At 39.9% G+C, this 288358-nt stretch overlaps 4 protein-coding genes and 1 non-coding gene across 9 annotated transcripts in view; 3 read left to right on the top strand and 2 right to left on the bottom strand.

The window, feature by feature from the left end:
- Positions 1-46157, top strand: part of LOC120242797 (agouti signaling protein) — a 148344-nt gene extending 102187 nt beyond the window's left edge. Inside the window, exons 4-7 of one of the 3 annotated variants that reach the window (XM_039248737.1) lie at positions 41404-41573; positions 43039-43100; positions 45747-45925; positions 46067-46157. In XM_039248737.1, the coding sequence (XP_039104668.1) occupies positions 41404-41573; positions 43039-43100; positions 45747-45925; positions 46067-46091 (436 nt within the window). In that variant the 3' untranslated portion in view covers positions 46092-46157. Of the gene's footprint in view, positions 1-41403; positions 41574-43038; positions 43101-45746; positions 45966-46052 lie in introns of those variants that run through there. The other 2 variants (XM_039248736.1, XM_039248738.1) reach the window with 2 other exon arrangements.
- A 12124-nt stretch (positions 46158-58281) lies between these two features.
- Positions 58282-71531, bottom strand: AHCY (adenosylhomocysteinase). The gene is made up of 10 exons (XM_039248749.1): positions 71406-71531; positions 65812-66002; positions 64582-64657; positions 63004-63153; positions 62006-62118; positions 61352-61559; positions 61173-61260; positions 60955-61072; positions 59719-59913; positions 58282-58689 (listed from the first exon to the last, which is right to left on the bottom strand). Exons 1-10 carry the CDS (start codon positions 71431-71433, stop codon positions 58558-58560), a joined length of 1299 nt encoding a protein of 432 aa, XP_039104680.1. The 5' UTR covers positions 71434-71531; the 3' UTR covers positions 58282-58557.
- Positions 71532-89258: 17727 nt separating this feature from the next.
- Positions 89259-89361, bottom strand: LOC120242812. The gene has a single exon (XR_005531168.1). It is a non-coding gene; the product is annotated as a U6 spliceosomal RNA (small nuclear RNA).
- A 31351-nt stretch (positions 89362-120712) lies between these two features.
- On the top strand, positions 120713-260548 carry ITCH (itchy E3 ubiquitin protein ligase). Of its 3 annotated transcripts, none has more exons than XM_039248704.1 (25): positions 120713-120797; positions 124733-124809; positions 165108-165198; positions 182412-182553; positions 184899-185023; positions 186083-186220; positions 195655-195700; positions 208229-208386; positions 209791-209980; positions 211400-211495; positions 212707-212881; positions 217293-217362; positions 223183-223267; positions 227292-227420; positions 233718-233790; positions 234573-234644; positions 238086-238174; positions 239884-240043; positions 240277-240410; positions 240730-240870; positions 246610-246730; positions 247165-247269; positions 249782-249878; positions 253282-253354; positions 257081-260548. In XM_039248704.1, the coding sequence occupies exons 3-25, from the start codon at positions 165129-165131 to the stop codon at positions 257178-257180; spliced, it is 2589 nt and encodes an 862-aa protein (XP_039104635.1). In that variant the 5' UTR covers positions 120713-120797; positions 124733-124809; positions 165108-165128; the 3' UTR covers positions 257181-260548. The 3 variants fall into 3 exon arrangements, with proteins under 3 accessions (XP_039104635.1, XP_039104637.1, XP_039104636.1); XM_039248706.1 differs by having other exon boundaries at positions 257061-257147; XM_039248705.1 differs by having other exon boundaries at positions 120786-120852.
- A 2574-nt stretch (positions 260549-263122) lies between these two features.
- On the top strand, positions 263123-283175 carry DYNLRB1 (dynein light chain roadblock-type 1). Its single transcript, XM_039248740.1, has 4 exons — positions 263123-263223; positions 271275-271350; positions 277704-277871; positions 282819-283175. The coding sequence occupies exons 1-4, from the start codon at positions 263221-263223 to the stop codon at positions 282860-282862; spliced, it is 291 nt and encodes a 96-aa protein (XP_039104671.1). The 5' UTR covers positions 263123-263220; the 3' UTR covers positions 282863-283175.
- The last annotated feature ends 5183 nt before the right edge of the window (positions 283176-288358 follow it).

Here is a 288358-nt window from a genome sequence, read left to right as displayed (position 1 = left end):
AAATGGCCAAAACAATCTTGAAAAAGAAGTACAAAGTTGAAGGAGTCACGCCTTACTAAAAAAGATTCAAATCTTACTACAAAGCTATAGTAATCAAAACAGCATGGTACTTGTGTTAGTCATGGTTTTCCAGAGAAACAAAACCATTAGGAGATACACGAGCACGTGCACACACACAATTCTCCCTTTGGTAGTCAGGATCAATCACCCCAGCCAGTATAGTAACTCCCTTCTTTGCTTGAAGAGCATGAAGAGCACAAAGTGTGGAGATGGCAGTGTTAACTTCCAGATCAACAGAATCATTGTTGTATCTCCTAGTGAAAGCATTGCTCCCTCAGGAACTCTCCTCTAGGCCAACAGAGCATACAGTCATGGGAACAGGAAGCAAAAATTTTGCTAGTGGACAATAGTAAGTAGTGCCACTTCTATTTCTACCCCTTGATTCCTGATCTGTGAATCCTGGCTATCAGAGAAACATATAGTCAGAACATATACAGCTGTCTGCAGAACCTTGCCCCAGCCCTGAAAGATATTGTTACTTAGCTGGCATTGTCACTGAATCTTCAAAAGGCCATTCCACCATTCTATCAATCCTGCTACTTCTGGATGGTAGAGAACGTGATACATAAGACCAATGAATTCCATGGGCATAGGCCCACTGCTACACTTCTTTTGCTGTGAAATGAGTTCCTTGGTCAAAAATAGTGGAATACTATGACAATGGATAAGGCATTCTATAAGTCTATGGATGGTAGTTTTGGCAGAAACACTGTGTGCAGGGAAGATAAATCCATATTAAAAGTGTCTATTCCAGTGAGAATAAAAGGCTATTTAATGTAATCAACCTGCCACCAACTAGCTGGTTGATCATCTCAGGGAATGGTGCCATATTTGAGATTCACTGTTAGCCTCTGCACCTGGCATATTAGAGGCTCAATGGTGACCATAGCCAGGTTGGTCTTGGTGAATGGAAGTTCATATTGCTAAGCCCATGCATAACCTGAAAAGCTCTCATGGTCATATATCCAGAAATAATTGTTAGCCAAATATCTGGGCACTGTGGTCTAGTCAAATTGACACATAAATTAACAATTATAGTATTGGCCTAAGGATAGATATATAGATTAGTGGGATAGAATTAAGTGATTAGAAATAAATCAATTCATCTATGGTCAATTGATTTTTCACAAGCATGTCAACACCATTCAGTGGGGTAAAGGACATTCTTCATCAAATGGTGCTGGGACAACTGGATAGCCACAGGCAAAATATTGAAATCAGACCCCTACCTCACAACACATTGAAAAGTTAACTCACAATAAACCTAATGTAGCAGCTAAAATTATTTTTTTAACTAAGTTAGTCTTTATTTTATTTACTTATTTTAATGTTTATTTATTTTTGAGAAAGCACGAGCAGGGGAGGGGCAGAGAGAGAAGGAGACAGGGGATCTGAAACAGGCTCCACACTGATAGCAGAGAGCCCAATGCAGAGCTTGATTTCACAAACCATGAGATTATGACCTTAGCTGAAGTTGGATGCTTAACTGACTGAGCCACCCAGGTGGCCAGACCTAAAATTATTAAACTCTTAAAAGAAAACATATAAATAATAAGAAGACATAGGAATTTTCATGTAGGCAATGGTTTCTTAGATATAACACCAAAAGTGCATATGAAAAGAAAACAAATAAATTGGGCTTCACCAAAATTTAAAAATCTTGTGCTTCAAAAAGACACCATCAAGGGGTGCCTGGATGGTTCAGTCGGTTGAGTGTCCGGCTCCGGCTCAGGAGATGATCTCATGGTTTGTGGGTTCAAGCCCCGTGTCAGGCTCTGTGCTGACAGCTCAGAGCCTGGAGCCTGTCTTCAGATTCTGTGTCTCCCTCTCTCTGCCCCTCCCCTGCTCTCTCTCTCTCTCTCTCTCTCTCTCTCAAAAATAAATAAAAACATTAAAAAACAAAAGACACCATCAAGAAGGTGAAAAGATAACCCACAGAATGGGAGAAAATATTTGCAAATCATTTATCTGATAAGGATTTTTAATCCAAAATATATAGTGAACTCTTAAAACTCAACCAAAATACAAATAACCCTATTTTAAAATGAACAAAGAGGGGCACCTGGGTGGCTCAGTCAGTTAAGCATCCAACTCTTGATTTCAGCTCAGGTCATGACCTTGCAATTCATGGGATCAAGCCCCACATCAGGCTCCACGTTAACAGCATGGAGCTTGCTTGGGTTCCTCTGTCTCCCTCTCTCTCTTCCCCTCCCTTGCCCGTGCTCGCTCTCTCTCTCTCTCTCATTCTCTCAAAATAAATAAATAAACTTAAAAAATAAAATATGGCACCTGAGTGGTTCAGTTGGTTAAGCATCTGACTTTGGCTCAGATCATGATCTCATGAATCTTGGGTTTAAGCCCACATTAGGCTCTGTGCTGACGGCTCAGAGCCTGAAGCCTACCTCAGATTCTGTGTCACCCACTCTCTCTTCCCCTCCCCTCCTCATGCTCTGTCTTTCTCTCTCTGTTAAAAATAAATAAACGTTTAAAAATGTTTAATAAAAAATAAAATAAGGAAAGGATTTGAATAGACATTTCTCCCAAATAGATATACTAACGGACAAGAAGCACATGAAAAGATGCTCAACATCATTTGTCATGAGAGAATTGCAAATGCAAAACCACATGAGGTAGAATTTCACACACATTAGGATGGCTAAAATAAAGAAGATAGTAACAAGTATTGGCAAGATTGGGGAAATTAGAATCCTTATGTAAGCTGATGCTATTATAAAATGGTGCATCCACTTTGGGAAAGTTAAACAGTTCCTCAAAATGTTAAACCCAACAATTCCACCCCTAGATATATGCTAAAAAAGAAATGAATATACATCCACACAAAATCATGTACTCAAATGTTCATAGCAACATTATTCACACCAGCCAAAAAGTGAAAACAACCCAGATGCCTGTCAACAGGTGAATGCATAAATTAAATGTAATATCTCCATAAAATAGAATGTTATTTAGTCATGAAAATAATGAAGCACTGATACATGCTACAACATGGTTGGAGTTTGGAAGCATTATGCTAAGTGAGTGAAAGAAGTCAGTCACAAAAGACTACATATTGCATGACAGCTGCACAACTCTGAATATGCTAAAAACACTGTATTGTACATTTCAAAAGAGTGAATTTTATGCTATTTGAATTATATCTCAATAAAGTTATTTTATTTTTTTAAGATTAAAAAATTTTTTTCTTAATGTTTACTTATTTTTGAGAGAGAGACAGAGCACAAGCAGGCAAGGGGCAAAAAGTAGGGGAGAATCTGAAGTAGGCTCCAGGCTCTGAGCTATCAGCACAGAGCCCAGTGTGGGACTCAAACCTACAAACTGCCAAGATCATGATCTGAGGCAAAGTCAGATGTTCAACCCACTGAGCCACCGAGGCACCCCAAGATTTTTTTATTTTTAAGTAATCTCTATACCCATCACGGGGCTCAAACCTACAACCCTGAGATCAAGAGTTGCATGCTCCACCAGCTGAGCCACCCAGATGCTCCTCAAGTTGTTATTTTTCCTTTTAAAATTTTATTATTTATTTTGAGAGATAAACAGCACAAGTGAGGGAGAGGCAGAGAGAGAGGGAGACAGAGAATCCCAAGCAGGCTCTGTACTGTCAACATGGAGTCCAATGTGGGGCTCAAATTCACAAAACTGCAAGATCATGACCTGTGGTGAAACCAACAGTTGAACGCTTAATGGACTGAGGCACCCAGGTGCCCATGAAGTTGTTATTTTTAAAAATACCTATTCCATCCCTCAATGATGCCAGCAGTCTGAAAATGATAAGGGGAATGAAAGAAATGTCTATCAAATACTGTGACTATCAGCCCTTTGTTGCATGAGCTTTTGCAATAAAAACTGCAGTTATGGTTCAGATATCTAAAATCATGATACACATTAGTTTCAAGGGTCACAATGTTACAGGCAGAGTTGACTGATCAGACTAAAACAGCAAAGCTATAACTTGAGAAAGAGTCAACAGCAATGATATACCAATGGAAACCCTCAGAAAGGGTCAAAAGTCTTGATGACATCAATTTGCCAGGAGCCAGTACTGTCAATACTCAGTACAATATGGCCTCATCAGCCAGTTTTTGGCAGAAGTCAAAGTCTGGCATGCAGGAGTAGCTTCTACATCAGAAACATTGAGTACTTTGTGATCAGTTTATGATATGCTGCCATGTCCAATGTGATGATGGATTCAGGTAGCCATTGCCGCAGTCTGGGTGGTACAAGCTTGATCAGCAGCTTGATTCCAAATGATCTTATTAGAAAATGAGCCATTATCATGAGTCATCCAGATGGTTCAACTGGCATCTGCAATTTGTTTCCACAGCTCATGACCCACAGAGGAGTGCCTTTAATCTATCAGTCTGTAGTCTTCCAAGCAGTAGACTGGACAGTGAAGCCTTTGGCAACAGCCCAAGAGTCAGTAAAAATATGGCATGACTAGTCCTAAGGTAAAGGTGATGGCTTTCATTTCAACCCATTGTGCTAATTGGCCCTTACTATAGTTGGTCTTCTGGAATTGCTATTGGGGCCAGCCATCCAGTGGACATCATCAGTTTTCATTTTATCAAAGCCATCAGTGAACTAGGTTGAACCATTTAGGAGAAATTCTGCTGAATCAAGGGCTCAATTGAGCCAGTGAGGGGAGAATTTTCACATAAAGCTGACATGTTCCCTGGGCCATCCAGCTGTGCTATCAAATATACCATTTCCATTTGACTAGTGAAGCCCGTTGGACCTTTCCCTAGTTAGTTGTAGAGTTCTTGTTGATCCACCCAAAATGAAACTAACAGGCAACCTCCATGGTTCAGGCATTCAATTTTAACAAGGGTTGAAAAGATTAAACAGTTGCCTTTTTGGGGGTAAGGGAGGATTGTACTTAATGACTGCATCAAGCAGGTGGTGCTACTATATTATGAAATGACCTGTAGCCTTCAACTCATGCTCTCATTTCCCTTTTTCTTAAGAATCTATATTGTTTCTGCTGTTATTCCCTATTCAACCAACCAAGCTTCTGAGGTTTTTATTCCGACCAAAACTCAAGGTCCTCTTTGTTGACATTATTTATTTCAGCTTTGGGGACTCTGTACTCATTAGCCATAGATAGCCACATTGCCTTTTTACTGGGGCCCTGGGGCTTGCTGTCCATTGTCATCTCTTCCTCTTCCTGCTCTGACGGGAATGAGTAACAACCATTCAAGCACCATTGGATGGCTTGTTTCCATCCTCACTCTCAAACTGCTCTGTCTCATTAATATATAGAGCACTGGGAGACCTTTACTCCCCACCTACCACCCACAACTTAGGCAAAATCATTCACTACCAAAGTCCAAAGAATCTCCTCATAACTACAAATCTTGCCCATGGGATCTAAGTCTTATCTTCCAAAGAACATCCCATCCTCAGAATTCTCGAGTCAGGGATTTGACTTTATCCTACTTACAAGCTGTGTGGAAAAAACCTACTAGTCTTCCTGAGTAGAGAAAAGCTGAGTACTTCCCTCCTGCCTTTTACTCCTGTATGTCTCCTTTACTCTCACACTACAACATTCACACTTCAGAAACCAGAAATGTGGGGGTATTTCCCCACACCAAGCAATTCTCTGTAACACCAGCTGAGTGTCCTACAATTCAACTCAGTTCTAACACTGAGATACACAGAAATAGTATTAGATTCCACAGGTTAAGAGCCCAGTCCCACAGGACTGCTCCCCATCACAGAGAATGCTACTCACAAGCCCACTCTATCACCTGTGCTTCTAACTAACTGGCTAGAGATTGGAGGTTCCAGCAACTCCCTCCTTGGGTTTGATTAATTTACTAGGGCAGCTAATAGAACTCAGGGGAACATTTATATTTACCTATTTATTAAAGGATATGATAGGGGCACCTGGGTGGCTCAGTCGGTTAAGCGTTTGACTTTGGCTCAGGTCATGATCTCGCAGTTCGTGAGTTTGAGCCCCGCTTCGGGCTCTGTGCTGACTGCTCAAAGCCTGGAGACTACTTTGGATTCTGTGTCTCCCTCTCTATCTGCCCATCCCTGACACACACTCTGTCTCTCTGTCTCCTTCAAAAATAAACATTAAAAAATTTTTTTAAGGAAAAAAAATAAATGATATGATAAGGGATACAGATGAACAGCCAGATGAAGAGATACATAGGGTGAGGTCTGGAAGCATAAGAGCATCTGTCCCCATGGAGTTGGGGTATGTCACTCTCCTAGTATATGGTGTGTTCCACCCACCTGAAAGCTCCTGCAAACTAGTACTATTTTGTACTTGTTTCCTAGAATCTAGTACTAGATTCCTGTGGAGGCTTCCTCACATAAGCATGATTAATTATTAACTCCACTTCCAGACAATCTCTCCTCTCTGAAGAAGCGAAGCTTGGAGCACCTGGGGGCTCAGTCAGTTAAGCATCTGATTTGGGCTCAGGTCATAATCTCTCAGTTCATAAGTTCGAGCCCTGCATCTGGCTCTCTGCTGTCTGCCCATAGCCTGCTTTGGATCCTGTCTCTCTCTGCCACTTCTCTGCTCATGTTCTCAAAGCACAAATAAAATAAATAAATAAAAACTTAAACACTGGGTATTATATGGAAACCAACTTGACAATAAGCTATTAAAAATAATAAAAATAAAAATAGCCTATTATGCTTTGAAAAAAAAATAAAACCCTTTTTATTTAAAAAACTAAATAAACATTAAAATAAATAATAAATTTATTATTAAATTTAATAATACATAAAATAAAATAAACATTAAAATATTCAAATAAATAATAAATATAAATAAATAAATTATAAACATTATAATAAACATTATACATATATTTAAATAATAAAATAAGTAAATAAAAAATAAATAAACATTTAATAAAAAGCAAATGTTGGGAAGGCGCAGCTGAGAATTCCCAACTTCTAATCGTGGCTTGGTCTTTCTGGTGACAAGCTCCCATCCAGGAGCCCACCCAGAGTCACCTCATTAGAAGAAAAGATGGTATTAGTGCTGTTATCACTTGGGAATTTATCATTGTTTTAGGAGCCCTGAATCAGGGATGGAGGTCAGAGACCAAATATTAGGATAAGAGATGCTCCTAGTGTTCTTATCACTTAGGAAATTACAAGGGTTTTTAGGAACTCTGTGCTGGGGGAGGAGTGGGAGGGCAGAGACCAATATATTTTCTATTATCTCCTACAAGCTAATAAGCTGGCATGTTACTGTTGTATGGATGCTGGCAGAAGACACAGACTCCTAAATGTCCATACTAGCCAAAGCAATCTATAGCAATCCCTATCAAAATACCAATAACACTTTTTACAGATCTAAAACAAACAATCCTAAAATTGTATGGAACCAGAAAAGACCCCAAATAGCCAAAGCAATCTTAAAAAAACAAAAAACAAAACAAACAAAAAACAACTGGAGATATCACAATCCCAGATTTCAAGACACAGTACAAAGCTACAGTAATCACACTACAAAGGCACAAAAATAGACACATAAATAAATGAAACAGAATAAAGAGCCCAGAAATAAATCCACAATTGTATGGTCAATTAACCTTTAACAAAGGAGACAAGAAAATGCAATGGAAAAAAAATAGTCTCTTAAAGGTGTTTGGGAAAACTGGACAGCTACTTGTAAAAGAAACTAGACCACTTTCTTGTACCACACACAAAAAAACTCAAAATGGATTAAGGACTTAATTTTTTTTATTTGAGAGAGAGAGAGAACATGTATACAAGTGAAATAGAGGGGCAGAGGGAGAAAGAAACAGAGAGAGAGAGAGAGAGAGAGGAAGGGAGAGAGAGAGAATCTTAAACAGAATCCACATTCAGCACAGAGCCTGACTTGGGGCCTGGGATCATGACCTGAGCTGAAATCAAGAGTTGAATGCTTAATTGACTGAGCCACCCAAGTGCACCTTGATTAAAGACTTAACCGTGAGACCTGAAATCATAAAAATCCTAGCAGAGAGCATAGGCAGTAATTTCTCTGGCATCAGCCATAGCAATGTTTTTCTAGATCTATCTGCTGAGGCAAGGGAAATAAAAGCAAAAATAAACTATCGGGCCTACATCAAAAACAAACAAACAAACAAAGAAAATCTTCTGCAGACCCTATCAAAATAACACCAACATTCTTCACAGAGCTAGAATGTGTATGGAACCAGAAAACACCCTGAATAACCAAAGCAATCTTGAAAAAGCAAACGGAAGCTGGAGGCACCACACTCCCGGACTTCAAGACATATTACAAAGCTATAATCATCAAGACAGTATGGTACTGGCACAAAAAACAGACACTCAGATCAGTGGAACAGAATAGAGAACCCAGAAGTGGACCCACAAATGTATGGCCAACTAATCTTTGATAAAGCAGGAAAGGATATCTAATGAAATAAAGACAGTCTTTTCAGCAAATGGCTGGGAAGACTGGACATGCAGAAAAATGAACCTGGACAGCTTTCTCACACCACACACAAAAATAAAATGGATGAAAGAACTAAGCATAAGACAGGAAGCCATCAAAATCCTCAAGGAGAAAGCAGGCAAAAACCTCTTTGACCTTGGCCACAGTAACTTCTTACTCAATATGTCTCCAGAGGCAAGGCGAACTCCAAAAGCAAAAGTGAACTACTCAGACCTCATCAAAATAAAAAGCTTCTCCACAGCAAAGGAAACAATCAGTAAAACTAAAAAGCAACCGATGGAATAAGAGAAGATACTTGCAAATGACATATCAGATAAAGAGTTAGTATCCAAAATCTAGAAAGAACTTATCAAACTCAATACCCAAAAAAGCAAATAATCCAGTGAAGAAATGGGCAAAAGACATTAATAGACACTTCTCCAAAGAAGACATCCAGATGGCCAACTGACATATGAAAACATGCTCGACATCACTCATCATCAGGGAAATACAAATCAAAACCACAGTAAGATACCACCTCACACCTTGTCAGAATGGCCAACATTAACAACTCAGGTAACAATAGATGTTGGCGAATAGGCAGAGAAAGAGGATCTCTTTTGCACCACACTGGTGGGAATGCAAACTGGTGCAGCCACTCTGGAAAACAGTGGTGGTTCCTCAAAAAATTAAAAATAGAACTACCCTCTTTCTCTGCCCTTCCTCTGAAACAGTACAACTGTTTGTCTCTCAAAAATAAATTTTAAAAAATTTTTAAAAAGCCTTTGCAAAAACACAAGAAACAGCAATGGTTGCCAAGGATATTGAGAAAGAGGAAAACTTGTGCACTCTTGGTGGGAATGTAAACTGGTGCAGACACTGTGGAAAGCAGTATGGAGGTTCCTCAAAAAATTCAAAATAGAATTATCATATGATCCATTAATTCCCCTACTGAGATTTGCCCAAACAATATGAAAGAACTAATTTGAAATGATATTGTACCCCTGTGTTATTGCAGCATTATTTACAATAGCCAAATTATGGAAGCAGTCCAAGTGTCCACTGATAGATGAATGGATAAAGACGGGGCAGGGGGGTGTGCCTGGGTGGCTCAGTTGGTTAAGTATCTGACTTTGACTCAGGTCATAATCTCGCATTTCATGAGTCTGACCCCCACATTGGACTCTCTGCTGTCAGAACAGAGCCTGCTTCAGATCCTCTGTCTCCCTTTACCCCTCTTCCACTCATTATATATATAATATAATATAATATAATATAATATAATATAATATAATATAATATATATAACAGAATACTACTCAGCCATAAAAAAAGAATGAAATCTTGCCATTTACAACAACATGGATGGATATAAAGAGATCTAGAGAGCATAATGCTAAGTGAAATAAGTCAGTCAGAGAAAGAAAAATACCATATGATTTCACTTATATGTGGAATTTAAGAAACAAAACAAACAATAAAAAAGGAGACAAGCCAAAAAACAGCCTCTAACTCTGGAGAACAAACTGATCATTATCAGAGAGGTGGGTGGGGTGACGGCTGAAATAGATTTGGGAAATTAAATACACTTATTTTGATGGGCACTGAGGAATATATAGAATTGTTGAATCACTATGTCATACACTTGTAACTAATATAACATTGTATATTATGGGGTTAAGAAAATAAAGAAATACAAAGAAAAAAAGAAGAAGACACAGACTCCTAGGTCAAAAACAAAGGTCACTGCACAGCAAGCAACATGAAGTATGTTTACATTGGTTGCCCTTGCCCCACATGTACCAAGGGGGTCACTTGGAAGGCCCAGATGGTTCCTTATGCAAGTGATGGGTTGCATTACAGCAGAGGAATCCTGAGCTTGAGGGACCTGTCATTTTACAGCAAGGAGTAAGCAAGTCTGTGCTTTGTCCCAGAGGATGACTTTAAGTCATCCCTCAAGATTGCTCACTGCAGGGACACCTGGGTGGCTCAGTCGGTTAAGTGTCAGACTCTTGATCTTGGCCCAGGTCATGATCTCATGACTGTGGGTTTGAGCCCTGCATCAGGCTCTGTGCTGATAGCATGGAGCCTGCTTGGGATTCTCTCTCCCTTTATCTCTGACCCTCACCCACTCGTTCTCTCTCTCAAAATAAATAAATAAGCTTAAAAATTTTTTTAATTAAAAAAAAAAAGATTTCTCACTGCAAATACAATCCTGAGAAATGGCCTAGATAAAGAACAGTCAGAGCCTTGCACTCTTTTTTTTAATTTTTTAATGTTTTATTTATTTCTGAGAGAGAGAGAGCGACAGCGTGAGCAAGGGAGGGTCAGAGAGAGAGGGAGACACAGAATCGGAAGCAGGCTCCAAGCTCTGAGCTAGCTGTTAGCACAGAGCCCGATGCAGGGCTTGAACCCACAAGCTGCGAGATCATGACCTGAGCCAAAGTCAGAGGCTTAACCGACTGAGCCACCCAGGCACCCCTTGCACTCTTTTTTAATTAATTAATTATTTTTTAAGTTTATTTATTTATTTTGAGAGAGAGAGAGAGAGAAAGCTCAACCAGGAGGAGGGGCAGAGAAGAGAGAGAGTATCCCAAGCAGGCTCTGCACTGCCAGTGCTCACTGTTTTAGGGTTCAGACTCTGAGGTCATGATCTGAGCCCAAAACAGGAGTTGGCTGCCTCACTAACTGAACCACCCAGGCACCCTTGGGCCTTTCACTCTAGGCATAGCCAGCAAGATATACCGGAATGTCAGAGACTTGTGGAGGAGTGTTTCTTAACTAATGTACTGCTAGAAGGAATGTAAAATGGTGCAACCACTTGGAAAAACAGTTTGGCAGTTCTCAAAAAAGATAAACATATACATAGCATAAACATTCTACTTCTATGTATTTACCCATGTACAAAGACTTGTACATGAGTGCTCACAGTAGCTGAGTTTGTAGTAGTCAAAAACTGAAAATACCCCAATGTCCATCAATAAGTGAATGAACAACTTTGGTATTTTCATACAAGAGATTACTACTCAGCAATAGAAAAGGAATTAACTTTTAATATATGCAACAGCATGGATGTATCTCAAAAAATTTTTGCTTTGTGAAAAGGACAGAAAACAAGAGTACACTGTATGATTCCATTTATATAAAATTATAAAAAGTAAAAACTAATAGTGACAGAAATCTGATCTGTAGTTACCTGAAAGGCTCAGTAGGAGAGGGGCAAAGAGAAGAATTAAAAGAAGCAGAAAACTTTTCATAGTGGTGGATATGTTCGTTATCTTGATTGTAGTTATAGTTCTACCAGTATTTACAGATATCAAAACGTACTTCTAAATGTATATTAAATTATAAACTTTAAATATGTGCAGCTTATTGGACACCATTTATACTTTAATAAGGCTGTTAGAATAAGCAATGATGTTCATCACAGTATTTCTGTAATATAAAAAACTAGAAACATAATTTTTATTAATAGGGAATACTACATAGTGATTTTGACAATTTTGGTTGTATGTCTGCATTTCCTGATGTGAAAAGATGTCCACAACATGTTAAGTGAAAAGTCAGACTACACAATTTGCATATTGTCATTATAACTACCATCTGCTGAGCATTAACTCTGCTCCAGGCAGAGGACTAAACACTTAACATGAATTTTTTCATTTATGCCCGTAACTACCCTGTGAAATATGTGCTACTATTTGCTGCATTTGACAGATAAGGAATCTGAGGTACAGAAACCCGGTTTAAGATCAAGCTAATAAACTTAGATTGTAACTGAATATTATTCATTCCAGAGCCGAATTTCTGAACCTCTCACTATATTACACTATTTCCTCTACGTGTACTATGATCCCCACCCCACCCCCCACTTATTTTAAGGTTGTGTGCAATATATATGCAGGTAAAAGAGTTGGAGAGAAATACATTCAAATAATTATAAAGCTAATTATGAGTACTGGATTTATATTCTAGATTCTTAATGCATTATGTGATTTTTTAAAATTAGCATGTATAAGCATATCAATTTTCCTAAGCAGAAAAAAATAATAAAGTAAATTTCATTGGAATAATAGAAATGATAGCATAGAGCTTCTGTTCTTATGGTATACAGTTTAAGAGGAAAGTCTCTGGAATAAGACTCCTTGAGTTTAATCCCAGCTCCATCGATTTTATAGTCATATAACTCTGGATGAGAGTTTCTTAATCTCTCTAAACTCCACTTTTCCTCCTCTAGAAAATAGTGACACCTAGAGTTACTACAAATGAGATAAAGCACACAAAGTGTGTAGCACAAAGCCTGGCGCAGCATACATTGTCAATCAAATGTTATTACATTGTTATTATCTTGTATTCAGCAAACAAGTTGTCTGACATCCAACTTCTTAGTAAGTCCCAAAGCATCATCTTAAAAACAGGATCTGCTTACCTCTTAGAGAAAAAATACATTTACAAGAAAAGCTCTGTTGGTGAATCAGAAGGGGGAAAAGAGTTTTTCAGGAAATAGTTAAAAATAAGTTCACATTCTAAGGATCAGAGGGACATGAATTTCAAGAAGGATGCTAATCAAGTCACTGTGAACACTACGCAAGGACACCTTTTCAAGGAAAAGGCTTACAGCGAGATTCTTAGCCCCAACTCTGGCTAGACTTGCAGTCAGACCCCAGAGTCATGCTGAACCCATCTTTTCCTATTTCTTCTTTGAAATGTTTCCTTGACTCATCTTAGGAAAATGGGAGATGAGCTCCTTGAAATCAAACAATATCTTCTAAAATATGTAGATCTTATATATTCTTATATTATCTTCTATAATTTGTTTTCCCTATGAGATTAGCCCATAGCTGCACATCTAGAGCTTTCTAGATGTAGAGCTTTCTAAATGTAGCATTCAACAGCTACATTTTCCTGTAAGTGGTGTTAGGGTATTTGAGAGGCAGTATAGTGAAATAGTTCCAAACAAGTTATTTAACTGCCTGTGTCTTCTCAGCTGTTTAAAGAGGATAATTCTGAGTTTATGAAGTCATTGTGAGAATTAAGTGAGGTAAGATATATAAAGTGCTAAGAAAAAGAAGATATATAAAGTGTTTAGCACAGTGGCTAGCACATGGTAATAAATCACTATTTGGTAGCTGTTAGTATTATTATTATTATTGCTGGCCTAGGCCATATCCAGATCTTCCAAGAGGGTAAAAAAACTAGAAATTAAAGATTATGAGATGGTAACCTGAGTCTTGGACTGTTATTTATATACTTATTCTGTCATTAATTCATTTCTTCTTGACTTTGACCAGTGTAAGAATGGAGGATTTTGCAGAGGAGTAAAAGGTTGTTGGAAAGGGAAAATTTACCCCTACCCCTCTTGGTTCTTTTGGTTAGTCTAATAATTAAATTGACACAAGGTAAAGAGGAGAAAGGCAAATTTAATTCATACATATGGGAGTTCATAGAAATATAAGATTCAAAGAAGCGACCAAAGCAGGCAGTTTTTATACATTTTAAAACTTTTTTTTAATGTTTATTTATTTTTGAGGCAGAGAGTGAGCAGTGGAGAGGCAGAGAAACAAGGAGACATAGAGTCTGAAGCAGGCTCCAGGCTCTGAGCTGTCAGCACAGAGCCCATCATGGGGCTTGAACCCACAAACCGCGAGATCATAACCTGAGCTGAAGTCAGATGTCTAACTGACTGAGCCACCCAGTTGCCCCATCTTTACACCTTTTAGAGAAAGAAACAATAAATTTTGAGAACTGACAAGGCAAAGAAGTTTGAGCTTGAAGTAGTAAATTAGTAAAAAAAGTAACAAGAACAAGAATTAGTAAAGAAGTAACAGCCTTTTTGGCCTTTAATTCCCTTTTTCTGGTAATAAAGATGTTACCTTTTCTTCTGGTACAGAGGCAGTATCTTTCACATGGGAGACTTATTTCCTGCTTTCAGGGGAACAAAAGAGGGCCAGAGTGCCCTTGTTGGATCAGCTGTTTCTTAAATAATTGAAAATAATCAATATGTCAGAGTGGCATATTATAGGGTGGCCTGCCCTAAACCCCATCAGGTTTAAGAAGAAATTGACAGGAGTATTGAATGCCTACCTCAGAGCACAGGAGACATATGTTCAAAATCTTACAGTATAGAGGGAAAAGTTTTCCCAGAGAGAGAATCCAGAAGCTTATAAGAAAAGCTTCTAAATAAGTCAATACTTGAATGTAGACTCCTCCCTCTACAAACTCTAGTAGGACAGAGTTCTTCTCTGAATTTTTTACTATTGTATCTTCAGTCTCCAAGATGGCTGGCACAAAATAGATGTTCAGTAAATATATGAATTTGTTGAAATTGAATAGATTAATATACTAGAACTCTTGAGAACCCAGATGTTTGCCTTTGTGATTTTAGAACTTTGGGAAAGTCATCCTAGTCCACAAATTGCTTCAGGTTATTGCCCTGACCTAGTGTAGAATTGTTCTCACTCAAGGTCTATCCTTTTGGGTTAATATTTTGTATCATCAAGAGGCTGTTAAACTGAAGATGTCTCTTTACAGAGAAACTACAACTCGTTCATATGCAAAGCAAAAAGGAAGATGGGAGAGAGGAAGGAGCCTAAATAGTGCTGGAGATTTCTCCATTGTTCCATTCAATAATCTTATTACTAGTGTGAAATGGGAGGTATAAATCTGCTATTTCCTCAGGCTGTCTCAATTCTTGTATGATTAGCTTCTTACCTACCTGTGAGTTTAGTGATTAAAGAACAGTCTTTACTGCATGGTCCCCACCTGCAAAACTGCTCTTTAATCTGGTGCTTAACTGAAGTAACAGCAATCTGTTCTGGCACTGGAAGGAAAAAGGGTTGTGTGAAATACATTAAGACACTATAACATTGATTAAAATAAATAAATAAAGTACCCCTGGAACATTTCTGAAAATTGAACAAAAAATAGTCTATAAATTTTTAATTGGTATCACACTAACCATATCCTGGGGCCACAATGCAATTAAGTTAGAAACCAATAATTCATGGAAAAACTGGAAAACCTCACATAATGGGAAATTTAAAAACATACTTCTTAACTGTTTATAGGGTAAAAATGAAATTATAGGGGGCCTGCGTGGCTCAGTCGGTTAAGTGTCCAACTTCGGCTCAGGTCATGATCTCACAGTTCATGGGTTCGAGCCCGCAGTCGGGCTCTGTGCTGACAGCTAGCTCGGAGCCTGGAGCCTGTTTCAGATTCTGTGTCTCCGTCTCTCTCTGACCCTCACCTGTTCATACTGCCTCTCTCTCTCTCAAAAATAAATTAAAAAACATTTTTTAAAAATTAAAAAAATAAATTATAATAGAAATTAGAAAATACTTATAACTAAATAGTAGAAAACCTGCTCCATATCCAAGCTTGTATACAACCAAGCATTGTTTAGAAGGAAATTCATAGCCTTAAATGAAAAAAGGAAGAAAATCTTAAAATTAAAGAATGAAAGCATTCAATGTATGAAATTAAGGAAAAAATAGCAGAATTAAATACAAATCAAAAAAATGAGTAATAATAAAAATGAAGCAGAAATTAATGACTAAGAAAGCAAACATACAATAGAGAAGATCAACAAAGCCAAAATTTGGTATTTTGAAAATATCTCTAGTAAAATTAATTAAGTAAACAAGAGAAAATGTGAAAATCAACAACATTATAAATGATATAAAGTGATATAGCAGGTGGTAAAGAGATTAAATAGGTGCAAAAAATAGTATAAACAATTTCAGACCCAACAAATTTCAAAGCATGAAATACGTAATTTCCAACTGATTGATGTAGAAACAGAAAACCTGAATTGTCCTCTGACCATTAAAGAAATTGGATCATAGTTTGAAAATCTTACCACACCCTGTATGATGTACTTTCACAGGCCTAGATGGTAAGTTCTATCAAATTTTTAAAGAATAGACAATCTTATATAAAGTTACCAAGGAATTTTTTTAAACACTTTTTTTTTAAGGAGGGACACTTTCTTCTTGTGAGCCTATGAGGGTAGAATAACTGATACCAAAGCCAAGCAAAGTTAGTGGTGGAAAACAGGACAGGAAAGAAACCCTGTACTATGTTACCAAATTGGGTTTATACTAGGAATGCAAAGTTGGTTTAACAGTGGAAAGTAAATTAATCTAATTCACCACATTAACAGATTAAAGGAGAAAAACCATTTGATTGTACCAATTGATGAAGAAAAATTTAAGATCTGTTTATGGTTTAAAAAGAAAAAAAAGGCAGGGAGCCTGGGTGGCTTAGTTGGTTAAGCGTTTGACTCCTGATTTCTGCTCAGATCATGATCTCATGGTTTGTGAGTTCAAGCCCACATCAGGCTCTACACAGTGCAGAGCCTGCTTGGGATTCTCTCTCTCTCTCTCTCTCTCTCTCTCTCATAACTAACTAACTAAATAAAACTTTAAAAATAAAAATAAATTTAAAAAAGAGAAGAAAAACAACAGAAAGGAACCTTCTTAATCTAAGAAAAAGCATCTATAAAATACCACACGTAATTGTGAAATGTTGAAAGTATATCCTTTGTTGAAAGATGAGCAAAAATTTTTCATCTTATTCAACATTATCCTGAAGACAATTGCCAATACGATAAGATAAGAATAAAAAGTAGGGTTGGTTAGGCATCTGACCCTTAATTTTGGCTCAGGTCATGATCTCATGGTTTGTGAGATCTAGCCCCACATTGGGCTCCCCTCTGGCAGCACACAGACTGCTTGGGATTCTCTCTCTCTCTATTTCTCTCTCTCTCCCTCTGCCCCTCCCCTGCTCACATTATCTCTCTCTCAAAATAAAATAAAATTAAGTTTTAAAAAACGGTTGTCTTTTAAAAAAATCTTTTTAAATGTTTATTTTTGAGAGAGAGAGAGACAGAGTGTGAGCAGGGGAGAGGCAGAAAAAGAGGGAGATACAGAATCTGACGCAGGTTCCAGGCTCTGAGCTGTCACCACAAATTCCGATATGGGGCTCAAACTCAAAAGCCAAGAGATCATGACCTGCATTGAAGTTGTATGCTTAACTGACTAAGCCACCCCGGTGCCCCCCCAAAAAAAGATTGTTTTAATTTTTTTTTAAGGTTTTTTTAATTTATTTCTAGAGAGAGAGAGTGAGCAGGGGAGGGTCAGAGAGAGAGGGAGTCACAGACTGAAACAGGCTCCAGGCTCTGAGCTGGCAGTCAGCACAGAGCCCGACGCGGGGCTCGAACCCAGGAACCGTGAGATCATGACCTAAGCGAAAGTCGGACGCTTAACCGACTAATCCACCCAGGCGCCCCGATTGTTTTAAAAAAAGAATAAAAAATAAAAGATATAAGGATTGGAGAGGGAGAGAAAGAATGGTGATTTTGTTGGATGTATGTCCATCTATGCAGAAAATTCAAGAGAATCTATAGATGAATTATTAGAATTAAGAGAATATAGCAAGGTTGATGGGTATAAAAAAGTGTATAAAATTTATAGCTTTTCCATATACAACAATAATTAGTAAGTACAGTTTAATAAGATAACATTTACAATAGCAACAACGAAAAATATTTAGGAATAAATCTAGTGAAAGTTGTGCAAGTTCTATTAGAAAATTTTAAACTATATTAAAAGACATTGAGGAGGGGCGCCTGGGTGGCTTAGTCGGTTAAGCGTCCAACTTTCGCTTAGGTCACGATCTCACGGTTCGTGGGTTCGAGCCCCGCGTTGGGCTCTGTGCTGACTGCCAGCTCAGAGACTGGAGTCTATTTCGGAGTCTGTGTCTCCCTCTCTCTCTGACCCTCCCCTGCTCACGCTGTCTCTCTCTCTCTCCTAGAAATAAATAAAAATATATATAAAAAAAAGACATTGAGGAATATCTAAGTAAATCAAAAGATATGTTCACATTAAAAGATATTGTAAAGATGATATTTCTCCTCAGATTGATTTATAGATTTAATGTAATTTTGATAAAAATCATAAAGTCTTTTCTGTGGAATTTGAAAAGCTGTTTTTATAATTTTTATATGGAAGAGCAAAGGACCAGGAATAGCCAAGATATTCCTGAAGATCAAAGTCAAAGGAGTAGTCCTACCAGAGATCAAGTTTTATCAAGTTTTAAAACTATAGTAATTATGATAGTATTTTTTTTTAAGTTTAATTATTTATTTTGATTTGGGGGGGGAGGGCAGAGAGAGGAGAGAGAGAATCCCAAGCAGGCTCCATACTGTCAGCACTGAGTCCAATTCAGGACTTGAACCCATGACCTGTGAGATCATGACCCAAGCTGAAATCAAGTTGGACACTTGACTAAGCCACCCAGCACTCCAATTATGATAGTATCTTTAAAAAAAATTTTTTTTGATGTTTATTTAATTTTGAGAGAGAGTTACAGAGCAGGAGTGGGGGAAGAGCAGAGAGAGAGGGAGACACAGAATCTGAAGCAGGCTCCAGGCTCTGAACTGTCAGCACAGAGCCCGATGTAGGGCTCAAAGCCACAAAGCACGAGATCATGACCTGAGCCGAAGTCAGCCCCTTAACCAACTGAGCCACTCAGGCGCCCCCAATTATGATAGTCTATTAGGACAAATAGCCCAATGAAACAGAATAGAATTCACAGAAACAAACCCCTGAATATGTAAAAATTTGATTTATGACAGAGGTAGCATTGTAGAAAGGAAGGAAAAAGATGGATTGTTCAACAAATTGTGCTGGGAGATTATCCTTGGAAAGAGAGTTTAATTATCTATACTTGAAAAAAGAACAATTTTTTAAAAACCCAGGGTGTCTGGATGGCTCAGTTGGTTGAGTATCTGACTCTTGATTTCAGCTCAGGTCATAATCCCAGTGTCTTGGGATCTAGCCCTGCATTGGACTCTGTACCCAGGGTGGAGCCTGCTTAAGATTTGCTCTCTCTCTTCATCTCTCTCTCTCTCAAATTAAAAAAAATTGCTTCTTGGCCTTTTGGCTAAGATCAAGTGTGAAATAAAAAAAAAACTTAAGTTAAAAAAAATGCTCATAGTAGAATGCATCAGAAGATATCTGTAAGACCTCAACCAACTTTAAGAAAGAGAAGGAAATGAATACTTATTAAGCAACTATAATGTGCCAGGCACTGTACATGGAACTGCTTATGGGTGCTTAATAAGTATTTGTTAAATGAATGAATTTCTCACAATAATGCCATTTTCAGATGAGAGAGTCAGAGTTTATTAATTTGTCCAAAATTATACAACTAGCAGAGCTGAAGTTCAAGCTCAACGTTTTCTGACACTTGTTTGTTCAACATGCCCTCCTGCCTTTGAAGTGTTGGAATAGTAGAAAAGGCAAATGGAATGTTTCCTCTTTTTTATTTTAAAGATTTTATTTTTATTTTTAAGTAATCTCTACCCAACATGGGGCTTGAACTCACAACCCTGAAATCAAGATTACATGCTCTACTGACTGAACCAGCTAGGCATCCCTAGAAAGCTTCCTCTTGAAAAGAATGTTTATAGCCTGAAGTCAGAATCAGTAGTTGTAAATATACTATTTTCAAAATATCTTAAATATTTATTCATTTGATGGTGAAAAGCTTCTTAATATGCTGATGATAATATATAACATAAGTATTAGTATTCTTTGAATGAATGAATGAATGACTTAAAAATGTAAAATTATATTTATTGTATTCTCCTCATAGTTTACTGTGAGGAGTAATCATTATGTTTTGATTACAAGTATTGATTTTATTGATAAATATTGATTAATTCTAAATTTCTGATAAGCAAATCAAAAGCACTGTGGAAATATAAACAGACTTGTACATATCTTTGAGCATTCATGAATTTAATGAAGACAGAATATCATAAAACAATTAACCTTGGCAACTGAATATAAACAGAACAATAATAAATGAATATGCTGTTTATTCTTCCCTTGGTTTTCAGCTAAAATAAATAGATGATAGACATTTAGTTGTTAAATCACCATATCTAAGAGGTCTGTAAATGTGGGAATAAGTCTGAGTCCATTAGATCATAACAGACTCTCATTTGTTCATAACATTTTAGAGCTGGATCAGACCTAAAGTAGATCAGCTAAATTCCCTAGAGAAATTCTCACACCTACGCACCGAGAAATTATATTCAAGGATGGCCACTGACCTAACTGCCCCTCTATAGGAACTATAATACTAAAGTTAAAATGAATGAACTAAAGTTTTAAGTATCCACATAGGTAAATCTCAAAAAATAGTAGCAAACACATAGTGCTTACTATATGCAGGCATTATTTTACATTTTAACTTACTTAATTCTTACAGAAACCTTATGATGTTTTTATATTACTATCCCTATTCTACATAGGGGAAAACTGAGCCTCAAAGAGGTTAAGCAACTTAACCAAGATCATTCAAATAGGATATAAGCCCAGGCTGTCTGCCCTGGAATCTTGGTGTTTGATTACCAGGGTATACTGCTTCTCAATAGTATGATATTACTGAAAAATCAAGATGCAGAAGGTCCATACAGTATGAAACCATTTATGTAAATGTTTTGAATCCTCAAAGTATCCCTGTGTTTTTATAAAATCATATATGTAGAAGTATAAAAATATTAATAGGAGTGGTACTCACCAACTCAGGATAGTGGTTACCTATGAGGAAAGGAGGAGAAATTAATGGGAGAGGGGGCTATATTTATAAGATTCTATTGTTTTATTTAAAAACTGAAGCAGGGCACCTGGCTGGTTCAGTCAGTAGAGCATGCTACTCTTGAGCTCAGGGTTGTGTTGAGTGTGGAGCCTACTTAAAAAAAAAACAAATTAACAAACAAAAACCTGAAGCAAATATGGAGAAAATACTAACATCTGTGGTGAGCACATAAGTGAATATAATACAGTTTATGTGACTTTTCCAAGGTCACATATGGTAAGTCAAAAAGATTATTTTTTTTAATGTTTATTTTTGAGAGAGAAAGAAAGAGACAGAGCGTGAGGAGGACAGAAAGAGAGGGAGACAGAATCTGAAGCAAGCTCTAGGCTCTGAGCTGTCAGCACAGAGCCCAAAGTGGGGCTTGAACCCACAAACTGTGAGATCATGACCTGAGCTGGTCGGATGCTTAACCAACTGAGCCACCCAGGCACCTCATGTTGTTGTTGTTGTTGTTGTTGTTGTTTAATGTTTTTTTATTTTTGAGAGAGAGACAGAAAGAGACAAAGCATGATCAGGGGAGGGGCAGAGAAACAGGGAGACCAGAATCCAAAGCAGGCTCCAGGCTCTGATCTATTAGCACAGAGCCCAACTCACAAACTCAGGAACTGCAAGATCATGACCTGAGCCAAAGTTGGACATTTAACTGACTGAGCCACCCAGGTGTCTCAAGATGATTTCTTTTTAAAGATCATCTAGTCTAATTCTCTCATTTAGGATTTGGAGTCAATCTGTTTTTCTCTCTCTCTGCTCCTCCCTTGCTCACACTCTGTCTCTGTCTCTCTCTCAAAAATGAATAAACTTAAAAAATTAAAAGAAAAAAGAATTCAACCACAAGAAAAAATACAGAAGGAGCACAAATACATGGAGGTTAAATACTATTCTACTAAGCAATGAATGGATGAATCAAAAAACCAAAGAGGAAATAAAAAATATATGGAGATAAATAAAAATGAAAACACAATGGTCCAAAATCAGTGGGATTTAGCAAAAGCTGTTCTAAGAGGGAAGGTTATAGAAATACACGTTTATCTCAAGAAGCAAGAAAATATTCAAATAAAGAACCTAACTTTATATCTAAAGGAGCTAGAAAAAGAACAAACAAAACCCCAAACCAGTAGAAACTAATAAATATTAGAAGCATAAATAAACAAAATAAAAACAAAAACAAAAACAAAAAACAGAATAGAACAGATCAATGAAACCAGGAGCTGGTTCTTTAAAAAGATCAAGAAACTTGATAAACCATTAGCCAAAAAAAAAAAAAAAAAGAGAGAGAGAGAGAGAGGACTCAAATAAACAAAATCAGAAATGAAAGAGGAGAGGGATGCCTAGGAGGCTTAGTCAGTTAAGCATTCAACTCTTGATTTTGGCTTAGATTATGATGTCACAGTCATGGGATCAAGCCCCGCATCAGGCTCTGCACTGAGAGTGGAGCCTGCTTGGGATTCTCTCCCACCCCCTCTTCTTTGTTCTTCTCCCACTTCTGCTTTCTCTCTCTCTCAAAAGAAATCAACATTAGAAATAAAAGAGGAAAAATAACAACTGACACCACAGAAATACAAAGGATTATAAGAATATTATGAAAAGCCATATCCCAACAAATTGGACAACCTAGAAGAAATAGATAAATTCCTACAAACACATAACCTCCCAAAACTGAATCAGGAAGAATAGAAAATTTGAACAGACTGATTACCAGCTATGAAATTGAATCAGTAATCAAAAAACTCCCAACAAACAAAAGTCCAAGGCTTCACAAGTGAATTCTACCAAATATTCAAATAGAGGTTAATACCTATTTTTCTCAAACTATTCCAAAAATAGAAGAGGAAAGAAATCTTCCAAATTTATTCTATGAGGCTAGCATTACCCTCACCCCAAAACCAGATAAAGACACTACAGAAAAAGTGAACTACAGGCCAATATCTCTGATGAAAACAGATAAATATTAGCAAACCAAATCCAACAATACATTTTAAAAAATCATTCACCATGATCAAGTGGGATTTATTCCTGGGATGCAAGCATGATTTGATATTTGCAAATCAATCAATGTAATACATCATATACAGCAAAAAAACCATATGATCATTTCAATAGATGCAGGAAAAGCATCTGATGAAGCACAACATCCATTCACGGTAAAACCCTCAACAAAGTAGGTTTAGAGGGAACATACCTCAACATAATAAAGGCCATATATGAAAAACTCCACAGCTAATATCATTCTCAATGGTGAAAAACTGAGACCTTTCCCCCTAGGATCAGGAACAAGACAAGGATGTCCACTCTCACCACTTCTATTCAATATAGTATTTGAAGTCCTAGCCACAACAATCACATAAGAAAAATAAAAGACATCCAAATTGGTAAGGAAGAAGTAAAATTTTCACTATTTTCAGATAACATGATACTAAAATGGAAAACCCTAAAGACTACACCAAAAAGCTATTAGAACTGATCAATGAATTCAATAAAGTTGTAAGCTACAAAGTCAATGTATAGAAATCTGTTGCTTTTCTATACACTAATAATGAAGTAGCTGAAAAAGAAATTAAAATTCCCATTTACAGCTGCATCCAAAAAACAAAATATCTAGGAATAAACTTAACCAAGGAAGTGAAAGACCTATCCTCTGAAAACTATAAAACATTGATGAAAGAAATTGAAGGTGACATAAACAAATAGAAAGTATTCCATGCTCATGGATAGGAAAAAATATATTGTTAAAACATCTAGTTTGCACGTATAGGAGGATTAGGAGGAACTTAACGGAGGACCATGGGGGAGAAGAAGGGGGGAAATGGGGGGGGAGAATGAGGGAGGCAAACCATGAGAGACTCTTGGATGTTGAGAACAAACCAAGGACTGATGGGTATGGGGGGGAGGGGACGGGGTGATGGGCATGGAGGAGGGCACTTGTGGGGATGAGCACTGGGTGTTATATGGAAACCAACTTGACAATAAACTATTTAAAAAGAAAAAAAACCTATACTTCTCAAAACAATTTACAGATTTAATGCAATCCTTGTCAAAATACCAACAGAATTATTCACAGAACTATAATAAACAATCCTTAAATGTGTATAGAAGCACAAGTGTCCTTGATTAGCCAAAGCAATCTTGAAAAAGAAAAACAAAACTGGAAGTATCACAATTCTAGGTTTCAAGTTATACTGGCACAAAAATAGATACATAAATCAATGAAACAGAATAAAAAGCCCAGAAATAAATTCATGATTATATGGTCAATTAACCTTTAACAAAGGATGCAAGAATATGCAACAGGAAAAAGATAGTCTCTTCAACAAATGGTGGTGGGAAAACTGGACAGCTACATGCAAAAGAATGAAACTGGACCACTTTCTTACAGCATACACAAAAATAAATTCAAAGCAGATTAAAGACCTAAATGTGAGACAGAAATCAATCAAAATCCTAGAGAAGAACATAGGCAGTAACCTTTTTGACATGGGCAGTAGAACTTCTTACTAGATGTCTCCTGAGGTGAGGAAAACAAAAACAAAAATAATCTATTGGGACTTCATCGAAATAAAAAGCTTCTGGGGTGCCTGTGTGGCTCAGTTGGCTGGGTGGCCGACTTTGGCTCAAGGTCATGATCTCGTGGTGCATGGGTTGAAGCCCCGCATCAAGCTCTGTGCTGTCGGCTCGGAGTCTAGAGCCTGCTTCAGATTCTGTGATTTCCTCTCTCTCACTCTCTGCCCCTTCCCCGCTCAAGCTCTGTCTCTCTCTGTCTCAAAAATGAAATAAACATTAATTTTTAAAATAAATAAATAAAAAATAAAAAGCTTCTGCACAGTGAAAGAGACAAGCAACAAAACTAAAAGGCAACCTACAGAATGGGAGAATATATTTGCAAATGACATATCTGATAAAGGGTTAGTATCTAAAATATATAAAGAACTTATAAAACTCAACATCCAAAAAACAAATAATTCAGTTAAAAATGGTTAGAAGACATGGATAGACATTTTTCCAAAGAAGACATACAGATGCCTAACAAACACATGAAAAGATCGTCAACATCACTGATCATCTGGAAAATACAAATCAAAACTACAATGAGTTATCTCATACCATTCAGAATGGCTAAAATCAACAACACAGGAAACAATAGGCTTTGGAGAGAATGAGAAGAAAAGGGAATCCTCTTACATTGTTGTTGGGAATGCAAACAGGTGCAACCACTCTGGAAAACAGTATGAAGTTTCCTCAAAAAGTTAAAAATAGTGGGGTGCTTGAGTGGCTCAATTAAGCATCCGACTACAGCTCAGGTCATGATCTTGCAGTCTGTGAGTTCAAGCCCTGTGTCGAGCTCTGTGCTGTTGGCTCAGAGCCTGGAGGCTGCTTTGGATTCTGTGTCTCCTTCTCTCTCTGCCCCTCCCCGACTCATGCTCTGTCTCAAAAATGAATAAATACTAAAAAAAAAAAAAAAAAAAAAAAAGCTAAAAAAAGTTAAAAATAGAAATACCCTACAATCCAGCAATTGCAGTACTCAGTATTTATCCAAAGGATACAAAAATACTGATTTGAAGGGGGACATGCACCACAATGTTTATAGCAGCATTATTTGCAAAAGCCAAATTATGGAAAGAGCCCAAATGTCTATTGACTGATGAATAGATAAAGAAGATGTGGTGTAGGCGTGCACACACACACACACACACACGAATATTATTCAGCCATAAACAAGAGTAAAATCTTGCCATTTGTAATGACATGGATGGAGCTAGAGAGTATTAAGTGAAGTAGCTGGAAAGTACATTGCTAAGTGAAAGAAGTCAGAGAAAGACAAATACCATATGATTTCACTCATGTGTGGAAATTAAGAAACAAAATAAATGAACATAGTGGGGAAAAAAGAGAGGCAATCCAAGAAACAGAGTCTTAATTATAGAGAACAAATTGATGGTTATTGGAGGGGAGGTGGGCGGGATGATGGGTTAAATAGGTGATGACTATTAAGGAGAGCCCTTGTGATGAGTACCGCGTGTTGTATGTAAGTGATGAATCATTAAATTCTACACCTGAAACTAATATTGCACTGTATGTTAACTGGCTGGAATTGAAATAAAATCTTGAGGGGAAAAAAAGAATGAAACTGGGCCACTTTTCTTACACCACACACAAAACTAAACTCAGACTCGATTAAGAACCCAAATGTGAGACCTGAAACTAAAAATCCAGGAAGAGAGCACAGGCAGTAATTTCTCTGGCATTGGCCATTGCAACACTTTTCTAGATATGTCTTCTGAGGCAAGGGAAACAAAAACAAAATTAAACTATTGAGACTACATCAAAATAAAAAGCTTCTGTACAGCAAAGGAAATAAGCAGCAAAACTAAAAGGGAATGGGAAAAGATATTTGCAAATGACATATCTGATAAAGGTTTAGTATCCAAAATATATAAAGAATTTATACAATTCAACACCAGAAAGAAAAAAAATCAAATTAAAAAATAGGCAGAAGACATGAACAGACATTTCTCCAAAGAAGACATATAGATGGCCAACAGACACATGAAAAGATACTCATCATCAGAGAAGTGCAAATCAAAACCACAATGAGATATCACTTTGTTCCTATCAGAATACCTAAAATCGAAAACATAAGAAACAGCAGATGTTGAAGAGGATGTAGAGAAAAAGGGAACCCTTGTTGTACTTACTGTTGGTGGGAATGCAAACTGGTACAGCCACTGTAGAAAACAGTATGGAGGTTCCTCAAAAAATTAAAATGGAATCACCATATAATCCAATAATTTCACTGCTGTTTACCCAAAGAATACAAAACACTAATTTGAAAGGATATTGTACCCCTATGTTTATTGCAGCATCATTTATAATAGCCAAATTATGGAAGCAACCGAAGTATGCATTGATACATGAATGGATAAAGAAGATGTGAGATATATATATGACAGAATCTTACTCAGCCAAAAAAAAAAAAGAATGAAATCCTGCCATTTGCAACAACATGGATGTAGCTGGAAAGTACATTGCTAAGTGAAAGAAGTCAGTCAGAGAAAGATAAATGCCATATGATTTCACTCATATGTGGAATTCAAGAAACAAAACAAACAAAGGAAAAAAAAAAAAGAGACAAACCAAAAAACAGCCTTTTAACTACGGAGAACAAATTGGTGGTTACCAGAGGGAAGGTAGGCAGAGGGATGGGTAAAACAGGGGAAGGGGATTGAGTACACTTATTTTGCTGAGCAATGAGGAATGTTTCGAATTCTACACCTGAAACTAATATAACTATATGTTAACTATACTGGAATTTTAAAAATATGTAGAGAGAAACAAGAAGTAAGGATAAATCAATGTAGAGCTATGCCCCTTCCTATCACACTTCCACTGCCATCCTGACAAAAACACATAATGCTTGCTGCAGGACTGTATGTTAAGGTGCTCCCGAGTCTCTAAGCTTCACATGACCCAGGAGGGCCATAAATTGTGGCCTGGTAATTCTAGTTTGTTTAAGTGAAACCCAAGTCAATAAGGAGAAGAAGAGAACCTCAGCCTAATAACCCACAAAGCCAGCAGAGGGGCAGAACCGTCAACTAATGAAAATTTACTTAGAAATTTGAAAATTATGAGACCAATATTGAAAGTCTCTAAAGAGATTTTACTAACAAGACAAGCTAAGCCTCAACAATCTGCCCATCTAGGATTTGACCTCTCCACCAAGTGCCCCTTAGCCACCCAGAATTTCTGAAAGAAGCTGAATTAAATCCTTAGACAGGATTTGTTTTTCCAGGTTAACCTCTTAGGCCAAAGTTTCATTCTATCTCCTGGGATCCATTGTGAAGTAAATTCTCATTAAATCTTGACCATGAGTATTCTCAGTGCAACCACTTCCTTTTCAACTTCTCCTAACTTCAGTGTCAACACCAATTACAATTCCAAGACTAAAGAAAAATATATGGAAATCAGACAACAAATATAGGGACATTAGACATCCTTGTGGCCACTAAGATGAATATGAAGGCAACGGTCTTTGCTTGGCTGAGAGCAAAAGGATGAGATGGGAAGCCAGCTGCTGGGAGCTCCCCAGGTCTTTTAAAAATCTCACTGCAACACATCTCGCCTGTGCTGCCTAAGGACATGGAAGACGCTCAGCTTCAGCTTCCCTTACATTACAGAGGCTGATTAAAGGGCACTGTAAGTAGGAGGAAAACACTCTTCTGCTGCCTGTAGCGATTCCATCTTCTCTGAGTCTAAGTTTCAAATGACCTGAGTTGCTAGAGATCCTCTCTATACTTTTGCTTCTCTTGTAAAACCTAGCCTGCTCTCCTGGTCTGCTTACTGCTGCTTTTCACCTGATGAAACATTACTTCTTCTCATTGTGCATCAATGGGAATCTTCCTGCCCATGAGATGGAGTGAAGTTTGGAATAATTTTTGTGATATGATTGGTTGTTCTCTTATTCTTGTCTTTGAAATTAGAGACAAGCAAGCAATAAGCGTCTTCTGCAGCAAGATCAGAAACAAAGTTCCTTTGGCTTCTGTTCCTTGAGGGAAAGCATATGGAGTTTAGTCGATAACTTAACTATGCTTTCAGAATGAGTGAAGCTGCTGTTACTTTGGAAAGTTTAAAGAACTTCTTAGATGAGGCATCTGGGTGGCTCAGTTAGGGTTGGGTGCCCGACTTCAGCTCAGGTCATGATCTTGCAGTTTGTGGGTTTGAGCCCTGCATTGGGCTCTGTGCTGTCAGCACATCTGGAATTCCATCTGCTTGGAATTCTCTCTCTCCCTCTCTCTCTGCTCCTCCCCTGCTCACCCTCTCTCTCTCTCTCTCTCTTTCTCAAAAATAAATAAATAAACATTTAAAAAATTAAAAAACTTCTTAGTCATCCTTTACTTCCCAGTTTTCAGGAAAGCTAAACAAATTTGTTTCACTTTATGCATCAGAATAGTTAGGAGTTTAGCATAAAGAAAGAAATTTACCTTCTGCTAACTAGTAACTTCTTTTCTTTACTCTGCTTTTTCTATTTTCTAGCAGTAAAAAATTAATTAATTAAAATTCCTTAGAAAGAAGTACTCTAAAATCTCAACTCTAACTCTAGAGTAAAATTTTAGTACTTCTGTAAATGTCTTCAAAAAGTCACTTATAGTGACAGATTTCTAATGCTTCTCACAGAGCAGAATTTAGGATTTGTGATCAATCTGCCTGTGTAGAACTGGTTCATTTCATATTTAGTAGAGCCAAAACAGACAACCAAAATTCTGTTTATGACAAAGCCTCCTTTTCCTTTTCTAAATATTTGAGATTTCAAAGTGGATGCTTGGGCACATTTTATTGCCCACAAGAAAAGCTCAGGTTAGGATTTTCAATTGCAAATGTATTTTCTCTACTTCAGCAACATTGGACACTTGTTCTGTCATTTTCATTGGAGAGATGCTAAGAGAAGGAATGACACACTGGAGGCACTTTGGGTTTAATTTTATTATTTTGGAGGACTTTGTCACATTAGGAGATCTTGACCCTCTCCAGAAACACTGGCCCAGGCATCTGTTTCAAAACTTTTTCTACCTTCTCTCAGAACAAATTCATATATACTCTTAAGATTTGCTCAGCTGTGTTTCCTTGGTTCTGCCTTGATCCTTTCCTGCAGAAAATTTCATTTGACATCAAAGCCTCTTCCCTTCCATTTGCTGTAAAGTTGTTGAGAGCTGTAGCAAAACCATCAGCCTAGCTTCGGGCCATGTTTAGTGAGTGCAGAATGTGCTCCAAGTCAAAGGAATTTAGAAGATCAGAAGACAGCATAGTCTTTTCTGGGAAAGAAGTGGTTTCTGGAGGACAAAAACAAAATCAGGGTATCCCCTGAGGTCTTGTTGAGTGATGAGCACTAAATCAGCCTGTAGGGAATGATGTCAGGAGATCAAAGTAATCATTTTAGCAGCTCCTATAATCATTGTATTCCTTGTATACTGTGGAAACAAATATCTGAGAAGCCTGGACTCTGACCCCTATTTCATTAGAACATGAAGACATTTCATGCTGAAAAGAAGCTGCCTGGATGATTTATGTCCTTTGCTTCTTGAGGAGGAACATAGCCTTAAGCCTTCTCTCAAATTCTAACTCAGGGCCCCTTAGGGAGATGCTAGGCCTCCTACATGGTTCTTGATCTCAGAAGAAGAATCCTGAAGCCGATTTTCCACCTAAGGCCAAAACCACCCATTAGAATATTATTCAGCTTGGGGGAGCCTGGATGGCTCAGTTGATTGAGCTTCTGACTCTTGATTTTGGTTCAGGTCACAATCCCATGGTCACGGGGTCAAGCCCCACAGCAGGCTGTGTGCTGAGCATAGAACCTGCTTGGGATTCTCTCTATCTCTCCCTCTGCCCCTCCCCTGCTTGTGGACTCTCTCTCTCTCAAAATAAATAAATAAAAACATTTAAAAAAGAATACTATTCAATATGGTATCTGTTAGACATAAACATTAGTCAGTTCAATCACAATAGCCAAATTTGTCTGTGTATGTAGAAAGAGCTCAAGAAATCAAATTGTTTTGGTATTGTTAAATAAAAAATTCTTATATGTAAGGAGGACTTTATTCAGGACTCTTTCAAGAGGGATAGTGCAATAAGGGATGGAGGTCAGGGTCAACTCTGAATACAGCAAAGATAGTTGGGGATTCATAGCCAACGAGCAGAGTGACATGTCAGTAGACGGAGGACTGAGCCACACCTTGGGCTCTGCGCTGAGGAGCCTGCTTGGGATTCTCTCTCTCCCTCTCCCTCTGGCCCTCCTCTACTAGGGATTCTCTCTTTCTATGCCTTCCCCACATGTGCTCTCTCTCTCTCTCAAAATAAATAAATAAACATTTTTTTAAAAGGGGAGGAACTCAATCAGATATTCTCAAGGGTGAGGATAGTATCACTAAATTGACAGCTTTCTTTTTTGTTTTTTTAACATGTATTTATTTTGAGAGTGAGAGAGAGAGCACACATGGTGGGGAAGGGGCAGAGAGAGAAGACAGAGAGGATCCCAAGCAGGCTCTGCACTGTCAGTGAAAAGCCCGATGCAAGGCTTTATCCCACCAACTGTGAGATCATGACCTGAGCTGAAATCAAGAGTTGGACCCTCAACGGACTGAGCTACCCAGGCATCCCTAAATTGACAGAATTCTTGCTAAAAACTGTGCTAGGCAGGCCAAAGACAGAATGAGGGCCAAGACTGAGGCCTAGGTGAGAAGTCTCAGAAGAGTCTCTAGTTTGGTCAGAGAGAGAGTCTTTGTCAATCACCACAAGCTTTATTCTCTCCTTCCCCATTTTTTCCCATCCTGCTCCCTCAGTCCTACCAGTTACATAAGAGAAGTCTCTATTTCCCTCAGCTGGCCCCTCTCTTAAACTTCCCAGACTCCCTCATTATTGAAAAACAAAGCTTTCCAGGGGCGCCTGGGTGGCTTAGTCGGTTGAGTGTCCGACTTTCGCTCAGGTCATGATCTCGCGGTTCGTGGGTTTGAGCCCCGCGTCGGGCTCTGTGCTGACTGCCAGCTCAGAGCCTGGAGCCTGTTTCAGAGTCTGTGACTCCCTCTCTCTCTGACCCTTCCCTGCTCACTCTGTCTCTCTCTCTCTCTCCTAGAAATAAAACATTAAAAAGAAGATATTTTTATTAAAATGATGTGAAATTATATCCAGCTGAATTTGAGCACAATATACCTAAGAATATATATTTATGATTTACTTATATGTACATATTTACTTCTATACATTTACATATATATTCCCCTGGACTTTGATTTCTATATATACATACAAATNCGTGGGTTTGAGCCCCGCGTCGGGCTCTGTGCTGACTGCCAGCTCAGAGCCTGGAGCCTGTTTCGGAGTCTGTATCTCCCTCTCTCTGACCCTCCCCTGCTCACGCTGTCTGTCTCTCTCTCTCCTAGAAATAAAATAAAACATTTAAAAAAAAAAAAAAAAAGAAAGAAAAACAAAGCTTTCCAGACTCCCAGGACTCCAGGTTCAACATCTCAACTAGCAGATATGTCTCTGACTCATTCCAGTTCCTGACAGCTCGGGTCAGTTTACTCCTCCCTTGATAAGTCAAGGCCCTCCCCACTTTGGGAAACTTGCTTCCCAAATGTGTGGGAGCCATCCCTGACAGACTCACTGGCAGCATTTGTAGTCCCCACCCCTGTGCAGAGATTTGTCAGTAGAGAAGAAAGAGCTAGTGATTAAGCAAACACACCACCCTCCCCTTAGCTGGAACATTTTTAATCAAACTGACAGTCAACTTCCACTAATGGAGTACTAACTATATAGAACTGAAGGAGTTCTAAAACCAGGGTGTGAAAAGCAGGGTAAATACTGTTTTGCTTTGCTTTGTTTTGTTTTTTATTTCTACCTTAGTGAGCTGGACTAAGCCTGAATGGCAGGCCACCAAATCAAGGAGTTTGTAGTTTTCCTCCTTTCCACTTCAGGAAAAGGTACCAACCTTCTTGTGTGACTCGAGTCAGGGAGACTGAGGATTGACTCCTCTCTCTTCACTCACTACTTCTGTCCTTTGGGCCACTCTGGATTTCAGTTTCCTCAGCTACGAAATGTAGTTTGTTAAGACGAGTAAATGTACATAACAGGCCTAGAGTAGAGTCTGGGATAGAGCAGGTACTCAATAAATGGAAGCTATTATGATTTATGTCCCTGCCTCTGTCACTAATTAGCAGTTTGAGTTGTCTTACAGGGCAAAGAGCAGACCGGTGGAAGAAGTTCTATCCTTGCCTCTTACTGATTCAAGTGTCTGCTTAGGAAGCTTTCCTACTCTGAGCCTCAGTTTTCTTATCTACAGAACCAGGGTGGATGGACAAAATTAATGTTTCTCATACATGGCTGTGTATCACAGTTGCCTGGAAGCTTATTAAAAATATGTCTCCCAAGGGGTCACCTGGGTGGCTCAGTCAGTTAAGCGTCTGACTCTTGGTTTTGGCTCAGGTCATGGTCTCATGTTTCATGAGTTTGAGCCCTGCATAGGGTTCTGTGCTGACAGTGCAGAGCCTGTTTGGGATTCTCTCTCTCCTCCTCTCTGCCCCTCCCCCGCTTGTTCTCTTTGTCTCTCTTGAAATGAATAACTACACTGTTAAAAAAAATTTTTTTTAAATATGTCTCCCAGGCTTCATTCCTAGAGATTCAGATTCAGTGTGCCTAGGACAAGGTTTGGGTTTACTTATTGCAAAAGCACCTAAAAGAATGGATAAACAAATGTGGTATATTTAAAACCATATACTAATTGGCAATAATAATAATAATAATAATAATAAAACAAACCACTTATGTATGCAACAAAGTGGATAAAACCTCAAAAATGTTCAGTAAAAGAAATGTCAGACACAAAAGATTTCATTCAGTATGATTCAATTTTTATTAGTACAAAAAACAGAAAAAAATGATCGATGATGGTTGGAGTCAGAATAGAGGTTACTTCTGAGGAGTAAAAATGGGTATTGACCAGAAAGAGGCACAAGGGAACTTTCAGCGGTGAAAGGAGGGTTTTATACTTTGAACTGAGTGGTGGTTACATAAGTGTATATAAAAGTTAAAATTCACCAAGCTGGATATTTAAACTTTGTGGGTTTTACTGTATGTAAATTGTATCTTAACACAGTACTGTGAGCAGGGTGGCAAAAAGCTCCCCTGATAATTCTAATGCATAGCCAGCCTTAAGTTTCTTGAACAAGATCCTTTAAGTTTCTTCCAGTTCTAAAGCCCTATGATTCTTTTTTTTTAATTTTTTTTCTTAAATAGTTTATTGTCAAGTTGGTTTCCATATAACACCCAGTGCTCCTCCCAACAAGTGCCCTCCTCTGTGCCCATCACCCCCCCTCCCCCACACCCATCAACCCTCAGTTTGTTCTCAGCATTCAAGAGTCTCTCATGGTTTGCCTCCTTCCCTCTCTCCAACTGTTTTTCCCCTTCTTCTCCCCCATGGTCCTCTGTTAAGTTCCTCCTAATCCTCCTATACATGCAAACATATGGTATCTGTGCTTCTCTGCCTGACTTATTTCACTCAGCATAACACCCTCANCTTCTCTGCCTGACTTATTTCACTCAGCATAACACCCTCAAGTTCCATCCATGTTGCTACAAATGGCCAGATTTCATTCTTTCTCATTGCTATGTAGTATTCCATTGTATAGATAAACCACATCTTCTTGACCCATTCATCAGTTGATGGACACTTAGGCTCTTTCCATGTTTCCTAAAGCCCGATGATTCTTATATCCTCATCATGGCCTCCTTGCCAGGCACTTTTATCTACAAAGCAAATTATCTCTTTTACCTTTTTTTGTCAAGCACAAAATCAAAGATATTAAGAAAAGCCAGGGTCCCATCCTAGCACTCAGATAAGGGCTGCAGATGAAACTCAAGATTTGTCCAAGCCCTAGTATGACAGAACACAGGCCAAGGAAAAGACATTGAATCACAATCAAATCTGACTTATTTTTAATGTTTTTTATTTATTTCTGAGATAGAGGCAGCCTGAGCAGGGGAGTGTCAGAGAGAGGGAGACACAGAATCCGAAGCAGCCTCCAGGCTCTGAGCTAGCTGTCAGCACAGAGCCTGACATGGGGTTCGAATCCACCAACCATGAGATCATGACCTGAGCTGAAGCCAGATGCTTGCCCGAGTGAGCCACCCAGGCACCCCTCAAATCTGACTTTTAACCGGTTGTGTAGGCCTGAAGGGACCAGGGAATCTGAAAATTTTCTGTTGTTGGATTTTTTTTTTCACCCATTCATTCATTCATTCATTCAGTTATTCACCAAATATTTATTGATGTGTGTGCCAGGCATTGCTTAGCAGTGAGGGTAGCAAAATGAATGTGACAACAAAGTCCCTGCCCTGTGGGAGTTTAAATTATACAAGAGAAAGAAGGCCAATATGAAGATAAACATCGATAATTGCTCATTTGTAAGAGCTATGAAAGAAATGGATGATGGGATAGACAGAAACTGGAGAAAGGACACTTTCAGATAAAGTAGTCAAAGAAAGAGGTGATATTTGTACAAAGATCCAAAGGTTGCTAGTGATCTAGTTATGTGAAAGGCTGAGGGAATCAAGTTCAAGACCAAGGAAGGAACATTTAGAGTTAAGGAAATGACAGTAAAGGCACTGAGATAGTACATAGTTTAGCATATGCTAGGAACAGAAAGGGGTACATTATGTCTGGAATATAGTGATTGAACAGGAGACTCTATTAGATGAGTCCAGAGAGAGTAACAGAGCTTTGCAGGAAATTTTTATTTTATTTCAAAAATGATGCCCCCCATCCCCAATTACTCTGGCTACTATTGAGGGAACGGATGGAACAGGACAAGAAAGGAGATAGGATGTCAGTTAAGAGACATTCACAGTTGTCCAAGCAACAGTGTTTGTCGCTTGGCTTAGCATAATTTTGGTTAGCAGTTCAGCAGGGATGCTGAACCTCTGGGACTAGGTTAACCAAAGACAGAGCAAGAACTAAGAAGTTGGTAAATTCCTCATGCTCAGTTGTCTTTGTCATTCTAATGTTTTCCTCATATGTCATGGATGATGTTGACTAAAGGATCCCTTGGCATGTTGGGTTCAGTCACTCAAGTGCCTTTCATTCAGGCCCATTCATAAGGAGGCAGTCTTAAGAAGTGAGCCAAATTTACAACCAAGCCTTCACCAGGCCCTTCCCATCAGTCCCTTCTTCCCTTTTGGTGTCCCATTCATACCCTCAGCAAAATTTGCTCTTCTGAAACCATGTCCCAAAGTTCTCTGGACCCTTCTTTCTTTGCTTCTCCTTCTCTTCCCCTTCTCAGAGATCTGTCTAATCTAGTAACATTAACTTCCCATGGCATTCAAAAAATATTTGTTGCTTGATTGGCTGGCTATTCTAGGACAAAACTGGGTAGACAAAACATATTGACACCCTCATTCTACCCCAGAAATTATCATCACTGATAAGACCTAGTGAACATTAAGGAATTAGCCAATAGCCCTAATGGAGCCTCCTAAGCCTCTACAGCCAGGGTACCTGTCATGGACGTATGTCACCTGCTGCTCAGATGGGCCAAAAATGTGTGGGGTGATAGGATCCCTATACACCCGCTGAATATCTGGGGTAGGGAATTTAGGTAACTATGAATGAGTGACATTTCTTCTCTGGCCCTGACCTTCAGCGTTTGGTATAGCTAATTTGGCTGAGAAACAAAACCACCACAAAAATTGTGTGGTCCTCTCCCAGGTTTTGTTATATCAGAAACAGTGGCTGGTGAATCAGAAGGGTAAAAGGCTTTGAAAGTGTTATAGGGCAGTGAAGAGAGTAAAAGAATAATATATTATGAGAAAGCTCTATATTATGGTGACAGAGCAGTAGGTGCTGAAAGAAAACTGTACCTTGAATTTGAGGTACAAAGAAGGAGGGTCATGCAAATTCCACAGTCTCATTGTCACAAATCAAATATAACTCTTCATCCATCTTCTTTAAATCCTTTGATGCTATGTCAAGTAGCATTCAGTATATTATTTCTATCATCCCTTATTTTTTGTTGCAAAGTAATAAAGCTCTTGAAAAAAAAATTCAAATACAGGAGTACATGAAGAAGTGTATTTCTCTACCTCACTCCCCATCCTTAATTCCACTCCTAAGAAGTAATCATTATTAACATTTTAATGTGTCTCCTTCCATGCTTTTTTTTTCTTTGCATATGTAAGCATATTTAGGTGTTTTGTTTTGTTTTGTTTTGTTTTGAGAGAGAGAGGGAGGTAGAGACAGCATGAGCAGGGGAGGGTCAGAGAGAGAGAGACACAGAATCTAAAGACAGGCTCCAGACTCTGAACTAGCTGTCAGCACAGAGCCCGACGCGGGGCTCGAACCCACAAACCGTGAGATCATGACCTGAGCTGAAGTCAGACGCTTAACCAACTGAGCCACCCAGGCACCCAAAGCACATTTACTTTTGAGGGAGTTTTGATATTTGTTCACAAATGGGACCATAGTGTTTATATTCTTTGGTTTGCTTCATTATTATATTTCTTTATTTTATATCAGCACTAGTCTGGAATGATATGCTCCTTCCCATAAGCACATTTTTCCAATTATAGAACTCAATAATTCAGAACTCAATAGAACAGAAAAAAAATGACAGTGTCCTCTGATTTCATGTGCCTGTGATTCTGGATAAGCCCCACTCAGGTTGCAAAGAAAGGGTTCTGAGCTTTTTAAAGGCCTAAGACCCCATTATGGATCCAGAGAAAGCTATAGACCTTCGCCCCCATGCACATATGGGCAAAGTTTTGCAGACAATTTCAAAGTTAAGATTCCCTCCTACTTTGTGCAGCCGCTCTGGAAAAACAGTGTGGAGATTCCTCAAAAACTTAACAATAAAACTCCCCTCTGACCCAGCAATAGCACTGCTAGGAATTTACCCAAGGGATACAGGAGTGCTGATGCATAGGGGCACATGTACCTCAATGTTCATAGCAGCACTTTCAACAATAGCCAAATCATGAAAAGAGCCTAAACTGACAAGTGGATCAAAAAGATGTGGTTTATATAGACAATGGAATACTACATGGCAATGAGAAAATGAAATCTGGCCATTTGTAGCAACGTGGATGGAACTCGAGGGTATTATGCTAAGTAAAATAAGTCAGGCAGAGAAAGACAGATACCATATGTTGGAACAGGAGAAACTTAACAGAGGACCATGGGGGAGGGGGAGGGGAAAAATAGTTAAGGAGAGCAAGGGGGGCAAACCATAAGAGATTCTTAAATACTGAGAACAAACTGAGGGTTGATGGGGGTGGGGGAGAGGGGAAAATGAATTATGGGCATGGAGGAGGGCACTTGTTGGGATGAGCACTGGGTGTTATATGGAAACCAACTTGACAATAAACTAAAAACAGAAAAAAAAAAAAAAAAAGATTCCCTCCTGCTTTAATTTCCCTTTCTTCCCAAGTATATGTTTTGTTCCAAAAGACTGATGAGGGGAGCGTCTCCCTCCAACACCACTGGCCTAAATGAGATATTCCTCCATGTTGGGCCCTACCAAACACTACTTTGCCTCTGGCCACTTTTTTCCTTCACAGGGATGACTTAACCCAGACGCCTGTACCCTTTGGCATTGGTGCTTGGCAGGACTGGTAGAAGCCACTATTACAACAAACAGAGCCCACCTTCCCTGCAATGGCAAATTGCTGGTTTCCTAGATACCCTGGCTCCCCTCACTGATGCCACAAGCAAAACCCAGGGCAGGCTGTCAGGGCTGCATCTCATTAACATCTAGTATGGTCAGCAACTAATATTGTTCACTCTGATCAAGAAGACTCTGCTGCCTTTACCTCTTCCTCAGTTATTATCTTTCACTATACCTCTGTCCCAATAGGTCGTTAGCCCCTCCTCATTATTGGGAAATTATAATCCTTTCCTTTGCTTGGGGACTAAGGCATTGACCCTAGAGGATTAAGATATCAGACTATACCCAGTGCCATAGCTAAGGGGATGTCTGCAGTGCATGCTGAGTGTGCACTCTATACTGATATACTGTCTACTCATTTTACCATACTCAGAGATGATCTGGATACTATTACCTCCCATATTCCCTCAATCAGAGCCCTTATAGTGTGCACACTCCACACACATACAGACACACATGTGCGCACACACACATCAACAAGAATCCTGAGGTACACAGACAATTGCATTTAGCCATGACTTCCCATGCCCTCTTTTTCAGAGTTTAATCAGATTCAGTCACATTGATGCATTTGCGAATCCCCTGACTCTTAAGGATACGCAAGGGGCCTTTACAAAATCTTTATACAACTGTTTAACCTGCCCTAAAGCCCAGGAAGCAAGAATCAGAAATCATCGATTTGTAGGATTTTAGAATAGAAAGGTCTAAGATTCTTTCATTCATTAAACAAACCTTTATTAAGTTCCACTCTGTGCCTCATAAGGTGTATTAGATCACGTAGTCCTATCCTCTCTTTTAAAAAATTTTTTTAAAGTTTATTTATTTATTTTGAGAGAGACAGAGACAGCACAAGTGGGGAAGGGGCAGAGAGATAGGGGGAGAGAGAACCCCAAGCAGGCTCTGCACCAGCAGCGCAGATCCTGACAAAGGGGCTCAAGCCTACAAAACCACAACATCTTGACCCGAGCCAAAAACAAGAGTCGGCAGCCGACCAACTGAGCCACCCAGGTGCCCCCTATCCTCTCTCTCTCTCTCTCTTTTTTTAATGTTTTATTTATTTCTGAGACAGAGAGGGAAGCAGTGTGAGCAGAGGAGGGTCAGAGAGAAAGGGAGACAAAGTATCCAAAGCAGGCTCCAGGCCCTGAGCTGGCTGTCAGCACAGAGCCTGACGTGGGGCTAGAACCCACAAACCATAAGATCATGACCTGAGCTGAAGTCGGACGCTTAGCCGACTGAGCCACCCAGGTGCCCCCTCCATCCTCTCTTTTTACAGATGAGAAAGCAGAGGCCCAGATGGGCCCAGGGTCACACAGCCACTTAAATAGCAGGTACATCCAGGTGACCTGACTCCCCTTTCTGGATTCTTTATATCCGCCATGCTGAACAGAAATTCATGTTAAGTCATAAGCAGTAACTTAAAGCAGATGACGAGTTTAAGAGAAGGTATTGTCATCAATGATACCACAGATCAAAGAATAACGTCCACCACTACAGAGGGGAAGAACAAATTACTCTTGAGAAACACAATTGAATAGGTGGTCATTGCTGTCAGCATTATTATACTGTATTAATAGCAGGGAGTGGGTGTCCCATGTTGAGTAGTAACAGCAATGAGGGTTTGTAAGGTCTATAGTCCTTTACCTGAAATTGCAAAATCCCCAAACTCTGAAAACTATCAGTTTTCTTTTTCTTTGGCAGCAAAATCTGACCTTACCTAAAGTATCTTGGCAACAAAACCTATCCTCAAGTGGTGTAAATAAATTCATAGTCTTTGTTTATCCTGTTTATTATGAATATCCCCACCTTTTTGCTGCAGAAGTACCAATATTCTATTATGGGTGTTCCCAGACCCATTGTATGTGGTTTAATATAGTATATAGGTAATATTTGTTTCCTAAAATCCACAAAATTCTAAAAAAAAAATCTGACCCTGCGGATCATAATACAACTAGGCATTATGAACCTATTTTACATTTAGAATATACATATTGCTCTCCAGGATTCATGCAAGGAACACTCATTTTTAGCTCTCTCCCAACACAAAAATAAGATAAATTTCACTGAGATTTCACCCTTTCCAGACTCCATACTTTTAGTTTTAATTTAGTTCCACTAAGTTACTTAGGTTCTAAGAAATTGTATTTCATTCATTGCAGTTTATTAAGCTGAGAGGTGGGAGGAGTAGGCTAGAAATTGCCAGGCTGCCGTAAGGGAGCCCAGGATTGGGCAGAACCAGCATGAACATATTGTTTTATTCTCTTCCCACCATGTCTTATGGCAGGGCAGAGAGAACCTTGGGATAGCAGTCTCAGTTTTTTTCCCAGAACAGAGGGAACAATTCACAGAGCAGGTAAGGCATGGAGATCCCACACACAGTGAAGATGAAGATGCTACTGAAGCTCTCAGCCCTGATTAAACCAAAGGAAGGTATTCGTGGGACGAAATCCACTCTGGTCTGCTTCATCAAAATCCAGCTAGCAATAAGTCAGTAAATCCAGTTAGCCTATGTCAACAGGTTCATCCTTCTCACACAAACCATACCTTCACTCATTCCCTCTGGGCACGGGAATACGGCATATGTGCCAACATACGCACTTGTCTGAAGATGCCATCTATCCCTGCATCTTTCTCAGAGTCTTATAAGCCTCATTCTGTGCACCATAGTAAAATCTCTGCCATTGTGAGGCACTATTGAGACCTTTCAACAACTCTGCCCAGGCCTAGGGTCTCTGGGGCCATCAACTTAAAAAAAAAAACCATCACCCCACCCTCGGGATGGCAGAGACCAACAGCAATGCATTCCTTTTCCCTTTGCTTCTGTCTCCCTCCTTTCCTTGTTTCTCTTCCCCTCCCCATCTCTCCTTTCCTCTCTTCTTCCTTCATCAGCTCTGCTTTCCTGTCCTCAGCCTTGGTGGTCCTCTGACTCCACTGCGACACTTAGAAAATGGGGTCAGAGCACCAGCCCAGAGAAACACAAGGAAAGCAAGAGGGCACATCCTCTTGCCAGGACCCCTGACCCACCAGCCTGACTGCCTTCTCTGTCCCACTCAGTCCTTCAGAGATGAATATCCTCCGCCTACTCCTGGCCACCTTGCTGGTCTCCCTGTGCCTCCTCACCACCTACAGTCACCTGGCACCTGAGGAAAAACCCGGAGATGACAGGAGCCTGAGGACCAACTCCTCCATGAACCTGTTGGATCTCCCTTCTGTCTCTATTGTAGGTAAGTAGGCTAGCTTGACACCTGGTCTCTGGACTCCAGTCCATGAGAAGGGGCTGCAAGATGTCAAACATACTCCCCAGGCTGATACCAGGATTCACTGACATAGGTCAGAGCTCCTTCGTGTTCATTCTTCAAAGTAATCCTAGAAGCATAAAATATTCCTTGACTCATAAGCTCTGCATACCACCAAGCTAATATGTAGCTTTGCATGTTAGATGCTCTGAGAAACCCTGAAGTCAAGACACTTCATGAATTTGGTTTAACTTGGCATTTCTGAAACTTACTGAATCAAAGAACTATCAACAGTAAAAAATTTAGAAAATGCTGCAGAATATAAGTGTAGGATGAACTAGTCCTTTCAGTGTTGAGAATGGAGAATGACTGCTCAGGGGAAAATGTCAGGGCTGTTAGGGCCTGGCATTGAACATGTTCTAGTTCAATTTCATCTGATAAAAATAATAGTAACAGATATATGCCTTGTGTTTTAGGCACTGTGAAGAGAGTACTATTTTTATTCCTGTTTTACAGTTGAGGAAATTGAGGCTTAGCAAAGTTAAGTGACTAGCACACAGTTCTCAACTAGCAGAGCCAGAATTCAAACCCAGGTTTTGATTCCAGAACTCAAGTTCAAAACTAATATCCTTCACTGCCTTGCCTCTCACTAGGAAAAGAGAATATTTTAGTCATATCAGGGAAGGAGCAGGGAAGGGGTTGGGTTACATCACTGATCAATCACCTTTGATGTGCCAGACTTCTAACTTTATAAAGGTACCTTGTTGATCTTCAAGACAACCCTGCAAGGTAGATACTAGAGTACCTGTTTGCAGGTGAGAAAACTAGGTCTTAAGGAGGTTAAGTAGTTTGCCTAAGGAAACAGCTATTTTTTTTTTAAGTTTATTTTGAGAGAGAGAGAGAGAGAGAACATGAGCTGCAGAGGGACAGAGAGAAAGGGAGAGAGATAATCCCAAGCAGGCTCAGCACTGTCAGCACAGAGCCTGACATGAGTATGGAACCCAGGAACTGTGAGATCATGACCTCAGCCAAAATCAAGTCAGACGCTTAATCAGCTGAACAACTCAGGCGCCCTAGGAAACACAGCTGTTATGTGGCAGAGTCAGGATTCAAATCAGATGTGCCTGGCTCCATAGCTCTGAGAAATGTAAAACAAAAATACAGGAAATACAGGTCCATCCATGTACATGACACTGAGAGTCCATTTTTCAGGGCCTTCTTGGATTTCCTCTTTGCTTTCCCTCAGAAGATATTTTTCTTTCAGTCCCTGGCTCCAAGTCAGCAGCCAGGCTAACAAGAACCTGCTGCCTAAGTCCCAAGTTGTAATTCATGCAGCCAACTCCTCTTCTCCCACATCCTGAGATTTCCTGGAGCCCCCTCCACATCTCCCACTTTACTGTAGCTCATGGCCTCCAGAAACATCTGGCTTTGCTCCTTCTGTCTCTCTTTGAAGCGCTGAACAAGAAATCTGAAAAGATCAGCAGAAAAGAGGCGGAAAAGAAGAGATCTTCCAAGGTAGGACTGAGAGTTCTCATTGTGGGGGCGGGACCAGACTTAAAAGGGAGTTCTAGCTAGGAACTAAATGAAAGACTTTCCTGGCTTTCATGAACAAAAGAAGCTGAAAGCTATCTAAAGCCTTCCTGCCCTATAGCCCTGAACCAGACCCCCCACAGAAGCCCAGAGAGCTAAGGTTCACTGAGCAAAATAGCTTACCTGCTAAAAAGCATCTTCCTATACTAGCTAGCCCCCTGACTGAAATGTCACCATCATTCATTCTTTTGACTGAATGCAAAAAGGTTTAGGTTTCCTAAACCTCAATTATTTCAGAACCATTTCCCACAATTTTATTTTAAATATTTATTTTTAAATAATCTCTACATCCAACATGGGGCTTGAACTTACAACCCTGAGATCAAGAGTTGCATGATCTACCAACTAAGCCAGCCAGGGACACACCCCGCCCACACACACACAGAATTTTTGCCATAACTGAGTTTCACCTATTTATTTGTTTAAAATTAAAACTTAAAAAATATATAACTATGAGCAAAAATCAATTATCACTTGCCATAAAAATAAGTATCATGAAAACAAAACATTTTTAGTGGAATTTAGCTGGATGGGGTCACTTGCCAAATGCTCTAAATCTGAGGCTTATTGTTAAAAGTCAGATTAGAAAGTGTTGGGAAAGCATTAATAATATATTGGCACCAAACTAAGCCTTTAAAATTGAAAGAGATTGAAAAAAGAATCTTTTCTCATTATGTGATTTAACGTCATTTAATACTTATGTAGCACCTAAAATCATACTACCATGGTGCGGTTCCCACACTTTGGGAAATATTAGATTCAGGCATTGTTGAAATGTACACATTATTCTTGTCTTAGACCTGGCACTGTGTGATCTTGAGAAAGTCCCTGCTCCTCTCTAGACTTTTTCTAGAGTGAACAAGCAGATCAGATGATTGACATATAAGAATACATAGTTGACAGATATTTTTGCATGCTAGCTACAGGGAAGGTGGAAATGAACAAGAGACATATATCCCTGCTATCATGTAATTTACATTCTTGTGGGGAAAAGAGAAAAACAAACAATGAGTAAACCATTAAATAGGTAAAATAAATTCAGATAATGATAAACACTGTAAAGGAATTAAAGCATGGTAATGAGAGTGAAGAGTGGTCTCAGAAGCCCTCCCTAAGGAAGTAACACTTAAATACTGAAAAACTCAGTAAGCTCAAGCAGCAATGCCCATTAGAAATAAGCCGTAGGCCAAGTATATTAAATTTTCTAGTAGCTACATTAAAAAAAAAAGTAAAAAGAAGCACATGTCATTAAGTTTAATGTTTTACTTAACCCAGTATATACAAAATATTATCATTTTAATATGTAACCAATATAAAAAGTTAGTGAGATATTTTACATTTTTTGCGTATGTGCTAAGTCTGAAACCTGGTGATGTATCTTGACACTTACAGTACATCTCAATTCCGATGCTAATTTTTAATAAAGTCAGCTGTGGTCCTAACAACAATTTTTTAAAGAAAAAATTTTAGCTGCTTCTATTTCTAAATGTAAATTAAAATTAAATAAAATTTGAAAACTCAGTTCTGCAGTTGCACTAGACACATTTCAAGTACCTGTACTCAACAGCACAACAAAGAATGGTTTCAGGGAAGTGGGTAGCCAGTTCAAAAGCCCTGCAGCAGGAACTCTCTGCTTTTTAAAAAAAAAAATTTTTTTTTCTGAGAGAGAGAAAGAGAGACAGCGTGAGCAGGGGAGGGTCAGAGAGAGGGAGATACAGAATCTGAAGCAGGCTCCAGGCTCTGAGCTAGCTGTCAGCACAGAGCCTGACACGGGGCTTGAACCCACGAACCGTGAGATCATGACCTGAGCCGAAGTCGGACGCTTAACCGACTGAGCCACCGAGGCGCCCCCCTCTTTTTCTTTTTCTTTTTTTTTTTATGTTTTGTTTTGTTTTTTTAAATTTATTTCTGAGAGAGAGACACACAGCGTAAGCAGGGGAGTGTTAAGGGTCAGCAACTCTGTGCTTAAGTTCAAGGAAGAAAGGCCAATGGAACAGTGTGGTAAAATCAGCTCAGAGAAGCGGGCGCAGCCAAACCAGAGGTCCTCGAAGGCCTAGGTGACGTTTATGGTTTATTCTAAATTCAAAGTAAACCTACTTAGGGCTTTAAGCCAGAGTGAATGCCATCACAGGTCTTCGGAGAGGTCCGTTTGGTGCAACTGAGGATGGACTGTAAGTGGACCAGAGCAACAAACTAAAGATAGTGGCCTGGCCCAGGGTAGCGAGGTGGTGAAGAAGTGAGTGGATCCGGATTAATGGGAAGGCAGAACTGCCAGAGACTGGGGATATACTGGAAGGAGGAACACCCAGAACTGAGTGGGATCCACCAGTGAGGAAAGTGGGACAGGCGCAGCCAGGTTAGTAAGTGTTACTGGGTTTGGAAGCAAGGGATAGATGATTGGGGGAGTCAGGGATCCGCTGGGGTTCCCTGTGGGCATGGTGTCGAATGGACGGTGGGTTGCGGGTAAGGATGTCTGGTCTGGGGCCTCCATAGCCCAAAGAGTTCCCTGGCAGAGGCGAGCGGGGCGGGGCGGGCCTGGCCGCATTGAGCAGCCCCAGCTTTTCCCCACAGACAAAGGCTTCGATGAAGAACGTTGCTCAGCCTCGGCGGCCCCGGCCTCCGCCGCCTGCCCCCTGCGTGGCCACTCGCGACAGCTGCAAGCCGCCAGCGCCCGCCTGCTGTGACCCGTGCGCCTCCTGCCAGTGCCGCTTCTTCCGCAGCTCTTGCTCTTGCCGAGTGCTCAACCCCAGGTGCTGAGCGCGCCCGCCTCCAGGCCAGCGGAGAGGGGCAGGGCGCCAGCAGGGAGGGGTAGAGCGGGGCTCTCGGTGGGGAAGTGGGGGGGGGGGCGCTCTTCCTGGGGTGGGTGATTTCTAACAGGTGTGGCTTCCTAGGACGAGGCGCGGCGTAGCTACTTAGTTCGGGAAGGAGCTTTCAGGAGGCGGGGCTTCAAGGAGACTTGGCTCCAAAGACGCTTGGCTTGGCTTGGAGATTAAAATCCAAATATATGTAAGTTGCTCCAAGCTGTGTGGCTGTTTCTTTAAAGGACTCCAGAGATCCTTTTCCGTTCCTCGAGTCCCCTTCGCTGAGGAAGACCTGAACCGCGCATGCTCTAACTCCTGGGGTCTGTGAAACCCGATTACTCTGGTCCTAGGGCTGCACGCCGCTTAAGCGCTTGTTCGTTGGAGAAAAGTGCTGCCCCCTACTTGGGAGCAAACGAAGCTGCCCGTCCGGAGCTGGCTGTGAAGGCGCACACACCAGTTGTGTCTTTCCACAATGTCAGCTTTATTCAGTCATTAAGCAAGGTTAACATAAAGCAGACTCAGGTTTCAAAATTCAATGACATTTCACAACATGTTTAACTGGGCTTTTTATATGTCAGGCAAAGCAAAAGACAAGTCACACAATAAACAATGTAGAGCGGAATGGGGAGGAAGCTACGGAACCAATCTGTGAGCACGCAGCTGGGATAAGGCCTCAGTCTTGTCTGGGTCAGCTCTTGGCACTTATTGCTTATCATGTTCAAGCTGTGAAGGATCTGTGTTCTTTCCACAGATCAATCAAGCAGAGCCTTCGGCTGCCGTTTTGAAGTGTTCAGACAGAGAGAGGTCAGTGTCTGAGGAGTCTGACAGCTTACTGCAAAATATTCTCTTTTTAAAAGGGATTTAATTAGTCTTAGGCCTTTGCTGACCTCCTCTGTTTCTGTTGGTTACAACTCCTGAATGTGTCAAAAGCTGGTGCTGATCTCCGAGATATCTGGTCTTAGCTGAAAGGCCCTTAGCTGCTTGCATCATTGCTTGACAGTTGCGTGTTTGACACAGGCTCCTGCTTAACATAAACAACTCTATCTTTCTCTTTACATTCCACCCCGTGATTGCTCATGACAAATCTCTGAGGGTCATGCAGGAATCAAGTAAATCTTAAACCAAGTCAGCAGTACGAGTTTTCAAATGTGAAAGAAGGTAAATCCAAATCATTCAATCATGTTTTCAATCAGAATAAAAAATAAATCTCAAATCATATGAAATGTCAATTGACATCATAAAACAAAGATCATGTCAAATGTAAACAAGTTAGATACATTAAACAGAATCAAATAAAGCAAAATTAAGTAAGGATTACATTTTAAAACTCCAACCTAAAGTCACATCTAATAAGAATTAAGTCAAAAAGAGAGGAGAAAGACTAAATGGAATTAAGGTAAGTTAACAAATCAACAATGCAGTCAAATAAAAGAAATAAGAATCATACTGTTGGGGTGCCTGGATGGCTCAGTCGGTTAAGCATCCAACTTTGGCTCAGGTCATGATCTCACGTTCATGGGTTCGAGCCCGCCGTCAGGCTCTGTGCTGACAGCCAGCTCAGAGCCTGGAGCCTGCTTCGGATTTTGTGTCTCCCTCTCTCTGCCTCTCCCCCTCTCATGCTCTGTCTCTCTGTCTCAAAAATAGGTTTAAAAAAAACACATTAAATAAAGGAATCATATTGCCAACTAAAGGCAGATAGAAGTTGAAAATACACATGGAATCTTGAACAAAGGCTCTTGGCACATCTAGAAAAGAATGGTGAAGGTATGGTTAATCATAGTCTTTTTGTGATTTTTCCTTCTTAAGCCTGAGGGTACATAACATTTTAATAGCATGTTTAATAAGGTATATAACAAAAATAATAGCTAAAAGCAAGAGAAGATTTCCTTAATGAATTCCCAAACATGTATAGAGAAATAATCCCTTTAAGTATTTTAAAGGGGTACAGTCAGGCCATGAGCCAGAACAAATCACATGTTTGAAGAGTTTTGTTAATAACTCTAGAAAGGAACATTTATTGTATATGTTTTGTATTTTTTTGTTCAGTGCAGCCAAGTTGGTGTTAATGACTCCTGAGGCCACATGAGTGACCTGTGAAGCGTGTTTAAAGTGGGTTAGCTTGTTAGTCGAGGTTTTATGGGCTGCTTTGAGCCTTTCTAAATTTTCATTTAGAAATGTATCGATTTTGTTAATTTTTATCCAAGGTATTTCTGTTACTTTAGTCTGATAAGATGTTGAAAAAAAATTTTATATGAATATTATGAGACAAAGGTACCCATTTTGGTAATGTTGCTAAATGTTACATTAATAGCATACAATATATATTTTTAAATGTTTATTTATTTTTGAGAGAGAGAGAGAGAGAGACAGTGTGAGCAGAGGAGGGGCAGAGAGCGAGGGAGACACAGAATCAGAAGCAGGCTCCAGGTTCTGAGCTGTCAGTCAGCACAGAGCCTGATGCAGGGCTTGAACTCACAAAGTGCAAGATCATGACCTGAGTCAAAGTCGGACACTTTAACCAACTGAGCCACCCAGGCACCCCAGCATACAATATTTTAACACAGTCATTGTCTATGGTGATGATAGATGGTATCATTCATTCTATATGATTAAGGAATGTGGCCTCTGAGAAGTTATTGGCACAAATTATGGGACAGTGAAAGTGTCCCATGTCCAAAAGTAAGTTTCTGATGGATGCTCTTGTTAAAGGGAAAAGATTAGCATTGATTTCCAGTTCATGCCGTGTATAATACATGTTATTAGACCACTGAAATATTATCTCTTTGGGTAGTAAATATCCATGAATCCATAAGGATGTATGCGGTGCCAGAAGTGCTGTGTTATAATGTATTTTTGGTGGTACAGAATATGTGTCATATGCTAATAAGCTTTAACCCCCTAAGTCTTAATAATGAAAGTTTGCATTGTCCTATATTGTCACAACCTGGTGGTCTGGAGATGTCTAATTGTGAAAGAGACTCCATCAACTCAGAAGAATACTTTACAATAATGTTTCTAATATCACTCCATGCTCTGTCCAGTAGGTTATCGATTCTACAACAATTATTTTTTAATTGTTCTCTTATGCAGAAATTTCTAAGATTAAGTTAACTTCTATTGGGGGGCCTGAACTTTATGGTCAATGTGAATAGTTAAATTCCAGTTGGTAGTCATGATAATCATGCATAGTTGAGACAATGGAATATAATTCTCTGAATGCCGAGGAGATGTTGGAACCTAAATTTCCTACTAAATTAAATATTTGTTTATTTTGAGAGAGAAAGAGAGTGCACGTCAGTGGGGGAAAGTGCAGAAAGAGAGGAGAGAGAGAATCCCAAGCAGGCTCTGTGCTGTCAGCTCAGAGCCCAATGCAGGGCTTGATTTCATGAACCATGAAATCATAACCACAGCTGATATTGGCCCCATGGGCCAATCCCTGAAGCCTCACTTTGGTGGTTGTGAGGAGAAAAATGGCGACCCCCTAGTCCCTTCTCCACGGACCAGGTGTCCCAAATCACTCCTTTGGATCAGTCCTCACTGTGCAGGAAGCATAGACAAGGTGGGCCATCTTGTATGCCCCACACCCAGCCGTGTTCCAAGCTCCCACTCCCTGCATGTTAATGCTGCCACCTGAAATGTAATCCCGCGAACCATAGCACTTCAGAGCAGGAGACCGGTTCCTCCTGATGCCGACTGCACCCCTGAGGTACCATCAAACCCAGAGGGGACTCCTGTTGTCCCCAGGTGCGGGAACAGGGGAACAGGGCAACAGCCCCAGTGCAAAGAAAGCCTTGCAATTAGAGATGGGATGATAGACTCCCTCTCCGACCCAGTCTGAGGTTTTTCTCTTGTCCGGATACAGTCCTATGTTTCCCCAGCCGCTCTTTCTCTTCCCTTTGTCTCTCTGCAGAAGGGGACCCCTCCCCTCAGCACCTCTGTGTCCCAGCTGTTTTTACCTCCCCCAGTTGGCAATCACACACCTATGAGGCTGTCTTCCTAGTAGACTCCATCTCCTTTCTTCCCAGACTCTTGGGGTTCAGAGTCCTTTGGCTTCAGCCCTTCTTTGTTTGAGATGCAGGTGGGAAGTACAGAGCCCCCCTTCTCCACCATATTGAACCCCACTCCTTTGTTCATTATTGATGAACACTTGGGCTGATTCCATAATTTGGCTATTGTGAATAATGCTGCATTAAATATAGGGGTGCAATGTCCTTTTGAATTAGTGTTTTTGTAGTTTTTGGCTACTCAGCAATGGGATTTTTTTAAATGTTTATTTATTTTTTGAGAGAGCGTGAGCGGGGTCAGGGTAGAGAGAGGGAGACAGAGGACCCAAAGTAGGCTCTGACCTGTCAGCACAGAGCCGGATGCAGGGCTTGAACCCATGAACTATGAGATCATGACCTGAACCAAAGTTGGCTGCTTAACCGACTGAGCCACCCAGGCACCCCTTCTATGTTGAATCTTTTAAAATTTATATTTTTGAGACAGAGAGCTAGAGCGAGACGCAAGTGGGGGAGGGGCAAAGAGAGAGGGAGACACAGAATCCCAAGCAGGCTCCAGACTCTGAGCAGTCAGCACAGATCCCAAGGCAGGGCTCAAACCCAGAAACCGTGAGATTGTGATCTAATCCAAAGCCAGACACTTAACCGACTGAGCCACCCAGGCACCCCTATGTTGAATTTTTTGAGGAACCTCTATACTGTTTTCCACAGTGGCTGCACACTTTGCAGTCTTACTGAAAGTGCACGTGTTCCTTTTTTTCTACATCCTTGCCAACACTTGTTTCTTGTGTTTTTGATTTGAACCATTCTGACAGGTGTGAGGTGATAATCTCCTTGTGGTTTTGATTTGCATTTTCCTGATGAGTGGTATTGAGCATCTGTTCATGTGTCTGTTCATGTCTTCTGCCCATTTTTTAAATTGGATTGGGTTTATTTTGGTGTTGAGTTGTAGTTCTTTATATATTTGGTGGGTTTTTAAATGTTTATTTGAAAACTTTTTTTTCTTAGTGTTTATTTATCCTTGAGAGAGAGAGACAGAGCATGAGAGGGAGAGAGGCAGAGAGCGAGAGAGGGAGACACAGAATCTGAAGCAGGCTCCAGACTCTGAGCTGTCAGCATAGAGCCTCATGTAGGACTCAAACCCACAAACCAGGAGATCATGACCTGAGCTGAAGTCAGATGCTTAACCCACTAAGCCACCCAGGTGCCCCAAGTTTTTGTTTTTAATGACTGAATTGCTTTGTGAATTATATTATATATACATATATATATATAATATTTTCTTTAAAAAAATTTTTTTAATGTTTATTTCTGAGAGAGAGAGACTGCGTGAGCAGGGGAGGGTCAGAGAGAGAGGGAGATACAGAATCTGAAGGAGGCTCTAGGCTGTGAGCTAGCTGTCAGCACAGAGCCCGATGCAGGGCTCGAACCCACGAACCGTGAGATCATGACCTGAGCCGAAGTCGGACGCTTAACCGACTGAGCCACCCAGGCGCCCCTTTAATATTTATTTTTGAAAGAAATAGAGCATACATGTGTGGGAGCTGGGGAGGAACAGAGAGAGAGGGAGACAGAAATCCAAGCAGGTTCCACACTGTCAGCACATAGCCTGATGTGGGGCTTGAACCCATGAGCCATGAGATCATCACCTGAACCGAAATCAAGTCAGACATTGAACTGACTGAGCTACCCAGACACCCCAGTTCTTTTTATATTTTATATTAACCTTTTACTGGATATGTCATTTGCAAATATCTTCTCCCATTCAATAGATTGTCTCTTAGTTTTTGTGGTTTGCTATGCAGCTTTTTTATTTTGATGTCCCAATTGTTTATTTCTGCTTTTGTTTCTCTGCCTCAGGAGACATACCTAAAAAATGTTGGTATGGCTAATGCCAGAGCAATTACTGCCTGTGTTCTCTTCTAGATTTTTTATGGTTTTAGGTTTCACATTGAGGTCCTTAATCCATTTATAGTTTATTTGTGTGTATGGTGTTAGAAAGTGGTCCAGCTTCATTCTTTTGCACATAGCTCTCCAGTTTTTCCAACACCTTTGTTGGAGACTGTTTTTCATTGCATTTTCTTGCTTGCTTTGTTGAAAATTGACCATATAATAATGGGTTTATTCCTGGGCTCTTTATTCTGTTCCATTGATTTTTTTTTTTTGGGGGGGGGTCTATTTTTTGTGCCAGTACCAGTAGTATATATCTTGAAATCAGGGATTGTGATACCTCCAGTTTTGTTTGTTTGTGTTTGTTTGTTTTCAAAATTGCTTTGGCTATTTGGGGTCTTTTGTGGTTCCATACTAATTTTAAGATTGCTTGTTCTAGTGCTGTGCTATTGGTGTTTTGATAGGGATTGCATTAAATCTGTAGATTCCTTTGGGTAGTATGGGCATTTTGACAATATTTGTTCTTCCAGTCCATGAGCGTGGAATACTTCCCATTTATTTGTGTCATCTTCACTTTCTTTCATTAATGTTTTATAGTTTTCAGAGTACAGTCCTTTCATCTCCTTGGTTAAGTTTATCCCTAGAAATTTTATTCTTTTTGATGCAATTGCCAATGGGGATTGCTTTCTTAATTCCTTCCTGCCTACTTTATTATTCTTTCTTTTGTTTTCTCTGTTTATCTCAGTATCTATCAACACCCGGAAATCTGCAAATGTATGCATGTCAGAGGTTGCAAAGGAAAAATAGAGATGGGACCTGGGGGGAGGAGACAGAGTGCTGTACCTGGGGAACTGGGAAATAAAGGGGGAGGGGATTTGATGAGGGGAAAGGGTCAATTCACTGATGAGCCAAGAGCTGCCCCTTGGGAATCCCAAAGCAGCCCATTTACCAGTCTTAAATGATTTGGTAATTAGTTGATCTCCATCTGACAGAGCACCACTCCACCTGCCCCTGCCTCTGAAGGCCCAATACCCCAAGTAATTTTCAGTAGTTGCACCCAAGCCAGAATCACGGAACACCTGCACTTGCCAACGCGTCTGGAGAGTCTGAGACATGCCCCCTTTCCCCAGGATGCCTCTTAGCTTGTTTCCTGACTTTTGCCACAGACTGAGGCCCTGTGATCTGCAATTATCATAGTATCACACCAACAGTGACTATTGATTGAGCAGCTACTTCATGCCTGGTTGATACCAAGGTTCCCAAATTCACTTCTTGAGGTAGGTATTGTTGCAAATAAGCGTACTGGGGCTCGGAAAGGCTAAGTATTGTGCCTAGACTTCACACCTCTCTGCTGATTCACCTCCAGCCCACCTTAATCACTAGGCCACTGAAAGCCAGGCATAGGAGATTCTATCTGCCTAGAGCCAACACTTTACAGCTGACTCAGCCCCAAGGCCTTTTCCCATTTTTTAAATTTTCCTACAACCTGGTGCCATATCTGTCTTCTCCACCTCAGGAGGACTCTTGAAATTGGCAGGGACAGCAACCTAGTTCCAACAGGCCAAAAGAAAAAGGGAACTTTGCTATTGTTCACATCACTAAAAAAGTCCAGAAGGTATTTCTAGTTAGTATAAAGCCTAGATGCAGGTCCTCTGGAATGTGTCACTGTCTCCCACTTCTGTGTGGTGTCACCCTCAGGTAGGCTTCCCCTCGTGGGGGCAAAGTAGCAGGTCTGGGTTCACATTCCTGCCAATCCTGGTAGCCCCATTGAAGAGCACTCCTCTTCTCCATCCAGCTGCCATCTGCTGTGCAACAGGCACAGAGGCAAATTGTACAATGACTACTATATAGCGTACAGTGTAGGCATCACCTGGAGACTTGATAGAAATGCAGATTATAGGGCCCAATCCCAGACCTACTGAATCAGAAGTTCTGGGGGTGGACCCAGCAACCTGTGTTTTAACAAGCCCTCTAGGTGGTTCTGATGCACACTAAACTTGCTGACCACTGGGTTAAGGAACAGGCATTAGTGGGGTTACACATAAGTCAGCAATTAGTAGAAGAGCAGGCAGAGGTCCCCGTGGACAGACATGCTGAGGCAGGGCATTCTGCTGGATACACTGTAGGCCTATGCTCCCACCTACTTATTTCTCTTCCTGGAAATAGGGCAAGTATGAGAACAAGTGTGAGTGCAGGCAGACCATTAGGGTGATGTGCAGGGTAGCTTTGGGTACCAACTATATTTATGGGAGTTGTCAGAAAAAGCCCACTGCCTAGCACTTGGAGACCTTTGGGCCTCTTGTGAGATTGTAACTCCCCCGGCCTAGGAGAGGAAGCCAGCTGTCCTGGGGGAATATGGGTCTAAGCAGCCCATGATAAGCTCCTGTGGTCACTGTTCGGCAATTTTCTACATTGCACCACACCAGATTTCTAGTAAAAGTCCTAAAGAGCCCTGCAGTTGAGTTTGGATCTACTTGAGCCATGAACCTATCCTTGAGCCAGTCTGGAGAGTTGACAGATGAGGAACTGGTTGAAGCTGACTGACAAGGCCTGGATCACATCAGCTTCCCTGGCTCCCTCCATCACTTCAAATAGGTTTCCTAGTCTTGTCCCTTGGAGTAGTCCTGAGCAGGCCTCTGGAAAAAGAATCTGGATACCTGAGGTTTCCTGAAAATCCAGGCCTCCCCAAAGAAGTGACCCCTGCCTGCTGCCTCCTATACTTCTCACTGGTATCAACAGGCCCCCATGACCCTTCCAAGCTCATTACTTGTCCCCACCAGGACTTGATAAGTATGCCAGCAACTCTAGCCTAGCAGGCTCTCCCACCACATGGATGGGGGCAGAGGGGCCTGGTATCCTAGAGGCAAGCTGGACAACACCTGGATCTACAGGATGACATTGTGTGTCACTTACTCTCCCTGGGCCTCCATATGTCCATATACAAATGGTGGGTTTGACTCTATAGTTGCTCTAAGATCCTTCCTAGTTCTAAGATCCTATTACTTTTCTAAAGCATTGTCTCATTTCCCAAGTATTCTAAATTCTCTGCCCTCAAAAACAGCTCCCTCACACCCACTTTGCTTGACACAGCACTTAAAACTTGACATGAAACTCTTCATACATGTTACATCATTTGATCCTCAAAACAGCCACATGAAGCAGATACTTCTGTCACTGCCCCAACTAACATGGGGGTTAACAGCAGACCCATGTCTCCTTTCAAAGCCCAGCTCACTGCTTCACAACCCCCACCCCCTCTGAAGGGCCTTAACCTCCTTTCTTCCTTTCCTGGGGGGAAAAATTACAGCGATAGCCAGGCTAGAGATACTACAGAACCCTTAGCCAATTCCTTCTTTTCCCCATGAAGCTTTGATGGTGGAGCCCAGACATCAGGAGTGTGGCATGGAAACACATCATTTTTCATTTTGGGTACCCGGTCAGTGTCACACATGTGATAGATTAGCAGATCTGAGATCAGAGGTAAAGCTGAGACCAGATGTGAAAGGAGAGGGTTGTTTTTTGGTTTTGGGTTTTTTTTTTTTTTAATACACAGTGTAGTTTTATGGAGTTTACCTGAGGCCATTCCCACATGCTTCTATGTATAAGTATACAAACATTTGTATCTTAATGAATGAAAATGTTGAAAGACACATTATACCACAGTGTTGTCTTTTTTGTTTTTTGTTTTTTTTTAAGAGGAACGGACAGGACATCTCCAAAGAGGAAAGGGGAAGGAAAAAGGGCCTGAATAACAGAAACCAGAACTCACAGAGGACAGGAGGTAGGGGACTGCATGGGGTCTCCCAGGAGGGAACATCTGGAAAGGTATTTCCTATGTCTGGAAGGAGACAGATTTGAGGGTTGGAAGTGCGCTTACTACACGGGCAGTAGCATCTTAGAGGGAGCAGAGTGAATGGCATATGACCTTAAGTGTTTAACCTTTCTGGCTCAGATGAACAGTGGCCTGCCCCTTTTTTCCACTGAGAAGTTATCGTCCCAAAGACTACCATGGCAAGTTGCTGAGGTGGGGGATACAGGAAGCACTTTCCGGTGGAAGTCTTGCCTTTTAGTGACCCTCGTAAACCTGGGCCTGTGGGTAGGGATTGGGCTTGGATGGAGAACTCAGAATCCTATCTACTACAAAAGCCAGCTCACTTTCACGGCCCTTCTCAGAGCCTGTTTCCTGATCTATAAAACAGAAATTCAAGCTCCGACCAGGTTATCATGAGGAATAAATAAGCACTTACAAAGCACAATGCCTGACACACACTTAGGTATGCAAGAGACAGTAGTGGGCATGGTAATGGGATTGTTTTGACCACTGGTATCATGATCAGTTGAGAAGTGGGTTCTATGTCACTTGTTACTGGTAATCGTTGAAGTACCAAAATTCATTAAATTATTTACGGTGGAGTCGTTTCATATATGCATGTAATATATTGTTAGGTGATCTTGGGTCAGGCCACTTGGCCTCTCTGAACCTGTCCTCATTAGTAACATGGGGAATAATACCACCTCATAGCCAGAGGCCAAAAATACAAAAATGAACAAGCCACATTTGTGGAATGTTCAAATAGAGACACTTTGGGAGTCTGTGCAGCTTTAGGATTAAAACCAGAGGTCTCATTTTAGTGTTTAAGGCCTATTCTTCTTGTCCCCTAGGCCACCTTTCTAGTCCTTTACCTCACATCTCCCACTATACTATAGGCAAACAACTCTTCCCTACCCCCTCCCTGCAACTCACTCTTGCTTAAGCTGTTCTTCTGCCTAGAATACCTTTGCCTTCAATTCCTCCTATTAAAAATTATCACCTCTTTCAAAATCCATTTCAAGCATCACCTCTTCCCTGCTGCTTTTCTCCTACTGCTGCCAGGGACTGAACTCTAAAGCTGGGTAGAAAAAGAGAAGTGTCAGGAGATGGCAGAGCTGTCTTCTGTGTGGATCTCCCTCTAGCTCAAGATCCCAAAAGGCCAAGGTCAGGTCTCAAACATCCTGATATCCACAACAGGCCCTCCATCCAGTGGATGACCCTTAGAATACTCTCCGGTTACCCATTCCAGGTGGGTTCTTGTTTTGGTTTGATTTCCAAGACCAGCACAAAGTTCAATATATGACCATTTAGGCAAATAGGAAGGAACTCAATTTCCTATATGTGGCCTCTTATAAACTTAGGAGTGGAAACTCATAGAGGTGTCTTTCTTATCTCTAAGATTAGGGTAACATTATTATTATGCTTGTTGTGAGAATAAAGAAAACCAACTACAAAACACCCAGCATCCAGTAGGTGCTCAAAAATAATAGTCCCTCCTCACCTCTCACATACACCAAGGAGCACTGGATCAACCCAAAGTGTAAATGGGAAGAAAAGGAAATATGAATTGGAACAGAAAAATATAAGGTAGAGGAAAAAATATGAATAGAGGTTACAATAAACATAAGTGGGCTAAATTCACCTATGAAATTAAATGATAGTCTTTAGATTAAAAAACATGCTTTTTATAAGAGACACACTTGAAGAAACAGAGTTCTCTCTTCACTTTACCCATTCTTCCAAGCCCAAGAGTTTGCCTGTAGCCTTTATCATCCCACACTGCAGATGACCCCTCACCGTCATCAGCACAGAACTATTATAACTCCTTACTCATGCCATATGTTGTTGGCTGTGGATTACCTATATAATAAAGACTCAAAATTCTTTTAGGCACCAAATTTTTTATTTACCCACCTTCTTGTTCTAACATTATAAACCAAATTAATTTTTTTGATCCAAGGTCGTGATAGGAACCATCATGTTACAAAGAGGTGGCAGATCTCTGCCTACATTTATGATTCTCTGGCCCCTCTCAACTTCTGGCTGTCACTTTTCTTGTCCTTTTTTGGTCGTCCTGTAACACTGTATTCTAACCTCTGTAAAATAGGAACTGAAAGTACTGACCTCGTTGTTCTGAGAAACCTCTTGAACAACAGAATGCCCAGCACTAAGCCAGGCTCTCAGGGACAAACTGCCAATAGTTCCTCCCTGCCCTTTGATATAGTTCATTCTCATTGGTCATGGGCTGAGGAACCAGTAAACGAGAACATGGGTATAAAGGCCATAGGCCAGGGGAGGGTCTAGATGGAAAAGTGCTTGGGCTTTGTGACCACCGCTGCCAACTTCCAACCTAAGTAAGGACTGACTGAGAGAGCAGTTCCAAAACCCCTGAGCTCATGGCTCCCTGTGTACCTCTATCATGACCAGGGCTTCAGAAGGGGCTTCTTAAATTTTTTAAAAAATGTTTTTATTTATTTCTGAGAGAGAGACAGGGATAGAGAGAGATAGCATGAGCAGTGGAGAGTCAGAGAGAGATAGAGATACAAAATCTGAAGCAGGCTCCAGGCTCTGAGCTGTCAGCACAGAGCCCAACTCAGGGCTCGAACCCACGAACAGTTGAGATCATAACCTGAGCCGAAGTCACACGCTTAACCGACTGAACCACCCAGGTGCCTCCAGAAGGGGCTTCTTAATTCACCATGCCACACTTGGAGCAGTATGAGGGATGCAGTAGAGGTTAAAGACTGAGTGACCAGCCCCAGGGAGTCAATGGGGGACATTAACAAACCTATTCCAAAGTTGGTGCCATTTGCTCTTGAGAAAGAGAAGTGTGACCCCAGCAAAGCCAGCAGTTATAAGGTAAACAACAGGACTACTTCTCAGTAGCGGTAATGATCAGGCTTGAAAGGGCCTTCACGGGACAAGCCTAGGTACTTGGCCTGCTTCTCAGTCAGCTTGGTCAGCTTCACATTCAGCTTACCCAGGTGGGCTTCAGCCACTGCTTCATCCAGCTGGAGAAAAACACAGGAAGACCTAAAATCAGTGCCATGCTGCGGGACCCCTTACCTGCATCCAGCTACCAACAGAGATAAGAAGTATTCTGTGGGAGCATCTGTCATATGTGTTACAAATATTTCCTTATTCCATCCTCACAGCCAGCCTCAGTGAATGTATTGTTTTTGGCTGCCCAGATCCCCTTCCTCAAGAGAGAACTATGCTACATACTCCCCTCAAACTAGCCCTGATAGGACCATCAACTACATCTCTTTCCTCACCCTCCACCAACCCAAGCAACTAACCAAATGCTCCTCTGGAATATATCTATGGACAAAACATATTTTCTATGACAGGTAGAAACAGGGACTCTTCAATTCCTAAAGAGGAAAGGAATCTTAAACAGTGAGAATATCAGTCTCAGCTCATCAGTGGTAAGTCTATTTGACAGATGAAGCAAACGTAAAGAAGAAAACAGCCAAGGCAAAGAGAAAGATAAATCCCTAGATCCAGTGTCTGAATCTTAGACTCCTCCATTATATAGCCAAGACTTCCTTTTTAGATTAAAATGGTTGTGATTGTTTTAAAATATATCCTTAAGTTCTTTGTCCGTAAACTCATAATACCCTTTCTATCATGAGGTAGAAGACCAATTCCTCACCCTTTGAGTGGCTTACTTCCTAATGAACAAAAGAAAGCAGAAAAGATGTCGTGGGAATTGGAGACAAGGTCCTAAAAGGCACTTGCAGCTTCCTCCTTTGCTTTCCTGTGGATCATTCACTCTAGGGGAAGGCCAGTTGCCATCTCATCAGGACACTTAAGCAACCCTATGCAGATAGACCCATGTGGTGAGGAATTGAGACCCGCCAACATGGACGTGAAGTGATCTTCCAACCCTCGTCAAGTCTTCAGATGACAACAGCCACTCTCTGGGAGTCATACCCTGCTTTGGGCCTCAGTTTCCTCCTCTGTTAAATGAAGAGAATGATTTCTGCCCTGTGGAGGACCCTGTGAGAACCTCTAAGAGGACAGAGATGCAAACCCACCTTCTTGGGCAGGAAGTGGACCCCAACAGGGTATTTGTCAGGGTGAGTCCACAACTCTATCTGTGCCAGCACCTGGTTGGTGAATGAGTTGCTCATCACAAAGCTGGGGTGGCCCATGGCACAGCCCAGGTTGACCAGCCGGCCCTCAGCCAACAGGATGATACGGCGCCCATTTTTCAGCCTGTAGCGATCCACCTGCAAGTAAGCAGAGCAGCAGTGAGGGTTGGTAGGGCACTGTTGCCAAAGTCCACTGCTGCCTCATCCTGCCCTATTGTCCAGCAGGCCTTCCTGCCTCCAATAGTGTCTGTGAAGGACCTGGACTGTCTTAAAGCAACCTTCAGCAAGAACTTGGAGCTTACAATTAGTAAGAGCTAATATTTATTAAGCAACTCTGAGCTATAGACCTCACCAGTCTGCTGTGAGAATTTAATGAACTGAACAAATACCTGACACATGGCTTGGCAGATACTAAGTACTCGGTAAATATTGGTTAATAATTATTATTAATTCCACGGGCTAAAAACACACACAAACTATGTGTGTGTGTGTATAATTATCATTTTTGATTCTAATAACAACCCTATGATAGAAGTACTATTATTATCCCCATTTCACAGATAGAGAAACTGAAGTTAAACTAAAGTTAAGAGAAACTAAAGGGTTAAGTTGTAGGGCACCTTGGTGGCTCAGATGGTTAGCATCTATCCGATTCTTGATTTCAGGTCAGACCATGATCTCATAGGTCATGAGATCAAGCCCCGGCATTGGGCTCTGCGCTGATGGTGTGGGGCCTGCTTGGGATTCTCTCTCTCCCTCTCTCTCTGCCCCTCCCCCACTCATGTGAGCACATGGGGGGGGGAGGTGCACATGCATGTGGCTCTCTCAAAATAAACTTTATCTAAATAGATAGATAGATAAATAAATGGTTAAGTTGATGCAGTTTGAGCCTGGACATTTTAAGGACAGATCCCATGTTCTCAACCACCGTGCTAAGTAAAAGTTGGAATGGTGCTCAACCATGGCTGCCCAGCAGAATCATCTTGGGTGCTTTAAAAAATGGGGATGTCTTGGTATCATTCTAAGATTTTCATTTAAGTGGCCCTGAAAATGGGCCCTCTTCTTCCCCCATCCCACTGCCCAGGTTGCCAGAGCCTCCTCATCTACCCTTCTTGGTGACTAGCCCATAGTCATGTCCCCCGCAGTCTCCCATCTGTCCACCCTGCTGAGACTTCTCACCTGGGGCTTGATGTTCACTTTCTCCACAGCATTTTCGTTCAGCCACTTGACATCAATCTCTACATCAAAGTGTCCAATGTTGCACACAATGGCATCATCTTTCATTTGCTCAAAGTGCCTGTCAGGGAGCACCAACCCATGGAAGACACTCAGGGACAAAGAGCAGCCCCAAGCCTGCCCCTTCCCTCGCTTCCAGAGACCCCCAACCTAGCACCTACCGGCCAAGGATGATGTCAGTACAGCCCGTGGTGGTGACAAATATGTTGCCCTCCTGACATGCCTCTTCCATAGTGGTCACTTCATAGCCTGTGCAGAGACAGTATCCACGGGTCATCCAGGGTGCCCCTGTCCCTTCTCTGGCCCCAGTGGCTGACAGCCAACCCTCGCCCTATCATACCCTCCATGGCAGCCTGCAGTGCATTGATGGGGTCGATCTCCGTGATGATGACACGGGCCCCGAAACTCCTCAGGGCCTGGGCACAACCTTTGCCCACATCGCCATAGCCTGCTACCACAGCCACCTTGCCTGCAATCATCACATCTGTGGCCCGCTTGATGCCATCTAGAAGAGACTCCCGGCAGCCATACAGGTTGTCAAACTTGCTCTGAAAAAAGAGGGGCAAAGAGGTGATGGGGGCAGACAAGGCCCCTGGGCCTCAGACCTACTCAGCATTTTGGCCTAGTGGGTCTTGGGCTGATTGCTTCTCTCTACCAGCTAATGCACTCATATCCCCCTTGCCCTGATCAGCCCAAGATGTTCTCCCTGGCCTTTCTATGCCAGTCTAGAAGGCCCTAAGGATCAACTGCTAGGAGAGACTTGCTTAGAACCTGCTTCACTTTAAAGCTCTTGGTGCCCAGCCCTAAAACTCACTATATAGTTATTTTCCTCTTTAATGGACTTATTACCCTCAGTTAGTTACCATCCCCTTACCCCCCTCAAATAAAGGCTTCAAGTCCCTAGCCTAGAGCCTTCCCATGCACCTTTCTTCAGAGGACTACTAAGCTGCACTAGGAACCAACAGCTGAACATGACACTGATTCACAGACTCACCTTAGTGACTGAGTCATTGACATTGATGGCAGGCACCTTCAACTTCCCATTAGCCATCATCTTGTACAGGTTGTGGACCCCTGTTGTGGTCTCTTCAGAAATGCCTCGGATGCCTGAAAAAGAGAGGAGGGAATGAGCCCAAAGCCAGGAAGGGGCTGCCCAAGGGATAAAGGGGGTGCATCTGGAATGAGACCACAAGAGCCTCAGAAAGCCCACACCTCAATTCACCCAAATTCCTCATCTTTACTCCCCAAAGCTGCTCCTCTTTCTGAGTTCCCATCTCTGTGACTGATACCATAGTCACCCGATCCTCCAGGCTGGCATGCAAGAGGAGTCATTACCACCACCAGGCTGAAGGATTCCGTCTCCCAGCAATCCCAAGCTCTCCATTCCTCTGCCACTGCACTAGTCCTCACCACCATCATCTCTTGAATGGTTTCCCAGCCACGACCCATTTTCTACACAGGGGCCAGCAACCATTTTTAACGTATGTATTTTCAAAGAAATCTTTAATACCATCCAATCACTTCTCTCTGCTCTCAGGATCAAGCCAAACTCTTCTCTCTTGGCCTGTTAAGTCTCATTAAAGTTCCAGCCACATCCTGCAATTCTACCCAGTGAAGGAACTTGGCCATGCTGACTTCCTTTCTGTTTCCTGTGCCTCAAGGCCTTTGCACTCATTACTGCCTCTACATTCCTCCCCACCACGTTTTAACAAAGCTGACTCCTTTCTGGTTGTTCCCAGCCCTGACCTATGCTTGCCCTTGAACCAGACCTTAGCCAAGCCTCTTCCGCCCCACTCCCACGACCTCAGCCCCACACCATCAGAAATCAGGAAACCAGGCCCCAGCATGTCTGCAGGAGCCTGCCATCCTCCTATCTTCCACAGAATCTGCTGCTCGAGGCAGTGGGAGTCCTGCCAGGCCTGCTGCTTTCACATGGGCAAGCACGCCCCAGATACACCACGAACACCCTGCCCACCCACCTGCCCTACCTACCTGACAGGAGCTGTGGGTATTTGGTGTGAATGAGGTTCGTGAGGTCACCTCCATCATCCAGAATCATGTTGAGGGGCCCGTCCTTGAAGTACAGCGTCTGCTCAATGCACCACAGGTACTCCTCATCCGTTTCACCCTTCCAGGCATACACTAGAGTTTGAATGGTACCGCACATCAGGGCGTGGCCCTCCCCACTGATGCCTGCTCCGGGGAACCACCTGAGCAGAGCCGATAGAACCTACCTAATTCCCACCTCCGGCACCTCCGAGGACTCAGGCAATGAAAAGAACACAACTTGGAATCGGATAGACCTAAATGCAAATCCCGGTTCTACACTCAACAGCTATGTGACTGAGCAAATCACTTCACCTCTGTGAGCCTATTTCCTCACCTCCAATAGTACTGATTAAGTGAGATGGAAGCCAAGATAGAGGTATCTGGAAATAATCTTTCCCTCCCTACCCCTTTCTGCCTGGGCCTCAACAACTGGGACATCAACCTAGTGACGAGGGCTCCCACCCACAATGCCTACTGCTGGGATAAAGGTCCTACAGGGTCACTAAACTACACTCAAGTGAATCCATGATTCAAGATCCAAGATTCATTCTACACTGCTCAGCAGTCTCTGTGGTAGGTTGTCCCAGGCTAAGTCTGGCCATAAAATGACTAACAGCAGCTACTATGCAAGGAGTACCTTCTCTGTGCCACACATTATTCTAACTGCCTTATACTCCATCTAATTTTTCCTCACTGAAACGCTTTGAGGTAGGCATTACAATCATCATCTTTTACAGCTCGGAGAGGAGCTAAGATGTACCTAGGTTACTAGCATGGGCATTCCAGAACAGGCATCAGAATCCAGGACTCCTGACTGCCAGCCCAGACTGGGACACTCGTATGGGGCTCTCAAGAATCTCCTGTGAACAAATGACCCTGACCAAGGAGGCCCAGGTGCCCCTCCCCGAGACTAAAGCAGACAATGGTCTTGAAAACAAGGCCTTTCCCAGAAAAGGTCATGGAGACCAAATAAGGCTGAGGAACAGGGGAGGACATGCCAGTCCAGGGTCTGGAAGGATCCTCCTCCACCCATTCCCTTCCACCTACGGCTGGTTAGAAGAAATTGTGAATGTCCTATTTAATCACCATCAGGGTTAACTACTCCCCTCCCCAAGCCCTGGCAGATGTGTGCCTGTTTCTCCAGCAGCTTGACAGTCTTTCCTCAGGTTGCTAGACCGTCAGGCCCGAGACAATGGACCTCTAAGGCTCTTTTCCTGCCCAGCATTTCTCCCTGATTCTTTTGGAAATAAATCTACGTCCTTTAAGGAACTTCCTCTCCTCAATATCATGTGGTTTCCAACCATAAGATCCCACCCTTCCTGTTTACATGATTTGAGATGGGCCAGTAAGTACATTCCATAGGATTTCAGATGATAGTGGAACAAAACAACTCTTTCCTGAAATCATTAGGCTAGAATTCTCCCCGGCCAAACCGGTCACAGAGGGGTCAGTGAAGCAAACAGGGAGAAGCAGAGCCCCTTCACGCATTCCCACATCCCCCCAGCAGCAAAGAGGACTCACCAGGAATGCCAGCCTTGGCAATGGCAGCCGCTGCATGGTCCTGAGTAGAGAAGATGTTGCAGCTGGACCACTGCACCTACAACAGCCAACAAGACAGAGCTGCTGGTCACAGACAGCTCAGAAGCACTGAAGTCACTGGACAGGGATAAAGCAAAGTCCTGCATTGAGGGGGAAGAGGCTCAGGATCTAGGCCCAGCTGGCTCTTCAACCGCAGGCTGGGGACAACTGGATGGGAGCCAGAGCATTGCCAAGACCTGATTTAGGCTTTAAAACATCACCCGGTAGTATGTGGAGGGTGAAGGGCTCCACCTGGGAACAAGGAGACACGTGAAAAAGCTGCAATAAGAGTTCAGACAAGAAATGCAATGGTAGCAGTGGAGGGGATGATGGGTACATTCTGAAGGTTGGGAGGGCAGATTTTGCTGCAGGATTAGTTGTTGGGGTGAGAGCAAATGAGGAGTCAGGGATGACCCCAGGTTCTTGAACTGAGAGAACCTGGAAGGCTGGTGTTTCCATTTACTTACATGAGGAAGACTGCAGGAAGAGAAGGGGAACAGAAAATCATGAGTGTGGCCATGTTGAGGTTGCGATGTCAACTAGATCTCTAAGTGGAGAGCACTGACACATCAGCTGCTGGATATGTAAGCCTGAGTTTCAGAGAGACGTCCAGGCTAATACATATATTTGGGAGTCAGCACCATACAGACAGGATTTAAGGCCACAAAATCAGATCACTGGGTGTGAAAGTTGAAATAAGAGGCCCAAGGGATGAGCCTTGGTGTACTCAGTTGGTTTTGGCTGCTCTTCTCTGCCCCATCTTGGGAAACCATCTTACTGCAAAACTCCCAGACAGGTTAAAAGAGCTGCCAGCCATTGGGTACATATAACCCAGGCTGAAACAATCAGAGCACACCATCCTTTCAGCACCGTGTTTGGTCCATGGCAGGCACTTGACCCTGGGAGGGCCAATGAGAGCCAGTCAGTCCTCAGAAGACTCAGTGGGCCCTCAGATTTTGCTACCAGAGCTCCTCAGTCAGGAGGACGTGAACTGAGGGAACTCAGTAACTAGCTTCCCAGTCAGGGAGAAAATATGCCTACCAATAGTCACCACAAAGGGTGGTGGCACTGTGACAAGCTTGGAGCCTCTGCTCTGCCCCAGAAGGACACCACATTAGACTTCCCAGCTCCCTCCCCTACCTCCCGCCCCCGCCCCAAAGCTGAGGGCCTCACCTCAGCACCCAGGGCTACGAGGGTCTCAATGAGGACGGCTGTCTCCACGGTCATGTGTAGGCAGCCAGCGATGCGGGCGCCCTTCAGCGGCTTGGAGGCCGAGTACATCTCCCTCATGCGCATCAGACCCGGCATTTCATTCTCCGCGATGTCCAGGGCCTTGCGTCCCCAGGCGGCCAGGCTGATGTCAGCTGCAGGACCAAGATGGAAGGGAGTCCCATGAGCCGCCTCATCCCACCAACCACAAAGCACTACCACTCTCACTCATCCACTTGTGGACACAAAACACTAAATTGAGAGGCTCACAGCCTTGGGGGAGAATACATTTAATCAAAGAACCACACAGGTATGTGAAAATTACAACGCAGGTAAGTGCCCCTTAAAAAATAGCTATCGGGACGCCTGGGTGGCTTAGTCGGTTAAGCGTCCGACTTTCGCTTAGGTCATGATCTCGCGGTTTGTGGGTTCGAGCCCCGCGTCGGGCTCTGTGCTGACTGCCAGCTCAGAGCCTGGAGCCTGTTTCAGTCTGTGACTCCCTCTCTCTCTCTGGCCCTCCCCTGCTCACGCTGTCTCTCTCTCTCCTAGAAATAAATAAAACATTAAAAAAAAAAATTAAAAAAAAAAAAAGCTATCAACCTGTACATATATTCATTCCACTACCCATTCTGCTGCCACCTACCAACCTCCTCATTCCCTAAAGACTGTAGCTCCTGGTGTTCTATCTTCCAAGTCATCATTCTCAGTGACTTCATCTAACACCTTGGGCTCAACAGTTGCTTCATCTCCTTGACCATATGAAAATGCTGCTTCCCCACTACTGATGTTTCTTCCCTCTTGGAGGACACTCACCTGTGTAACTAACACTCTTGGCCTCTCTCTGCAGGATCATAGGACTTCAATACTAATCTACACCCTCTGGCTTTGATGCTATTGGTAATGAGGGTTTAATTTTGGCTTCTATCTGCCACCCCAAATGTTTCAAATTTGTCCAAATTCTCAGACAGAAAAGGAGGATACTTCTCTCACCATCTCAATACTCTTCTAATAATCTCACCCTCTCTCTCTCCCAGGCCACACAAACCCATTCTGTAGGTCAATGGTTGCAAACTTCCCTGATAAAGAGTCATTGGGCATACTTGTAAATCTCGCCGAGGAAAAAAGATTCAATAGGTCTAGGAGGAGGGTAGCGACTCCTGGTAATTTTTATCATTAGGGAAATTTGGATCCTGCCAATCACCCAAAGAGGTGGTGGGTGGGAGGGAAAGGACTGTCGAGAATTTAATAACAAAAAATAAAACTAAATCGGGCTGCCTCCTACTGTACAACTACTGTACATTCAGAGATGATATATTCCTCCCCCATGGGAGGGACTTACTCCCAGAGTGCCTCAACACACAACCCCCTTCCCCTATCACCTCTGGCCCCACCCCCACCCATCCACCACCAACGCCACTCTCTTTTGAAAGTCTTGAATTCAAGCAACCACCTCTGGCCACGTCCAACCTTTCCAATCCTCTCCCCCTCTGGAGCCCTAAAAGGGTAAGGCCAGTCAGGTCAGAACCTCTAACGTATTAATCCTACTGGTTTCCACAGTCCCTCACCATACCACCTTCCTATTCTCAACTTCTTCCACCGTTTAAGACTCCACTGTCTCCTCTGAGAACTCCTCAACAAAACTCCCACCCTGGTTAAACCCAACCTTCCACTGCACCCAAGCCAAAGAGCCCAGCAGGAGGAAAATCACAACCATTCCAAGACCAAGAATCTCAAGGGACACTCTACAATCCTAGTACATTTTCATAGTAAAGTCATTCTTCTTTCCTACTCTATCTAAACCTCTAATGCCTCTCCTCATCAACTAATGACCTTACTTCACAATTCATTAAGAAGAATTCAGAAGAATTCATGTTTCCACCATGGAATCCACTCTTCATCTGTAACTACACACCAAGCATTCTTTTGGTACAAGAGAGGGGTCTCTTGAGGGTGGGGCATGATCCCATGTACTCATACCTCCTTGCAGACCTCACTACTCCAGTGTAACTATTCTTCCCCAGGTCTTCCAAGACTGGCCTAATTCTATATCTAATGGTCAACTATCTATGTTCACGGTCTCCCTGAAGCACTGTTCCCCACTAATTTCACCTTCCTTCTGAAATCCTGTCTTTTCTTGACTTCCATGCCTGTCCTTCTGTGATTTTCTTCCTGTCTTCTAAGCACCTCTTCCTATAACTCACTCTAATGTTTGGAAGCCCTCAAGGCTCCATCATCTCCCTCTTTCCAGATGAGCTCATCACATTACAAGTTTTAAATACCTTCCCTACAGCCATGACTCCTACCCAAATTCCTTCCAGCCCAAACTTTTCCCCTGAATTTAGGGGAGAACTTATCTACTCAGCATCTCTACTTGGATGCCCAGCTAGATCTATTAGGTCATGTTTGAGCCCCTGGGACTCCCTGTCCTCCCTCTCAAACTTTTACTTCCCCAATCTTCCCATTTTAGGAAATGAAACCATCATTCAACCAGCCACTCCAGCGCAAACCTTAAGATTTCTTGATTCTTCTTTCCCCCTTTAGCTCCCTTCCAATCCATCTGCAACGTTCCAACACATTTCATCGCCTTGAATCACTGAAGCAGCCTCCGCACTGGTCTCCCTGCTCCCACATGCTATTCCTCCCACAGAAGCCCGAGGAAGAAGCATTTTAAAATTTAAGTTATATCACCTCCACTTTTCCAGGAAAGTAAAAAACAAACAAATCTCCACTGGTTTCCCCTTACCTCTGAATAAAATCCTAACTACTGACTGCCAGCCCTTTTCCCCCCACCTCTCCACCCTTTTCCCCCCTCACCAGCTGTTCAATCACACCACCTTCCTTTCAGAGGAGCTAAATTCATTCCCACCTAAAGGCTTTAATTCAAGCAGTTCTCTTAGCCTGGAAGGCTCCTCCTCAAGCACCTGATATAGTATCTGGCACAGAGTAGACACTCAACAAACACCTAGAAACAGCAAAGAACCTGGTGTATGTATTCTTGCTGGAGTAACAGAGTGCACCAGGGTGACTCTATTGGTAGGGAGTAAGAGGAAGAGTCAGGATTTTAGTCCCAGTGAGGTGGGAAGCTCCAAAGTTTTAAGGGGAGTATCATGACCAGATCTGTCTTTTGAAAAGATGCCCTTGGTTGCTGCATGTGTCCGTGGAGCAAGAGACCAGGGAGGAAGGAGGGAGACCAGAACTGGGGAGGTGGCCAGGCAGATGGAGAAGTGCGCAGATCTCACAAAATGGAGAGAATCCCACGACATTATCCAGATGCAGGTCTGTCCTCCACTTCTCCTCCAGTCACCTTTGTATCTCCAGTGCCCTGCAGGGCCTGGCGCAGAAACTGAAAACGTCTACTGACCATTTCTGTTGTTGGAAACGATTGAGAGAGGGTCCAGGAAAGTGGCTGGCACAAGACAGGTGTGGCAAAAAAGAGACAAATGGGAACCTAGCCCAACTCCCAGCATTTGCATTTACCTATGAAGAAAGAGCCCAGAGAGGAGTTTGCCCCAAGTTCCACAGCCAGTCAACGGGGGTGGTGGGGGTGGCCCGGGAGAGGGGCAGGGCTACAGCCAGAGGCCCTTCTCAAGGATCAAGGATCGTGGGAGGGGCCCCCCAAGTAGCACACAATAGGCTCTGTCCTATCCGGCTAAGCTCCATCCCCTCTGCCACCAGAGGTCCCTCTAGCTAAAAATAACTTCCTCACTGGCCTCAGGACAGCCATGCCAGCCCCAGAGTTTTCCATAGGTCCTGCAACTCCAAGAGCACAAGAGGGTCTAGTGCTCTAAGTTTTGGGTTATTTGGTCCCTGGGTTGCAAAGGAATTACAGAAGTTTCAGGAACATGTACCTAAGGCAAACCAAGAGGAAGACCCAATGCCTATTTTGAGCTTCAGTTCCTTCATCTGTAAAGTAGAAATAATGATCTCCAACCTTGCTATGAGCCCTGAGGATTAAAGATGTGATGTGGGGGGCACCTGGGTGGCTCAGTCGGTTAAGCATCTGACTCCTGATTTCAGCTTGGGTCATGATTTCACGGTTCATGAGTTCAAGCCCTGCATGGGGCTCTGTGCTAGCAGTGTGGAGCCTGCTTAGGATTCTTTCTCTCTCTGCACCTTCCCTGCTCATGTTCTCTCCCTCTCTCTCTCTCAAAATAAATAAATAAACTTAAAGAAAATAAAAAGATGTGATATGGGCAGGTTCTGGTATAAAATGCCCTTTCTGATGGGCGCTTCCTCCTCCAATCCTATCCACCCAAGCTCCCCAACTTCCAAATGCAGCCTTTTCTCCTTCCACACAACCCAATGCTCTCAATCCTGACTGGCTGATCTCTCCACAGTATGAGCTCAGGCACTGAAGTGACCTTGACTTAACCTTTCTGGCTTTCGGTTGTATGGGACCAACGGTCTATTATGTCCACTTGATAAGCTACTATTTCCACAGAATCTTTGCAACTACATCCTACTAGTGCCTCAGTTTCTTCCTATCATGGGATAAAGTCCACCTTCAAAGATTATCTTGTAAACACACACAAATCAGTGGATACACTCCAAGTGCTCCATAAATACTGATGCCTTCCTCCAGGTTTAATGGTGTCTTGAATTTACTTTAAAAACTGCCAGCAGCCTGAACAGATTCGTGCTGAGAGTTCATTAGGTTTGTTCCAAGTGTGTTCACTTATACACAGCAGTGAAAAGGTGTGCAAACAAGGCCTACGGTTCAAATCCTGCTAGACCACCTCGCAGCTGTTAAGATCCTGAGCAAGGTTATCTTTATTCCTGTGTCTCAGTATACTCATCATAAAATGAGAAACAGTCCCTTCCCTAAAAAGTCGTGAGAACAAAATGAATTAATCTACAATAAAGGTAGAAGGTGGTGCCCATTCCCGGTAAACATTAACTATCAGTTTATCAACTTGATAAACTGCAAGGATTTTTCTAAGCATTCCAAGTTGCCTTCGAGATTCTCTGCACGACTGTCCCTGTTGCAGGAGAGTAACCCCAGAGGCTGAGTAACGAACTCAAAGTACCCTGTGAGTGGACTAGTGTCGACCTCAGGCTCGCTCTCCAGGCCTCTTCTCCCACGCCTGAGGGACTCCACTGCCCTCGCCTTCCCTACAGGAGGCCCAGAGAGGAATGGGCACTTGTCCAGATCCACCCAGCTGGCCAAGGGGCCGATCCACACCAGCTGGCAGGATCGTGGCCTTCTGAAGTAGGTCCCAGCAGGTGCCAAACGTCCCAGGCCACTGCCAGGTGCGCGCGCCCCGGCAATTCCAGCCTCTTCCGAGCGCTACACGCCGCCAGTTGGCGGTTCCGCAGCCCGCGCCGCTGCACCGGGCCTCGCGCGGCACTCCGGGACTTGTAGTCCCTGGCCGCCTCTAACGACCCGCTCACTGCGACGTGAGAACTCCAGCCCCCAGGTGGCATCGCGCGGCCACGATCGCGCCGAGCCAGCGATTCAAGGGGTCCTGAGAACCCCGCGTGGGCCCCGGGGCCGCCTCCCCAACGAGCCCCCCAGCGAGCGCGGAGTCGACCCGGCCGGCTGCATTCCTGGAACTCACCGACTTTGTAGGGCAGTTTGTCCGACATGCTGGCAGTGCTTCCGCACAGTGATGCACACGGGCGAAGGGGTTTGCCTTGGGGTTACAGACTCGCACAGGAAGGGCGGTGCTGAGCAGGAATCTGTGCGTGGCGCCGGCGCCTTTAAATAAGTCCCTCTAGTTTGCATATTCATGATCCCGCTAGAGCTGAGCGGTTCGGGGCGGGACCTAACGTGCGGGGGCGGGGCCGGAACAGACTTCGATTCCTGCCGCGGAGAAAAACCGATTTTGTCCGCGCTGGGTTTGGAAGGGAGCTCAGGGAGAGGCCGGAGAGCAAACCTGAGGCTGTTCTTTCTTTCATTCGTTCAGCCAGGAAATCCGAAGTCAAAATTGAGTGGAACTGCCGTTCTAACCAATTCACTTTCCTGAGCTGCAGTTTCCTCTTTAGTAAAATAGACCAAATGATACCTACCGCACAGATTATACGTAAAGTTGCGATATGTCAAGTACCTAGCACATCCCAGATCTTCCACCTTGCTCCCCTCCAGGTAATCACTATCCTGCTTTAGTATCAGGTAAATTTGTATGCATTTTAGTACTTTTACTACATATGTGTAAATCAAACGTTTCATAGAATTCTTTCTGTATTTAAGACCTTTATATAAATGTACCATACTGTACTTAGCCTTATGCAGCTTGCTTTTTTCTGTCAATATTATATTTGTACGGGGGCGCCTGGGTGGCTTAGTCGGTTAAGCGTCCGGCTTTCGCTTAGGGCATGATCTCGCGGTTCGTGGGTTCGAGCCCCGCGTCAGGCTCTGTGCTGACTGCCAGCTCAGATCCTGGAGCCTGTTTCAGTCTGTGACTCCCTCTCTCTCTGACCTTCCCCTGCTCACGCTGTCTCTCTCTCTCCTAGAAATAAATAAAAACATTAAAAAAAATAAATAAATAAATTCATTACAAGCAATAAAATCAGAAAATTTTAAAAAAATATTAATTTGTACGAGTCATGTATATAGCTTAAATGTATTTATTTTTGCTTTTGCTGCCAGATAGTATTTCATTGTATACATTCCATGATTAATTTATCTGTTTGCTCAAGTTATATACAGTCTATCGCTATTGCCTACATGGAGCAATGGACATTTCTGTACTTGTCTTAGTGCACATGCGTGGGTGTCTCTGGCGCAGAAATATACCTAGAAGTGGAGTTTATGGGCTGATATATTTGTAGCTTTCCTAGATATTGCCAAATTGCTTTCCAAGGTAGTTTCACGGTTTATCTTCCCACCAGCAGTATCCGAGAGGGCCTGTTTTTCCGCATCTCATTCACCTCTTGTCATCCTAACAAATTTTTGTTGACCTGGTGGGTGTGAAAAATGTATCTCCCTGTGGAGATAACTAGCCACCTGAAAACCCTTTAACATCTTTCAGAAAACCCCAGCCACACTCCATTCCCCAGTTGCTGTCCATTTTCTTCCTCCCCTTCTCAAACTTTTTCAGGGTTGCCCCTTTCTGGATCTGCACTTCTACACCTCCCACTCAGTTCTCAGCTATGTGGCCTTTACCCCTAGGCTCTGCTGAAATTTCTGCAGCTGAAAGCATCAGGGATCCTGGCTAAATCCAACAGATGTGCCTCAGCGTGCATTCCCACCTCCCTGCAGCGCACACAACATGCCCTTGGCTTCCACTTTCCTGTTTCACAACGTGCCCTCGGCTTCCACTTTCCTGTTTTTCCTCCCCATAGTTTTTCTTGCTTACTTAGGTCCTTTTCTGACCTTAGCAACTTCCTCCTTCTCTAGTGCCCTTGAGGACTGATGTTTCTTTTTCCTCTTACTCTGCTCTTTCCTATGCTATCTCACCCACATTTGTGGCTGTTGTGACCACTTCTATCAAGTTGGTGCATGTGTCCATAAAACACTGCCCTATGTGTAAATGAAATCATTCTGTATATATTTTTCTGCAACTTTCTTTTCTCTCAACGTTGTTTTTGAGGCATTCGTGTAGATGCTGTACTATGGTTCATTTATTTTCTGTATCATCCATTGTATGAATATACCACAATTTACTAATTCATTAAATTGTTGATGGGTGGGGCGCCTGGGTAGCTCAGTCGGTTGAGCATCTGACTTATGCTCAGGTCATGATCTCATGGTTGGTGAGTTTGAGCCCTGTGTAGGGTACTGTGCTGACAGCTCCAAGCCTGGAGCCTGCTGCTTCATATTCTTTGTCTTCCTTTCTCTGCCCCTCCTTTGCTCGTACTCTGTCTCTCTCTTGAAAATAAATGAACATTAGAAGTAATAATAAAAAAAAGAAAAAAGAAAAAAGAAAATAAAAGTAATAATAAATTGTTGATGGACATTGAGTTGTTTTTTCTACTACAAAAAATACTACTATAACATTCTTCAGATATGCTCATGTCCGACTTAACTAGGTATTATTAATCTGTTTCCCAAAGTGGTTGCATCATTCTATACTCCCACCAACTTTAGATAAAAATTCTTGTTCTAACCCCTTACCGGTACATCCTATTATCAAATCATTATATTTTGCCAACCTGGCAGGTATGAAATGAGCTCTCATTGTGGTTTTAATTTGTATTTCTGTGACTACTAATGAGGGTGAGCACCTATTCATATGCTATTTATTAATATGCATCCTTTCTCTGTAAAATTGCATTCACCATTTAAAAATAGGTGGTTGGGTTTTTTCAATTAACAGGAATTCTTTGCACAGTTTAATCATATGTGTTGCAGCTATCTTTCTCTGGGTTTGTAGTTTGTCTTCTCACCCTCTGTGTTGTTTTTTGATAAGTAAGAAATTCTTAGTTTTAATGTAATAAAATTTCTCTTTTCCCTTAGGGTTAGTGGGAGATTTTTGTCTTGTTCTCAGAAATCTATATATCCCAAGGTCCTAAAGAATTTCTCCTGTACTGTCCTCCCAGTTTTATAATTGAAATATGTATGTCGTAAGAGGTAGGAATTCTGTTTCATTTTTTCCCCCATCCGGATAAGCAGTTGTCCCAGCACCACTTGTATCCTTCCCCCAGTTGCCTATAGCACCATCTCTGTCATTGACTAAATGTCCATAAATACGTGGTTGTTTCTGCCCACTCTATTGTGATCCATTGATCTATGCCAAATATACCCTGTCGAAATGACTAAAGCTTTATAAGAAAGCTTTCTATTTATTTATTTTTTTTTTTAAGTAGGCTCCATGCCCAATGTGGGGGTTGAACTCATGACTCTTAAGATCAAGAGTTGCAATACTCTACTGGCTGAACCAGCCAGGTGCCCCTAAAGCTTTACAGTAAATCTTGATAGCTGGTAGGGGAAGTCCCCCACTTCATGTTCTTCTTCAAGAGTATACAATTTGTGGGGCACCTGGGTGGCTCAGTCGGTTAAGCGTCTGACTTTGGCTCAGGTCATGATCTCACGGTTCGTGGGTTCAAACCCTGTGTCGGGGCCTGTGCAGACAGCTAGCTCAGAGCCTGGAGCCTGTTTCAGATTCTGTGTGTCCCTCTCTCTCTGAACCTCCCCTGCCCACGTTGTCTGTCTGTCTGTCTCTCTCTCAGAAATAAGTAAAACGTTTAAATTTTTCTTAAAAAAGAGTATAAAATTTGTAAACAGAGATATACACAGAACTTAAGTATAATACAGATGAATTCTGACAAATACATACATCCATGTAATCTATACTTCAGAAAGATAAAAGACTCTATGAGGATAAGTTTTTTTTAAAGTTCACATGGAATGGATGTATCACACAGGTTTTTACATTTTTTCACTATTGAACTGCCATGAGAGGCACCTGGGTGGCTCAGTCGGTTGAGCGTCCGACTTTGGCTCAGGTCATGATCTCACAGCTCGTGGAGTCAGGCTCTGTGCTGACAGCTCAGAGCCTGGAGCCTGTTTCGGATTCTGTGTCTCCCTCTTTCTCTGACCCTCCACTGCTCACGCTGCCTCTCTCTTTCTCAGAAATAAAAAATAAACATTAAAAAAATAGAACTGCCATGAGTTGTTCATTCATGCACAGCTTCCTATATATTTTGGATCATTCCCTAGAATTTGGAATAACCTGATCAAAGGACATAAAGCATTTTTAAGGCTTCTCCGATTTTATTGCCATATTTTCTAAATATTATCTGTGGTGTCTGAGTGTATGGTACTACATGCTTACCAGCACTTATATTATCCTTATTTTGTTTTGGGTTTGGGGTTTTTTTTTGGGGGGGGGGGGTTGGTAATTTAATAGATGAAAACGATATATTGTTGAAATTTCTGTCCCATTGGAGTAAAAGTTTCCTGCTCCATAATGAACCTAGTGAGAATAACCCACGGAAAGTTTCTGACAGTCTATCTGTCTGTGCATTATAGTGTGAGATACTTTATATTCCTGTTTGTTTCTTCAGAGTGATTTCCATTCCCCTTTCACGGTCATACTTCTCTGGTGGTGATAACTTCCACTTGTTCCTGTCTCAACTTTGCTTATCAGGTCTCACAGTTCATTGTTGACCCTCCTGCTGTGAACCTAAGGGAGGCATATCACCTTTCTGAGCCTTGTTTTCCTCTACTGTAAAATGGGAATGAGAGTATCAACCTAGAGGGTTCAAGCTAATCAGAAAGCATTTTACCTTCACATGGATATATCACTTTATAGGTTACAAAGCACTTAGGAGTCCATTTTCCCAAGCTGGAAAATTAGTAACTTTTTCTGTTAAACAGATACATTATATGAAATGTAAAAAATATAGAAAAGAGTAAGAAAGAAACAAACTAATTCAGAGAGATGACTATTCAGAAATTATGAGTATTATCATTTTAATAAATTTCCTCCTGGTCTCTGTTCATTACATATACATGTTTTCTATATCTGAGATCATATTGTATAGACTTTCCTTTTTTTTGGTAAGTAGGCTCCATGCCCAGCATGGAGCCCAAGTTGAGGCTGGAACTCAAGAGTTAGAGTCTTAACCGACTGAGCCACCCAGACACCCCTGTACAGACTTTCTTCTGCCTCTTTTTTTCTACCTAAAATTATCTTATCACATGAGCTAACTTCATAATACTCTCAATTTATGCCTGGTTGTATTCAAAGTCCTTTGTAAATGGCAGCTTATAAGCTGTAAATAGCAGCTTAATAGTTATTAAGTTATGAGGATTAATAATAATAATTCTTTTTTAATTTTTTTGATGTTTTATTTATCTTTGAGAGAGAGAAAGAGACAACATGAACAGGGGAAGGTCAGAGAGAGAGGGAGACATAGAATCCGAAGACAGGCTCCAGGCTCTGAGCTAGCTGTCAGCACAGAGCCTGACGCAGGGCTCGAATCCACGAACTGTGAGATCCTGACCTGAGCTGATCGAGCCACCCAGCGCCCTGATAACAATAACACTATATAGAAGTAGGTTTTCCTCATATTGCAAATGAGGAAACTGGCACAGAGAGGTTAAGTAACTTTCCCTTGATTACTTGTTAACTACAAGTAGAGGAACTAGAATTCAACCCCGGTGATCAGACTCCAGAATCTGTTCTTAATTCCTATATAATGCGGTTTCTCTTATTATAGAATATTCCACTCTATGGATATAGCACAGTTTATGTAGCCGGGCCTCATTGTTTCAGTTTCCCTGTTACAAGTAAGACATTAATGTGTCCTACCTCTGTTATATTCACACTCACAGAAATAAAATTGCTTGCTTAAGAAATACCGAAATTTGTCAAAGTCTTGATCCAACTTGCCAAATTACCCTCCAGAAATTTGGTTCCTTCCTATTTTTGATACTCTATAAAACTGGGTATAATTATGATATTTCATATATTTTCTGGAGCACCTGGGTGGCTGTCGGTTAGGCAACTAACTCTGGATTTTGGCTCAGGTCATGATCTCACAATTTATGAGTTCAAGCCCCGCATTGGACTCTGGACTGACAGAGCAGATCCTGCTTGGGATTCGTCCTCTCTCACTGCCCCCCCACCCCCCACAACCACCTTGGGCTCTCTCTGTCTCTCAAAAGAAATAAAAACTTTTAAAAACTACTTTAAAAATTAAATTAAGACAAATACATTCTAATTTATTGAGAGAAAAAACTTGGCTATATACTCTCCAATCATAAACATTATCCCTTTTATTTTTTTTATTTTTGAGAGGGAGACAGAGCTTGAGCAGGGGAGGGACAGAGAGAGAGGGAGACACAGAATCTGAAGCAGGCTCCAGGCTCCCAGCTATCAACACAGAGCCTGACCTGGGGGGGAGAGGGGGTGCTTGAACCCCCAAGCCACAATATCATACTTGAGGCAAAATCAGATACTTATCCAGCTGAGCCACCCAGGCACCCCTGGCATTATCCTTTTTCAAATTAACTTTTTATTTTGAGATCATTATAGATTCACATGCAGTTATAAGAAATAATACAGAGTGATCTCATGGTCCCCTTACCCTGTTTCCCTCAATGGTGACATCTTACAAAACTGCACAAAATCACAACGAAGATATTGTCATTGAGGCAGTCAAGGTACAGAACATTTTTTAAAGTTCATTTATTTTGAGAGGAGATAGCACGAGAGCAGGAGGGGCAGAGAGCAAGGGAGAGAGAATCCAAAGCAGGCTCCCACTGCCAGCGCAAAGCCCAATGTGGGGCTCATGAGATCATGCCTGAGCTGAAATTAAGAGTCATACTCTTAATCATCTGAGGCACCCAGGCACCGGGGTACAGAGCATTTCAGTCACCCAAGAATCCCTCATGTTGCCCCTCTTTGGCCACATCTACCTCTCTCCTGCTTCTATTCCCCAACCACTAATCTGTAGTCTATTTCTATAATTTTGTCATTTCAATAATGCTATATAAATGGAATCCTACACTCTATAACCTATTTGGATGGCCTTTCCCATCCAGATTCATCCAGGTTGCTGCATTTATCAACAGTTCATTCCTTTTTGTTGCTGAGTAGTATTCCTTAGTGTGGATGCACGAATTGGTTTATTTTTTTGAGAGAGAGACAAACAGACAGAATGTGAGCAAGGAGAGGAGTGGAGAGAGAGGGAGACACTGAATCTGAAGCAGGCTCCAAGCTCCAAGCTGTCAGCACAGAGCCTGATGTGGGGCTCGAACCCACAAACCATGAGATCATGACCTGAGCTGAAGTCAGATGCTCAGACAACTGAACCACCCGGGCACCCCTGTTTGTTTGCTTGTTTGTTTGTTTTTTAATCGAACAGATGATGAGTTCTGTCTTTTGCTTTTTCTGATATTAATTAACATCATGAGGTTTTTCTTCTTTGGATTGTGGTAGATTATACTGATCAGTATAAAAATATATTGATTTGATATACCACATATTAATGTGGTAGATTATATTGATCAGTATAAAAATATCAAACCAGCTTTGTACCCTTGGAATAAGCCCCACTTGACCATGGTGTACAGTTCTTTACAATTATTGATGAATTATATTTGCTAATACAGTTTTAAGATTTTGCCCAAAAAAGGAATTTTGCATTTATATTTATGAACGATATGGAGCTATGCTTTTCTTTGTTTGTACTGACTTTGTCTAATTTTGGTATCAAGATAATATAGTTTCATAAAATTAATTGGGAAGTGTGCCCTTGTCTTTGATTTTCTGGAAGAGATTGGGTAGAATTGATATTAATTCTTCTTTAAAACTTTGATAGAATTCTTCAATGAAATCATCTAGGCCTGGAAATTTCTTTCTTGAGAGTTTTTAAATTATGAATTTAATTTTCTTAATAGTTATAGGGTTATTCAAATGACCTGTGTTGAATGAACATGGTAGTTTGTGTTTTTTGAGGAGTGAGCCATCTTGCTGAAACTGAATTTATGTGTATAGTGTTATTTGTAGAACTCCCTTATTATGCTTTTGCGTCTGTATGGTTGACAGTGATGTCCCTGTTTCATTCCAGATATTAGTAATTTGTCTTTTCTCTCTTTTTTCTTTGTCTGCCTTCCTAGAGGTTTGTCAATTTTACGAATCTTTTCAAAGAACTGGCTCTTGGTTTCATTGAACTTCTCTATTTTCTGTTTTCAACTCATTTCTGCTCTTTTTTATTTCCTTCCTTCTTGCTTTGGATTTATTTTGCTCTGCTTCTTGTATGTTCTTGAGGTAGGAGCTTAGATTATTGAGTTGAGACTTTTTTCCTTTCTAATATATGCATTTAGTGCTATAAATTTCCCTCTCAGCAGTGTGTTAGCACAAATTTTAACATGTTATACTATTATTTTCATTAAGTTCTATGGGGTTTTTTTTGTTTCTTTAATTTACCTTGAGACTTCTTCTTTAACATAAAGAGTATTTACAAGGCTGTTGTTTAATTTCTAAGTATTTGGATGCCTTCCCATTATCTTTCTGTTATTGATTTCTAAGTTTGATTCCATTGTGATCAGAGAACACATTCTGTAGGATTTCAGTTATTTTAAATTTGTTAAATGTTTATGACTGATAATGTAATCAGCCATGGTATGTGTTCTTTGGGCACTGGAAATGAATGTGTGTTCTGCTGTTAGATAAGTATTCTACAGGCATCAAGTAGATATTGTGGTTGGTGATGCTCCTGAGGCCTTCTGTATCCTTGCTGATTTTCTGTCTACTTGTTCCATCAATTGTTAAGCGGTGTATTAAAATCTCCCAACTGCTGCGCCTGGGTGGCTGAGTTGGTTAAGCGTCCAACTTTAGCTCAGGTCACGATCTGGCAGTTCCTGAGTTCAGGCCTCTCATTGGGCTCTGTGCTGACAGCTTGGAGCCTGGAGCCTGCTTCAGATTCTGTGTCTCCCTCTCTCTCTGCCCTTTGCCCACTCTAGCTCTGTCTCTCTCTCTCTCAAAAATAAATAAACATTTAAATATTTTTAATAATAAAATAACAAAATAAAATCTCCCATCGATCCCAGGTTTCAGCACCAAAAAAATCCCAAAGAAACAAACCAAAAAAAACCCCTCCCAACTGTAATTATGGATTTGTCTATTTTTCCTCTCAGTTCTGTCAGTTTCGTTTTGCATATTTTGCAGCTCTGTTGTTTTGTTCATATGGATTCAGGATTGTTTTGTCATCTTGATGGACTGACCCTTTCATCTTTATACAGTGGGGGAGAAATATTTTTAAAACTCAGGGAGGGGGAGGGATTCCTGATTAGGGATTCCACCTGGGGGTGGAAACTAGGCTCCCTATAAGGTTTATGAAGGGAGGGTATGATCAGTTTTCTTTTTACATTTACTATCAGAATGATAAGAATTAAAAAGTATGTTAACTGTTGGTTATCTCTTGTGGGGTTATGGGGAAGCAGGCCCCTCATACGTTGCTTTTACTGTGTTTCATTGGCCCAACTTTTATGGGCAACAAGATTTCAAACACATGCCCTTTGACCAAACAGCTCCACTTCTTTGGAATTTATCTCAATTAGCTTTTACCATAAGCACATGGTAAAAGCCAAAGATCGAAAACAGTCTAAATGACCTTCAGTAGATTTGTTAAATAAATAACGGTACAGTTCAAATGGTGGATTACTGAGATGCTGTCGCTTTTTCAAAGGGAGATATGGGGGCATCTGGGTGGCTCAGTTGGTTAAGTGCCAGACCCTTGATCTCAGCTCAGGTCTTGATCTCAAGGTCTTGAGCTCAACCTCTCACCCCCACACCCCACCCCCTGCACTGTGCGTGAAGCATACTTAAAAAAAGGTTTTAATCTATTATGAAATGATCAATCTTCAAGATAAAATGGTAAGTGAAGAAAAAAGAAAGCAACATACAGAACAGTGTGTCTATGTCATTATTTGTTTAAAAGAGAAAAAACACACAAGTATTTGCCTATATATATAAAAAGAATAATCAGGCTGAATATACAAACAACTAACAGCACTTCCTGGAGGGTCCCCCACCCATGCCCACTCCACTCAGGGTCATAGTATCCAAATAATTGCTGCCAGACAGGCTTTCTCCCAGACCAGGCGCCAGCCTAGGGTTCTGGGGAGGCTGCAGGGCACCCTAAATAATAGGCAGAGACAGGCCAGACCCTGCAGCCAGCCACACTGCCTGCCCTTTGAACCTGCCCTTTGGGTGTTTGCTTTTGTAAACACTTAGATCTCTAGCTTGGAGGGCGGAGAGGGGTGGAGAGGGAAGGAGTTGGCCCATTGGTTGAGGGGCCCTCTGGCTTGCCCTTATTCCAGAGTCTAGCACTTAGACTCTGAATTAATTGGAGGCTGCAGGATGGGGGATTGGGGTCCAGATCCTGAAGATGTCCATTGATGGGGATGAGACAGAATAATGCAGTTCTGGGGAGACCCCTCCCACTCTCCACCCCTATCAGGGTATCTCCCCACCTCCTCAACTCCTTTCATGACCCTCCTTCCAGGCTCTCTCAGATTTGTAAATGAAACTTGGGTGGGTGTTGATGTCACTGCTGGGCATTGGAGTACAGAGCTGGGGGATTTCTTGAAGAGCTTGGAACAGGGCTTCCCCAGAACTCCCCCTCCATCATTCTCATCCTACAACGCTCTGTCAAGGATGGTGAGGCGGCCTGTGAGAGTCCCAGGAGCTGGCTGTGCCCACCCACAAACAGGCTTCTTCCCTTGGAGGAGCCCCTCAGACTCAGATTAAGGGTGTGTGCAACTATATATCATGATGTTGAAATCCTCTGATTCTGTGTCTGACCCATTATTTCCAAGAGGGTCAGGAATGTATCTGGTTTTGCGCACTGCTGTATTCCCAGTGTCCAGCTCAGTGTCTGGCACACAGAAGGCACTCAATATTTGTGGAATGAATTAATGCTCTCAGATGTTGGCCCAGGAGGCCACCTTGTGGTATCCTTGGCTTCGGCCCACAGACCTGACTATCCTCTGGGTGGGGATCAGGAGCTCTGCAAAGCTGGGTCTTTAACGTCCCCAGCTGAAGCTGGAGCCTTCCCACTTGATGTTTTCTTGGGTCAAAAAAAAATGTTTTCTAGACTCTGGTGCACTAGAGCCTGGGCTTCCATGATGCTTTTATTCCAACATTTACTGAGAGCTTCATCCAGGGACCCTAGTAATCCAGTGGTCTGGGATACTGCCACTGCCTTTCATTTCTTAGCTGAGTCTTTCCCTCCTGGAGAGATAGACATTATCTAAATAATTGCACAGAGGAATGCAAAACGGACAGTTTGCTCTGAGAACTTGTAACAGCTGTGCCCGGCCCTGTCTGGCCAAGGGTCAGGAAAGCTGTCCTAAAGTGAGATCTAAGGGAGGAGGAGTTCAGCAGACAAAGAGGGAGGGAAGGTGAGGGGGGAAGGCAGCTCCTGCTAGTGAGCTGTAAAAGTCCCCTCCTGACCTGGCTACCCCTCTGCCAGCTCTGTTAGCTGGCAGTCCTGTAAGGTCAGCTTCTATCTGGTAGCCAACCTTTACTCCATACTTCCAGGAGAGGGCACCCTGCTCCTAGGTTTGGCTTCTGTCTACTGCATTCCAGCTATCTTCTATAGTTAGTTTATTGCTCCCTCTTGAAGAAACTAATGCTCAGAATTGTGATGGATATGGTTCGTTGTCCGTTGACTGGTTTTGAGGGCTTTTAGCCCTGGAGCCATCTACTCTGTTGACAGCGACATTCACGATAATGATACTAGTTGACATGTTTAAGCGTTTCCTATGCTCCACTCTGTACGTTAAATGCTGCAATGACACCTGTTTTACAGATTAAAAAGACAGGCTTATCATGGGCAGTTGGCCCCAAATTAGGAAGCACTGATGACATCTGACCCTTGCACCCCTGCTGGTAAACACTGTGCTCTTCTGTTTTCCCATCTTGCTCTTCCCTCTACCCAGCCACACGCCGGAGAGTGCCAGATGCTAGATGTGAGGAAGACACAAAGAGGAACAGTTCAACGACCCTTTCCTCTGGGGCTCCATCTTAATGAACATGTGTGTGTGTGTGTACACATAAATGTAGTCATATAAACCCTCACACACATATTCATTCACACATATGCGTTTTTCCCACCACACACAGATACACACATATTCACACACTGTCACATCCTCACATATATTCAGACAGCCATATAATTAGGTGTTAGACAAGGATTGACCTGTGCTTTAACTGCCAGAGCCCTGGGACCCAAGGTTCAGCCAGTGAGCTGTGAGCTGTTTATAACACCCTTTCCTTCCTCTTCCCTTTTCTTCATTCCAGAAACATTGCTGGCTACCCACTTCAGGGCAGGCTACTGGAGAACACAGATGACTCAGACCTGGCTCCTGCCCTCAAGGAACTTTCTAGCCCTGGGGAAGAAAGACTCCTCAAGAACTGCCACATAGACCATGGATACCAGGCCACATCTGAACAGAGCGACCAGAGTGGAGGGAGAGGATGGTGTAACAGCCTAGGTGCTGTGGAGGTTTCTCAAAGGAAGAGGCACCCACCTTGGTCTAGAAATAGCCAGGCAGAGACAGCGGAAAGAGACCTGCCTTGATGTGGGGACATTGGCAAAGTCATGGCATAGTAAAAATGTATGTGTGTGTGGGGGGGGGGGGGTTGTTGGTGGTGGATAACAGCTAACATGATGACCTCTTTCAAACCCTCTATGTAGATAATTCTGTTTAACCCCCTCAATCCTATGGGATAAAAGCCATTATTGACTGCATTCCACAGAAAAGGAAACTGAGAGGAAAACCCAGCTGGTAAGCTGCATAATCAGGATCTGAACCCAGCTCTGCCTCGTTCCAAGGTGGAGGCTCATGGTCCCAGGGCTCTGCTGCTTCGGCTGTGGTCACTTCTGCTTCCCACACATATATGCCTTTCTTTTCTCTCCTTCTGGCACTAAGGAGGATGCTGACAGATGCAAAAATATAGCATCTCCCTCCCAACTCCTCTGAGGACACTGGTGCCTCCTTTACACAATGTGCCATTCTGCCCAAGAACTTCCCAGTAGCGTGCCCTTAGAGACCACACTGCTTTGTTTTGTTTTTGGCAGACAGTTTTGTGAAGTGTGGTGTAATGCCCCTAACTCCTTCACAGAGGACTGAATGTTCAGAAAGCCTGGACTCCCCCAGGGCAGCCACCAAATCTTGGGTTGCTCCACATCCCAGCCTCCAGCTTCAGGCCTGGTCCAGCTTCCTGGAATGGTAGTCCTTGGAATGTTTGCCTAGTAGATGATGTTTCTGATATTTTGAATTAGTTGCCCCAAAAAAGTATGAAATATAAATTAGTTGCCAATTAATTTTTTTAATGTTAATTTTTGAGAGAGACAGAGACAGAGCATGAGCGGGGGAGGGGGGCAGAGAGAGAGAGGGAGACCCAGAATCTGAAGCAGGCTCCAGACTCTGAGCTGTCAGCACAGAGCCTGATGTGGGGCTCAAACTCATGAACTGCGAGATCATGACCTGAACCCAAGGTGGACGCTCAACCAACTGAGCCACCCAGGCGCCCCAGTTGCCAATTTTTTTTTTTTTAATTGAAGGAGTTCAAATGGAAATCCACATTTCTAGGGTCTCTTGAAAAGAAAAAAGATCAGATCTGTCAACTGTACATTGTCATATAGCAATGGGTGGGCAAGCCAGATGTTAACTTCCCTCTTTAAGATGGGATATAAGTTCTCCAAGCCAACATATATCTTCGCTCATATCCTTCAGTTGTTCTGCCAGTCTGATCTCTGACTTACTTTTCTCAATAATCCAGAATCATCCCAATGAGCATTGGTTGACATTCTTATTTGCATAGTAGCCACTGACTTGCTTGCCACTATGCTAGATGTCCCCACATTTTAAGACTTCCTAAATTCCTGTGTTGATTATGATTTACCAATCTTCTAGTTGCCAACAAGGATCCTAAAATGTAAGCATTAATAATAACCCCTTAGGAGCAACTGGCTGGCTTAGTCTGTAGAGCATACAACTGTCTCTCTCTCTCTCTCTCTCTTAATATTATTTATTTATTTTTGAGAGAGACAGAGTGTGTGTAAGTCGGGGAAGGAGAAAGAGGGAGAGAGAATACCAACCTCAAGTACCTACACAGGGCTCAATCTCACAACCTTGATTTCATGACCTGAGCCAAAATCAAGGGTCAGATGCTCAACCAGTTGAGGCACCCAGGTGGCCCTAGAGGAAGCAGCTCTTGATTTCAAGGTTGTGAGTTTGACCCCCACATTGGATGTAGAGATTACTTAAAAAAAAAAAATCTTTATTTAAAAAATACATAACCCTGGGGACGCCTGGATGGCTCAGTCGGTTGGGCGTCTGACTCTTGGTTTCATCTCAGGTCATGATCTTGTAGTTCATGGGTTTGAGCCCTGTGTTAGGCTCTGTGCTATGTGGAGCCTGCTTGGGATTCTCTCCCTTCCCCTCTCTCCACCCTCCCTCCCCACTCACATACACACGAGTGTGCTCTCTCTCTCTCTCTCAAAATAAATAAGTAAACTTTAAATATATATATATAAACTCGAGCTTACAGGATGGATCCTTATAGCTTTCTTTTTTTTAACGTTTTATTTATTTTTGAGAGAGCACAAGAAGGAGATGGGCAGAGAGAGAGGGACAGAGGATTCGAAGCAGGCTTTGCACTAACAGCAGTGGAGCCTGATGTGGGGCTTGAACTCACAAACTGTGACATCATGACCTAAGCTGAAGTCATACGCTCAACTGACTGAGCCACCTAGGTGCCCCCTTGTAGCTTCGTTTTGAGGTGGGCAGGGCTGGAATTGTTACACATTTGACAGAAGAGGAAACAGGGATGAGTGCGTGCCTGAAGCATCACAGAGTCAGCAGCAAGCAAGTGCCTGGGGCTTGAATAGCTCACACAGAGAGGGAGTTTGATGTGCCAGGGGTCATGTGGTATGAGGATCAGATGATGAGGATTGTGCTCTGAGATCCTGGATCTCTTGGGGGTAGAGCTTGGCATCACTACCCTATGGTGGTCTGAGGCTAAATGTGGATAATTTTCTGCCCTGGCATCCTGTTATCTATCACTGTGTAACAAATCACCCATGCTTAGTAGCATAAAACAACAATCATTTATTATTATCTTTTGGTTTGGGGAGTTGATTGAACTCAGCTGGGCAGTTCTTGCTCTTGATCTCTTCTGTGGTTGCAGTTAGAGAGTGGCTGGACTGGTGCCATTTTGAAGGCTTACTCACACACATGGCTGTCACTTGATGCTAGCTGTCAGCAGGAAACCTGCACATGGCCTCTCTGTGTGTCCTGGGCTTCCTTCTAGGATGGTAGCTGGATTCCAATGGTGAATGTCCCAAGAGAGAGCAATGTGGGAATTGTGTCACCTTTTATTTGTTTAATTATTCTTTTTTTTAAGTTTATTTATTTTGAGAGAGAATGTGTGTGAGTGAACAGGGGAGGGACAGAGAGAGAATCCAAAGCAGGCTATATGCTGCCAGTGTGGAGCCCCCAACACAGGGCTCAGTCTCAGGAATGAGGAAACCATGACCTGAGCTGAAGTCAGAAGTTGGACGCTTGACTGATTGAGCCACCCAGGTGCCCCAATTATTCTTTAGAAACATTTTTTTCTAGCTTTATGGAGATAAAATTTGCGTAGAACATTGTGTAAGTTTAAAGTATAATGTGGGGGTGCCTGGATGGCTCATTTGGAGGTACATGAGACTCTTGATCTTGGAGTTGTGAGTTCGAGCCCCATGTTAGGTATAGAGATTACTTACTAAAAATAAATAATAAATAAACTTTTAAAATATACAAAGTATACAATGTGATGATTTGATATACATATACGTTATGAAATGATGACCCCAATAATAAGGTTAGTTAACTATTTGGTTACCATTCACCTCACATAATTGTCAGTAATTATTTTGCTATGGTGGTAATGGTGGTGATGAGAACCTTTAAGACCTATTCTCTTAAGAGCTTTCAAGTATACAATACAGTATTGTTAACTATAGTCACCATCTTGTACATTAGATCCCAGAACTTAATTCATCTTCTAACTGAAGTTTGTACCCTCTGACCAACATTTCCCCATTTCCCCCACCCCAGCCCCTGGCAACCACCAATCTACTCTCATTTTCTATGAGTTTGGCTTCTTGAGATTCCACACACAAGTAAGATGTGCAGTATTTGCCTTTCTCTATCTGACTTATTTCACTTATAATGCTCTCAAGTCCATCCATGTTGTCCCAAATGGCAAGATTTCCTTCTTTTTTGTGGCTGAATCATATTCTATTATGTGAGGAAAAGTGGCATATTGTTTCTTTATCCATTCATCCATTTGTGGACATGCGGGTGTTTCCATATCTTGACTACTGTATGTTATCACCTTTTATAATCTAGTCTTGGAATTTATATTGGCATCACTTCCACCATACTGTTATTCGAAGCAACCACAAAGACCCACCCAAGTTCTAGAGAAGGGCCATACACTACCATTTGATTGGAGAGTGGCAAGGTTCTCTTTATTTTATTTTTGAGAGGAAGAGAGAGCATGAGTGGGGAAGGGGCAGAAGGAGAGAAACAGAGAATTCAAAGCAGGCTCCAGACTCTGAGCTTGTCAGCACAGAGCCCAATGCAGGGCTCCAACTCATGAACCATGAGATCATGACCTGAGCTGAAGTCGGATGCTCGGCCAACTGAGGAGAGTGGCAAGGTTCTAGAAGAGCAGGAGGGATAGGAGATATTGATGTCATCATTTTTGATGTGATCATCTTTGAAAAATATACTCCACCACACCAGGAGGAGGGTAGCTCTGGAGTCAGATGTCTGTGTTAGAATCCCAGTTGTACTCTCATGGCTCTGAGTCTCCGTTTCCTCATCTGTCAAATGGGACTAATAATAGCACCTATTTCATGTGATTGCTGTGAGGATTGAATGAGACAGGGTCCCAAAGTACAAAGTAACTGGCACATGGCCAGTGCTTAGTTGTTCTCACTATTGTTGGGACAGGTCATCATGCTAAGCTCTGATGAGTATGAGTCACCTTGCCAGGCCACTGCCTGTTTTTGTGTGTGTGTGAGGAAGACTGAGGCATCAAAGTCCACAAGAATGTGGGATATGGCCAAGCCTATGTGTTAGATTGTGTGTATATATGTGCATGAGTGTGTGTGTTTGCCAAAAGGTGTCTGTCCATGTGTGATGCTTGGAAAAAATGAGAAAATATAGAAACAAAGAACGCTTTCAAACCTTCCCAGGAATGTTTGAATCAAATGAACCCTTGGGGACTGTGGCCTGATGGAAAGACAAGGCATACCAGGTGGAGAGGCAGGGAGAAAGGCCTTTCTGAGGTTCATAATCACACTTGGGCTGAGAGCCAGGGGCCCTGTTAGGGCCAATAGCTTCCCACACACGGTTGCCTTTTCAGCTTGGAGGACAGCTCCACATCTGGGCCCTCCTCCTCGTCATCCCTATTGCTATTAGCAGATAATTTGTTAATTCATTCAAATACATTTTTTTAGTCAACTAGTTTATTCTTTAAGATTTTATATTTTATTTCATTTCATTTCATTTCATTTCATTTTAGGGAGGGAGGGAGGGACAGAAGGAGAGAGAGAGAGAAAGAATCTTAAGGAGACTCCACACTGACTGTGGAGCCTGATCACACAACCATGAGATCATGACATGAGCTGAAACTGAGAGTCGATAGTTAACCAACTGGGCCACCCAGGTACCTCTTAAGTTTTTATTTTAATTCCAATTGGTTAACATACAAAATATGGAACATTTTTCAGGGTGCCTAGGTGGCTCGGTCAGTTAAGTGTCCAACTTTGGCTCAGGTCATGATCTTGTGGTCCGTGAGTTCCAGCCCTGAATTGGGCTCTGTGCTGACAGGTCAGAGCCTAGAGCCTGCTTTGGATTTTGTGTCTCCCTCTCTCTCTCTGCCCCTCTCCTGCTCATACTCTGTCTTTCTTCCTCAAAAATAAATAAACATTAAAAGTTTTTTTTTTTTTAGAATATGGAACATTTCACAAATTTGTGTGTCATCCTTGTACAGGGGCCATGCTAATCCTCTGAGTATCATTACAGCTTTAGCATATGTGCTTCCGAAGCAAGTCATTCATTCAAATATTTATTGAACACCTAATATGGGCCAGGAACTATGCTGGAGGCTGGGGATAAAGCAACGAACAAAGCCCCTATCCTAGAGGAGCTCGTGTCCTAGTTGGTTGAGGTATTATATCCATAAACCATAACCATATATCACGGACAAATGTCACATCAAGTGGTGGTAAATGCCATGAAGAAAAATCAGAGGGATGGGTGTGACTCGGGAAGAGAGAGATACTCTAGAGAGAAGGTCAGGGAGACCTCTTGAGCAGAGAACTGAGTGTCTGGGGGAAGACATTTTGGGCAGAGGCAACAGCAAGCACCTTGGATGAGAATGTGCCTGGTATATCCCAGGATCAATGAGGAGGTCAAGGAGGTTGCAGTGAAATGAATTAGGGGCAGAGGGGAAGAAACTGGATCATAAAGCTGCCAGGAGATGGGGAACCATGAGCTTCAGCAGGGGAGGCCGACTCTCCTTCCTCTCCTTTGCCTTCTCCACCACCCTCACTTGTTCCTTTCCTGCCGCTGCTGTGCCAATTTACCGTGGAATGGTGACCTAAAACAACCGAAATATATTGTCTCAGATTATGGAGACCAGAGTCCCAAATCAAGGTGTCAGCAGGGCCACATTTCCCCCCAAAGGCTCTAGGGAATAATCCTTTTTTGCCTCTTCCAGCTTCTACTGGCTCTGGGAGTTCACTGGTTTATGGCCATATCCCTCCAATCTCTGTCTCCATCTTTGTGTGGCCTCTTCTTCTCCCTCTGTCTCTTCTCTCTTCTCTTCTCTTCTGAGGATGCTTGTCATTGGATTTAGGATTTAAGCTCATCTCAAAGTCCTTAACTGAACTGTACCTGCAAAGACCTTTTTCCCAAGTAAGGCCACAATCACAGGTTCTGGAGTTAGGATGTGGGTATATCTCTTGAGATGTGCAGTGTCTAACCCACTGCACTTCATTCATCCAGGATCTAAGGCAGAGGCAAGTAGGGCCTCTGTGGCTCTCGGCTTCCACCTTTGTAAAAGTGGATGATAGCATAGTCCTAGAGTGATCAGGAAGGAAAGATGGTGTCGTGGATTTAAAAAAAGTGTTCTATAGTGCCCCACACATGTAGGTGCTCAATTTTGAATTATTATTTAGGGGATGTCCCCCATAAAATTAGTCACTTTATCAAGTTTCTTGAGCTTCTGTTGAGTGCAGAGCCTCTACTAGGCACCATGGGAGTCAAAAAGGAAGGGGCAGACCCAACATCAGATCCCCCTCCTGAGGCTGCTCTGGTTGGCAGAGAGTACCTGCCACCCTCACCCTTTGTGATAGTTAATTTTATGTGTCAACTTGGTTAGGCTGCAGGGTGTCCAAAGTAAACATTATTTCTGGGTGCCTCTGTGCTTTTTTGGATGAGATTAGCATTTGGATGAGCAGACTCAGTAAGGTAGAAGGTCCTCCCCAATGTGGGTGGGCACCATCCAATCCATTGAGAGCCTGAATAGAACAAAAGGCAGAGGAAAGCAGCATTTGTTCATTTCCTGACTTCTTGTTGAGCTGGGACATTGATCTTCTCCTGCCCTTGAACTAAATTACACATTCAGCTTTCCTGGGTCTCCAGGTTGAAGATCATGAGATCTTCTTAGTTTCCATAATTATGTGAGCCAATTCTTCAAGATAAATTTCTCTCTCTTTTTTTAACATGAATGAATCTCAGATACTAAGCTTAGTGAGAAGCCAAGTAAAAAAGAGCAAATTTGCTCTTGAACAGGCAAAACTAATTTATGTTTACAGAAACCAGAATTGGTTGTTACTTGGGGCACCTGGTGGCTCAGTCAGTTATGTGTCCTACTCTGGGTTTCAGCTCAGGTCATGATCTTGTGGTTTGTGAGTTCAGGCCCCGCATCAGGCTCTACACTGGCAGTGTGGAGGCTGCTTAGGATTGTCTCCCTCTCCATCTCTCAGCCCCTCTCCAGCACATTCTTTCTCTCTCTCTTTCAAAGTAAATAAACTCTTTGAAATTTAAAATTTAAATTTAAAAAGAAAGAAAGAAAGAATAGTAGTTACTTTGGCAGAGGGATTGAGGACTCTCAACTAGGAAGGGACATGAAGGAGCCCATCTAGTGGTCTGGAAATAGTGTGGGTAGAGGTTACATGGGTTTAACAAAAGTAAAAATGCATGAAGCCAGACGCTTAGGTGAGTTTTATTTACTTACCTGTTTGTATATCACAATCACAATTTAACAAGACTGCCAGTACCAAATGTTGACAAGGATGAGGAGTACCAGGACTTCTCATGCTTTGCTGGTAGGGGAGGAGTAAATAGCTATAACCTCTCTGGCGACCCATTTGGCAATAACTTGCAAAGTTGAAGTTGTGTGTGCCCTTTGACCCACCAATTCCATTCGCAAGTCTGTATCTGAGAAAATATCACACGTGTACAAGAAGACATGTACAATATTGTTTATTGCATCCTTGTTTATAAATGCAAAATATTAGAGGCGACCTGAAGTGGGATACCCGGTTGGTCAGTTAGTTAAACATCTGACTCTTGGTTTCGGTTCTGGTCATGATCTCATGGTTCGTGAGATCAAGCCCCATATTGGGCTCAGCCTGATGGCACAGAGCCTACTTGGGATTCTCTCTCTCCACTCTCTCTGTCCCTCCCCTGATCATACTCTCTTTCTGTCTCAAAATAAATAAATAAACATTTAAAAAAAAAGAAGCAGCCTGAAGGTTCATCAACAGAATAATAACATGTGGTCCACTCATATAATGTAACTATACATACCAGTTGGGTTAGAGAGAAGAGGTAGAGAATCATAGGTAGTATCTCTAGGGGACTCAAAGATCAAGTCCAGGGGTGCCTGAGTAACTCAGCTGGTTAAGTGTCCTACTCTTTATTTCAATTGAGGTCATGACCTCACAGTTGTGAAATTGAATCCTGTGTCAGGCTGTGTTGAGTGTAGAGCCTGCTTGGGATTCTCTTCTCTCTCTGTCCCTCCCCTGTGCTCGCTTTCATACACACACTCTCTCAGAATAAATAAATAAACACTTTTCATAAATAAATAAGCAAAATGATAGGATATAAAAAAAAGATCAAGTCCATGCTCTATTTTAGACATAATGAGACTGATACCCATAGAGGATGACTGATTTGTCCAGGGCCACACAGCAAATTAATGAACAAGTCAGATTAGGCCCTGGGTTTTCTTACTCCCAATCCAGTACTCCTCTCTACAGGTAGAAAAGGATATTACTTATAATCTCTGTTCAGGGAACTTCCTTGGGGGCCTGAAGCAGCCCCAAACTTGGGGAGGTAAGCACAATCGTGTTTTGGGTGTAGAGACACTCTGCCCGCAGAGATGGCCTATGACCAGTTCAAGGTCCAGCTGCCCCATCACAAATATTATGAAATTCACCACTTCTCTAAGACCAGGCCAGGATTTCTCAGGGGCCCTTAGCAGGTGCTACAACCAAAGGGAGTTGGGGCAGAGTGAAGATATGGTGCCAGACTTCCATGAAAACTCTCATCCCATCAGGATCTACATTCTCTTTCTGCCCTGGGCCCACCCCTGCCCTGCCTGTAACACTCCTGCACTCAGCCATCCCATCATGCATTAAGGTCCCCATCTTAGATGTTTCCTCTGAACTTCCTCTGATCTTCCTAGAATGTTTCCTTTCAGGGCCTCTGGACAAGAGTAAATGAGGGGCCCTGATTTGAGGTTGACTTTACTTGATGGAATGATTCTTTGTAAAATTTGTCCAGAGAGATATCCTAATCTTCACAGAGGTGTCATTATGGTGGCCTTGTCTCCCCTCCTGAGACTTCAGAAAGAGTACCACTTCCCCTACCATCCTCTCAAGCAGAGGCCTCTAATTTCCTGTCATCTCCATGCATCTCAGAACCGTCTCCACTCCTTAGTGTTCCTTGCACATTGTTGCTTCAATTTAACTGTCTGAGCCTCTCTCCTCAGTTGCAGAGTGGAGATGGTCAAAGTATTGCCAAAGAATGCTTTTGGTTGCAAGTAATAGAAAACCTGACCAATAGTAGGTTAGGGGACTTTGTCTTATAGGAAGTCTTGACACAGGGAGCTGCTTGTGTTGTTTCACTGGCTTAATGATGTCATATCCAGTGGCTCTGTGAGTCTGTTGGCCTTTTCCTCATGTTGTGACCTCACGGAATATGTTGTTTCGTAGATGACATCATGTCCATATTCCAGGTAGAAGTACAAAGAAAAGCAAAGGAATGAAGGATGATCAACCTGAATCTCTTCTTGGAAAGTTTATGTCACAGTGCCCTCTTTAGCTAGAAGGTAGCTAGATATTGATTAAATTAGTCACTAACAAACAGTATCCACACATCACATCAGCCTCTCCGGGATGATATGAGGATTACAAGAGCATAGTGCCACCAGAACAGCTAAAATGTAAAAGGCTGACCATATCAAGTGTTGATAAGAATGTGGAGCAGCTAGAACTCTCATACATTGTTGGTAGGAGAATAAATCGGCACACCCTCTTTGGAAAACTATTTGGCAGTGTATACTGAAGCTAAATATACATCTGGATTATGGTTCAGCAACACCCCTAGGTTTATATGTCCAAGAGGAGTAAATAAATACATCTACCAAAAGGCATGTACATGAGTGTTCATGGCAGGCTTCTTCTCTGAAAGCAATCCCAGTGCCTGTCCACAGCAGAACAGATCAACTGTGGGCTATTTATATAACAGGACACTGTGAGGTGCCTGGGTGGCTTAGTCGGTTAAGTGCCTGAATTCAGTTCAGATCATTCTCAAGGTTTGTGAGTTCAAGGCCCACATTGGGCTCTCTGCTGTCAGTGAAGAGCTGGCTTAGGATTTTCTGTCTCTCTCTCTCTCTCTGCCCCCTCCCACTCCCACTCTCCCTCTCTCAAAAATAAATAAACATTTAAAATTTTTAAAAATTAAAAAAATAAATTAAAAAAACCCAATGGGTTACTGCAAAATGAAAAGAGAGAGAAAGAGGTAGGGGTGCCTGGGTGGCTTAATCGATTAAGTGTCCAACTTTGTCTGAGGTCATGATCTCACGGTTTGTGAGTTTGAGCCCTGTTTTGGGCTCTGTTATGATGCTCAGAGCCTGGAGCCTGCTTCTGTTTCTATGTCTCCCTCCCTCTCTCTCTGCCCCTCCCCACCACTTGCACTCTGTCTCTCAAAAATAAATAAACGTTAAAAAAATTTTTTTTAAAAGAGGGAGAAAGAAGAGGAGGAGAGGGAGAAACTAATACCCTCAACAGTATGACTTGTTCAAAATCATGCTTCAAAGGCAGGCTTCAAGCCCAGGTATGGTGACTTCAAATCCTGTGCTTCTTAGAGGAAACAGGATCTCCAACCAGTAGGAATATAAATTAGGAAAACCTTCTTAGGGAGGTTTGGCAGGATCATTATTAAAAATGTAATGGCCTTTGATTCAGCAAGCTCCATCACAACCTACCCTAGGACACATATCTGTGTGGACAGAAAGAGGCATATGCAATGATATTCACTTTAGCATTGTTTGTAATGTAGGAAAATAGGAAACAATGCAAATATTCACCAATACAGTACTGAGGTGAGCTGTTGCATTTAGAAAGTCTTTTAGGAGTGCAGTGGGTAAACGTGTGGACTCTCAGTTCAAGTCTGGCTTATTCATTTTGATAATATACTTACCCTTTCTAGGCCTTCACTTTCTTTCTTTAATACTTTTTTTTAAAGTAAGTTCTACGCCCAATGTGAGGCTTGAACTCACAACCCTGAGATCAAGAGTCACACACACTACCGACTCAGTCAGCCAAGTGCCCCACATTCTTTGCATTTTAAAGGCAAAGAAAGTGGGGTGCTTGGCTGACTGAGTCAGTAGAGAGTGTGACTCTTGATCTCAGGGCTGTGAGTTTGACCCCCACATTAGGTGTAGAGATTACTTAAAAAAATAAAATGGCACCTGGATGGCTCAGTCAGCTGAGGATCCGACTCTTGATTTTGGCTCAAGTCATGAGTTCACCAGTCATGGGATTGAGCCCCGCTTCCAGCTCCACAGAGCCTGCTTGGGATTCTCTCTTTCCCTCTCTCTCTCTTTCTCTCTCTGCTCTACCCTGCTTACATGTGCAAACATGTACATGCATTCTCTCTCTCAAAATAAATAAAACTTAAAAAAATAAAATATTTAAATAAATAGATTGATTAATTAATTAATTTTAAAAATGGAAAGATAGCTTGTGACCAGAGGCTGTCAGGTTGAAATGAGATACACACATGAAGCACAGAGGGAGGATGGGGCCTGGTCCCTTGGAGGCACTTGAGCATATTTTCACAGCATACACACTATGGAATAAAAGAGTTAAAGAGAAGTAGGACATCTCTGGGTACTTATATAGGAAAGAAATTTCTTTTTTTCTCTTACAATTTTTTAAATGTTTATTTTTGAGAGAGAGACAGAGTGTGACTGGGGGAGGGGCAGAGAAAGAGGGAAACACAGAACTCGAACCAGGCTCCAGGCGCTGAGCTGTCAGCGCAGAACTTGACATGGGGCTTGAACTCACGAACCATGAGATCATCACCTGAGCCAAAGTCGGATGCTTAACTGACTCAGCCACCCAGGTGCCCCACAGAAATGAATTTTTAAGTCCTAGGCTGAAGTAGGAAAAACTAGTTACAGAACAACATGACCCCCTTGGACAGAAAATTTATTTTTTTTAAGTTTATTTATTTTGAGAGAGAGAGAGTGAGCACTCTTGCAGCTGGGGAGGGGCAGAAAGAGAGAGAGGGAAAGAGAGAATCTGAAGCAGTCTCCATGCTGTCAGCCCAGAGCCTGACACAGGGCTAGATCTCAGAAACCCGTGAAATCATGACCTGAGTCAAAAATTAAGAGTCCATCGCTCAACCAACTGAGCCTATCAGGTGCCCCAAAATGATATTTTTCTATATGTTTATGCCACAAATCCATAAAAAACAAGATCTCGCAGGATATGGACCATATGTGTGACTGTGTTACCTCTCGGGCAAAGGAAGAATTTTGCTGTTTTACCCCTGGGCTCTACCACTTACTAGCTATGTGATCTTGGGCAAGTTATCGTGCCTCTCTGTGCCTCAGTTTCCCCAGAGTACACTAGTAGCTACCTGATAAATGGTTGTAAGGATTAAATGAATTAATACACATGAATCACCTAGAATAGTGCTTGTAACACAGTGTAAGACAACTGTTAGTGTTTACTTGTGAAATTAAATTTTTCATTCTTTTGTGCCCTTTCACTGTGCTAAAACTTCTCTGTCTTGGTCAGAAGTGGGGGACAGCTAGCCCCTCACAATTCCTTCAGGTCTTATGCAGAGGAAAAGCTTGAAAAAGTTTGAAGGGTTGTACTGAAGACACAGGGTTAAGACAAAGACAGCAGGGTAAGGACAGGCCTGTGGGTGGTGGGAAGGAGTGGGCTCGGAGGTGGGGGAGCGGAGGAGAGGACGCAGCAGAGCCCAGGCTCCAAGAACAGGGCCCAATGACCATATTTCATCCAATCTAAGATCCATCATTGTAATATGCACCATTATTTTATATAGCACATAAAATAGTTAACATATTTATATATGAGGTACATATTCACATGTACCTCAACTATTACATGCATCCCGGTTTCAAAGATATTAAAAGGCAAACAGATGTGCATTGTAGAATCATTAAAATGTGGGTCATGAAAGATTATAATGTTCTCACCTCAACATTTTTAATATCCCACTAAACTAAGTATAACAGAATTTAATATCCCACTAAAATAAGTACAACAGAATTTTCCCCTGTGATGATTACTTTCAAGTTTTTGAGGGGGAAATAGTAAATGTCAAATTCTTTCCTTAAAATGTGTCTCATCTCTTGTCTTCTTTATTCCCTTGCATGGGCTGAGTCAGCCTGTTGGGTGACCCAGGCCTGCCCTGGGGGAGGGGGTGAAGCCATACAACTGAGTTCTTTGAGCCTCCCCCTTGCCCTGAGGGCAGCAGCAGCTGGAATTGGGCCCGGCTTTATGGGGGAACAATGGTGCCAGCCAGATGCGGGTGAAGCAGGGCTGAGCAGCCTGGCCTAGCCTGGCCCAGGTCCAAAAAAGTGACCTTGTACCTAAGTGGTCCACTCCGTTTGGGCAAAGGCCTGAGAGATCCAGGGAAAGTGGACAGGGGATCCCCTCAACATTCCTAATGAACGACTCTTGGATGAAATCCCAGAATCTCTTAGCCAGGGACTGTAGGGCCCACAGGATAAATTATCCCATTGTAGAGATAGGAAATCAAAGGCCTCAAAGGGGCTGAAACTTACTCCAGGTTGCACAGTAAGTCAGAGGCAAACCTGAAGTCAGAATCCAGGTTCTCTCTGACTCACTGAGTCCACTGTCGAGTGATGATTTGTACAATCCTTTATAAACATGCCCAGGTCATGTTGTTTTGACAGTGTCTGTCTGACACATCGGATGAAGTGTCTGACTCACCTGATCATTGAAATGAGATCCACAAGAGTAAGAATATCTCCAGGACAGGGGAGATCTGTGGGCACCTGCCTGCCCCTACTCCTTCAAGCCAATCTTTATTGTGACATAGTAACTGCCTGGGTTCAAAGCTCACCTCTAATACTTCCCATGTGCACGATCTTGGGTAAATTACTTTGCCACTGTGGTAGCTAGCCTCCATCATGGCCCTCAGTTGTTTTCACCTCCTGATATCCAGTGTATACTCAGTCCCCTCCTACAATGACTAGGGCTGACCTGTGTTACCATTAGGATATTACAGAAATGACAGTGTGACCTCTGAGGCTAAGTCAGAAAATACATTTCAGCTTCCGCTTTGTTCTCTTGGATTGGTTGCTCTAGGAGAAGTCAGCTGCCATGCTGCCAGTACACTCAAGCATCCCAATAGAGATCCACATGGCAAATAACTGATATCCCATTGGCAAGTGCCAACCGATTTGCCAGCCCTGTTCATGAGTCATCTTGGAACTGGATCCTCCAGCCCTAGTCAAGCTTTAAGATGACTGTAGCCCTGGTTTTCGGCTTGCCTAGAATCTCATGGAGTGCCCCAGGCTAGAATCAGTTAATTTGCTCTTAAATTCCTGACCCACAGAAAATGTGTGAGGTAATAAATGATTATTGTAGTTTTAAGCTGTTAAGCTTTAGAGTAATTTGTTATGCAGCAGTACATAAGGAGTACAGTCACCCTTTCCCTCCCTTTCCTCATCTTTGAAATGGAGATGACAATAGTACCTGTTTTGGGGATGCCTGAGTGGCTCAGTCAGCTGAACGGTTGAACATCCATTGGACTCAGGTCATGAGCGTTTCAGCTCAGGTCATGATCTCACGGTTTGTGAAGAGCTCTGTGCTCTCAGTGCAGAGCCTGCTTGAGATTTTCTCTCTCTTTCTCTCTGCCCCTCCCCCGATCTCTCTCTCTCTCTCTCTCCTTCTCTCTCAAAAATAAATAAATAAACATTAAAAAAAAAATAGTACCTCCTTCAGAGAATCAAGCGAGGATTTAAAAGAAGATTGCCTGGGAAGGGTCTGGCTCCTAGCAAATGCTCATAGATAGGAGCCAATAATACTGTATTATTTTACAGTCTTTATTAATTGAAAGCAGAGATGAAGTACTGTGTGAGGAGGAGAGCCAGGAGGAAGGATGAAGTAGCAACACCCACTATCTTTTGATTTTCTGGACAATTAAGTTCTGACTCTATACTCCCATATCCTCTCCCGAGACAGAGACAAAAGTCCTATGGGAAGCTCAGTCTCCTTAGGAGGCAGAGGAGAACCATCCATTCCTCTTACAAGCTCAGTCTCCACCATCCCCACCTCTGGAGCTTATCAAGTAATTTCTTGCTCATCTGCTAGGAGGCCCTGTCAACAGAATTCGCTTTATCTCAGTGCTTTCCAGGATATTCCCCTACCACTGGTAGCCACACCACTAAGGATTGCTTTGCTTCTTAATGAATCTCTGAGAACCAAGTTTAAATTTTAACTCTGCTACTGATTTGCCTTTTGTCAAGTCACTCAACCTCTTAAGCCCCATTTCCTCATTTGCCAAACAGGCTTTTGCCTCAGGGCTGTTGCGGAAGAAAAATGAAGCAAGACAGTGAGATATGAATGCTTTAAGTGGAAATAGTAAACTATAAATGCCCCCAAGTCTGTCAGGTGCTGCCCAGCTCCCCACTCCACCCCATTCTCCCCATAGGAGGGCCACTGAATTCTCACATTTAGGCTCTGGTCTTGCTCTGGGCTTGAGACCCAACCTTGTTTTTTAATCAGGGGATTTTAAAGAGATTTGATTTCTTTAATCAGGGGCTCAGCTCTGAGTTGAAAATGTGCCCTGTACCATGTTCTCTATGTCACAGTATAGAATATTGGCCTTAAATTTGGATGTGCATTAGAAGCAGCCTGAGCAGTAAAGGTTGACACCTGGACCCCACCTCCAGAGATTTAGATTTAGTTATCTAGGGTGTGGCTTGGACATTGGGATTTTTAAAAGCTCCCCTACCTCACTCCCCTGAATGAAACAATTGTTTTCAAGACATTGGACATCAAATCATAAAGGACAGTGATCTCCACGAGCCTGGAAATTAGTGAGGTGGGACCTATGATATCCCCAAATTACTGCCCTGAGAGAGAGTTTTCAGGCTTATATGGTGCAGGGAGGGGGGATCCATATGGAGCCCAACAGCCTCTGAGTTGGGGAGACAGAGCTGAGATTCTGGGAAGACCAATGAGACTAGAGTTTGCAGAGCACCAGAAAGGAAAGAGAGGACTCTGGAGATCTACTTGCGTATTCAGCCAAGTACTCACTAGCACATGCTTGTGAAGAAACTATCCAAGGACAAGGAAAGAATTAGACAATCGGATTAGAGGTAACAGTGTTCAGTGCTCACGGAGGCCTGAGAATAGTGCCTGTTTCCACCGTCCAGAATGGCAAGGCTCATGATTCATAGGGCATTCAGTAGAATATACAGAAGGGTATTGCCTCAGCGTGGAGAAAAAAATTAGTCCTAGACTAAGCACTGCTTTGGTCCCACCTATTCTTTTTTATTTTTTTTAAAAATTTTAAATATTTATTTATTTTTGAGAGAGAGAGAGAGAGACAGTGTGAGAGCAGGAGAGAGACAGAGAGACAGATGGCGACACAAAATCTGAAGCAGACTCCAGGCTCTGAGCTGTCAGCACAGAGCCCAGTGCGGGGCTTGAGCTCATGGACCATGAGATCATGACCTGAGCTGAAGTCGGACGCTTAACCAACTGAGCCATCCAGGTGCGCCTGGTCCCACCTATTTTTAAAAGCAAGACTCAAAAGGGTCAAACTGTTTCCAAATAACTGCATCTCAGAAAAGAGTTCAAGAATACACATAGAGTTACAAAAATATCCAGCAGCCAGGGGCCTGGGAGGCTCAGTTGGTTGAGCATCTGACTTCAGCTCAGGTCATGATCTCACTGCTTGTGGGTTAGAGCCCTGCATCGGGCTCTGTGCTCAGAGCCTAGAGCCTGTCTTCGGATTCTGTGTCTCCCTCTCTCTCTGACCCACCCCTGCTCACGCTGTCTCTGTCTCTCTCAAAAATAAATAAAACATTAAAAAAATTAAAAAAAAATATCCATCAGCCAACAGGTAACATTCCCGATAGCTGGCATTCAATAGAAAAATGTACTAGTCATGCCAAGCAGGAAATAATGAGAAGAAGAATGAATGGAAACTGACTCAGGGGTATCTGTATGCCTCATTGGGTTGAGCCTCCGACTTTGGCTCAGGTTCCTGAGTTAGAGCCCCACACTGGGCTCTCTGTTGTCAGCACAGGATCTGCTTCAGATCCTCTGTCTCCCTCTCTCTGCCCCTCCCTGGGTTGTGTTCTCTCTCTCTTTGTCTCTCAAAGAGTAAACATAAAAAAATTAAAAATAATGAACAGAGCATCACTGAGCTGTGAGATAACATCAAGGAGTCTAACAGACATGTAACTGGGCTCTCTGAAGGTGAGATAGAAAAATTATTTGAAGCTATAATGGCTGAAAAATTTCCAAATATGATGACATAATTGCCTATGTAGAAAAAAAAAACCCAGGGGAATCTGCTTTTTAAAACACTGCTAGAACTAATAAAAAGATCAATATACAAAAATAAATTGCATTTCTCTATACTAGCAATGAATAACTAGAAATTGGAATAAAAATATTATTTATAGTAGCATTCAAAGCTATGAAATACTTAGGAATAAGTTTGGTAAAGGATATGAAATATCTCTGTACTCTGAAAACTGCAGAACACTGCTGAGAGACTTAAAGACTTAAATAAAGACTTAAAGCCTTAATTAAATGGAGAAATATACTGTATTATGGGTCACAAGACTTAATTCTCCCCAAACTGACCTAGAAATTCAATGCAATCCCAATTAAAAATTCTAGTGGGCTTTTTGTAGAAATTGACAGGCTGGTTCTATTTATTATTGTTATTTATGCTTTTTTTTTTGAGAGAGAGAGAGAATGAGTTGGGGAGGGGCAGAGGGAGAGAGAGAGACAAAGACAAAGAAAAAGAGAGTGAGAGAGAATCTTGAGCAGGCTCCACACCCAGCACAGAGCCCGACGCAGGGCTTGATCTCATGGGAGATCACAATCAGAGCTGATATCAAGAGTCTGGCGCTTAACCAACTGAAACATCCAGGTGCTCCTGATCCTTAATAATAACATATTTTCTTATTTGCTTTATCCTATACTATGCATACATTCAGTAGTTCCAAAATTACCATGCCAGTATTAATAGTAGCAGTAAAACACCAAATGAAGCTTTGGTTTTCAGAATACATATTCCTTAAGTATGCAGACTCTCTGTGTTCAGAAGTCACTGTATTATTCCTTATTCATTTTAAGCCATGGGAATGAATTATGTCACTTTGATGGAGAAAAGAACCAGTCCCCAAGGACAGTAGCATTTAGATGTCAGGTGCAACAGTTGGTAGGAATAAAAGGTGGAATTTGAGGTGTCACAGGGACCCAGGGGAGAGTTTTTCATTACCAATGGAGGGTCCACAGTTGTATTGACAGCTCACACATGACATAGACAGATGCTGCTAATAATAACAAAAATATATTTATTGGATAGTTTTTTATATTCCAGCATGAAATAATAGGAAAAAATATATATATATATAAGTTTCTGTCCCTGGTTTCTGGCACAGAGCTCCTAGATCCCTTGGAATTTTCTGGGTGATAGCATCTTTTATTCTAATGAGTCAACTCTTGCTGGGTTCCTGAATAACTTCTGGAATGGGGGCTGGTCACCAGAGAGACCAAGTCATGATTAGAGGCTTAGAAGTTGCAACCCCACAACCTCAGGGAATGGACAGGAGTTGGAGATTGAGTTAATGACCAAGAATCATTAACTAAGAAGGGGCATCTGGCCAGCTCAGTCAATGGAGTATGCAACTCTTGATCTCAGGGTTGGCCCGATGTTGGGTGTAGAGACTACTTAAAAATAAAATCTTAAAAAAAAAAAAAAAAAAAAAGGAAGAATCATTAACTATGTGATGAAATGTCTATAAAAATCCCAAAAGTTTGGGGTGTGTGGTAAACACATCCATGTGCCAGGACAGTGGTGCACCCTAAGTCCACAGGGCAGATGTTTCTAGATGTCACACTATGTGTATCTTCATCTGGTTATTCATTTGTATCCTTTAAAATATCCTTGATAATAAATCAGTGATAGTAAGAAAATTGTTCTCCTGGGTTCTGTGAGCCATTCTAACAAATTACCAAACTTGAGAAGGAGTTCATGGGACCCTCCAATTTGTAGCCAAGTGTGACAGAAGTTGTGTTAACCTGGGGGCCCACTACTTGTTATTGGTGTCTGAAGTAGGTGTCTTATTGGCCTGAGGGAGCCCTTTACCTGTGGGAACCATGCTAAGTCCAGACAGTTAGTGTCAGTATTGCTTGGTGTGGAAATACACACACATCTGGCGTCAGAAATGTTGTGAGTGTGGGAGTTGCAGTGTGAGAGTACAAGAAAACAGTGAATTTTTCCTAGACAGCCAGGCACTGTGTTTAGTACCTTATACACAGCTACCCATTTAATCTTTGTAGTTAGCCTGTGGGGTCAGCATGGTTACCATGTCCATTCTCTATGTGGGGAATTGAGTTACAGAGAGATTAGACAACTCCCCTGAGGCCACATAGCAAGTGAGGAGACTTGATATCTCACCCAGGCAGTGCGTGAGAATGCCCACTAGATTTGGAAACATAGCAGTTGTTGGTGGCCATAAGAAAAGCAATTTCAGGGGTGCCTGGGTGGCTCAGTCAGTTAAGTGTCTGACTCTTAATTTCAGCTCAGATCATGATCTCAAGATTTCGTGAGTTTGAGCCCCAGGCATCTGTCAACGCAGAGCCTGCTTAGGACTCTGCCTCTCTCTGCCTCTCTCTGCCTCTCCCCAGCTTGCACTCTCTCTATCTCTCTCATAAAAGATAAATAAACTTAAAGAAAGTGTTTTTTTTTTTTTTTTTTTTTTTAAAGCAATTTCAGGGGCACCTAGGTGGCTCAGTTGGTTAAGCGTCTGACTTCAGCTCAGGTCATGAACTTGCAGTTTGTGAGTTCAAGCCCCCTGTCTGACAGCTCAGCCTGGAGCCTACTTCAGATTCTATGTCTCCCTCTCTCTCTGTTTCTCTTCTGCTCACACTCGGTCTCTCTCTCTCTCAAAAATAAAAGATTTTTTAAAAAGGCAATTTCAGTGGAAAGAAGGAGACAGAAGCTAGACTAGAGTAAGGTAAAGAGTAAATGTGAAGGGAGAAAGCAGAGATACCAAATTGAGTTCATTTTTTGAAGAAGTCTGGCTATGAAAGGGAACAGAGGATAGAAATACAGGTAAAGGGGAAAAAGAATCAAAAGAGAGTTGCTTACTTATTTTTTGATGTGGTAGGATCCAAAACATGTTCACTTGCTGACAGAATAAACCAACAGAGAGGGAAAAACTAGTGAAGCAGAAGAGAGTAGAAATGAGAGGGTGAAAGGGATTGGGACCCTGAGACCCAGAGCATCAATGGAGGAGACAGTTTTAGATAGGGTGAGAGATATCTCTTTATTTGGCACAGATGAGAAAGTAAAGGAATTCTCTTGACTTCCATTTCCTCAAGGAACTTACGACAACATTGCCAGCTGAAAGTGAAGAGAATTGTTGAGAGAGGTTTGAAGGAGAGGAGAATGTATGAAATAGTTGTCTGATAGAGTGAGCCAAAGGCATTATCCTGTAAGGCTGAGACCCCACTTGGGTTTATGTACTTGAATCAATAGTAAAACAAAGCTCAGATGTGTGGTTTTCTCCAGCTGTATTCAACATGGCTGCCAGAGAAGGGAGACAGATGATGGGGCTCGTTCTGGGTTGGGAATTACCCAGGGGAGGATGGGGCAAGGAGTTGACCAAAGTGATAGAGCAGGGAATCCATGGAAGGCACATGGAAGCCGACGGGATGTGTGAGCAGTGTATCAAGGCCAACAATTTGTGGTCTCAGTGAGGTCAATGATGTGTAGGGAGGGAAAAATTCTTCCTCTACCCTTCAAGGTCTTCTACCTGGACTAAGAGTTAAATTTACATTAGAAAGATTAACAGGAAAAAAACCCCCAAAGTTTTATTATGTGCACACAGAGGCCCGATGATGAAATTGAGACCTGAACAAATGACCACCACAGGCAGTTTTTATACAATTTTGACGAAGAGACACTAAGTTTGTGAGGAATTGACAGGATAAAGAAAACAGATGTTTGGAGGCTTTAATTAGTAAGGAATTCTAAGTGGAATTTGTGCTTAGGTAGTAGATTAGTAAAAAAGTATCAAGGTTTGTTTCTACAGCTTTCTGGGCTTTAAAGTTCCTATCTCTGGTGATAAGGATATCCTTTTACTCCCTAGTACAGGGAGTTTTATTCTTTTTTTTTTTTAACTTTTTAAATGTGTGTGTATGTGTGTGTGTGTGTGTGAGAGAGAGAGAGAGAGAGAGACAGACAGACAGACAGACAGTTGGAATGCAAGTGGGGAAGGGGCAGAGAGAGAGACACACACAGGGTCCAAAGCAGGCTCCAAGTTCTGAGCTGTCAGCATAGAGCCGGATGCAGGGCTTGAACTTATGGATCACAAGATCATGATCTGAGCCAAAGTCAGCACTTAACCAACTGAGCCACCCAACCACCCCGGGAAAGTTTTTTTCATATGGGAGATTTGTTTCCATACTTCAGCAGAACAGAGGAGGGTCTGAGTATCCTTGCACTGGTCACTTCCCAAGTAGCTTCAATTCAAAATAATCCGTATGTCACTGGCCTCTACAGAAGAAAGGAGAGGAAGCGGTAAAGGGAAATCAAGAGTTCAGACTTGGTGTTCAGGTTTGACCCTGGGAGACCAAAGTCACTGAGGGTGAGGAGGCCAAGGAAGGCTGTGATATTGAACTAATCATCTTAGAAGGATGTCAGGAGTAGAGGTGAGAAGTAAAACAACCAGGCTTTCTGGAGGGGAGCAAATAGAACTTAGAGATGGTGAGAAGCATTCTTTATTTTCTTTAATGTTTATTCTTGAGAGAAAGTGAGAAAGCGCGCGCGTGCGCAAGCACACACACACCCACACACACACACCCACACACACACACAAATGGGGGATAGGCAGAGAGAGAGGGACACAGAGAATCCAAAACAGGTTCCTCACCATCATCACAGATCCCAATGTGGGGCTGAAACCCACAAATTTGAGATCATGACCTTAGCCGAAGCCAGATGCTTAACCAACTAAGCCACGCAGGTGTCCCAGGGAGCATTCTTAAGGTCACACAGTGATGTTGACTATGGAGCTGAAATTTGATGCCGGCTCTGCCTAACCCTGGAGCCTGGGTCAAACCTCTACTCTGTTGAATCAGTGAGTTCAGCCTCCACTCCTGCAGCGCTGGCCTCTGCTGGCTTACCCCAGCCACCTGCCCTCATCATCTTTGAATCCTACATTCTGTTCACTGTCATGGGCTTTTTCTCTTCCCCTTTAGCTGACTTTGCTCCAGAACCTGTTCCACCCTGGAGGCCGAGCAATAGCTCCAGATTCTGCTGTGCCACATCCTGTCCCATGACTTCTTCTGACATGGACTGTAAGAGAAATGATCATGACAATGAAAATAACAGCACCTGCTTCTGTTACCTTTAACAAGCACCCGCTCTGTGCCAAACATGGCAATATGTCCTTTCTCATTTAGGCCTCATGACATCTAATTATTTTATCCATTTTACAGATGAGAACACAAAGGCCCAGAGAGATAGTCACTTGTCTGTGACCACACAGGCAGGAAGTTGCAGAGCTGAATTCCATCCTGAGAACGGTTAGTTCTCACAGTCCTTGTCCTTTGCAAATTATGAAAATTAAATGAAATCATGGGCATCATAGTATAACACATTCTTATTAAAATAACTTTTAAAAAGAATTGCATGTTTCCTGACTCCCATCAGCCAAAGCAGGCTGGCTTTGCCTGTCAAATTTCCTGCAAGAATTCTCTGGAAGCTTTGGAGGTGTCTTTCCTGTGTTCCAAAACAAGTCCTGTTGGCTGCCACATGACCTTATCATTGCTAACCCTAACTGAGTGGGTTCTTAAAGGGTCCCTGGCATCTGGCTTAGCATTCTATGCAAGTGATTTCATATACATGTCCACACACCCCTAATATACATATATTAAATATAAATAATTTAAATACATGTATACACACACATATAAAATATTGTTTCTATTTCACAAATGAGGCACAAAAAAGTAAGCGTGGTAGCTATTGGGAGCATCCAGAGCTCAGGGCTGGCAAAGCAAGCTGCAGTATCCATCCCCACGATAGTGATCCTGGCATGTCTCCTGGCCTGAAATCTCGGGGTGCTTTCGGGAGTTGCTCCTTATTGTACACAGTCCCCAAGACTGGTGGTTTGGCTCTCATGGACGTTCTATGAGCTACCCAAGATCCTTTATTGAATTTCTTTCCTCCTCAAACTGGAGAGAGTTGGTTTCTTTTTTTGCAACTAAGATTTCTGGTTGACGTGCTCCATAGCAACTCTATCAGGTATGTGTATTATTTGTATTATTTTAAATGTGTTTTTGAGTTATTTAATCAATGTTTTGAAGTAATTATATAGGTGCTTGTGAATCCACCATCCCAAAATAAAATGCAGAACCTCACAGCCATTTGCCCTCTTCCATACCCAAGCCTTTCCTCCACTGCAGTGACCATTCTTTGAACCCTGTGTTCATTGTTCTCTCTTTTTTATTCTCAAAAATTTCCTGTTTGAAAAAAATTTTTTAAATATTTATTTATTTCTGAGAGAGACAGAGACAGAGCATGAGCAGCGAGGAAGGGAGGGGGAGCAGAGAGAGAGGGAGACACAGAATCTGAAGCAGGTTCCAGGCTCTGAGCCATCAGCACAGAGCCTGACGTGGGGCTCAAACCTGTGAACTTCGAGATCATGACCTGAGCTGAAGTTGGATGCCCAACCTACTGAGCCACCCAGGCACCCCTATTCTCAAAAATTTCTATTGATTTATAACATCTATATAGTGAAGTACATAAATATCAAGTGTACAATTCAAATTTATATGTATGTGTATAGGTTTTTGTGTAACCAGATCAATAATACAAAATATTACCTATGTCCCAGAAGGCTCTCTCATGACCCCTCCCAGCTAATTTCTGATGCTCCAGAGAAACCAGTATTCTTTAAAAAAAATTTTTTTTAATGTTTTATTTATTTCTGAGAGAGACACACACAGTGTGAGCAGGGGAAGGGTCAGAGAGAGAGGGAGACACAGAATCTGAAGCAGGCTCCAGGCTCTGAGCTAGCTGTCAGCACAGAGCCTGATGCTGGACTCGAACCCACGAACTGTGAGATCATGACCTGAACCGAAGTTGGACGCTTAACTGACTGAGCCACCCAGGTGCCCTGAGAAACCAGTATTCTTACCTCTATTACCTTATGTTTGTTTTGCCTATTCTTAAACATTAAAAGAAAATGTATACAAGTATACTTTTTATGGGTGTATATTCTTTTTTTGTTTAGCTTCTTTCTTTCTTTCTTTCTTTCTTTCTTTCTTTCTTTCAATGTTTTATTTTTGAGAGAGAGAGACAGAGACAGAGCATGAGCAGGGGAGGGGCAGAGAGGGAGGGAGACACAGAATCTGAAGCAGACTCCAGACTCTGAGCTGTTAGCACAGAGCCCGATGCAAAGCTTGAACCCAGGAATGGTGAGATCATGACCTGAGCTGAAGTCAGGCGCTTAACCGACTGAGCCACCCAAGTACCCCTAGCTTCTTTTCTTCCTTTCTTTTCTAATGTTCATTTATTTGTCTTGAGAGAGAGAGAGAGAGAGAGCACACGCACACGCACACGCACCAGTGGGGGAGGGGCAGAGAAAGAGGGACAGAGAGAACCCTAAGCAGACTCCATGCTGTAAGTGTAGAGCCCAACGTGGCACTCAGTCTCATGAACTATGAGATCATGACCTGAGCCAAAATGTAGAGTCAGACACTTAACTGACTGAGCCATCCAGTTGCCCCTATTTAGCTTCTTTCATTTATCATTATGTTTGTGCAAATTCATCTATTTTTTTCACATGTAGTGGTGGTTTATGCTTTTTATTATGTATTTCATTGTACGAATATGCCATAATCTATTTTATTCATTCTCTCATTGATAACATTTGGGTTGTTCTCTTACATTCCTTTGTGTGTTGCTTTATTTCATCTATATGTATTTCTTTTTTTTTTTTATGTTTTATTTATTTCTAGGAGAGAGAGAGACAGCGTGAGCAGGGGAGGGTCAGAGAGAGAGGGAGTCACAGACTGAAACAGGCTCCAGGCTCTGAGCTAGCAGCCAGCACAGAGCCTGACGCGGGGCTCGAACCCACAAACCGTGAGATCATGACCTAAGCGAAAGTCGAAAGTCGGACGCTTAACCGACTAAGCCACCCAGGTGCCCCCATCTATATGTATTTCTAAAAGGATCATCTCCATGTTTACAACTGTGGAAACTGAGGTTCAAATTAGTCGGGTGACTTCCCTGAGGTTGCACAGCAAATAAGCAGCAGAACCAGGATTGACTCCACATCCTAAGTTCTGCATTTCAGCTGCAGAAAAGTGGAAGAAAGCCCTTCCTCTTTCTACTCTCTGGGACTGGGGTATTGCCGTGGGAGTCCAAAAGATCCAGCTGGCCTGCCCCTCCCTGGTGGCAGCAGGATTGTGATGAAGCTTGGTGTCTGGAGGCTCATTCTTACCTTCTCAGGCAGCAGCACAGGTTTCTAACAGCTCCTTCCACATCCATTATGTTGGGCAATGTTTGAAAGGCTCAAGGTTCAGAGGCCCCGCCCCTGTCCCTCTCCAACCCCAGGGGAGGCAGAGCTGGGTGTGGAGCCACCAGATAGGCAGGTTCACGTTGGCCACCTTGATGGATGGCCTTGGGTTGACTTGTCATCATGCTGTCTTAGTGATTTGTCCTTTGCATACACTCTGCGACATGACTTATTCATATTTTCTTTAAATCAACTCACTTAAAAAGATTTTTTTAAATGTTTATTTATTTTTGAGAGAGAGAGAGACAGACAGAGCATGAGTGGGGGAGGGGCATAGAGAGAGGGAGACATAGAATCTGAAGCAGGCTCCAGGCTCTGAGCTGTCAGCACAGAGCCAAAGGTGGAGCTTGGACCCACAGACCGCGAGATCATGACCTGAACTGAAGTTGGACACTTAACCAACTGAACCACCCACCCAGGAGCCCCCAAACCAACTCACTTTTTAAAAATAATTTTAGTTATTTTCTACACTTCTATTTTTCAAATAGCTAATATAAGCATTTGATACACTATTCAAAGAGTATGAAAAGGTGTAGAAAGAAAATGTTTTCCTCCCACCCTTTTCTCCCAGCCACTCAATTCCTTTAAGAACATCCTCTTTATTAATTTCCTTTGTGTCTTCCAGAGATATTCTATGCAAGTACAAGCAAATGGATAGTCTACTTATTTTAATTTTTTCTTTACCAACTGTTTATGCTTTATTTTCTACGTAAAATAAATTGGAGTCTATTTCCTTTTAGTGTATATAGATCTCCCTTGCTTTTTTTTTTTTTTTTTTAAAAGGTTGGAGAGTTTTCCAGTACCATGATTTATCTCATCCCCTACTGATGGACCTTATTTCCAGTTTTTTCCTATTAAAAACAATGCTATGATAAATAATCAGATTCAGCCGCTATTTTGCTCATTGCATATTATCTGTATTTCCTAGAGATGGAACTACTGGAGCAACCGGCATATGTGGGGCTTTTTGTATTTTTTTTTTTGGCATATGTGTTTTTTAAAACCACTTTATAGAGGTATAATTAACATATCGTAAAATTCACCCAATTTAAATTCAATGATTTGTAGCAAATTTATTGAGCTGTGCGACTATCATCATAATTTCTTTTTAGAATATTTTTCATCACTCCAATAAGATCCCTCATGGTCATTGACAATTAATTTCCATTCTAATACCCCAACCCAGGCAACCACTTATTTGCTCTCTGTCTCTATAGATTTGCCTTTTCTGGACGTTTCATGTACTTACCATGGAGTCATACAAGATGTGATCTCTTGTGTCCAGCATTTTTCATTTAGCTTAATGTTTTGAGGTTCAATCATGACATAGCATGTATCGATAACTCATTCCTTTTTATAACTGAATAGTATTCCATTGTATAGCTATAACAGAGTTTTAAAAATTCATTCACTGATTAATGGACATTTGAGTTGTTTTTTATTTTCACTTTGTGGCTATTATGAATAATATCTCTGTGAACATTTACAGGCAAGTCATTGGTGTTCATATATTTTCATTTTCCTTGGATAAATACCTAGAAGTGGAATCATTGGGTCATATAATAAATTTATATTTAACTTTTTAAGAAACCAAGAAACTGTTTTCCAGAGTGTCTGTACCATTTTACATCCCTACCAGCAATGTATAAGACTTCCTGTTTTTCCACATTCTTACCACTGTTTATCACTGTCTGATTTTTATTATTATTATAACCATTCTCGTGGGTGTAAAATGGCATGTCATTGTGATTTTAATTTGCATTTCACTAATGACTAATGATGTTGGAAATCTTTCCATGTGCTTATTAGTCCATCCTGTAGCTTCTTTGGTGAAATGGTAAAAATGCTCATTTTTAGAAATGTTTTATTTATTTTTGAGAAAGAGAGAGAGCGCGCATGAATGGGGGAGGAGCAGAGAGAAAGAGAGAGAGAGAGGATCCAAAGAGGGCTCTGCACTGACAGCAGCAAGCCTGATGCGAAGCTTGAACTCATAAATAGAGAGATCATGATCTGAACCAAAGTTTGACTTTCAAGTGACTGAGCTACCCAGGTGCCCCCCCAAAATGCTCATTTTTTAAGGGAGTTGTTTGTCTTCTTCTTATTGAGTTTTGACAGTTCTTTGTATATTCTGGATACAAATATTCTGAGCAAATATTTTCTCCCAATCTGTAGCTTGTCTTTTATTTTTTCTTTTCTTTTTTTAAAATAAAGTATTGACCATTTTTATAATTTTATTTTTTGAAAGAGAGAGCATGAGTGGGGGAGATGCAGAAAGAGAGGGGAAGAGAGGATCTGAAGTGGGCTCCATACTGACAACAGAGAGCTTGAACTCAAAGCCGTAAGATCATGACCTGAGCCAAAGTCAGACGCTGAACCAACAGAGCCACCAGGTACCCTATTTTATTATTTTTTTAAGATTTAATTTTTTAAAGTAATTTCTACATCCAACATGGGCTTGAACCCCCAACCCTGAGATCAAGAGTCACACAGTCCACTGACTGAGCCACCCAGGTACCCCTTATTTTTATTTTTTTGAGTAGGCTCCACACCCAATGTGAGGCTTGAATTCATGACCCTGAGATCAAGAGTCACACAGTCTACTGACTGAGCCATCCAGGCACCCCTTCTTTCATTTTCTTAATGGTATCTTCAAAAAAATATTTTTTCAGTGTTTATTAATCTTCTAGGGAGAGACACACACAGAGTGTGAACAGGGAGAGGGTGGAGACACAGAATCCAAAGCAGGCTCCAGGCTCTGAGATGTCAGCACAGAGCTCAATGCAGGGCTTGAACCCACAAATCACGTCTGAAGTTGGATGCTTAACTGACTGAGCCACCCAGGCATACCCCCCTTTTCTAAAAATTTTAAATGCTTTTAATAGTATCTTTAAAAAATTTTATGGGGGCAAAATTCACAAAACATAAAATCAATCATTTAAAATTAAACCAAGGTGCCTAGTTGGTTTAGTCAGAAGAGCATACAGCTCTTGATCTTGGGGTCATGAGTTCAAGCTCCATGTTGGGTGTAGAGATTATATGTATCAGTCAATCAATCAATTAATCTTTAAAAAAAATTGAACAATTCATAAAAAATACCTTTTGAAACAAAAAAATTTTAATTTTGATGGTCTAATATATCAAAATTTTTGAATAGATAACTTGTTGTGTCATATCCAAGAAACTTTTGTCCTAACCCAAAATATGGAAGATTTTTCTCCAGTGTCTCCCAAAAGTCTTATAGTTTGACTCTTGTCTGTAGGTTTCTGATCCATTTGAGTTATTTTTTTGTGTATGGTATAAAATAGGGGTAGTTTAAGTTCATCTTTTTACATATGGATATCGTGATGTATGTATTTCTAATTTCAATAAATGTGGCCAAATTATCTTCCTAAAACACATCTGGCATCATACCAATCAGCAGTGAGCATGGCCGTTTTCTCACACTCTTGCTAACACATCTGAGGTATCAAACTTTTTGTTATAAGCAAATCTAATAATGAAAACATAGCAACTTGGGGCACCTGGGTGGCTCAATCAGTTGAGCATGTGACTCTTGACTTTGGCTTAGGTCAGGATCTCACAGTATGTGAGTCTGAGCCCTGAATTGGTGCAGAGCCTGCTTGGGATTCTCTCTCTTTGCCCCTCCCTCATGCTCACTCTCTCTCTCAAAATACATAAATAAACTTAAAAAAAAAAGATAGCAGGTCATAGCTTTACTTTGCTAAATTTCTACTTTATCCACATCCTAAGGACTATTGTGAAATATATTAGCTCAATGCATTAGCTATGTATTGTTTCAGCATATATTACTATATATTACCAAGAAACACAGATGACTGGACCATTTAACCTTGCAGGACCTGCCCCTCCTTCCCTCCAATTTAGGACTGAAAACAAAGTCATAGTCCCCATATATCTAATTGCAACCTTTGCCACCTCAGAAGTTTGCATAAATGGAGGCTGAGCTCTAACATTCCCAGGATTGTTTCTGGTCTGACACCTTCCCAGCTTGCATAAGGTGACCTGGATACTTGTTGCTTGACTCTTTTTTTTGCCTGAGGAATTGTATGCATGATTTTAATTTTTTAAGAAGAGATATAAATTCTGGTTTAAGATAGACATTTCCAGTGAGTACTATAGGCAAGAAATAATTCTGATCTGCAATCTGTAGGGCTTTACTAGGAGGAGGACAACTTTAGGTTTGGGAGCAAGAACAGAGGGAACTGGGGATAATGAACAAGAGTAGAAGCTCTGACATGCTGTTTATTACCCAAAGGAGTTCTTTAGTCCTGCAGTCACTCATCTGAATCTCAGTCCTCCCAAAAACTGCAGGAGGAAGTGCTCAGAGCTCCTTATGGCTATTTATTTTTATAACTTTTTTTCTGCTTCTATATTCAGTATGGAAAATCTGAAGGATTACAGAGAAGCAGAGTCTCTTTTTTGCATTGATTCAAGAAGAGACAGTTGCGAAGTAGGTGAAAGAGATAGTCCTAGGTTGAAATGTCAGGTCTGTTTCTTGCATTCTCTGTGAATTTTGGCAAGTCACTCAACCCTTTCTGACCTCTGTTTCCACCTCTAGAAAAGTAGTAATCACAATGCCTCCTACCTCACTGGGGATGAATATTGGCACATCTAGTTCAGGACATACAGTGGGCACTCAGTGTGTCTCTGTCTCCTTTCACAATTTATAAATAAAGTTTTATCCAAGCAGTTCCTGAGCATCCTTAAGGTGTTATTATATGCCAGAGGAAATACAGGGATGGATAAGACCATGGCTTTGCCCTTGAAGAACTTATGGTTTGGGGAAGGAGAGACTAAATGGTCCAGTCTGCTGCCTTTTGATAAAATAGACATATGACTCCAATTTTCAGATGTCAACAGAGACCCAGAAAGCCCAGGAAATAGTAGGGAGGGGACTGGAACACATTAAGAGGAATATTGGGACAGAAGTGATGAGAAAGGAATTTTGGAAATAAAATCGTGTCAGTTTGTAGTTTAAAAGACACAAACAGGGTCCCCTGGCTGGCTCAGTCAGTAGAACATGTGACTCTTGATCTCAGGATCATGAGTTCAAGCTCCACATTGGGCATAGAGCCTATGTAAAAAAAAAAAAAAAAAAAAAGAAAAAGAAAAGAAAAGAAAAGAAAAAAGAGGAACAAGCATGTCTGGGAATGAATCAAGGGTTACAAATCTAGCCCTGAAGGTGGACTGCATTTTGTTTGTACAGAATTTACCCCCTACCCAATATTTTATTATGAAACTTTTCCTTTTTGTTTTTAAGTTTATTTATTTTGAAGAAAGGGGGAGGGGGCAGGGGCAGAAAGAAGGAGAGACAGAATCCCAAGCTGGCTTCACTCTGCCAGAACACAGCATGACACTGGGCTTGAACTTGCAACCTGAGATCATGACCTGAGCTGAGATCAAAAGTCAGGTGCTTAACCAACTGAGCCACCCAGGTGCTCCTATTAATGAAAAATTTCAAACATATAGAACAATTGAAAGAATTGTGCGGTGAACATCCATCTATCTACCACCTAGATTCTATGGTTGTTAACAGCTTACTATATTTGCTTTGTCATGTATGTATTCATTCATCTAGCCCTCCATCCATCTATCTTACTCTTTGATGCAATTCAAAGAAGCTGCAGAGTTCATTCTACCTCTAGATATTTCAACATACCTACTGTTAGAGTTCAATATTTGCTTTTGGTTTTTGGCTTAATTTTACATACAGTGATATGCATAGATCTCAAGTATACCTTTTGCTGAATTGTGACAAATGCATGCAATCGTGGAATCCACATCCCTAACAAGGTACTGAGAGAACATTTTCAACACCTCCAAAAATTCCCTCCTGTTAGAGGCAACCACTACTGTGAATTTTTCACAATTGATTAGGTTTTACCTATTCTAAAACATTGTACAAATAGAATTATAGATTGTATACTCTTTTGTATAAGGCTTCTTTCTTTTAGCATGATGTCTGAAACTTATCTATTTTGTGTAATTTTTAAAATTTTCCTAGTAGTATTCCATTGCATGAATGTCTATAACACAGTTTATCCATTTTCCTGTTGGTGGAACACACAGAAGTTTTAAACACTTTAAATTGGTTGCCAATGTTGTAGGTTTGACTTCAAATCCTGGCTTTGCGTCTTGCTATATATGTGACCATGTGCTGGTTACTTTACGTCCTAGTCTGCATAAATGGGGAAAACTATAGCTATTGTTTATTGAGTGCTTGCTATGTGCCTGCTTGGCACTGTTCCAAATCTTTTACATACTCATTACTCATTTAATCCTCATAATGACCCACAAGGTAGGGCATATTTATAGATTTGGAAACTGAGCACCCAACCCAGGTTGCTGGGAGTATCCAATGAGATAGTTCATGTAAAACACATGGGACTCTATTTGGTGATTACAATGTAGAAAGTAAACATTGGCTGTTATTTTTCCTTTTACCTTATTGGCCCTTAGAGGAATTTAAGTTTACTAACCCTAATGGAAAAAGTGTATAAGGCCCTGGGAATAGGGTTTCCAGATAAATGCAGATGTCCAGTTAAATTTAAATTTTATTTTGTTTTAAAGTTCATTTTATTTGGGGCCCCTAGGTGGTTAAGCATCTGACTTCAGCTCAGGTCATGATCTCACAGTTCGTGGGTTTGAGCCATGCTTCAGGCTCTGTGTTGACAGCTAGCTCCGATCCTGGAGCCTGCTTCAGATTCTGTGTCTCCCTCTCTCTCTGACCCTCCCCTGCTCATGCTCTCTCTCTCTCAAAAATAAATAAAACATTAAAAAAAAATAAAGTTCATTTATTTTGAGAGAGAGCTACTGTGCGCATATGTGTATGCAGGCACACACAAGCCGGGGAGGGGAAGAGAGAGGGAGAGAGAGGATCCCAAGCAGGCTCCATGCTGTCAGCACAGAGCCTGATGTGGGTCTCCATCCCATGAACCATGAGATCATTACCTGAGTCAAAATCAAGAAGCTCAAAAAACTCAGCCACCCAGGTGCTCAAAATTTGAATTTTAGACAATGAAAATAATTTTAGCATAACTATATTACATCAATGTTTGTCACGTATTAATGCTAAAAAGTTATTCATTGTTTATCTGAAATTCAAATTTAATCGAGCATCCTAAGTTTTTATTTTCTGACTCTGGCAACCGTACTTGGGAGGAAGTGACTAAGGTGACTAGGGACAAAACTAGTGTACCTCATTTTGCAGATGAAGAAATAGTGTTTTTTAATTTTTAATTTTATTTATTTATTTATTTAGAGAGAGGATACAAGTAAATGAGAGGCAGAGAGAGAGAGAGAGAGAGAGAAGCAGGGCTCAAGCTCACCAAATGTGGGCTTGAAATTACGAACCTGAGATCATGACCTGAGCTGAAGTCAGATGCTTACTGACTGAGCCACCTAGGGACCCCTATTTATTTATTTATTTATTTATTTATTTATTTAAATATTTACGTAATCTCTACACCCAACATGGGGCTCACATGACCCCAAGATCAAGAGTCACGCACTCAGAAGACTGAGTGACTGAGTCAGCCCCTAAAGATTTTATTTTTAAGTAATAGTTACACCCAATATGGGACTCCACCTTACAACCCCCAGATCAAGAGGTGCATGCTCTACCTGAGACAACCAAGGTCTATGAAAAAACATTCTTAAAGAGGGCAAATGAGGGAGCCATGAGCTCTTAAGTGGATCCAGATCTCAGGCTCCCAGAAGCTTTATCTAGTGTCTTCTCTTCCTCAACGCACAGCTCTACCACTTTTCATGTCTTCCCCTGCCTCTGGCAGAGTGCAGAGTGGCTTCAGGGAAGAGGGGGACTGCAACATGACTCAGTGTTCTGTAGGGAAAGCCAGTAAGTGACAGGCGGCATGTGGGCTGCTGGGGTTTCTCTTCCCACTCCTTCCAGCTCTGCATCCCTGCTTCCTTCCCTCCTTCTTTTCCCAGAGGCCTGGAAAGCTCCTTCCTTTGCAGGTAGGGACCTCTTCCAGGCTTCTTACCCCTATTCTAGCATGGTTGGGTTTTGTCCCAGGCTGACCCGGGTGTCCAAGGCAGAAGGAGGGTAAAGGTGGTTCCAGGCTTTATAACAACCACAGGGTCTGCATTGTGATCAGGTCTAGGCTTACTTCTGGATCAGGGAACCTGGGAGCCAGAGCCACACAGCATTGGAGATGAGGAAATGGCCAGACTGGGATTTTCTGCCTTCACCAAATCAGCTTCTTCTTAGAGAACCACCAACTACCTACTGTGGATTTCCCAGAATCTTCACAACATCTCTTGTAAAGGTAGGATCTGTTATTTCCATTTAGAGATTTGGACACTGGGGTTAAAGGACTTGTCTAAGACCTCTAACCATAAATTGTTGATAGTCAGGACTAGATTCTTGTTCCATACGCCTTTGAAAAAGCCTAAATTACTAATTCCTGCTAGGTACTGGCTCCTAGATCAGAGCTAATCCACTCTGTTGGTATTAGCAAGATAGGATAGCATAGTCCAGTGGTTCTCAAAATGTGATCCCTGGGGATCAGTATCACCTGGGAACTTGTTAGAAATGCAAATTCTTGAGATAGATAACAGAACTTCCTGACTTTGAAATTCTGGAGCTGAAACCTGGCAATGTGAGTTTTAATAAGCCATCCCGGTGATTCTGATGTACTCTGAAGTTGGAGAATCTTTGGTGTATGGTAGAAAGAGGTGCAATTTTGGAGAAAAAAAAAAAAGAATACGTATTTAAAGCATATTTGTTTAAAATAACTTTCATTGACATAGAATATAAATATAGAAGACTACACAAACCAAAAGTATACAGCTCAATGAATTTTCACAGTGAGCATGCTTGTGTACCAGCACCTACATCAAGACACAAAACATTATTACCAACTTGGAGAAGCCCCCTTGTGTCTCCTTCCTGGTACTACCTCTCCTCAAAGGGTAAACACTATCCTGACTTCAAATGCAATAGATTTGTTTTGCCTAACATTATACATTTTTTAAAATTGTAGATGAAGACAGAATCTGGAGCCAGAGGACTTTGATTGGATCCCTGGTTCCCTATGGAGTCATCTTGGACCAGCCATCTCATTTCCTTGTCTGTATAATGGTCATAGAAATACCTGAGTCCTTAAAGGGACACTAGCTTTCTCAAACTTGCCTAGTGTTAAGAATCACCTGGGGTAGCACCGGGTGTTATATGGAAACCAACTTGACAATAAACTATTTGTAAAAAAAAAAAAAAAAAAAGAATCACCTGGGGCACTAGTTTAAAAACTCACATTTCCTGGAGCATACATTCTTTATTTTAAAAAATGTTTTATTTATTTCTGAGAGAGAAAGAGAGACAGCATGAGCAAGGGAGGGTCAGAGAGAGAGAGGGAGACACAATCTGAAGCAGGCTCCAGGCTCTGAGCTAGCTGTCAGCACAGAGCCCGACGCGGGGTTCGAACCCATGAACCGCGAGATCATGACCTGAGCCGAAGTGGGACACTCAACTGACTGAGCCACCCAGGCGCCCCCCTGGAGCATACATTCTTAATATGACAAAAATTGGTTGTGGGTAAGAAAATTTTTTTGCTTGCTTATGTAAAAGCACATATATACATATGATACATTAATAGATATACAGTATATTTGTGATACTAAAATTTCATGGGGGAATAACTAGGGGAAAATGTCTAAAAATATTCCTTAGAGAGATGATAACAACAACAAAAAGGTTGAAAAACACTGCCCTACAGCAGTTTTTCTTCAAGTGTGGTCTGTGGTTAAAAATGCAAATTCTCAGATGCCTGGGTGGCTCAGTCAGTTAAATGTCTGACTCTTGGTTTTGGTTCAGGTCATGATCTCACAGTTGGTGAGCTTGAGCCCTGCATCTGGCTCTGCACTGACAGTGGCGAGCCTGCTGGGATTCTCTCTCTTCTTCTGTCTCTGCCCCTTCCCACCCACTGTCTTCTGTCTCTCTCTCAAAATACATAAATAAACTAAAAAATAAAAAAATGCAAATTCTCAGGCCCAACCCCAGACCTACTGAACCAGAAATTCTGGGGGTGGGGCCCTGCAATCTAAGGTTTAACAAATCCTTCAAGTGATTCTGATGGGCACTTAAATTTTAGAACCACTGCCCTGGAGATTCTGAATAGGGTAGTCCTGGAATCTGTATCATTAACAAGCTCTCCTATGTCTATTGCAGGAAACATTGACATAGAGATTTGAACGCACTTTGAGAAACACAAGTGACTTTCCAGATGGTAAAATATCCTCATTAGGAGAAAACAGGCTAAACAATAATAGCGAAGGTCACTAATTACTAAGCACTTAGCTGGGCCTCTGGGTCTACTTGCACAGCCTTTTAATTCTCACAAATTCATGAAGAAGTTAAGAAGATGGACTCTGAAGCCAGACTGCCTGGGTTGGTATACAGCTTGTGACTTGGTTTATGCATCTGTAAAGTGGGGATAATGGACTTTCTTCAAATATTTGTTGTAAGGTTTAAAGATTGCTTGTTGGTCAGTTCTTAGAACACCTGACGCGTTGGCACCACTTCCCTTACCTTACGGACACCCTGTTAAAAGGAGGATTTAAACCCAATCAATGTAACTCCCCAGTGTACTTTCTTAAGAACTAAACTATAATGCAGTGGTTTTCAAAGTGTGATCCCCCCAACAGTAGCACACCAAAGTCAGAAATGCAAGTTACTAGATCCCATCCCGCATCTGCTGAAAGTGAAACTCTGGGGGTGTTCTGGGGGTTTCAGCAAGCCCTTCAGGTGATCCTGTTGTACACTAGCGTTTGAAAACCACAGCTATAATCTTTAGAGGTTGGGGGAGGGAGGGTGCTTAAAAAAAAAAAAAAAAGCCTAGAGCGTCTGGGAGCAATCCCAGAGTCCCTCCCACCTAAGGGCGAGAAAACTCCGAGTTAGCTGCACTCCGCAACTCCAGCCAACTCTTCTGGTGCGCAAGGCCTTCTGGGGCCTGTGGTCCACAGCCCTGCTGAGCCGGAGGCGCCTGCGCATTGGCCGCCAACTCGCTCTAGTCGCTGTGGTCGGGGCTCGGGACCGGCTGCCATCTTAGTCAAGGGACTGAAGAGTCGCCGCCGCCCCGAGTCCCGGTAAACACCCGCGGGCGGACTGGGGGCAGTTCTGGGTAGAGTGGGGAGCCCGCATGTGAGTGTCCGAGGAGAACCAGGGGTGAAAGAGTGCGGTGCGCGCGTGGGGTCCCTAGAGCCCCGACTGCTCCCTCTTCTCACTCAGCCGGTGCCCGTGGGGGGCGCGGGGAGCTGGGGCTAGTGGCTGAGGGGTGGGTTGGCCGGAGGCGCGGAGCAGCCACTGTGTGGCCGGAGGCTTGGGGAGCCCCTCACCTCGCCGACGTCGAGTTGTGAGAGGGCTGGGCCTTGGCGGGCGCCAGCAGGGTCCGGCCCCGCGCCCCTCAGCCCCGCCCGGGGGCGACCCTCCCGCGGCCCGGCCTACGCGCGAGCACGGCGGCAGCGGCCGCTCCGGCCGACGTGGCCCTGTGAGGGGCGGCGGCCCGGCCCACCTGCCACTCGGCTGGGCTGCCCGAGACTTTTTGGAGCCCCCCAGTCGCGAGGCGGGCCCAGCACAGCGGCTGCTTCCTCTTTCTTCCACTCCCCTCCTCCCTCCATTGTCCCCCATCGTGGTGGTCCCGGCCCGGGCGCCCTTTTCGGCGCCTGCTGCCCCGCAGGCACCTCCCGGCGTCGAGTTTTGCGGACGTGGAGCTGTCACTGCCCTCCCTCTTGAGTGTCCTTTTCTCTGGCTGAGAAAAGAAAAAAGTAGCTGTGAACGTATTCTAAAGGTCGGAACGTGATAAGGACGTGACTTACTGGGAGCCAAGCGGGGAACTCAAGTTTTCAGACAGAGTCCCAGGGCCACGACTTAAAGAGAAACACAGGGTCTTTGCGCTCAAGGTAGACATGGGGCCTAAAGTTAAGAGATGTAACAAGGTGAACGTGCAAAACACCCGAAATTCAAGATTCTCCAGTAACAACTCAACTTGTTTTCTTGGTTATATGCATATCTTAATCTTGTTACATTTTCTGCCATACATAATTCTACAGCTTCAGTATACCTTTTTGGGAGTGAGGGTTGGGAAAGAGGAGTGGGATTTTTTTCTTTGAAAATTAATGAGGCACTGGGGCCAGCCACTTATCGTTGCACTTAATTGAGGGTCTCCCGCATGTATTCCTAATATAATTCGATTTTAAGGAAGCATGTAATAAAGGCAGTGTATTTCCACCGTCAAAATCGGTTTAGAATTTCTCAGCTGAAATAAAGTTCTCATGGCCAATACGCTGAGAGCCTGCACTGTGTATTCATAGATGCACTCGAGGTACAGTTATTTCATTCTTGATTTAGAAATGAAGGTGGAAATTCGACTACTTTTTTGAAAAGAGAATGTAAGTTTCATGTTTAGTTTATGAATCAAATTAGAAAGGATATGAAATAAAAAGTGCAGAATACTTTTTCACAGTATTCTAGAGGGAATAATTTCTAGATTCTTTTTAAAAAAACGTCTTTTCATCTATTGGAAGAGACCAACAAACCAGTTCCCAAATTTGCCTATTAGAATAATTAGGGAGCTTTTTAAAAGTAGAAATTCCAGGGCCTCCTTTCCTGAGATTGATTTAGTAGGTCTGCTTTTGGCCCTGAAGAATTTATGTTTAAAACATGCTTCAGGCAATTCTGATGGTCTTGGGAACCACTGAGGCAAACAGTACTGTGGACCTACCAAGGAATTCTCAAAAAGCTTTGATACAGAAGAGGAAGTGACCAGTCCTGTATGGGGGTTGGTTGGCCAGAGGAGGTCACAGGAACTGCCCCTGGTCCTGTTGGGTCTTAGATGATGAGTAGGAGCGTGATAAGGGTGGGGAAGGGGAGGGATAGGACCAGCAGGAAACATGGTGCTGTGTGTAAATGCAGAAGATTGTAGGAGAAAAAGGGATCAGGGAGCAGGGAGTGGAATGGGGAAGGAGAGCATTGTGGGACATGAGGTCAGAAAGGTAAAAGGAGGTAACTATGTGAAAAATCCTAAGAATAATGCTAAAAAACTCAAATTTTATGTTAGCAGTGGATTCAGATTTTAAACGGGGAAGTGATCTGAATACGTGTGTGTTGTAGAAAGGTTGCTCTGGTGATGAGAGTAAAAGGATGGAAAATGGCTGTTGCAGAAGTCTAGGTGAGAGGCGAAAAGGCTTGATGTTGGAGAGAGGCTGTGGGGATGATCAGGGGATTGGATTTAGTTACTTACTAGTGCATTATTGTTGCCATATTTTTGGATGAGGAATTTTTAGGGCCAGACTGGGTAAAGAGCTCTTGATCTGCAAAAATAACCTATTAGCAAATCTGAATAATATTGCCAGGTTATATATATTGATGGTATGAGAGTGGATTGTTCTTAGCACTTTTGAAAATTAGAAAGAACCAGATTGGGTGCAATTGGAGGGGAGCTTGGAGATTATACTGACATTTATGACTGTCAACACTATTGACTAAGGTTGTTTGAAGTGTTTTTCTCTCCTACTCAGAAGCTTGGTATTAGAATTTTAGAGTTAGAAGAGATTGCAGAGATTATTTAGTCCATGGTAGCAAATAAATTGCAGAGATTATTTAGTCCATGGTAGCAGATATATTTTGGTTTATGAACCAACTAAGCTTTGAAATAGCTCCAGGAGCCCTATATTGAGAAGGATTTTGGTCATATATTCTCTGGGAAAGTAAGTTAACGATTGATTCGTGATGTTTCCTGTGGACACAGTTATCTAGTGGGTGCTGTGTGTGCCAGGTATATGCCATCCTTAGACTAGTCCAAACTATTAGTTTTCTGCTTAAAAAAGAATCTTAAACAAGTTAAATAATTTACCTAAAAGTAGTTAAGAATTAGAGCTAGAAGTAGAACTGAGTTTTGTAACTCTTAGTTTGTTATTCTCCCGTGTTATCAAGATGAATGTCTGCTGCTAAAGAGCTTTTGATATTAGACCAAAAGAAAAAAGGTATTTCTGGCTTGTGCCTTTTGACTGTTTAGGTAAGAGTTTGACGAGGAACTTTGGCCTAGAACTAAATTTTGTAAATTTTGTCTGGCTTAAGACAATTGTTGTTAGTACTGATAGGAAGTAGCCACCTGTTTGTGGTTTTTTGTTTTTTGTTTTTTTCACTTCCTTGTTCCTCACCATTCTCTCAGTTTTAGGTTTTGAGGATTGGTTTCCTTTATGTGAGTTAAGGCACAAATATATAATGTTATTTATTTGTTTGTTTGTTTATTTAGTGTTAACAGCATTTTGCCAATTTCTAGGCTCATAATAAGTGCTTAGTAAAGGCATGTTGGTTTTTGTGACTGTACATGATATAGTTTTGAGTCAATGTAAATTAGTGCGGGGTTGCAGAATTGAACTACAGTATTATCTGGTTGGTAGGTCGGCCCTCAGCGAAAAATATTGGGTTGGAAACTAGCCTCACAACTAGTAGTCATTAACTAAGAGCTGTTCCTCCTTCTGTCTAGCAGTGCTGTACTTGGAAAACTGCTACCTCCTCACCTCTTGCTTCTTTTCAGAACTGGCTATACTCTGATCCTTGAAGTGCTTTTTCTTTTCCTATCCCTAGGAGCCTCTGAGGTTGCAGGGACCATCCTTACAGTGACCCCAATAGTTAGAGTATATATTTATATTGCCATCCTCGTTTTGTCATGTAGCCATCATAGCCAGGTGGTCATCGCCCCCATGGTATGTTTGAGTCCTTTTCTCCCTGACTCACCTTACCCTGCCCTATCAAAAACTATCTATCCCTCCCCCCCAAATGATTTATTCCATGAAACTTTTTATTTTATTATTTTTTTTAAAGTAATCTCTGTGCCCAACATAGGGCATGACCCCAAGATCAAGAATCACATGCTTTACCAACTGAGCTGCCCAGGTAACCCCTTTTCTTTCCATGAAACTTAAAAAGACATTGTGTTGTCAGATTTCCAAGGTCATTGCTAATCTGATGTGTTTTACCATAGGAATAATGTGTTAATGGACCCTCCTTCCCCTCTCAGGTAACATGCATTTAACAGTGGCCTTCTGGAGACAACGCCTTAACCCAAAGAAGTGACTCCAGTGGTGAGAACTGCAGGTATGGTGACAGGCCCATGAAAGAGATTGGGGGGCTGGAATGGTGCAGAGGGTGAGCTCTGATCATATAACTGCTGTGGAGATGGAGGTATGGGGAAAAAGGAAGTTGAAGAAATAAGACAGTTTCCACTTGGATCTGAAACCAAGTCTCTTCTATAAGCATTAGCCTGTGAGCCACACTTTGCTCTTACTTTAGGTCCTCTGACTTTTTTGTTTTCTTTTTTTTTAAAAGTTTTGTTTATTTGTTTATTTATGTGTGTGTGAGAGAGAGAGAATGAGCAGGGGTGAGGGAGAGAGAGAATCCCAGGCCTGCTCCAAGCTCTGCACTAAGTGTGATGTAGGGCTTGGTCTCGTGACCATGTGAGGATCATAACCTGAGCAGAAATCAAGAGTTGGACATTTAACAGAATGAGCTGACCAGGCGACCTTGACTTCTCTGTTTTTCTATTTTTCTTGGACATATACTTTTCCCACATTTGCTGTTTTATGAACATTTATTCTGTGTATTCTTGTCCAGACATGTGCAGGTGTATAGTTAAAAAGTATAAGAAGTAAAAAGAAGGCAACATAATGCAGTGGAAAAAGAATAGAGGACTTGGAAAGAAAAGGTCTGGGGTTCTGATTTGACTTTGCCACTGACAGACTGACTTTTGACAAGTTACTTAATCTTGCCTGGACTCAGTTTATGTATTTGTAAAATAGATGTATTGATTCCTACCTGCCTTTCTGACATTGTTGTGAGGATCAAGATAATACAAATTAAAGCTTTAGAAAAAAATGAATTTACAACACAAGACATTATCTGGGTCTACAAGGTGGGAGAAGTTGGGAGTAATATTGAGAAGGCAAACATGAGGACAGGATAAATTCTCTTTAAAGGATCAGAAGAGAAAAAAGGAAAACTATTGGAATAGAAAGGTAGAGCATGAAAATAGTCAATCAGGAAGAGAATAAGGAGTGAATGAAGTAGAACTGATGGATTGGTAGGTGAGAATGCTGAATAGGACAAAGAATCGTCCCTTTCACTTGCCTCACTCTAACCTTGCAGCTGTTTATCATTACTACTTCTCTTCATGTAAATGTCTATCTATACTTAGATTCCTTTCTTCACCGTAAACATCAGTGTTTATTATTCATACCTCTGTGTGACCCTTTGTGTTTAGTTTATATTTTTGTTAATTGTCCTATAAATGCACAGAGACCAAGAGTATGATTTGCTTTTTATAGTGTTGCAGGCCATTGCTATTAAAAATGTATGTTTGCTCTGTTCTTTTTTATAATTATGGAGAGAAGGAAGGAGATGGGGAACTTTGTGAGAAATAGTAGGAAAGGAACTGGGTAGGAGGGAGAGTAGATAAACAAGACATGGTAAGAAGAATTCTCAAAAAATAATGAAAGGAAATACATGAAAATCAAAAATACATAGAGCAAAAAAAAAAAAGTGGGGAAGGAGGAGATGGTGTTATCTACAGGAAAGGAACAAGGCAGTTTTCATTTCTTTAATGGTGATGTAATACCTCACAAAATGTTATGTGTTGGGAAAGATCATTCTCCATACCAAGTATCTTTAAAATATTTTCAAAAGTATCCTCTGCATCCTGAGCTCACAGAGTAGTTCTTTGTGGAAAGAAAACTAGGCCAACGTTCAGGAGACCTGGGTTCTAGCCTTGGTGTTGCTTGTTACTTAGTTCTGTAATCTTGGGCAATTCACTTAAATCTCTGGGCCTCCGCTTCCTCACTTGTCTATTAAAGGTATTGAACATGATGGTCTCTCAATTTTCTTTTAGCTCACTCTTGATTATATTTTGTGCTTCATGGGCTGGCTCACTAATTTTTTAGGGCTTTGTTGATATCACAATATAAGATTGGCCTTAGAAATATCTTTTTTTTTTTAAAGAAATGTAAGTTTTTTTTAAACCTTTTAAGTTTATTTTTATTAAATTTTTTTAAATGTTTATTTTATCTTAGAGACACACATTTACACATAGAACACAAGTGGGGGAGATGCAGAGAGGGAAACACAGAATCCAGAGCAGATTCCAGACTCTCAACTTGGGGCTTGAACCCACAAACCATGAGATCATGACCTGAGCCAAAGTTGGACACTTAATTGACTGAGCCACCCAAGTGCTCCTGTTTTTTATTTTTTAGTGTTTATTTCTTTTTGAGGGAGAGACAGAGCAAACAAGGGAGGGGGCAGAGAGAGAGAAAGAGACAGGGAGAGACAGAATCCAAAGCAGGCTCCAAGCTCTGGGCTGTCATCAGAACCTACCTACCACCTACCAGGAGATCATGACCTGAAGGATCATGACCTGAAGCTTAACAGACTGAGCCACCCAGGCACCCCACCCAGTCTTTTGTTTTGTTTTTTAATATTTATTTATGAGAGGAGGGCAGAGAGAAAGGGAGAGAGAGAGAACCTGAAGCAGGCTCCACACCCAGCCCAGCACTGAGCCTGGGATTGTAGATCCCAGGATTGTGAGATCATGACCTGATCATGACTTAGAGGCTTAACCTACTAAGCCACCCAGGGGTCCAAATATCTTATAATACGACTTCATAATATCCATTGCTTTATAAATGAGAAACCATTGTATTTTAAGTTCTGCTTAATTTTTTAATTTTTGTATTTTTTAAAGATTTTATTTTTAAGTTATCTCTGCATCCAAAGTGGGGCTTGAAATGTGGGGCTCAAATTTTCAATCCCGAGATCAATGCATGCTCTATCAACTGAGCTAGCCAGGCAGGCGTCCTTAAATTCTGTTTTAAACATTGGCAAAAAGTGAGACTTGTAGGGAACCTAAGTATAGAAATGTTAAGTTTATAATATTGAACAAGCATTCACCGAGCCCTTGTTGTGCTAGGTCTCAATGAGCACTTAATATAAAACCCCTGCCTCAAGGATTTTATGTTTTTTTGGTCAGGAAAACAAACTTGCTCACCAGTAATTATTATAAAAAAAAAAAAAGAAAAAGGTGATAAATACTATAATGAAGATTGCATTGCATTGCAATTTAAGGTACTAACTTTATAGATTTATTGGTTCCTTTATCATAATTGAATATGTGCTAGGTGCTGCTCTCTGCTATGTATTGCAGAGACTCATGATGAAAAAAAAAAGCAGTCCCTGCCCTCAAGAAAGTTCGAGTCTTTTTTCACATCTGGAAACTGCTTACCCTAATTTTCCCTTCTGTCCCAGGAAGTTTTGTACTGTATCAGCACTTCATGGTTTTAGTCTAAGAATACATATGCATATTGAGCTTGCTGCACTCCAGAAATGTTTGATAACACACTTGCTGTCTGAGAAAATGTATATTATTCTATTGGATATATGACATTTTTTCTGTCACTGACAGAGAAATTTTTCTTTTAAGATAAGGAAAAAGTCCAAATGCCATCTGGATGGCATGTTTAGGTGGACTTTGATTTTGCCTTAGTCATTCATTCAGAGAGAGAGTAGGATCTAAAATTTAGCCTTGATTTGTTGTTCCAGGGGATCGATTCAGTTAGTCACAGAGGAGAGGATGCTAGTCGAAAGGAATCATATTGTAGGAGTTAACAGTGCGTACTGGATTGTCTGGTTTTGAATTTTGGCTTTACCATGCACTGAGAGGATGATCTTGGTCAAGTTCCTCATCTGTAAATTGAGAATAGTAATAGCATATTACTATATAAGGTTGTTGTGTGGATTAAATAAGATAATGTATTTTTGCTTGAACAATAGTTGGTTCACAGTAAACGTGAAGTGTTAGTTTTTGTTGTTATTATCATCATTACCACCAACCTTGTCTTAAAATTATTGTCACAATTCATTAATTCATTAAGTAAGCTTATCTAGGGTGAGCATTGTAAATTTAAATGCCTGTAAGGGCTAAGTGAACATTTTAAAATAGTAATGATCAGGTTGGGATTAAGTGAACTAGGGAATTCATGTTCCTCTAATGGGGTAGCTGTTAAGTAGCTTTGGCTTACTTTTTAATTTTTTTAATTTTAATTTTATTTTATTAAAAAGTTTGTTTAATATTTATTCATTTTTGAGAGACAGAGAGACAGAGTGCAAGCAGGGGAGGGACAGAAAAAGAGAGAGACACAGTATCTGAAGTGGCCTCCAGGCTCTGAGCTGGGGGGGGAGGTGGGGGGAGTGCGGGGAATAGAGTAGAAAAAGGCTCAAACTCACTGACAGGGAGATCATGACCTGAGCTGAAGTCGGAGGCTTAACCAACTGAGCCACCTAGGTGCTCCTTTGGCTTACTGTTTTAAAAGTTAAAGGGTAAAATCAACCATTTTAACCAATAAAAAATACATAATTCATGAGGTACTGGGGTGTCTCAGTGTCCAACTTTTTTTCTTTTAATGTTTGTTTATTTTTGAGAGAGAGAGACAAAGTGTGAGCAGGAGAGGGGCAGAGAGAGGGGGAGACACAGAATCTGAAACAGATTCTAGACTGTGCTGGCAGATCTGAGCCTACTTAGGATTCTCTCTCTTCCTGTCTCTCTGCCTCTCCTCTGTTCATGTGCACACCTTCTCTCTTTCTCCTCTCTCTCAAAATAAATAAATAAACAGTTAAAAAAGCGTAATTCATTGTCAGCTCACTATTGACCTAGTGGGGAGTATAGGACCAAGTGTGGCCTGAATATCTTAACTTTTATTCTAAACACAATTGGGGAATCTAGGTTTTGTGAGAAATCTTTTTTTTTCCTAAATGTTGGTAACTTTTGAAATCATAATATAAACACTGTGGGCCAAACAAATCACCACTATGGGTAGGATTTGTCTTGTGGGTTGCCGCTTTGCAACCTCTATTCTGGAGCTTGACTTTTTGCATCATAACCCATGTTCCCTGCCTTCTGGGAAGAAAGTCCTTACCCACATACAGTTTTAAAACAGTTCATGCAATACCTCAGAGCAGTCTAGGGCTGAATGAGAAGTATGCAGAATAATTATTAAGGCAGAGGAGGGATTTAGAACGGGCAAAGGTATGGAGACAGGAATGGACTTCAGATGGTGGTAGTACGGTGAATAGATTAATTGGAGGTTAGGTTAGTCTGAAGAGGCTGTATGTGAGGGTGGTAATAGGAGAAAGCTTAGAAAAGTTAAGAGACCAGACTGATTGTTTTGGTATAACCTTAAGTCCTGTTGGCTGACTGAATAAAGTGGTATTTTATGGTGATTTATTAGGTAATATTGAGGTCTACAGTGTTTACTAGGGCTGTAGGGTCTGGAGGCAGGGAGACCAGGCTAGGGAGGTAGGTGGGAGCGGGAATGAAAAGGAAGGGATAAAAGCTTGTGTAAGAGACAGAAGCATATATATGGGTTACCCTGTGACAGTGGGACCCTGCAGTAGATAAAGAGGGCCAATTGTGAAAGCTTTTCCCCTCTTCATTCTTTTGTAAAAACTGGGATACATGAAGATAATGCTACTGTTCCTCCTTTTTCATGTTGTGGATCTTGCTTTGTCACTCAGCCATAGCACCCTTCTTAATGACGGATCACATACATAGTCTTAGGATTTCCCAGCTTGCACAAGTAGAATAGAAAAAAGAAGAAACAAAGTAGTTTAGCTGCTCATCACATTTCTGGTTTTGGATTTCTGACAATCTGAGTTAACCTCTATTAAGTTTCATTAGACTTTATACATGGAATTTTTGTATTTACCAAACTTTGGAAACACTGACAAATAGTTTACTCATGGGAAAGATGTAGAATTTTGCTGCAGGAACTTGACATGATAATTAATTCATGATTTAGAATGTTTAAAGAAACTGATAAATGTTGTAGAAAGGTGGAATGTGTTTATTCTGTATAACTTCAGAGAGTGATTTTTAGGATCTTATTTTCACTAGACCTTTTGTCCTGTTTATAGTTTCTCATGAAAATTTTCTTGACATATTGCAAAGAAGTTATTCCTTATTCTTGGCTAAAATGCCAAATGTAGTTATTCTAAGTATTCTTTTTGGTAAATAAGCTAATAGTATGTTAGACGTAGCATTAAGAATACTTGAAATGCAGCAAGATTTCTTTCGTTGATGAATAAAAGTACTACTGAACTGAGCCTCTGAAAAGTACAAAAAGTTGCTGCCATCAGAGAGATGCAGCAGTAAGGTCAATAGATTTGAGCTAAATCTAAATCTCGTTTAATGGAGAAGGGATTTTTTTTTTAAGCATGGTCTAACCTAGTTTTTGGAATTCATTTGTTCTGAATATTGAAAGGGATTTCCAGGTGGTTCATTTAATTATAGATCTGCTTTGGAACTGGGAAGGTAAGGAACACAAGAGAGGGATTAGCTGCATTTGTTTCTGTAGAAAGGCAGTAGTCAAAAGGAAATCCCAGATTATCTTTTTCTGTTCTTGAATTTTTTGGAGGAAAGATATTTACTACAAGTCTTAATTGAAAACTGTATTCAGTATGTATATTGAAACGTGCAGAACCTAGTTACTACTGCTTTTCTTTGTCAGTATGTTGCTGACATTTATTTGCTGTCCTCTCCTTGCCCTTTGTCTTTGTCCTTGAGAGTTTTTACTTTATTTATTTTGTTTTGCTGGTGTTTTAGGAGAGAATGGAATAGAAGTGCTTATGTTCAGTCAGCCCTGTTAATTTATTTTACCATATAAATTGATGTTTTCATCTTTAACAATGAAAATGATGAATTTATCTGCCCTGATTATTTTTTTGTTTGTTTCTTACTGTGGTAAAATATACATGACCTAAAACTGACCATTTTATCGATAAAAAAAAAAAATTATTAACTTATTTATTTGAGAGAGATGGAGCACAAGTTGGGGAGGGGCAGAGAGAGAGAAGGAGACACAGAATCTGAAGCATGCTCCAGGCTATTAGCACAGAGCCTCACAGGGGGCTTGAACCCACAAACTATGAAGTCATGATCTGAGCCAAAGTTGGATGCTTATCCAATTGAGCCACCCAGGGGCTCCAACCATTTTTAAGTGTTCAGTTTAGTGACATTAAGTTAATTCACTTTGTTGTGCAGCTTTTACCATTGTGCATCTCCGAGAACTTTTTTATCATCATCCCAAACTGAAACTCAATGTGCCTTAAAAAATAACTCACATTCTCCTTCCCTCAACCCCTGGTAACCACTGTGCTACTTTTTGGTCTCTGTATAGAATTTGACTATTTTAGGTACCTCATGTAAGTGGAATCATACAATATTAATATTGTCCTTTATGTTAAGCTTGTTTCACTTTGCATAATGTCTTCAGGGTTCATGTGGTAGCATGTGTCAGAATTTCATTCCTTTTTGAGGCTAATATTCCATTTTATGTGTGTGCCACATTTTGTTTATCCATTCATCTGTTGATGGACACTTAGCTTATTTTCACCTTTTCGCTGTTATGAATAATGATGTTATGAATGTGGGTGCTGTTTAGGTCTTTCAGTATTTTTAGGTGTATTCCCAGAATTGGAATTCCTGGATCATGTTGTAATTCTGTGTTTAATTTTTTGAGGAACCACCATACTGTTTTCCATAGCAGCTGTACCATTTTACATTCCCACTGGCAGTGCACAAGAGTTCCCATTTTTGACACTCATACCAATGCTTGTTATATTCTGTTTTTTTTTTTTTAATAATCATCCTAATGAGTGAATCGGTATCTCATTGTAGTTTTGATTTTCATTTCTCTAATGATTAATGATTTTGAGTGTCTTTTCATGTACTTATTAGCTGCTAGAATATTTTTTGAGAAATGTCTGCTCAACTCCTTTGCCCATTTTTTAATTGGATTGTTTGGGTTTTGGTGTCCTAATTATTTTGTAGGTTTCTGTCCATATCTTTTCTGCTTCTGAGTCTGCTGCTCTTCTCTTCCTTTCCTGTTGTTGGCAAAGCAACTAGAATCATTCTCTCCAATGTATATAGGACCTTAGTAAATGTTTGATGATAAAAGGTTAAAAGTAGAGTTTTCTGGAAAGGTAAAGATTGATTGGGGCAAGGCCTTCATTACATTTTTCTCTAGTTTTGGAGTTCTGTATTCTCTTTTAACAATATACTTGATAGAGTAAAACATTTATAAAAGATTATGCTTTTAGGCAAAGAAGTCCCTGTGTAACTTAAATTTCATTTTAGAGGGGCACCTGGGTGGCTTATTCAGTTAAGTGTCATGACTCTTGGTTTCATCTCAGGTCTTGATCTCACGATTCATGAGATTGAGCCCCTTGTGTAGCAGGCACTGCTTGGGATTCTCTCTCTCCCTCTGCCCTTTCCCCACTCACATGTATGCAGATGTGCGCACTCTCTTTCACTGTCAAAATAAATAAACATTTAAAAAATTTTCATTTTAACAAAGGAAAATATAGGATCTTATTAAGATAAATTTGATTCTTCTCTAAGAGGCTTACTGTTACTGTTTGCCTAAGAAAATACAAGTAAGCCTGAGGTATCCAAAGAAGGGTTTCACTTTTTGTAATTCTTGTTTTAATCATTTCAATCTCATTCACTTTTTAAAAAGTAATCTCTATACCCAACATGGAGTTTGAACTCACAGTCCCAAGATTGAGAGTTGCTTGCTCTACTTACTGAGCCAGCCAAGGGCCCCTCAGTGATTCTTTTTTTTTAAAGATTTTAAGTAATCTCTGCACCCAATGCGGGGATCGAACTCACAACCCCAACCTAGGTCAAGAGTCGCATGCTCCATCAACTGAGCCAGCCAGGCGCCTCTCACTTCTTAACTTTTGTTGTGTAATGATTTGGGATTTCTTATTTTGAGACTGCTATTTATTAGGGTTTTTGTTTTTGTTTTAGACAAGTGGGGTTAGGAGTGATCCTAGACTTGATATATATCTTAATTTTCAAAAGGACAAAACTGAGTAAGTTCAAGTATAGCAATGACATAAATATATTTTATTTTCCTGTTACCTTTTTTGCTTCCTTTAAAGAACCATGGTTTTATTATTTATTTTTTAAATGTTTTTTTTTTTAATTCTGAGAGATAGAGGGAGAGAAACAGGGAAAAAGAGAACCCCAAGTAGGCTACATGCTGACAACGCAGGGCTCAGTCTCATGAACTGTGAGATCATGACCTGAGCCAAAATCAGTAGTCAAAATCAAGAGTCAGTCATGTAACAGACTGAGCCACCCAGGCACCCTCAAACCATGGTTTTAAATCATGAAATTAACACTGAACAAAGCTAGAGATGTCTGGTTTGGGCCACATCTTTTGTTTTGACTTTGGACAGTCCATTTTTATTGGATTGTTACTGAGTTTTAAGAGTTTTTTTTGTAAATTTTGGATATTTCCTCTATCAGATATGTATTTTACAAATATTTTCTCCCAGCTTTTGCTTATCTTTTCATTATCTTAATAGTGTCTTTTGAAAAGTAGAAGTTCATAATTTTGATGAGACCTAAGTTTTCAATTTTTTCTGTTATGGGTGGTACTTTTGTTGTCGCATGTAAGAAATCTTTGCCTACCTGGGCAATCCATTTAACTTTCTTGGATTTCTACTTATAAGAACAAATAAGTTCTCGCTTTGGCAGCACATATACTAAGAACAAATAAGATGTGTGTGGTATTTTTACTTCTTTGGAGTAATAGTTTTATTTAGCACCTTTTTGGAGTCAAAATAGAGGAGGTAGTCTTTGGATAGAATACTAAGGTGAAAACCTACAGACCCAAATTGGAGTACAGAATTGGCTCTGCTTTTATAATCCTATTTGTTTCTAATGGGTAAGAGGTAATTTTCTTTTCTTCCTTCCCCCCACAATTATTTAGGGCCCTTGGATGTAAATGATTGTATGTGATTTTTTTTTTCTGGGTTTTTGATACAATCTGAATAACAATGCTTTTTGGCTCCTTTAAGTAAAAATATATAAATTTATTTATAAAATGTACATATATATTACTCACTAGCTTATTAATATTGACATCTAGTTTACTTATACTTTATAGATTAAGTTTAGAAATGATCTGAGAAAGGTTTGTTGGAAGGATGGGGATGGTGGCTATCAGGATCTTGTATTTTGAGGACAATTCATGAGTATTAAGAGATGGTCAGAAACCAGAGTTTCCTGGGAGCCAGGAAATTCAACCTTATATATAATTAGGTTGCATAATTTCACACAAACCTTGTTTACAAATGAGAGCAATATTTATTGTAGCACAATGGTAGTTATATTTATTGTGGCGCATCAAATTATTAAACTTTAGCAGTAGAGAGTCAAAACCAGGAAACAACTTGTAATAGTAGTTAATATTAAAATGGTTGTTAGCTGTTTGAGAGGACAGGGGGGAAATTGCCTTCTAAAGTAGTGGGTACAGAGTTCAAACCAGCAAATGAATGCTAAAAGTTTGATTCTGGTGCCAGTTTCCTTAAATTCTGTTGGCATACTATTGAACCTTGAAAGTTATACCTTTGTGTTTTTCTCTTTGAATAAGATAATCATCTTTTTAAGCATATGCTTTAGATCTACACCCATACATTTGGTTAGAAAATGGAAAGAGAGCTTTCATTTATCTGAGATCCTTCACATTACGTTCAGAGCCAAGGTGTCACTTTTAAGGGAGAGAGAGGATGGTTTACATCTTCCCACTCTGCTAAGGTACCCTTTTCCAGTAAATAAGAAGGCAACTTTTCCCCATAATACGTGGGTTTGAGTTCATTCCCTCTCATTTTATTCAGAATATTATGGAAATGAGTATTTACCTTCTAGCCCAACCAAAAGAACTCTTATCCCCCTCTGACAATACCTTCAGGAACTCATACACCAAGTTCTGTTCTGTTGCTTTGCTATTATTAATGGAGAATGGGATCTAAACATTGTCCCTTCTAGTTAGTCCCTGCTACAAGTGATTGGAGAGAGCAGGATCTAGTTTTCAATTCAGCTGGGTCGTGTGGCTACTGGTTGCGTACACAAGAACCATTACCACCTCCATGTTCCTCTTCCAAGTGGATTGAGGCTTCATTCTTACATTACTGGATAGCAGATGAGTACAGAATTTTTAACACCTATGCTTTGATACATAGCTCTTTCACTTGAGTGGTGGTTTCAGAACATGGCTAAGTGGCCTTGTACAAAGGAGACTACTCAGTATTTGCAGTTGCCGTATATGCTTCTGTATTTTATTAAAAAAATTTTTTTTGTTATTCTTAAGAGAGAGACATAGCATGAGTGGGTGAGGGGCAGAGTGAGAGATGGACACAGATTCTGAAGCAGGCTTCAGGCTGTGAGCTGTCAGTACAGAGCCCATCGCGGGGCTCGAATCCGCAAGCCATGAGATCATGACCTGAGCCAAAGTCGTACGCTTAACTGACTGAGCCACCCAGGAGCCACTAAAATTTTTTTAATGTTTGTTAATTTTTGAGAGAGAGAGAGAGAGAGAGAGAGACCAGGAGACACAGAATCTGAAGCAGGCTCCAGGCTCTGAGCTGTTAGCACAGAGCCCAAGGCTGGGCTCGAAATTCCAAACCATGAGATCATGACCTGAACTGAAGTTGGTTGCTTAACTGACTGAGCCACTCAGGTGCCCCTCTACTTCTGTACTTCACTAAGGCTGTTTGAGAGCTAGACTTCATTAGGTTTTAGTTCTCTGAATACCACTGTGTACTTAAGCTTTTTGTACTTGTGCGTCAGCAAGCAGTTTTTCTTCTTACTGGTTTAATATGTTTTCTGAAATGTCTTTTTGATGGCTTCTTTTAAGAATTATAGGTCCTTATAAATTATTGGAAGGTTTTCTAGGTCAAAATAGATGCAGCTTATAAAAATAACTGACTATGGTGGATATGTTATTTTTGAAATCAAATGAAACAAATTTCATAATATCTTGACTATTAATTTTTCTATAAAGGGCATACATGTTTTAAAATAAGACTAATTTGCTGTTTGTTTCCTATGGGACAAGATATTACTGAAATAATCTTGTGAAATGTGCCTTTCTTTTTCCATATTTTTATTTCTACTGCCTTTTAGGAAGATGTTAAGGTCAGTTTTCACCTCTGGCAATGTTTTAGCACCTCTTTTCTACATTAGACATTCTGTCACATTTTTCTAGTGTGATAGTAAACATTATTCAAAATAAATGATATAAAAGTTGACTCTATTTTAAGTTTCTTTGTAACTGACAGACTAACAGGTAATGATTTTAATATTGTACTGTATCTTAGATTCAAACTGATATTTTAGTGGTTCAAGTCACAGTGTTTTACTAGGTGAAGATATCCACATCACTGTACTTGATGGTGAAAGCTTTTTCAAAATCATGTAAAAAGTCAGTTAGTTTTGGGGCGCCTGGGTGGCTCAGTCATTTAAGCGTCCAGTTTCGGCCCAGGTCATGATCTCATGGTTTGTGGGTTCGAGGTCCACGTCAGGCTCTGTGCTGACAGCTAGCTCAGAGCCTGGAGCCTGCTTCAGATTCTGTATCTCCCTCTCTCTCTGACCCTCCCCTGCTCACGCTGTCTCTCTCTCTCTCTCTCTCTCTCTCAGAAATAAAAATAAAACATTAAATTAGTTTTTTGAAAAAGTCAGTTTATTTATTTATTTATTTATTTATTTTATTTCTAGGGGGAGAGAGAGAGAGAGACACTATGAGCAGGGGAGGGTCAGAGAGAGAGGGAGTCACAGACTGAAACAGGCTCCAGGCTCCGAGCTGGCAGTCAGCACAGAGCCCAACGCGGGGCTTGAACCCACGAACCGTGAGATCATGACCTAAGCGAAAGTCGGACGCTTAACCGACTAAGCCACCCAGGCGCCCCAGAAGTCAGTTATTTTTGATAGGAAGTTAAAGCAGAGGGATCCGTCTCGTTTCTATATCTTATGAATTTTAAAGCTATAGATAGAAGCAAAGTTGAAACTGCTTTAAAAATTGAGTGTTAGGAGAAGGAAGAGGGGATTAAAGAAGGATAGATTATAAAATGAAAGGGACATTAGAAAAGATAAGTTAATTTTAGCAGTGAGATATGGAGGTAGAAGGGAGGTACTAGGAAGGAAGAATGGGTCCTGGAGTGATCTCCCCAAGATACACCAGAGAGGTAAGGTCGTTTTTTTTTTCCCCTTTTCATTGTAGAAACTAGGTTAGTAGTAGTTTTTTGTTATTCACATTGAGAATGCTTTTTTTTTTTTTTAGAGTTTATTGAGATGAGATGTAACTTGCACTTAGTAAAATTCATCCTTTTCTAGTAGTGTACAAATCTTTGAATTTTGACAAATGTTTGCAGTCTTGTGCTCCTTTGTGTTTGTCTTAGAGAGAGTGCAGGAGCTGGGGAGAGGGGCAGGGCAGGGGGAGAGAGTCATAAGCAGGCTTCACACTCAGCGTGGAACCCGATGTGGGGCATGATCCCCTAACTCTGGGATCATGACCTGAGCCAAAATCAAGAGTTGGACACCCAACTGACTGGGTCACCCAGGCGCCCCTGTTTTTGTTTTTGTTTTTTAAATGTTTTATTTATTTCTAGGAGAGAGAGAGAGAGAGAGAGAGAGACAGCATGAGCAGGGGAGGGTCAGAGAGAGAGGTAGTCACAGACTGAAACAGGCTCCAGGCTCCGAGCTGGCAGTCAGCACAGAGCCTGATGCGGGGCTCAAACCCACGAACGGCGAGATCATGACCTAAGCGAAAGTCGGATGCGTAACTGACTAAGCCACCCAGGCGCCCCTGTTTTTTTTTTTTTTTAAGTAAGCTTCACACCCAGGGCAGAGCCCAACATGGGGCTGAAACTCACGACTCTGAGATGAAGACCTGAGGTGAGATCAAGAGTCAGATGCTTAACCCACTAAGCTACCCATGCACCCCTCTTGTGCTCCTTTGTAGTCCTACATGTCTCCTCAACTCTGTCCTTTAGGAAGCACTGATGTTTTCTCTCCCAACAGTTTTTCCTTTTCTAGAATGTCATTTAAATAGAATTATAGGATGTATCAGTTTCCTAGAACTGCTGTAACAAGTTACTACACACTGGTTAGTTTTTAAAACAAAGGAACCTTATTCTATCACAGTATTGGAGTCTAAAAGACTAAAATAAGGGGTCAGCAGGGTTGGAACTTCTCAGAAGGGAGAATCTAGGCCATGCCTCTCATAGCTTCTGATGGTTGTTGGTGATCCTTGCATCCTTTGGCTTTGTATATGCTTATTTCCATTCTCTGCCTCTATCTTCATGTGGTATTCTCCCAGTGTGTCATCACCTCGTCTTTATTCTGTGTGTGTCTCTGTGTCCAGATTTTCTTCTTATAAGGTCACAAGTCATTGAATTAGGGCTCATCTCATCTTAACTTGATTCCATCTACAAAGACCCAATAAGACCAAGTAAGGTCACATTCTGAGGTTTCAGGTGGACATAAATTTTGGGGGAGACTACTTTAAAAAAAAAACATTATATAAGGGTATTTGGGTGGCTCAGTTGGTTAAGTGTCTGACTCTTTTTTTCTAAATTTTTTTTTAATGTTTTATTTATTTCTAGGAGAGAGAGAGAGAGAGAGACAGCATGAGCAGGGGAGGGTCAGAGAGAGAAGGAGACACAGACTCCGAAACAGGCTCCAGGCTCTGAGCTGGTAGTCAGCACAGAGCCCGACGCGGGGCTTGAACCCACGAATCGCGAGATCATGACCTAAGCGAAAGTCGGATGCTTAACCGACTAAGCCACCCAGGCACCCCTTAAGTGTCTGACTCTTAACTTTAGCTGAGGTCATGATCTCAGGGTTGGTGGGATTGAGACCCATATCAGGCTCTGTGCTGACAGTGCGGAGCCTACCTGGGATTCTCTCTCTGCCCCTCCCCTGCTCACTTGCACGCATATATTCTTGTGCCATCTCTCGGTCTCTCAAAATAAATAAACTTAAAATTTTAAAAATCATTATACAGTAAAATTGGCTTTTGTGTGTATATGCGTACAGTTGTATGAATCTTAACACGTGTAAATTTTTGTAACACCACAGTCAAAATACAGAATAGTTTCATCACGCCAAAACCTCCCTTGTACTACATTTTGTAGTCCTACCTACCCTCCACGGTTTGCAGCCACAGATTTGTTATCGTTCCCTATTATTTTGTCTTTTGGAGACTGTCACATAAATGGAATAATACATATGTAACTTTTTGAGACTTAGTTTCATTCAATATGATTGATGCCTTCCAGATTCACCCAAGCTGTTGCATGTATCAGTAGTTTGTTTCTTTTTGTTGCTGAGTAGTATTCCAGGATATGAATGCATTACAGTTTATCAGTTTACCTGTTGAGGGATACTGGTTTGTGTGGTTATGAACAGAATTACTATAAACATTCCCATACAAGTTTTATTTTTTTTTTATTTATTTATTTTTTCAAGTACAAAAGGGTAACAAGTTTTATTTTTTTACTTTTGAGAGAGAAAGCACATCCCCCATACAGATTTTAATTGAATGTTACTTTTCCTTTTTTTTTTTTTTTAATTCTTTTTGCTTTTATTTCTTTAGGCAGGGTTTCTTTCTTTCTTTCTTTTTTTTAAATGTTTATTTTTAAGAGAGGGTGAGAGTTGGGGAGGGGCAGAGAGAGAGGGAGACATAGAATCTGAAGCAGGCTTTAGGCTCTGGGCTGTGAGGACAGAGCGTGACCCAGAACTCGAACTCACAGACCATGAAATCATGACCTGAGCTGAAGTCGGGTGCTTAACTGACTGAGCCACTCAGGTGCCCTAGGCAGGGTTGCTTAATCTCGGTACTACGACATTTTGGGCTAGATAGTTCTTTGTTGTGGAGCGCTGCACTGTAGGATGTTCAGCAGCATCCCTTGCTGCTTCCCACTGTTAAAACAAAACAAACAAACAAAAAAACCAGATCTCTGCATTATAGTAGTATACTTTTCCCTTCTGTAATTAGTAAGTAAAATGTGGGGTAATACTTTGAGACCATACAAATATCCTATTTTCCAATAATCTTTCATTCAGTGGTTTTAGTATTGTACTGATTTTCTATTAGTACATAACACATTATCCTAAAATTTAACAGTTTGAAACAATTTTTTAAATCTGTATAGTTTCTGTAGGACAGGAATTCAGAAGTGGCTTAGCTGGATGGCTCTGACTCAGATTCATTAAGATGCAGTCAAGATGTTGGCTGAGGCTACAGTTATCTGAAGGCTTGACTTGGGGCTGGAGGGTCAGTGTCCAAGGTATCTCACTGCTGTGGCTGGTGGATTGGTGCTAGCTATTGGCAGGAGGCCTCCATTCCTTGCCACATACACCTTTTTTAGGGCTGCTGGAGCCTCCTCACAAATTGGCAGCTAGCTTCCCTGGAGCAAGTAACCTGAGATCAAGTGGCATCATCCTTTTTTTTAAAAAAAAAACTGTGGCACAATGTGTTTAACAGTAAATTTACCATCAAAACCATTTTAGGGGTCTGTGTGGCTTAGTCAGTTGAGTGCTGACTCTTAATTTTGGCTCAGGTCATGATCCCAGGGTTGTGGGATCGTGCCCCAGGTCAGGCTCCTTGCTGAGTGTGGAGCCTGCTTGATATTCTCACTCTGACCTTCTCCCCTGCCTTCATGCTTCCTCTCTCTCAAATAATTCCACATTCCCTCCTCTTGAGTCCTTAGTAACTATTGCTTTACTTTCTGTCTCTGATTTGACTGCTGTAGGTACCTCATATAAGTGGAATCATCTTTTTTTTTTTTAAGTTTATTTTTGAGAGAGAGTGAGAGCAAGGGAGGGGGAGAGAGAGGGGACACAGGATCCGAAGCAGGCTCTGTCCTGACAGCTGAGAGCTGATCTGACACAGGGCTCGAACTCACGAACTGTGATTTCATGACCTGAGCTGAAGTGAGACGCTTAACTGACTGAGCCACCCAGGTGCCCCAGTGTAGAATCATTTTTTTGTGGCTGGCTTATTTCATTTAGCATGTCCTCAACGTCCATCCATGTTATAGCATGTGTCAGAATTTCTTTCCTAATATTTTATTGTATGTATCACATTTTGCTCATCCATTCAACCATTGATGGACACTTGGGTTACTTCCACATTTTAGCTATTGTGAGTAATGGCTGCTATGAACTTGTGTGTACAGATACTTTTTACATATCCTACTTTGAATTCTTTTGAGTACATAATAAGAAATAGAATTACTGGATCATATGGTAACTCTATTTGTACATATATATATTTTTAATAGTTTATTGTCAAGTTGGTTTCCATATAACACCCAGTGCTCATCCCCAAAAGTGCCCTCCTCCATACCCATCACCCCCCTTCCCCTCTCCCCACCCCTATCAGCCCTCAGTTTGTTCTCAGTATTCAAGAGTCTCTCATGGTTTGCCTCCCTCCCTCTCCCCAACTATTTTTCCCCTTCTCCCCCGTGGTCCTCCTTTAAGTTCCTCCTAATCCTCTTATACGTGCAAACATATGGTATCTGTCCTTCTCTGCCTGACTTATTTCACTCAGCATAACACCTCGAGTTCCATCCATGTTGCTACACATGGCCAGATTTCATTCTTTCATTGTCATGTAGTATTCCATTGTTTAGATAATCCACATCTTCTTGATCCATTCGTCTGTTGATGGACACTTAGGCTCTTTCCATGTTTTGGCTATTGCTCAGAGTGCTGCTGTGAACATTGGGGTACATGTGCCCCTGTGCATCAGCACTCCTGTATCCCTTGGTTAAATTCCTAGGAGTGCTATTGCTGGGTCATAGGGGAGTTCTATTGTTAATTTTTTGAGGAACCTCCACACTGTTTTCCAGAGGGGCTGCAACTATTTTATATTTTTGAGGACCCACCATACTTTTTCCCACAGCAGCTCTATAATTTTACATTCCTACCATTAGTGCACAAGGGTTCTAATTTCTCTATATCCCTGACAACATTTTTTTAATAGTGGCCGTCTTAATGGGTATGAGTTGGTATTTCATTGTGGTTTTGATTTGCATTTCCTTAGTGATTAGTGGGGTTAAGTGTTTTCATGTACTTACTGGTCATACTTTGGAGAAATGTCTGTCATTTCTTTGGAGAAATGTGTTCAAGCACTTTGTCCTTTTTTTTTTTTTTTTTTTTTTTTTTTTTTTTTTTTTTTTAGAGAGAGAGAGTGAGAGCGAGCCTATGCAGATGTGGGGGGGGGGAGGGGAGGAGCAAAGAGAGAATCCCAAGCAGGCTCCACATTGTTAGTAAGGTGCGGGGCTCAAACTCATGAACCAGTTAGATCATTACCTGAGCCAAAATCAAGAGTCATACGATTAACCAACTGAGCCACCCAGATGCCCCTCCATTTTTGAATTAAGTTTTTTATTATTTTTGTTGAGTTTTAGAAGTTCTCTGTATATTCTAGATATTAATCCTTTAGATGAATGATTTGCAAATATTTTCTCCTATTTTGTAGGTTGCCTTTTCATTCTGTTGATAGCGTGTTTTGCATAAAATTTAAAATTTTTGTGGAGTCCAGTTTGTCTGTATTTTCTTTTGTTGCCTGTACCTTTGGTGTCATATGCAAGGAATCATTGCTAAATCCAGTGTTGTGAAGTGTTTGTCCTATTTTCCTCTAAGAGTTTTATATTTTTAGTTCTTAACATTTAGGTCTTTGATCCATTTTTAATTTTTGTAAATGGTGTTAGGTAAGGGTCCAACTTTATTCTTTTGCAGGTGGACATCTGGTTTTCCCAACACCATTTATTGAAAGGACTGTCCTTTTCCCATTGAATGGTCTTGGCACCTTGTCAAAAACATTTTACTTTACATGCAAAAGTTTATTTTGGGTCTTTCTTTTCTAGTCCAATAGAATAAGTTTGTATGTCTGTCTTTATGCCAGTATCACAATGTTTTGATTATTGTAGCTTTGTATTAAGTTTTGAAATCAGGAAATATAGGTCCTCTAATTTTGTTCTTTTTCAAGATCATTTTGGCTATTTAAGATCCCTGGAGATATTTTTCTTTTAAGTTTGTTTTTTGAGAGAGAGCACATGCACGCAGAGGAGGGGCTGAAAGAGAATCCCAAACAGGTTCCATGCTGTCAGTGCAGAGCCCAACTTGGGGGTCCATCCTGCAAACCATGAGATAATGACCTAAGCTGCAGTCAAGAGTTGGAAGCTTAACTGACTGTGCCACCCAGGTGCCCCAAGGTCCCTGGAGATTCTATATGAATTTTAGGATGGATTTTCTATTGCTGCAAGAAACATCATTGGGATTTTGATAGGAGTTGCATTGAATCTGTAGACTGCTTTGGGTAGTATTAACATCTTAACAATATTAATACTTTTTAAATCCATAAACATAGGATCTCTTTCCATTTATTTCTGTCTTATTTAATTTCTTTCAGCAGTGTTTTATAGTTTTTAGTGTTAACAAGTCTTTGACCCCATTGGATAATTCCTCAGTGTCTTACTTTTTTTTGATGCTGTATGTAAATGGGTTTGTTTTCTTGATTTCCTGTTTAGATTGTTGGTTGTTTTATTTTTTTTTTAATGTTTATTCATTTTTGAGAGACAGATTACAAGTGAGGGTGGGGCAGAGAGAGAGGAAGACAAAATCCAAAGCAGGCTCCAGGCTCAGAGTTGTCATCACAGAGCCCGACACAGAGCTTGAACTCACAAACCGTGAGATCATGACCTGAGCTGAAGTTAGACACTTAAGTGACTGAGCCACCCAGGGACCCCTTAGATTGTTGATTGTTAATGAATAGAAGTGCATTGGATTTGTGTGTGTTAATTTTTGTATCTCTTTCTAGTTTGCTGAATTTGTTTTAGTTTTAATAGTTCTTGTGTATGTAGAATCTCTAGGGTTTTTTATATATAAGGTCATATCTTCAAACAGAATTTTACTTCTTCCTTTCCAATTTGGATGCCTTTTATTTATTTACTAATTTATTTTTTTCTTGCCTAATTTCTTTGGTTTGGACTTCCAGTACTTTGTTGAATGGAAATGGTGAGAGTGGCTGTCCTGGCCTCATTTCTGATCTTCGACAGAAAGCTTTCAGTCTTTCACCATTGAATGTGATGTCAGTTGAGAGTTTTTCATATATGGGCTTTATTAACATATTGAGGTGGTTCCCTTCTGGTCCTTTTTTGTTGAGTGTTTTTATCATGAGGGAATGTTAAATTTTGTCAGATGCTTTTTCTCTTTCAACTGAAATAATCATGTTTTTTTTCCCCCCTTCATTCTGTTAATATGGTACACTACATTGATGAATTTTTATTGTTGAACCATCCTTGCATTCCAGGGTTAAATCCCACTTGGTGTATAATCCTTGCAATATGCTGAGAAATATCTATTTCTCCCTTCAAACATGTTAGTTTTTGCTTTATATATTTTGATGATCTGTTATTAGCTGGGTAAATATTTATAATAATTGTATCTTCTTGCTGTTTTGGACCTTTTATTAATATTGTAACATCATTTGTCTCATAACCTTTCTTTTTAAATTTTTTTTTTTTTTTTTTTTTTTAATAATGTCGATACCCAACATAGGGCTGGAAATCATGACCCTCAAGATCAAGACTCTTCTCACTGAGCTATCCTTTTTTGGTTTAAAGTCTATTTTATGTGACATTAGGATAGTCACATGGAATATCTTTTTCTATCCTTTCGTTTTTGGCCTATTTGCATCTTTGGATCTAGACTGAGTCTGTTGTGGACAGCATATAATTAGATTATCCTTTAAGCATTTCTGCCACTTTCTGTCTTTTGATTGGAGAATTTAATCTAGTTTCATATAAAGCGATTACTGGTAAAGAAAGACTTCCTTATTTTACTATTTATTTGCCATATCTTACAGCTTTTTCTGTCATTCATTTCCTTCATTAGTGTCATTGTGTTTGGTTGATATTTTGTAGTAAAACATTTTTATTGCCTTCTCATTTCCTTTTGTGTATATTCTGTAGCCATTTTCCTTGGGGTTCCCACAGGGATTGCATTTTTAAAAATTTTTTTTAACATTTATTCATTTTTGAGTCAGGGGGAGGGGCAGAGAGGGAGGGAGACACAGAATCCAAAGTAGGCTCCAGGCTCTGAGCTGTCAAAATAGAGCCCGATGCGGGGCTTGAGACCTGAATTAAAGTCGGATGCTTAACTGACTGAGCCACCCAGATGCCCCAGGGATTATATTTAAAGTCCTAAAGTTATAATACTCTAATTTGAATTTATATCACTTACTTTCAGTAACATACAAAAACTCTTCTTTTACAGCTTTGTCACCACCCATTTCAGTTATTGATGTCACAGAATTGGATCTTTATACATTGTTGTGGCATTGCCTCTTATAACCTTGCCTTGGATGTCACATACTGTCCTTTCCTGCCACATTCTATTCATTAGAAGAGAGTAAATCTGGCCTACATTCAAGAGGTGGGATATGAGTTTCCATCTTTTGAAGTGAGTTTGTGGATATATTTTAAAATGCCATCATGTATTAATGATTTTTGCCTGACTCAGTTATTACATTAGAGGTTGCAGGATAATGATTCTTTCATTTCTTCTTCATTTGTTAAGCTCAGCTAAAATTTGAGGGGAAACTCAGTCCCATGACCAACCTCCAAGTATTACTTCCAAACCAGTTTTTTTTAATTAACTTTAATATTTTTTATTCTTATCCCCAAATTTTCTGGTTTATTAGATAACTTAACATTTCTGTGCTTGTTTCATCATTGGTAAAATGGGGATTGTAGTATCTATGACACAGGTAGTATATTCCTTTCCTGTGACTGCTCTAACAAATTACCTCAAACTTGATGACTTTATTAAAATAAAGACTTACTTTCTCACAGTCCTGCAGGCCAGAATTCTGAAGTCAAGATGTCAGAAGAGATGCATTTACTCTGAAAGCTCTAGGGATATACTTCCTTGCCTTTTTAAATTTCTGGTAGATGCATGTGTTCCTTGGCTTGTGGGCTGCATAATTTCAATATCTACCTGACTTCACATTGCCTTTTTTCCTTCTCCCCTCTGTGGGTCTTTTAACAGGACAGTTGTTGGATTTTAGGTCTCCCTGGATAATCCAGGATGATATTATCTTGAAATTCTTAGTTTTATCTGTAAAGATCCTTTTTCCAAGTAAGGTCACGTTTGTAGGTTTCAAGGAATAGGATGTCGACATAGCATTTTGGGAGCCTCTATTCAACCCATCACAGGGAGATTGTATTAAATTAGTTACTGCATGTAAAATTCTTTAAAACAGTTCTCAGTACATGATTATTCACCAAACTAGTTATTTTTTATTATGATGATGTTTGTGGTTTATAGAAATCTCCTGAATTTATTACTTTATCTTTTATACCGCATTATTTTAGCAGTTTAAATTTCTGTACCTAGCATCCATAATTAGTATGGCTTTATGTTATGGTTTGCTTAGTATAGTTCTGGTTTATTCCCATTGACATAGTATTCTATCTTGTCCCTGTTCACACTCAGAAATAACCCAATTAGGATGAAAAATTAAATGGTCATTCTCCCATAGTTCATCCTACTCTTTATTTTGCCATTTGATAAAAATCATTACTGAATGTAAAATAAGTATATATCCTTCTATTTGAATTTGTAAGAACTTCAGGATAGATTCTAAACATGTTAGGTTAGTACTTCAGTGTAAGTTTTCTTGTTCATATAATTTAGAGCAGAGATCTTACCTTAGCACTTAGCGAGAATTATACCTTGGCTTCTCTGTTAGTTTTCTATTGCTGTGCAGTGAATTATTCCAAGGTTCAGTGGCTTAAAATGACAGTAACTTATTATCATCTGCAGTTTCTGTGGGTGAGAAATTTAGGAGCAGCTTGGCTGAGCAGTTGTGGCTTAAGGTCTCTCTTGATATTGCAGTTAGGTTATCAGGCAAGTCTGCATTCATCTATTATAGCCTTGACTGGGACTAGAAGATCTACTTCCAAGGTGACTCACTCATGGTTAGCAAATTAGTGATGGCTCTTGGTAGGAAGCTTCATTTCCTTTTCACCTGGGCCTCTCCATAGGACCACTTGAATGTCTACGTAGTATGGTGGCTGGCTTCTCCCAGAATAAGCAATCCCAGGGATCAAGGCAAAAACTGTAATGCCTTTTATGACCTAGCTTTGGATGTAATACACCGTTATTTCTACCATATTCTGTTGGTTGTACAGGTCAACCCTGTGTCACTGTATCAAGGGAATTATTACAAGAGTTTTGAATATCAGGAGGTGAGGATTATTGGGGGGCATTTTTGAGGCTGGCTACCACAGCTTCTAGACATATAACTGGCCAAGAATTCAAATCTTTTTTATATTCTAAATTTTTAACAATATTTATTTGTTTGTTTAGAGCGAGCGTGAATCAGGGAGAGGGAGAGAGAGAGAATCTTAAGCAGGCTCCACGCTCATGGACTGAGCCATCCAGGCACCCTTTTATTTTTATTTATTCTTTCCATATCTTTTTATATATTCTTTCTCTATTAATACGTCAGAATTCCAAGGGTGCCAACCCAGGAATTTTCTCGTGTTGCCTTGTTATGAGTATGTTTTATGTTCACACATTTGTATAGTTAACCTAAAATAGTTGGCTTTTAGAAACATTTTTTACTTTTTTTACTTAAAGGTTTTCTGCTTTTCACTTTGTCTATGATAGTGGTCAGTTTTCTAGGCTATTAGTTGTATTATATAGACTCTTTTGGGTTTTCCAGGAAGACATTCACATTGCTTGTGAATTGTAAGTTTTGTTTCTAATATTTATAACAACAGCCTGGTTCATTGATTATTGTAGTCCATTCTTTTTGTATTGTATCATTTTCCCCTTTGTGCTTTGTTTGTTGGCCAAATTTAAGCACATCTCCTGTTCTCTTCCTGTTTTCCTTTTCACCCATAAGTGCTTCTCTTCTGTGTTGTCTTGTCTGAAATCTCCCTCCCTACAAAGTCATAATTTATTACTACAGCCTTTATTTCCTTACTTATGTTATTTGCACAAATAGAGTGCACAGTGCAGGTTTTCTATAATTCTAATTATTTGTATTTGGCTCTCCCTCACATTTTAAATTCTAGGAGGGCAGGAGCCTTTGTAAATCTGTGGTGTTTACTATTATGATGGGAAACTTTCTGCAGTGTGTGTTCATTGGTTGCTTTTACATTGTTATTATTAACCTAAGAACAAAAACACCCTTTGTAACCTTACTTATTTACAAATAGAGACTCTTTTGTACAGGTTACGAGTGTTCCCATTTATTTGAAAAAATGTTGGACAGTGGTGAGCCCTTTAGAGTGTAATAGATATTTTTAAAACCTAATGTTTAGTGGGGCGCCTGGGTGGCTTAGTCGGTTGGGCGTCCGACTTTCGCTTAGGTCATGATCTCGCGGTTCGTGGGTTCGAGCCCCGCGTCGGGCTCTGTGCTGACTGCCAGCTCAGAGCCTGGAGCCTGTTTCAGTCTGTGACTCCCTCTCTCTCTGACCCTCCCCTGCTCACGCTTGCTCTCTCTCTCTCTCTCTCCTAGAAATAAAAAAAAAAAAACAAAAAACAAAAAAAAACACCCAAAACCTAATGTTTAGTAAGAAAGATATCTTAATTTCAAGTTCTTCTGAGGTGTCAGAGAAAAGTACACCTTGAGTAACCTTTTCATATTTATTGATGATTCAAGAGATATTTGGAGGCTCACTATTAATATGCTTCAGGCATTGTATCTGGCTTTAGCGTATAAAGATGAATGGCCCCTGATTTCAAAACAATTTGAAGGGGGATTTGCCAACAGATATTAAGGGACAGCAATTAAACACTTGTTAGGTTTAAGACTGTCTTATAGCACTTTATGGTATTATCTCACTCTTCAAAACAGAACTATGATAAAATGATCCCTGTTTTGTGGATGAAGAAGGCATGGCTCAGAGGTTAAGTAATTTGTTCATGTTTGCACAGTAACAATGTTAGTTTGTGGATCTAAATCTGTGTGATTCCAAAGCCTGCATATTTAATTACCGTGTTGTAATAACTCCTGGAATACATGCAGGAGGGTTGATGAGAAGAAGAAATTCATTAATTCTGCTTTGGAGTCCAGGGAGAGCTACCAGATGAAATGCTTGAGCAGAATGTTGAGGATAAGAGAGGACTAGATGAATGGGAAGTTAAAGAAGGAGAAGAGCAAATTTTGAACAAAAGGAACAAGATAAGTAAACCACGGAAGTATTAAACAGATGGCATGTTGAGGTAGGATGAGTAATTCTATATGCTTGAAGTTTGTATGAGAGAGTGAAAGGTGAGTTAAGAGAATAGGCAAGTGAGGATCATCGGAGGTGTAGGGAATTCATTTTAAAAATCCTTTTGACAACATTGTGTGTATGGACAGATTGGGGTTATACAAGGAGAAATGTTGAAATTAGTATGGTAGTGTAAGGAGAGCCAAATGAAGGGAGTAGTGATGAGGATAAAGAGGAAAATGTAAAAAAAAATTTTTTTAAATTACAAGATTTTCACTCCTATCTGTTTTATTCTAATGTCTCAAGGAATTTTGCCTCTTCACATTTCCCAGTTTTTAGCCCTAATGGTGATGTATATATGGTACTCCTAAATTGTACCTTGTTTTTTCACTTTGATACTTGAGAGCAAGGGGGTTAGCAAATCATGGCCCATGGAAGGATCTGGCTTTCTGCCTGTTTGTGTAAATAGTTTTTCTTGAACACAGTCTCATTCATTTATTTTATGTGTTGTCTATGACTGCTATCCCACTACAAGGCAGTTGAATAGTGACAGAGATCATTGGTTCACAAGGTTTAAAATATTTACTCCTTGGGGCGCCTGGGTGGCTTAGTCGGTTAAACGTCCGACTTTCGCTTAGGTCATGATCTCACGGTTCGTGGGTTCGAGCCCCGCATCGGGCTCTGTGCTGACTGCCGGCTCAGAGCCTGGAGCCTGTTTCAGTCTGTGACTCCCTCTCTCTCTGACCCTCCCCTGCTCACGCTCTCTCTCTCTCTAGAAATAAATAAAAAAAAAACCTTAAAAAAAATAAAAAAAAAATAAAAATTTACTCCTTGGCCCTTTACAAAAAATCTGACCCTTTTTAAAAAAATTTTTTAAATTTTTTTTAAATTTATGTCTGAGAGAGAGAGAGAGAGAGAAACAGCATGAGCAGAGGAGGGTCAGAGAGAGAAGGAGACACAGAATCCAAAGCAGGCTTCAGGCTCTGAGCTAGCTATCAGCAGAGAACTCGACACCGGGCTTGAACCCACGAACCATGAGATCATGACCTGGGCAGAAGTCAGACGCTTAACTGACTGAGCCACCCAGGCGCCCCAAAACTGACCCTTTACAGAAAAACTCCTTATTTCACAGCATCATATTGAAGACATTCTGTTATCTAATAACTAAAGTGAATGTAATAAAATTTACTTAATATTACATGTGAGTCATTATTAATTAGATAACATTGACCACATTTGTCATTCAGAATCTACGTTACTTCCGTAATGTATTTGGAAATTATATTAGTTAACCTCTCCCAAATTTCAAGGCTTCTTAGGTAAAGGGGATTTAAATGTAAAGAGATTTATGAAAATAAAGAATGGAAAACTCATCTGTACAGTTGAGTTTTGTTAGCCAGTCCAATAAGGACCAAAAAATTGTTTAAAGCTGCAAGATTATTTAAGACTACATCATACTCTGGCAACCAAATTATTTTGTCAGTCTGGCAGCAGTAGGTGTCATTTGATCCCTATTCTAATGTTCTGACAATTTATTATGTACAGAGCTTGCAGTTTCAGACTACTTGAGCTGATTAAACTGGTGTAGCCTGTCTCCATAGTATAGGCTCTTCCTACTGGGGACAGTTTTCATGCAAATTCTTTTTTCTCTGAAAATTTTTTATGGCATCCTATTTTTGTTTCATGAATGTAGTATCTTTTCATCTCTCCGAAGATGTTAGTACATTTTAAAAAGTGTTCTTTGTTTTTCTTTGGCATTACTCATGATAGAAACTTTTCACATTGCCTGCTGGTATTTTATCATGTTTAAAGATTGGAGACTAAAAATCAGGCTAGGAGTTCTGAGTGTGCACGTATGGAGGAGAAGCTTGTTAACAGAGAACTTCACTATAGGATTTTCTGGTGGATAACCTTTTAAGAAGTTGGAGAACTTCTTAAAAAGACTCATCCTATCCACTGCCTGTTTTGGTTAAGTCTTGGCTACAGTGGGCTGGGAACCAAGTGGAAAAGAGGATGGGATTCTTGTCATTCAGTTTGCATGTGTTCCTTTAATTCTCCTGTTTTTTATATTGTCCATCCTTTAACTGTGGCTGGCATCTCCCATTCTAGAGATGCTTTATTTTACCATCTCTAGGAAAAAACTCCTGAGCCTTCTTGTGTGAAGTAGGTGATTTAGGAATCACAGGCAGCTTTCAGAAAATCCTGCTTATGTGTCTTATCTTTATCCCCTACTTCCAGAATTATCTGGTGTGTCTTGAAACTACTATAGTGTAAACCATCTTAGTTCTTGGCTTTTCCCTATTACCAACATAGGAACCCACTTTCTTGAGTGTGCTGTCACTTAGCATTGCTCTGTTTTGTAGTTGACTGTAGTTAGTTGCTTGCTGTTATCTCCACTTCTGTTTTCCCTGACTTTTACTGTAGTTACTTTTTTAATTTTTAAAATTTCTTTGCTAGAGTTTAGAGGGAATTTGAAAGGAGATTCAGATGTGCATGTGTAATCTATCATCTTTTTGTAAAAGACCTTTCTCCACATACTTCATTTTTCTTTTTGTTTACTTTCTACAGTCTTTTAGATTCTTAACGCTTTTTCCTCTCAAATCTTTTTTCTCCATACTGGTTTGGAATTTGTGTACTCTTTTTAATTTTTTACTGCTTCCTTTTGAAATTTTAACTTGCATATTAACCTCACTAAAGTTAATCAGTATCTTTGCCTTGCTTAGCAATACAAAGATCTTGGAACTTGGCTCGTTATCTCCATTCCTGATTTTAATTCTATTATTTAGTATTTTAGCTTTATACATGTATTATTATTTATTTTTTATTTTTCAATGTTTAATTGTTAGAGAAAGGCAGACAGAGAGAGACTGTCCATGGGGGAGAGGCAGAGAGAGGGAGTCAGAACTCGAGCTGGCTCCAGGCTCCAAACTTTCAGCACAGAGCCCATGCAGGGCTTGAACCCACGAACCATGAGATCATGACCTGAGCCAAAGTCGGAAGCTTAACCGACTGAGCCACCCAGCTCCCCATACACATATATTTTTAAATGTTTATTTAATTTGAGGGGAGTGAGCATGTTCCTGTGTGTGCACTTACATGCACAAGTAAGGGGAGGGGCAAAGAGAGAAAGGGAGAGAGAATCCCAAGCTCCGTACTGACAGATGCAGGGCTTCATCTCACAAACTGAGATCACGACCTGAGCCAAAAATCGAGAGTTGGACGTTTAGCCGACTGGGCTACCCAGGTGCCCCTAGCTTTATATTATTAAATGCCCAAGTTAGACATTCTTTCATGTATTTCGTACTTATCTAATATTTACGACTTTCTTAGTCACTTTCATATCTTGAGTTGCAGAACTTTCTTTCACAATCATTGTCTTTATTCCTGAAGTATGTCCTTTATTAAAAAAATTTTTTTTAATGTTTTATTTATTTCTGAGAGAGAGAGAGAGAGAGAGAGCGTGAGCAGGGAAGGTCAGAGAGAGAAGGAGATACAGAATCTGAGGCAGGCTCCAGGCTCTGAGCTAGCTGTCAGCACAGACAGAGCCCGATGCAGGACTCGAACCCACGAACCGTGAGATCATGACCTGAGCCAAAGTTGGACGCTTAACCAACTGAGCCATCCAGGCACTCTGAAGTACATCCTTTAGAATTTCCCCCAGTGTTGATCCATTGGTGGTAAAATATTTTAGCTTAGAAAAATAAAAAGTCCTCTAAAATTTTTTAAAAGAGGTTTGTTGACATGTGGTTCACATACCATACAGTATACCCATTTAAAATGTACAATTCAGTGGCTTTTAGTATATTCAGTGTTGTGCAATGATCACAGCATTCAGTTTTAAAACATAATTACCCCAAAAAAGAATCGCTATGTTAGTTCTCACCCCAAATCCCACATCTGCTCAGCCCTAGGCAACCAATAATTGATTTACTGTCTCTATAGATCAGTTTACTCTGACATTTCGTGTACATGGAATCATACAATATCTGGTTCTTTATGACTGGCTTCTTAGACTTAGCATAGTATTTTTGCCAATTTTTCAATCATTGTCTTTTTGTGTTGTAAGAGTTCTTTATATATTCTGGATACTTTTATCAGATATATATGATTTACAGAAATTTTCTTGCATTTTGTGGATTGACTTCTCACTTCTTGATGGTGTTTTTGACGCACCAGAGTTTTAGCTTTTGATTTATATCCATTTTATTTCGCTGTTGCTTTTGGTGTTATACCTGGTTCTATTTTAATTTTAGGGTTTTTTTCCGTTTAAAAAATGCCATTAGAATTTTGATAGGGATTGCACTGAATCTGTAAATCTTCCAACCCATGAATATGGATACCTTTCCATTTATTTGTGTCTTCTTTAATTTCTTTCAGCAATGTTTTGTAGTTTTCATTTCCTTGACTAAGTTTATTCCTAAGTATTTTATTCTTTTTGACGCTATTGTGAGTGGGATTGTTTTATTTATTTCTTTTTTTCTGGCTTGATTGCTCTGGCTAGGACTTATATATTGTGTTGAATAGAAGTGGTGAGAGATGACATTCTGTCTTATTGCTAGTATTAGAGGAAAAGCTTTCAATTTTTCACCATTGACTGTGATATCAGTTGTGGGCTTTTCATATATACTCTTTATTTTGTTGAGGTAACTTTTTTCTATTCCTAGTTTGACAGTTTTTATCATGAAAGACTATTGGATTTTTTTTCAAATCCTTTTTTTACATCAATGGTGATGGTAATGTGATCTTAGTCTTAATTCTTTTAATGTATAATACATTGATTTTCATATGTTGATCCATCTTTGCAACCCAGGGATAAGCTCCACTTGGTTATAGTGTATTAAGCCCCCCCCCCTTTTTTTTTAAACGTTTATTCATTTTTGAGAAGGAGAGGAGGGGAAGAGAGAGAGAGGGAGACACAGAATCCGAAGCAGGCTCCAGGCTCTGAGCTGTCAGCACAGAGCCCCACATGGGGCTCAAACCCATGAGCGGTGAGATCATGACCTAAGTCGAAGTCAGACACTTAACCAACTGAGCCACCCAGGCGCCCCTGTATTAAGCCTTTTAATGTGCTGTTGAATTTGGTTTGCTGGTATGAAAAACTGAACATTTTGAATTGTTAAAATGTGGCAACTCTGCAAATCAGATTCTTCTTCCACTTTGTGGTTTCTTATTCTGCTCATTGTGGTGGTTTTTTGCTTATTTAGTGATATTTCCAAACAAATTTTGTATAGTCTGTATTCTTTGTCATGTATGGCCACTGTCTTAGACTTCATTTCCTGCTTGCATGGAGACTGAAGGTCAACCAGAGTTAAGAACCAGGATCTTTTCCTGTCCTTTCTGAGCGTGCATCCACCCCTGGGCATATGCATGAACTTCTAGACTTAACATAATACCCAGGAGTTTTTCAAAGCTCTCATTCCTCCAAATGTTTCCTTCTCCAGTCTCCTCTTCCCAGTCTTTTCAATAAATCTATTGTGTGTCCCATCTATTTATTATCCCTGCTTCAAGTGACAGTGGTTAATATATTTGATTTTAAATGCTTCTGACAGACACTGGGAAAGTATCTCAGCCCCTGGAAGCTCCCAGGCAGGGAAAACAAAGGCAAGAGAAATTCTGAGCCAGTCTTTCATGTAACTTCCAGAAAATTAAAACTTACAACCACAGTTCTTTCGTAGGGGTCTAACTTAATTTTTTTTTTTACATATGTTTGTGCAGTTGTTCCAGCACCATTTGTTGAAGAGATGTCAATTGATATGGGAAACAAAGGCAAAAGAAAAAAAATTAAATTTCCCTACTACTTAGAGCCCATTGACAAGTCCTTGAAACAGGCAGTGACCTTCCTCTGTGAGCTCAGCTGCCTCAATGTTGACACTTCGCTGAGTACAAAAGGCAGTCTTAGCCTGACCCCCTAGGAACCAGTAAGTCCACTTTAACATATAAAAATCTCTTCTGAAACTCCATTTTCTCCTTGCCCCCCCACAAGATATGTGTTGGTAATCATACTCAAAGCTTATGGCCCACTGATACACATCAGTAGAAATGACCTTTACCTAAACAATAGCTAGCCCCCTTGAGGTCCTGGAAACTTTGCTTCCAAAATTCCTTAGAGACTTAGGCTATGCCTAACCCTCTCCCAACTTGCAAGTCACAATCGCAGTGCAGCTCTTTCTGCCCATGGGTCCTTTTCCCATGCTTTAGAAAACCCTACCATTTTGCACTGAAGACGTTTCAGGAGTTTTTTCTTGGCTGTTGGCTCTGAACCCCAACATTTTCTACATCAGCAGTGGTTATTATTTATGTATTGAAAACATTTTATTTTTTAAGGCAATTTCTATATCTTACGTGGGGCTCAAATGCACAACTCCGATCAAGAGTCACACACTCTGCCACTTACCAGCTGAGCCATCCAGGTGCCCTGGCAATGAGTGAAACCAAAAGATTTGACATAGATAGATATAACACCAAAAGCACAATCCCTGAAAGACAAAATTAGAAATTGGACTTTATTAAAATTAAGTCCCTTGGTTTACAAAAGGCACTATTTACTTTTTAATGTTTTTATTTATTTTTGAGAGAGAGACAGAGCGTGAGTGGAGCAGGGGCAGAGAGAGAGGAAGACACAGAATCCAAAACAGGCCCCAGGCTTTAAGCTGTCAGAACAGAGCCCAATGTGGGGCCCAAACTCCCAAACCATGAGATCATGACCTGAGCTGAAGTTGGACGCTTAACTGACTGAGCCACCCAGGCGCCCCGTACAATCTAGTTTTCAATCCTATTCCTGGCATAGTGCTCCTAAAACCCTTGGAATTTCCTAAGTGATGAGAACGATAAAGGTGTCTTTTGTTATGTTATTGAGGTGACTTTTAGACATTGTCTTAAGAATGGAGACTGGTTGCTGGGTCGACTGGGTAGCTTAGTTGGTTAAGCATCTGACTTCGGCTCAGGTGATGATGACACCCCCAGTCAGGCTCTGTGCTGACATCTCAGAGCCTGGAGCCTGCTTTGGTTAACTGACTGAGCCACCCAGGTGCCCCTTTGAAGCCTGCTTCGGATTCTGTGTCTCCCTCTCTCTCTCTCTCTACCTCTCCCCAGCTCACTGTCTCTCTCAAAAATAAATAAACATTAAAAGAAAAACATTTGAAGAATGGAACCTGGTTGCTAGTGGAGCCAATCATGTGATTGGAGGTTGGAACTTTCAGTCTTACCCCCCAAATCTCCCCAACCTCTGGAGAGGGGAGGGGGGCTGGAAATGGAGTTCAGTTGCTAATGACTAGTTATTTAATCAGCCACACCTGTTTAACAGCTGCCATTAAAAAATGTAAAAGGATGAGTTTCAGAGAGCTTCCAGGTTGCTGAATGCAGGAAGATTCGGGGAGAATGGTACACTGGCTGAGGACCTAGAAGCTTCACCTTTCCCCCATACCTTGTGCTATGCACCTCTTTCATCTGGCTGCTACTGAGTGATATCCTTTTATAATAAACTAGTAACCTAGGAGATCATAATTTTGAGTTCTGTGAGCCACTCTAGCAAACGAATCAAACCCAAGTAGATAATCATTGGAACTTCCAGTGTGTAGCTGGTTAGTCAGAAGCACAAGGGACAACTTGGACTTGCGTGTACCATCTGAAGTGGGTGGGGAGTTTGTAGGACTGATAACTTAACCTGTGAGATCTGACATTACCTCTGAAATAAGTTGTAGGAGACCCAGCTGGAGTCAGAGAATTGCTTGTTGGTGGAATGATGCAGTTTGAGTGTTGGGGTTGGAGTCCATGACCAAGAGAGATTTCTTAAAATATCTTTGGTACAAAAGGGTGTTTTTATTATAGCATGGGGACAGTACCCATGGGCAGAAAGACCTGCAGTGGGGTTGTGAGGAGTGACTGATTATGTAAGATCTTCTATCTAGTGGCGGGCAGGGTGATGTTAGTGCTCCAGAAAATTGAGTCTGTAGGTTTCTGGAGATTGTGTTTTTCTTATAAATCATTAAGACAGTGGCAAAATGATGGAGACACATGTCCTGCATAACTGTGATCTCTGTTAGTTAACCATTTGTTTTTCCCTTTCCTTTGTTCTTGGGCAGCCCTGAGCCTGAGGAATGTCACATATCCCTTGGTGGGAAGGGTTAGCTTGTGCTTTGCTCTCAGCTTGCCTTTTGCTCCCACATCATGAGGAAACCACTCCCATCCCCCACATACACCCACATTTTGGACCCTCTACACTGTCAAGAGTGAAGAGAGAAGCCATAGTTTGCAAGAAAAATTTGTGAAACACATATCTGGTAAAGGACTTGATTCTAACATATAAAAAGAACTCTTAAAATGTAATAATGTGAAAACAAAAAGTGAGTAAAAGATCTGAAGAAATACCTTACCATATAGTATACACAAATGTTGGGTAAACATGAAAACATGCTCAACATCATGTCATATGGAAATTGCAAATTAAACCATCAGTGACATATCACTGTACATCTATTAGATTGACAAAATTCTGAAAAGTTAATAATACCAAATGCTGGTGAAGGTATGGAACAAAAGGAATTCTCCTTCAGTCCTAGTAGGAATGCAAAATGGTATACAACTTTCGAAGACCATTTGGCAGTTTCTTACTGGGTTAAAACATAGGCATACCATTATCCAGCCATTGTATACCTTTTTACTCAATTGAGTTGAAAACCTGAGGCCACAGATAACTTATACATGAATATTTATAGCAGCTTTTTTCATAATTGTCTCAAACTGGAAGCAAGCAAAATATTCTTTAATAGGAGAATGGATAAACTGTGGTATAAACACACCATAACATATTATTCAGCAGTTTAAAAAAAAAAAAAAAAGGGGCACCTGGGTGCCTCAGTTGGTTAAATGTCCAACTCTTGATTTCTGCTCAGATTGTGATTTCATGTTCACGAGTTCCAGCCCTGCATCAGGCCCTGTGCTGGCAGTGTGGAGCCTGCTTGGGATTCTCTCTCTCTCTCTCTCTCTCTCTCTCTCTCTCTCTCTCTCTCCCTCTCTCCCTCCCTCTCTCCCTCTCCCTCTCTCCCTGCCCCTCCCAGCTTGTGAGCCCACATGTGCTCTTTCTCAGTAAATAAGCTTTAAGAAAAGTAAAGAGCTGTCAAGCCGTGAAAAGTATGAAAGAACCTTTACTAGTATTGCTAAATGAAAGAAGTCAATCTGAAAAGTCCTCAAATTATATGATTCCACCTACCTGACATTCTGGAGGAGGCGAAAGTACAGACTAAAAAGATCAGTGGTCATCAGGGGTTCTCAGTGAAGAGAGACACGATGGATAGGTAAAGCATGGGTGATGAGCTTCTGTGTGAAACTGGTGGACCCATGGTGTTATGCATTTGTCAAAATGCAGCACAAAGAGTGGACCTGAAAATAAATTGTGGGGCTCGAGCTTACAATCCTAAGATGTCTCTTTTGACTGCATGTTCTACCAACTGAGCCAGCTAGGCCCCCTGAATTTTATGTTTATTAATTTTTTAAAAAATATTTTATTTTTAAGTAATCCCTACACTCAGCATGGGCTCAAACTCACAATCATGAAATCAAGAATTGCATGCTTCACCAACTGAGGAAGCCGGGCACCCCTAGACTTTAATTTATTTTTTAAATTAAAACGTAGTTGACACACCATGTTACATTCGTTTCAGGTAAACAACATAGTGATTTGACAACTCTCCATGTTATATTATGCACACCACAAGTGTAGTTGCCATTTGTCACCATATATCACTATTAAATTACCATTGACTGTGTTCCCTGTTCTGTACCTTTCATCCCCATGACATATTCATTCCATAACTGGAAGTCTGTATCTCCCACTTCGCTTCACCAGTTTTGCCTATCTCTTTACCCCTTCCCTTTTGGCAACTGCCAGTTTGTTCTCTGTATTTTTTGGTCTGTTTTGCTTTTGTTGTTCATTTGTTTTGTGTTGTAGAATACATATAAGTGAAACCATATGGTATTTGTCTTTCTCTGACTTATTTCACTTAGCATAATACTCTGTAGGACCATCCATGCTGTTATAAATGGCAAGATCTTACTCTTTTATTTTTTATGGCTAATCCTCCATTGTGTGTGTGTGTGTATATATATCTTTATATATCACACACATCTTTATCCTTTCATCTACTGATGGGCATTTAGATTGTTTCCATATTTTATCTGTTGTAAATGCTACACTAAACAGAAGGGTGCATGTATATTTTTGAATTAATATTTTCAGTTTTCTTGGGGAAATACTCAATGGTGGAATTACTCGATCATATGGTATAATTCTGTTTCTTAGTTTTTTGAGGAACCTCCATACTACCTTCCACCGCGGATGCACCAATTTATATTCTCATTAACAATGCACAAGGGTTCCTTTTTCTCCACATCCTTGCCAATACTTGTTATTTCTTGGGTTTTTAAAAAATACTTATTTCGAGAGAGAAGCATATGTACATAGGAAAGGGGCAAAGTGAGAGGGAGAAAGAGAATCCCAAGTAGGCTCCATGCTGTTAGTGCAGACAGAGCCTGACATGGGGCCTGATCCTAGGAACTGTGAGCTCAAGACCTGAGCTGATATCAAGAATCTGGACTCTCAACTAACTGAGCCACCTAGGTGCCCCACTTATCTTTTTGATACTAGTTATTTTGACAGGTGAAATTGTAGACTTAAGAAAACCTAAAACTTCCAATATATTCCATGCACTTATTAACAAGGTAAAGTGCCTACTTTTATGGACTTCAGAGTCAATAAACAAATCAGAAAATTTTCAGATATGTCATAGAAAGTAATAGGATGGTTAACTTCAGATTGAATAAGTCTGGACAGATCTCTCTGAGGAGGTGATATTTAACTTGAGGCCTGGATACAAGAAGATGTTAGCTATTTAAAGATAGAGAAAAAAGCCTTCTTAGCAGAGGGAACAGTTAGTACAAAGGCTGTAAAGCTAGGGTGAGCTAGTGTGTTTGAGAAATAGAAAGAAAGCTAGATTTGCAGTGGGTGAAGAGCAGAATGATAGGAGGTAAAGTCAGAGAGTCCACATGGGTAGTAGTTAGGCATCTATAAGCCAAGGTAAGGAGTTTGTATTCTATTTTAACTGAGATAGGAGGTTCTTGAGTATTTATAGAGCATGATCTAACTTTTATTTTTCAAAGAGGACTCCAGTTGCTGTGTGGAGGATAGTGGGAGGGAGGAGCCAGGAGCAAATACAGAACCAGGGAGACCAGTTTAATGACTTCTAGTAATCTGTTGACAGGAAAGGGATGGATGTTTGTAGCTTAGACTAGGATGGTTAAGAAGAGAAAGAGAATGTAGCTATATAGTAGGGTGTGTTTTGTAGGTAGAATCATTAGAATTTGTTGAGGGAAAGATCATGCCCATATGTTTGGCGTGAGCAACTGGGTGGATGGTGGTGCTGTTGGGGCCAGGATGAGTGTGTACAGGTATAGAGAGTTTTAATTTAGTCATTTTGACTGTGTAGGTAGGCAGTTATAACTAATGGTCAGGATGAAATGTCTGGAGCTTGGGAAAACATGGGATTTGAAGTATAGGTTATCTATTATATCTAGTCTCTCTTGCCTGTTTTTTATTTTATTTTGTCTGTCTGTTTATTTATTTATTTAGAGATTGCACATGAGCAGGGGAGGGAGAGAGAGATTGAGAGAGAAAGAGAAAGAGAGAATCCCAAGCAGGCTCCACACTGTCAGAGCAGAGCCCCAACATGGGGCTCATACCCATGAACTGTGAGTCATGACCTGAGCCAAAACCAAGAGTCAGATGCTCAACTAGCCGACCCACCCAGGTGCCCCAATTGCCTGTTTTTTAAATTGTACAAATCATCAGTGATAAATGTTTTCTTTTAAAAACCTCAGAAAGTACATTTAAAACCAAAAGTTCCCATGAGCACCTTCTTTACTATATATATTCCTCTCCTCCACAAAGTTAACCGCTGCGACAGTGTCAGATGTATATTTTTTCTGCATTTATTTATATGTGTCTATAGGAATATATAGTTTACTTTTTTTTGCAAAAATGACATCATATTGTATATATTTTATAATGATCTTAGAATCATTTCACTTATTAATAAGTTACTTATTTTAATGTCTGCATTGTATTCTGTTCTGTGCTATGAATATTACTTATTTAACTGGTTGCCAATTGATATTTAGGTGGTTTTGTTTTTCTTTTTTTACTATTATACATATGGTAATTTATTTTTCTTAAAAATTTAAAATAAAGGTATATAAAAGTAATATGTATAAGTACATGCATTATTAAAATTACCAGCATATTTTTGCAGAGCAACTCATTCTACTACAGTGATTATTATTTGGAGAGAATCACTATTCCTAAAAATGTGTGTCTATACTTTCATTACGCTTTTCTGTATGAAGTTAATTTGGATTTTAAAATTTATTTTTGTAGAGATTTTAAATTTATTTACTTTGTAACTTTGTAATTAATGCTAATTTAGGATAAATCTATACTATACTACAAAAAGGTTATTTTTCTAGCAATAAATTGTTGATATAAATCAGCAGCTAGAATAGTACTATATCATAATAAGATCAGCACGGGATTTTAGATTTCACTTGCTATCTCTTGATTTACTTGTCTTGATGTCATAGTACTGTTGCATTCAGTCTTTTCGGTATTGAGGAGAAGGTAATAACTATACAGAATGTGGTAATGATGTCTTTGGAAGGCCCTTTGTATAACAAGCACTTTGGACCAGAATATCCTGTACAAAACAGTGTTAAGGCTTTTGTGTTAAAATTCATTTCTTTTATATTCTGGGTGACTACTAATGACATTATTTATGGTGTATGCCTTCCCTGTTTAAAATAAAAGATTCCTTTTAGTAAATTGTAGGTTATAAAACATCTGAAATGGTGCAATTTAAATAAAGAAGGTAAAGGGGGAACAATACACACACAGACACACACACACACACACACACACACACGGCCCCAGAGAATGAGCTAGTTTCTATAGTGAAGGCCAAAATTTTAGCTTTGAGCATTTTAATAAGTCAAGGAGTAAAACGTTAGATTTTATAGAGTTGGTCTTAGTAGGAATTCTTGTTCCATTTCATTTTGGCAGATTTGAGAAGATATCAGAATTGTTTGATATTAAAGTAAAAAAAATTAGCAAGCAGGGGAGGGGGACAGAAGGAGACAGAGAGAGAATCCCAAGCAGGCTCCACCCAGGTGCCCCTGATATTTAAACTTTTTAATGGAAGTCAAAATTTTGTGTGAAAATTTGACAGTAGGCATACAGTATCAAGATATTTTATTTGTCTTAACTGCTATTATACTTCTTACATTGGTAAATAAGTGCTAAGTAAATTTCATTTCACTTTAATCTTTACCATGATGCAGTTGAAATATTTTTAATATTTCCCAGTCCCCAAAAGCCTAAGAATAGATTTTTACTGTAAAGATATTTAAACACTATTAATGATAAATAACATTTACAGAGCATTTTTTAAATATACATAATCATTCATCTTTGCAACAACCCTGTGAGGTAGATGTGGTGTTAACTCATTTTTCTGATCGAAAACTGGGACCTAGAGAGATTACATAACTCAAGTAGTATCATATAAGTGTCATAGACAGGAATTGAGCCCAAATGTTCTGATTTTGTTACAACATCTTTGTTATATTCATCATGCTGTTTCCACATGGGGTTACCTTTTCTATGATTGGAGACTAAAGGAAATACGTGAGACTTAATCTTTTTGTTGTTGTTGTTAAATTTATTTTGAGGGAGAAGAGTGTGAGCAGGAGGGTGACAGAGAGCGAGAGAGGGAGAGAGAGGATCCCAAGCAGGCTCTCTGCTGTCAGCACAGAGCCCGATGCAGGGCTCAGAAACTGAGATCATGACCTGAGCTGAAATTAAGAGTTGGGCACTCACCTGACTGAGCCACCCAGGCATCCCTCAAAAGCCATTTTTTAATTCATTTCATCAAACAGATATTTAAGTGTTTACTATGTGTCAGGCACTATTTTTGGCTTCTGGCTTTCATCAGTGAACAAAACAAAGATCCCTGCTCACATGGAGTTTATATTCTAGCCTAGATGGTCAGAACCAATAAACATAATTACCAAGTGAATTACTTAATATGTTAGAAGGTGATATATTCTGTAGAAGAAAAAAAAGATGACCAGAGAATTGGAGCAGACTGTAATACTGTTAAGAGAACAAATAAAAGTCCTAGTGCTAGAATGTGCTGGCATATTTGAGGTATAACAGGGAGGTAGGTACTTGAGTAGGTTAGGAGAGTAGGAGGAAGTAAGATCAGGAAGTTGGGAGCAGGGGTAGCATGAATCCTATATGGTCTTTTAAGGTCATGGTATGGATCTAGGCTTTTACTCTGAGTAAAATGAGAAGTCTTTGCAGGGTTTTGAACACTTTAAAAGTCATCCTGATTGTGTTCAGAATAGGCACTGAAGCTAGACACAGCTAGAAACAGGGAGACCTGTTAATAATTGTGGTAATTTAGGAGGGAGGCATAATCCAGGGGGAAAAAAAAGTGGCTGTGAACAGATTGATGTTAGAGGTGGTGAGAAATGGTTGGATTCTGGATATATTTTGTGAATCGAAACAACAGGATTTGCTGGCAGATAGGAAGGGAAATAAAAAATGAAAGGCAAGATGACTTCAAGGTTTGTAGCCTGAGCATTTGAAAGGATGGAGTTGTTATCAACTGAGATAATTTACAGGGAAGATCAGGAGTTCAGTTTGATTTGTTAACTTTGAGGTTTTTTTCACATACCCACAAGTAAAGTTGTTTAGAGTTTAGGATTGAAGCCTGGGATAGAAATATGAAGTTGGGATTCATTCGTATATAGATGACATTTAAAGCCACAACACTGATTGATCTCCTGGAAGAAATATGATAGAGAGATAAGAGGGAGCTGAACCCTAGGATATTCCTAACATTAAGAGGGGAGAAAACAGAAGAGATTGTCAAAGGAGCCTAAGAACAATCATTGAGGTAGGACTTAAACCTAGAGAATGTTCCTTGGGAACCCAAGGAAAGAAAGTAAACCATGGAAGATGGAATGATTAGCCATGTCATTTTGCTGACAGGTTAGGCAGGATGAATATTAGAATTGAAAATTTAATTTAGCAACGTGAAAGCCACTGTTATTGTGTAGTCTTCATTAAGACATGGAAATGGCCGGTTAGCACTATACATATTTTTTTTAATGGGACTGTTTGATGTTCACAGTGTCTCCTTTGCCATATTCAGGTTTGTTGTCCTGTTGGTGGTATGTCTGGCAGTGGATCACAGCTTGGTTCAATGGGTAGCCTGACCATGAAATCACAACTTCAGATCACTGGTAAGTCTTAAAAAGATCTACTGTATACTTTTTTCCCTCCCTAAGATAAAAAAATAATCCTTTTTTTTTTTTTTTTTTTTTTTTTTTTTTTTTTTTTGGTCGTAATTTATTTAAGGGGAGAGAAAATGAGAATCCCACAAGGGACAGAGAGAGGGAAAGAGAAGGAGGGAGGGAGGGAGAGTGGGAGAAGCGGGACTCATCCAAAGCNCTGTATACTTTTTTCCCTCCCTAAGATAAAAAAATAAATTTTTTTTTTTTTTTTTTTTTTTTTTTTTGAGAGAGAGAGGTCGCAAGTGAGTGAAGGGGAGAGAAAATGAGAATCCCACAAGGGACAGAGAGAGGGAAAGAGAAGGAGGGAGGGAGGGAGAGTGGGAGAAGCGGGACTCATCCAAAGCGGGCTTGAGCTCATCCAATACAGGGCTCATGCTCACCTCAGGTGGGCTCAAGCTTACCTGATGTGAGGCTTGAACTCCCAAACTGTGAGAACATGCCCTGAGCTCAAGTCAGATGCTTAATAATTGAGCTACCCAAGCACCCCCAAAAATAATGTTAAGAGAAGAAAATCTTAAGTGGCTATTATATATTAGGTAATTTTTTAATTAATATTTGCTTAATGAGTGAATGAACAGATGGTTAGATATATAAAAATTATTATTTTTATTTCAGGATATTCTTGGGCATTTTGCAAGGTTGTTTTTTTTCCCCCCTCTCCCATTAAACATTGGTGTCTGGGCAGTTGCTATTGTTTTTTGTTTTGTATTAACAGTCTTGAGATATCATTCATATACACACAGTTTACCCATTAAGAGGTCCGTGATTGTTATTATATTCACAGTGTTGTACAGCTGCCAACACTTGTCAGTTTTAGAAAACTTTCACCCATTAGGAGAGGACTCTCCATGTCCTCTAACCACCATCAGCCCTGGGCAACCACTAAGCTACTTCCTGTCCGTAGGTTTGCCTATTCTGGTTATCTCATATAAATGGGATCCTAAAATATATAAGGCTTTTTGTTTCTAACTTTTTCCACTTGGCATGTTTTCAGGGTTCATCCATATTGTAGCATGCATTAGTATTTTATTTCTTTTTATTGCCAAATAATATTGCAGGCATGAATATGCCACATTTTCTTTATCCATTTATCAGTTGATGTATGTTTGAGTTGTTTCTACTTTTGGCTATTATGAAAAATGCTATGTGTACAAGTTTTTTGTAAAGATGTGTGTTTTCAGTTCTCTTGAGTATATAGGAGTGGAGTCACTGGTCATATATATGTTTTACTTTGTGAAGAATTCCAAATTGTTTTTCATTTCATTTTATTTTTTATTTTTCCTTTTTTTTTAATGTTTTATTTCTGAGAGAGAGAGACACAGTGTGAGCAGGGGAGGGTGAGAGAGAGAGAGAGAGGGAGATACAGAATCTGAAGCAGGCTCCAGGCTCTGAGCTAGCTGTCAGCACAGAGCCCGACATGGGTCTCGGACCCACAGACTGTGAGATTATGACCTGAGCCAAAGTTGGACGCTTAACCAACAGAGCCACCCAGGCACCCCGTTATTTTTCCTTTTTTAAATGTTTATTTTTGAGAGGGGGAGGAGGGGGAGAAAGAGAGAGCGTTCCAATTGCCAGTGCTTGTTATTTGTCCTTTTGATTATAGACATCCTAGTGGGTGTGAAGTGGTATGTCATTGTGGGTTTGATTTGCATTTCTCTGGTGGTTAATGATGTTGAACATCTTTTCATGTGCCAAGTGGCCATTTGTGTATCTTTTTTGGAGAAATGTCTATTTAAATCCTTTGGTTGCTATTATTAACTAATATCTCTGTTTCTTTCTCTAACCATATGAACCAAGTATATCACTTTGAAATTAATATTCCTAATGTTCTAATACACCACTTATGTTATATTCTTGTTCAAAAACCTTTAGTGCTTCTGTTTGGCTATAGTTTGGAGTTTCTTTAGCTGGGGCTGAGAGCTTTCACAGTCTGGCTCCATATGTTCTCTTTGTAGATATTTATACATGAACTATTTGGTGAGTCACTGGATTTTCTTCAGATACACCTGTGTCTATATCACACAATGAAGCCTCAGTCTCTATCCTTTCAGTGACATTTATTTCTTCTAGAACAATTATCATCTTCTGTATGGTATTTTAGCTTTTATTACACCTATCTTATATCCACATTTAGATTATGACTATTAGGCCACAAACCGTGTCCTTATTATTATCTTCTTCAGAACCTAGAAGTGATTGAATTGTATAAAAAATCACTTTCATGATGTGACAGCATCCTAGATTTATTTTTGGGAATTCCTTCACTGTAGTCTCTTTCCTTAGCAGTGTCTGATTCTCAATGAAAGATAGTGATATTTCTTTGTTAAGCAAGATGCTGATTATTTTCCTCTGCTCCTCATTCTGAAGCTAGCCTGAGTGGCTGATTTAAATTGAGCCAGCTTCTTAGGAGTTTTTCTGGGCCGCTTAACATTAAACCTTTGATTGGAGTAATCTTTAAAAAAATCTTTACTTTTTCAGGTTACATAAGTAATACATGTGTTTTTTATTTTTGAAAACTCAGTAAAATAGGGGTGCTTGGGTGGTTCAGTCAATTAAGCATCTTGACTCTTGATCTCAGCTCAGGTCCTGATCTTAGGGTCGAAAGTTCAAGTCCCACACTGGGCTCTGCGCTGGGCATGGAGCCTACTTAAACAATAACCAAAAGAAAAAAAAAGTTAAAATAACCTCAATAAAATAATGAAATGAGGGGTCCTATTTATCATCTCAGTCCTCAGAGATGACACTGTTACTCCTTTAGGTTTAGGTTAGGTTTATATTTCTTCACACTTTTTTCTTTGCATAAATTGTTTATCTTGTTTGCTATCATCATTATTCTTATAGTAGGAAAACATTTGATACATGGTTGAATGCACCCCAGGAAGACATAATTCTTGTCATGTTAAAGTTTTTAATCTTGGTTCTAAAAATTCTGAGACTGCACAAATATAAGACAAAAACAATTTAATAAAAACAAATAACATGAAGAATGGATAAAAGTTATATATTTGGCAAATATATTATTAGATATGAGACAAATAGAAAGCATAAGAGTATAAAGACTAAAGTGCCAAGTTGAATAGAATCAAATGAATGCCTTTCATAATTCATTGTTTACTTAATATGCTTTTGATGCTAGAAACCTCAGAACTAAGTTATTTGCACATTTCCCTTTAATGACATTGTATTTTTTACTGTGTGTTAATGGATCAGTTATAGTATTGGTTGTTATTATTTTTCTTTTTTTGTAAGCTGCCTCAACATCTTTCTAGATAGAAACAAGATGGACATAAAAATTGAGGTGTAAAAAATAAATGCGATGGTATATGGTATTGGTAAGAAGAGATAACAGCTTTGGTCAGGAAAGCAAGATCACATTTGACCAGAGCTGCTGTGAAAGAAAGTAGTGCTTGAAGCATTGTTAATATTTAAATGTAAAATAGGAAAGGAAATTATTTTAAAAAATATATAGGGAAGTAGAAAGGATGCTTTTAGGAGAGAATAAGAGCAAAAGACTTCAATCAGAGAAATGAACAAGGCTTCGCTAAAACCCCTGAGAGCCACTGCTGCAGAATTGGAGCCTTAACGGGAGTGGGTCATCTTCAGGTGTGTATGAGGGCTACAAAAATATCATTGCTGGGAGAGATAGAAAGAAATCAGGGCTTTTAACAAAGAGCGGTCAATTTTACTTTTGTTTCGGAAAGTTAGTATGAAAGACTGATAGGAGAATTGAAATTGGTAAGTTAATTTTGAGAGAGAGTGGGGAAGGGGCAGACAGAGGGATAGAGAGAGAGAGAGAGAGAGAACCCCAGGCAGTCTCTGTGCTGTCAGCACAGAGCCCAGCATGGGGCTCTGTCTTCCAATCTTCCAGACCATGAGATCATGATCTGGCCCAAAATCAAGAGCTGGATGCTTAACCGACTGAACCACCCAGCCACCTCTTGTCTTTTTTTTTTTTTCTTTCAATCAATCTAGTTATTCCAGCACCATTTATTGAAAAGCTGTTTTTGTCCCTTGAATGTTCTTGATTCCTTTGTCAAAGACTAGTTGACCTTATATATTTGGGTTTATTTCTGGGCTCTCACTTCTGTCCCATTGATCTGCCAGTTTTTATGTCAGTACCATACTGTTTTGATTACTATAACTTTTAGGATAGCTTAAAATCAGTAAGTATGATGCCTCCTGCATTGTTCTTCTTTCTCAGGATTTCTTTGGATATTCAGGGTCTTTTGTGGTTCCATATAAATTTTAGGAGTGTTTTTCCTACTTTAGTCAAAAATGCCAGTGGTATCTTGATAGGTAGTGCACCGAACCTGCTGATGGCTTCTTTACCTCTTACTGTTTTCTTACCTCTTTCATATTTATTTACTTATTTATTTATTATTAAGTAGGCTCCATAACCATCATGGGGCTTGCACTCTTGACCCTTAGATCAAGAGTCACAATCTCTACCAACTGAGCCAGGCAGGTGTCCCTATTTTCTTACCGCCTTCTATCATACATACAGAGAAAGACCTACATTCCTGTTAATTATTCATTTACAGTATATATTGGCTAATTGATTATCCTTACCTGTTTAAGTGAGGGCAAATAGAAAAATTTTTTCCAGATAAATGGCACCTTTTGTAAGTTATAGCAACTTACAAAAACAAAAAGTTAAAAAAAACCCTCATAGTGCTGTTTGTTGATAAATGGATTGTTTAGAGGACTTGGATGTAAGTTGTAATTTCATTGAATTTTTTTTCTAAATTTAACTTAATTTACTTTTTTTATTTTAGAGAGTGAGCAGGAAAGGGGCAGAGGGAGAGAGAATCTTAAGCAGGGTCCATGCACAGTGTAAAGCCTTTTGAGGAGCTCCATTCTACTACCCTGGGATCATGACCTGAGGTAAAATCAAGACTCAACCAGTGCAGCTACCCAGGTGCCCCTCACTGATTTCTTTATAAGAGTATCAAAAGAGAGGCACTTCGGTGGCTCTGTCGGTTAAGTGAATGATTCTTGATTTTGGTTCAGGTCATGAATTCACAGTTCATGAGTTTGAGCCCTGCATTGGGCTCTGTGCTTGGGATTCTCTCTCTCTCTCTCCCCCTTTCTCTCTGCCCCTCCCTTGCTTATACTCTTTCTCTCTTATAAATAAATAAAGCTGAATAAAAGAGTATCAAAGGAAAGTCAGTGTCACCTTTCTTTCTCAGCATTTACATAGAATAAAAAAGTATTAGTAACATTTCCTTTTTTTTATAATTATGAAGTTAGCTAACATACAGTGTATATACAATGTGTTCTTGGGGCGCCTGGGTAGCTCAGTTGGTTAAGCATCCGACTTCGGCTCAGGTCATGATCTCACTGTTTGGGTTCCCAGGCCCCGCGTCGGGCTCTACTGACAGCTAGCTCAGAGCCTGGAGCCTGTTTCAGATTCTGTATCTCCTCTCTCTGACCCTCTCCTGCTCATACTGTCTCTCTCTCTCTCAGAAACAAATAAAAAATTTTTAAAAAATTTTAAAAAACAAGAACAACAACAACAACAAAAACGTGTTCTTGGTTTTAGGGGTAGATTCCTATGATTCATCACTTACATATGACACCCCGTGCTCATCCCAACAAATGCTCTCCTCAGTGCCCATCACCCAACTCCCCCCTCCTGCACGCACCCATCACCCTCAGTTTGTTCTCTGTATTCAAGAGTCTCTTATGGTTTGCCTCCCTCTTTCCTTGAAACTGTTTTTTCCCCTTCCCTTCCCCCATGGTCCTCTGTTAAGTTTCTCAAGTTCCATATACAAGTGAAAACATTTATGTCTTTGACTGACTTATTTCACTTGGCCTAATACCCTCCAGTTCCATCCATCTTGTTGCAAAATGGCAGAATTTCATTCTTTCTCATTGCCAGCTAATATTCCATTGTATATATAAACTACATCTTTATCTTTATTTGACATTTGGGCTCTTTCCATAATTTGGCTTTTGTCGAAAGTGCTGCTATAAACATTGGGGTACATATGCCCCTTTGAATCAGCACTCCTGTATCTTTTGGATAAATTCTTAGTAACACTATTACTGGGTCATAGGGTAGTTTTATTTTTAATTTTTTGAGGAACTTCCACACTGTTTTCCAGAGTGGCTGTACCAGTTTGCATTCCCACCAACAGTGCAAGAGGGTTCCTGTTTCCTCCACATCCTTGCCAACGTCTGTTGTTTCCTGAGTTGTTAATTTTAGCCACTCTGGTGTAAAGTGGTATCTCATTGTGGTTTTGACTTATATTTCCCTGATGATGAGTGATATTGAGCATCTTTTCATGTGTCTCTTGACCATCTGGATGTCGTCTTTGGAAAAGTGTCTATTGATGTCTTCTGCCCATTTCTTCACTGGATTGTTTTTTGGCTGTGAGTTTGGTAAGTCTGTTATAGATTTTGGATACTAACCCTTTACCCAGTATGTCATTTGCAAATACTTTCTCCCAGTCTGTCAGTTGCCCTTTAGTTTTGTTGATTGTTTCCTTTGCAGTGCAGAAACTTTTTATCTTGATGAGGCCCCAATAGTTCATTTTTGCTTCCATTTCCCTTGCCTGAGGAGGGAAATTGCTGTGGCTAAGGTCAGAGAGGTTGTTGCCTGTTTTCCCCACTAGGGTTTTGATGGTTTCCTGTCTCAAGTGTAGGTCTTTCATCCATTTTGAGTTTATTTTTGTGTATGGTGTAAGAAAGTGGTCCAGTTTCATTCTTCTGCATGTTGCCATCCAGTTCTCCCAGCAGCATTTGATAATGAGCCTGTATTTTTTCCATTGGATAGTCTTTTCTGCTCTGTTAAAGATTAGTTGGCCATACATTTGTGGGTCCAATTCTGGGTTCTTTATTCCATGTGTCTTTTCTTGTCGCAATACCATACTGTCTTAATGATTACAGCCTTGTAGTAGAGGCTGAAGTTTGGGATGTGATGCCTTCTGCTTCGATTTTCTTTTTCAATGTAACTTTGGCTATTCAGGGTCTTTTGTGGTTCCATACACAATTTAGGATTGTTTGTTCTAGCTCTGAGAAGAATGCCAGTGCAATTTTTTTTGAGGTTGCATTGAATGTGTAGATTGCTTTGGGTGGTATTGACATTTTAACAATATTTCTTCTTCCAGTCCATGAGCATGGAATGTTTTTCAATTTCCTTCATAAATTTTCTATAGTTTTCAGCATACAGATCTTTTACATCTTTGGTTAGGCTTAATCCTGGGTATTTTATGGTTCTTGGCATAATTGTAAATGGGATCAATTTCTTGATTTCTCTTTCTGTTGCTTCATTATTGGTGTATAGAAATGCAGCTGATTTCTGTACATTAATTTTGTACCCTGTGACTTTGCTGAATTCATGTATCAGTTTTAGCAGCTTTTTGGTGGGGTCTTTCGAGTTTTCCATGTAGATAGAGTATCATGACATCAGTGAAAAGTGAGAGTTTGACTTCTTTGCCAGTTTGGATGCCTTTTATTTAATTTTGTTGTCTGATTGCTGAGGCTGGGACTTCTAACACTATGTTCAACAACAGTGGTGAGAGTGGATATCTCTGCCATGTTCCTGATCTCATGGGGAAAGCTCTCAGTTTTTCCCCATTAAGAATGATATTAGCTGCGGGCTTTTCATATATGGTTTTAATGATGTTATGTTCTTTCTATCCAGACTTTCTTGAGGGTTTTTATTAAGAAAGGATGCTGTATTTTGTCAAATGCTTTTTCTGCATCTGTTGACAGGATCAAATGGTTCTTATCCTTCCTTCTGTTAATGTGATGTATTACGTTGATTGATTTGCGAATATTGAACCAGCCCTGCAGTCCAGGAATGAATCCCACTTGATCGTGGTAAATAATTCTTTTGATATACTGTTGAATTTGATTTGCTAGTATCCTGTTGAGAGTTTTTGCATCCATGTTCATCAGGGATATTACCCTGTAATTCTCCTTTTTAGTGGGGTCTCTGTCTGGTTTGGGAATCAAGTTAATGCTGGCTTCATAGAATGAGTCTGGAATCTTCTGTTTCTATTTTTTGGAACAGCTAGAGAAGTCTGGGTATTAACTCTGCTTTAAATGTCTGGCACGATTCTGCTGGGAATCCATCTGGCCTAGAACTCTTATTTTTGGGAGATTTTTGATAACTGATTCAATTTCTTCACTGGTCATGGATCTGTTCAAATTTTCTATTTCTTCCCATATGAGTTTTGTTAGTGTGTTCATGTCTAGGAATTTGTCCATTTCCTCCAAGTTGTCTAGTTTGTTGGCATATAATTTTTCATAGTATTCTCTGATAATTGTATTTCTGTGATGTTGGTTGTGGTCTGTCCTCTTTCCTTTGTGATTTTATTTATTTGGGCCCTCTCTTTGAGAAGTCTGGCTAGAGGTTTATCAATTTTGTTTATTTTTTTAAAAAACTAGGTCTTAGATTCATTGATCTGTTGTACTGTTTTTTGTTTTTTGGGTTTTTTTTTTTTTTTTTTTTTTTTTTTTTTTTTTTTTTTTTTTTAGAGAGAGAGAGAGAGACAGTGTCAGCAGGGGAGGGTCAGAGGGAGATACAGAATGTGAAGCAGCCTCCAGGCTCTGAGCTAGCTGTCAGTACAGAGCCTGACACGGGGCTTGAACCTATGAACCGTGAGATCATGACCTGAGCTGAAGTCGGACGCTTAACCAACTGTACTACCCAGGCGTCCCTAGTAGGATGTTCTTTAACCTCCATGCATTTGGAGGCTTTCCAAGTTTTTTCTTGTGATTGATTTCAAGTTTCATAGAGTTGTGATCAGAAAATATGCATGGTATAATCTCAGTTCTTTTATATTTATTGAGGGCTGTTTTGTAACCCAGTATATGATCTATCTTAGAGAATGTTATATGCACTCAAAGAATGTGTATTCTGATTTTGGATGAAAAAGTTCTGAATGTATCTGTCAAGTCCATCTGGTCCAGTGTATCATTGGCCATTGTTTCTTTATGGATTTTTTTTTCAAATATTTTTTATTTATTTCTAGGAGAGAGAGAGAGAGAGACAGTGTGAGCAGGGGAGGGTCAGAAAGAGAGGGAGTCACAGACCCTGAAACAGGCTCCAGGCTCTGAGCTGGCAGTCAGCACAGAGCCTGACGCGGGGCTCGAACCCACGAACCGCGAGATCATGACCTAAGCGAAAGTCGGACGCTTAACCGACTAAGCCACCCAGGCGCCCCTCTTTATGGATTTTTTTGCCCAGGTGATTTGTTAGCTGCTCTAAGTAGAGTACTAAAATCCTCTGCAATTACAATAAGATTGCTTATGTTTGTGATTAATTGATATATGTATTTGGGTGCTCCAGGTTGGGAGCATAGACATTTACAATTGTTAGCCCTTCTTGATGGATAAGCCTCGTAATTATGATGTAATGTCCTTCTCCATCGCCTTTAGTTTAAAATGTAGTTTGTCTGATATAAGTATGGCTACTTCAGCTTTCTTTTGACTTCCAGTAACATGATAGATGATTCTTCGTCCCCTCACCTTCAGTCTGAAAGTGTCCTCAGGCCTAAAATTAGTCTCTTGTAGACAGCATATAGATGGATCTTGTTGTTGTTTAATCCATTCTGATACCCTCTGTCTTTTGATTGGAGCATTTAGTCCATTTACATTCAGAACTATTATTGAAAGGTACAGATACAGCATCATTGTGTTATCTGTAGATTTCATGCTTGTGGTGATGTCTCTGATCCTTTGGAGTCTTTGCAGCATTCCACTCACAGAGTCCCTTGTAGGATCTCTTGTAGGGCTGATTTAGTGGTCATGAACTCCTTCAGTTTTTGTCTGGGAAGCCCTTTATTTCTCTTTCTATTCTGAATGACAGCTTTGCTGGATAAAGGCTTCTTGATCGCCTATTTTTCCTATTCAGCACATGGAATATTTTCAGTCATTCCCTTCTTGTTTGCCAAGTTTCAGTGGACAGGTCTGCTGCTACCCTTATATGTCTACCTTTGTAGGTTAAGGCCCATTTGTACCTAGCTGCTTTCAGAATTCTCTCTTTACCCTTGTATTTTGCCAGTTTCACTATGAAATGCCATGGAGAAGATCTGTTCTTATTAAGTCTGAAGGGAGTTCTCTGAGCCTCCTGGATTTGGATGTCCATTTCCTTCCCCAGATTAGGGAAGTTCTCAGCTATAATTTGTACAAGTAAACTTTCTGCCTCTTTTTCTCTCCCTCTTCTGGAACTCCTATGATACAGATATATTTACTTTTCCATGGAATCACTTAGTTCTCTAATTCTCCCTTTGTGGTCTAGTATTTTCTTATCTCTTTTTCTCAGCTTCATCATTTTCCATAATTTTATCTTCTATTTCACTTAATCTCCCCTCTACCTTCTCCATGCTTTCTGTCACTGCATCTAGTTTATTTAGCACCTCATTTCTTAATTCATTGTGACTGTTTCTTAGGTCCTTGATCTCTGCAGCAATAGATTCTCTGTGGTCTTATATGCTTTTTTTCAAGCCCACCTATTAATCTTAGGACTATTTTTCAAAATTCTTGCTCAGTTATATTGTTTATATCTGTTCTGAGCAATTCTCTATTTCTTCCTGGAATTTCTTTTGAGAATTTTTCTGTTTCATCATATTGGCTAGTTTTCTGTCCCTTATGTGTTTTAATAGCTTGTTATGAGTCCTGCTCCTGTGAGCAGTACTATATTAAAAAGGTATTGTAACACTGTCCAGGGCCTGGCCCTTCAGGAGGTGTTTCATGCTGTCTGTTGTTGAGTCTCCGGTTGCTTTATCTCCCTACTTGTAATGGTGGTTTGGACCTCCCACCAGGTGTGCTTTGATTTGTTTGTTGAAGTGTCCCTGGAAAATATTTTTAAAAGGGGGGTGGTGGTGGTGGAAGAGAGGCCTTATCCCATAAAAAAAGAGAAATGACAAGGGCAAGGAAAAGAAAATTAAAAAAAAAATTGACCAGCAGTGAATCAGAGAAACTATACGGCTTAGTCCAGAGAGAGAGACCCGGACGGGGGGGGGCGACTAAAGGAGATACAGACGAGGTGTAAAAAGAATAGATTAAAAGTGTCTGCCTAAACAAACCAACAACCAGAATAACCAGACTAGAGAAGGAAAGAAATAAGAGGAAGAAAAGGGGGGGTGATATATATATAATCTCCTTCCCCCCACCCCCACACACATAAAGTAAGAATTGACCAAGAATCAAATCAGAGAATGAAAACTACTGGACCAATGTCTGATGGTGTCTTGAACCAGAGGTGCCTGCACTGGTCTGGAGGAGGAGCTGTTTGGTTTGATCAGTGTCAATCTTGCTCTATTAGATATGCAGATACCAGGTTCGGAGGGACGTGGTTTGGTATAGGTGGGTCCTGCCTCCACTGTGGGACCGATGTATGTTCCCTGAAACCCCACCTTGTTGGTGATGGGGAGAAAAATGGCAACACCCTAGTCTCTCCTCCCCTGACCAGGTGTCCCAAACCACTCTGTTCAGTCTGTCCTGACAGTGCCACGCGGGCCAGTTTCTTCCGCTTCACTGTCTCCTGCACCTCCCAGGTACTTGGTTGGGATTCAAACCCCTATCTTGATCAGCACATCCTGGTCCTGGGTAAGTGCCACTCCACCCATCCCGCCAACTAAGGGCCTCTGGCCCCTAACAGTGCTGAGTAAGCATGAGCGAGCTTGAGTGAATGCTTTGTCCCTCCCCCTCCCCCTTCCCAGGCACTTGGCTGAGATTAAAACCCCAATGTCTTAAGGGACCCCTGATGTCTTAAAGGATCCCCGTACTCTGGTTTCTGTCACTCTGGGGTACTCACAAAGGGCCTCTCACTGTCGGGGTGGGGGGGGCAGGCCTGCAGGGTCTTTTGTCCTTGGAATGGCTATTTGCCTCTTCCCACAGCACTCAAGGGAGAGGATTGCCTGAAGAGCTAGCTCCCTAGCCTGGGGCTGGCTCACTCCTCCCCAGTCACACAAACATAACAGGGTGGAAAAAGTCTCACAGTTAGAAATTGGCTCTTTCTCCATTTTTCCCATTCCCTGGTCCGTGGCTTTTCTCTTGTCCACATACAGTCCTATACTTCCACAGCCTGTCATTCTCTTCCTTTGTCTTTAAAATAAGAATCTCTCCCCTCCGTTCCTATGCTGCCCATTTTATCTCTCCCAGTTCTCAGTCACGCACCTACATCCTGCTGTGTTGTCCCTGTGGGTCCCTAGAGACATTTTTGTCACTCTATAGCCTGGATTCCTGGAATTCCAAGTCTTCTGGCCTCTATACTGTTGTGTTTGAGGAATGAGGGAACTTTGAGTCCCCCTACTTCTCCGCCATGTTGACCACTCTCCAGTAACATTTTCTGTAATTTGAATCTACTTTATGGAAATGACCCGAATAGCCATTTAGCTATTCAAGTTTGAGTTGAATAAGAAAGATTGTCTTTTGTGCTACTCTCTTACATAGATCTAGATAATTCATTGAAGCAGTTGCTTTGGGAACTTTTGTTGGCATTTAACTGATCTGTTCACATTTTACTGGAATATTGTTAATGAATGTCCCTGTATTGTTTTTCATACTGGGCAATAGCTTTCCTGTATAGTTTATCAGACAGATGCAAAAATTATAGCAGGAAATAATAAATACTCTCAAATGTTTTGATTAATGTGCCATTAACGTTTCTACAGTTAAACTCTTGGGGATGTCATTTCGCCCCTGACCCCAAGTTTTAGTTAAAAATAGAACTCCCCTATGACCCAGCAATAGCACTGCTAAGAATTTACCCAAGGGATACAAGAGTGCTGATGCATAGGGACACATGTACCCCAATGTTCATAGCAGCACTTTGAACAATAGCCAAATCATGGAAAGAGCCTAAATGTCCATCAACTGATGAATGAATCAAGAAGATGTGGTATATCTAAACAATGGAATACTACATGGCAATAAGAATGAAATCTGGTCATTTGTAGCAACGTGGATGGAACTTGAGGGTGTTTTGCTAAGTGAAGTAAGTCAGGCATAGAAAGACAGGTACCGTATGTTTTCACTCATAAGTGGAACAAGAGAAACTTAACAGAGGACCATGGGGAAGGGGAAGGGGAAGGGGAAAAAATAGTGGGGGAGAGGGAGGGAGACAAACCATGAGAGACTCTTGAATACTGAGAACAAACTGAGGGCTGATGGAGGTGGGGGGAGAGGGGAAGGGGGATGATAGGCATAGAGGAGGGCAGTTGTTGGGATGAGCACTGGGTGTTAATATGGAAACCAACTTGACAAACTATGAAAAAAAAAAAGAAAATAAAGAAATGTATATTAGACTAATGACTCGCATCTCCAGGGGAGTTAATGTCCCTGGATTTTGGTCTTGGTTCTGATACTTAATAGTTATGTAACGTTGTACATGTCACTAATATCTTTGAGCTTCAATTTCCTTATCTGTGAACTGAGGTAAACAACAATGTAAAATGCCCTAGAAGAATTTAAATTTCATCGTGCAGGCATTAGAGAAGTATTTGAAAAGTATTGACATGACCACATCTGTTTTAGGAAGATAACTCTAGAAGCTGAGGGGTGGCAGAAGTGAGGTTAAAAACAATTGTTAGAGACCTTTGCAATAGCCCAGGTGGTATGATACTGAGATTTTTCAGTTCCCTGACAGTTTACCATTTTTTTTCTTTTAATTTACTATAGTAAGTTAAGTTTCTGGAAGTAGTACAGTGATCTGTTTTCTAATATTGGGGCTGTAACAAAAGTTTTATGAAATCTAAACTGAGATTTAAGTACTTAATTTCTCCTGTTCAGGCTTCACAAGTGACCCTTGGGCAAGCTTTTAGGTTCCGTTAAATTAGTCTTTTTATGTGTAAAAATTAAGATGATAATTCCTACCTCACAAAATGGTCTTGAGTATTAAAATGAAAATGTTTTGGGGTGCCTGGGTACCTTAGTTGGTTAAGCATCTGACTTCAGCTCAGGTCATGATCTCATGAAAGCTTGTGAGTTTGAGTCCCATGTCAGGCTCTGTGCTGACAGCTCAGAGCCTGGGGCCTGCTGGGATTTTGGGTCTCCCTCTTTCTCTGCCCCTGTCTCACCTCACACTCTGTTTCTCTCAAAAACTAAATATACAGTAAAGAAAAGTTTTTTTTAATAAAAATGTGGCAGACACATAGCAAACACTAACTGTTGGTGTTAGTTTCACTTACCCATTTTATTTCCACATTTAAAGTTTCCTACAATGGCTCTCGTGGGGTTGGGTGGGATTATGTGGCAAAATACCTCTCAAAAGTTTGAATCCTAAAAAGTCACTGAGGGCAGATCATTTCCTTCCTGTCAGGCCTACATTGCTTTGTTCTAGGTTTAATCAGTTTCAGAGGACCGTAAGAGCTTCTGAAGTACAATGGTGGTCTTTGCATAATTGTTTAGGCCTTTTCACCTTTTCTCAGACCAGAACTGTGTTAAAAATAAGGGCTTTATATTTTTCTGTGGCAGTCCTGTGATTAAATTTTGCTTTGTATTAAGTACCAGAGCTTTATAGTACATATTAATCAGAGATAGGTCTGGGCCACACTTTACTGTTTTCTGTTCTGTAAAAGACACTTAGATGTCTCACAGACATCTCATTTTATACATTGATTATAATACTCTTGATTTCCTGCCTATGCCACTCCCCTCAGACTTTTTCCCCAGATCTTTCCATCTTATTAAATGACACTATTCTTCCATCCAGTTATTCATACTGAAAACCTGTGAATTATCCCTCCTTCCTTCTTTTTTGCCAACTTCCTCACGTAATCTAATCATGCTGGTTCTCCTTAGAAAATATTTATTCCTCCCCATATCCATGTTCCCCGTCTAAGTCCAAACCACTATCATCTCTTGATTAGATGACACTAGTAATCTCTTTATCCCTACTTTTGTCTATCAGTTTTTTTCCCCACAGCAGTAGAATGAATGGTCTTTGAGTATTAATTCAATTATCACTGTGTTCTCAGTGCCCCAAATAATATCTGATATATGTAGTAGGCACTCAGTAAATTTGTTAAATAGCACTCTTTTCTTTTAATGTTTTACTTATTTTTGAGAGAGAGGGCATGTGCACGTCTGCTTAGGGGCAGAGAGGAGGCACACATACACAGAATCCGAAGCATGCCCCAGGCTCCAAGCTTTCAGCACAGAGCCCAACTTGGGGCTCCAGTTCACGAACCGTGAGATCATGACCTGAACTAAAGTCAGATGCTCAACACAGATGCCCCAGAATAGCACTCTTATTTGAAGTTCTTCAGAGTCTCCTTATTGCATACTTCAGTAACATCTTGCAGTTTTTCTTTTTCTTTCTTTTACAGCTACTTTTTTTGATAACTGCATATTCATTTGAAATCTCATTGAACTTTCTTATACCAAATGTTCCAAAATAATGATGAAGTTCTAGTTTATAGAATGTACATACATTGTTGTATATATATACATACTAACCCAGCAGCTGGCTTGCATGCTTTCAAAAAGGCATATCATATAAGCATCAAAGGACAGAAGTGATGTTTGTGAAGTCAGGAGATTCATGGCTGCCACCTGGGACTAGACCTGCTAGGTTGCCCAGACTGTGTATGCTTTGGACTATATATTGAGTTTCTTGGGTAGCAGCTAAACAAACTCCTATAGCAATACCAAAGTTCCCTTCACCTTGATGGGCACTGGCATTCTCTGTGCTTAGCTGCTAGAATAGATACTTAGGTGGTAGAATATTTCCATGGCTGTGATCACCTCATTTATAGGGGAGCAATGAGTTGTCACTTGTGGGTACTGTGAGGTGCTCCTACTAGATTTGAATCTACTTGTTGCACCTTCCAAAGGGCTTGGAGAAGGCTGTTTTTTGGCAAAGGTAACTCAAGGGTGAAGATGAAGGAATCAGTATCTTAAGATGCGCTTTGTAGGAAGCTCTTGCTATTATGAGATACGAGATGCTAAAAATAATCCTAGTTTGTAACTGTCTTCATCTGGTGGCTTTCCAACATACTTAGAATAAAATCCAAATTCCTTATCTGGGCTTAAAAAGCTAAATGTGATCTCACCTCATTTACCATTCTTCCCTGTTTGCTATATTTCCTTCAGATATGCCAAGCCTTTTTGCTTCTCTTGGGAATGCTCTCTTCCCACTTCCAGTCTTCTCAGGGCTAGCTCCCTATCATTTAAAAATATATTTTTTTAATGTTTTATTTATTTCTAGGAGAGAGAGAGAGAGAGAGAGAGAGACAGCGTGAGCAGGGGAGGGTCAGAGAGAGAGGGAGTCACAGACCCTGAAACAGGCTCCAGGCTCTGAGCTGGCCGTCAGCACAGAGCCCGACGCGGGGCTCGAACCCACGAACCGCGAGATCATGACCTAAGCGAAAGTCAGACGCTTAACCGACTAAGCCACCCAGGCGCCCCTTAGCTCCCTATCATTTAGATAATTGCTTAAAAGTGCTTCTTCAGAGACTACCAAGTTATATTCTGCCACATTAGCCTATTTTCCAGCACAAGGACTTCCCTCTAACTAGGATATTACCTCCCCGAGAGCCAGGGCCTTTTCTATACTGTAAACTGCTCTATTTATAGTTGAGAGCAATTATCTGGTACATGTTAGGGATTCAAATATTTGTTGACTGAGTTTGTTGATGTACTTTTAGAAAAAAAAATTTTTGTTTTAGAGTGCAAGAGCATGCAAATGGGGTAGGGCAGAAGAAGAAGGAGAGAGAGAGAGAGAGGGAGGGAGGGAGAGAGAGGAAGGAAGGAAGGGAGGGAGGGAGAGAGGGAGGTGGGGAGAGAGAGACAGAGAGAGAGAGAGAGTCCCAAGCAAGTTCCATGCTCAGCACAGAGCCCAGCGCCAGGGTCATTTCTACAACCCTGGGATCATGACCTGAGCCGACAAGAGTCAGACGCTCAACTGACTGAGCCATCCAGGTACCCCTGATGATGTATTTTTTAATTGACTTCAGAGTACTGAGACTATTGATACTGACTATTAATAGTAATTTGCGTGGATGATGTGGGGGAGGTCCTGTGTTTATTTACTAGAATGGGAGGAAATACAAAGGTTATGAGTGAATAAAATTAGTATATTTTAGAGTAAAACTGCTTCTCTGAGTCAAAGTAATGATGTTTTATGTAACTATGAAAGTAAATGGATTTGAAGGATGAACTAACATCTCAAATATTTAAATATTTTCTCCTTATTTTTTGCCCAGTCATTTCAGCAAAACTTAAAGAAAATAAAAAGAATTGGTTTGGACCAAGTCCTTATGTGGAAGTCACAGTTGATGGACAGTCAAAGAAGACAGAAAAATGCAACAATACGAACAGTCCCAAATGGAAGCAACCCCTTACAGTGTAGGTTTGAAATTTTCTACAGAGTATTTAGCTTCATAAGTGAATAGAAGTGAAGCTTTAAAAGCTTCTCAACTTGTTTTCTTTGCACCTCTTCTCATGTTTTTGTTTTTCTTTCTCCTCTGTTCTAGGACTCCTTTCTCTAATCCCCTCTTTGTTTCTCTTTAGATATTTGTTTTTCCAATTTCTGCCTTCTCCAGTTTAGTTGATGCTGGTATCATTATTGCTACTGAACAGTATCTAGAGAGCCCAATGGTCATGGGCCTAGAAAGATTGTTAGCAGCTCTTTCCTTTCCCTTCCCTTCCCTTTCCCTTCTTTGTCTTTCTTGCCTGTCTGTCTGTCTTTCTGTCTTTCAAGTAGACTTCACATACAGCCTGGGGCCCAGCGTGGGACTTGAACTCACAACCCTGAGATCAAGACCTGAGCTGAAATCAAGAGTTGGACGCTTAATCAGTTGAGCCACCAAGGCACCCCTTGTTTTTGTGTTTTTAATTAAGATGCCCACACAGAACCTACACAGGGTTTTTCTTCCTTTAAAAAAAAATTCTATAACTCTGTTTTTATTTATTTATTTATTTAATTTATTTTTTAAATGTCTACTTTTGAGAGCAAGAGAGAGAGCTAGCAGGGGAGGGGTAGAGAGAGAGGAAGACACAGAATCTTTTCTGCACATGCTCCAGACTCTGAGCTATCAACACAGAGCACGATGTGGGGCTCACACTCATGAGCCGCGAGTTCATGACCTGAGCCTAAGTCAGATGCTTAACCAACTGAGCCACCCAGGCATCCTATAACTGTTTTTACACTTTACATAGCATGATTCTCTCTCTAGTGGCATACACATAGATAAGCATACCTTATATAGTTACATAATATCCCTTAACATGCATGGACTATCATGTATTTTACTAGGTTCCTATAAATCAGTCGGTTTTTTGAAGTTTATTTATTTTTGAGAGAAAGTGCAAGTGAGGGAAGGACAGAGAGAGAGAGAGAGAAAGTAAGAATCCCCAATAAACTCCATAGGATCAGCACAGAGCACATTGCAGGGCTTGAACTCGTGAAGTGTTAGATCATGACCTGAGCTGAAGTTGAACCTTAATCTACTGAGCCGCCCAGGTGCCCCTAATTCATTGGTTTCTAATGTGTCGCTATACAGCATTGCAGTATACATCCATGTGCCTATGTCTATATGTTGGTGTTTAAACATTTTTAAAAATTTTTTTAAAAAATTTTATTTTGAGAGAGAGAGAGAGAGAGAGAGAATCCCAAGCAGGCCCCTCACTGTCAGTGCAGAGCCCCATATGGGGCTCAAACTCACAAACTATTTGTAGCATGATGAGCAGTTTTAATTTTATATGCATGAAGTTGCCCCTGTAGTTCAGCGACAAATAAAAATGACAATGTGAGCATGTAGCATTCAGATGTTTTCCATAAGATTACAAGATATGGGCAATATTGATTGTACAATAAACTGTAAGAACTGTAGTCAGATTATTTTTTGATTTATTTATTTATTTATTTATTTGTTATTTTTTAAATAGTTTATTGTCAAGTTGGTTTCCGTATAACACCCAGTGCTCATCCCCACAAGTGCCCCCCACAAGTGCCCTCCTCTATGCCCATCCCCCCTCTCCCCCCCCCCCCCCCCCCCATCAGTCCTCAGTTTGTTCTCAGCATCAAGAGTCTCTCATGGTTTGGCTCCCTCCCTCTCCCCCACTATTTTCCCTCTTCTTCTACTCCATGGTCCTCCGTTAAGTTCCTCCTAATCCTCCTACACGTGCAAACATATGGTATCTGTTCTTCTCTGCCTGACTTATTTCGCTCAGCATAACACCCTCAAGGTCCATCCATGTTGCTACACATGGCCAGATTTCATTCTTTCTCATTGCCATGTAGTATTCCATTGTATAGATAAACCACATCTTCTTGATCCATTCGTCAGTTGATGGACACTTAGGCTCTTTCCATGATTTGGCTATTGTTGAGAGTGCTGCTATGAACATTGGGGTACATGTGTCCCTATGCATCAGCACTCTTGTATCCCTTGGGTAAATTCCTAGCAGTGCTATTGCTGGGTCATAGGGGAGTTCTATTGTTAATTTTTTGAGGAACCTCCACACTGTTTTCCAGAGGGGCTGCACCAGTTTACATTCCCACCAACAGTGTAGGAGGGTGCCCATTTCTCCACATCCTTGCCAGCATCTAGAGTCCTCTGATTTGCTCATTTTAGCCACTCTACACTCAGAAGGTTTTAGACATTAAAATTTAATTGTAATTTATTTAGGATCCCACTATGATAGTTTAATGAAAATAATAATTTTTTTTAATCTTTCTTCCCTTTTAGTATTGTCACCCCTGTGAGTAAATTACATTTTCGTGTGTGGAGTCATCAGACACTGAAATCTGATGTTTTGTTGGGAACTGCAGCATTAGATATCTTTGAAACCTTAAAGTCAAACAACATGAAACGTATGTATGTAAAAGTAACAGAAATTGTGCTAGGCTATTTGTTTTTCTGCAAGAAATCCATGTGCAAGAGATGCAGAATGATTATGTTCACTATTTGCTGTTACGTTTACTTGGTTATAATATTAATAAGGGGAACAGTCTTGAATGTTTGTTTATTTTGAGAGAGAGAGAGAGAGAGAGAGAGAACATGTGCATGCATGTGCACATGCAAGCCTGAGTAGAGGAGGGGTAGAGAGAGAGAGGGAGAGAGAGAGAATCCTAAGCAGGCTTTGCATTGTCAGCACTGAGCCCTTGAGATCATGACCTGAGCTGAAATTAAGAGTCAGATGTTTAAGTGTTAGAGCCACCCAGGTGCCCCAATTTTTGAATTATTTAAAGCATTCTTAGCAACTTTGGTTGTTTAGCTATTCATTTTTGACCCAATATTTTTAAATACATTTAGTAAATAGGTACTTATTAAAATATTATAACTCAATTATGGAAAACTAAAAAATGTAGAGATGAAATATGTAATCCCATTTCAAAGACAAATGATTAATATTTTGACAGATTTCTTTTTCACATGCTTTTTAAAAAATTTCCCAATTTTAGATGGCTGTGGTTTTATTTGTATGTATATATGTAGATATATAAAAACTTGAAACATGCTTGTTTTGATTACTATATCATGAGTTTAAAACATAGATGTTTTTCCATCCCTTGACTATCTAAAACATACTTTCTAAATCTCATTTAAGATTTAGAAGAAACAATTCATTCTTAAATTATATGTTTTCACTCCATAAAATTCAGGCATATATTGTTGAATAATCCTGCTGGCTTATTTTCTGCAAGGATGGAATGAACATAACAAATGAGATGATTGAGCTATGTAGTATTTTACATTATGGATATTAAACATTAGCAGATTTTGTTCTATGCCTGAAACCTTGGAGAAGTATACTAAAAACAATTTTTATCCACAAAAATGTAAATTTTTTAGGACATTGTTTTTAACAGTTAAGATGGCTTAGAGAAAAGAAAGTAACTATTTTGTTCTATAATTATGTTCTCTTACAGTTGAGGAAGTAGTTGTGACCTTACAGCTTGTAGGTGACAAAGAGCCAACAGAGACAATAGGAGACTTGTCCGTTTGTCTTGATGGGCTGCAGTTAGACTCTGAAGTTGTTACCAATGGTGAAACTACATGTTCAGAAAGTAAGTAATCACTTTTTGTATAGGCTCTTTAATGATTCTTGTGTTAGCCACCATAGAATGCTATATGTAATTATTGCTATTCTTTTTCGCCTTAAAGAAATTATTTCCTTTTTAAAAAGAGACATTGATTACTTTAAACATTTTCCTTTTAGTGCATTGTTTCTGTGAATAAAACATTTTTCTATAAGTTGAGAAATTGAAAATCTAAGTTGAATCACAGTTGATTCTGTGTAATGAATAGATTTATAAAATATTTATTTTGTAGGCCAATGATGATAGTTAACATGGCATATGATGCCACACTCCCTCTAGTGCCAATAACAGACAGTTTGTCTGTAGTAGTATCTGGCTGAGTTTAAATCTGATTTGAAATCTTTCTTAGTACTGTACCAGCCTGCCAATACAAGCTGAAATCCATTTGCCATTCCTTTTCCATTTCTGTAGGCTACATTTACAGAGGTATCTTTGTGTTACAGTAATGACAAAACCAATTCATTATACCGTATGCCAGTATAGTTTATAATTTATGATTTACTAGTTTTTGTTAAAGGGAATAATAAACATGGACTGTAATTGAAAGAAGTTTGGGACCTGAATCAGTGCCTATATAGCGAACATGCTAAATAAAAGTACTTCTTAGTGGATTTCTTTTAGATTTTTCCATTATTTACTAATGTGCTAAGTGAATTTTCACTTGAAACATCGTTTTAAGAGTCCCCAAGACAAAGAGCAGATTAGTGGTTTTCTTGATGAGTCTGACAAATTTCTTTTTGTTTACTTAGAAACTGCATTAAGAAACATTTTGCAGTTGTCAGGTGCTATTATTCTTCTGTTTCTGCTTTGGAAGACTTCCTACTTCCTCTTTAACTCATGATGTTTTTTAATAGCAGGACCTTCAACACAGTCCTGTTATATCTTCCAGATTGTTTCTTTGAGATTAATGAGGGTAGAGCGAAGTTTCTGAAATGGTCATACTGCTTCAGAGTTGACAAGTTGATTTTAATTGACTACTATTTGTAGGAACTCTGGAATAGTTAAATTTTTCCATAAATTGAAATACTAGAAGATAATATACAAGTTAGATTTCATTGTTACATTGCTTATACTCTGTATTTACAGCTTCCCAAGTTTTCTACCCCCTACAAGTTGAAACTCTTACTAATGAAAAATATTTAATAATTAACAAAGCTTATCAGTTTTCATATTTAAGAGTAGAATCTAAACTGCATATTTATACTTACAACTTTACTGTTTATTATCCATAAAAGTGAATATTTCTATGTCACCAGTTTTCCATTCAGGTAGGAAAATAATTGACAGAATTTAACCTAATTATTTGAAGTAGAGAGAGATTTTAACTGGAAAATCACAGTGTATTTTAGGATTAGAGTTGGCAGATAAAATAGGTGCCATTTTTTTAATGCTTGCCATGTGCCAGCCACTACGTCGGTGTGTTTACATATATACTCATTTAACCATCATAGCTTTCTAAGACGTAACCTGCATTTTGCGTATAAGGAAATTGAGACTCTGATAACTGAAATAGAAAGTCCAGTATTATACCAACTAGATGATGCAGAGTCAAGATTGAAATACAAATATTTGTTGCTGTTTCCTATTCTTTCCAATTGGTTCACACTTAAAAACCTAGATACTTTGAATTAAATCATGAGTGGTAAACAGATAAAATCCAGTCTAGTTCACAAGCATGCATGATGGGAACTACACTTAGGTTGTTGTTTGGTTTCATTTCTGTAATTTTAATTATAAGCCATAAATGAAAATAAGAGTTTAGCACTAAAATTGAATTTCTAGCACCTGGCATAGGTTGGTTGGATAAGAACTGGGGGTAGGGGTGTGAGGGAGATTGTTTTAGTATTCTAATAATTTTATACTGTTAAAGATTTTTAGATTATATTTTCCCCTGAGAATGTTAGTGGTTGTCTTTTGTTTTGTTTATTAAAGATTTTGTTTTTAAGTAATCTCTGCACCCAGTATCGGGCTCAAACTTACCACCGCGAGATCAAGAGTCACATGTTCTGCTTACTGAGCCAGCTGAGTATCCCATTCAGAAGTTTTTTGTGGATGAACATGTAGAATGGTTCTTAGAAGAAATTTGTTCTTGTAGACTTAAATATTTTTGGTTAATTTTTAAATAATGTTTATGAAAAAGAAATCACTGTCTGAATTTTAGTATTAAAAGTTATCAGATAATAGCTTGCTATAAATGTAGATTTAGTGGGAATATTGGATTTTCCTGATGAGACAGTATTATCTCTTTGGGTACTTAGAAATTTTTGGTTCATTGTTTTTGGTGGATAAATTTTTAAAAATGACAGATAAGTAAACCTTTTTCAAGCGAAACAGAATTTACTCAGCATGTTTGTTTTTTCTTCCCACTTATCTTCAAGCTTTATTTGAAAACTAGAGACCGTTATATCCTTATCCCACCTTCCCAACCCCTACCCTGGCTCAGAGAACAAGCTTAATATGCACCTGAGCGTCTTAATTGTAGTTGTCACATTTTCTTTGATTCTTTCTTCTCTGATTTAGAAAACAACTTCATATTTGCCCTGGTGTTTTCCTCTACTTAAGTACAGAGTTAATAGCTTTTTATGAATCTCTAAGAAGGATCCTTAGTTACACAGACTTACTGTTTTAGCACTCAGATCTAAAGTCAGTCAGTCAAATTGAGTGTGGGCATTTTTCATATCTGCAAGAACTTACCATTTCATCTATTTTTACCTCTTGGGTTACTGGTGGTGGTAGATCATTAGTTTAATACCTATCTCCCCAAATATGTCCTCCAGTAGGAAACACTGAAAAGTATTGCTATCAAAGACATTTTTCCTAAAGACAAATAAAAATCTATTTTACTTTTAAGTTCATGATTATAAAATGGGAACATATTCTTATAATGATCTTTATTTTTCACCATGCCATATATAACATATATTCTTTAAAATTTTTTAATGTTTTTATTTATTTTTCAGAGAGAGAGAGAGACTGAGTGTGAGCGAGGGAGGGGCAGAGAGAGAGGGAGACAGAGACTCCCAAGCAGGCTCCAGACTCTGAGCTTTCAGTACAGAGCCTGATGCGGGGTGAACTCATGATCCATGAGATCATGACTTGAGCCTAAGTTGGACACTTAACCGACTGAGCCACCCAGGTGCCTCATGACATACATTCTTACATTTAATATATAAACCAGCATAGTAGATTATGCACCCCATGAACTACCACACACGTTAGAAAATCTACCTGTATTTTCCACCCTATATCATTCCTTATCTTTCCTCTACAGATAATCACTACTCTAAATTTTGAATTTATCATTTCCTTGCTTAAAAAATTTTAATCACATATGCATGTCCCTAAATAGTATATTACTTGCACTTTTTCTTGAGCTCTGTGAAAATAAATTTTGCCTTTTAAAATTTATCCATAGTACTATATCTGTACCTCATTTATTTTCATTGCTGTATGATCATGTTAGGTGAATATACCACAGTTTATCCATTTTTATGTCAAAAGACATCTGATTTCTTTCCAGATCTTGCCATTAACATAGTCATAGATTGAATTTTTTTTTTTTTTTACAGATAGTTTATTGTCAAATTAGTTTCCACATAACACCCAGTGCTCATCACCACAAGTGTCCTCCTCCATGCCCATGCCCCTTTCCCCCCACATCCATCAGTCCTCAGTTTTTGTCAGCATTCAAGAGTCTCTCATGGTTTGCCTCTCTCCCCTTCCCCCACCATTTCCCCCCTTCTTCTCCCCCTTGTTCCTTAGTTAAGTTCCTCCTAATCCTCCTATACGTGCAAACATGATATTTGTCCTTCTCTGCCTGACTTATTTCGCTCAGCATAACACCCTCAAGGTCCATCCATGTTGCTACACATGGCCAGATTTCATTGTTTCTCATTGCCATGTAGTATTCCATGGTATAGATAAACCACAATAGATTGAATATTTTTGCATTTATTCATTTATATGTTTCCTGGTACAGTTTGAAGAGTCTATGTGGGATGTATGCTTGAGGATGGAATTGCTCGTATATATTGATATGTGCACTTTAGCTTTACAATATTTATTGTTTCTTCAGTGATGTCCCATTTTTATTGTGATTCTTTTTATTGAGGTAAAATTTACATAACATACAACTAACCTTATGAAGTGTATAATTCAGTGTATTCATAATGATAGTATCTACCATCTCTGATTTCAAAACACTTTCATCATCCCAGAAAAAACAAACCATTGTCTATTATATACTCTCTATTCCCCACCCCCCATCCCCTGCTAATCTCTAATATGCTTTTTGTCTTTATGGATTTGCCTATTCTAGATATATTATAAAAAAGGAATCATATAGTACATGACCTTTTGTGTCTGGATTTTTGGCATATTTTCGATGTTTATCAAAGTTGAAGCATGTATCAGTACTTCCTTTTTTGTGGCTGAATAATATTCCATTGTATGAATATGCCACTATTTGTTTATGCATTCATCTACTGGTGGACACATGATTTACTTTCCCACCTTTTGGTTATCAATGAATCATAAATAATGCTGCTGTAAATATTTGTGTACAAGTTTCTTTGTGCACATGTTTTTCATTTATCTTGAGTATATTCCTAGGAATGGAATTGCTGGTGCTTGTTTGATAATTTCTTGTTTTTGCTTATTAATTTTCTTTTGATAAGTTTTTTTTTTATATTCCCCATTTAAAAATTTCAATATCAAACCAAAAGGGAAAATTCCAATATCAGAAATCTTTGGGGATGTATTTTATTTATTTATTTATTTTTATTTAAAAATTTTAAAATGTTTATTTATTTTTGAGAGAGAGAAACGCAGACACATAGAGCATAAGCAGGGAAGAGACAGAGAGATGAAGACACAGAATCTGAAGCCGGCCCCAGGCTCTGAGCTGTGAGCACAGAGCCTGATGTGGGACTCGAACCCACAAGCTGTGAGATTATGACCTGAGCCGAAATCAGATGCTTACCTGACTGAGCCACCCAGATGCCCCAGAGGATATATTTTTATGTCTGTCCTTGATTGAGACTTGTTTTCTTATGTTGGCTGCTCTTTGATTGCCAGTTAATTTTTTAATCATAGTCTGTGGGGAATTTTAGGAGCCTAAATTGGGGATTAATTGCCCAAGAGAAAATTTCTTTTGCTTCTGCTAGTGTAGGGTGTGTCACATACCTAGGAACACCTCAGCTCCTTTTGGAGTCCCTAGCCTAATGTGGCTATCTCTGGTTCAGTTCCTTCACCTTGGTGCTAACCTAAGCCTTCTCTTCTGATTCGTCTTAGAGCTGATAGTAGCCATCAGGATAACCCTTTTTTTCATATTTGCTTACTTCACCTTGTTCCTGCTCTAGTATCAGTTCACTTGTTTGTTTTGTTTTGAGATTGCTAGGCACCAGGAAATAGAACAATGTGTTAAATTTCTTCATCTACCAGCTAGTTATTTTGTCTCAGGGAAGCCCTTTTGAGTAGTGTAGATCTTCCAGAATGTCTTGTGAGTAAAATGTGTGCATATAGAAATCTGATCATTTTTTTCTTGTGGAAATTTGGAGTAGGAATACTTTTTGTAAAATGTAAACTTTAAGGTCACTGTTCTCTTCTTGTACATTAATTGTATAAGTATCAGATATTTTGTGTTTTTTAAAAAAACTACTCTCTGGAAGCACAGAATTAAGTCTGTATAATTTATTCCATTGGGGCGCCTGGATGGCTCAGTTGGTTGAGTGTCCAATTTCAGCTCAGGTCATGATCTCTCAGTTTGTGAGTTTGAGCCCCGTGTTGGGCTCTGTGCTGACAGCTCAGAACCTGGAGCCTGTTTCAGATTCCATGTCTCCCTCTCTCTCTGCCCCTCCCCCGCTCTCACACTGTCTCTCTTCTCTCAAAAAATGAATAAACATTAAAAATTTTATAATTAGGGTTTCACCTCTGTATCGAAGTGGATGAAAATGGCCTTTATACTTACAGATGAAATGTAAATTTTGAGAAACAGTAATAGCTAATATTTATGGAGTGGTTATGTGCTGGGCACTGTTTAAATATTTGTTTAATCCTCACAGCTATTCTGCGCAGTAGGTATTATTGTCCCATTTTATATGTGCGGTAAAAGGCATAGGAAAGCCAAGGGTACTTTTCTGAAGTCACAGTGTTAGTACATGATGAAGCTATGATACAAACCCAAGCAGTTTGGCCTCAGAGTCTGTGTGATTAAATACTGTGCTTCTTTGTAATAAATGAAAAAGTTTAAAAGTGTCACTTATTGGTAGATTTAAATGGAATATTCCAAATGGTTTCCTCTTTCTTTTCTTTTCTTTCTTTCTTTCTTTCTTTTTTTTTTTTTAAAGTTTATTTATTTGGTTTGAGAGAGAGAGAGAGAGAGAGTTGTGCACCTCCATGCTGGGCATGGGAGAGGGAGAATCCTAAGCAGGTTCTGTACAGAGCCCACTGCGGGGCAGTTTCACAAACCATGATATCATCACCTGAGCCAAAACCAAGAGTTGGATGCTTAACCAACTGAGCCACTCTGGTGCATTCCCCCCGCAAGTGGTTTTCTTAACTTTTGAGAAAATTGGTATACTAATTTTAGTAACTTATGCTGGATTTTTTAATTTTGCTTTTGATTTCATTTGTGTCTCATCAGCTCTTTGAGGCAATATATTCCATATAAAAATAATTCTTGTAGGGGCTCCTGAATGGCTCGGTCAGTTAGTGTCTGACTTCAGCTCAGGTCATGATCTCACAGTTAGTGGATTTGAGCCCCTTATCAGGCTCTGTGCTGACAGCTGAGCCTGGAGACTACCTCAGATTTTGTGTCTCCCTGTCTCTCAGCCCTTTCCCTACTCTCTTTCTCAAAATAAATAAATATTCAAAATGTTTAAAAAAATTTCTTGTAAAACTGAAAGGTACCCTTTTCAGGGGTGCCTCTGTGGCTGTCAGTTAAACTTTTGGCTCAGGTCATGTTCAGCTCAGGTCATGATCTCATGGTTGGTGAGATTGAGCCCCACAAGTCAGGCTTTGCGTTAATAGCATGGAATCTGCTTGGGATCTCTCCCTCCCTTTCTCTCTCTACCCTTCCCCCAGTTGCGCTCTTACTCTCTCTCAAAAATAAACATTAAGGAAATTTTTTAGGGGCTCATGGGTGGCTCGGTCAGTTAAGTGGCTGACTTTGGCTCAGGTCATGATCTCACAGCTCATGTATTCAAGCCATTTTTAACAACTATATTGAGATTTATATTTCATAAAATTAACTCGTTGCAAATATACAATTTAGTAATTTAACTGAGTGATCCAACCATTATTGTAAATCAGGATTAGGACATTTTCATCCCCCTGGTAAGATACTCTTATTTATAGGACATTCTGTTCCACCTCTAGCCCTAGGCAACCACTAATCTATTTTGTCTCCAAAAATTTGCCTTTTCTGGACATTTCATATAAATGGGAATGGTACAGTGTATATGGTCTTTTGTGTCAGATTTTCACTTAGCACAATGACATCCATGACATAGCATAATTCAATTATTTGTTCCTTTTTATTACTGAGTAGTTTTCCATTGCATACATATACCATATTGTCTGGTTAATCACTTGTACTTTTTTTTGGTCAGTTTTTTGTTTTAGTTGAAGGATTGTTGACACACAAAGTTACATTTGTTTCAAGTTTACAACATAGTGATTGATAAGTCTGTATTTTACGCTGTGCTCACCACAAGTGGTAGCTACAGTCCATCACCATACAACAGTATTAAAATACTATTGACTATATTCCTTATGCTGTACCTTTTGTGCCCCCTAATTTTTTTAATGTAATATTTTTAGACAAGATGATATACCTGGCAACCTTGCTGAGTATGGTATAGGGTAGTGGTGATTTAGCATTTTTTATTTTTTATTTTTATTTATTTATTTAATTTTTTTCTTCATAGTTTATTGTAAAGTTGGTTTCCATATAACACCCAGTGCTCATCCCAACAAGTGCCCTCCTCCATGCCCATCAGCCCCCTTCCCATTCCCCCACCCCCATCAGCCCTCCGTTTGTCTCAGTATTCAAGAGGAGGGAGGTTTGCCTTCCTCCCTCTCCCCAACTATTTTTTCCCCTTCTCCTCCCCCATAGTCCTCTGTTAAGTTTCTCCTGTTCCACTTAAAAGTGATAACATGGTATCTGTCTTTCTTTGCCTGACTTATTTTGCTCAGCATAACACCCTCGAGTTCCATCCATGTTACTACAAATAACCAGAGTTTGTTCTTTCTCATTGCCAGGTAGTGTTCCGTTGTATAGATATACCACATCTTCTTGATCCATTCATCAGTTGATGGACATTTAGGCTCTTTCCATGATTTGGCTATTGTTGAAAGTGCTGCTATGAACATTGGAGTACATGTGCCCCTTTGCACCAGCACTCCTGTATCCCTTGGGTAAATTCCTAGCAGTCGATTCAGCATTTTTTAAATAAAATTAATCTATTAATTATGGTTTGGAGTAATGTAGTGATGATTTCACTGTTTAAAACTGTGTATTTAGGGACTTTTTTTTTTAATGTTTATTTATTTTTGAGAGAGACAGAGCACGAGAGAGAAGGGCAGAGAGAGAGGGAGAACAGAAGCAGGCTTCAGGCTCTGAGCTGTCAGCACAGAACCCAGTGTGGGGCTTGAACCCATGAACCATGAGATCATGACCTGAGCTGAAGTCAGACACTTAACTGACTGAGACACTTGGGCACCCTAGGGACTATTATTCTTTAACTAACTTAAAATAGATTGATAAACTTGAGTTTCTGCATTTCATAGTTTTTCCTTCTCTGTCTACTATTTTTGCTGCAATCAATGTGCCTACCATCTAATGTTTTTATAGTGCACAGACCCTTACTGAGTCCTCAGGTTATTTCACATGAATGAAATTTGAAAAAAGTGTGAAATTTCTGGCATTAATTTGCCATTTTGAGATTAATTGGTACCTTTCCTATTCTTGAAGTTATTTGCCAGGCCCTTGCATAAGAGAGATGTTACTGATTTTTCTGTTTTCAGAATCTGTTTTATTCCTTATCCTACTGGTTATCAGTACTTTTTGTAAGGTCTTTGGGAAAAAAGGATGACTAAAATATCAAATTTGAGTTAGAACCAAGCAAATATATATTTTAAAAGACAGAAGTAGGACATCAGTAATAATAGCTTCAGTAATTAACATCTCCTAGACCTAAAACACATTTGCACAGAATTTTGGTAAAACTTTTTCTAATTTCAATCATATGAACATGTTATCACATTTTTCCTTTAAATATGTTGGAATTTAAGTTATAGTATGTTCTACAGGCTTTAATAAAAGGGTTTGCATGTTTAGGAAGAAGCTGAAAATCACTTTTTGAAACTCATTTTCTGTGTAAATTTTATTGATGTTCAAGGTGCTTCACAAAATGATGATGGCTCCAGACCCAAGGATGAAGCAAGGTAAGAGTTCACTTGTTGTTCACACAAAGAATATAAGAAGAGACAAGGGAGAATAAATACTCATTTTAGTCAGAACTTTACTTTGGCTAAAACAAAAGTTCAGACTGATGTAAGAATAAAGAAATGTTAAAACATTCATGGTTCAGTGGCACCTGGCTGGCTCAGTTGGTAGAGCATATGACTCTTGATTGTGGGGTTGTGAGTTTGAGCCCCATGTTGGGTATAGAGATTACTTAAATAATAAAATTTTAAAAAAAATTTTAGGGCTCAAAGTAAGAAAGGAAATATTTATGAATGTTTCAAGATACTTAGCTTATTTGACTGCAGTTCTTTGGAGTAGTCCGGGGATACCCAAATTGCTAATACTTCCTTCAACTTGTAGAAAGTGAATATATTGGCACTTTTCCAAAGGCCGGGAGTTCAGAATCCCAGGGCCACCACTGTACTGTTAAATTTATTTTTTTCTAGGAAAACTGGGTTATAAGCTTTGGGTTTATAGGAAGGTCATCACCATCTATGGTATCTTCTGGACCTTTGTTAAAGAGAGCAGAGATTAAGTTTATTTATTTCTTTTAGTAATCAATCTCTATACCCACTGTGGGGCTCAAACCCATGAGATCAAGAGTTGCATACTCTTCTGACTGAGCCAGCCAGGTGCCAGTAGATTTGGCACTTTCATGTGTCTGTCTACCTTGAGATCTAGGGCCTGAAAAGTGTTGAAAGCCTTGGATGTTAACTGATTTAAACATTTAAGTGTTAGTGTTATCCTAGAAAACTGATAATGGGAGATAAGCTTAGAAAAGGAGATGCTCCTACTCTTAAGGCAGTAAATAACATATCTTAGAGAGTTACAGAATCCCATTGGATTCTTTCTTTTTCCCCAAACTGAGTAAAAAATGGGTAGGAAGATGATGAACCACAAAAATAAAGATCAGAGGAGGAGAAGTATAGAAAAAAATATCACAGAACATAAGGGAAAATACCCTGAAAGATGGGGTATTACAGTGTTAGATGGTACAGGAGAGGAGAGGTAGAGCAAGTAGAACAAAATTTTAATGGTTGTTGAAACTGAGTTGATAATCAAGGGGATTTGTGATACTAGGTATGTCTACTTTTGTGATATATGGAAAATTTCATAATAAAGTTAAAAAAATACAACTCAGCAAGATGTTTGGGAAAATTAAAAGCATGTAAAATGTTCTTTTTTATCTAACAGAGATTTCCTTTCAGAGTCACTCCTGTGACAACAACTTTTAACTAATCTCCGAAGAGGTGGAATATTAAGAACTAGTAACATCTTGTCCAGGGAATAACAACTGCTTTTATTTTTCAGTGTGATTAAAAAGCAATAGAAAAGGTTTTTAAAATTATATACATATCTCTGTAGACTGGGAGACAACTCAAGCCTCTTGTGCCTCCCCTTAGCTTTATGTTTAATAAAAGTTTTGAATTCCTGAAATTTTCTCCATAATAATGTTTTAATATTTCAGTTTGCATTCATCAGGTAACTCCTCTTTTATATAATAAACCCATATTTTTTCACTAATAAGTGAAAACGTCATAGAATTTTGTATGCTCATTGAAAGGTTCAGTTAAGGGGCACCTGGGTGGCACAGTCAGCTAACTCTTGATTTTAGTTCAGGTCATGATCTCACAGTTTATGGGATCAAGCCCTGCATTGTCGTGCTCCATGCTGACAGTGTTGAGCCTGTTTGGGATTCTCTCTCTCTCTCTCTCTCTCTCTCTCTTCGAAGCTTCCTCCTTCCCCCCCACCCAAATAAATAACAATTTTTTAAAAAGGAAGGTTCATTTAAGTCATTCTTTCTTTTTGCAAATCTCATTATTTAAATTTTTCTATTTTTTTCTTTTAAGTACTCTCTACACCCAATGTCGTACTCTATTGTTTATAATCCTGAGATCAAGAATCGCATGCGCTACTGACTAAGCTAGCCAGGCACTCCTACCAATCTCATTCTTTAAGTACTTTATGAAACCACTCTAGTCAACTGTAAATGTCTTACAAAGGCATTCCTAGAGCCCTAGCTTCATGCCACTTATTTAAGCAATGCTTCTTCCCAAGTGAACTGTTGTCATAAGTAATCTGAGGAATAGTGTCTTTTAGGTTTCTGAGACTGCCAGACTAATCTTTAAGTATGTCTCTTGTGTTAATTTTGAATTCCTTTGCATCAGCTTTTATTCCAGAGAGTTTACTTCTGAGATGATGGGTTTGAAAAGCATTTTGTTAACTGTCAAATGCTGTTTAAGTGTTACTACATGACTGGGGCTCCTGGGTGGCTCAGTCGGTTAAGTGTCCAACTTTGGCTCAGGTCATGATCTCACAGTTAATGGGTTTGAGCCCCGCACTGGGCTCTGTGCTGACAGCTAGATTAGAGCCTGAAGCCTGTTTCAGATTCTGTATCTCTCTCTCTCTCTCTCTCTCTCTCTCTCTCTCTGACCCTTCCTTGCTCACGCTGTCTCTCTCTCTCTCTCTCTCTCAGAAATAAAATATTTTAAAAAAATGTTACAACATGACAATCATGGCCATGACTGGATTTTTCCCTTTGCTCTTATTTACATACTTCATAACTATAAGTCTAAAAAGCAGGGCAGTATATACCCAGTGAACAAGGGTTTTGTGCCCCTCCCCTCCAATTCCTTGCCCAGTTATCATTTAGGAAGAATACTAAACAACTCTAGGTTATATTACCTTTTGGTCCTAATTCAGGTACTCTTGTATGCTGTGAATATAGTCTTGTTAGTCTGCTTTCCTCTGTAGCATATCTGGATGTCCTATATTATTCAGTGTTGCCTTATGTCAATTTTTTGAAGTTCAAGATGATTGGCACCTAGTATTTAAGATTTTGTTTTTAGAATTAATTTATTGACTGTTAGTACCTTAATGTATTAGCATCTTGGTTCTCCAGGGTTCTTTATCCTGTCCATAAACATCTGGGCTTATGTATACGTTAGATATATATGCATGGTCAGATAAGCAGAGGTTTGTAAGAATGTGGAGCAGAGGAACAAAGGCATAGTAGCATGCAGGATTGTGGAGCAGAGGAATAAAGCCATTAGTAGCACGTAATTAGTAGCTAATTCCTTTTAAAAAATAATGGTGGTGGTGAGTTCACATTGACAATTAATTGTATATAATGTCTAGGTTTCCATGTTGGTTTTCAAACTCTATTTCTTGTTTTTGTTGTTTGTTTTTTTAATGTTTATATAATATTGAGAGACAGATAACAGAGCGCGAGCGTGGGAGGGGCAGAGAGAGAGGGAGACACAGAATCTGAAGCAGGCTCCAGGCTCTGAGCTGTCAGCACAGAGCCCAATGCAGGGCTTGAACCCACAGACCGCGAGACCCCAACCTGAGCCGAAGTTGGACACACAACCAACTGAGCCACCCAGGCACCCCTCAAACTCCATTTCAAGTTTTAGTTTCCCACCCACTTACTAAAGGAACTGAAATAAAATACCAGTGCTGTTTTAGTATGGCTATGTTTCTCAAACTTCAGAGTATATCAGAATCACTGGGAAGACTTGTTCAGCCACAGATTGCTGTCTTATCTCCAGTTCCCAATTTGTTAGATCTAAGTTTGGGCCCAAGATTTGCACTTCTCACAAGTTTCCAGGTGATGCCTATGTTGTTAGACCAGGCCATACACTTTGAGAACCACTATGGATAGACATTCAGGTATTTCTTAGATTATGACACTTTTTCAGTTATGTAACAAAGTCTATTTCTTGAAAATCTAGGCTTACAGAGTTGTCATTCTGCCTTAATCTCATACTCTTTTATTTCAGAACTAGTTTGAATTTTGTTTCTTCTCTTGGACTGTTTTTATTTTTATTATTAGAAAATAGTACATGATGGTTTTTTAAAATGTAGATCAGTATATAAACCAAAATTATAAAAAGTTTCATGGAAGAAATGGCATTTGACTTAAGACCATAAAGCATAGTTATAATTTGGTTTTGCATGCCTTGGGAAATTGGAGAGAGGAAGGGTTCTAGGTGGAAGGAAGAAAAGCAGTTGTAGAGATGGGAAACAACACAGGTATGTTGTTGGAAATCTTAGTCACAGTGTCTAGCTAAAAATAGAGTAATTGAAAGGAGAAAATGGTAGGTGGTAAATTTGAGAGTAGAATCAATTAGTTAACATTTTTATGAGGTAGGTATGTATCATTTTTATGAGTGATAAGAAAACCGAAGCTAAGAAAGGGAAAAGAACTTGCCTGAGTTAAGCGTGGTGGCACAGATGAACTGTGATTGCCTTACTTTCGGAGCCTGATCTAATTGTCATACTTTACTGCAGCCTAAAGTGTTAGTTGTTTTTGTTTTTTTTTAATTTCTTTTTAACGTTTATTTATTTTTGAGAGATGAGCGAGACAGATCATGAGTGGGAGAGGGGCAGAGAGAGATAGGGAGACACAGAATCCAAAGCAGGCTCCAGGCTTCAAGCTGTCAGCACGGAGCCAGATGTGGGGCTTGAACTCACGAACTGTGAGAGCATGACCTGAGCCAAAGTTGGATGCTCAACCAACTGAGCCACCCAGGTACCCCAAAAGCGTTAGTTATTTTTAGTGTTACATAGGTTGGGCCCAGATGGAGATTTTGGTTTCTAAATACAGATATACCTCATTTTGTTGTCCTTTGCAGATATTTTGATTTTTCACAAAGTAAAGGTTTGTGGCTACCCTGCATTGAGCAAATCTGTCAGTGCCATTATTTTTAATAACATTCACCTTGTGTCTCTGTCACATTTTGGTAATTTTTGCTCTGTTTCAAACTTTGTCATTATGTTTATAACGGTAATCTGTGGTTGGTAATCATTGATGTTACTATTGTAATTGTTTTGGAGCACCACAGATTATGCCCATATAAGACAGTGAACTTAACTGATAAATATTGGGGATGTCTTAACTGTTCACTGTAGGCTGTTCCCCATCTCTCTCCCTCTCCTTGGGCCTCCTTGTTCCTTGAGTCAAAACGGTTAGGCCAGTTAATAACCTTGCAGTGGTCTTTAAGTGCTCAAGTGCTCTCACTTGAAATGAAAAGCTAGAAATGATTAATCTTAGTGAGGAAGGTATGTTGAAAGCCAAGATAGGCCAAAAGCTACGCCTCTTGTGCCAAACAGTTAGCCAAGTTGTGAGTGCGAAGGAAAAGTTCTTAAAGGAAATTAGAAGTGCTATTTCAGGGAAGACACAAATAATAAGAAAACAAAACAGACTTATTGTTGATATGGAGACTGTTTTAGTGGTCTGGATAGAAGATCCAGCCAGCTACAACATTCCCTTCAGCCAGAGTTTAGTCTAGAGCAAGACTAATTCTCTTCAATTCTGTGAAGGCTGAGAGAGGTGAGGAAACTGCAGAAGAAAAGTTTGAAGCCAGTAGTGGTTGGTTCATGAGGTTTAAGGAAAGAAGCAATCTCCATTTACGTAAAAGTACAAGATAAAGCAGCAAGTTATCCAGAAGATCTAGCTAATTAAGGGAGGTGGCTACACTAAACAACAGATTTTCAATGTAGATGAAACAGCCTTACATTGGAAGAAGATGCCATCTAAGACTTTCATAGCTGGAGAGGAGAAGGTTAATGCTCGGCTTACAAGGTTCAAAGGATAGACTGACTGTCTTGCTAGGGCCTATTGCAGCTGGTGACTTTAAGTTGAAGCCAGTGCTCATTGACCATTCCAGAAATCCTAGGGCCCTTAAGAATTATTCTAAATTATGCTAACCAGAACAACAAAGCCTGGATGACAGCACATCTGTTTACAAGGTTTATTGAATATTTTAAGCCCCTTGTTGAGACTTACTCCTCAGAAAAAAGATTCTTGGAAATGTTACTGCTCATTGGCAATGCACCTGGTCACCAAGAGCTGTGATGGTGACGTATAACAAGCTTGATGTTTTCATGCCTGCTAACACAGAATCCATTCTCCTGCCCATGGATCAAGGGATAGTTTTGTCTCTCAAGTTTTATTATTTAAGAAATACATTTCTTAAGGCTATGATTGCCATAGGTAGTGATTTCTTTGATGGATCTGGGCAAAGTAAATTGATAACTTTCTGGAAAGGATTAATAATTCTAGATACCATAAAGAACATTTGTGATTCATGGGAGGAGGTCACAATATCAACATTATCAAGATTTGGAAAAAAATATTTTCCAGAATTCATGAATGACTTTGAGGGGTTTGAGACTTCATTGGAAGAAGTAATAGCAGATGTGGCAGAACCAGAATTAGAAGTGGAACCTGAAGATATGAATGAATTGCTGCAATCTCATGGCAAAACTTAAATGGATGAGGAGTTGTTTCTTATGGATGAGTAAAGAAAGGGTTTCTTAGGATCTTAGCAGTAAAGATGCTGCACAGATTGTTGAAATGACAAGAATTTGGAATATTACACAAACTCAACTGATAAAACAGCAGCAGGTTTTAAGAGAATGGACTACAATTTTAAAAGAAGTTCTACTTGGGTAAAATGCTGTCAAACATTCTACAGAGAAATCTTTTGTGAAAGGAAAAATGAATTGTTGTAGCTGACTTCATTGTTTTCCTAAGAAATTATTATTGCCACCTCAATGTTCAGCAACCACCACCATCCTGATCACTCGGCAACCATCAATATTAGGCAAGACCCTCCACCAGCAAGGAGATTAAGACTTGAATCACTTTCAGTGTGGATGATGGGTATTTTTTTTTTTTTTTTAGTAACAGTATTTTTACACTAAGGTAAGTAAATTTTTTAAAAAGACGTAATGGTATTGTATGTTTAATAGACTGCAGTATAATGTAAACATAACTTACATGCACTGGGAAACAAAAAAATGGACTTTATTGTAGTACTTTATTGCAGTGGTCTAGAACTGATAATTGCTGAGGTATGCCTGTATAGGCTCATAGAATCTTTCTGTGGAGAGGAAGATTTCTAAAAAAGTATTCAGGGCATTGGCATGATCAGAACTCCATAGGAAAAAGCATTTTAATTTATTTGATAATCATGTATAGTTTGTATTATCTGGTGGTGAGTGGAGGTGGAGGAGACCTGTGTGGCCAGTTGTTACAGTAATACAGTGAGAGATAAGCAGTGTAGAACTGGGCCAATGGTGGTAGAAGAGTAGACAGAAAATGTGGAAGTGAAATCAGTGAGATTTAGGTATTGAGCATCAAGAGGAATAGGAGAGGGGCGCCTGGGTGACTCAGTTGGTTAAGAGCCAACTTCAGCTCAGGTCATGATCTCACAGTTTGTGGTTTGAGCCCCACATCAGGCTGTGTACTGACATCTCGGGGCCTGGAGCCTGCTTCGGAGTCCTTGTTTCCCTCTCTTTCTGCCCCTCCCCTGCTCATGCTCTGTCTCTCTCTCTCACTCTCTCTCTCTCAAAAATAAATAAACATTTAAAAAGAGAGGAACAGGAGAGAAGGAAAGTCAAGTTGCCTGGGAGGATAGCAGTGCCACCCACAGAATCAGACCATGGGAGGAATAATAGCCTTACAACTGGGGAGTTATTCAAGATCTCCTGCATTTAGTTGATAATTTGGTACCAGCGGATGGGAATGCAACAAGGATAAGCGATTCTGATTTGGGAACCATTTTAGAGATGAACTTTGAAATTATAAAATTTGAGATTAGGGAAAAATTCTTGGAGAAGGAAAAGGAAGACAATCTAATTTTTTTAATGTTTATTCTTGATAGAGAGACAGAGAGCATGAGCGGAAGGGCAGAGAGAGGGAAACACAGAATCTGAAGCAGGCTTCAGGCTCTGTGCTGTCAGCACTGAGCCTGATGTGGGGCTCTAACTCATGAACCACAAGATCACGACCTGAGGCGAACTCAGACCCTTAACTGACTGAGCCACCCAGGTACCCCTCTTTGAAAATATTTTTTAAAAATTTAGCAGTCAGTATTTCAGTCTTCAAAATATTTGATTACTTTCACCCAGGTGTTCTAATCTAGTTTATCTGTAGGAAATAGGAAGTATCTCCTCCTCCCCCACCAGAAAGAAAAGAAAAGAACTAGATTATGACATTTCTATGTATTAGAATTTTCTATAATCATTAGATATTATAAATATTTTTGAATCATTTGGGGGAAATGCCCAGTATATAATGAGTAACAAAACAAACATTTGCTCAAGATGGGAAACATTGTATGATCACATATACAGTCAGTGAAATAGGACTGGCAGGAGATGTCTCATGTCTTGATGGTAATGATCTCCAGAAGGTAGAATTGAAGGTAATTTTTATTTTATGATTAGAAATTGTTTTTCACCTTGAAAAAGTGAGTCTTTGAAAAATTAAAATATACTAAGTTCTTTAATTGCATAAATACAAAAAAAATTGTAATGAAGGAAAAAACAGTTTTGAAGAGCTGTTAGGATTGAAGCAGTGTTTTAGGTTGAGGGGTTTGATGCATTTATGAACTGAGAGAAAAGATCTGGAAGAAGGAAGATGATAGAAGATAGAAGAAAGGTGTTAAATGATGATGGAAAGTCCTAGAGGATATAGGCTGAAATTAAGAACACAAAGGCAAATTAGTCTTGAAGTAGTGAAGAGACATTTTTCCCCTAAGAGACACAGAGAAATTTTTTTTATTGATTGATTTTTTTTTTAATGAAAGTTTTTTCTTAAATGTACAATAGGATCTAAGATAACACTTCATCCTAGCTATAGTTGGTAACAGATACTGCAAAAAGAAGGAATTCAGTTGTTTAAATAGGAACAGAATTGAGAACACCATTGCCTCAGACACAAGAACAGGTTACTTTTTGCTAGGTTTCTTCCCCCCCCCCCCTTTTTTTTAAGAGAGCTCAAGCAGGAGAGAAGGGGGAAGGAAAGGAAGGAGGGAGGATCGAAGATCTCAAGCAGGCTCCACACCGAGCATGGAGTCCTACGTGGGGCTCAATCCCACAACCCTGTGATCATGACCTGAGCCGAAATCAAGAGTTGGGTGCTCAACTGATGCCACCCAGGCATCTCTTTCCAGATTTCTTGATTCCACCTATAGGCCTTTCCTTGCAGCCTTTGCTTTAAGCTTCTTGAGTTTCTTTTCTTCTTTCTGATTCTGCTTGAGTGCCTTATCTTCCATGTTCATCTCCTTGGACTGTTTCAGGGGCTTCTGCCACCTTCTCAGTTGGACATGGCACCTGCCACCCCTTTGGAACAGAGGAAGTTTAAGGTAGATGAGACAGTTGAAAGATAGCAAATAATCGTCATGTTAGGGAAGAGGCAGGATCAAGGTCATCTACAGATTGGAAATGTGGTCAAGAGTAGATTCTATACGTAGAAAATTATTGATTTCCAAGCAGTATGTATAGTCCAGTTGAAGTTGTTAAATAAGGTCAACTGTAGCCCTTGTCTCAGTCTCGAAAATGAGCAAGCTTTAGGAAACACCTGCCAGGATAAAAAGATGGAAACTGAAGAAACACAATTTTAATTTCTTTTTGTCTTTTGCCTAAGTCTGTTTAATTGCACAGGACCTAGTAAAAGTCCTTTGCCTTACCAAATCACTATTAATTTATTGCTATTAATTTTAATATCAATACACCAGTCCTGGTGAACCTGTAGCGTAGGTTGTCATAGTCCTCTGTCATTTCTACTTGTTTAGCTCCTAGGAGATTTGAGCTGTGATTTCTTCTTTTTAACAGGAAAAAAAGTGCTCACTTTGGCAACACATACACAAACAGAAGGGAAGAAAAGACTTTATCTTGTTAGACATTGGAAGTGAAAACCCACAGACTTTCCTTTATTGGGCACAGTGGGAAATTTATGAGGACCTTTTATAGAACAGTCTACACCTTTAATTTGGTACTTTACCTAGTTTATTTATTCTGCTAAAATATACCTGATTTCACACCTGGAACATTATTTATTATTACCTGTTAGCCCCTGAGAATAGTAGTAGAAAAAGTAAATGAAGGATTAGTTGTAATGAAAAGATTGCTTGGGGTTAGGGGATGTTGGGAAATAGTGAAAGAATGAAAGGTACTAGGAGAAGTAGTAGCCTATGATGGAGCCCAAGTGGGACTTGAAGGGAGCTGATGGACTATGAGTATAGAGGGGTTAAAGGTCATGATGAGACTGAATCAAAGATACAGTGGGAGGCAGGTAGGAGTAGAAGGTTGTAAGTAGAGAGATTTATGAGTTTAAGACCTAAGAAGGAGGAACGATTTCTAAGTATCAAGGACATTTAAGGAGTCATCATACTATACCCAGATTGTCAGATAACTATATTGAGAAATTGAGGCCAAGGTGTTATTAGAAAACAGAATGGGTGTTAAAATCTCCAAGATTTTAATCCTCAAAAACAGGATATTTGCATTATTGGAATTCAGCTTCTGGATTTCCCCTTTGTCATAGCAGATTTACCTCATGCCCTGAATGTTCCTCCTTCCTCACATATTCCTAAAACTCGACCAGCTCTGATGTGCAAAGAGATGAAGTACATTTTCTTTGGTCACATAACTTCTTTTTTTTTTTTTTTTTAATGTTTTATTTATTTCTAGGAGAGAGAGAGACAGCGTGAGCAGGGGAGGGTCAGAGAGAGAGGGAGACACAGACTCCGAAACAGGCTCCAGGCTCCGAGCTGGCAGTCAGCACAGAGCCCGACGCGGGGCTCGAACCCACGAACCGCGAGATCATGACCCAAGCGAAAGTCGGACGCTTAACCGACTAAGCCACTCAGGCGCCCCTGTCACATAACCTCTTAATAGCAGAGTCAGAGCTAGAAACCTCAGTTCCCCACTTTTTGTCCATTCTGCCATTGGTTGTTTATCTTTTAAAAGGCATTAAGAACCTTAATTAGTTCTTAATGTTTTTAAGAACTAACTAGTAATGAATGTGTTGAAATAGTATGGAGAGGCAATACTCAGAGTCTTAAAGGGGTATGCTACTCAAAATGGGTTTGAAACTCAGCACTTATGGGAAGGGGAACCGTGTCAAAGCCGACTCTTCCTGCATTCAGTTCATATTCTGGGGTGGCTTTGCCTTCCTGTAGGAGTCAACACTAACCAGGTGCTGACTGCCACTTACTGAGCTGTTCCTTTTATTCAAAATAAGCATTTGAGGCACCCACAAGGCAGTCTTGTCATATTCTACTATTTACACAGATCACCTGGGGATCTTATTAAAATATTCATTCTAATATAGTGGATCCTGGGAGTGGACTGCATTTCTTTCTTTTTTTAACTTTTTAAAAAGGTTTATTTATTTTGAGAGAGAAAATGAACAGGGTCAGAGGAGAAAAAGAATCCCAGGCAGGGTCCATACTGTCAGCGTGAGCCCAACACAGGGCTTGATCCCACAGGCCACAAGTTCATGATGCAGGCCAAAATCTAAGAGTCAGTCCACCCAACTAACTGAGCCACCGAGGCACCTCAAGATTGTGCTTTTTAAAAAAGTTTTTTTTAACATTTATTTATTTTTTGAGAGACAGAGCATGAATGGGGGAAGGACAGAGAGAGAGGGAGACACAGCATCTGAAGTAGGATCCAGGCTCTGAGCTGTCAGCACAGAGCCTGACGGGGGGCTCGAACTCACAAACTGTGAGATCATGACCTGAGCTGAAGTCTGACACTTAACCAACTGAGCCACCCACGTGCCCTAGGGTTGTGGTTTTTAAATAAGCCTCCTATGTGTTGCCTTTGCTTCTGTTCCAAAGACTCTACTTTTAGTGTCTTCACTAAAAACACTTTTAGTGTTTTCACTTTGTTCAGGCTTATTCTGAACAATTAATACTGTAGTATGGATTAAAACTGCATAATAGTTTGCTGCTTACTATATAGTAGATAGCAGAGCCTTAGCTGAGGCATCTTCAAACTGGCTAAACTCACACTCTGCTGTCTAATTCATGACTAGGTCCCCCTGGAAAAGGAATCAAGTATATTTAGCTAACAGTGGTAATAACTTTCAATCTGATGTTTCTGGTTACTGTCCTCCCCTCTCTTTTCTTCAGTTGATGTCATTGCTTTGAAGAAATGACACCTCCCTTTTAAAAAAGGTCTGTGGGCATCTCTGCTCTAGATCACTAATTTTCAACATTTTGCATACCATTTTCTGGGATGGTGAGAAAGCACCTTGTCTCTGGGAAATAAGTATACTTCTTTCTTCTGTCATAAAACAGTCAACCCTACCCCGAAACTGAAGAATAGTAAGAGCCTATGGAAACCAGGAAAATAATGGTGACATTATCTGTCCTTGAAATAAAATAGTGCCCTTTCTAAGGCATTGGAATTTTGAGAATTTGACTCTGTTCCTTCTTATGCAGGGTCTCCAAAGACTTATTTGAAATCTGAACCAGCATACCTACTAGTTTTGAAGGGTCCCAAATGTTTCTGTTGCTCTTAGGCAACTCGTCACTCTATGGCTTCTGGGTCAGCTCTGAGAGTTATATATATATAAGACTCTAACCAAGGGCTATTCATGTATTTGATAAGGCTGGCCAGAAATTTTAAGCTTTGGTCTTCTTGTTTTTTATTAAATTCAGTGAACATTCATTTTCCCTTCCCTATCCCCCCTTCTTACCCAGAACAAATCCAAATGGATCAGATGAACCTGAGGATTCAGGGGCTGGTGAAAATAGGAAGGTCAATGGGAATAACTCTCCATCACTCTCAAATGGCGGTTTTAAGCCTTCTAGGCCTCCAAGACCTTCACGACCACCTCCACCTACCCCACGTAGACCAGGTGTGTATTCCATGTATTCCAGCCACACACTAGGGATGTAACTATCAGTACTATGATTGTGAATAATGTTCTGTTTGAGAATTGATCCTGAGGTAAGTGTCAGAAGACTCAGGTTGGTTTTCTAGCAGTATTTTTATATTTTATATTTTAGCCAAGAATGATCTTTCTGTATATAGGTAGACAAAGGAGTGCCTTTTCCATAAGTTTTTCCTCTAGGGAAAAACTGTTGAGGCAAGTGCTTTTTTGAGAATGAGAAATAGAATGAGAACCCTATGTGCATTATACAACAGGTTTGTAACAGTGTGAACATAAGCATGTCATATTGTCAAGGATCTGGTTGCTTAGTCTCAGTATATCCTTTAAAAAAATATAGTAAATAGCGAGTAACCCAACAATGCTAAATGATATTCAGATTTTGAAGCAAAGATTATGCAACAAATGAACATGTTTCATGTAGTAAAAATGTTAACAGTTATAGGTAGAATATCCATTTTCCCTCATTAGCCAGAATAGAATCTTTAATCATTTATTGTTTCCTCTGCTAGTATCTGGACAGGGAATGTAAAAAAGTTAAACCAAATATTATTAAAAAGTAAATTAGTTGTCTATAAATCAATTTTATTTTTTTTAATGTTTGTTTATTTTTAAGAGGGATAGAGCGTGAGTTGGGGAGGGGCAGAGAGAAGGGGAGACACAGAATCCGAAACAGGGTCCAGACTGAGCTGTCAGCACAGAGCCCAACGCTAGGCTCGAACTCACAAACCATGAGATCATGACCTGAGCTGAAGTTGGATGCTCAACTGACTGAGCCATCTAAGCACCCGTATAAATCATTTCATTAAACAACTTTGTTTTTAATTATACATCTTCCCCTTTTTTGGTAAAAACTGTGTTGTTAATATATTCCCAGTTTTTAAATGTATATACTGCTTTGTCAAAATATTGGTGACCTCTCCTGGAAATTGTTTTGTCTACTATTTCTTGAAGATATACTATATACAGTGCTATTGCTTAACAGTCAGATCTTCTGTACTTTAACTAACATCAAAAATAGATCTTTAATCTGTAGGGTTTCATGTAAAAGACAGTTTTAAGGATCTGAAAATTTACTAAATGAACTTATCACACCAAGGGATACCATTGCTTTCCTATACTAAAAGTTTTTATTTGTTTCATCAGAAAATCAGAATTTGCATGTGCTTCATAATTAATAAAGAGACATAGAGCAGATAGAACCCAAAAAGTTATTTCACAAAGCTTATATTATTTAAATTATTTTTACCCACATAACCACATCTTAAATTTTCTGTGTCATCTACCTTTTAATTATTTTAAGTTTAAATTCTGTCCTGAATTTAGAGTTCTGAAAATAAAAGACTCTTGTTTTCAACAAACCTTTTATAGCATCTGTCAATGGTTCACCGTCTGCCACTTCTGAAAGTGATGGATCCAGTACGGGCTCTCTGCCACCAACAAATATAAATTCAAATACATCTGAAGGAGCAACATCTGGATTAATAATTCCTCTTACTATATCTGGAGGCTCAGGCCCTAGGCCATTAAATCCTGTACCTCAAGCTCCCCTACCACCTGGGTAAGTAACTGTTTTTTGTTAATATTTTGTTTGCTTTAGACTTCTGTATATACTTATTAATAAGGAACATGAACTTCATTCTTTAAAAAAACTATCTTCACTCAGTGGTAACTGATTTTGGCAGGTGGGGGCTATATATAGAGTTAGACTGAACAAAAAAAACCTTACCACATTAGCAGTTACCCTCCTCCTTATTTCCAGGGCATAGTTTTTTATTTTTATTATTATTTTTTTTACTGAAGGACTCTGAACCATAGGAAATTAACCAGTGCCAAGTAATGAAATAGTCACCTAACTCAGATTGCTTTTTCTGTGAGGGTGGAAAAAGAACCCACTTTTTAAAATATTTTTTTCCATCATAAAGTTATTATAGCAAAGTAGTAATAATTTAGGAAACTGATAAAATTAGAGCTTATAACCCTATTTTAATCTCCACTAATTATTTTAGAAATTAATAGTATTCTAATAGTTTACATATATATATTATGACATTCAGATAAATCCAGAGCTTGGAATCTCATTAAAATTAATTGATAAATTAATAAACCCTTATGAAAATTTTAATTGCTAAACAGATAATATTTGTCTGCATAGTTGGGCCATTTTCCTTTTGCAAAACCTACATGGGAAGCCAATTAGAAAGTTATTTGTGAAAGGGATTAGCAAACAGAAACTGGTACTCTCCAAAGTGATTGGTACTTCTTTTTATTTTTCTTTTAAGTTTGTTTATTTACTTTGAGCGTTCGCACTCAAACAGAAGAGGGGAAGAGAGAGAGAGAGAGAGGAGAGAGAGAGAGAGAGAGAGAATGAATCCTAAGCCGGCTCTGTGCTGTCAGCCTAAACGAAGAGTTAGACACTTAACCACCTGAGCCACCCAGTTGCCCCTAAATTGATTGGTACTTCTAGGTTGTGGTGGCTTATTCCTGTCTTCCTCACTTTGGGGATTAACATACTAAGGAGACTAGAATTCCCAGATTTACTTTGTCTGTTAGACTATGCAGAGATACATCTGATAAAGTCTTAGTCTTTGATTTCAATTCTTCTGGAATGCAAATGGTGCTTTGCTCTTCAGTTATCAGCTCAATCTTTCTTCAGATTTCATAACATTAATTACAAGCATTTTTCCCCTACCAAGTCTTGCATATGCCATGATCAGATTGAGATAGACTTTATCTCCTGAATGCATCTATCTAAGACCTCTTCAGAAATACAAGGCATTTCTTGAGCAGATACTTCTGCAGAAGAAATCTTATTTATTCTGTCATCCTCAGGATACCATTTCTTGACTTTATTTTTAAATTCTTTTGGTATCTTCTTTATATATTGACATATTTATTTGTCTCAGTTCTGTAATATGGTCATATAAGAGAAAAAAGCAAAGACAAGTGCCATAGCAGCTTTTTACATTTTGTGTTCAAGTTGGGAACAGAGAGTGGACCAGCATGGGCGAGTTTACTACGTAGATCATATTGAAAAAAGAACAACGTGGGATAGACCAGAACCTCTACCTCCTGGGTAAGTATCTGAATTAAAGAAGAAAAGTATTTATTCAGAACTATGGATCTATTTGTACAAAATCTTCCTTATATTCCTATGTTTCCTTTTAGTCTTTTCTCTATCCACTTTGTGTTGTGGTAGATGCAAACTAGAAAGACGAGAGAGAATTGATTGAGCACGAAGAATGATTTGTTTTCATTCATTTCTGACCTCAAGATTCCACAGGTCTTGCTATTTCCAAGTTTTCCTTTCTGTACTTAACTTCGTTCAAACCACAGGATTTTAGAATTAGTTTCATGAAGAGTAATTATTTAACAGAATAATAAATATATTATTGATATATATGAAGATAAAGTCTATTATACAAAAAACTTTAATATATAATTGTGAAATCATTGCAGAATAGTTGAGGTAATTAAAGGATATATTAATACATGTTAAGTATTTACCATGTACATTATAGAAAATGGAAGAAAATATTTGTATTCAAGGGAAGTCAGTAGCAAACTTGGAGAAATACTTAATCTTGCTAGTAATTTCAAATACAAGGTATTGTTTCACTTGTTAAATTAGCAGATAGAATCCAGTATTGGTGAGATTGCAGAGGAACTTTACCACATAACATTGTGAGTGGTAGTATAAATTAGTCACAACTCTTGCAGAAAGTATCTAAAACTATAGTAATGCACATACCCTTAGTAATCCTCTCCAGGAAGTTTATCCTAAGAAGTAATGCAAAGGAAGAAAAAAATTGATCTGTTAAAGGTATTTATTATTTTACTTTTTATAATATGAGAATATTAGAAACAACCATAAATAACAAAGTAGAAATCACCAAGTTATTGTATTAATGTTTACTTAATATTATGCACCACCCATTTGAAATGATCAGTATTTGTAATCTTGTAGAAAAAGTCCCTTTTGAGATTTGTGAAAAGCTGTATATACAATGTGTCCCTATTAGAATTGCAACATTGGAAAGAAAATGAGAACTTGGTTTTTGAGCCATAGAGACATATTCACTGAATATACATTGTGTTTTCCAAGCCTGACTGATACATATTAAGAACTTTTAAGAACGAAATTTTTAGAAAAAGAGTTCAGGTAAATGAAAAGTAGTTTAAGGTAAAATCTTACCAAACCTGGAACAGGGCCAAGATGAAGTCCTTTTCAGTTCACATCTGTATCACAAATAATTGTTAAATTAGGTTGTTTTTGTTTTGATTTAGCTGGGAGCGGCGTGTTGACAACATGGGACGTATTTATTATGTTGACCATTTCACAAGAACAACAACATGGCAGAGGCCAACATTGGAATCTGTCCGGAACTATGAACAGTGGCAGCTCCAACGTAGTCAGCTTCAAGGAGCAATGCAGCAGTTTAACCAGAGATTCATTTATGGGGTAAGCGCTTGCTATACTATAAATTTAAGAGCACTTGTTTTTAACCTTTTTTTTTGCATATGAACTGTTAAGTACTAAAAAGACAAGTAAGATGGCACCCAGTTGTTGCTATTGGTAGAAATTATAGTTAGACCTTGTCTTGAGTATTCTGTGCCTATGATCTATTCTTACCTCTTTGAAACTTCTGAAGTTCAACTTCCTTTACTTTGTTAATATCAAAAATAAAAAAGTAATTAGGTAAACTTAAAATTCATGGATAAAAGAATAATAAAAATAAACTCAAGTAGTATGAAGAGGATTAAAACAGTTTTAAATTTCATTATGCCTAGCTTATCAGAATATTTGAAGGTTTGGCTCTAAGAGCACCTGACTGTTAAGTGACTATATAGAACTGATGACAGACTTGAATCATTTTGTAACATATGAAAATAAAGTTAACCTGATAAATTGTTTGGTGTACTAGAAGACTAAAGAAATTTGATTCCTTATATGATTATTCTAAATATATCTTTCTCGTTTCAAAATTGTATGAACTTTGGTATGCAAACATTCCCTTTCTGGAAATGGTTTAAGTTTTACATAGTTTCCTTTAGAGTAATATTGCAATAATAGTGAAAAGTTCACCAAAATATATTATCATTTTATTATGTAGTCTTTGGTATTAGGAATTTTATAGTCCCTTAAACCTTAAACTATTATAGATCTTTTCTCTGAAGAAGGGAAAATGGTCCTTGGAGAAATTTGATTCTGTGTGCCAAACGAGGGATTTGAGTAATACATAGAACTTAAACAAAAAAATCAACTGTCCAAGAGTTCAGAAGAAGCTGAACTGCTCCATTACCATTTCTTCCCTTCCACTACCATTGGGAGCATCCGTTTTAGAATACATTGGAGTAAAAGCCTGTCCTCTCTAGGCATTACTTTTCCCCCTTTTCTCCATATTCCTATTTCTTGGATCTCATCACCATAATAGTTTCACTCACTGATATAGACAAATTCATCTTTTTTTAAAAAAAATGTTTATTTATTTATTTTGAGAGACAGAGAGACAACACAAGTGGGGCCAGGGGCAGAGAGAGAGGCGGAGAGAGAATTCCAATCCGTGCTGTCAGTGCAGAGCCTGACATGGGCTTGATCTCTTGAACCATACATGACCTGAGCTGAAATCAAGAGTCCGATGCTTAACTGACTGAGCCACCCAGGTGCTCAGACAAATTCATTTTTATCAGCAGCCTTCTCTTCACTACCTGGTTATGATTAAGATACTTTCTTTCATATGACAGTTTTCCCTTCTACCTTCTATAGGCAGCTGACTTTCTCCCCAGTGGTTTTAGAAGTGAAATTAGTTTTTTTGTCTACCATACCCTTTGCATTTTTTTTTTCTGTGCTTTCTAAATTATAATCACCTTTGGTATGCCTGACCAAATTTCTTCTAGGTTTGAATGCTTAGCTTGCCTGCCTTCTTTAAAACTATTTTTCGCATGGGTGTCCAGTGGGAAGAGTATGGGCTTCGGGTTTGAGTCCTGGTTCCACAGTTACTTTCTCTATATGACTTTGAGTAAGTTACATAACCTCACCAAGACTCCTTTACTTTATAAAATATACATATGAAGTTACTTGAGAGGGTTTTTTTGTTTTTGTTTTTGTTTTTTGAGGGTTCTATAAAATAAGGTTCCTAATATGGTTGGGACATATTAGATACATAAAAATGTTAGTTTTCATTTTTTCTTTCCCTCATATCCACATTATATGTTTTAGCTTACTTTACAGTATATGATTTTTTTTTTTAAGTTTATTTTGAGAGAGACAAGGTTTGAGAAGGAAAGGGGCAGAGAGAAAGGGAGAATCTCAAACAGGCTCCATGCTGTCAGCTCAGAGCCCAACGCAGGTATTGAACCCATAAAAACTGAGATCATGACCTGAGCCGAAATCAAGAGTTAGGTGCTCAACCAACTGAGCCACCCAGGTGCCCCACGGTACATGATCTTTTTAAGACATTCTTTTAGGAGACTGATTTAGCATATTTCCAAACACCAACAATGTATATTGCTTCATTGTAAACTTCACCAATTTGATACTTGAAACTTTACTTGAGTTGTAGCTTTTACCTCATTGTCTGTGTTCTATTTTTTTCTCCCCCCCATCTTATCCAAAAGAATCTGACCATTTTTCTGAAATTTTGCTCATTATAGAATATTTTAAAATCATAACTTGGGGCGCCCGGGTGGCTTAGTCAGTTAAGCGTCCGACTTTCACTCAGGTCATGATCTCGCGGTTCGTGGGTTCGGGCCCCACGTCGGGCTCTGTGCTGACTGCCAGCTCAGAGCCTGGAGCCTCTTTCAGAGTCTGTGACTCCCTCTCTCTCTGACCCTCCCCTGCTCATGCTGTGTCTCTCTCTCTCTCTCTCCTAGAAATAAATAAAAAACATTAAAAAAAAATAAATAAATAAAATAAAATCATAACTTAAACAGTCTATTTAATTACTCTTAACATAGCTAGCAATATTAACTGAATTGAATTAAGCATTCTTAATACCAGCTACTTAAAAAAGTGTGGTGGGGTGGTTGGCGGCATATTGCTGAGAAAGTCTGCTTTATAAAATGTCCTTTGTTTCAGGTCAATGGACTTTCATACACCTAGCTTTTTTTTTTTTTTTTTAAGAGAGAGAGAGAGAATGTGTGAGCTGTGGAGGGGTCAGAGGGAAGGGAGAGAATCTTAACTAGGCTTTGGGCTCAATCCCAGGACCCTGGGATCATGACCTGAACTGAAATCAAGAGTCAGCATCTCAACCAACTGAGCCACCCAGGCACCCCCCCATTTTTTTTAAGTAGGCTCTACACCCAACTTATTACCCTAAGATCAAGAATCACATGCTCTACTGACTGAGCCAGCCAGATGTGCTCCTAGTGTTTTTAACATCAGAATGGAAATGGTTGATGATGGAACTTGTATAATGGCTCTTCCTTGACCGTGGTTTTAACATGTATGTCCCCAACTTATTTAACCAGGGAAAGCCTGTGGGCTGGGCTAGAGTCTTAGAAAATTATCAGAATAGTTTGTCATATGCCAGACTTTTCAGACCTGTTCCTAACCAGGGTTCAAACCTTTTATGATGTTTCTCCCTGGCATCTCTGCTCTCACTCCTTTTCATAATCGTGTCGGTCTGGAGGAGCAAGGCCAGTTCTTGACAGGTCTGTCTTCCAAGAGCTATTAAATCAGAAATTGAATATCTGTCATATACTTTAAAACCTTGACAGTTAACCCAGTTTCTGTAATAAGTCAGTGACAAGAAAAGAAAAAAAAAAAAAGACCGTAGGGGGAACTGCTATAGTTCAAGATTTAAGAGATTCAGCCAAATGTAAGGTGAGGACTTATTAGTGATTGGGTATTAGATAATAAAATTAACATAGATTCTGTGTTAGGTGTGATAACAATATTATGGTATGTAAGATGTCCACAAATTTTAGAAAGACATAGGGGTGAAATGACTCAATGGTTCAACAAAGAAGAGGGGAAAAAAGAAAATTTGTTAGTCTTACTAATTGTTGAATCTTCGTGCTGAGTATTTGGGGCTCGCTTTCCTTATTTAACTTGTATATTTTTTTCTATTAATAATTTTTGTTTGAAAAGCAGTTAGAGTCTATTATTTACTTGTTTTATCTTACTAATGGAGAAAGATTTAACCAAATCTTCCTCTGAGAGACCACATATTGTCTTTATTATACATTTAAACCAGAATATACCCATTAACCCTGCATAGAGTCACTATGACTTTCGCTTCTCTTTTATCAGTGGTTGACTCCTTTTTCCAAATGGCTTCCTTTTATCTAGCCAGGCTTCTCTGTCTCCACCAATGGTCATTGGAAACAGAAATTTAAGAAATCTTCTATACAGATCTAGGTTGTCACCTCTTTCAAACTAGAATTCTTTCTTTTTACTCATCTGACAGCCTGTTTTTCCTGTTCCCCTAGCTCCCACAATATTTGTATATACCATGTTTTGTATGTAATTCTTTCTGAGTTAGAAATACAAGGTTATTCTCAGCCATCCAATGATTCTTCGTACTGTTTATAAATGACTCTTTGAGGATTTATATATTTCTCTAATTACTGATTTGTAGCTGAAGAAGAAGAAAATGGTTCTTTGTGGTTGACAATTAATATATTTGTAATATTTGAATTTCAAATAATTTCAAGCATTAATGTTTACACAGATTTTTTTTTTCTCCACCAGAGTGTACTGGCATTTGTCCATTGACTGTGTGACCATGTCTTAAGACGTGAACTCTTTAAGAGTGTGTTATATTGCACATGGCCAGGGAAGGACATACCAGAACGCCTAACCTTGCTTTCAGGTTATTTGATTAAGTTGTTCGTTATTTCACCTTTTTGTTGTTGTTGCTCTTTTTTAGAATCAAGATTTGTTTACTACATCACAAAATAAAGAATTTGATCCCCTTGGTCCCCTGCCACCTGGATGGGGTAAGTCACATGATTTTTTTTTTCATTGCATTTGGTCATTTTAAAAATCAGATATTTATGGATGGTAGCCTGCTCTTGCCTGAGTGAATGTCTGGAGGCTTTTTGGCTGTGTTAGTTTAATTCAGAGTGCCAAATGGGTATTAAAATGCCCAAAAAGGCATTAAAATTCTAAGTTGACTTTCTTATTATAATTAACTTATATTGGAATACAGAATTATTTTACTCTTTTAAAGGTTAAAAATATTTTGCTCACTTAGCAATAAAAAGAACTGGATTATTGATACAACAATCTGAATGGACCTCAGGGCATTGTGCTTAGTGGAAAAAAGTCAGTCTCAAAAGATTACATACTGTATGATTCATTTTATGTAATATTTTCAAAATGACAAATTAACAGAAATGGAAAACAGGTTAGTAGTTGTCAGGAGCCAGAGCCAGTTGTAGGTGGGTGCCAATACAAGAGGTAATAATATAAGTGGTTCTTACATAGTGGTGAAATAGTTCTATATCTTAATCATGGTGGTGACTACACAAATCTGTATACATGGGATAAAAGTGCATAGAACTATACATCCATATTAATGAATTCAGCTTAAAAATTGGTGGAAATGGAATAAAGTCTAGAGTTAACAGTAACATAACAATGTCAATTTCTTGATTTTGATACTGTACTACGGCTATATAAGATATTACCATGGGGAGAAGCTGGTAAAGGATCCATGAGATTCTTGGAATGAGTTTTGCAACATCCTGTAATAATTATTTCAAAATAAAAAGCTTAAATATTTTGACCACATTTGTGCTTCTGAAACACTGTTCAGGAATGCCTGGGTGGCTCAGTCTGTTAAGTGTCTGACTCTTCATTTCAACTCAGGTCATGATATCATGGTGATATCAAGCCCCACATCGGGCTGTGCACTGACAGCAGGGAGTCTGCTTGGGATTCTCTCCCCCTCCCCCCATCCCTCCCCTATTTATGCGTGTATGCTTTCTCTCGTTCTCAAATAAACTTAAAAATACTGTTCAGAGCATGGGTGAGTTAATGTAATCTTGAAAGAATTGAAATTGGAATTGAAATTGGAATTGAAAGAATTGAAAGTGGAAAGGGGAACATCTTATAGTATTATATGACACATAGCATAGTAGCAAGGTTCTAGAATAAACATGGCTATATAGTTTTGCAAGGAAGCTGAAGAGAGTTTAGAAAGTTGAAAACCGTAAACCCATTTATGGAACTACTTACAGTTATATCTTCAAGAGCCACAGATATTTCATAATTTGGGGGGTAAATTCTGAAAGTATTATTTCTAGATAGTCTTGTTGGGAGACATTGGTCTTTAAAATAGATTGCTCTAGCATTATTGGGCAATGGAGAAAAAATTAATGTGTCAAAATCACATGAATCGGGGCAGTAAATGATACTGTGAGAAGCCTCATTGTTCTTAGAGTTATTTATCTTTAACATTCTTGTGAGACAAAAAGATAAAAGTGTAATAGGTCGTACTTATAACTGTTATTGCTATTAATCGTGTAACAAAGGGAGGGCATATGGAAGTGAATTGTGAATTTCTGTTTCACCAAAGCATGGCAGTATGGTAAGGAGTCTTGTATGTGAGTTTCAGAGTGGAGAATACATGGTTGGTATGAAGTACTTTAGAAAAGGGGATGTTGCCTTTATGGAGCATGTTGAACTAGATCTGTCAGATTGCATTTTTACACATGGATGATTTTCCCAGCTTTTATTTCTAGATATATTGTCATATATCTAGAGGAGAAATTAATGCACTGAAAGGATATATCTGAAGGTCACGTTATCCTCTTAATTTTATTGCAGATGAACCATGACCCAATTAGCTTTTGTCAGAAATACAGACCTTTTACTCCTTCTCCAGAGCAGCTGTAGGAAAAAATGGCCTCTAACCCATAGAAGCATGAATTATCGGCTATGTTGCCTTTATTCAAATAAGTTTTTCCTGCATGTTGGTACCTTGTATATTTATTATCCTCATCATTAGGATCTTTCTCATTTTCACTTTAGCCAACAACACTTCCCTAAAATACTGCCTCTAAAGGCCCAATCCCAGGTTACCCAAGTTATCAGAATCTTGTCTTGCTTATTTTACATTCTGCTTATTTTTATGTTTCATACTTAAGAAATAGAGGTGTACCCCTCTCCCTAAATGAGTTTATGATAATTGTGCTACTTAGACTGAACACTTCTTCATGACTCTCTGCCTTTGGGGCACATGGCCCACTGTGGAACCAGTGACAACATTGGTATATTGTAACAGATGAAACTCTACTTGACATATCCTCAGGATTGACCCAAGGAAATAAAACCCCAATTTACAACCTGTGTTTACATTCTGAAATTGGCAGTATTATTTTTATAGTGACATAATATGTATTTTATTTTATTTTTTAAATTTTTTTATTTTGGGAGAGAGAGCAAGGTTTCCCAACACAGTATGTATTTTAAATCCAGCTTCCTCACATTTCAGACTTTTTTGTGCTTGGACTAGACATCACTGCCTCACAAGCTGACAGTGAAAGATTTTTTAACACATGCAAACTAAAGAGGCTAGAGTACAAAGAATGCTTTCAGATCAACAATGTAGTCTAATAGGGCTTTGTATAACTGGTTTTACCCATCAAGTCTAAAGATATTTTCTAATTTTGAGAGTTGCTGTGAAAGAATATGTAGAACAGCAAAAAACTTCTGTTTTTTACTGTTTTATTCACCAAGTCAGGAAGTACTCTGATCTGCATTCAGGTTTGATATTTAGTAATCTCAGTATTATCATGTGACTTCTTTCAACAAAGAAAGAAATCAGCTCTAGTGCCACAGTACGTCTCATTAAAAGCAGATGAGTCTTCAGTTTGCAAGTACATCCACCTTTTTAAATTTTGTTTTTCACAGTTTCTTCCAAGAATTGAATTGCTGGTATCAGCAGTATATACTTAGAACATACATAGAAAATCAGTTTTCTATTAAATTTATCCTGCCTTATGTTAACTTTTGAAGAGAAAATTGCTGGTCCTGAAACCTGAACTTATGTGGCAGGTATACACTTAGGGTATTACTTTTAACATTTAAAAAATTACTTTGAAATTATTCAAATACAAAAAAATTATAGATTTTTCAAATTTATTTAAAATTTTTAAATTTAATATGATTGCCAAGAATATTAACTAAAATTATCGTGTAATGAGCTGTAGCACTGTGGATGCTTCTTTTTGCCTCAGAGGCAGACTTAAAGTTGGTTACATTTTACACTGAAGATGCCATGAGCAGCAAGGCCAGTATTAATATTCACAGTGTATCACAAGATGCAGAATCCCATTTTTCTGTATATTATGCATACTTGGAGTTCTGTTTCCATTTTACGTTCAAATGATGTAGAAAGTACCTGAGATGTAAGGATGGGGTTCATGATGCTCATCAGCATACCCCTTCTAACCTCACATATCACTCTACTCAAAATCATGAAATTAGTGCTGGAGATATAGTTAAAAGTTACCAAATACTAACTTGACATAGCTATATAATTTGGTCTAAGACTTGTCCTGCAATAGCTTGCTTAGAAAACAATTCAAAGAACCTAAATGTTACTTGAAAAATAGATACCAATTTTTCAAACCATATAAAATAAAAAAGTGGCTTTATCAGCTTGGAATTAACCTTAAAATTTTGTTTGAAATTGTTAATATTTAGAGACTGTTTTTTTAATGTTGGAATCCATTCTATATTCTTTATTACTTCACTTAATTTATTTTGAGATATCTAAGAAAATTTGGGTACAGGAATTATCCTTTGATGAAGAATTAATTTGTAATAGAGAAGTCAGTAGTTGAAAACAGCAGAACTTAAAATTTTTTAAATTATTTGAATATTAAAAAAGAAAATGATATCCATATGTCTTCTAAGCCCTAATGAGAAAGCTCAGGGATACAAGGGAAATTTTATAGAATGGGATAAGAAAACAAGAAGAACCTTAAGTAAAGCAAGAAGCAGACAGGGAAGGAAGTAGCAGTTTCAAAGCCAGTACATTAAAGAACTGAGCTCACTGTTCAGCCTTTGTGTAAAAAGTTACTCTAGATATTTAGGATTTGGAGACTGAGTGCATAAAAAACAGGATATATTTTGGAACACTGCCTTGCCGGAGGCTGAGCCCGCTCCGACAGGTCCAGGGGTCCCTGAAGGATGGACGGTGTCGGCGAAAGAGAAAGAGAGTGAGAGATGCCCTGGAGATTCTTTCTGATCACCAGGCAGGCATCTCTGTCCTGTGGGTTTTTGTATCTTTATTTAAAGGTTCAGCAACAAGATGAAGTCATAGAAAGGAATTTCTTACAATGGGAGGCCTTTTGTTATAACAATAGTAGAATTATTCTGACCAAGGAAATAACAGAATGTTCTTAGTAAAAAACAGGATAACATATAGGTCAAATTGTATATAGATAAGTTAGGAGTATTTTGTCTGGCTCTCAAGAGGATGAATGTTTGTGAATTGGTTTGTTTGTGAAGACTAACATGGGGGCCCTGAATGGGTCAATCTTTTGCCCCTGGGTTATGTTTTAGCTACTTTTATCTATCCTCATCCCAGCTGCCAGTGTAAGAGAGGGTGTTTGTGGAAAGTAGGCCTTGAGGGACTGTTATGTTTCACCAATTAGCAAAGATATATGTGGTAACTGTGTTTTGCTCTTAACCCCAAAACAGGCCCTTGGTTTCAGGGCCAGGCTCAATTTTAATTCTTGTGTTCTTAACCCCCTAAGTCTCGGATCTGCAAGGCCCATAGGAAGAGCCTTTTGACAATCACCCATAGAGCTTTCATCCAAAAAATCTTTTGTAAAGGCAGGAATATGCTTTTCCTTATGAAGTATCTGTATTCAGAATATGGGTCTGATATGGAATATTTTGAGGCCTGGTCAATACCAGTAGGCTTATATCCAACATGAGCCAATAGTAGCAGAAGGAGATACCAGTTTTCATTTCTCATGGGAGGAGCTACAAACATTGTCACTTCCTTGCTGTGACTGCCATCCAGAGAGGCCGGTGCAGCTCCCGGCACGGTCTTCCCTAGTTGAATAATGCCTAGCATATAACAAAGTAACAAGTTATGTCCCCCAGCCATTATTATTTTAAGAAATGAGTTGATGTGGTATGCAAAAAATCCCTGAATAGAAACCTCAGTTTCCATTCTGTCACTGCCACTTAATCCTGAGATTTAAGGCAGATCATTTAACCTGTCCAGGTTTCCTTATCTTCCAGATAAACTGAAACCATCTACTCCTGGGACTGTTAAGGATAAAATGAGATCATGTATGAAAAGTTAAAATGTTAATTATTCTTGCTACCTTTGGTTGGATTGAACAAAAAAGTCCTGGGGGCAGGACATTGTGAATTAAATCTATTTAGCTTCTAGACTGTGATGATATTTTTATAACTCCAGCAAATATATGAATTTCATGGTGAAAGAATAAATTAAACATTTAAAGTAGTGATTTTAAAACTACAGGAGCCCCTGGGTGGCTTAGTCAGTTAAGTGTCCAACTTTTGGTTTCAGCTCAAGTCATGATCTCACAGTTTATGAGTTTGAGCCTCATGTCTAGCTCTGTGCTGAGTGTGGAGGCTTCTTGGGATCCTCTCTGCCCCTTCCCTACTTGTGTAATCTCTCTCTCAAAATAAATAAGCATTAAAAAAATGTTTTTAACTACAAAATCAATGCAATGACAAATGGGCAAATTCAGCACATTTTATTTTAGTTTGTAGAAGAAGACTATGCCATCTCTAACGCTTTGCTTATTTTTTTTTCTTTTAAGAGAAGAGAACAGACAGCAATGGTAGAGTATATTTTGTCAACCACAACACTCGTATTACACAATGGGAGGACCCCAGAAGTCAAGGGTAAGAACTTTCAGTACTAGTATATAGATAACCTCTTAAATATTATATCCTATTTTTGGGGCGCCTGGGTGGCTCAGTCAGTTAATAAGCGTCTGACTTCAGCTTAGGTCATGATCTCGCAGTTCGTGGGTTCGAGCCGCATGTCGGGCTCTGTGCTGACAGCTAGCTCAGAACCTGGAGCCTGTTTCAGATTCTGTGTCTCCCTCTCTCTCTGACCCTCCCCTGCTCACACTGTCTCTCTCTCTCTCTCTCTCTCTCAGAAATAAATAAAACATTTAAAAAAATATATCCTATTTTAGACTCAGTTATGGGAAGTATCAAGTTACATGGTCTTTCCTCAAAGTCCTTAAACATTACTCACCCATACTTTAGAAAAAATTGTATGATTTCACATAATGAATATGACTTTCTTGAGAGTAGGGGAAAGATCTCTTTGGTATATATAAATATACTGTGTATTCAAGGATTCTTATTTATTATTAGTAAGACTAGTAATTCTAAAGCAGGGTTTTGCAACCTGGGATTACCAGACAGAATTCAGGGAATATGTGACTTAGGGGGAATAAGTACAGATTCAGTTTTACTAACCTTTACCTGAAATTTAGTGTTTCCTTTTGTTATGATTATAAGCTATAACCCTAGTAGAATTAGCATTGCCTAGAATTTTGCTGTCAGTAGAAATCCTAAGTTTTTAATATCATGTTGTGGTTGTTAGAGTTATCTGAAAATACTGTTTTCATAAATAATGACAGGAACTTGCTAGTCAGTATATTAGCGAAGAGACCCAACTTGTTATTGCAAGTTTGTCTTTTTTTAATTGAAATATAGTTGACATAAAATACTCAGGTGTAGAACATAGTGACTTAACATTTATATACATTATGAAATTATCACAATAAAGCTCATTACCCTCTGTCACCATACAAAGTTATTATGACATTACTGATTATACTCCCCTTGCTATACTTTACATCCCTGTGACTTATTTATTTTATAACTGGAAGTTTGTATCTCAAAGATGAATTTCTTTTTAAAGTTTCGGTAACTGTGTATATACTTTTTTCTTTGTAACATTATGTAATAGTATATGTATTAGTTTGCTAGAGCTGCCCTAACAAATGACCACAAATTAAATGGCTTAAACATAGAAATTAGTCTCATAGTCCAGGAAGCAGGGTGTAGGCAGGACTTTCCTCCCTCTGAAGGCACTAGAGAAGGATTTGTTCCAGCCCTTTCTCCTAGTTTCTGGTAGTTTGATTTATGGCAGCACAGCTGCAGTTTTCACATAGCATTCTTCAGGTCTACATGTCTCAGTGTCCAAATTTCTTTTATAAGGACACCAGCCATATTGGATTAATGGCCCACTGTACTCTTAATATGATCTTAATTATGTTTTTCAATGTCCCTGTTTCATAAGGTCACATTCTGAAGTACTGAGGATTTGTACTTTAATGTAGGAATTTGCAGGTGGACACAATCAGCTCATAATAAAATCTAATAATGTGCATTTATCAGACCACCTGAGGGTTCCACTCTGCAAGGAATGGAAGTTCTATAAATGGAACTTCTGTAAAGTTAGAAAGCAGTCTCCAGACTGCTGTCACTTCAGACCAACTGGGTACGAATTCAGGGGTTCCACTTTCAGATTTGATCACTCACTTGAGAGACTAGAACTCACTGAAGCTTGTTATCTATTTCTGGATACTAACAAATCAACATTTTTTTATGTTGTTACAATATTTAACTTAAAGATTTAAATTTCCCAAAAGGAAGAATTAAGAATTTTAAAGGTAACATTTTAAATTGCTCTTTAAAATTCTCTCTTGAAGGACAAAATAGACCATGTAACCTTTCTGTAATTTGCTACCATTTTTTTGTTCTACCTTGGTGGACCTTTAAAGTTTTAGAACTAGAGTGAGAATCATATTTTAATAAATAATACAAATGACCCAGTTCTATCCAATTTTGTCTTCAAGACAATTTGTTACTGTGTCTATCTTGCAAATATAATTCTAACAAATAAGTGTTACCTTTAAAAAATTCTTGGTAGTTTATTTTATCTGACATTCAGTTCTGTGAATAAAGAGAAATGTTCTTAACCCTTTGATAGTTTACAAAATACTGTTCTAGAGAGTGGTTCTCAGCCTTTTGTTTTTCTAAAGTACACTCAATGAAAATGACAATCCTGCAGCATTAGTGGCTGTCTAAAACCAGTCAATTTAAATGCCTCCAACCCCTCCCTTTCTTCCTTTCTGATGTGAACTTGGACATTTCTAGTTTTTTCTCTTTCACTAAACCCACCAGGTAAGAAAGTTGAAGCTATAGAATAGAGAAAAATGAACTAGCAAACCTAGGTAAAACTTGGAACACTTATTACACCTAACTAGCTAAAAAGACTGGTGAGCATTAGGATGGAATACACAAACACAAACAGCAAAGGAAGTGTTCAATAGTTCCCTGCCCATTCTACTGGAATACTTAAATTTCTTTCAATGTTTATTTTTGAGAGAGAGCATGAGCAGGAGATGGGCAGAGAGAGAGAGAGAGGGAGACACAGAATCTGAGGCAGGTGCCAAGCTCTCAGCTGTCAGCACAGAGCCCAATGTGGGGCTCAAACCCACGAACCATGAAATCATGACCTGAGCTGAAATTGGATGTTTAACCAACTGAGCCACCCAGGCACCCCTAGTGTATATATTTTAAAATGTAAAAATTTCTGGGGTGTCTAGGTGGCTCGGTTGGGTGTCTGACTCTTGATTTCTGCTCAAGTCATCATCCCAGGGTCATGGGATCAAGCCCTGCATCAAGCTTCATGATGAGGGTAGAGCCTCCTTGGGATCTCTATCTCCTACTACCCTTCTCCCCTACTCATGTGCCCACTCCTCTAAAAAATAAAAAATAAAAATGTAAAAATTTCTTAGGTTCACTAGTAAGGAGTTTTGAATACTTAATGCTAATGCCTCAATTATTTTAATATATAACAAATAAAAATTCACTGTTGCCTTATTGTCTAGCTTCTGTTTTAAAACTCATGTGGTATTTGCAGGGTGGGAAGTTGTTGCCAGACACACAAGCTGAAAAAGTTGATAAATGCTGTGCTAGCAGTATGAAGGAAGTGCTTTGAGAGACCCAAAGATAATGATTAATATATAGTAACTCATAGTTAACAATTTGAAGGCTTACTATGTGCCAAGCCGTTTTACTTGTATTGTCTCATTTATTCCTCTTACAGTCTTATGACATAGACATTCTTAACAAACTGAAGTTTAGGCAGATTAAGCAAAGTCTAAAGATCGGCATCAAGGAAGTGGTTAGAAATACTTAACAGTTGAGTTGCCTTAACAGAGGACTAATTAAGATATTCTGAACAAGGGGAAAGGCTTCACTTGGAGGTATGACAGACAATGTCTTGTTTAGGGAAATGGTGAGTAGCACTACACTGAAATCACAGGGTTTGTGGAAGGGAGTTGGAGGTAGAATGCAGGGTTAAACCTGAAATGGAATGTTGAGGGCAGAATGAGTGCCAGTTGTTGGAATTCAGGGCTCATTGCTAGTGGTAAACAATGGATATAGCTATAACTTGAAGGAGAGAACTAATTTGATTGGATCTCTGTTTTAGTATTCTATCAGGAATATGAAGTATATGTAGGACCAGAATGAGACTAGAGGCAGGAAAACCAGTTTGGTGTCTGTTTTGAAAGCTTAGAAAAGAGATGAATTATGCCGAGGTAAGATGTTCTTGGGATTGAAAACAGTAATGAATTATGAGGCTTCGAAAGCAGAATGGGTAGAACTTGTTTATCAAAAGATGTTTAGGTGACTTATTAGAATATAGGCTAACTAGATAGGTGAAAACTGACATGCTTGTAGGATACCTAGATAGAGAGGTCTAGTAAACAATGGAGAACACTGGACTAAATGATCTAAATGATGCTCCATTTAAGGGTAATTTTTGTTTGGTGTACTTTGGGAAACAAACCGCTCTTCAACATTTTTTATTTGTATTTTTTCCTATATTTTGTAGTCAATTAAATGAAAAGCCCTTACCTGAAGGCTGGGAAATGAGATTCACAGTAGATGGAATTCCATATTTTGTGGACCACAATAGAAGAACAACTACCTATATTGATCCCCGCACTGGAAAATCTGCTCTGTAAGTTTTCTACACATTGTAGATTAAAAGTGAAACTGATTCCTGAGATTTTATTGTAAAGATCTGAATTAGCAAGGAATACAAATCTTACTGTTTCTTGAGTTGGTTTGCACATAGATGATTGTCCACTAAATATTTTGTATTATCATCCTCTTGAATATTTTCTCCTAGAGACCTTTTATATTTGTTATCTGTTCACACAGCACTAAAAACACTATTTAGAAATTGTCAGTACAGTACTGCTCACCAATTAATCCCTGATATCTGATGCCTGCTTTCTTTCATTTCCATTACTTCTGCCTTAAAAGTTCCTGTTATTCTGTATCTCCCTCTCTCTCTAACCCTCCCTTGCATATACTGGCACGCTCTCTCTCTCTCTCAGAAATAAATTTTTAAAACAAAGTTCCTGTTACTTATTTTCTTTTCCTTTTTTGAAAAGTAACTTTGTGTTTTGTTCTGCTTAATGTATTTGTTTAAGGTGTTTTTTTGTGTGTGGGTGGCAAAGTACATTCACGTTGTTGCACAACCATCAACACCATCCATTTCCAGAACATTTTATCATCCCATACTGGAACTCTGTACCCATTATACCATAACTTTCCAGTCTCCTTTGTTCCTTAGCCCCTGATAACTACTGTTATACTTTCTGTCTCTTTGAATTTGACTACTCCTATAAATGGAATCATAGGGTATATGTGCTTTGTGACTGACTTGTTTCACTTAGTATTGTCTCTGGGGTTCATCTGCCTTATATTTTGTATCAGAATTTCACTCCTTTTTAATGCAGAATAATATTTTATTATATGTGTATACCACATTTTATTTATACATCTGTTCATGGACTTTTGAGTTGTTTCCATCTTTTAACTAATATGAGTAAAGCATCAGTGAATGTGAGTGTACATATATCTGTTCAGGTTTTTGCTTTCACTTCTTTTCTGTGTATATTCAGAAGTGGAATTACTGGGTCAATGGTAATTCTGGTTTTTGGGTTTTTTTGAGGCACTTCCAGACTGTTTTCTAAAATGGGTTGCGCCATTTTGCATTGCCACCAAAAGTGCACACAGGTTCCAGTTTTTCCACATCCACACCAGCAGTTGTTACTTCCTGTTTGTTTGATTTTTAAAAATGTCAACTTCAGGGAATATGCAGTAGCTCATGTGCTTATTGACCATAGATTTATGTATCATCTTTAAAGAAATGTCTGTTCAGCTTCTTTGCCCATATTTTGAATCTGGTTGTTTGTTTTTTATTGTTGAATTTTAAAAGTTCTTTTATTCTGGATATTAATCCCTTGTCAGATATGTCATTTGCAAATATTTTCCCTGTTCTGTGCATTCACTGAAGTTTTAGCTCTTAGGTATAGGTTTTGGGTCCCCTTTTAGTTAATTTTTATAAATGGTGTTAGGAAAGGGTCTAACTTCCATTTTTAGCAAGTGGATATCCAATTTTCCCAGCACCATTTGTTGAAAAGACCATCTTTTTTTCCCTGTTGAATAGTTTTGGCACCCTTTTAAAAAATCTTTTGACCATGTATATGCAAAGGGTTGTTTCTGGACTTTCTATTCCGTTGGTCAATATGTCTTTTTCCTAGTACCATACTGTTTTGATTACTGTAGGTTTTACTAAATTTTGAACTCATCCAGATTCTTTTTTAAGATTGCTTTGGCTTTTCAGGATCCCTTGAGATTTCATATGATTTTAGGATGATTTTTCTATTGTTACAAAAAATGTCACTGGGATTTTGATAGAGATTGCATTGAATTTGTAGTTCTCTTTGGTTTGTTTTGACATCTTAACGGTAGTGCATCTTCTAAGTCATGAATATAGGATGTCTTTACATTTATTTGTCTTCTTTAATTTCTTTCACCAATATTTTTGTAGTTTTTCAGTGTACAATTCTTTTACCTCCTAGGTTTAGTTTATTCATGAGTGGAGATTTTTTTTATGCTATTTGTAAATGAAATTGTTTTCTTTTTTTTTGTTTTGTTTTGTTTTGTTTTTAATGTTTTATTTATTTCTGGGAGAGAGAGAGACAGCGTGAGCAGGGGAGGGCCAGAGAGAGAGGGTGCCACAGACTGAAACAGTCTTCAGGCTCTGAGCTGACAGTCAGCACAGAGCCCAACGCGGGGCTCGAACCCACAAACCGCGAGATAATGACCTAAGTGAAAGTCGGACGCTTAACCGACTAAGCCACCCAGGCGCCCCAATGAAATTGTTTTCTTAACTTTCTTTGCAGATTATTAATTGTTAGTGTATAGAAATGCAACTGATATTTGTGTTGTTTTATATTCTGCTTTGCTGAATGTACTTATTAGTTCTAATAATTTTTTGTCTGGAATCTAGGATTTTCTTAATATAAGATTATATAATCTTCAAACAAAAATAATTTTTACTTCTTTCTTTTCAATTTGGATTTTTTTGTTTCTTTTTCTTGCCTAATTGCTCTGGCTAGAACTTATAATATTATGTTGAATAGAAGGGAAAACAGCCATCCTTGCCTTGTTCCTGACCTTTGAGGAAAAGCTTCCATTTGATGTCAGCTGTGAGGTTTTCATATATGGCCCTTATAGTTTTTGTTTTTTACCATAAAAGGATGTTAATTTTGTCAAATGGTTTTTGGAGGGTTTTTTGCCTTGAGATTATATGTGGGTTTGTTTTTTTTTTTTAATTTTTGTTACTAATGTATGGTGTATAAGATTGATTTTTCACATGTTGGACTGTCCCTGCATCCCAAGATTAATCCCACGTGGTCAAAGTGATTAAAATATTAATCCTTTTAATATACTGGTGAATTCAACTTGGTAATATTTTGTTGAAGACTCTTTTACATCAGTGTTTGTAAGAAATACTGGTCAGTAGTTTCCTTGTAGTGTCTCTGGGCACAGTTGGCCTCTCATTACTTCTTAATTTTATAATTTCTGCTTATTACAAACCTTCATGTTTAAAGCAAAACCTAGAAATCCAGGCCAATTAGGTATTAATGAAATTGGAATTTATTTAGATATGTTAAATAAATAATAGATACTTTTATATCATTCATTTTTAGTTTCAGTTAAGTTTGGGTACACAAAACAGAAAACCATAAACCATAGTGTTTTATTTATGACAGAAATATATTTCTTTCCATCAGTAAGCACATTTAATAACCCATGGCTCAATGAAGTCATGAGAAATTATAAAACATTGTACTTGATGATAATAAAGACACAACATATCACAATTTATGGAGTTTAACAAAAATCATCCTCAGAGGAAAATGTATTGCTTTATATACGTTAGATTATAAATAAAAAAGGTATAAAATCAGTGATCACTGCTTTCACTTTAAAAATCTAGAAACATGGGGCGCCTGGGTGGCTTAGTTGGTTAAGCGTCCGACTTTCGCTTAGGTCACGATCTCGCGGTTCATGGGTTCGAGCCCCGCATCGGGCTCTGTGCTCTCAGCTACCTCAGAGCCTGGAGCCTGTTTCAGATTCTGTGTCTCCCTCTCTCTCTGACCCTCCCCTGCTCATGCTGTCTCTCTCTCCTAGAAATAAATAAAACACTGGAAAAAAAATTTTTTTAAATAAATAAAAATCTAGAAACAAAAATTAAGCCCCAAATAAGCACAAGAAAGGAAATGAGCATAATGAAATGAAAATGAAATAGTAGAGAAGTCAGAGTTACAAGTTGGATCTTGGAGAAAATTAATAATCAATAATCAATAATCCCAGGATGCCTGGGTGGCTCGGTTGGTTGGGCATCCAACCCTCAGTTTCTGCTCAGTCCATGATCTCATGGTTCATGAGTTCAAGCCACATGTTCAGGATCTGTACTGACAGAGAGTCTGCTTGGGATTCTCTCTCCCTGTCTCTCTCTGCTCCTCTCCTACTCACTCTCTCAAAATAAATAAAAAACTTTAAAAAATAATGTCAGTAACCCCTAGTAAACCTGAGGAGGAAAAAAACCACAAATTACTAACATACTATACACACATTGAAAGATAACAAAGTGTGTACTTGAACAACTTTATCCCAAGATGTTAGATATTTTAGGACAAATGGACAAATTCCTGGAAAGATACAAGTTACCAAAATGGACACAAGACATAATAGTAAATCTCATTAACCCTATATCTAGTAAAGAAATTGAATTCATAATTAAACAGTTTCCCACAAAGAAAAGTCTGAGCTAGATGGCTTCCACTGGTAAATTTTATTAAAACTATGAGTAATAAATTATATCAATCTATTCAAATTCTTTCATAAAATATAAGTGATTGGAACAGTTCCCAACTCACTTTATGAGGCTCCTATTAGTCCTGATGGCAAAATCAAGCAAGTATAAAACATTACTGGCTAATATTTCTGTGAACATTGGTATAAAAATCTTTAACAAAAAAATGGCAAATTAAATCCAGCAAGCTATAAAAAGGATATTATACTATCATCATATCAAGTTTATTGCAGGATAGCAAGATTGGTTTAATATACAAAAATCAATCAATGCAATTAACTACATAAACAGATTAAAAGAGAAAAATCATCATTTCAAGAAAGCACTTGAGAAAATAAAATGTCAGTTTATGGTAAACTGTCAGCTGCCTTGGAAACTTTAATACATTATCTTAATGATGAAATACCCCTTAAGAGCAAGAGTAAGACAATATCTATTGTCACTACTTCTTTTATCATTGAATTGGTAGTCCTATGAATTAAGAGAAAGAAATACAAGATAGATTGGGGGGCACCTGGGTGACTTACTCATTTAAGCATCCAACTTGATTTTGGCTCAGGGCATGATCCTCACAGGATTGAGCCTGGTGTGTGGAGCCTGCTTGGGATTCTTCCACCCCCCCCCCCCCCCCAAAATACATAGGTAAACATTTTTTTAATAATTATTTTTTAAAGTTTATTTATTTTGAGAGAGAGTACACGTGTGGGCAGGGTTGGAGCAGAGAGAGAGAATCCCAAGCAGGCTCCACACTGCCAGTGCAGAGCCTAATGTGGGGCCTGAGATCATGAGATCATGACCTGAGCTGAAATCAAGAGTCCAATGCCTTACCAACTAAGCCACACAGGAGCACCATAAAAGTAAGTACTTTTTTAAAAAAAAGATATACAGAGGGTGCCTGGGTAGCTCAGTCGGTTAAGCATCTGACTTTGGCTCAGGTCATGATCTCACAGTTGGTGAGTTTGAGCTCCGCGTTGGGCTCTGTGCTGACAGCTCAAAGCCTGGAGCCTGCTTTGGATTCTGTGTCTCCCTCTCTCTTTCTCTTCCTCCCCTATTCACACTCTGCCCCCATCTCTTTTGAAAATAAATAAACATTAAAAATTTTTTTAAGATATATAGATTGGAAAGGAAGAAGTAAGGCTATTTTTTTTATAGAAATAATATAACTGTTTACATAGAAAATCATAGGGAATCTAGAAAATAAACTAGTAGAACTAGTGAGTTTAATAGTGTTGCTGGATACAAAGTCAATAGACAAACTCAGTTGTTGTTTTTTAAGATTTTATTTTTAAGTAATGTTACACCTAGCATGGGGCTTGAACTAACAACCCCAAGATCAAGAGTCACATGCTTTACCAACTGAGCCATCAGGCACCCCTGTAATCAACTATTTCTACATTGAACCTTTAGAAACTGAAATTAAAAGAACTCCAGGGCTTGCTTGGAAGCCCCATGGTGTCATTAGTGATCTAGGCTTCTTTCTGTTATACCATTCTACATCATGGGTTCTTTTCTCAAGGTAACCTCATAATGTGTGATAGCTGCTAAAAACTTCATAGCAGCTATCATAGTCATACTCCAGGCTGAAATATGGAGGAAGAACAAACTGGAATGAGAAAAAAATCCCTTTCCAGCTATCTTTGCTCTCTTTAAAAGAGCCTTCCTGGAAGTCCTATATAACATTTACAGTTATTTGGCCCTGGTTAAGTCACACAACCACTGTGGGAAATGTGTCTTTATTCTAGGTTAACAGTTTGCCCAAGTAGATACCAGGAGTCTCATTTAAGGATAAAGGAAAGAATGGATTTGAAGATAAGCAACATTCCCAGATAGAACCTCCTTTACTTAGTCCTGTTGGATTTCTCTCTAAATAAAAGAAAATCCCACAACAATGTCTTTAAAAAGATCTAAATTTCTGTCTCTTACTTAAAACTAGTCCTAGGAAATCTTATTTTTAAGGTGGTGTTAAAAAGTATGCTGTGCTACAGTATTTTAATATTTGACTATGTACTGAAGGAGTATGGTATTTTGCTTTCCTTCAATATATTATCTTACAAGCTGCTATATATGTCATATTAACAGAGACAATGGACCACAGATAGCCTACGTACGGGACTTCAAGGCAAAGGTTCAGTATTTCCGGTTCTGGTGTCAGGTTAGTTTCAAGACTTTTCTGTACTCCCTTTTCTTTGTTATGTTGCTAATATTACACAGTGATTGTGAAAATAACTTCTAGAAGAACTGAGAAAATGGGAAGCGTTGGAATCTCTCTTCTCTATTTTTAGGGCAAAGAAATAGATTCATCAGATCACTTGTGGCTTCTGTTGTCCAGAAGAATAAATTTAAAACAGTTTGAATAAAAAAACTGCTACTCTTCTTTCAGTACCAGTAATTTTCAGATGGCAGAAATCTTCAAACAAATGAGTTAAAACATTTTGTGATGTATAGATTGTAACCATCCCCTTTCATATTTAACGTTTGTTACCTATACATCATTACATTCTGAGTATTTTTCCTGGATATGGTCAATTATTTCTGATATATAAATGAATAATTGCTGAATTTTTAATTATTTCTTTATGGGTTCTAAATCAAATTAATGTACTAGTAAAGTGTTATTATAATGAGTATTTTTAAACTTCAAACTTGTAATTAACAGGGCCCATGCAAGCAAGAATAATATAAATTAGCTTTTTGAAAATAAAGATTTGACTTATTAAGCACTTCGTATGAGATCTTGTTTTTTTATATATTAAATGATCTTAATTAGCATGAATGCTCACAAATGCATGATTAAACATTATTGAAACAAATTCATATTCATAGTCTACTTATTTCTGTAAGCAAAGATAAAAAATAAATAAAACTTTACCCTTTTAGTTTTTCGATAGGCCATTTTAATGGTGAAAGTTGATTTAAGTCATTCTTATGTTTCAGCAACTGGCGATGCCACAGCACATAAAGATTACAGTGACAAGAAAAACATTATTTGAAGATTCCTTTCAGCAGGTACTGTTTTATATCCACTTGATGATTTGCCCCATGGCTGCCAGCCCAGAGCCACTTTTGATTCCAAGTCTAAACAGTTGGAAATTTTTGAATTGGAGTCCTTAAATTAAGTATTGCCAGCTGTGTTAGTACTTAAGATTTTGGAACATATAAATAGTTTCGTATGTGTATATGTCTTGTACTTTTGAAATATCAGAATAATTTCAAGTGGTGAGTTTCGGGTCTTTATTTCTAAGCTATGTGTTTGATTTGAAATAGATATTTGAGGGCGCCTGGGTGGCTCAGTCTGTTAAGCATCCAACTTCAACTCGGGTCATGATCTTATGGTTTGTGGGTTCGGGTCCCACGTCCGGCTCTGTGCTGGCAGCTCAGAGCCTGGAGCCTGCTTTGGATTCTGTGTCTCCCTTGCTCTCTGCCCCACCCACACTCACACTCTCTCTCTTAAAAAAAAAATAAAATAAAATAAAAAAAAAAAAGAAATAGATATTTGAGTAAGAAAATAGGCTTTTTGGTAGACAAAAGTCTGGAAATATCCATATGAACATTATTAGATGGGTAGAAAGGAAGAAGAGAGAAGACTTTGTTTTTATATTTGTATGTTACTTACATTTTTACAATAAGCATTTGTTATTCATAATTTAAAAACGATTTTTATATAGGAAAGAAATTGGTCTGTGGTTATAATACCAAAATAAAAAATATTTTTCAGAAGTAGTCAACAAACTTTTTTATTGCCCTCATAACCCAAGTTAATTTACTCTTACCTTTATTTTGCAACTTAACACCAACTGCAAATAAATGTTAAGTGATTTGGTTGTAAGGAAGATTAAAATGACCAATGAAAAACTATCTTAAAATGCAAACATCTATTTAGTCCCTATTTTATGGCCAGATATGGACATGATTTTTTTAAATGTTTATTTATTTATTTATTTATTTATTTATTTATTTATTTATTTATTTTGAGGAGAGAGAGAGAGAGAACAAGCTAGTGAGCACAAGTAGGGGAGGGGTAGAGAGACAGATTCCCAAGCAGTCTCTATGCTGTCAGTGCAGAACACAAAGCAGGGCTCAAACTCACAAACCATGAGATTATGACCTGAACCAAAATCCAGAGTCAGACGCTTAACCAACTGAGCCACCCAGGCACTCCTGGACATGATTTTTTATTATCAAGCCTCTGTGATAATTGTGGTACTTACAGCTTAAAAATGAATGCAGAAGGAAAAGAAATTATCTGAGATGGTTGACAGATTGGCTGAGATACCTGGCTACTTGGTTTTAGAAACAGTCATGTACATTTCCTAATAGAACCTCAATAATTAACATTGAAGGGCAAAGCCAATTGGCATCCTCCTAAGTAGGAGCAGATAACTTTTTAGTATCAGAGCTTGACTAAGAGCAATTAGAGAATTATGAGTGATTCCCTTGATCTCCAGGGCCATTCCCCACCCTAGTCATTATCTACTTCTGATTTTCATATTCATGACAACTGTGTAGTCAATCTCTGGTGGGCTAGTTTCTTAGAATATAACTTACTGTTGTAGTGCTGAAAAGATACAAAACATCTTTAAATGTTTTAAATGATTAAATATCTCTTTATTTTTTGACTTTGAAACCTAAAGACTTTGGCAGAATGACAGACCAGATGGTACTAAAACAGTTGTTTAAAATTGTCACTATAGGAACACCTAGGTGGCTCAGTCGGTTAAGCATCCAACTTTTGATTTCAGTTCAGGTCATGATCTCATGGTACATGAGTTTGAGCTCCACACAGTGCTCTGCACTGACAGTGTGTGGAGCCTCCTTGGGATTCTCTCTCCCTCTCTCTCTGCCCCTCTGCTGCTCATGTTCTGTCTCTCAAAATAAATAAACATTTAAAAATAAAATTGTCACCCTAAATTTGATATCCATCAAATAAATGTGAAATAAAAACTTATGAGAAAAATTTGATTGCTTTGGAAGAATGACAAATCTGATAGCAAGAGTAGCATCAAAGTTTCTTCCTAAGTGGTAGATAAAGTTGTTTTGCAGTAGTGTTTTTGCTCATGGGGGAAATTGCAGGAGGAAAAAAACAATTTTTAATATTAGGCATTTATTAAAGGTTATTAGTTAAAGGTAATTTTTCCAGGGAACAGCAAATCTTCAGGTATCAGACACAGGACAAAAAGAACAACCAGAATTTCCAGGGGAACAGTCTTAGATTTGGGAGAATGGCAAGAGAGATCAGTAACAGCCATAGGTTTGGGGGAACAGCCATAGGGACAAGGAATAGCCAGAGGGAGCTAGAAGCAAACAAACCAATGAAAACAAATGTTTTAACCTTTAATATCTCTCATTTGCATTGCTAACTTATACTATTTGTATACTATACTATTTGTAGAATATTTGTCCTAAGCATTGAAGTTTTTGTTACATCTGTGGGTTTTTTTAGTGGGATATGAATTCATGTAAGTAATGTATATGTTTTGTGGGAATTGAGCCCTGACATAAGCAGGTTACTAACTGAGCCTCTCTGGATATTTAAATGTGAGAGTTTATTCTACTTTCATAAAATAGAGGCATTAAATCCACTTCTTTTTGTCTAGGTCTGGTCACTTTTCTTCTAAGAGTAATACTTGTAATGTTCTGTTGGCCCAATTTTAGTCAAGTAATTACATAATTTTCAAAGGAAAAACCCAAATGATCTATCTACTTATTATATTGCAATAATGATGCTGCCTTTCAAACATGAAGATGATCTTATTAACCACTATAGTAGGACACAAAATTTGAGTATTTTTCCAGGTATTTACAGGTTTCCATTTCTACTGAGAATGAGTTTCCAAAGTTAACTATATTCTTTCTTCAGCCACTGGTTTTCATTTCCAGGTTAGCCAATTGCTAATATGTATACCTTTTGGCTATACAACAAACCCAAAGTTAATCAAACCAAGCCTTTTCCCACTCAGATGACCTAACAAAGGACAATGTCCATGGTTATTCTGCTCTAAACAAGTGAAAGAAGCAACTTTATAAGTTAAAAGTGAGATTATTTAGGGGCACCTGGGTGGCTCAGTCAGTTAAGCGTCTGACTTTGGCTCAGGTCAAGACCTTGCAGTCCGTGGGTTTGAGCCCCACATGGGGCTCTCTGCTGACAACTCAGAGCTTGGAGCCTGCTTCAGATTCTGTGTCTCCCTCTCTCTTTGCCTCTCTCCTGCTTGCACATGCGCTCATGATCTGTATCTAGAAAGTATATTAAAGTATAGAGGTGTATAATATATAAAACATTACAAACTTCAATGTATTTTCTGTATATAGGGTATTGACTAGACCACAAACATCCTTCTATGTCGTGGGGAATTTAAGTTACCTTGAATGAAGAACATTTCAAACCTGGAAGTGGTCAAATGGTGTTTCAACGACTGCTTTTACCAATTCTTTTACTTTACTGTTTTGTAGATAATGAGCTTCAATCCCCAAGATCTGCGAAGACGTTTGTGGGTGATTTTTCCAGGAGAAGAAGGTTTAGATTATGGAGGTGTAGCAAGGTAGTGATAATATGAATACTCAGAACTTAGTTCCTTTCTTCCAAAGGTATCATTACACTTTGCTTGCAAGTATTTTCTCAATCTTATATTTCAGGAAAATGAAATGTAGCAAAGTATTGTACCTTTATTATGCTGTAGCTACAGAATTTCAGCAAACCCTAATTCAGCACTTTCTAAGGTACTGTTAGTTGACTTCCCCCACATCATTCACTTTAATCCTCAGGATAACCCTGAAAGATAGAATTTTAGAGGTAATAATGAAGTTTAGAGACTCACCTAAGGCATTTAACTAAGCTGTAGAGCCTGGATGTAAGCTTCCAATCATCAAACTAGAAGCCAGTGTTCAGTCTACCCATTTTGTGTCTCTTCCACAGAGCATACAAAGCCCTATAGGGATCAGGTTATTTTCCCCATCACAGATTACCGATACAGATCCTCAATTTCCACCTGAGATTAATATATCTGTTTTAAGATACAGAGAGCTGTGTAAAATAGTTGAAATTTTAAATTCAGCTTTCTTAATATTGGAGCTTCTAATCAAACCCTAGAAGATTGACTCAAGTAAGAAATTCCTTTGGTTGTTCTATAACAATCTAGCACATCAGGTCAAATATTTCCATAGCAGTGGCAATGTGGAAAGCAAGGACTTTGAAGTCAAAATTGGATTTGAATCCTTTTTTTGCACTCAGTAGTACAACCTAGGGCAAATATGTTCATTGTAAAATGAGAATAGTCATATCTACTTTTCTAGGATTATTGTAAAAAGCAGAAATAGTGTTTATTAATGGCTTAGTTCAGACCCTCTTTTTTGTTTGCTCACTAAATGATCGCTACATTTTAGTAGTTCTTATTTATGTGGTAAAGTTCACATTTCAAAGTGTGTGAAGTAATCACTGGGAAATAATAAATGACTAGAAACATTTAATTTTGTACAAGTTAAAGCTAATTCAGGAGGAGGGCACTCATTTAAAATTTCTTAATTAGAAAATCAAATAGTGTTAATAAATAGAAGTAGCATTATCAGAGGCCATGAACTTTCCTACAGGAAAAGAAATTTCAGACACACCTGTATTGTCCCAAATTGATTATGCCTACTGTTCTATTAGGCCCATCCATGTTACATAGTCACTATAATCTTATGTTAACATTGTTTTTTCACAACACTTGAATTAGAGCTTCTCAGAGCATTTTTCTAATGAATGCGTGTCTTGAATTAAGTGTTTTATTGTCTCTGTGAAATTGGAAGTTTTTCCATATTTATCTCACATTTAGAGAGCAGTGGCACTTGATGAGGAGCACCATGAGGCTTAGGAACAGGTCGGAGTACAATGGGTACTGCTTCAGCTACATGGGTTAATAGTGAATTTTAAACTTGCCTCTGTATAGTATTTCATTGATTCTAAGACTTTCATATTTAATGTCTCTGACATTAGTTGTGTATCACAATTAAAATTAGAAAAAATTTTAGTGGTTCATCAAGTAGTGATGTCTTTTGAGTCGATGATGTCTTAGATTCTTTGAAATATAATAATAGGCAGTGTGTAAATATCCTTTCTATAAAATAGAGGTTTGAACTGAAGCAGTAAAAATCAACAAGAAATTAGGAAACTGTCGCCAACTGAGGAATGTAGATTCCTGAGAACTTTGTAGCTCTGCTCTTTTGATTTGTTGGCATGGTTTTTTCACCCTAAATTTTCTTTTGTTTTCAGAGAGTGGTTCTTTCTTTTGTCACACGAGGTGTTGAACCCCATGTATTGCCTGTTTGAATATGCAGGGAAGGATAACTACTGCTTGCAGATTAATCCTGCTTCTTATATCAATCCAGATCACCTGAAATATTTTCGTTTTATTGGCAGGTTTATTGCCATGGTAAGTACAGATAGAGAACTGTGTTTACTTTGCTAATTCAACAATACTAAAGCATTATTTCTTTAACTTTCTCATTTGAAGTTTTCTCATCACTAAGACATTTTAAAGATTAGTTTGTTATATTTGCCCTTTTCCCAAAATATGCCCTAATAGATGACAGGGGAGCTTTAAGTGAAGAATTAATTTAACATTCTATTATAAATTATCATAAATGGTATTTTCTTCTTATATAGGCTTTGTTCCATGGGAAATTCATAGACACAGGTTTTTCTTTGCCATTCTATAAGCGTATATTGAACAAACCAGTTGGACTCAAGGATTTAGAATCTATTGATCCAGAATTTTACAATTCTCTCATCTGGGTTAAGTAAGTTTGTTTCCATTTAATTTATCAAAATAGAGTCTATAGCTTTCATTATAGTGTTGGTAACTTAAACTGTAAGCTTGTAATTGGTTTATTGAATTTAAATGATCTGTATTAGACTTGTCTCATTATTCGGTGTGATAAATTTTGCAGAATATACCCAAGATCTTGGGCAAAAATATGATTTAGAGCATAATCTTTCTAGTTTTCTTATTATTTTGCTGGTGTAGTTTTATAGTGATTATCGAACACATTCCTTTACTTAAATACTTTTTACATGATTGAATTAGTATAACAAATAGTGTTAATCTCATTTGTGCAGAGAAAACAATATTGAGGAATGTGGTTTGGAAATGTACTTCTCTGTCGATAAAGAAATTTTAGGTGAAATCAAGAGTCATGATTTGAAACCTAATGGTGGCAATATTCTTGTGACAGAAGAAAATAAAGAAGAATATATCAGGTGAGAGAGAATGTTCCTTTTGACATAATTTAGCCTGTCTATTGGGCTACAGCACATTGATAATTGCCTAGTGGTAATGAGTGGACAGTATTTCAAAAAATAATGTTGGCCTTTTTACTAATCAAGACAGTTGATCGTGTATAATTAAGGACATGATTGATCACTTTCTACTTTACTAGTATGTTGAGAGAGGAGTAAGAAAAGTGCTGTAGGAAGTCAAAGAAGGGAGACATCATTTCATCTGGTTGTAATCATGGCAGCTGCGGAGCCAAGGGACCTTGAAGGTTGGAGAAGATTGAGTTGTGCAGAAGTAAGAACAAGTTATGAGCAAAGATATGAAGGCTGGAAAGCACAAGTCACAGATAGTAAAGAGGGAAGCATGATGTGTGGTGGTACTGTCAGGCAGCTCAGAGTTAATATCCCACCCTGCCATGTCCTGCATTTCAAAGGCCAAGGAAAATAAGGAATCTTTAAAAGATGTGGAGGCTAATAAGTTTAATAACCCTTAAGATAGCAGTTAGAACTACATCCAAGTGGTAGATATAGAAGCCAGATTATAAGAAATTAAAGACCAAATTCGGTAGACAATCGGTCTAAATTCTCTGTTAACAAGTGTAGCAGCAAAACAATGAGAGATAGAACAGACTTTTGTGGAGGCAGCAGGATAGAGAGACTATCCTACAGGTTAACCAAGCTGAACGTTACACAGACTTAATCTAATGGGTACTGATAGGTTTTATAGCCCCTTACTTGGTATATTTCCAGTTTAACCACAATTTTGAAGATTTATAAAGTGATAGAAAAGAATTTCACTCATATAGAACTTTTACTTTTTCTCCAAAAGTGGGAGTTTTAAGGGTAGAAATCGTGCTAGATCTCTTTTAAATACCAGTTCTGTAACCACTATGCTATCTAACACTAGGTCATTGAAAAGAATCTCTAGGCGCACCTGGGTGGCTCAGTCGGTTGAGTGCCGACTTCAGCTCAGGTCATGATCTCCAATCTGTGGATTTGAGCCCTGCATCGGGCTCTGTGCTGACAGCACAGATCCTGGAGCGTGTTTTGGATTCTGTGTCTCGGTCTCTTCCCCTCCCCAGCTCATGCTCTGTCTCTCTCTGTCTCAAAAATAAGTGTTAAAAATTAAAAAAAAAAAAAAAAATCTCCAATTTATATGCAGATATGTTTTTGGGGAATATTTTAAGATCAGGTAAAATTTATAAACAAAATAACTTATAGTGTATCCTCTCTTAATGCTTTGTATTCATTCATACTTTAGTCTCAAGAGTTATTTATTCACATATTCTCAATACCAGTTCCCTCACATCAGAATTAGTTTTCACATATCTGCTTCTTCTTGAGATCCAGCTTCTGTCTCTTGCTTTTCTACTTTTTAAATATCAAAATGTTCACTTCAGCCTTCTGTGATTAGTATTTGCATGATAGATCTTCCCCTCTTTTATTTTTCAATCCTGTCGTGTCTGTATTTAAAGTGTGCTTCTTGGGGCACCTGGGTGGCTCAGTCAGTTAAGCATCCACCTTCTGCTTACATCATAGTCTCGCAGTTTGGGAGTTCGAGCCCTGTATCAGGCTCTGCACAGCCAGTGTGATTCTCTCTCTCTCTCTCGAGATTCTCTCTCTCGTCTTCTTCCTCTACCCCTCCCCCACTCATACTTTTTCTCTCTTTCAAAATAAATAAGTAAACTTAAAAAAAGATAAAGTGTGTATCTTATAAGCAGCATATTCTTGGGTCTTACTATTTTTATACAGTCTGATAATCTTTTCTTTTTAAATGCAGTGTTTAGTGTATTTATATTTAATATGATTACTGATATGGTTGGACTTAAGTCTGCCAACTTTCTATTTGTTTCTTATTTATCCTAATTTCCTTTGTGACTCCTTTCCTGCCTTTAATAGAGTAATTTTTAGGTTTTATAATCCATTCTGTTGGATTTTTTTAAGCTATACCTCTTTAGTTTTTTTAGTGACTGCCCTAATGATTATAATCTATATCCTTAATTTCTCACTTGATTATAGAATTTATAATTAATATCATATTGCTACTTGTACAATGTAAAAGGCTTATAATAGTATAATTTTAGTTATCTCTAGCCATTTGTGCAATTGTTGTCATATTTCTTACCTTATAAACCACATAATACTTTATTACCTCTTGCTTTAAGCAATTACTAGATTTTTTTAGCTTTTATTTCAATTCCAGTTAGTTAATATATGATGTAATAATAGTTTCAAATGTACAATTTAGTGATTCACTACTTCCATACAACACCCAGAGCTCCTCACAAGTATACATACTCCTTAATCCCCATCACCCGTTACACCCATCTCCCCATCCAGCTCCCCTCTGGTAACCATCAATTTGTTCTCTGTAGTTAAGAGTCTGTTTCTTGGTTTGCCTTTCTTCCCCCACCCTCCCCACTATGTCCTTTTTTTTTTTTTTTTAAAGCCCACATGAGTGAAATCATATAGTTTTTTGTCTTTCTCTGACTTATTTCACTTAGCATTATATACTCTCTAATTCCACCTACATCATTGCACAATCACTAGATTTTTTATTTTTTTATAATTAAAAAAATTTTTTTAATGTTCATTTTTGAGAGACAGAGCACAAGCAGGGGAGGGGCAGAGAGAGAGAGGGAGAAACAGAATCTGAAGCAGGCTCCAGACTCTGAGCTGTCAGCACAGAGCCCGAGGTAGGGCTCGAACTCAAGGGTTGTGAGATCATGACCTGAACTGAAGTCAGACACCTAATCAACTGAGCCGCCCAGGCGCCCCAATTACTAGATTTTTTTTTAATGTTATTTATTTATTTTGAGAGAGAGAGTATGAGCAGGGAAGGGGCACAGAGAGAGAAGGAGAGAGAGAATCCCAAGCAGGCTCAGTTCATTGTCAGCATAAAGCCCAATGTGAGGCTTGATCCAACAAACTGTAAGATCATGACCTGAGCTAAAATCTATTTGGACACTTAACCGACTAAGCCACCTAGGTGCCCCCAATTACTAGATTTTTTTAAGAAATTAAGAAAAAGTAGTCTTTTACATATACTCACATTATCATTTCTGGTTGTCTTCATTTCTTCCAACAGATCTGTTTTTCCATCTGGGATCATTTCCCTTCAGTTTTAGCAACTTGCTGTATAATTTTTCTCTGTGCACTTTCAGCTTTTATCTGAAGGCATCTTTATACCACCTTCAGTTTTATAGGATATTTTCATTAGATTTAGAAATCTAAGTTTATAAGTCCCCCCCACCTTTATAGCACTTTCTTTCAATAATGCCATTCTGTTGTTTCTGTTATTTTTGATATGTGAGTCATTGGTTATGTTTTTTCCTAAATGAAATGTCTGTTTTCTATGGTTTTTCAAAGCATTTCTCTTTAATTTTGCTTTTTAGCATTTGACTCTAATGTGCCTAATTATGATTGCCCTTATATTTATTCTACTTGACATTTGCTGAGCTTCCTGTATCTGTGATTGAGGCCATTTCAGCTGTTTTGGAAAATGTGGAGACTTTATCTTTATGGTTGTTCCTTTTGCTTCATTCCTTCCCTGCATACACCAGACTTGATTTAGATGCATGTTTAACCTTTGATACCATCTTGTGGTTCTCAGATACTGTATGTATTTTTTATCTTTTTTTGTGTCCTTTAGATTGCACCGTTTTGATTAGCCTGCTTTTGCATTCACTGCTCTTAAGCCCATTCAGTAAAATTTTCATTACAGATACTCAGATATTATATAATTTCCATTTGGTTCTTTTAAGAGTTTCTGGGCTGAGAATCCCCATCTCTATACCCATTTTGTCCATCTTATCCTATAAATTTTGAATACTTTTTAATAGCCTTTTAAAAAACTCTGATGGGACGCCTGGATGACTCAGTTGGTTGAGCATCTGACTATTGATTTTGGCTCAGGTCATCGGTTAGATCTCTGCATCAGGCTCCCCACTGAGCGTGGAGCCTGCTTGGGATTCTTTCTCACCCTCTATCCCTCCCTCACTCATCTCTCAAAGAAACAAAAAGAAAAAAAGTCTCTGCTAACTTCAACATTAGGCTATCTGTGGGCCTAATTCTATAAATTTTTTTCTCTTACTGTGAGTCACATTTTCCTACTTTGCATATATAGTCTTTTTCTTTTCTTTTCTTTTTTATTGTGGATAATACATGGTAGACTCTGGATTCCTTTTTCTTCCTCTGAAGAATATTGACTTTGTTTTTGACAGGCAGTTAAGTGAAAGATCACACTGATCCTGTGGAAGCTTGCTGCAGCTGGTCTATTTCCATTTTTCCTTTAATCCTAAAACAACCTTTACTCCTAATACATGGTCCCTACCCCTTACAAGGGAAAGCCTAAAATGTTTACCATGTAGCTTTGTGAGATGTAAACATTCTGTCTCTCTGGTACTAGGTAGCAGCTGAAATTTCTGCTTGGGTCTTTGGCTTTTCAGTTTTTGCTTTGCACAGGGTTCCTTGGAGTCTTATCATCCTACACGTGTGTATTTAACAATCACCTAAGGATTTGAAATAAATTCCTGTGCAGATTTGGATGGGAGTGCCCTCTCTTTGTGTTCTTTCTTCCTGAGATGTTTGCATAGCAGCGTTGACAGCTTAAAGTTCCCATCATGTTTCTTCAGCTTAGTAAGACTGTTGCCTTTCATTTGAGCTCCATTCTCTTGTGCTCTGTTTAAACTGGGAAGTGCCCTCAGGAAAAAGCCTATTCATAATGCTAATCCTTCAAGAATCTCATCCCCAGCAATTTTTGCCTGCCTTTGATTTCTCTCTGATGCCTTCAAATAGCTGTTTTATGATGTCCATCATTATAATTACTAGGCAGATTAATCCACTACAGCCTATACTGCCATTTCCCAAAATTTCAGAGGCTTCAATAAACTTTAGGACTTAAGTTATCATCAGCTGATCAAATGCCTAAAATACACATATTTGCTTCCTCATTAAAATTGTTAAAAAGGGGGGACACCTGAGTGGCTCAGTCAGTTGAGCATCCAACTTCAGCTCAGGTCATGATCTCATAGTTCATGGATTCAAACTCCATGTCAGGCTCTGGTGACAGCTCAGGGCCTGGAGCCTGATTCGGAATCTGTGTCCCTCTCTCTGCCCCTCCCTCACTTGCATTCTCATTTCTCTCTCTCTCTATCTCAAAAAAATGTGAAAATTTATTTTATTTAAAAAAAATTTTTAAAGTAAATTGAAATCTGGAGTATCTACTAGAAAATTTTCATTAAAAGTATTTTCATTGAAAAGAATGCTAAGGAAAAACCTGTAAGTTAAAAGAAGCTTAAGAGATGTTTGCAATGTATGAACCCTTTTTAGATTTTGATTGAGGCAGTATGTTTAACAAAAATTGAGTCAATCAGAATTTGAGCACTGAATACCTGGCTATAAAGGAATTCCTATTCACTTTTTTGTGTGATAATAGAATTGTGGCTATTTTCAAAGAGACTTCTAGAGCTACATGCTGAATTATTTATGTTTAAAATGAAAGTATATAAAAAAAATGAAAGTATATGATATCTAGGGTATGGGTAGTGGCATAATGAAGTAAGATTGGTGTTGTTTTGAAGCTGGGATATAGGGTTCATTATATCCTACTTTTATAAATATTTGAAATTTTTCATAATAAAGTTTATAAAAATTATTTTTACACTCAGAATTCAAAGATAAAATCTAAACTTCCTGATAGCTTTTTTAATATTTATTTACCAGAATGGTAGCTGAATGGAGGTTGTCTCGAGGTGTTGAAGAACAGACACAAGCTTTCTTTGAGGGCTTTAATGAAATTCTTCCCCAGCAGTATTTGCAATACTTTGATGCAAAGGAATTAGAGGTAATGCGTTTTTCTTATATCCTCTGCAGCATGCTGGTAAATAATGCCTTCAGGTGTCTGCTTTCAGCTCACTTTCTCATCTTTCAGGTAGAAGTAGTATTTTTTATGCTGGCAGGATTTTGAAGCATCCCTGGTCATTTAAAAAGTCCATGATTTATCCAAGTATATGAAAATGTTACCCCCAAGAAAAGTGTTACTATCAGAACCTCTCTACTGTGAGTGACTTATTTACCTGAATATATGTATATATAAAACTCAACCTTCATAAGTAATGTGGACCCAATTCCTGATGACAGGTTATAAGCTAAAGCCTCTTGATTAATTTGTTTTTTGAGAGTTGTTGAATAGTAGTCTTTTCTTCTGAATATCAAGCATTTTTATATAGGTTGTACAGTTATCTAAAGAAATCTTTTTGTTTTTTTTAATCTCCAAAGGTCCTTTTATGTGGAATGCAAGAGATTGATTTGAATGACTGGCAAAGACATGCCATCTACCGTCACTACACTAGGACAAGCAAACAAATCATGTGGTTTTGGCAGGTTTGTCTCAGTTTATTTCTATTGGCAGGCACATTATAATTTTTTAGAAATTGCTTACCATAAATGGAAAAAAGTCATGAAACAAAATGTACCACTTTATTCAGGCCCCTCATTCCATCCTATGCATTACAATAAATGGATAGATTATATAATAGCCAAATTATGGAAGCAACCCAAATTATCAGTGTCCACTGATAGATGAATGGATAAAGAAAAGATACGTGTGGATGTAGGTGTGCGCACGCATATATATAGAATATTACTCAGCCACAAAAAAGAATAAAATCTTAAAAAAAAAAAAAAATGAATGAAACCTTGCCATTTGCAACAACACAGATAGATCTTAACCAGAGAAAATAAACTGATGGCTACCAGAGGGGAGATGCATGAGATACAGGTGAAATAGGTGAAGGGGCTTAAGAATACACTTATCGTGATGAGTATTGAGTAATGTATAGGAGTGCTGAATCACTTTATTGTACACCTGAAACTAATAAAGCGCTGTATGTTAATTATACTGGAAAGACTATTGCTGAGTAAGCAAAACATACTTTGCACCTTTGCCCAGAGGATAAGACAACTCTATATGATGATTCCCCTGCATTTGATCTAAATGCTTTTGGAATGTTTTAGAACAGCCTAAAGTATGGTTTTCATCATTCCTACCTTATTAAGAATTATATAATGTTCAGAAGGCAAAATTTAAGAGGGTGAACTCGTTTGGAATCATAATGGTGTCTTCAAAAAATGTCTGATATAAGCACTTGAGAAGATGCACAAATCACTGATCATTAGGGAAGTGCAAGTCAAAGCACAATGAGATACCATTTCATATCCATTACTAGCATGGCTATTATCAAATAGAAAATAATCATCCTTGTTGAGGATGTTGGAACTCTCCTATAATGGAAATTGGAACTCTCCTGTATTGCTGGTGGGAATATAAAATGGTGCTCCACTTTGGAAAATAGTCTGATGGCTCCTCGAAAAGTTAAAGATAGAAATTAGTATGACTAGCAATTCTCCTAGGTATCCCCAAAAGAAGTGAAAGCAATACTCAAACACATATTTATAGGGGCACCTGGGTGGCTCAGTTGGTTAAGCATCCGACTTTAGCTCAGGTCATGATCTCATGGTTCGTGGGTTCGAACCCCGTGTCGGGCTCTGTGCTGACAGCTAGCTCAGAGCCTGGAGTCTGTTTGAGATTCTGTGTCTCCCTTTCTCTCTCTCTGACCCTCCCCTGTTCATGCTGTCTCTCTCTCTCAGAAATAAATAAAAAACATTAAAAAAAAAAAAAACCCCACACATACTTATATACCTATGTTCACAACAGCATTATTCACAGTGGCCAAAAGGTGAAAGCAACTTAAATGTCCATGATGAAACAGACGAAAGGATAAACAAAATGTGATATACGTATACAATGGAATATTATCCAGCCTTAAAGAGAAAGGAAATTCTGGCAGGCTACAGCAGGGGTGAACCTTAAGGATATAATGCTGAGTGAAATAAACCAATCACAAAAGGACAAATATTATATGATTCCATGATTCCATTTATATGAAGTATCTCGAATAGGCAAATTCATAGAGATAGAAAGTAGAATAGAGGTTAACAGGCTGTTGGGGGTGGGTGGAATGAGGAGGTAATAAGTTTCATAAATTCAGTTTTTGTTTAAGATGATAAAATTCTGGAAATCACGGTAATGGTTACACAACAGTGTGAACGTACTTAATGCCATTGAATTGTTGCTTAAAATGGTAAAATTTTGTGTTATATATATTTTACCACATTAAAAAAATAAAATGCATGCTACTTATGTAAATAAATTCATAAGAAACTCAGATGAACCAAGCTTCTATAGCAAATAAGATTAGAATTTAAAAATATTTGACAGTAGTACAATACGATAAAAATTTACAAAAAAATATTAGGCTGGGCCAAAATACTTGTGCTACAGGCTAGAAAGCATCCTCCAGAAACCTAACGTTTTGAGTCAGAGTTGTAGGAGTTAAAAGCCACCTGATTCTGGCAGTGTATATCTGCACCAAAACCTAGAGAACATTGAGAGAAGGAGGTTATTGGGATATATCTGGGTCAGAATTCTACAAACTTGATTTCATTGGTTCGTAAAACCAAAAAGCTCATACTGACTCAGGCTCTGTGTCCTATGTAACCACATGAACATCCTATAGGACAGATCTGGGAGGTAGGGGGTAGGCGGGAAGAAGGAGCTGCTCTGTAAAAGCTAATCTTGAGACTTCATGAGTAGGGAGCTCTTATATCCAAGGCACCCTTCTTTTTCTATCTCCTTAAAAGGATGTGGTCCAAAGATTTACGTAGGGGGAAAGTTAACAGGGCTTTGACAAACATGGACACAGCAGTGGTTATAGTCATTATCTAGTCCATTGAACAGTGGGAGTTCATTTGAAATTAGTGTTTTTCATTCTTGTTTATGCTACATGTAACATAGGACCTATATATCTCTTTACTTGTGTGTTTTTTAAAACAGTTTGTTAAAGAAATTGATAATGAGAAGAGAATGAGACTTCTGCAGTTTGTTACGGGAACCTGCCGATTGCCAGTTGGAGGATTTGCTGACCTCATGGGTATGTGATACAGGATCACTTTTCCTATACAGAAAATTGTCTATCATACTGCTATTAAATTCAAATCAGTGTGTATAGCTTCTCAGGAATAACAAAGAAAAGAATAGCCATTTTCCTAACTAGTCTTAGTTAACCTGGATTTGTGTAAACTTTTAAATCACTTTGTAGTCCTTACCTCTAGAGATTTTTAATCTTAAGACTAGATCCCACATTTTAACTTCATAGAATACTGATCTTAGTGATCTTTTATGTAAATCTGTTTGGTCATTCAGTCATTTGGCAAACATTTTAGTGTTTTTTCTATGAGCCAGGCATTGTTGGTTGTATTATACTATATTTAAATGATGTATTTAATACTCTTCTCTATTATCCCTGCAGCTCCTTGAGATACAGAGCTCTATCAACATCATCTTTTTATTTCTGGTGTCTAGCATAGTGCTTGTCACATAGTAGTCACTGATCAAAATGTGTGTTACTTGGAAATGAATGACCATGGAAATACTTTTGTGACTGATAATAACTTAGTAAATTCAAATCTTTAGTACCAGCAGTATGCCACGTACCATAGGAGAATAGAAGTTGTGATCCTTAAGCCTGCTTCAGCTGAAGCAGAGTCAGAATTGAAGAACTAAGTAGGCAGTGTCGGATACAGTTACTTTAAAAGCTAGACCAGAAGAATTTGGACATTATTCTGGGGGTTTTGGAAGCTATGGAACTTTTTGAAGAGAGGAAAACTTGCTGAAGCTGCATATTAGGAAGATTTGATAGCAAGGTATAGCATGTGTAGGAAGAAAATATTGGAGCAGTGGTGAGAACCTGATCTTAGGCGATGGAAATCGAGATGGAAAAGATGGGATAAATGCTAGAGAGGTTCCAAAAGTAGAAAAGGACTTGAACAGAAAATGAAATATAAAAGAATGTCCAGGATAAAACCATGTTTCGAAAATGGATAAACAGTGTTGTGAAGTGTAAAGAACATGGTTTAGAGGTGTTGAGGGAAGATAATGAGTAGCTTAGAACCTCTTGAGTTCAAGGCAACTGCTAGACAACCAAATAAACCAGGGAGCAGAGGGGCAGTTTAACAGGTGTTGCTAAGTATGAGTTTAGAGGTAAGAGTACAGAGGGAAAGTAGGGTCATCAGAGCAGTGACACTTGAAGCTATTAGAATAGGTTGGCTTATGCAGAAATCGAATATAAAGAGTAGAAGGCTGATGCTTAGAAACACCTGTATTTAAGGATGAAACAGAAATAGCCTAGAGGCAGACTTAAAGGAGAGTCCAGAGAAAGAAGAGGAGAAATAAATATTCTGGTTTCTCAGAAGCAATATGAAAGGAGATTTTTAACCCAGTGCTAGCAAGGTCTCAGAGAAGGATTATTACTAAGTAAGTTTTTGGAGAGAGGCACGTTCAAAAATGCTCTCTAGATTGAAAAAGGAAAACCATGTTGGTTGGGGAAGTAAGGTAATGGCCAAAATGAGGGAAAAAAATGGTACAACCTTCAGTATAAACTAGATCTAATCATTGAAGAGATAAGAACTAGGTCTGCTCTTGGGAATAATGTTTGGAGTTGGGTGGAGCTGTTTAAAACAACACAGGAGGATACCTGTGGAAAGCAGAAACGAGATTGTGCTTCATACAATGTTAGAGGCCATCTGGTTGAACCTTCCAGTCAGTGTAGGAAGAGAAAGTTATAAGAATGAAGTATATGATTTAATGTGATAGTTTTCAACGCTTGATAGCTCTGACATCCCGTTTCTATTTATAACATCCTCTTTAATATTCTGGAATGAAATTGGTAGATATGAAATGAAGTGTCTATAATCTCTAAAAAAAATAGATATAAACTTAAGCAACAACTAAAATTTTTAAGAAGTGACTCATAATGAAATATTTATTTTGATACACGTATATTTGGGAACAACTGTTAGAAGACACTAGTAAATACTTGTTCTTACTTAAAAAGGTTTGGGTTTAAGATAAGATCAGAAACCTTTCTGTATAAGAAACACTAGAATATGAACAGAGCAAGAAATAATTGACTTAAGTAAATATAAGAAAAAGAGGGAAATAATCTAAATGGAGTAAGGATAATAGACCTGCCAAAATAAATTACAGATGATGAAAGTGGAGAAAAATGAGGTAATGTCTGTGATGAAATTCTACCACAGGCCGAGGCTCTGATAGATTAAAACGTCCTCAGAGATCATACTGTTTGAAAGTTGAAATGGGTTGAAAATAGTAACATAGGTACAAGAGTCTATATAGAACTTACTTGGTTTAGGGACAGTGTTAGAATAAGATTGAAAACAACAGGCAACCCAAAATAACTTGAGTGTATATAATATATACAACTTGATGTCTTAACATTCCATAAAGTTTTAGAAACTTTCAGGATGGTATGACATATTTGTAAAATAGCCTTTAATAGTGAAATTCATTAAGATCCTTTCATTTCCTATTTGTTTTAATTTTTGATTCTGTATCTATTTTTTTAATGTTTTTTTTTTTTTATTTCTGAGAGAGCGAGCATGAGCAGGGGAGGGTCAGAGAGAGAGGGAGGCACAGAATTGGAAACAGGCTCCAGGCTCTGAGCTAGCTGTCAGCACAGAGCCCTATGTGGGGCTCGAACCCACGAAAACTGCGACATCATGACCTGAGCCGAAGTCAGACACTTAACAAACCGAGCCACCCAGGTGCCCCGATTCTGTTTTTGTTTTTATAAATTTTTTAAAATGTTTATTTTTGAGAGATAGAGACAGAGTATGAGTGAGGGAAAGGCAGACAGGGGGAGACACAAAATCTGAAGCAGGCTCCAGGCTCTGAGCTGTCAGCACAGAGCCTTACGTGAGGCTTGAACCCACAAACTGTGAGATCATGACCTGAGCCAAAGTCAGATGCTTAACTGAGTAAGCCATCCAAGTGCCCCAAGCAAAAGCATTGTTAATACTGAATTCAATGGGTTGTTTACATTTTATAAAGTTTTAACAATTTAATATTTAAATCAAGTTTTACTGTTTAAGACAGTGGATTGCATTTTCCCTACTGTGCTTAAAAGCTAAAATTAAGCTTTTTGGGTGTTCTATTTTTATTTATAGCATTCTGTTATTCTGGCAAAGGAATGCTAGATAAAACTACATTTTCTTAAAAATTAAAAAAAAATGCATTTTCTTCTCTTGGGCATACATTGAAAAAATGGTTCTCAAACTTTAGCACTCATCAGAATCACCTGGAAGCTTTTTCACATTGCGGAGTCTTTCCCAAAGGTTCTGATTCAGTGCAATAGGCTTTGGGTGGGGCCTATGTATTTGTGGCTCTAATAACTTCCTGGTGATGCTGATGCTGCTGAACGGAGGGGGTCACAATTTGAACCACTGAGTATCAAACTGTCGATTTCACTGTTTTAGGGAGCAATGGACCACAGAAATTCTGCATTGAAAAAGTTGGGAAAGAAAACTGGTTACCCAGAAGTCATACCTGGTAAGTAAAATCAGAAAGAGATGAAAAAATAGCCTTTTCCCAGTTACCATGTAGACATTAAACCCTGTTGGAAATGAGAAATGAAATATTTTCCCCATGGTGTTGATTTATTTTTAATAGCTTTATTAAAGCATAATTTATATACCATAAAACCACTAAAGATCATAAGCTTATATTCATTTAAATTCAGTGATATTTAGTAGATTTACAGAGTAGTAACAGTCAACCAGTTTTAGGTTATTTCTTTCATTCCAAAATGTTCCTTTATGCCCCCGTGCAGTCAGTCCCATTTCCCACCCTTGAATTTTTTTTTTAATGTTTATTTTTGAGAGAGAAGCAGGAAGACAGAGGTCGAGCATGGGAGGGGCAGAGAAAGAGGGAGACACAGAATCCAAAGCAGGCTTCAGGCTCTGAGCTGTCAGCACAGACCCTGACGCAGGGCTTAACTCACGAGCCATGTGATCATGACCTGAGCTGAAGTTGGACACTTAACTGACTGAGCCACCCAGGCTTCCTTTAAATGTGATATTAAGAAAACTTTTAACTTTTTTCTGAAGGCAGAAGAAATCAAGCCTAGATAGCTTTTGGGAGAACAGAAATATTATTTTCTCATTATAAATGCAGTTTAACCACATTTCCAAAAATGTACAGAACTAAAAACAAACCCTAATCTTAATTCAAATGCAGTATGTTGGAATCCCACCTAACATCAACAATATTTGAACTTTATTTTGTGAGACGTTTCAGTGATCTGCTTGATATTCCTTTATTTTCCCCATCTGCCTTATTTACTTGTTTTATTGTCTGTTCCTTTATATTTCTATACATGTATATATACAAGTGGCTTTTTAAAAATAACAACTTTGGGAGCGCCTGTGTAGCTCAGTCAGGTAAGCATCTGACTTCAGCTCAGGTTATGATCTTACGTTCCATGAGCTCAAGCCCCATATCGGGCTCTGTGCTGATAGCTCAGAGCACAGATCCTGCTTCAGATTCTGTGTCTCCCTCTGCCTTTGCCTCTCCCCCATTCACATTCTCTTTCTCTCTCTCTCTTTCTCTCTCTCTCTTTCTCTCTCTCTCAAAAATAAGCAAACATTAAAAAATTAAAAATAAATTGGGTGCCTGGGTGGCTCAGTTAAGTGCCAACTGCAGATCAGGTCATGATTTCACAGTTCATGAGTTTGAGCCCCACGTTGGGCTCTGTGCTGACAGCTCAGAACCTGGAGCCTGCTTCAGATTCTGTCTCCTCCCCCTCTCTGCCCTCCCCCACTCACCTCTGTCTCTCGTAAATAAACATTAAAAATTTTAATTAAAAATAAACAAACAACTTTGGCACATTTGTTGAAAACTAATTGACCATTAATACATGGGTTTATTTCTGGATTCTCAGTTCTGTTCTGTTGATCTGTACGTCTTTCCTTAATGGCAGTACCACACTGTCTTGATTACTGTAGCTTTGTAAAAAGTTTTGAAATTTGGAGGAATGAATTCTCCAAGTTTTTCAAGATTGTTTTCACTATTCTAAGTCCTTTGGATTTCCTTATGAATTTTAGGAGTCACCTTGTCCCATTTCTGCAAAGAAGTCAGCTGGGATTTTGATACAAATTGCTTTGACTGGGTAAATCAGTTTGGCAGTGGAAGTATTTTATTTTATACCCTTTTTAAAAAAAATTTTTTTTAACATTTATTTATTTTTAAGAGACAGAAAGAGACAGATCATGAGCAGTGGAGGGGCAGAGAGAGAGAGGGACACACAGAATCAGAATCAGAAGCAGGCTCCAGGCTCTGAGCTAGCTGTCAGCACAGAGCCTGACGCAGGGCTCCAACCCACGAACTGTGAGATCATGACTTAATCGGAAGTCGGACACTCAACCAACTGAGCTACCCAGGCACCCCAAGTATTTTATTCTTTTTTTTTATGTTTTATTTATTTCTAGGAGAGAGACAGAGACAGTGTGAGCAGGGGAGGGTCAGAGAGAGAGGGAGCCACAGACTGAAACAGGCTCCAGGCTCTGAGCTGGCAGTCAGCACAGAGCCCAAGGCGGGGCTTGAACCCACAAACCACGAGATCATGACCTAAGTGAAAGTCGGACGCTTAACCGACTAAGCCACCCAGGCGCCCCTGTATTTTATTCTTTTTGAAGCTATTATAAATGGAATTGCTTTCTTAATTTCATTTCAGATTGTTCAGATTATTCAATGCTAGTATACAGAAATACAGTTGATTTTTGTACATTCATCTTGTATACATGTGCAGTACTTTTTTTTTTTGAAAGAGAGAGCACAGGTGAGTGAGGTGCAAAGAGAGAGAGAAGTGGGGCTCACCAGGGGCTCATGTTTTACCTGAAGCAGGGCTTGTGCTCACCCAGTGCAAGGCTCAAGCTCACGAACTGTGAGATCATGACCTCAGCTGAAGTCAGACGCTTAATGACTGAGCCACCCAGGTGCCCTGCAATACATTTTTTATTTGACCTCTTGTCTCTTTTTTTTTTTTTTTCCAAACTTGGAACATATTGTGCCATTACACTCCTATGAACAGTTATCTCAGTCACATATGAAAACCAGCCTTTGTCAAGTTCCATGGTTTCATTTTCAAGAACTCACAATGTAAATTTATAGATAGCATACTTATGCTTTATGGATAGCATTCTTATGTAAAACATCTGCCTAGGCCTTAAGCTAAAAATACAGCAGAAGGGCCAGGTCTTATGGCAAATTTACTACCTTTTACCTTATGAAGATGACATAATACAGTCCCAAATTAAAAGACACCCTTTAAAAACTCTATAAGAATAGGACAGATAAATTCCATAGGAATAGAATGTTAGATATTACAGTGGAAAATTGTTTCTTAAAAGTAGTATTCAAATGATCCTGGACTTAAAATGGTTTGACTTAAGATATTTTGACTTTATGATGGTGTGCAGAAGTGATACATGTTGAGTAGAAACTGTACTTCAAGTTTTGAATTTGATCTTTTCCTGGGGTAGCAATATGTGGTATGATACTCTTTTGTGATGGTGGGCAGTGGCAGTGAGCTGCAGCTCCCAATCAGCCACACAGTCATGAGGGTAAACAACCAGTAGTACACTTAGACCATTCTATATCCATACAACCATTTTGTTTTTCACTTTATTCCACCATTTATTACAAAATGTTTTGTGTTCAATGATGTTGCCCAACTGTAGGCTAATTAAGGTGTTTTTAACACATGTAAGGCAGACTAGGCTAAGCCATGATGTTTGGTAAGTTAGATGTTAAGTCAAATGATCTTAATATATTTTCAGCTCTTAGGTTTATCCAGATGTAATGCCATCGTAAGTTGAGGAAGATCTGTACTTAAAACCTTCTGATAAGAGACCTGTGGCCCACAAAGCCTAAAATATTTACCATCTAGCCCTTTACAGATACTGACCTAGATTAGGGTGACTGGGAGAGCATGAGAAGACTAACATTTTACTCAATACCTGCTATGTACTTGGTCTTCTGTTGTACATATACTTGTTACTTTGTCACTCTACCCTGAAAAGTAAATAGTTACTCCCATGTTACCAAAAAAGAAACCAAAATTCAGAAAGGTAAAAGCACTTGTTCAAAGGCCCAGTGACAGAGCTGGGATTTGAACCCAATTTTGCCTTACTTTAAAACCAGTGGTGTTATATACTACACTGCTCATATGATTCTTTATATATTTCCTTTTCTCAAGCTAACAATTCTTACTTTTAGTTTTAACCGCCTGGACCTGCCTCCCTACAAGAGCTATGAGCAACTGAAGGAAAAGCTGTTATTTGCCATTGAAGAAACAGAAGGATTTGGACAAGAGTAACTTACGAGAACTTGTGCCACCAAAGGACAAGAACTTATTTGCAATGTTTGTCCTGCTTGTTGCACATCTTGTTGTAAAATTGGGCTGTGACTGTTTAGAGAGTTATTTGAGTGTAAGTAAATTAATGTTATCATTGAGATTTAGTTCCCAGTGATTCTGGATTTCTGTTTCATGTTTCCAGAAATCAGATTGCAAATGACTAGTCGAACCTTACTTAACATGAGATTTAACACAGCAATGAAATCTGCCTTGTCTTATTCCACTAGATTATTACCTTAACAACAATTTTGTATACATGTGTCAAAAGTCTCACTTGGGAATAGATTTTTTTCCTTTAGAGATTTCTGCAGATAATTCAGGGAAGTCCCTTGGTAAATGAAATATGTAAGATCTTTCTATTAAGCCTCTTGGTAAGAGGTATTAGTTAAAAGTACAAACTTAACCCAGCTTCTGGGGATATGAGCAAACTTCTGGCTTGTGCTCTCCCTCTCATTTTAGCCTGGCCTGACTGTTGTTTTTTCTTCCCAGAGCATGAATCCATGTGTCATTTTGCTGTTATCCCTGGAAAGTGATGCAAGACTCTTGCATCTGTCTACAAAGTAGTTGTGTTAATTTGAATTCAGGGAGAAGTTGGTCCCAGCCTGCAAATGTCCATATAACTCTCTTCATTTGGAAGTTTGACTGTTTTAATTTCCTTGAAGATACTAAACTTTATTAAAAAAAACATTAACACTGTGCTTCCTTCAGGGTGGTAGCTGAATTCATTAAAGGCCATCATTAGCAATTTTTGTATGTTCTTATATATAAATTGCATCTATAATTTTATCGTAATCCAACAACTTCAGTTTATTAATTATTGCTAGAGAGTTGAAGTTGTAACTAGAGTGCTTTCCAGTCCAAAGAGAGAGGTCAGTGAAACATCCTCTACATTACATTTTCATAGGGAGGGAGAGCTGTGGTACTGGCTAAAAAGAAGGGAGTAATACATTTAATAGCAATACATTTCTAGTAACCACAGAAATGTATTCTCTGTGTGAATTAAAAGTCTTCAAATTTATCATTTCTCTGACACCTTGGAGTAGTCTTTTCCATTCTTTACATTGTCCTGAGTTGGATATTCTCTTCATTCCTAAAAATATTAACAGGTTTTCCTTGTTTTTCCCGTGACTATTTAATTTGACTGCTCCATTAGTTTGGGATTAAATGCACTTTGAATGTCTCTGTAGCTAATTTTTTTAACTTGGCCTAGCTTAGACTCTGTCAGGGTGGCTGCTGTCAGAGGTTTGACTTTATGGACAGTGGGATGAAGCCTCAGCCAGCTGAGTGCCTATCACACACAGCTGAACCCTGAGGACAGCCTCATAGAATTCATGAAATGAGACTTATGGTAGGTTTTGGTAGCATAGCAGGAACAAGTAGCACTGAGCCAAAAATAAGCAGAGAGTAGCAAACCCCTGTTCCATATGGAAAGAAAATGGTTTGTTTGTTTTTTTTATTTTTTGGGGGGTGTTTTTGGTTCCCTAAGTATTTGTCCTTTTATATCCTGGAACAGCAACAAAAACATTTTAAACTTGTGTATCTGTACTCTAAAACACTGCCATCATAAAGCAGACCTAAGTGATTAAAAGGGTTGCCTCATCTGGTGTAAAGGTGGGGGAGAATAGGTTCTCTCCAACCCTATCTTTATTTTGTTTCTTATTCCATATATTCCAGGAAATGTATGGTCTCTAAAAGCCCTAGTTGTTTCCAAAGTAGGGACTCTGCCTTTTTGTTGGTAGGGGGGAAAATGCTATTGCTTTGTCTTACAGAGCGAATGTCTGCCAACTATCCATTCATTATATAAATCTGAACTTTGGTAATATATGGCTATGGAGATTAAGCCTTCTATAAAGACTTACTATTGAGGTGAATTCTCATTAAAATGTAGTTATCTACAATATTTACTAGAGATTTATAAGATTAAATTAAATAATGTAAGAAAGTAGACTTTTTTTTGTTCTACGTAATGCTTGATGATTCATTTAGGGACCTAGAAATATGTGTGAAAATGTATAAATATCACCCAAAAGGCTTTCTGCCCTATATTTTTAAAATACAGAATAGTTATATTTGAAGTAGTCCTGGCCCTAGTTCTATAGGGTTTGGCTATTTAATATTTTTATGGAAGAAACGTTTAGTTCTGGAAAAGGTAAATGCTTGTATATATTTTTGCAGCCTGGGATCTCCCTTACTCCATTTCTTCCTTTAATTTAAGTGGCCACATGTATATGTCTTCCCTGCTGTGTTAGGAAAATGGGGGCTGGATATCCCAAGAATCAGAGGTTATATAAAAATACTACAAGTAAACAGCAGAGATAATTTATCTGCCAAATGCTATTTTAAATTTTGGTCCAAACTGAACATTTGGAAATAGATTTATTGTAAGTGTTCAATTAGAACGATTTCTGAAATCTGAACTAAATTGCTTTTAGAGTCTTTTTTCTTTGTAAGCATTGTAAATGCTAATAAATCCTGTTAATTTTTTTCTTTTCTTTTTTTTTTTTTTTTACTGCATGTTATGTTGAAATAAAAACAAAGTAAAATGAGCAATTGCCTTATTCTTCTGCTCTTTTGGGAGATTGGGGAAGGCAGCATTTCACGGCCTGGGTCAGGAGGAAGGACCTCACTTGTTTCATCAGATAGAGTGGTTTAAAACTGATCCAGCAGCTCATAAGAATGAATTCCTCCTCTGTCTTTTATGATCTTATATCAGAGTGCAGAAGAATCTAATTTCTTAAGACTTACAATAACTCTATTTAAAATGCAGGTACTAATTTTTCATCAAGAGATTGATATATCAATGTCAAATCATCAGAATTTAAGTGAAAAATGACTCACTTGCTCACAAAGATCTCATCCTAAATGAACTATTTCAGTCAAGCCCACCCTGCCACTTTTTATTTATTTGGTTAATAATCTAAACTGTTATCAGGGATGACTCATGGAATTAGACTTCTCTGTTTCTGTATCCCTCCTTGTTTTGGATGTAACTGCATCTGAACTTCTTTAGGTTAATTACTTCTGCTTAATATTGTTGGTATCTCCAGCCCCCTTATTTTTGTTTTTCTTTGAGTTATTTACAAAATTATCTGTATATATGCTCTGCTTTCATTTACTAAAAACAGAATGGCAGCACTGGATTGTATATAACTGTACTGGAGTTCCTTTGTTTTCTTGAACTGTAATTTCAAATACTCAGGTAACTCTACAAATATCACAGGGAGTCAAGTGCTCTTATAACGGTCCTTCAGGGGGCTGCCTCACTTGCATTTCCTTAAAAGATGTAAGACTTGTGTTTATTATTAAACTTTTTTGGTCCTTTGTTTGCACACTGTTAATGTTAGTCTTGAGTAAGGAGGTTTTCCTCACCTGCAGCAAAAAAAGCCTTCTTTCTGTGTGAGTTGTATAGATTTCTGCCTGTCTTTGTAAGTAAGCAGGTTATAGCCGGTCTGTACTGTAGAGTAGGTAGAAAAAAAAAAACTGGAAAAATCCACTGAGGTGAGATTGGATGTGTTGCCTATGTTGAAAAGAACCAAGATGAAGACCTCTCCTTGTCTAAGACAAGTAAGAGTGCTGTGAGACAGGACCCAAGCATGGGTGCTGAATAGAAAACCATGAGCTAGTTATCAAGACTGACCTCAATGAGCTATCCTGCTCAATAGATTCAGTAGACCTTTTCTTATTAGGAAACCAGGTGATCATGCTCTCATTTAAAACAGAATCAGTGGCAAGAGGCTAAGAGGAATGAGATTTTATTTTAATATTTTTTTAAAAAATATTTTAGAGAGAGAAGGAGTAGGGGAGGGTTAGAGAGAGAATCCCAAGCAGGCTGTGTGCTGTCAGCACAGCGCCAGATGCGGGACTCATACTCATGAACCATGAGATCATGACCTGAGCCAAGATCAAGAGTCAGATGCTTAACTAATTGAGCCACCCAGGAGCCCCAGAATTTTTTATTATTTTTTTTAATGCTGAACTGATAGGGACTAGAGGACAGAAATCGCAGGTCCCTCCCAGGTCCTGAGAAGTAGACACTATCCTGTTCAGTGTTTCATACAAGCAGCTAGAAAGATCTAGCTTCATTGTGACTAAGAAAAAGGGAGAAGACCTTTCCCTCCCAGCATGAGGAAATCTTCCAGGGAAAGTTAACTTTCCCTGTTCTTAACTTCTATTTGGCTTTCTGGCCCCAATCCCTACAAAGAACATCAAACAAAACTCAGCCGTGGCTAACTGGCTGGACTTTTAGGAAATGTCTCCTATTGTATAATTCTAGAACAGAAGTTGCTGACACACTCCCAGCCTATTTCCATTATCAATTCTTATGTGTCTGTAAGAGTCCTTTGTCAGGACATTTGCAGGAAAGATTCCAGGAAATCGTTGGGGTTGACAAGGAGAGGAGGGTCTTCACTGGAGACCTCAGAAGGACAATGTTGGTTTCTTACTAAGTTCCTTACTTAATGACCATTAAGCAAAGCTGCTGTGGGCAAGAGGGTTTCCTCAAGGCACCCTACAAGGCAGGCAGGACCTTGAGAATTTGCAGTCATGCCTACAAATTTGAAAACCTCCATACTGTTCTTTTTCGTCATTTCTAATCCAGACCTGCTCTTCTACTTGTCTTCCCTATCCTAGCAACCAATACCATGCCTATATTCACTTAGTCCCAGAACAACTATCATTTAGTCTTCCTTGCCACTCTCAGGGATGATTATTTCTATTTTACAAATAATAAAATGAAGGCTCAAAGTGATTAATTTTAGGTTATTCAGTGGCAAGAGTGCAAACTGGAAAGGACTGTCTGACTCCAAAGCCTGCCTGCCTAAACGTATATATCCCATTACTAGTATTGTTAACCTTGATCCTCTGATTAAGATGATGTCTACCCAGTTTCCTCACTGTAAAGTTATTATCTGATCCTGAAACCCCTGAAAGGAGCACCAAATCCTTCTCCAGTTAGAGGCTACAGTGAAATGACAAATTGAAGTTAGGTTATCTGTGTTGAATTTGGCACCCTCCCCAGGAATGTAACCTTTAACCTGTCAACATGGAATTTCCCGGTCAGTACTGGGAACTTTACTGATAGGCCCCTTCCTCTTCCCTTAGCAGGGCCTGAACAATTCGTTCCTTGCGAATAAATTGCGTCCTTCTCTCTCTCTCTATCTCTCTCCCGTCTCCTTCCCTCTCTATATAAAATCTTTGTATAGTTCGGTAGAGCTTCGTATACTTTGTGGGATGTTGGCCCACTCATGACTCGTATAATAAAGCCAATTACATCTTCAAATTTACTCCATTGAATTCTGTTTTCTAACAAAGGCTAAAGAACAAATGTAGGGCTCTGCGAAGAAGCCCCGCCCGCCCCTCCCCCCCCGCACCTTAGAAAGGTGAGAGAATGAGAAAGCACAGATTCGTAAGTGGCTTCTCCAAGGTAACCCAGGGATGGCGCTGAGCGCGGAGTCCTAAACCTGCATGTGCATACTCCCAGGTTAGCCCTGACCACTCCCATCTGAAAACCTGCCTGGAATATTTCCAAGGCTCTGGAAACCCCAGAGACACCTGACTCCAGTCCCACTCGCCGACTTTACCATGCGTTGGGCGCATTTTGGCTCGGCGACTCACTTTGCCTTAATCAGGGCACACGTGGGGTGTCAGCAACACCCCTTTCTTGCCTTCATACTCGCCCACAACCGTTCACCCAGGACTTCCGGCGCCAGCTCAGACCTCGGTGGAGAGTTGAAAGCCTCTTCCGACACTACTAAACAGCATCTTTTCACACGGGAGTTGGGAATTTTCCAGAGCTGAAGCGTTCCTCTGCTTTTCACTATGGGACAGCGCCTGGCAAATTCCCTGTGAGCCCTGCGGGAGCTGACTAGACCCGCCTGCCCCACGCTGGATCCTGGTAGGCTACCGGAGCTGTCCGTTTTGACAGGGTGCTGTGCGCAGGCGCGGCAAGGTAACTGGGACCTAGCTGAGTGCCGGGGTCGCGGAGCTACCGGATCGGTCGGAGATGGTGAGTGTCCGCCCGGAGCTTGTGGTTGGTGGTCGCAAGGTGGTCGAGTACGACCGCCCACCACTCTGCGCCTAGCCATCCATCCTCCGGGGGCGTCTCATAGTGCCGGGCTAAGAATCCGCGGGCCGGGGCGGGGCCGGACCCGAGCTGACTGGAGGACGGAACCAGGGCAGCCCGGGCCTCCAGACCCGGACGGGGGACCGAGGGGACCGAGGCGGGGCCACCGGATCCCGCCGACCCTTGACCGGAAGCGGGAGCTCGGGCTCGGCAAGGGTCTGAGGGATGCGGAGGCTGGCCGACAGGCCCTTACAGCCTAGCGTCCTGGGCCTTGTAGCGCGATAACAATAACAATAAGGTTTTCTGGAAGCTTAATTTGTGTCCGGCGCTGCTTGAGCGCTTTACGTTATCTTGGCTTTCCTCCTCACCACAGCTCTGTGAGGTAGATACGACCATTATCCTCAATTGGCATACCTGAAATCTAAAGCGGAGTGAAACTAAATGCCTTCCCCTAGGAAATGGCGGAGGTTGTTTGAACCCCAGAAGCTTGATTGACGCCTTTCTGACCCTGTGGTTCCTTCGAGCGTCTGGGATTTGGTGCCTGAATCAGAAACCGGCGGGGTCCACCCTTGGGCATCCCAAAACCCTGCTGGCAGGAACTGTGTGGGCTCTTTATGCCTTTATAGGTTTGGTTTCTCTAATCCTCCCGACTTGGGGAAACTTGAAAAGACTTAGTAAATGTCTTACTTACATATTTAAAAATGTAAAGCCCGTAAGAAAAGTTGAAAAGGAGAAAGGACCTAGTGACCTAGTAATTAAACGTAGTCTAGTCTTTCTTCAGCTTTCCCTTAAATATAGTTTAGCTCCTACTGAATGTACAATTGTGGTCTCTGCTTTTTTCATTTATTATTACACCACAAAGAATATGTTTACATCACTAAAAACATGTAATGTTTCAAACATGTAACTTTCATCTTTCATATCACTTTTTAAACTGTAAAGAAAAATTTCAGGTAATACGTACACACAGTAAAAACAATAATCTGAAAGGATCTACATGAGAAATCTCCTGCCCAACCCTGACCCTTAGCCTTAGTCTCCAGAGTTGAAAGTTCTTTATATATCTACATGCATATACAGGCATGTATATGCTCCCTCTTTTTCTGACACAAATGGTAGCTTACTGCAACCTGTACCATGCTATTGTGTGTTTATACTCATAAAAGCAAAACATTTAGAAGCACATTTTAAGCAATTCAAGCATATCAAGTATGTTGGAGTATGTAATGTAAAAAGTGCATGTAGTCCCTATCTCACTCCCCTACGGTAAACAACTGTTGGCATTTGGCTGTTTCCTTCTAGGTTTGAGTAGTGCATAACCAAATGTACATATAACCTGTTTATCACATGAAACTAGAACATACATGTTTCTCCATATTAAGTTTACTTTAGGTGATATGTATAGAGAGAGATTTCCTTCTGCAGCTTACTCTGTTCACTTACAAATATCAAACATTTTTCCATGGCAATATATACAAATCTTCATTCTTTTTAAGGACTGTATCATATTCCATTGCAGTGTATACATTTAGGTGATTTACAGTTTTCCACTCTAGAAAATGCTGCAGTAACTATTGTCTTTTTGTGTATGCGTGTGTGCTTGTGCTAGTGTTTATGTATGATATACGGTAGAATCCGAGAAGTGTTACTTCTGGCATCCATAGTTTACAGTTTGGTAGAAACTGCCAAATTGCCCTTTAAAATGGTGGTATAAAAATCATCCACTATCGAGTCTTACTCCACCACACAACTATTTTCAACTCTGTATGTTCTCCTTCCTCTTGATTCACATATGCATATTTTTCAAGATGTACATTCTCTTCTTTTTTGTTTTACTATCCAAAGATATTTAGCCTTGTTGCTACATCATCTTTGTGATGAATTCTTTTTAGTGACTGCATAATCGTCAAATAATTGTACCATAATTTGCCAAACCATTCCCCCTGACGTATGTTGGGGTTGCTTCTAACTCTTAATTAGTAGAGATAATGATGTGATGAGTACTTCTGTATGTGTAGAGCTTTCCTTATTTTATTTTATTTTATTTTATTTTATTTTATTTTATTTTATTTTACTTTATTTTATTTTAGAGGGAGAGCACGAGGGAGGGAGGGGTAGAGAGGAAGAGAGAGAATCTTAAGTAGGCTCCACATTCCAACATGGAGCCAGATGCATGGCTTAGACCTCCACAACCTGAATCAAAATCAAGAGTCAGACACTCAAATGACTGAGCCACCCAGATGCCCCTATTTTTCTTCTTTAAAATCTTAGATTATTTCCTTAGGCGAAATTCTCAGGAAAAGAATTTCTGAGGCCAGTGGACTGATACTTTTATGGGTCTTGCAGTAGTGTTTTCCTGTGGCTTTACCAAAAGGTCAGATTGCCTTTGTACCAGGTTTGCCATAACTGCCAGCATTTAAAAAGATACTTCAGCATTGCTATCATTTTTCATTTTTTTATTTACAGGAAGCAATGAACATTTTTCTTTATGGTTGTATTTTCTCTTAGGTGTATTTTCTACTAGTATCCTTTTGGCCCACTTAACTTATACAACAGCTAGTGCTCATCACCAGTGCCCACTTAACTTTTAGACTTTTTTTTTTTTTTTAAGCTTATTTATTGTGAGAGAGAAAGAGCTTGAGCAGGGAAGGGACAGAGAAAGAGCAAGAGAGTGAATCCCATGCAGGCTCTGCACTGTTTGTGCAAAGCCCTACGTAGAGGTCGATCTCATGAACCACGAGACCATGACCTGAGCAAAGATCAGGAGTTGACACTCAACTGACCCAGCCTCCCAGGCACTAGACTTTCTATTTTTCATAGTCATTTTGTGTGATGTTTCAGAATTACTCATTTGTTATATCAAATTTTTTTCTATCCTTTTGAATCATTTTTGTTTTATACAAATTAAAATGTTTATGCTTAGTAGTCAGATTGGTCACAGTTTTTTTTGTTAATTATTTGCTTCAGATAGTTATTCCTCCTGTGCTGAACTAATAAGTAATCCTGGAGTTTTACTGCTATTTGTTTTTCCATCTGTCAGCAACCCGCACCTGAGAACTAAAGAACATACAGACACCCATGTTAGTAGTATCTACTACCCAGGATGCTGAGAAGCAGGACAGGAAGTTGGAGATGTGAGTCAACCCTGGGAGACTGCATATCAAATCAGATATTTCTGGTACCCCTTGGCTAGCTCTGCAGGAAGAACAAACTTTGAGCTAGAGCTGGCATGACTTGGATGCCTGCCTAGGACTATCCTTTCCTATCTATAAATGTCCCTGTTGCTGCTTGTGGCTTTTTGGCAACATTTGTTTTTCTTCTTGGCTCTTTTAGGGCTGAACTTAAGGTTAGTTTTAAGCAGTTTCTCCTAAACCCAGGTAGGTAGCTAGTACCTTGTGTCTCCTGGAGACCCCTCTAGACCTCATGGTCCCCACTCACCCAGGCCTAGTCCCATCCTGGTGGTTGGGGTCAAGTTGGAAAAGCTATTCTCTAGTCTTATAGAAAAGTATTTTTATTTAATTTGACTATGTAAAAATTTTAAACTTCTGATTATTGAAAAAAATCATAAGATTAAATGAAAAAGGGAGGGAAGTATAATGTATATGATGGACAAAAGTCTAATATTTCTAACATACGAAGTTTTTGAAAATCAGTAGATATGTGGAAAAATCAGAAGACTCAAAAGGGAGAGATGTGAACAGTAGTTTCATTTCAACTTCACTGATAATTCTTAAAAATTAAAGAAAGTTGACTTTTTGTTAATATGATTTGTGTATACCAGTTAGTAAAGAATCAAAAAACATTGGCAATACCAGTCCTCTCTATTCCTTGAACATGCCAGACTTGTTCCTAGTGCACTGCTTTTGCTTTCAGTCCTTTGCCTGGAGTACTCTTCCTTCTCATCATTTAGTTCTTGGCTTAAAGATGACATCCTCAGGTGTTCCTGACTAGTAGCCAAAGTAGCATTCTCCTGCATCCTGTCCAGCCCTGTCTCTGTACCCTGCAGTAATCTTGGTTACTTGTTTTTTGAACATCTCTTCACCAGAATGTGAGCTCTCTGAGGGCAGGGACCTTATCAGTTGTGGTCAGTGGTATATTCAGCTCTTCTCTTGACCTGCTGTGTACCCTTAGACAAAACTCTTCTTTCTGAATCCCCGTTCCCTCATTGTAAAGTGGAGATTATACAAACCATGAAAGATTCAGATGAGAGAGGTGTCTGAAAACATTTATCCCAGTACCTGACTTACTGAGCAGGTCAGTGAATAATTGTACGTCCTCCCTCTCTTGGTGTGTGTTTACTTCTTAAGAAGCCAGATCTCAGGGGCAGGTTCTCATTAACTTCAAACCACCTAAATCCCAGTTCTTATTTACTTGGGTACTGTAAGGCCATGTCTTCCCTCATATACTTAAAAAGATTGATTTTTGTAAAATGTAGTTGTAGAAACGCTTTTTATTTGCTCATTAAGTATTTATTGAGTCTATACTGGGTGGGTAGTGGGGCTATAAAGTCTAGGTCCCTGTTCCTGGGGTGCTTTGGGTTTCGCGCACAGTTACACCCCATTGTGGTAAGTGCTGTGAAGGTGGGGTGCCAAGGGTATCCAGAAGAGGGGCAGGTGTTGGAGAAGGTCTCTCGCAGGAGGCTTAGGAGTTGAGTCCGGAGAGCTGGGAGTTAGTTACATCAGGCAGTGATTGAGGGAGAAAAGGTTGCTTCCTTCAGAGAGAGCAGCACAGGCCAGGGCCCAGGCTCAGACAGGCTGTGCTGCCCTCTGCAGTGTGTTCGCCACACGGCAACTGGAGCCATTCTGAAACATCAGATCTTGTCACTCCTCACGTTGAAGCCTGCTAGTGGCTCCCCATATCATCCCCATTAAAAACCAAAGTCATTGCTGTGGTCTACCACGTCCACTGAAATCTAATCTGACCATGACTGCCTCTCTCATCTGGTCGCCTGCCACTCACTACACTTCAGCCACACTGGTTCCTTTGAGTCCTGGAGCATGGTAATTCAGGGCTTTTGTATTGGCTCCTCACGTTGTCTGGAACACTTTCCCTAGAAATCCATGTTAGTTCCCTCATTTTTTTTTTTCATATTTCTACTCAACTATCAGCTTAGTGAGGCCTTTGCTGACCACTTATTTAAGATTGCCATTAGCCCTTGCATTCCAGATCCCCCTTCCATATTATATCTGACATTTATACTTCACTTGTTTCTTTGTTTAACAATGTCTGCCCCTCCCTCCATGTCAGCTTCATGAAGGTAGGGATTTTTTTGTTAGATTTTGTTCACTACAGCATCCTCAGGCCTTAAAAGAATATCTGGCACATAGAAGGTACCCGTATACCTGAAGTGGGGCTGAAATGTAACAGTCATGAAATAATTCATCTTTTTCATTTCAGCCCCACTTTCCAGTCTCCAGGGGATATTTCAGACCTCTGTTCTGACACCTATGATTTTAGCTTTCTTTCCCTTCTCTAGGTTGATTGCAGATTGACTGGGCTGTCGATACTGAGTAGGTCAGAGCCGTGTAGTCCCCATGTTAAAGATCTCTTTCTTGTATACACGGAGAAGGGTTAAAAATGTTTTTAAGTAGAAACAATATACTACAATAAAAAGAGGCTATTTGGGAAGAAAAAAAAAAACCTTATCTATAATTCCCTGCTCTCAGTGTGGCTTTTATTTTTTTCAAAGTCCTAACTTTCATGTTTTTTAATGTTTTTATTTATTTTTGAGAGAGAGAGAGAGAGAAGAGCAGGGGAGAGGCAGAGAGAGGGGGAAACACAGAATCCAAAGCAGTCTCCAGGCTCTGAACTATCAGTACAGAGTCCAACATGGGACTCGAACTCACAAATGGTGAGATCACACCTTGAGCCAAAGTCAGACATTTAACCAATTGAGCCACCCAGGCACCCTCTAACTCTTATTTTCATATGGTTGATATCATCAAGCAGTTTATTTTTGCATTAGCTGTTTTCACTGAATGTTATGTCATACTTTTGTGGTGGTATAAATATCCTGATCACAATTGTTAATATGTGTATTATAGTCCTATTAATGGATACACATTCCATTATTTAGCTTTTTTTTTTTTCCTAATTATTGGGCATTTTTGGCTCTTTATACTTTTTGCTACTGCAAATGTCCCTGCAGTATTGCTCTATTCTTCTTTTAAGTTATTTCCTTAGGATGAATTTCAGGAAAGCTACCAGGTCAGATTGAGTACTGTGTAATATTGACCACTATCATACTTTACCCCTCCTCTCCAGAATAGCACTTAATAGGAGCTCAGTGAAAGTCTGTTGAATGAATTATGACCTCATACATGCATGACCCACTACATTGTACTCCCATCCACAGAGCTAGCCCTGTCCTTTTACCCAGGCTCCAGATTTATGAGGCTTCAGGCTATTTGCCATTTTGTAGGAAGAACTTGTTTGCCCTTCTCTCTAGCATTTGAGTATTCTTGTATCATTGGGGAGTGGGTGGTAGTGACTGGACTGTCAGTCTTGTGCCTGTTAGGAAAACAATAATTCATTGTGCTATTTTCATCTACTGTTTAGAAGCTCCTCCCCTTCAGGCCAACTCATTAGCCCTTGGGGGTGGGGAACCACTTTCTTTAGGCAGATGGAGCCTCTATTTTCAACATAGTACCAACTCAGCCTTAGAGTAGCTTCTAATGATTCTGGACCTGTCTGGAAGGAGCCTCCTAAAAATAAGCACACTTTAAAGCCAGTTTTCGTCCACAGAAAGAGTTAGGCCCAGTTCAATTAAGCAGCTGTTTTTTCAGCACCTAACTCTGCAGACCATTGTAGAAACTCTAAGTAAATCAGTACCTAATGTAATTCCTAGAGAGGCAGTCTAGAGTTTGGGGAGTCAGAAATGAGCAAAGACTCCACTGAGTTGGGGCTCAGTAAAAGCTCATGGATGAGATGATATCTGAGGTGGCCTAGAAGAATTTGTTGGATTTCTTTGTAAAGGTAAAAAAAGATGTAGCAATAAGGAGGTATGGGCGTGGAGATGGAGAGTTGACAGAAGGGTAAAAGAAATGGAAGTGCTCATACAGAAGGCCTGGCTGGCAGGGTGAGGACCCAAATGCCATATGCTAGTTTCTGGAGAATCAGGGTTAATGAGCCCCTTCCCCAGGCTGTGTGCCATGTGTCACACTGTCTCAGATGCTAGCTTATTAAGTCACTAAGTTTATCCTCACAGTGTTAGAGCAAATAAATACTCAGCGCCCAGGAAGAGACAAGCACTGAGGGAATCAGAAAAGACCTTTTATTTCTTACCGGTACCATCCCAGCGGAATCACCTCCAAAGACTGAGCCCCAAACCTTGTCCTTGGCCTTCTTTTATAGTTGGGATGGCAGGGGGTTAAGAGACAAAAGAAAAAAGGGAGGGGACACTTATCAGTGGTGTTACACCGGTAGTTGGTAGAGGCAGGAGGCAAGCAAGATCACCAAAGCCAAAAGCACTCAAGGGGAGTATCCAGCCACGGACATCTGGCTGGCCCCTTTTATCTTGTGTTTACTAGTTTTTCTTCTCAGCAGAGTCATTTTTCTTCTTTTAGAATGTTTTCACTTGTGCTCTTTGGGCCACAGTGACAACTTAGTCCCCTTCCTGTTAGACACCACTGTTTGGGTTTTTTTCAAATCATCAGAGTCCTGTCCCCAAGGTGTACCAAGTATGTGAGTCATGGATGTGTCTATACTCCAAGATGGTATTTATATTCTGCTCCCAAAAAGCTAAGTAGGGAGGGGTAATAGTACCTGATGGGCAAAGGGCCTGGAGTAGACCTGCCCCATGCTGGGGGTTTAAGTGCTAGAGATGGCCTAGGGACCACTCTGAACATGCCTGGGGGCTTTGAGGATGTGCTGAGTGCCTGGGTATTACTTGTTTGTTATTGGAAGACAAATGTATGATTCATCTGCCAGGAATGTGAGGGAGTTAATCCAGTCTTACTGGCCCTTCTTAACTTTGGTCTTGTTCTCTCTGGCAGGCAGAAGTGGAAGAGACACTGAAGCGACTTCAGAGCCAGAAGGGAGTACAGGGAATCATCGTGGTGAACACAGAAGGTATACCCACCTTTCGGTGATGACCTGCACACAGGCAGGCCCCCAGAAAACAGCCCAAACACAGCCTGACACTTACTGTTTACTAAGCTCCTTCATATACAGAATCTAATTTTTACCCTTTTTAAAACACTTCCAGTATTGTAGCAGTATAATTTGGAATTCCAGCGTTTAAAAAAGGAAAAATTCACTCAGTCCCATTGCCCTGACAGATCATACTTTTTTATTATGCGATGGCTTTTTTAGCCCTTGTCCAGGTATGTCTTCTCTTACTCTTTTGTATATGTTTACTTGTAAGGTTGTTGTTTGGCTTTTTTTCTTCATGATTTACGTGACCAAATTTTTTTAACTGCCAGTACAATGTTTATCAGCAATCCCCTATTTACATTGTTTCTACTTTAAAAAAATTTTTTAAGTTTATTTATTTTAAGACAGAGAGAGAGAATGTGAGTAGGAGAGGGGCAGAGAGGGAGAGAGAATCCTAAGTAGTCTATACACATTAGCACAGAGATAGACTTGGGGCTCGAACCCATAAAAACTGTGAGATCATGACCTGAGCCAAAATCAAGAGTCGATGCTCAACTGACTGAGCCACCCAAGGGCCCCTCTACCTTTTTTTTTTTTTTTTTTTAAGTAACCTCTGCCCGCAGTGTGGGGCTCAAACTCGTGACCCAGATATCGAGAGTCACATGCTCTACTGACTGAGCTTAGCCAGGCACCCCTGTTTCTACTTTTTTGCTAGATAATACTCTGGCCTGTAGGCTTTACAAGCATATTGTTTCATTTGTTCCATAAGGCACCCCTGTTATCTCTGTTTTGCAGTAGAGAAAATGGAGTCTTGACATGTAATTGATTTGCCTGCCGTTACAGAGCCAAGGTTTCATTCCAAGTCTGTCTGAATGTACTTGCACTCTTTCTCACACACTGTGCTATGAAGGACCAGAGAGTAGCTGCTGGTCTGTGGCCCAGGCCATGCCCAGGGTCACTCTGCTGGGCTCCTCCCATCAGAGTTTGGTCAACTCTGATTTGTTTCAGACTTCTTTTTTTTTTTTTTTAATTTCTTTTTTTTAATGTTTTATTTATTTCTAGGAGAGAGAGAGAGAGACAGCGTGAGCAGGGGAGGGTCAGAGAGAGAGGGAGTCACAGACTGAAACAGGCTCCAGGCTCTGAGCTGGCAGTCAGCACAGAGCCTGACGCGGGGCTCGAACCCACGAACCGCGAGATCATGACCTAAGCGAAAGTCGGACACTTAACCGACTAAGCCACCCAGGCGCCCCTGTTTCAGACTTCTTAAGAGCCCTGTGTGGATATGTTACCATTCTAGACCTTGCTTTTAGAAAGGGAGAATTCTCAATAATGCCTACTTAAATAGAGTAGAATGAAAGTCGTCAAGAATGAAAAAGTGGAAGTGGCATGTCCTCAGTTAGAATATTGTTTTCCAAGGCGTCTGGGTGGCTCAATTGGTTGCACATCCAACTTTTGATTTCAGCTCCGGTCATGATCCTGGGGTCCTAGTATCGAGCCCCGCCTCATGGTCCATACTACTCGTGGAGCCTGCTTGGGATTCTCTCTCTCCCTCTGCCCCTCCCCTCCACTCACACTCATGATTGTGCGGTCTCTCTCTAAAATAAAAGTTAAAAAAAAAAAGTTGTTTTCCATATTGTCAGACCCTGGCCAGCCCAGAACTAGGCAGTGCATGCTCCCCAGCTTTGTCAGACTCCAATTACACCCTGCAGTCGAAGCAGGCGTGGGAGCCCTCAGGACATCGTGGAGGCAGGTGCAGGTCCCAGTTCAGGTCTGCCACTGATCAGCTGGAGGGCCTGGCGCTTCCTCTTCCCCTCTTCAGACCTCAGCTGCCCTAAGTAGAATGGTTGATCCAGGGAATTTCTCACTCCGAGACCTAAAAGACTATTATTTGTATATCACCCAGAGAGAGACTAACTTCTTGGACTGGACTTTTTTTTTTTTTGAGAGAAAGAGAGGGCATGGCAAAGAGAGAAGGGGACAGAGGATCCAAAGCAGGCTCCATGCTGACAGCAGAGAACCCAGTGCAGGGCTCCAACTCATGAACTTTGAGATCATGACCTGAGCCAAAGGCAGACACTTAACTGACTAAGCCTCCCAGGTACCCTTGGACTGGACATTTTTGACCCCAAATGGGTAGGACGGCTCCATGGGTTGTTCCCCAGATTGGGAGGGAACAGGCCTCCATCCGTATTTGCAAACCACAACCTTCATTCTTACCTTAAAATGGTCTCAAAACTTGAGCTTTTTCATTGGGAAAATAGCCTCAACTGCTTACCTTTTGAATACTAATGAATACTTCTTTTTCGTAAACGAATGTGGCAGTATTGCCTAATGGCTAAGAATATAGAACACGGAACCAGGGGCACCTGGGTGGCTCAGTCGGTTAAGCATCCGACTTCAGCTCAGGTCATGATCTCACGGTTTGTGGATTCGAGCCCCACATAGGGCTCTGTGCTGATGGCTCAGAGCCTGTTTCAGATTCTGTGTCTCCCTCTCTCTCTGCCCCTTCCCCACTCATTCTCTGTCTCTCAAAACTGAATAAATGTTAAAAAAAAAAACAAAAAAAAAACACGGAACCAAACTGCCTAGGTTTGAATCCTGACTCTGCTGATCAGATGTGTGATCTTGGGCTAGTCACCTAACCTTTCTGTTCTAGTTTCCTCATCTGTAAAATGTGGATAATTATACTACCTTCCAGGGAAGCTTTTAGAACAGTACCTGAGGTATAGTAAATGCCATATATATGTCAAAATTTTCATGAGAGTGTATTTACTTATTTTTAATTCGTGTCCCATTCTCAGAGCTCCCACTTTAGTCCTCATTAACATTTCACACAGTGACCCTGCCAGGCAGGGGTATTGCCCATTTTTCATATGAGAAACCCAGAGCTGAGAGAGGTGATGACCTGCCCAAGATCAACAAACTATGGATAGAGATGGTCCCAACACACTGCTCTATAGAGCCTTTAAACTCTCTGGAAGCTTCCGTTAAGGATGATTAGTTAGGGATTCCTACTATCCCCTCTAGGGTTTTCCTACCCCCAGGAGTCACCTCAGCTTCCTTTTCTTGTAGGATGCCTTTCCCGACCACTCCGGTCCAGAGTGATTGCTTTTGCCTATGAACTCATGACACACCCTTTTCCCAGTCACTTACCAACCACCTGCCACTACTTTTTGACATCTCTGCCTTGGCCAAATTTAAATGTTTCACAGTAAAAGTATGAATTTAAGCAGAATTAACAGGAACTTAAGGAATATTCCATTCTGTTTGTACCTCGTCAGGCCCCCTGCCATCTTCTGCTGCTACCCACACAAAGCAACATAAAAGACTCAAATGTATAAGGTTCATAAGGTTATAAATTTGTCTCTTGTATTCACTACTGTATCCCCAGCACCTAGAACAATGATGACATGTAGTTGGTGCTTAATAAATACAGTAGTCCCCTCCCACCTTATCTTTGGGGGATACATTCCAAAACCCATAGTGGATGCCCAAAACCAGGATAGTACCCAACCCTGTGTATGTGTGGCTTTTCCTATATGTACAAACTTATGATAAAGTTAAATTAGTAAATTAGGTACAGTAAGAGATTAACAATAACTAATAATAAAACAATTATAACACTGTACTGTAATAAAAGTTAGGTGAATGTTGTCTCTCTCAGAATACCTTATTATACTGTATTCACCCTTGGGATGTTGTGAGATGATAAAATTGCCTACGTGATAAAATGAAGTCAGGTGAATGGCATACAGGCATTGTGACACAGTGGTAGGCCACTGTTGACCTGGTCAGGAGAACCATCTGCTTTCAGACCAAAGTTGATGCAGGTAACTGAAACCATGGAAAGTGATACCGCGGATAAGGTGGGGACTACTGTCTCTGATAAATATTGTTCATGTTCTTTATTGTTGTTTGATGAAGCTGGGTTTGGTGGGAATATTTGGTTATACAACCTTGGTCTTGACAAATCTGAGCCCCAGGTTAGAAATCGTGCTCCCTTGTGACCACCTACTTCTGCAAGTTGCACAGTCCCGATTTGTAAAGGAAGAAGCTTGAAGTAGGTGACCTACTAATCATTAGGCTGTCTTTGAGATGTCCCCAGTTCTAACATCTTCTGAATCTGGACTTCATTCCCTATCCTTATTTGAAATTCACTCCAGTTTTGGTCCCTGTTCTGCCCCGTCACCACCTCTAATGTTTTCTTTTGTTTTTAAAGTGAGCCAGCAAGTGGTTAGTTTCTTGTCTCCTTCATACACCCCTCACTTAGTAGGAATGTGATAAAAATCATGACAGTATTTGAATTGCTGAAAGAAGCCCTTGAGAATACTCATTTGTCACCAGCAATAAATGCTTAATGGATTCTCTTTAAGGACAGTGGTGAGCAAAGCAGACTTGATCCTGGCCCCCAGAGAGCTTATAGTCGTAATGATTACTTCCATAATGGTGTGATACCAGACTCCAAAGAAAACTGCTCTAAAGGAAAATCCTGTGGGATGGTAGAATGGGGGCATTGACCACATCTAGGGGTGGGTAGATCCACCAGAAAATGGAAATCTGAGGAATCAGTGAGAATCATAAGAGAATGAGGAAGGAAGGAAAGTTCCAGGCAGAGGAACATGAAAGAAGGTGGCCTTGTGGTATATAAGAGAAGGTTAAGAGGTTTGATCATCCAAATTTAGCTAGGCCTTGATACTGACCCTTCAAGTACCCTGGGTGGGGATGGGATTTATGGTGTGGTGGTATTGATAACAAGTCAACATTTATTACATTCATACTCTCCTTGCTAAACATTCTTAAATGAATTAGCCATATTTAATCCTCACAGCACAAGTATTATTTTACAGATGAAGAAATAAAGGTTTAGATTAAGTCACATTTCTGAGGCCACATAGCTATGAAGGGACAGAGCCAGGGTATTTGTACAGGTCATCAGATTTCAGAGTTGCTACTCATCATCACCATAGCTGCTCATAGGCTATCCTCAGGAAGGCTCTGCTGTGAAGTGAGGTCTCTGGGGGCCCTGGTGGGCACATTGTTGCCATCTAGGATCCAGTAGCAGCGCTAATGATCTAGTCTTCTTGTCCCTTAACATATGTGCTGTCGAAGCCAGCACCCTCTTGTCCCTTAAAGGCAAGTGATCACTACAGTCTGTCTTCATGACTTCGCTTCGCTCAAGGCAGCCTCTGTGACTCAGCTGCCTCTCTTGCCACTGTGTCCTCTTTTGCCCACTCTCATGTTCCTGCTCCCTAAGAAGACAAGGTTGGGCAAGTTTCTCGTCATCTGTGAAAAGGCCTAAAGATGATTGCCTTTGGCCAGTCTTTAAGCTGGTCACTTGTGGGCCAGATCAGCAGGGTTGTGGGCTCCCAGATCTAGCCACTTATACATAAGGAGCCACTTACGCCACATTTCGTCACAAGTGCCTGTCAGCTGTGGGCACTCAAGGCCTCTTCAGTGGAACCTTCTGCTAACATGTCATGGTGATTCATAGGTACCTGATGATTCAGTTGTGTCCCGAGGTGGCTCACACAGAGCCCTGTTCTTCACCTCCATGACAATAGGCACTGTCTAGTAAGGGAGGTCCATTTAATAGTTCATTGCAAGGAAACAGCCCTCAAAACAGCCAAGGCTTGGTACACAATGGTGTTTGCTGCATAGTAATTAAGTAAAAAATCCAGCCTACGTACCAACAACAGAAGAATGATTAACTCTGTGAAAAGGCCACTTGTGGGCTCTTTGAAAGCAATAGCAATGCTGTTTACAAGTGTATATGCAGACAGAGAAACAGACTTTAACTTGAGGGGCGCAATCATGTGTATAGACAATGTGTTTACAACTGGGTCCAAAGCCTCCATTGGTGGGAACTGGATCAAAACACTAGAGATGGTAATGTCTGGGCACAAGTTGACCTTTTTCTTTTTCCTACTTTTCAGTATTTACAAATTTGTAAGAGCTACCCTCCTTGCTCAGGTTCTAAATGTTCTGAATGATAGTCTCTGCTTTTATTGCTAGAAGCCAGTCAAAACAGTGCCAAGAAAAGAGGAACCCAGCAGTGGAGCCCACAGGCCTACATTTGAATCCTAGCCCCACTGCTTATCTGCTGTGTGACCGCTTTGTTGCCTCATTGGCGAGTGAAGATGGCGATACCACCCCCAGAGTAGTCTGGGGACTGGCGCTGCCATATTTAAAGTGCTCAGCACTGTGCCTGTCAAGCCCTCAGTAAATAGTGGCATTGTTACTGCCAGTCCAACACTTGAATTAAGGGTGCAGGGTTGGGAGCTGGGCAGAAAGGGGCTCCAACATCCTATTCAGTGTCTACTGTCCCTCAGGAATTCCCATCAAGAGCACCATGGACAATCCCACCACCACACAGTACGCCAACCTCATGCACAACTTCATCTTGAAGGCCCGGAGCACCGTGCGTGAAATCGATCCCCAGAATGACCTCACCTTTCTTCGAATTCGCTCCAAGAAAAATGAAATTATGGTTGCACCAGGTAAGAGGTTTCCATATCCCCACTTGGGAGCAGACTGTCACAGCATATTCTGTGTGGCTTATCGGGAAGGCTTGGCACATTAGAGTCTCCACAGGTGCCATGAAAAGAACTGAAGACCTGAAGGTTCAGAAGTGATTTTCCTCACTGCCTGACCAATCTCTGACTGGCATCCCCAACAAGTACTTATTTACTGTGACTCTAGACCAGACCCTGTACTAGATTCTAGGACACAGAGGGGAATCATGATCTCATGAAACAAAGAAGAAGGTGTGATTAGGTCTTCCCAGAAGGGAGGACATTTGAGCTGAATCTAGAATGCACAGGAAAGAGTGTAAGCAGGTTGGAGGATGGGAAAGCTGTATTTGAAGGAAAAAGAATTCAGTGATTTAAAAACCAAAGCATAAGGTAAAAATACATAGTTATTTTATCCTTGTAAAAATGTTAAATTACCCACTTATAAAGTATGGTCCTGGGGCATCTGGGTGGCTCAGTCGGTTAAGCATGGACTTTGGCTCAGGTCATGATCTCACGGCTCATGAGTTCAAGCCCTGCATTGTGCTCCCTGCTGTCAGCACAGAGCCTGCTTTGGATCCTCTGTCTCCTTCTCTTTCTGCCCCTACCCCTCTCTTACTCACTCTTTTTCTCAAAAATAAACATTAAGTAAGATTAGTCCATCTGTCCCATCAGTCTATCCATCAGTCCTATCTTTCTGGGTCCTGTATGGCCAGCTTTTCCTCAAGCATTGGAACAGATTGCTGCTTTTGTTTCTCATGCAGTGCTTGGTCTGAATTTGGGAGCTGTGTGTACAAACAGTACCTGTCTTAAGGATCATTTGCAGGTGATGAGATGCTCCTCCTGGGAGAAGCCCATGACGACTGGGACCACAGGAGGGAATATCAGGGCCACCTGTCCCGGCCTACACCACTTCACTCACATTTTTGATTGGGGTGGTAGGTAGATTGGTTTTCCAGGACTATTTTTATATTGTTTCTTCGCTCCCTCCCTCTCTCTTTTTTGGCTGAGGGACATAGTTGTGAGTGTGCGGGAGTTAGTGTGCACATGATGATACTTGTACAGCTCATCTAGGCCATCAGAATATGTGTAGGAAGGAATGAGAGGTAAGACATTTGGTCAAGAGGTGTCAAACACCAAACTCAGCTGTGTAGACTTGACCTTGTGAGAGTTCTAAAGGCAGGAGATGGTATGATTATGATTGGGGTCTGCATGAAGAAGGGAAATAGGGAGGCTAGGGATGCTGAAGGCCCTTGGGCTTGGCTTGGCAACACAAATGGCAGGGAGGCTGGCTGCAGAATTCTGGGGTAACTTGATGGGGGGTCAGCCACGCAAGTAGCAGAGCGATGTTGGTTCTGATCCCAGGTCCATTCTGGCCCAGTTCGGCTGCTTAAAATGATACAAAGGAGAGAACCATTGACTGAGTCACAGGGGCCTACAGTCTCCCTGGGACACTCCCTAGACGGGTGGGGACAGAGCAGGTTGGTCACTGAGAACATAAGATAACTTCAGAGGCATTTATTCCAAAAACATGCCATACACTGTGTATCAGTTTAATGTCTGTCTAATGTATCACTTGTCAACCTATTAAAATGCTCTGGTTCTGTGAAGAAAACCAGATCGTAGCAGACAGAAGCTGTTTCCCTAGCTTTACCTCCCTTGAGTGTGACCTTAAGTCAGCGGAATACGTCTGGACCCCAATTTCCACATCTGAAAAGTGTCAAGTAGAGTACTCTACTGCGCTGGTCTCCTGAGACATCCCATTGATTGAGTAGGTTGGCTTAGGATAGGGCAGAAAGGCCCAGAAATACTTGAACTCCAATCTCTCCCAAGACTTCATGCTGTGTGTCTACACAGACCTCAATATCCCTAAAAGTTAGGCTAGAAATGGTCTCTCTGTTGACCCTGTGCATCAGAGCAGACTTTGTGCCCACGTGAGGGCACACGTTGTGAGGCAAAGACAAATGATACGGTTTCCAAATTAGATTCTCCATGGATGATTTCTTTTGACTTTAAGCTTCTGAGAATGTCTCCTCTGGATCCGCAGTCATCTGGAAGCTCCTGACCTTCCATTCTCAGTTTGGCCACAAAGGCATCTCCAGCTTGTCCTTGAGGACCCAAAGGCATTCAAAGTTAATGCGCATGGTTGATACTTGAGTCCAGGGTTGGCAACTCCTAAGTTAGAGGCTCTCCTTGGGGTTCACAGGCCCAGAACAAGGATGGAGTGGCCAGACCCTTTCTGAGCGACACACAGAGGCCTGCAGGGAGGACATGCACACCCTTTCCCTCTTGCTTGCTCACTCTGTCTGACACTCACACTCTGACAGCACCTTACATTCTGTTCTACTGGATTGCTGTGTGACGTTTTGAGGTTGCCTTAAACACAGTGGGTATTCCTTCTGAACACCCTCACTACTTCTCCAGGCACCCTGCTGCTGCCTTTCAGAGCCTCATGAGACTCCAGCTCCTCTCTTTGGGCCTGCATGCTGCTGCCGCCCTTGCTCTGCCGTGCCTTTTCACTTAGCCAGCCGGCCTGCATAGCTGTGTTTTAGGTCTGTCTCCCTTCCTACACAGTTCCAGGAGGACAGATGTGTAAGCTCATAGTAAACATTTAACAAATATTTGATGAATAAATATATGAATGACTCCCTAAATCTCCCTCCATTGTTGACACCCCACTGTGGGAGTAAGAGGGAGGGGTCAGCATTTGGTGGGTGAGGGTCAGGAATGTCTGTGGGACATGGCATTTAGGATGAAAACCAATGATTTGATACCTTGACACACCCACTTTGATATGGCAAAAAAATATATATATAGGTATGTATGTATATGTATATATACGAGGTCAGGAGCCTCTAAAGCATTAGGACTAGATTGCCTAAGGATTTCCACAGAGCACAAGCCCCACTGGAAGAGCCCCCTAGAACAGGCCTAGTTGCCACATGTTTGAGGTGGGTCCTTCTGGGACTATAATTAGCACCCTATGCCATGGGAACAACTTGGAAGAGCACTGCCCAGGAAGGAAGTCCACTATCCCCTTCTTCCACCTAATCTTTCTCGTTGATCAGACTGAGAAGCTGCCTCCCAGACCACAAATAGCAAAGATAGTTTCGGACCGTCTGGCCCTCCATATGTGTACCAGATTTCATCCCGTCCTGGCCAAGAATAGCCCATGTGAAAAGACTAAAAAGACAGACTTTGGTTTTCATTTATTAACCTCACTAATATAAAGCCAAATTAATGCAGCATAATCAAGCTTTAACACTCTGCTTCCCACAAAGTACTTAGAGTGATAGTATTGAATTTAGAGTTTGATTATTTGGAAAAATGACTCTAGTATTCTAATTGTGTCTGTTTCTCTTGGTGACTTGTTAATTCTGTTTTTATTTGTAGGTGGTTTTAACTTACACAGACTGCTTAGCCATGAAAACTATTAATCATATACAATCAGTTTCCTCCTATCTGCAACAGTGTGTTGTCATGGGAAGAGACAGACTTTAGGCTTGAATCAGCACACACAAAGCAGACAAAGCTAGGGTCCTGCCAAGGTTCAGCAGAGGGCAGATCAGTTCAGAACATCTGGGTCAAACCCAGCTACCTAGCTACCCAGCTCTGCGTTTTTGCCTTGGCTTGGGTAAGTCATTTAACACTCTGAGCCTCAGTGAGATGGAAAACACTAGTATCTGTCTCATAGAGTGATTTACTGAGGTACCATAGGAAAAGGGATTGGCCCAGTGCTAGCCACATGGAAGCCTTAGTAAACGTTTATGGTTTGGTTAAGTGGGCAAAGTTGAAACACCCTGTTTCTCCAGTTTCTGCTTCCATGAAGTGAAGAGCCGTCAGGCTCACCCCCGAGGGTTTGGACTAGCTGTGATTTCATGGTGGACATTCCTCCTTACTGAGCCGGATCCCCAGAGCTGGAATCGAGATAGCTTTGGCTCCATTTGACCTGGTGCCCTTGAAATTTTCCACATCCAGAAGACTCTTAAGGCCAGCAGCTGAGCTTGTGACAGAAGTGACATTAGCCCAAAACCAGTGGGGTTGAGGTTGGAATTCCATTTTTGACACTAACTAGCTGGGTATTCTTAAACTAGTGGTTGTCCCAAAACCTGTGGCGTCAGCATTACCTGGGAACCTGTTAAAAATGCAAATGCTTTTAACTATCCTGGAATTAAAATTAAAAACTTAATTAAAAATCAAATTTGGGGGCTCCACCCAAGACCTACTGAATCCAGAGGGCTAAGGGTAAGGCCCAGCAGCGTTGTGAGCCCAGCTCTGCCAGTGATTTAGATGCCCTCGCCTTGAGAACCACTGTCACAAGCAATTCATGTAAAGTCTCTGAACCTGGGTTTTCCTACCCAGAAAACAGGTGATAATCTTACCTCCCCCATTGGTACTGTGAAGATTGGAAAACAGGATGCACAGAGGGGCACTGCTGCTGGGTAGGAGGAGGGGCTCGCTCTCCAGCAGCCACACCTACCAAAGCCCCCACCCCCGCCCTCGGGGAAACTTGCAATTTCATCTTCTGGTGTCCCAACAGTTAGAAGTAACCTGAGCATTGGGACGCCTGGGTGGCTCAGTCAGTTAAGCTTCCGACTTTGGTTCAGGTCATGATCTCACAGTTTTGTTGGTTCAAGCCCTGCATCAGGCTCTGTGCTGACAGCTCAGAGCCTGGAGCCTGCTTTGGATTCCCTCTCTCTCTCTCTCTCTCTCTCTCTCTCTCTCTGCCACTCTGCTGCTTGCTCTCTCTCTCCAATATAAATAAAATTTTTAAAAATTAAAAAAAAAAAAAAAGAAGAAGTAGCCTGAGCATTGATTGATGCTTTTTTTTGTTCCCCTCCCCTTTTATGGTTGGTGATTTAATGATTTCCTTTTTAGTGTGTTTTCTCCCATTTTACACTTAGTGATTTATATTTTCATTTTTCTCTTTTGCAGATAAAGACTATTTCCTGATTGTGATTCAGAATCCAACTGAATAAGCCACTGTCTTGGCTCCCTGCATCATTCCTTAATTTAATAGTCCCCAAGAATAATACTGTTAATCATGCCAAACAACTGGCAGGTGGAAATCACCTTAGAGCCTATAGACCAGTCCAGTGACCAAAGTCATCAAAGTTATCCCTCTGCTGGCCAATCACCCTTGAGTTCTTGGGTGGGCCTTCTTTCCTCATCTCCAGGTTTTGGAGCAAGAGCTTTGAGCAGCCGGCATCCTGCTTCCTTCTGACCTTCAGTTCACTTTGTCACCCTTGGAAAAGGCTGTTTTTCTTTAACTAAAAATAACTGAAATGCTTACCCTGCTGTGTGTCTTTAAACACTAGGTTGAAAAGGCCTTTCTGCCTGTCTCTTCCTGTGTCTAAGTGCTGAGCCCCAGTGCTGCCTCCAGCCCCGATGGCAGATTGTGCCCGTGGTTCAGAGAGACCTGCTCCTTACTGCACCTGTGGCCACACATGCTGAACTGAGTCTGGTTTATAATTGGTACCCTAGTTTCTGGGCCTCTTGTTCCTAGACATCCATCTTAGCATTTCCCACTCCCAGCAATGTTTTGAAAGATGATTTTTTTGGCTACTACACTGGGCATAGGAAAAGAGTGATGTTTGTTGAGTACCCAGAATGCACCAGGTGTGTTATATACCTTGGCTTATATCCTCCTCACAGAACCCTACAGACAGTGTTAAAGCCATGAGGAAATTGGGGTGTAGAGAGTGACTTGCCTGAGGTCTCACAACTGTGGCAGAGTCTCAGACTCCAGAAGCTGTTTTTTTCTGCACCTTCTTCCCAGAAATCCCCGATGGTCCTTTTTACCTGAGTGAGCACATCCTGGGTAAACATGTGCCTTCCTCAGAGTCGTGTGTGGGTCCCAGAGCATGCCTGCTACTCTGTGAGGCTCTGGGCCCCATCAACCAGTAGCACTCTGGGATTTCCCTCCCCCGCCAGAAACCACATGTATTTATTTTTTATTAGTTTTTTCTTTTTGTCTGTTTTTCCTTGTTACCTTGGGAACAAGAGGGAAAAGATTCACAACTGTGTAGTATAAACCTTGAAACCCTCCTTCATTGTCCTTCATATACCAAAAGTAACCTTTGTCCACAGTGAGTTCTTCCATCTAGCAAAAATATTTCTCTAAATTTTCCAGTGAAGTTTCCTTAATGGTGTCAGGGGATATACCCTTGGGAGCATAGCGGTGTAGTTCATAAGAGTTCAGCAAAATTTCTTCAAACTCTCCCTTTTTAGTGAAAGATGATCGGGATTTTCCACTCCATAATATGTCCATGTTTGTCTTAATAGAGCAGTAATCCTTTCAGATAATTTTCCCCAAATCTCCGAGGAAAACTGATTCTCTGGGAAACCACTGCATGTTTGCCCTGTCCCTGAGGACTCAGGAAGCACACCTGAGGAGAGGGTGATTATAGGACCAGAGCAGAACAACCTTGGGTCAGTATTGATTTCAGAGATTCATGTAAAGAAAGTGAAGTATGGTCACTGGTATCTTCTCTTTGTTCTCAGGCTTAGGCTTCTTAAGGCTGGGATCTAAGTCTGAGGTTCCTCCGTCCTGGGTCAACTTTCTTCAAAAAGGATAATGGAGATCTAGTCAACTTAAATTACCCGGTGGCACAGTCTGGTTTCTAGAAGAGGGAAGGGGCTCTGTCCCTGGGGAAGGAGGTGGTCTGGCTCCAGAGCAAGGTCTTGAAGACCTTCCCCTCCTTTCTTTCCTTAGTCCTTCTCCCACACCCTCTTGTTTGCCTTAAAGGATCCCCCAAGATCCTGAGGAAGGTTTAGGCTCAGTTTGGCTTTAGGGAAAACAACATGACTCCCGAACATAAAGATATTCTGCCTCTGAGTCCCCTCGGCAATGGGATTTCTTCACACATGGGAAGCCTGTTTTGGATGCATCCTGGCGTGTGATGCACTGTGTAGAACTCCCTGGACTCATCTTAAGATGTAAAAACTCTAATTTTTAATTAAAAGTTTAAATGATGGGAGGGCGCCTGGGTGGCTCGGTAGGTTAAGCATCTGACTCTTGGTTTCAGCTCAAGTCATGATCTCATGGTTCATGGGTTTGAACCCCACGTTGGGCCCTGCACTGATGGTGCAGAGCCTACTTGGGATTCTGTCTCTCTCCTTCTCCCTCTCCTCCCCCACCCAAGCTAAATAAATAAATAAACTAACTTTAAAAAAATTTTTTTAAGTTTATATGATGGTAGAACATATGGAAATACCCTAGAGTGTCTGTACTTAACGGTAGCAAGTGTATGGGAATATAATACCTACTAACAACTGACAACTCTCCTGAGTGTGGAGGGAAGAACATCACTTCTGGGTTTCAGAAGTACATTTGCCAATATAATAAATGGGTGTGTCCACTGCCAGCATTATGATTTTCAAACAGAGAGAGAAGTAGGAGCACCTGGGTGGCTTAGTCGGTTGAGCGTTCACCTTTGGTTCAGGTCATGATCTCGCTGTTCATGAGTTTGAACCCCACATGGAGCTCTCTGCTGACAGCTCAGAGCCTGGAGCCTGCTTCGGATTCTGTGTCTCCCTCCCTCTCTCTCTCTCCCCCTCCCCCACTCATGCTCTGTCTCTCTCTGTCTCAAAAATAAATATAAACATTAAAAGAAATAAAAAAACATACAGAGAAGTTGAAATAATTATATATCCTCCATTTAATTCTACAATTAACATTCTGCTACATTTCTTTATCATATAACTATCCATTCCTTCATCCATCCTGTTTTCTGATGCGTTTCAAAGGACAGTTGCAGACAGTACACGCTTCTTAACACTTCAACATGCGAGCCATGAACTAGTTTACCTTTTCTAGAGAGTGGACGAGGTTTACTTACAGTAAACGGCATATGACAAGTGCTTACACCAGCCAACTGAGCCCCCTATTCGAGATCACTTTGCCCCAAAAAGTTCTGCTTCCCAGCCAGTCTCCACCCCTACTCCCCAGAGGTAACAACCCCTGTTGATTCCCTTCAGGTATGATCTTCACACTCCAAGGTGCAACTCCATCCGTCATTCAGCCATCCACCTCAGCACTTGGCTGCTGTGCCTGGGAATTCTGATGTTCCTCTGTGAGCTGGCACTGCAAGAATTATAGGCTTTCTCCTGTTAACGTGTTTGACTCAATCCAACTGTACTTTTGTACATTTTTTCATTGAGAATCCCAAACCATCTTTCCACACCAATTTCAGGTTCTGGTGAATTACCGGAGTGGGGGGTGTGTGTGTCAGAAATGCAGATTTCATAAATTCGATCCCTACAGCGGGTAGAAATCACGAAGTTGCCCAGAAAGAGAAATCAAGAAACTGATCCCATTCACAACTGCACACACACACAAAAAAAAAACCCATAAAATACCTAGAAATAAACCTAACCAAAGATATAGGAGGGGCGCCTGGGTGGCTCAGTTGGTTAAGTGTCCGACTTCGTGAGCTCACGGTTCCTGGGTTCAAGCCCTGCATCTGGCTCTGTGCTGACAGCCAGCTCAGAGCCTGGAGCCTGTTTCAGATTCTTGTCTCCCTCTCTCTCTGCCTCTCCCCTGTTCACCCTGTCCCTCTCTTCTCTCTCAGAAATAAATAAAACATTTAAAAATATATATAGGAGATCTGTAAGATGAAAACTACAGAAAAATTATGAAGGAACTTGAAGACACAAAGAAATGGAAAAACATTCCATACTCATGGGTTGGAAGAATAAATATTGTTAAAATGTCATTACTACCCAAAGCAATCTACACATTCAATGCAATCCCAATCAAAATTGCACCAGCATTCTTAAAGCTAGAACAAATAATCCTAAAATTTGTATGGAACCACAAAAGACCCCAAATAGCCAAAGTAGTATTGAAGAAAAAAACCAAAACGAGAGGCATCATAATCCCAGACTTTAGCCTCTACTACGAACTGTAATCATCAAGACAGTATAGTATTGGCACAAAAACAGACACATAGACCAATGGAATAGAATAGAGAACTTAGAATTGAACCCACAAATGTATGGCCAACTAATCTTTGACAAAGCAGGAATGAGTATCCAGTGGAAAAAAGACAGCCTCTTTAACAGATGGTGCTGGGAGAACTGGAGAGCAACATGGAGAAGAATGAAACTAGATCATTTTCTCACACCATACACAAAAATAAAATGGATAAAGGACCTGAATGTTAGACAGGAAACCATCAAAACCCTAGAGAAGAAAGCAGGAAACAACCTCCTTGAACTCCACCGCAGCAATTTCTTACTTGACACATCCTCAAAGGCAAGGGAATCGAGCAAAAGTGAACTATTAGGGCCTCATCAAGATAAAAAGCTTCTGCGCGGCAAAGGAAACAGTCAACAAAACTAACAGGCAACCGACAGAATGGGAAAAGATGACATATCAGATAAAGGGCTAGTATCCAAAACCTATAAGGAACTCACCAAACTCCACACCCAAAAAACAATCCAGTGAAGAAATGGGCAGAAGACATGAACAGACATTTCTCCAAAGAGGACATCCAGATGGCCAACAGACACATGAAACGATGCTCAGCATCCCTCCTCATCAGGGAAATACAAATCAAAACCACACTGAGATACAACCTCACGGCGGTCAGAGTGGCTAAAATGAACAAATCAGGAGACTATAGATGCTGGCAAGGATGTGGAGAAACAGGCACTTTCCTACACTGTTGGGAATGTAAACTGGTACGGCCCCTCTGGAAAACAGTGTGGAGGTTCCTCAAAAAATTTACAATAGAACTCCCCTATGACCCAGTAATTGCACCGCTAGGAATTTACCCAAGGGGTACAGGAGTGCTGATGCACAGGGGCACATGTACCCCAATGTTCATAGCAGCACTCTCAACAATAGCCAAATCATGGAAAGAGCCTTAGTGTCCATCAACGGACGAATGGATCAAGAAGATGTGGTTTATCTATACAATGGAATACTACATGGCAATGAGAAAGAATGAAATCTGGCCATGTGTAGCAACACATGTGTAGCAACACCTTGAGGGTGTTATGCTGAGTGAAATAAGTCAGGTAGAGAAGGACAAATACCATATGTTTGCACATATAGGAGGATTAGGAGGAACTTAACGGAGGACCATGGTGGAGGAGAAGGGGAAAATTAGTGGGGGAGAGGGAGGGAAGCAAACCATGAGAGACTCTTGAATGCTGAGAACAAACTGAGGGCTGATGGAGGTGGGGGAGAGGGGAAGGGGGGTGATGGGCATGGGGGAGGGCACTTGTTGGGGTGAGCATATGGAAACCAGCTTGACAGTAAACTATTTAAGAAAAAAAAAACCATTTATTTCAACATGTTCGCAAAAGCAGAAAAAAAGAAATCACAAAGTTGCCAAACAGGTCAAATCAGAGCCACAATGCACTGTCCATAAACAAGCTAATCAATCATATTCAATTGAGAAGGAAAGTAACATCGAACACAAAGTGCTAGTTCAACTGTTGAGTTAAACAAGCTCAATTGGATC

The sequence above is a fragment of the Hyaena hyaena genome, unplaced genomic scaffold (genome assembly GCF_003009895.1).
Source record: "Hyaena hyaena isolate Hyena2069 unplaced genomic scaffold, ASM300989v1 scaffold_315, whole genome shotgun sequence".
In the NCBI taxonomy this organism is placed as follows: domain Eukaryota; kingdom Metazoa; phylum Chordata; class Mammalia; order Carnivora; family Hyaenidae; genus Hyaena; species Hyaena hyaena.
Note: the sequence above shows the minus strand (reverse complement) of the source record. Positions and strands in the feature narration are given on the sequence as shown.

Coding starts and splice junctions, on each gene's coding strand:
- AHCY (XM_039248749.1), bottom strand. CDS start 71,433: ATGTCGGACAAACTGCCCTACAAAGTCG. Junction 61,073..61,172: donor ACTGACATCATCCTTGGCCG/GTAGGTGCTAGG, acceptor GCTCCCTGACAG/GCACTTTGAGCAAATGAAAG. Junction 59,914..60,954: donor AAGTGAACATCAAGCCCCAG/GTGAGAAGTCTC, acceptor GCTTACTTGCAG/GTGGATCGCTACAGGCTGAA.
- ITCH (XM_039248704.1), top strand. CDS start 165,129: ATGTCTGGCAGTGGATCACAGCTTGGTTCAATGGGTAGCCTGACCATG. Junction 209,981..211,399: donor CAAGCTCCCCTACCACCTGG/GTAAGTAACTGT, acceptor TTTGTGTTCAAG/TTGGGAACAGAGAGTGGACC. Junction 240,871..246,609: donor AATAAAGAAGAATATATCAG/GTGAGAGAGAAT, acceptor TTTATTTACCAG/AATGGTAGCTGAATGGAGGT.
- DYNLRB1 (XM_039248740.1), top strand. Junction 271,351..277,703: donor CATCGTGGTGAACACAGAAG/GTATACCCACCT, acceptor ACTGTCCCTCAG/GAATTCCCATCAAGAGCACC. Junction 277,872..282,818: donor TGAAATTATGGTTGCACCAG/GTAAGAGGTTTC, acceptor TCTCTTTTGCAG/ATAAAGACTATTTCCTGATT.